The sequence below is a fragment of the Ovis canadensis genome, chromosome 5, assembly GCF_042477335.2.
Source record: "Ovis canadensis isolate MfBH-ARS-UI-01 breed Bighorn chromosome 5, ARS-UI_OviCan_v2, whole genome shotgun sequence".
NCBI lineage: Eukaryota > Metazoa > Chordata > Mammalia > Artiodactyla > Bovidae > Ovis > Ovis canadensis.
Window position 1 is genome coordinate 49,940,117 of NC_091249.1, and position 288,358 is coordinate 50,228,474.

The 288,358-nt window shown below is 44.4% G+C and overlaps 1 protein-coding gene across 2 annotated transcripts; it reads left to right on the forward strand.

The window, feature by feature from the left end:
• The first annotated feature begins 81,697 nt into the window (after window positions 1–81,697).
• SEMA6A (semaphorin 6A) lies at window positions 81,698–213,392 on the forward strand. 2 transcript variants are annotated; one of them, XM_069591718.1, is made up of 19 exons: window positions 81,698–82,447; window positions 147,643–147,780; window positions 150,238–150,355; window positions 155,098–155,158; window positions 156,136–156,198; window positions 156,909–157,010; window positions 163,002–163,092; window positions 166,681–166,800; window positions 167,497–167,585; window positions 168,458–168,675; window positions 172,421–172,552; window positions 175,353–175,508; window positions 176,908–177,084; window positions 177,469–177,609; window positions 177,696–177,776; window positions 180,072–180,130; window positions 182,847–182,867; window positions 188,150–188,305; window positions 209,113–213,392. In XM_069591718.1, exons 2-19 carry the CDS (start codon window positions 147,681–147,683, stop codon window positions 210,315–210,317), a joined length of 3,090 nt encoding a protein of 1,029 aa, XP_069447819.1. In that variant the 5' UTR covers window positions 81,698–82,447; window positions 147,643–147,680; the 3' UTR covers window positions 210,318–213,392. The 2 variants fall into 2 exon arrangements, with proteins under 2 accessions (XP_069447819.1, XP_069447820.1); XM_069591719.1 differs by lacking the exon at window positions 188,150–188,305.
• Window positions 213,393–288,358: the final 74,966 nt, after the last annotated feature.

The window sequence follows — 288,358 nt, forward strand, 5'->3', positions numbered from 1 at the left end:
TCACTTAGGAAGATGTTTTCATTGTTTGCAAGAGCGCCATATGGAAGAGGGGAGCCCCACCCACCATCAGGGCTGGGAGGGGGGTGTCCTGCTTGAGATGAGGAAAGGAAATTTGTTATTTGACTCCCTTAAGGGCTTAGGGGGAGAAAGAAATGGCAACCCACTCCAGTAACTTGCCTGGAGAATCCCACAGACAGAGGTGCCTGGCAGGCTACAGTCCGTGGGGTCGGACACGACTTAGCGACTAAACCACCACCACCAAGGGGTTAGGGATGTGGGGTGTCCAGAGATAGACAGAAGTGAGGAGGGGGAGGAAAAACTGGGCTTCGAAAACAAGCTCTCAATCTCCCCTGAAACGAGGTGGTTACTTTAGACAAATGCCTCCTGAGCTGATTCACACTGTCTTCACTGTAGCCGTGTGAACTCAGTCCCCCTGCACACCCACCACACTCTCACCCAAGCCTGGGAAATCTACTGGTATATCTGGGATGGATAATGATTGCTGAGATCAGCAAGGAGCTGAGTTTCTCAGTGCTGCCCAGATTAAGCAGCAAACAGACTTCCCGTAAGACATGGAAACCTAAGGACAGAGGAACCAGAGGAAACCTGGGGAGCCTGCAGAAATCTTGCAGGCAGGCTTAGGATGCCTGGGGCCTCCCCTGCTGCAAAGCTGGAGATGGAGGGAAACAGATCCGGATCTAGAGGAGGAGAGAAATTCCAGCTACTTCTGGGTTACACTTTTTCCCTCTCTCAACATTTACACAGCTGTATGTATTTCTTACATGCGTGTTTTGTATACATGTAGGTATGAGCCTCCGTGTGTCTGAGAGAAAAAATTTGGGGTAGTGTATGACCCCAAATATGAGCTCACTGCTCTATTTCGTTTTCTCCCCCCTGGCTAGGAGAGTGGCCAATTTTAGACAAATCTGTTAAAACTTGGGTGAATATCCTGGGCCCTGCAGAAAGAACTTGGCTTGTCATCAACAGCCCTGACTGTCCTGGACCGGAATGCTCTGATGTCATAGCAGTCATAAAACTCTTTGTTCTTTTATTGTTTGGACTTGTGATTTTATGCTTTTCAAGGGACTTCCACATCTACGAGGCCATCTCATACTGATGACATTCCTGGGAGGTAGACAGACAGGTATTATTGTAACTCGGTCACTCTCCTGCCGTTGGTCATGGTTCTTGACGGAAGCCACCATGTCCCACAGCAGGGAAAGCAACCCCATCATTTTCTGGTCCTCTTGGAAAAGTCCACCAAGGCTGAAAATGTGGCCAGGCTTTGCAAGTGGCTAAAGGAGTCCTGAGAAAAGGGCAGCCTGCCCAGATGGGTGCACTCCAACAGCTCTCTCTGGCAGGGGTGGGTGAGCTAGGGAGGAGAGCTGACCTCCGGTAGGGTCCCTTTCTCCTTCTGAGTCTATTTAGGATCCACAGAGTACAAACCCTTAGGGGGACAAGCACGAGTCTTGACTGTCTTCACTCCACCTGGTCCACAACAATGTAATGGGACTAGAACGAGAAAGGGGGACTCCTCTTCTCTGCTTGGAGCGCGTTCTTTGATGAAGCATCAAGAAAGCAAAAATCCCCAAATTTCAGGGACAGACACACACATTGTTTTTTTCTATCCTAGCTGGTGATGGTCAAGTTTATGTACGCCAAATGGCCAGATGAGTCATATTATCTTTTTCAATAAGTTTTATGTTTACAGCATGAGGTTTTAAAATATAGAGAGTTATCAGTCTAGCACCTGGTACATAGTACAAGTTTATTAAAGGCCATCTATTGTTGTAATTACATGCAGAAGATCTGCAACAGAGGATACAAATTGGTACATCTGTTGAAATGGCTAGATTAGCCACATAGTACATAAGTGCCCAGGCCTGTATAGATAAGGCTAACAGCTTTAAATGTGCAAGACAAAGGTCTGCCTGTCCAGAAACAGGGTAAGCCAAGCATGAACAGAGAGATCAACATGAGCAAAATTACCATCAAGCTTTCTCCACCAATCAGCCACTGCAAGTGTTCTTGTAAGCAGAAGAGCATCTTTCCCTGGCACTCAGAGGTGCACTGGTTCATTAGAATGAGGGAAGCAGTGTTACTGGATCCAATACGCCTATTGACATTTGTTTAGTAATCTCCCTTATCACACACAATTTCAAAGGCAAGAGCCTAAAATGATTTTTAAATGTATCCAATTCACAGCCAAGTGAAAATGTTTCTGTACCAAGAATAATCTTACATTAAACTTTTTTTTTTTTCAGCAGCCTACATTTAACCAGTGGGAATTCTTTTTTTTTTTTTTTTCTTTTTAAGATGCTATTCTATTCAACTTTTAAAAATGAAGTATCTGATTCTAAAGTGAAAACTGTATTTAATCAAAGATGGGACACAGTGTCCTTGGCTTAATTATTCTTTGGAAATTGAACACCTTTACAGGCTAAACAGGTTGTAAGAGAAACAAATAGCAGAAACTGTATTTCAGGTATAATGGCCCGGATACACTGATTCTGTCTGACCTGATAAAACCCTAGGGAACTCACGTTGCACTGCTGTTGCTCCTATGCTGAATGGTCAGTGATAATGTACTACATGCCCACACACATAAGGAGAATTAAAAGCATGAATAAAGTGATAACACTTCACAACTGCATGACACTTTGCTTCATAACCCCCTGTAATATCTATCCCTCCGTTTTATTCTTTATCAGCCCTGGGAGGGACCAGTAAGTAGAATTCAGGTGAGAGAGATTGTGTTCATGACCACCAGCTTCTAGGTGGTAAAGCAAAGACTTGAATCCTCCCTTTCCAAAGTACTTCATTTTCCTAGTGAATGTTGAGACCCAGTGGGCAGGAGGTGCAACAGCTGTCCTTAAGGAAACTGCCTCATAAAAAAAACAGAAGGACAATGGATGGATGAATGACAGTCAAACTCAGCTGGAGCCCTGACCATGTTTTTAAGACATCAGAGTGACCTGGGACAAGGGCCTGAAACATCCAACACCTCCAGTTTTCTCTCAAGAGGGAATGTGAATCCTGATTCTATCTTGTGAAGTTCTAAGCAAAGAAGGAGCCAGTGAATAGGAAGCTATTTTAAAAGACATTAACCTTTTTCAAGAGACATTAACTCTTGCTCCTTGGAAGAAAAGCTATGACAAACACAGACAGCATATCAAAAAGCAGAGACATTACTTTGCCAACCAAGGTCCATATAGACAAAGCTATGGTTTTTCCAGTAGTTGTGTATGTATGTGAGAGCTGGACCATCAAGAAGGCTGAGTGCTGAAGAATTGATGCTTTTGAACTGTGGTGTTGGAGAAGACTCTTGAGAGTCCCTTGGACCACAAGGAGATCAAACCAGTCAATTCTAAAGGAAATCAATGTTGAATGTTTATTGGAAGGACTCATGCTGAAGCTAAAACTCCAATACTTTGGCCACCTGATGCAAAGAGCCGACTTCCTGGAAAAGACCCTGATGCTGGAAAAGGTTGAAGGCAGGAGGAGAAGGGGATGACAGAGGATGAAATGGTTGGGTGGCATCATCAACTTAATGGACATGAGTTTGAGCAAACTCTGGGAGATGGTGAGAACAGGAAAGTCTGACATGACAAAGAGTCAGACATGAATGAGTGACTGAACAACTCTTTTCAAAATGTGGTAATAGAGATAATTTTTTAAATAAGGTACATTGCAAATTAACAGATACACTTGGATTGAATGAATGCACTAAAATCTCTGAGGTCCAAAATAAATAAAACCACAAGGACATACCCCCTTAAAAAAATCTATGAGGTCCAGTCTGCTGCTGGCCATTGAGATGACTCCAGAATCAAAAGTGAGGTGGACAGCTGCTTTCTGGTCTGCCTGACTTCCATTTCCCTTCAGATCATAAAAGACCAGATTTACTTTGGGATATGTCTCCCACCAGATACAGACATCGAGGAGCTTCACTGAGGGACTCACTTTCCTAGGACCAAGTCATACTCCATGGGAATTAGAGCTGTGAGTCAAGGAACGTGGTGCCCATGATCACTTGGAGCTCATTCACACCAGTGAACGAACTAGCTTGGATGTGGCTTTCCACCTGCCATATTCTGGAGCTCCTGGCTACTCGGCCTGCCCTGCCTGGTTCTTCAGCCTCCCCTTTAATTCTGGAAACACTTTCAGATCCTTGCACCTCTCATTATTATCGGTTTTTCCTGAGTTTGCTCACATTGGTCTCCGTTACTTGCAAACAAAACACCTTAACTGTGAAAGCAGCAACACAGATCTGTGCAGCCAGAAGAAGGTGAACAGAGGAGAGGAAATCGATAAAACCAAACCATTTGATCACCTGTTAATCTATTGCACTGGGAAAGGCAGAGAAGACTAACCAGGTAAATGAGTCAATTACTATATAGCCATCATACTTTAAAAGCTCCCTTTATCCTCTTTTGGTAAGTCAATAAAAGTTGAAAAGTTCAAGCTGAAAATAAAAACACTGGTATGGTTACCATAAAAATTAGTTTTAAAAGCAAATAATGTCACATGCATATTAGACCAAGTGTTTTTTAACGCCACCCTGTAAATAGTACTGCTTAGCACTGGTTTATAGAAAATATTCTAGTAACTCTGTTAATGAAGTCCTCAACTGATGTGCAAAAGTTACTCTCTTCAAGACCTAGTTTTTACTAAAGTATATTTGATGGCACTGCATCACCACAAAATCAAATCACAAGAAGGAGCTGCAGTCCAATGTCTTCATAAATGTTCTGATGAATATCTAGAGATATTTCTACACAAGAATGTTTAATATTAGGAATATCAAATGTGAAAGGGAAATTCTAAAAATAAAATAACCAATAAAATCACCAGTCTCATTTAGTATCACATTTTCTTCACATCTAAACACTGACTTGGTTCCAATATTCCCTGTTTCAAGAAATTTTCTATTCTGATAACTACTGCTATTTGACAAATCACTCTAAGACTTCAAGGTGTAAAAAATCCATTGTACGATGCTCAGAGATTCTATGGGTCAAGAACTCAGAGTGTGTGTAGCAGGGACGGCTTGACTCTCCCCCTTTATTTCCAAGAGCTGAGCTGGAAGGACTTAATGGCTGGGGGTGCTGAGTAACTGAGGGGTACTCAGCAGCTAGGGGCTAGAATCCTGCAGAGGTGACTTCTGTCACGTGTCCACTGCTGATGCTGACCACTGTCAACCAGAGTGCCTACAAGCTACCTCCCCACGTGGCCTGGGCTTCCTCATAGTATAGTGACCTCAGGGGTACCTGGAGGCTCAGGACTTTTTACATGATGTCCCAGCACACAGGGCGGAGCCGGATCTCCTCTTTTGGCCCGGTCTCAGAAGTTCTATGGCATCATTTCTTCAGTGCACTGTATTGGTTATGAATGAGTCACAGCCCATTTAAGGAGAAGACATCCACACCTACTGTAAATGGGAAGAGTATCGATGTCTCAGCTCAGAAGAGCATGTGGGATGGGAGATACTGTGTGGCCACCCTTGGAAGATACAATCTGCCACGTCTTCAGAGATCCCTCATTTCCAGCTAGGAACAAGGTATCCTCCTCTCAATTCCCATAATGTTCCATTTTCAATTTGATGCTGGCCAATTTCCATCTTACAATTGTCATAGACATGTTTCATCTTCACCTCTCCTCTACAAGCATCTAGGGTCTTCTTTGCTTTTTTGTGTCTTCATGGTGCCTAACAGAGCTCCTGGCACTTAATATACACACAACATTTATTGAAGAAATGTACATAACTAGTCTCAGGTATGATTATTTTATAATCAGGAGATATAAGTGCTTTTGGAAGGAAGGAAAGAAGTAAGAGGGGGGAGGGGGGAGGGAGGGAGGGAGGGAAGGGAGGGAGATGTAGGCAAATTGGTAGACATAATTGTTTGAAGTGGCTCTCTCATTCTCAGAACATTTAAATTGTTGCATTTTTAAAGTTTCCAAAGGAGAAAAGATCCGGTCCTCCACCTTTTATGTACACCAGCTATGCAGATGAAGGTCCCCCGGAGAAAACACACGATCATGCTGACAGGCTTCCTTTAAAATCCATGACCTTGAACCTCATGCCAGCAATTGTGCAGTGCTTCCCTCATTCATTCATATCTCTGCTTTCCCAGACATCTGAGTCACACCTTCTCCCCTCTCCTCAACATCAACATCTACTCCTACAGCCTCATTTTCAGCTGATGGCCTTCTTACTTCTCTGAAACAACAGAGCAATTCAAAGAGAGTCCCCATCCACCCCTCACCCTTTCATGTTCCTGGTACCAGCCTCTGCACATAGGCCCTCTGCCCACAGGCCCTCTGCCTTCCATGCACGGACCATCCATGCCCCATTCTAAAGCCAGCCCCTCTGCTCTAACACTGGATTCTGTTTCCTCCCACCCCAGGGGCCCCTGAAGTCCATCCCTCTGCCCACTATATAGACAATTCCATCAGCACATTAAGATGCTGTTATTTCCCCCATCTTAAAAAAATGCTTCTCTTGACCACACTTCTTCCATCAACCCAATAGCTTTCTTCCCTTCCTAGAAAAAAAAATCACTTCAAAGAATTGTTTATACTCACCGTTTCGTCTTTATCTCCATATTCTCTCTTAAATTAATCCTAATGAATTGTTCATCCTCTTTACCCCATGAAAACTACTGTTGTCAAGGTTACCATGGACCATCTTGGTACTAAAGCCAATTTCTCATTCTCAATCCCCGCATTGCTTGACCCACCTGCAACGTTTGATGTGGGTGACCTTCTCTTCTCCTTCATTTACTTTCTTTACTTGTTTTCCAAAACACTACATTTCCTCCTGCCCCACCCCAACCCATGACCTCCTTGAAACTCCTGTATCTCCTCTCTTGTTTCCGTCTCTTCTTTACCTATTAATGTTGGGTGCCCAAACTCAGACCTTGAATTCTTCTCTATCTACCCACATTGCTTTGTTAAGCTTTTAGCTCAGAGCTCATCCTTCCACTAGAATGCTGCCAAACTCCAGACTCAACATCTCTACCTGAGACATCTAGAGGACACCTGTTCTCAACATGTCCAGCTTTGAGGTCCAAGATCACCTTCCATTCCATTGCTCCTGCGGTCTTTCCCATCTCAGATGATGGCAACTCCAATTCTCAAGTTGCTTATAGCAAAAACATGAGAACCATTCTTGGCTTCTTTTTCTCTTATATTCCTTGTCCATTACATCAGGAAGTCATGTATCCAGACTATGAGCACTTCTCTTCACTATGCGAAGCTACCATCATCCCTCAACTTGGTGATTAAAATTGTCTCCTAATTGGTCTCCTGCTCTATCTCCCACCCACCAACTGCCTGTTCTCAACATTGCCACCAAAATGATTAGTTAAAATGTAAGCCACAGCAAGTTTCTCCTCTGGTTAAAGCTTTGCAATCCCTCGCCCTGCTTCAATCAGAGGGAAAGCCAGAGTCCGAACAATTGCAGAGAAGTTACTACATGGTTTGACTCCTGGTTACTTCTCTGACTTCACCTTTTATTGTTCGTCTACTCCCTCACTGGACTTCCACGTCATATTAAACATTCCAAGCACGCTCCTATGTCAAGGTCTTTGCCTTGGCTTGTCCCACTTTGTGGGCTGCTCTTCTTTCAAATATCTACATAGCTTAGTCCTATATTGCCTGCAAGTCTTTACGATCAGTGAGTCCACTTAGAACATTCTATTACACTTGCAGTGACCTGCCCCCAGTATTCCCCAACCTTCCTACTGTGCTGTTTCCCATATCACTTATCATCATCTAATAGACCATGTAATTGATGCATTTATCATTTATAATACTTACTGCTGGTTCTCTACCCCGCCCTTAAGGCTCATAAGCTCAGGGACTTGTGTCTATTTTGCTCATGGGCGTGCCCTCCCAAGCCCTCAGAACATCGTCTGGCCCTTAGTAGATGCTCAATGAGTAATTTTTGAGCAAACAAATAATCTGAAGACAAAATCTACACAGAAATGGAGTAGAAAGGAACTTATAAGGTATGATTTTTAGGGACATGATGGGGCTTCTCTTGTCCCAATGTATTTCCCCCAACAATACCAAGGAACCACTGTCCTCTACCCTCTGTCCTACAAGTCATACATTAGATTCAGTCATTATTAGTCCAGAATAGTGAGCCAAATAGCTAAAACACATGTTTATTATGAAATGCTGGTAGGACCTCAGAGAAAACTTGGATTGAGGTTGGCAAAGAGGTGAGGAAGACAGGAAACAGGGTGATGAGGTCAAAGGCCACTGAGCCTGGGGAAAGATACACAATCTTCTTGCCTCATCTGAAAAGCTGAAGGAGTACACTATGATCACAGTGTTTCATTCGTGCCATGGAATAAACAATCATTGGACAGGAAATCAGACTGGGAGATTCACATTCTAGCTTTCTCACTTAGAAGACTGGGAAAATTATCTAACTTCCCCTCCACTCTGAATAGTGAGCAGCATGAAGGCCCTCGGAACCTGAAAGATAATATTCAGGGTATATCCTTGGAAAAGATGTTGAAGAATTTGGGAGGCACGTGGACAAACACGACTGCCTCCATCATGAAGCCCGTGTCTGTCGTGTGAATATGGCTGTGACAAACACAGTCTCCATCTTCTTTAGAATGTCCTAGTGTCCCACAGAGGGCACACAAGGTGGAAAAGAGGGAAGATGCTGTTATTTGGTCATTTGTTCATTATCGATCACTTTGATGAACACCTAGAAGTAAACGTGTCCCAACAGACATTTGTTTTAGACCAGGGGCAGATGACTGGGGAATAAAACTTGAAGGGAAAGGAGACACAGGTCACTCCTGCAAAATCCAGCCAGGCCAACATTCTGGGGTCCTCTTGAGGTTCACAGGTATCTGGATCACATGTTCATATCACCACGGTACAGCCAAAGCAAGTCAGTTCAGCCAGATTCTCATTCAGATCCAACTTACTTTCTCACCTAAACAAGGTCTCAAGTAGTCACTAATACAGCTGGTTTATATTGTTATTGTTCAGTCACTAAGTCGTATCTAATTCTTAGTGACTGCAGCACACCAGGCTCCTCTGTCCTCCACTATCTCCTGGAGTTGGCTCAAATTCATGTCCATTGTGTCAGTGATGTCCATCTAACCATCTCATCCTCTGCCACCTCCTTCTCCTCCTGCCTTCAATCTTTCCCAACATCAGAGTCTTTTCCAATGAATTGGCTCTTTGAATCAGGGGGCCAAAGTATTGAAGCTTTGGCTTCAACAGCATTCCTTCTAATGAATATTCAAGGTTGATTTCCTTTAGACAAGACTGGTTTGATCTGTTTGCTGTCCAAGGGACTCTCAAGAGTCTTCTCCAGTAACACAATTCAAAAGCATCAATTCTTTGGCTCTCAGCCTTCTTTACGGTCCAGTTCTTACATCCATACATGACTATTGGAAAAACCATAACTTTGACTACATGGACCTTTTCAGTAAAGTGATGTCTCTGCTTTTTAATATGCTGTCTAGGTTTACCATAGCTTTCCTTCCAAGGAGCAAACATATTTTTATTTCATGGCTGCAGTCACTGTCCGCTGTGATTTTGGAGCCCAAGAAAATAAAGTCTGCCACTTCCACAGATGAGCCATCCCCCCGCCCCAGGTCAGAAGGTATCCAATATGCTACTGGGGAAGAGCAGAGGGCAATTATTGATATCTCCAATAAGAATGAAGAAGCTGGGCCAAAGCACGAACATTTTTCTTGACACTCAGCTGTGGATATGTCTGGTGGTGAAAGTAAATTCTGATGTTGTAAAAAACAATTTGCATAGGAACATGGAATGTTAGGTCCCTGAATCAAGGTAAACTAGATGTGGTCAAGCAGTAGATGGCAAGAATGAACATCAACATCTTAGGAATCAGTGAACTAAAATGGACTGGCAAATTTAATTCAGATGACCATTATATCTACTACTGTAGGCAAGAATCCCTTAGAAGAAATGGAGTAGCCACTATAGTTAACAAACCAGTCTGAAATGCAGTACTTGGATGCAGTCTCAAAAATGACAGAGTAATCTTGGTTCATTTCCAAGGCAAACCATTCTATATTACAGCAATTCAACTCTATACCCCAACCACTGATGCTGAAGAAGCTGAAGTTGACCAGTTCTATGAAAACCTATGACACCTTCTGGAACTAACACCAAAAAAAGATGTCCTTTTCATCACAGAGGATTGGAATTTAAAAGTAGGAAGTCAAAAGATACCCAGAATAACAGGCAAATTTAGCCTTGGAGTACAAAATGAAGCAGGGCAAAGGCTAATAAAGATTTGTCAAGAGGATATGCTGGTCATAGCAAACACCCTTTTCCAAAAATGCAAGAGACAACTCTACACATGGACATCACCAGATGGTCAATACTGAAATTAGATTGAGTATGTTCTTTTCAGCCAAAGATGGAGAAGCTCTATATAGTCAGTAAGAATAAGACCTGGAGCTGACTGTGGCTCCGATCATGAGTTTCTTATTGCAAAATTCAGGCCTAAATTGAAGAAGTAGGGAAAGCCACTAGGCCATTCAAGTATGACCTAAATCAAATCTCTTATGATTATACAGTGAAGGTGATGAATAGATTCAAGGGATTCAAGGGATTAGGTCTCATGCCTGAAGAACTAAGGAGAGAGTTTCATAACATTTTACAGGAGGCAGTGAGCAAAACCATCCCAAAGAAAAAGAAAAGCGAGAAGGCAAAGCTGGTTTGTACTCTCCCCCAAATTCTTCATGGGCTGCATCACTTTCTGAGTAGCAACAGACAAATGGTACCCCCACACATTCTCCCTCTCCCTTCCCCATTCTTCCTCCTCCCTCCCCGGCCTGCCTCCTTCCCTTTCCAAAAACTGGTTTAGAAACCAGTACAGCATTATTTGCAGAATCAACAAATTAGAGTGCTACTCACTGAAAAGAAACCAGATCCCATCAAGTGCCTAAGGTGTGACTGCATGTACATCAAGTTCAAAACCCAGCAACACTCGTGGATGATGTGAGAGGTCAAAACTGTAGGTTACTAGGTAGGGGCTGTGGCTGGGAGCTCTGAGGCACTAGTAATGGTCTCTCTCTCCATTTGGGTGCCAGTATACTATAATGTACTTTTCTGTATGTTTACTCTGTGGTGGTGGTTTAGTTACTAAGTCATGTCCAACTCTTGCGACCCATGGACTGCAGCCTGCCAGGCTCCTCTGTCCATAGGATTCTCCAGGCAAAAACACTGGAGTAGGTTGCCATTGCCTTCTCGAGGGGATCTTCCCAACCCAGGGATGGAACCCAGGTCTTCTGCATTGCAGGCAGATTCTTTACCAACTAAGCTACAATTTGACTATAGAATAAATGTTTATTCTACTTCATTTAAAAAACAGTGAGGCGTTTCTGTGGGAACAAACTCCATTTCATCAATAAGACCCAGTTCAATCACACTAAAATGAATATTGTGTTCAATCCATTCCAAAACTGAGCATAGGAAAAAAAAAAAAAAGTCACAGGAGTAAATGAAAAAAAATCTATTATACCGTCACATATTTAAATAACAGCATGAATGCTTATAATATTCCAGTATCAAATTATTCAAATATCTCAAACAGCAAACCTCAAATATTCAAATTAATATGGTAGCTATTGCCTAAAATACTAGATATATGCAACACATGAGTTTAATTAGCATTTGAAATTTCTGACAAAGCCAAAGCATGGTCTGAGAGCAAAGGAGAAACTGAATTCTAATAGATCTTCTGAGATATATTGCTCAGAAAAATCCCACATTCTAACATTTCAACAAAAATTGTAATATAGGACCAACCTTCTCAGCCCAGATTCTGAACCAGTGAGTACAGGGGACTGCCTCTGCTGCAGTAGAAGAGACCATCTGCTCAGGGTAGCTGATAAGCCCCACAAGACAGGAGGAGGCGGAGAAGCTCACCAAATAGGCAATTTCATACCCTCCTCCCCACCCCCAGGGTGGGAAGAAATGAGTGCAGGTTGAGATACCAAAAATACTCCAACTCCATCCTCATGGAAGGAAACAGCAGGTCCAAACTGCCTTACTTATGGATAACAAGATGTAATTAATAAATGTGAAAGCAACTTTGGGCTTCCCTGGTGGCTCAGCGGTAAAGAACCTGCCTGCCAAAGCAAGACACATAAGAGATGCAAGTTCAATCCCTAGGTCAGGAAGATCCCCTGGGGGAGGAAAGGGCAACCCACTCCAGTATTCTTGCCTGAGAAATCCCATGGACAGAGGAGCCTGACAGGCTACAGTTCATGGAGTCACAAAAGAGTCGGACCCAACTTAGCAACTATACAACAACAATAACAACAAAAGTATCTTTAAATGAGGTGTGTGCTAAGTCACTTTAGTCATGCCTGACTCTTCGCAACCCCATGGACTGTAGCCCCCCAGGCTCCTCTGTCCATGGGATTCTCCAGGCAAGAATACTGGAGTGAGTTGCCATGCCCTTCTCCAGGGGATCCTTCCAACCCAGGGATCGAACCTGTGTCTCTTGCATCCCCTGCATTGGCAGACAGGTTCTTTACCACTAGCTAAATGTCGTGGTTATTGCTAAAAGCACACTTTATAAGCCAAAGAAAACTGTGTTAGCCCATGTCACAGGCCCAGCTTCACAGAGAAGTGACTGAACCCCAGTGCTGCTTCTTCCTATGATTTGCCATGTGTCCCATGTTATACTGGGCTTGCCAGGTGGCTCTAGTGGTAAAGAACCCACCTGCTAATGCTGGAGACACTAGAGACCTGGGTTCGATCCCTGGGTCAGGAAGTTATCCTGGAGAAAGGAGTGGCAACCCACTCTAGTATTCTTGCCTGGAGAATCCCATGGACAGAGGAGCCTGGGGGGCTACAGTCCATGGGGTCACAAAGAGTCGGACACAACTGAGTGATTTAGCAGGCATGCATGTTCTATCAGACTTTACATCTAAGAACTAGTTAAGGCACACGACTAGCCCAAAACATGTGTGATTATGCTCACTGTACATGGGAAGTAACTGACTTGAGTTTGAGAAGTTAAGGATCGTGTCCACGGGTACTAAGCGGTGGGTACTCTCCTGTCTGTGGCACACCAGCCACTCTGCCTGGCTGCAGCCTCAGCACCACTATTTTAGGAAAATGCTGCAGAGGCACAAAGGAGCAAGGAGCTCCACGCGCAGGGGGGTGGAGGGCATGTTCATGGGGATGGTTAAACCAGGTGTCTCCACGGGGCCTACAGGAGCAGAGGCTCAGGAGAAAACGGATGATTCTTTCAAGGACTGTTTTCCTGCCACGAGACTGGCACCTGCACCAAGGAAGGATCAGGCTGCCACTGCTGGCCTGAGGACCTCCATTCCACACTGCTGGGTGCAGGGCCACTCTGGCCTCAACGCAGTTAGATAAATTCCTACACTGCTTCAAGGAGCAACCTGTGTGATAGTCACTCAGTCATGTGTTCGACTCTTTGCAACCATGGACTGTAGCCCGCCAGGCTTCTCTCTCCATGGGATTCTCCAGGCAAGGATACTGGAGTGGGTTGCCATTTCCTTCTCCAGGGATCTTCCCTACCCAGAGATTGGACCCAGGTCTCCCACACTGCAGGCAGACTCTTTACAGTTTTGAGCCCCCAGGGAAGCCTAGATAAACTCCTACACTGCTTCAAGGGACCAAGCTAGAATACAGTACATGTGCCCTGGTGGAGCCCAGAGAGGCCAACTTGTCTACTGGGAAAGAGATCAGGTTATGAGAGGGCAATAGCTGAAAGTCAGGGACGGGAACAAAGGAAAGACCGTATGACATCATGGTTACAAGTCAGCCTCGGATGGACTTGGCCCTGCTCCCTCAGCTACAGCTGCACCCACACAGGCGAGATGCTGGAACTCTGCACCCCTCGGGCTGGCCATATGCAAAATGAGAAAAAACAGAATTATCTCAGAGGCTTATTGTAAAGTGTGAATAAGCATATGTATGCAAAGTATTTAAAACACCTGCTACATACAAAATGCTATGTAAGTTTTAGATGTTTATTAATAGAGATCATCAATAATAGGTAATATAAAAGTTAAGGCAGATTTGGAAGCCTAGAAATATACATACTTGGTTGTTTTGATTTGTTTTTCTGACTTATCAAGGGAGAAAGTAAACAGGGATGCTCAGAGTAGTATTACTTGAGCAATATGAAGTTGCTGGTATTCAGCCAATTTTTTGTGCCTAAGCAATAGCAATTTCATATAGCTTGAGTTATGATTAATAGGAGAACTAAAAAGTTTGCTCTTCTGGTCCTTGAAGTGTCTGGACCTGCCTTGAATTTTAAGCTCAAGGGAATGCCAGAAGACTTCCTTCTGTCACAAATTCCAGTCCATTGCTGAGAGTGTGGTGGCTAAAAGGTAAATACTCAGCCTGTTTCTGGAGAAGGCAATGGTACCCCACTCCAGTACTCTTGCCTGGAAAATCCCATGGGTGGAGGAGCCCTGGTGGGCTGCAGTCCATGGGGTCGCTGAGTGGGACACAACTGAGCGACTTCACTTTCACTTTTCACTTTCATGCATTGGGGAAGGAAATGGCAACCCACTCCAGTGTTCTTGCCTGGAGAATCCCAGGGATGGGGGAGCCTGGTGGGCTGCCGTCTATGGGGTCTCACAGAGTCGGACACGACTGAAATGACTTAGCAGCAGCAGCAGCCTGTTTCAATGTGAACAGTTATTTTTTAAATATCCATCCATAAAGGTATAAAATAAATATGAAGTCTTTCTCTCCAACCTTCAATAATTGATGCCATCCCAAAATAAATATTCTTAAGAGTTTCTTAGATATTTAACCAGAAAAAAGTGTTGTTTTTACCAATATTTATTTTGATGCTTTTGAGAATTTTCACAGATGGGATCTTACCATGCATGCCACTCTTCTGCTTTATTTCAAGATGGACGTGGATATCATCCCACTGTGGACACAGGGAACCATCCTGGAGGATGGGAGGAGCGACCCTGAAGAGTCGGACAGACCTGTTTGGGAAACAGGTGTCTGTTGGGGAAACAGTTGTCAGTTGAGGAAACAGTTGGTCGTGTTATGAGAACAGTGACAGTCCTGTCATAAAATTAGCTAGAAGTTTCAAAGGCCAGAAGGAAAGAGATCTACCTGTGGAAAATCTAATTGCATAGATGTGCCCCTAATATTTTTTAAAGAAAAAAGTTCCTATTCATGACCTTTTTGGATCCTTCCAGTCCTTAGTTATGAAAAATGGGGCTGTAGTACTATCTTTGGCTCAGGGATGCACTAATTTTTTTTAAAACCACCTGTTTCTTTGCAGGACATACCAGTTATTAGAAAAGGAACCCTAAAATTGACTAAATATCCAACACTCTTTGAGTTCAAAGAATTGGTCATAACTTATAATTTTAGAGTCAGCAAGACAAAGAAACACGTAAAACAATGTACTCTCAATTTGTAAGACACTGGAAGTTAAGTATTTCTACATGTATCATGGGTAGACTTAACAGGTTCAACAGACAAAATACAGGGAACCCAATCTAACTTACTTTCAGATAAGCAATACTTTTGGGAATATAAATTTGTCTCATGTAATGTCTGGGCATAATTATATTTAAAAAGTGTTCATTGTTTACCTTGAATTCAAACTTAACTGGTGCCCTGTATTTATGTGGTAACCATACTTCACAGTTTCTTCCTGCAGCTACAATTGTCCAATTCCTGGGACCATAGGATTTTATTCCAAAACCCTCTAGCATTGGAACATCATTAAACCGTAATGGAGAATTCTAGAGAGGCCCAGAGCTGGTCCTTCCTGCCATTACCCCATTCAGGACTGTGTCAGACATGTGCATCCATCTCATAACGATTGTGCCTCAATCACAGACCCATGAGGAAATGAGCAGATATTTGGATCCCCTCATATCAGAGAGAGAGAACCAGAGTAAAGAAGAATGAACATCTCTACTGTCTAAAAAATGTGTCATCAGAAAACAGCTAAACCAGCAGGGCTGCTTTCCTTTGGCCACAATTCTCTCCAATATAAAAAGAAGCCATTAGACTGGAATTCTTCAGGCTACATGTAACACAAAATATAATACTATTGCATTTTGTTTAATGCAAACACTAGGCTTTTATTCTTCAACCCTCAATTGAAGTTTCTTTTATATATGTACATATTTTTCATAACTTTGTCGAGCTGTTGGCTTATCTTTGACGCTTTTAGAGTAGCCAAAGTGGGCAGGTTTCCATAGACAGATCACATTGCCTCTCAATTAATTAATCATCAATTCAACCATGTGAGCTGGGGCGCAAGCAATGCATCCATTTGTTTTGACACTTTAACTACCAGTTTGGATTAGCCATGTTGCTCATCAAATGAGTTCAACCGGTTGATAAAGAAAGCAAACAAACAGTTCACAGGATGTAGATTTGACTCCAATGCTAACCCATGAAAAGCGGTGATTAAGAGAGGGAAGAATGTGGAATAAAAGGGAAGCAGAAATGGTAAAGGAAAACGGGAAGAAATGGCTGAGATAGGCTGGACAGGGAGAAAACCATCAATTCTACAGACTCCTAATCCAGGTCGTTTCTATTAGGCAATTATTTTAATAACCCAGATAAAACAGAATCATAGTACATTTATCATTTGCAACTTCCTTTTTCACGCCACTATACTTCCTGAAGACTTTTTTCATGTTAGCACTTACAGAGCTACCTCACTGTGTTCACTACTGTATCCAGTGTCAATTTAAAGATATACCACAATTTATTTAGACCCCTACTAAGCCGCTTACCTTTACGGCTATTATAAACAATGCTGCTGTAAATATCCTTGTTCATTCTTTCTCATGCATATTCAACAGGCTTTCTTCAGTGTAACTTCTGAAAAGTAGAATTTTCAAGTCAAGGAAAAGGAACAACTTTAAATAGACACTGCCAATTTGGAAAATGTCTGGAGGGTAATAATTTGTCTTCTGGGAGGAGACTGGGACTGGTGTCACAGCCAAAAGGAATTTTCACCTTATCTGGAATGCTTTAATTATTTTTTAAACAAAGGGAATGAGTTTATTTATTAATTATACAATGAAAAAATAAATTTTAAAAAGTGATTTTAGGTACAGAACACATCAACATCTTAAATAACTTTGAGATTCAAAGAGATTCAATCAACCTGCTCATTCTGTAAGGGTCCCATGAGTGGCAGTGTGTGTGGGGTGAGAGGGGAATAGCTGTCCTATTGAAAGGAGGCCAAGCTTGCTAGATACCCATATACATACAAACACAGAAATAAACACGCAATCAAAATGAACCCTTGATCAGGCCAAACACTTGGCTGCTGCATCTAAATCTGGTACAAGTTGCACTCCTTGGGGTCGGGGGTTTCTGAGGGAGCCACCAATGAGTGTTTCCCCACTCATGCTCTGAATATGAATAATTTAAACACAGAATTAATGGAGAAGCCAAAATGTCTTAATCGAGTTGATTTTTTGTAGGTTTGAGGATGCAGATTCTATATGCGAGCAGGGGGTCCTACTGACAGTGATCCTCAGAACCAGGCAGACTTACTCACCAGTTGCGGGGTGGGGGTGGCGGGTGTCTGGAGCTTGCAGCAGGGCTGCCCCATGTCACTGTGCCAGTCAATGAGGGTCCCAGCAGCGCTCAGAGGACACATTCAAATCTGGATAATTCAAAGAGAATCCATCAGAAGGTGAGCAGGGAAAGTACTCTGAACTGAAGAAGAGCACTGTCCAAAGTCAGTGCCCCAGGAAAAGGGCTCTGAAAGAGATTTAACAAACAGAAGTTTAGTGGGGCTTGCACTCAAGAGCTATGCCTGTTGTGGAGAAAAGAAGTGGGGCTGGGCCAGGGAAGTGCTGAATCCCTAAGTGCCATCTAAAGCCTCATCTGACCCAGAGACTGGGATGAGCCTTCCCAAACGTCCTGCTTGATTGATGCAAGGAAGCTGGGCTTTTACCCTCATCACACACTGGATGCAGGCTGCCTCTGGGAGTGGAGTGTGACCTGCAGACATCATGACCTGTGGCTCTCTTTGCTGTTGTTCTTGTTTAGTTACGTCTGGCTCTTTTGAGACCCCATGGACTGTAGCCTGCCAGGCTCCTCTGTCCATGGGATTTCCCAGGCAAGAATACTGGAGTGGGTTGCCGTTTCCTTCTCCAGGGGATCTCCCTGACTCAGGGATCGAACCTACATCTTTTGCATCGGCAGGTGAATTCTTTACCACTGAGCCACCAGAGAAGCCCTTCTGTTGCTCTCTTTGCTGCTGCTGCTGCTAAGTCGCTTCAGTCGTGTCCGACTCTGTGCGACCCCATAGATGGCAGCCCACCAGGCTCCCCCATCCCTGGGATTCTCCAGGCAAGAACACTGGAGTGGGTTACCATTTCCTTCTCCAATGCATGAAAGTGAAAAGTGAAAGTGAAGTCGCTCAGTCGTGTCCGACTTTTTGCGACCCCATGGACTGCAGCCTACCAGGCTCCTCCGTCCATGGGATTTTCCAGTCAAGAGTACTGGAGTGGGTGCCATTGCCTTCTCCATTGCTCTCTTTAGTGGAAGGCAATTCCCAGAGAGGCTTCATCTCAGAGGCACAAGTCACTCCCATTCTCAGAAGCTGGGAGAACGAGCTCCTCTTAAAGGGGATCTGGCAGAGTCCCCAATGTACTCACTAGGGTTCAGTCCTGAGACACCTGGATCCACTTTCTTCAATAGTAAAATCTGGGAACACCTTCTCCAGGATTCTGGCTGGCCTGTTTTTCTGGGTCAACTTACCAGAGGAAGGTGAGTGACATGAAGTCCAGCTCCTGTTGCTGCAGCTGCTTTCCAGGTAACAGATACACACCATCCCTCCACTCTGCCCCTCATTTTAAATTCCTCTCCCCCTTGGCTAGCATCTCTGTGGGTCTAACCTGGCGGGGTCATCCTGGCCCTCATCAGCAAGACGATCTGAGCCCCTGGTCACTATGCCCTTCTCAGACTATGGTTACCCCTTCATCCATTTATTGTCAAAGTGGGCAAGGGGGTTCCAAGAGACACCCCAGTATGTTACAGAAGCCCTACCTCCTCCTGATCAGTAGGGTCAAGTACTCCTACTGGGATGGAAACTAGTTCCCTTGCTTGATAGACTGGCACAGAGTCAGTCAGTAGATAGAACTTAAGAGCTTAATGGGACACCCAACTGGATTTCCTGATAGAAATGTTCTCCCTCTGGGAATCAAGCCCGCAAAGCCTAGAAATGCAGTAACAGGAAGCACAAATTCCCTAAGTAGGTCACTGAGAGTGATATAAGGAGAGCCACACCCACTTCTACGCAGATTCACGCTTGCTGCTGGGGACACTGCCCTCCATAACAGTTGTTGGTGTAGGGTATATGCTGTGTCCTAGAGGATGGTGCCAATCCTCACAGTTTAACATCTCTAAGCTGGATCTTCGTTAAGGAGCTATTTACACAGACAATTTCTGGATGATGCAGCATGTAATGAGGTCAGCAGATTCCAAGGTCATGTGCCCACAGCCACACCTCCTGGTCTATAACCAGGCTCTTCAGTTCACCGAAACCCTGTGGCAGGGGAGCAGGCACTCTCTAAGTCCTCTGTCACGCAGATGCTTTCACACAATTTCCTATCTGCTGTGCATGCTGATTCAGTCAAGACCGACAGCTGCTCCTTCCAAGATCAGAGGGGTCTGATGTATTGACTTGCCACCAAGTGGCTGGTGGGCCTCTGCAGGGGACGGTGTCAAATCAGCAGCTCAGTTCTCATCTCTGCTCCTAGAAAACTGGGCTTTCAGCAGTGGCAAACCAGCCTTGATGAGAGGAAGCCCATGCTGGTGAGTCAATGCACAGCTTTCATTCCTGATACCGTGGCAAGAAGCGCATTTTGCCAGTACTGAGTATCCATCCGAGGATTGAATTCAGCCGGCTAAGTCACTTCACCACCTTGGCTGTTTAGTGCCTCTTCCATGGTTAATTCATGCTTTCCGGTGAGCATTCATATCTGATGCGAAGTCTGTCACACACCATGCTCCAGCCCATGGATGCTTCCACAGGCTTCCCCAGCTCTCCTGGTCCTTAATCCTCCAAACTTCCTCTTTCCAGGCCTTGATCATTCAGATATCTGTTGTTACTTTGGGCTACTTCTCTTTCCATGCGTGAGTGAGTGCATGCTCAGTTGTGTCCCACTCTTTGCAACCCAGGGACTGTAGCCCACCGGGCTCCTCTGTCCATGGCATTTCCCAGGCAAGAGTACTGGAATGGGTTGCCATTTCCTACTCTAGGGGATTTTCCCAACCTGGGGATTGAACCCACATCTCCTGTGTCTCCTGCATCGGCAGGCGGATTTTTTAACACTGAGCCACCTGGAAAGCCCTCTCCTTCTATACATAGTGGTGGATCAGATACATCTTTCAAATCTCTTTTGGGAGGATTTCCCTTCACTCTTTCTTTCAGGGCCATCCCTGAATGGGACTGTAAGAGAGCAGCCTACTTTCAGTTTACACTCACATAAAAAGCCAATCCATCTATGAACCAGTGTGACCTTTTACCTTCAACATCAGATGGTCACAGGGGTCTCATTGGAGAAGGTCACAGAGAGGGTCTGACCTCCAGTTGACCAGAGAGATGGAATTAGGCAATGGGAGGCTCCCCACTCTCTGCCCCTCCTTGGAATGTACATGCTACCCATCATTTCCATAGCTGGAGCCATTTTCACGAGCACAGTCTTGAAAGATCAATGTGTTGTTGAGACCATCTGGATAGTATACGTGGCTGAACTCAGTTAAGGCCTCCATACAAACTTTAGGATTCTACCTGCCTGGTTTGGAGATCCACTGGTCTTGACAAGCCTTCTATGTAAATTCCCTTGCTTGTGAAAACTACCACCTACCAATCTGGAGTGGTATGCCTCTTCTCTTTCCTTGCCCTGCCTGTTAGGGTGCTAGTTTGCTCATCAATAGACCTTCTCGTGCCCTAAAGTCATAGATGTGAACTGAGGGAGAGGCATCAGTGGAAGGATGGGAGGGAACACACACCAGGGGACCTGCTTGTGTGGTTTCTGTGCCCCTGCCCCTGCTTGTGCCCTCTCCCTGATGTAGCCCTTCCACTTGGCCATAAATTACAGTTGAGAGTGTAAGATCACACAATACAGTGGGTCTGACAGAGGTGTAAGGACCTCATGGATGTAGACCAGCCTCCTGGAGCTCAGAGCAGCATGGACAAGGTTAGAGAGTGGATTTACAGGCAAACAGAAGGCATCGGGCATCCCCAAACCATGCCCACCGCAGGGGCAGAGCCTTGGGGGACCAGCGGAACTTGTTCTCAGTGGGTAACTCACTGCAAGTTAGTCTTCCCAAACTGACCAATGAGAAAGCATCTGATTTGCTGGAGTAGACTCCCTGGAGTACACTGAGGATAAAGAGCAGACAGAGGTCAGACGTGCTTAGGGGAAGCCTATCCCGGTGGAAACCCAGAGTAGGACTAGAATGTATGCTTTGATAGGTCTGGACGTCAAGCCCAGGAGAACTAAGTGCAGGCTACAAGGGGGAGGTCAAATTAACAACTAGAATGTTCCATCTCCATCGTTAGCCAACAACTCTTTCTTTCAGTGAAGTTGAAAACATGCTAGAAGCCTGTGCCGCCCAGAAAGACTGCCGCTAGCCACATGTGGTTACTGACCACTGACATGTGGCTAGTGTGATAGAGGAACTAAATGGTTTGATTTTATCATAATTAATCTAAATATAAATGGCCACACATGGCTAGGAGCCATAAGAAAACACAGAGGCAGCCTTGATGCTAGCAATAAAGACCTTCAGCAGCTCAATCATACAGGGTCCTATGGAACTAATGAAGCCACTGGATGCTTTACCTAAATCCCCTGAACTTGACGTAGCAGAGCTTTTTTGGCCTGGGGTGGAGAATAAGCTGTGAAGTCTTTCAGGCCCCAGCCATACTAACCAGCTGTGTGATTGCAGGCAGGCTGCTTTATCCTTGACTCAATTTCCTCCCCCATGAAAAGAGAATCATACATTATAAGGCTGTTATGAGTAGGAAATGAGAGGACATCTGTAAGGTATCTGGTTCTCAGGGGTCATTTCGCTAATATGTCTTCTGATGGCAGCCACCAGCCTCAACTCTCTCCTATGCCTCCTGTTTCTCTTTAGCAAGACCCCAGCACATCAGCTCCGTTCTTCGGTCAGAGCCTGCCATCCCACTGTGGAAGGGTGAAGTCCTCCACTGCAGACACTTGCATTTACTGATCTCAGAGAATCAGGTCACAGGTGACTCAAGAGTATAAAATGGAGGGCAATGTGGTTACTTTGGTGGGGGTGGGGGTGGGGGTGGGGTTCTTCTATTATCTCAAAAACATGGCATTTCCTTCCATCACCATCCCAATGACTTGAACAACAAAATTGCCTAATAGAAATCAGCAGCCTCACTGCATCAGTGGAAGTGAGATTCTCACTTATTTTTGCTGCCAGCTCTTCAGAGTAAAAGTCTAAGATGAGAGGATGAAATTTGAAGTTGAGGGCCCTTATCTGGGAATTACGTAATTCCCTCAGGGCCCGCAGCCAGAAGCCAATTTTGGCAACTGACCAGGGCTTACTAGAAGCCGGTCCCGCCCGCCTCTGTTTGTGTGGCTGTTTGGCGCATTGCTTTTGTTTTGGTTTGGGATGTTGTGAGTGACATTTGGAGCCTGAGTGTTCTCAGGTCCGCCTTTTCGCCTGTTGTTGGGGGAGGAGAGAGAAGCTCTTCCTTTGTTTGTGGGGCTCTTGATGATCTTGTTTCCTCTGTGGCAGGAGGGTCCTTGAAGTTCAGGAGTTCAAATTTTAATCCAGCTATGCTCTGGGTCCTGCTGATGAATTTACGTTTTAATTTTTCATCCACGGCTCGGCACCAGACATCACATAAATAAATGAATGCATAAATAAAATTCATGAAGCTGGGCTGGGGATTTGAAGCTGAGAGGTCTTGCTGCGTTTCAGGGACAAGTCTGAACATCAGAGCCTCCTCGTCCTGTTATTAATAACTATGCACAACCCTGTAACGAAGGGACAAAGTAGGTCAGTCCCAGCTGCACCAAAACAGAACAGTGGAGGACTTATCAAAGAAATTAGAAAGCCTGCCGTTGCAAAGCACGCTTTCACAGGCTTTCTTCTGGTGATAATCCTGAGAGTCAAACTCACGGCAGTGGATTGACTTTTCACCCTTTTCAAAACAGCAGCAATTCATCAGCAGTCAAGGTTTGTGTGGAAAAGGGTGGCGAGCGTTCGTGAAAATTAAAAGCATAAAGAAACTTCCACCCCAGTCTAATGTTATTCATATATCACTTTCTGCTCTTTCTCGGGGTTCTGTCTTCCTGTATAAAATAATAAAATAATTTCAGTTTCCTCTCAACTCCAAAAAGTCATTTTGTACTCATCTAGGGGAAAAAACAACACCCATATTTGGATAGAATAAGCCAACATTTCTTCAGATTACCCATATTTAAGTAGTTCTGGCAGTTTGCAAATCTTTGGAAAGATGAAGAAAAAGGGTTTGGTAATCTGCCATCTTAAAATAAGCTAAATCCCTGGAGATAAAGAAAAAGTGGGATTAATTAAAGTCCCAGTGTCTTAAAAGACAAACGGAATGAGTGAAGACCTAGAGCAAGCAAGAGGAAAGAAGAAATTACACCCTAACCAGATTATGGGTTTTCCACTTCAGAGGTTTTCCTCCAAGAAAAGCCCCACGTTAGAAAACATTTTCTCACAGAAGTTGTCTTAGCTGACCGATGCAGAAGATCCGAGTCCATCTTCGGGCTGAGAGGAAGCAGACACTGTCCTCTCTGGTTCTAAAAATGCAGGTGAAGCAAGGGGCCACATACCCAACATGCTGCACCTGGACAATACTTGTAAATTCCCTTCTCACTCATCTCCTTTTCCACCTCCATTCAGAGGGCCACCTGGGGAAGGAAACCTGCCTCTAAATAGATACCCAGAAAAAGCAAATAACAGTGCTTCTACAAAAACATCTCTGCTAAGGACATGGGAACCAGTGCCCTGTTGTATATTTGCCCAACAGGCAGGATGGTCTGAGTTTCTTTTGCCCAAAGAGAAGATGCCTGCACTGTTCCCTTCCTCTACCTCCCCATTCCCACCCAGGTATCTGATAGCTCTATGCAATCAGGCAGCTTATGCAGCACATAACACTAGTGTCATTATTCATAACACCTCTGCAAGATTCTTCTGCCTCCCAATGTCACTTCAGAGGGGAAAAAAATCCTCAAAGAGGAAAGGAGAGAACTAGGGCAGGTGGTTAGGAGCCATGCCTGCTGAGCAGCAAAATAGCCCTTCTCACCTGTGTTGCTGTTCTTGGAGACTAACATATACACAAATATAGATATATACATATATATGTGTGTATATATATATAGAGAGAGAGAGACACACACACACATACAGCCCCTCCCCTGAATTAACCATCATAAGTGAGGGGCATGTCCTTTGAGGGCACTGGCTCCGCCCCTGGGCAGCTTCTTGTCTCTAGAGGCCAGCCCAGATGGTACAATCCTGGGCCAAGTCAGAAGTGGATCCTGTTTCAGCTTCTTCCAGATGCACAGTCTTGAGCAAATGACATAACCTCTTTGAGCCTTCTTTCTTTGTGTGTGGATAATAATACCTAGTTCACAGAGTTGATGTGATGTGCATTAGAGTGAAAAAAATAACAGAGTTGGCAAGAATGACCATACCTGCCCTATTCCCAGCAGTCCCACTCAGGAGAGTGAAGACAAGTCTCCCTATCTCCACCCAGAAGCATTTAGGAGTCTTCAGGCCCTGGGTTCACGTCACTTTCTGAAAGTGAAAGTCACTCAGTCGTGTCCAACTCTTTGCGACCTCATGGACTACACAGTCCATGGAATTCTCCAGGCCAGAATACTGGAGAGGGTAGCCGTTCCTTTCTCCAGGGGATCTTCCCAACCCAGAGATCAAACCCAGATCTCCTGTACTGCAGGCAGATTCTTTACCAGCTGAGCCACCAGGGAAGCCTGAGAGTTCATGAGGCCCTGAGTTCATGCCACTTTCTCCTTTGGTGTATACAACAGCACATGAACACACTGAGTTCATCTCCTGCCACCCCTATAACAGCTAACTCGTCCATGCTAAGCAGTGAATGGAGAATAATCAAAGAAAGAAGAAAAGGAGAAAACATGCAAGATGTGTTTCAGGATGGGTGTCTCCCCTTTATCTTGAGTTGGAGACTGGAAGATACCTGGGTGGTAGTCAGAGACTAGGTGGTCCTGGAGAGTCGCCAACAACCCACCCATTCAGTGCCTGGTAGATATTTAAAGCAAGCAAAATTTTTTACATTTTTGAAAAGGGTGTTGACTTTTGAATCGAATTCAGTGTAGTTCAACAACATTCTCTCCCTTGACCGGTGTTGTCCCTGGGGGCAGGTGAAGGTTGCCTTTAGCGCCTTTAGCTGGAGATTCACAGAAGTGGGGGATTTTGTTTCCTTAAACTCCAGGCATTATGGGTGTTTGCACGCAGGCATGGATGAGCAAGGCAGCTGCACTGGACTCGCTTAACCTGCACATACCCCCAGTGAATGCTTGACTCTAGCCAACTAGCATCACATAAAAGCCAAACAGTTTTTTGCTGACAGGTTGGGGGGAAAAAAAAAAAAAGAGGAGTGGTATTGGTTTTAAAATATGTTTCCTTCACTATTAAGAGTTCTTCCCTTTGCTTTTATCTCAAGTGAAATGGCTGTGCTCTCATTATAAAACTGCAGGAGAGTGGGAAACAAAAGGAAATAAACTTCTGGTGAAATAAGTATTGCAACAGCTTCCCCCACCATGCCCCCATAGCTGTGATAGAAGAAATGAAATACCTTTTACAGTTTCCTCAAATTATAACTCTGAGGAGGTTCACTTGACCCATTGAAAACGGTACCCCACTCTGCACACCCCACACTGACACACTGCACACACCGCACACACCCCACAATGCACACACTGACAGCATGCCAGGCATCACACTGGAATGGTGTGACTTTGCAGGGAGCCCAGTGGCATGATTTTACCCTGTGCTGTCTGGCCTTTCTGTAGTGTGTACTGAATGAGAGAGCAGTTGACGGAGGAGTTTCCCTCCTTGGTGTGACCTCTGGGGCTTCTTGACTTCCTAACAAGGCTTGCAGAGAGGTCACACCACAAGACTGAAGAAGCTGGGTACCACAGTCCCTGGCAGTTCTCCCCATTTGCAGAAGGAACACACATCCTTACCATTCTGCATGTTTGCCACTGAGTTCTCTGCACCCTCTCCAGGCAGATCCGGCTATTGTCAGTGAACACTGATGAGAATACCAAAGCCCAAACCTGAACTTTCTGCCAAACAAGAATCCATCTTTGCAGGGCTGGGAGGCCCCAGTCTTGGGAGCCAGATGAGCCTGCCTGATTTAGAGGCACTACCAATCTGATCCTTTAAATTGTTTCCTAGCAGAATGTAACCAGCTCTTTTGAAAGTCAGTCTGACTATAATTTGCTACTAATTGTAGTTTAAAATGAGCTGCTCTGAGCCCAGCTGATAGCCAAGCATAAATTCAAGTGGCTGCTCTCAGGATGTCCTTGGATTAAGGGGAGCTTGAGTATTCTCACAACTTGAGCTTCTGGAAACTGGATCGTTTCCATGTCTACCACATATATCACTTTACTCATCAAATTAAGGTAAGCCCCTAGATATTGGGAAGGCTAAGAATTATCTGGACAGTGTTTAAATTTCATCAAAAACAGCATCACAGTGGTGAACTGTGCATTTGCTTCTATTATACACGACTTCTGCTGGCTGCCCATCTTCTAAGTTTTTTACTGCTCCTTGAACTACTTACTCCTTAGGGCAATATTTGCAAAGTGTGGTCTATGGAGCACCCTGGCTTCTTGCAAAAATGCAGCTCCCTAATTCCTCCGGAACTATCCTACGGAATCAGAACTTGGGTGTGTGGTAGGGGACAAGTCCCAGGAATCCCCATTTAAAATAAGATCCCTGAAGGGGGTGATGCACACCCAAGTTTGAGAACCGCTGCCTTATAGAGAGATCAGGCTGGTTCATCACTAGGAGTTTTCAAGTCAAAAAACTGAGTGCTGATTGGAGCAAAATTGAAACCTAGAGGACAGAGTGGCGTAGAGGTGCTAGGATGAGCCCCTGCACCTCCCTCCAACCCCATTACCACTCCACCTCTTGCCACACCTCGACCTTGGGCACTGAAGTGGCTGAGTCAAGATCACAGACCACCTGTCAGGGGTCTCCAACATTTGGTTTTGATCTCCTCCTCTCTCTCAAGCACACACCACTCCGGTCAGGCTGGTGGCCTCTCTTGTCCTCACAGCAGCTGTGTTCATGCCAGTCCCCAGGTCTTTGCTCACTGGGTCTCCCCTTGCCACACAGAAGGTCTCACTCTTCCCTGTGATAATCCCAACCCCACATATCCCTCCTCACTCCATAGGAACCTTTTCTGTCCATTTCAGAACACTTTCATCTCTCCATCCTCTGAAACTTTTACTTCCCTTAAAACCAGTCTGGGTTTTTTTTTAATCTTTTCAATTATAACTTAATGATGATATTTGTATAAGAATTCATCTTGCCAGCTAGATTTTGAAATTCTCTAGGCAAGGAAACTATTATTCTTTTCAATATTTCCCTCGGATTTTAGCACTGAGCACAAAGTAAGCATAAGTGCAAACCTAATAAATTCTTGTGAAAGTACTGATTGATGGAATAACACCTCCCTGGCTGCCTAGAGGATTTGTGATAATTTTAGCCACTATGACCCCCCTACCATGTCTGGCCCCAGTCATCACCAGCTGAATCGGTGGTGCTGCCGAGGACACTGAGGCGCAAGAAACACACACGAAGAGGAGGCCACTCAACCGGGCACTACTTGCTAGGCACCAACTCTATGCCAGCCATTGGGTTGGGTTCTGAGAACGCAGTGATCAGTAAAACATTCTCCTTATGGAGTTCTGGCCCTCAGGGTGGAGATAATTATTCAGGTGATCATAAAAGTCGATATAAGATGACAACATGATACATATTAGAATCAAGGATATATGTGGGTTCTGAAAACAAGATGCAAGAGGACCTGACCTTCCCCATGGGGTCAGAAGCTGGGGCACCATCCTGGAACCAGAACTCTGAGCTTCCAGGTTAAAACTGTACAAATCTCCCCACATTCTCCACCTCCCCTAGAATTTCAAGTAACATGACCTTCCCTTTGGGCGCATCCAAACAAACACATGCCTGAGTCCAAGAGGCTGAATTGTGCCTGTCCAGTGATTCATCTGCCAATATTTGGCTCAATTCCTAGAATTCTCCTTGGACTTTCTGGCAGTAAAATGGGTATAATAGAGTCCTACTGAAAACACACTGTGAAGATTAAGGAATAAATGTAAAGCATTTGAACTCCTGGAAACATAAAGCAATCATGGCCCCAAGCTAGCAGAGATTTATTCCCAAATTTCTTCACTAATCAACCTCAGAAAAACGTGAAGGAATGAGGCTCAAGGGCTCTGGGTGTCTGCGTGTGTATGTGTGCGCACGCATGCGTTTGCCTATGTGTGTATGTGTGTACATCTAATAAATAAAACTCAGCTGCACAGTTCAGCTGCTCTCTTGTGACCTTCTGTGGTTGCAACAAAGGGACATTTCGAGGGTGCCACAAAAGAATTCTCTTAGGGAAATCTGGCCTCCTAATAGATGGCAGAGAGTATTGTTTAATCCTGAATAGCTTTGTCAGCAATAGGCAAATTCAACAAGACAGTTACCCTGAAAACTCAGTGTGTAGAAAAAGCAATAACATATGGAGACAGAAAAGTGTTTTTATTATCTTTCTCTGGAGCTTGCATAACATGTGCTACACGTCGCTCTCCCGAGAGCATGTGGGAAGATAGAAGGGTGGTGGGGGGCCCAGGGAGTCAAGCAGGCCACTTAATATAGCCCTATCCAGTCAGGTGGTTGTGTTATGCAGACTCGCACATTGAAAACATTCTTTTCAACCTTTAAAACATGACATTCAAAACACCATTGTAATAAGACCCAGAAGATTTAAATAGATAATGCCTCTGATTTAATTTAACAAAAAACAAAACACTTTCAAAAACTAAATCTATTCTAGGAACACCTTTGATTAAATCTGACTTGCTTCTCATAGCCATTTGACTATTAATCAAACTATAAAAGATAACTATTTTTACAAATATATGCTTTCCTGGTCCATCTGGATGTCTTTCTTTCCAATACTCAAATAGTTCACATTTACAAGACAATTTAATGATAAGAAGATGTGCTTACATTTTGCTTTCTATGTGTCCAGCAACTTCCAGAATCCTTGGGTATCTTGACTCATTTACTACTTGCAACAGCTCTCTAAGGAAGAAGTGATCTCTACTTCCATTCACAGATGAGGAAATTGAGGCACAGAGAGGTTAAGCAGCTTACCCTCCATCGCAGAGCTGACAAATAATAAAGTCAGCATTTGAATCCAGGCGTGTGGATGCCAGCATCCACGTTCTTACACTCTCTGCCATAGTCTCTTTCTGAGGCTTATTAGGAAGAGAGGATGGCTGGCAGTAACTGCAATTGTCTTGGAATAGGTTGGAAAAATAGAGTATTTCTTGAGGCCTTCCATAGGTTAATTTTTAAAACTCTTGTTTAGCTAGATGGTTAATGATAAGGTGGCCACAAGTTATCAGCAAACTAAATGTCATAAAAGAACCATGGATGGCTCATTCGTACCACCTAAGTCAGAATACGCAATGAAAGCAAGGAGGAGAAAAATGTTTAAGAAAACTGTCTTCAGAGAAAAAAAGCAATAAGTTAAAATTGACTCCTGGAGGTAAAAAGACTCTACTCTTTGCAATTTACCCAAGTGCTTGGAGGTGACTTACAATTCCCAGCCTACGCTCAGATCTGAGTTTAAAAGTGCTTCTTTTAGCAGCTCTTGCAGGATAAATTATGACTTCAAAGTAGAAATGTCTCCATTCACAAAATGGGTCGCTGACAAGAGCTCTAGGGTATGAAGAAGCTATAACAAGCAAAGAAATATGGCAACAAGAAAAATGAATTTTTAGCCCAGATTCTGCTTCCACTTATCTCTTTCACACTTTGTTACAGTGAGCCTCATTCTCCCTCCCATCACAGTGGGAGGAGCACAGGAAAGGGAGCGGACTCAGTTAGAGCCCAAGGGTCTGGTCCACACAGAATGATGCTGGGAACAGTAGAGGCATCATGTATGTCTCCCAAGGCCTGGGTGGCTTTTGCAGTGAGAGCTGCTGGCCTGAGGCTGCATCATCGTGGCTGACCGAGACTTGAAGACCAAGCCTGGGGCTGGGAGCCTGGGCCAAGTACAGCACAGAAATACCCTAAGGGAGCTTTCCATGAGGTCTTTCTTAGACAAGAGATTCCAGGTCAGTTGAGGATCTGCACTGGCCTGCAGTTCTTGCTGTGTAACGCTGGCCACCTCTACATCAGGATGGACAGGAACAGCCAGCATTGACATTTTTCAATGGCACACACAGAAATAGCTTTAGAAGTGCCAGTGTCTACAGTGTGGGTCTCTGGGCTTTATCTCTTCCCAGCCTGGCACTGCAGCTCTTTCTGAGCATTGGAGCATAGCTGGAATTCACACCAGTTGGCGGAGGTGCTGACAGCTCATCTGGATCTTACCATTGTCCTCCTTTACCCTCCCAGGGTAAGAACTTTCTCTTATCCCAACGCCCAAGAAAGAAAATTTGTTGAAACAGAGCTCCATTTCATGACGTCTTGGTTCAGAGAGAATTTGTGAGAATTCCCAAGAAACCATGTTCTGCCTGTTGATGTCACTCCTTGAAAATCATAACCACCTCCAGACCGGGCTTTGTGCCAAGCACTTTAGTTCATCCTCACCTCTAACCTGGGAAAGAGATATTTTTGTTCCTGTTTCAAAGATGAGGAAACAAGGTACAAAAGGTAATGATGTACCCTGCCCTAAAAGATGCAAGGGTCAGGGGTCAAATCAAGAATTTGCTCTGAAATGGTACATTTCTTCCAAGGCATGCCGAATGCACTCCCCCACCTTGCTCTGCTCCCCGCCTGCCACACCCCTGCTTTTCTCCAGCCAAGGTACCTGCCTCAAGGTCACTGGGTAAGGCAATAGAAAGAAAACATGATCTGATCAGTGAGTCAGTTCTGCAAGGCAACTGGTGTGACGGGAAAAACCTTCTCTTAGAACTAAGAAGAGGACTTCTTTGGTGGGACAGTGGCCAATGCAGGAGACACAAGTTCGATCCCTGGTCTGGGGAGATTCCACGTGCTGCAGAGCCACTTAGACTGTGTGCCACAACTACTGAGCCCGCACTCTAGGGTCGACAAGCTGCAACTACTGAGCCTATGTGCCGCAATTACCGCAACTACTGAAGCCCGCACACTCTAGAGCCACACACCATGACTACTGAACCCACATGCTGCACTTACTGAAGCCCTCTCACCCAGAGCCCGGGCTCTGCAACGAGAGAAGCCACCACAGTGAGAAGCCTACGCACCACAACAAAGTATGCTGCTGCTGCTGCTAAGTCGCTTCAGTCGTGTTCGACTCTGCGACCCCATAGACGGCAGCCCACCAGGCTCCCCCGTCCCTGGGATTCTCCGGGCAAGAACACTGGAGTGGGTTGCCATCTCCTTCTCCAATGCATGAAAGTGAAAAGTGAAAGTGAAGTTGCTCAGTCATCTCCGACTCTTCACACCCCCATGGACTGCAGCCCACCGGGCTCCTCCGTCCATGGGATTTTCCAGGCAAGAGTACTGGAGTGGGGTGCCATTGCCTTCTCCGACAAAGTGTAGCCCCTACTAACTGCAACTAGAGAAATGCACAGTGATGCAGACCCAGTGCAACCAGAAACAAATAAATAAAAATTTTAGAAAAAGGACTAAGAAGACATGGAGATGTCTTCTCCAAAGAAGACATCCAGATGGTCAAACAGCACATGAAAACATGGTCAATGTCACTGATTATTAGAGAAAAGAGAAAGGGTTAGTTGCTCAGTCATGTCCGACTCTTTGTGACCCCATGGACTGTAGCCTGACAGGTTCCTCTGTCCATAGGATTCTCCAGGCAAGAATACTGGAGTGGGTTGCCATTTCCTTCTCCAGGGGATCTTCCCAACCCAAGGATCAAACCCAGGTCTCCTGCATTGCAGACAGATTCTTTATTATCTGAGTCAAGAGGGAAGCCCACACAATTATTAGAGAAATGCAAATCAAAATTACAATGAGGTATCACCTCATACCAGTCAGAATGGCCATCATCCAAAGTCTACAAACAATAAATGCTGGAGGGGATGTGGAGAAAAGGGAACCCTGTGGCACTGCTGGTGGAAATGAAAGCTGATAGAGCCACTATGAAGACCAGTGTGGAGGCTCCATAAAGAACTGAAAATACAACTGCCATATGCTGCAGCAGTCCTACTCCTAGGAACATAGTCCTACCTCTGGACAAAACCATAATTTAAAAAGATATTTAATGCATACACCCCAATATTCATTGCAGCACGATTTACAATAGCCCGGACATGGAAGCAACCTAAATGTCCATTAACAGAGGAACTGATAAAGATTTGGTACCTACATACAATGGAATATTACTCAGTCACAAAAAAGAAAGAATACCATTTATAACAACATGGATGGACCTAGAGATTATCATACTGAATGAAGTAAGCCAGGCAAAGATAAATATCATGTAACATCACTCATATGTGGAATCTAATTTTTAAAACATGATACAAATAAACTTATTTACAAAAAGAAATAGACACAGATTTCAAAAACAAACATGGTTACCAAAGGGGAAACATGGCAAGGAAGTATAAATTAGGAGTTTGGGATTAACACACACACACTACTATATATAAGATACATAACCAACAAGGACCTACTGAATAGCGCAAGGAACTCTGCTCAATATTCGGTAATGATCTATATGAGTAAAGAATCTAGAAATGATTGGATATATGTATAACTGAATCACTTTGCTGTACACCTGAAACTAATACATCATAAATCAACTATTCTCCAACACGAAGTTTTAAAAAGGAAAACAAATCAATAAAATGAGATTTGGGGAAAAAAAGAAAAGGGAGCGAAGAGTCTGTTAGCATGATTTAATATTTCCCTTCCCATCATCCTACCTCCCCCCTCCACTTTCGTGGCAAACTAAGAAACAAAATAAAGTCAACACTCCAACCCTTCCTGCAATCTCGATTTAGCCAGAAAAACAATGAAATCAGACCCAGCTCTCTGGGAACAGAGTATTGACAAGAGAGAGTGGAAAGAGTTAGCTGGGAGCCCAGTGAGGGGAAAAACTGGACGCATCAAGAGAAACAGAAATGAAACCAAGAGTGAGTTCTTTTATCTCTACTAACACACAGTGTCAAGATACAGATGGAGAAAAACATACGGGGAAAAATAAGCAAGAAAAGTAAAGAAAGAGGAAAAGTTTTGTAACTGTGTCTCCTCGGTGTCTTCAGCCCCTGGCAGTCAGAGCTGAGGCTCTGGTCTTGGTTGTGTAACACTGGTCAAGACTGCCTGTTTCTGGCTTTCCTTTCCCAGTTCTGGTCAAGCCGTAATCCAAACAAACATTCGCTCAGTTCCTCAGTCCACTGGCATCTACCCATCCTAAACTGCTCCTCCGTTTTATGTCCATGACATACAAAGAAGCCAAAGGGAAGGCCAAAAACTGCTATACTTCAGTTCAGTTCAGTCGCTCGGTCGTGTCCGTCTCTGTGACCCGTGAACCGCAGCACACCAGGCCTCCCTGTCCATCACCAACTCCCGGAAGATTAGTCACCTGCTTTCTTGTTCGAAGACTTTTATTTTAATACTCAGGAAATAATTTAACAGTCACCTTTACATATTAACACACACACAAATGCTTTCCCTGTGCTTTTTGAAAGATTTTGCTTGTATTGAATTCAAAAAATAAATGAGTAGGTGATAAACTGTAAAATTACTACTGCTGGGGTTCAATTCTGCCATCATTCACTATAGTCAGGCAGGATACAGACAGAGCTGACTAGGCATGTGGACTTGTCAAAAATAATGCAAATTTCACCTACAGGAAGAGCACAAATCATTTCCTGCAAAGGAAACAATGACGGGGGGACTTATCTTACCCTTTTCTCTCTTTCTAGAAATTAGGAAACAATCTAGGCACAATCGTCAAGTCTGAGGACGCATCCCCAGAGTACATTCTCACTTAGCTATGAGACCATCACCCAGATTCTGTTAAATACACACACTGTAAAGGAGACAGGCACAACTATGGCACTTTGTATCAAAGTGAGTCTTTCTACAGTTAATTGGAACTTTGAAAATTCTCTGAACTCTGTGATTAATTTTTGATGAGAGCAGAAAACTCGAAAAATGGTAGATGATGTCCATACACTCTACCTTCACCTACAAGATGCGATGTGGAGAAACACAAGGAGTCACTAATAACCTCCAGTGATATGTTCTTTATTTAATGCACTCAGCTACTTAATTAGTATGCCAATATCAATCTTTAAAAGAGCTGTGTGCAAAGTCAGCAGGGCGTCTGAGTCCTGATGTTATGTTTCCCACAGCTGAATAAATGATTTTCCCTACCACCACCACACTCGTAGGCTTGTCCTCATTAGTATGTATGAAATGAGCGGAATAAGCATCGGGAGATTTATACTATAGCATACCCAACTTAATTAATAAGAAAGGGAGCCAACTTTGAGAGGAGGAAGTACAGGTTCACAGGTTCCTATACTTCGGTGTGATTAATAATATAAATCCATCATAAGGAGACTCTAAAAGTGCCTTGTGCGGTTTCTCTAGTTAACTATTAACCAGACCTCAGTAACTTACAGATGTTCAGGTGCTATGATTCTCAGGTAGAGTTTGCAATTTAATCATAATATATCCTTAGCATCCCGACCCCACAGCAACTCAGTCATTCAGGGAATAGTAAGTGAGTGGCCACCCTGGCCACTCTGCTGTGTACATGGGACACAGAAATGAACAGGAAGAACCAGATTTTTAGGTAACTTTCAGGTAAGTAGAAAAATGCATGCATGCTCAGTCGCATCCGACTCTTTGTGACCCCATGGACTGCAGCCCACCAGGCTCCTCTGTCCATGGAGACAAGGATATAAATAAATGTGATACAGGGAGGGGGGCTGTCGGAAGGGAGATGTGTGTATAAATTGCTAAAAAAAAAAAAAAAAGCCTCAGGCAATGACACTAGGGAGAACAGAGCATAGAGGGAAGGTAGCTGGAGAAAGTTTCACTAAGGAGTAACGATTTGCAGGACACGTGTCCATCTCAGCCCTTGATGCCGTGAAGGCAGAATTAAGTCTTGTCCGCCAGTGTATGCCTGCACCTAGGACAGAGTATGTACACAAGATGTTCTAAATGAGCCAACTGTAAGTTAGAGTAAGTCTACCAGGCACAGAAGGATGTGACAGCATCTCAGGGCAGGTACACAGGCAAGGGTCAAACGGTTCTTGTATGGTCTGAGAATCACAAGTAACTTGTTACAGTGGAGAATGTGGTTTGAGTGAGGAAGCGATGAAAAGTGGGACTGGGAAGGGATGATAAAAATCCTCGCTTATAAAACTGGGTAAAATAAATGGCCACCTTCCAAGAATTCTTACCCCACTAAAACCCAGAGGCATATCGGAGCTCATGTCATCCTCATACATAAATAAAACAAAATGCCAGCAGTGCCTTGATAGCCACTCCTGGGTTGTTCCTTGACCCGTTTACACGGCCAAAAGAAAACAGAGTCAAGAATCTCAACCACAAAAGCATATTTCTTTCAGTTTGGAAAAATGGAAAAGTTCTGGAGGTGGATAGTGTCGCTGGTTGCACATCAACGTGGATGCACTTAATGTCACTGCACCGTACCCTGAGAATGATTTAAATGGTGAGTTTTATGCTACGTATATTTCACCACAGTAAAAAAATGTTTTTGAGTACCAACCATGCATGATACACACAGATTTTATCTAGAATTCTGGTAATGCTCTGACACCAAGCTCATTGCAGTTAGTTCATTATTTTTTATTGAAACACACACTCCTACAGGAAATCAATCCTAAATATTCATTGGAAGGACTGGGGCTAAAGCTGAAGCTCCAGTATTTTGGCTACCTGATATGAGAACTGACTTACTGGAAAAAAAAAACCCTGATGCTGGGAAAGATTGAGGGCAGGAGGAGAAGTGGATGACAGAGGATGAGATGGTTTGATAGCATCACTGACTCAGTGGACATGAGTTTGAGCAAAATCTGGGAGATAGTGAAGGACAGGGAAGCCTGGTGTGCTGCAGTCCATGGGATCACAAAGAGTCAGACACAACTGAGCGACTGAACAACAACAACAACATACACACAGCCTTAAGTATACAGTTCAATGCATTTTTTTATATGTGAACACACCAGTATCCAGATCAAGTCCCCACAGCAAGGTGTAGTCAACTGCCAGCACTCCAGAAGGCTCTCTCCTCTCCCCAGGCACTCTCCACAAAGCTAACTGCAGTCCTGATTTCTAGTTGAAGAACCTTTTTTCTTCCTTTGAATACACTTGTTCATCCCTCACTTTTGCCTGATTTTACTCTGTAGATTTTTGTGCCAATTGTTGGCACTGATGTTGAGTTTTCTATAATAGTATAAAGAGTCATCACAAACTTACTGACTTAAAACAACACAAATGTATTCTCTCTCAAAGCCCAGGGGTCGAAAGTCCAGGCGTGCATTAGTTGGGCCCTTTGGGCTTCCTGGTAGCTCAGCTGGTAAAGAATCCACCTGCAATGCAGAAGACCCCGGTTCAATTCCTGGGTCGGGAAGATCTGCTGGAGAAGGGATAGGCTATCCACTCCAGTATTCTTGGGCTTCCCTCGTGGCTCAGACGGTAAAGAATCCGCCCGCAATGTGGGAGACCTGGGCTCAATCCCTGGGTTGGGAAGATCTCCTGCAGATGGGAAAGGCTACCCACTCCAGTATTCTGGCCTGGACTGTATAGTCCATGTGGTTGAAAAGAGTCAGACATGACCGAGTGACTTTCACTTTCACTTTGCTCAGGACATTGCCAGGTGCAGTCAAGATGTAGACCAGGGCTGCCGTCTGCATGGAGATGCAGAGCCCTCTTTCCAGCTCACTGCTTGGTGGCTGATTCATTTCTTACAGCTGAATTCCTGAGGCTTCTGGTTTCTTACAAAGTGTCAGCCAGGGATGGCTCTTAGTTCTGAGCTCCTAGATATCACCCTCAGGCCCTAGCCATAGGGCTCTCTCCTTTTCCAGCAGGGCACCTTCCTTCTTCAAGGCCAGGAGAATAAAGCTGCTGCTGCTCCTTCTCATCTCTTGTAAAGGCTCACTGGATTAGCTTACTCCCAGTCAAGAGCATTTCCCTTTTTGATTCAGTCAAAAATCAGCTGATATGGAGCATTAACCACGTGTGCAAAATTTCTTTTGCCATAAAACAACACAGTGATGGGAGTGGTATCCCAGGCTATTCACAGCCCCATCCACACTTGGGGAAGGGACTGTATATAGCATACACACCAAGGGTAGGAGACTTGGGGCTGTCTAAGAATTCTGCCTGCCACAGTTGCTTTTCAAGTCATCTCACCTAATGGATAAGGCAATGAAATCATTATTTTTCTATGTAAGACATGATAGAAAACACAAAGGAAAGGAAAATTAAAAGTGTAATGCCATTTGCTATTATTACCAGATATAATCACTCTTAGCACTTTAGTAAATCTGCTTCCGGGATTTTCCTAAGCATTATAAATATACATATATGGGTATTTATAGAAGGGAGATCTCACTGTGTAGACTGTTAGTTATTTAAATTGAGTTTTCAGGCTGGTTCTTCACTGTGCGCGTGGAGGCCTATTTTCATCTTCTGGGGTTTAACATACATTGCTGAGCAGCCCTACATTTATCTATGTAATATACTTGTATATATACGTGTATACATATAATTCTAAATGCTGCCAAGCCAGAATGTGCAACAAATCAGCAAAGTATCTAAAAAGTCCTTCTTTCCAGGGGGCAAACACAGAGCAAATGGTCCAGGAAGCATCTTCTTCAGCTTACAGGTTTGCCCAATGGAGTTTTATTGATTGGTACAGGGGTCCCAACCTTTTTAGCACCAGGGACAAGTTTCACAGGAGATAACTTTTTCCCAGCTTGGGGGGTGGGGTAATGGGTGGGGACAGTTCAAGCAGTCATGTGAGCGATGGGGAGTGACAGGTGAAGCTTCACTCACTGGCCTACCACTCACCTCCTGCTATGGCGCCCAGCTCCTAACAGGCTGTAGACCAGTACCCACGTGAAGCCTCTAGGATGGCAGGAAGTGCAATGAGTGAGCAGGTCAATGAGGTATGATAGAACTCATTTGTTACTAATTATTTTTCTCTTTTTCAACCTGTAGTGGTAACTGGGCTTTCATATAATAGGACCACTTAGGCCATCGGCACATAGGTTGGCCGAAGTGACTCATCTTGGCCACAAAATAGGAATGAAGGTGATGTGTGCCAGGGCATGACAAGAACTGCTCCGTGACTGGTGATGCTGGCTGCACCAGCTCTTCAAGCTGGTGAGCTGCTTCAAGATGGCAACTGTGTCAGTAGGGTCCCTGGACGACTAGCAGAGCATGCCCTCCCCTGTAAGCTCACACTGCACAAGGAACTAAATGTTGGGGACTTCCCTGGTGGTCCAGTGGCTAGGATTCTGCACTCCCAGGGCAAGGGACTGGGGTTCGATCCCTGGTCAGGGAACTAGATCCCACATGCCGTGATAAAGTTTGAGTGTCGCAACTACAGATCGTGAGTGTCACAAATAAGACCTGGTGTAGCCAAATAAATAAATGAATTTCTAAAAACAGAAATGAAATGCTGTATGAAGCCACCAAGGGCTGTTTCTTACTGAAGCATAATCTAGCCTTACCTGAATAATACAAAAGGTAAAATGTAAGAACTTTTTTATTTTTGTACATTGGAGCAGATTCAAGTTCATGCCTATTAAAATACCTCTCCTACTAACTTGCATTCTGATGTGTTTTTGTTCCAATGGAAGGGAGCAGGTAAAGGAAACGTGGATGTACTGAACGGTGCACATGGGAGCCTGTCCTCGGAGTGAATGTCTTCCTTCACGTGTGACTTGGTAGAAAAGAAAAAGTTGAGAAGAGCAGATTATCACACTGGGGCTGGCAGGAGGAAGAGCTGAAGTGCCCGTCCCCCTCAGTAAGTGTGTACCCACTGCTAATTTGTCAGCTTAGTTAGGATCTGAAAATGAATGTATCTCAACACATATCCAAGCTGTGAAAGTCTAACTCCACCAGCATTCACCCTTCAAAGTAGGACAACATAAAAAATGACTTTAAAAATACATGAGTAAGTCTTTATGTACATTTAATCAGCCCTTTGAAGTTATGTCTAATTTAATTAGCAAAGGGTAGAGTCTCCTAACTTACTGCTGTGGCCAGTTACAATTCCAGGTGGCCAAGACAGGTATGAATTCTGATATTTGCTATTAATATAAAAAGAAAACAGGTACAAACAAACAAAAACCCAGAACAAAACCAGTTCTTTTTAACATAATGAGGAGAGATGAGATTTTTAGCAGAGAGCAGAAAGAATGCTTTTAGACAAACTACAATCTAGATTCTAGTCAGGTGGCACAGTATTGTATTAGATAATGAACTCAGCACCTGCCCCCAGCATCCATCCCCTCTCTTTGACTCACCTTTCTGATCTTTTCCCATGAGCCCTTGTGCTTTGAAGGAGTGAATGTGCCCTGCTCCTACTAGGTATATAGCTCAGGCCTAAAATAATCAGTGTGATCCCCTTCCATGGCTACAGTAACTGGCTCAGGTAAGGAGAAGGCAATGGCACCCCACTCCAGCACTCTTGCCTGGAAAATCCCATGGATGGAGGAGCCTGGTAAGCTGCAGTCCATGGGGTCGCTAAGAATTAGACACGGCTGAGCAACTTCACTTTCACTTTTCACTTTCATGCATTGGAGAAGGAAATGGCAACCCACTCCAGTGTTCTTGCCTGGAGAATCCCAGGGATGGGGGAACCTGGTGGGCTGCCAACTATGGGGTTGCACAGAGTCGGACGCGACTGAAGCGACTTAGCAGCAGCAGCATGGATGGACAATATGGGAGTCAGTAAGACCAGAGGAGATGCTTTCTGCACCTTCCAAGAGAGAAGCATCCTTGCCCTTTTCTGAGAGCTTCTGAATATGACCATCTCTCTGGCTGTTTCCAAGGATACATGTTAAAGCAAGCATCCTATGAATTTGTCAGCAGCTCAACTACCACCACGAGGCAAGACCAGCCCCAGGATAAATCCACCATACTGGTGGGCAAAGAAAAGAAGTGGTGAGAAACCTGATGACATTAATGAACCACTGAATTAAAGAATCCCTCAGAGTTCTGTCCTACCTGTAGGCTGCCAGCTCTACAGGCCAACGAATATGCTTCTAATGTTTCCTGAAGCCAGCTTTTGTTGGGCTTTGGAGTCCTTGTATCTAACACACACTTAAACAAATATAATTACAAATTGATTGGAAACCCAGCTGCCCGAAGACCTAGATGAAACCCCAAAATCATAAAGTAGTTGCCCATTTCAAAGCAATGGCTTTAAGCAGAAAAGTCTAAGCTTTCTAAGATGACAGATCATAGAAAGTTACTCTTGCAGTTCCAATTATTTTGAACAAAATGGTAGACTGTGAATAATTTTAGACGTGGTCTTTCTAGTGGCTTTTGAGTAAAAAGGTGTGATCAGGAAGAGAATAAGAGATTTAAAAAAAAGAATATAGATCTGGCAATAAAAACAACACATTTTGCTTACTGTATGTCTGGCAGTATCCTAGGCAGTAGACAAATTAACTCACTTACTCTTCATAATAATTGCATAATGCTATTACATTTATCTCCATTTTTTTCAGAGAAGAAAACAGAACCTTCAGAGGTTAAGCATGGTGCCCCGTCCCAGGTCCCATAGCTCATAAGAGCTGCAACTCAAGGGCTTCCTTGGTGGCTCAGTGGTGAAGAATCCACCTGCCAATGCAAGAGACACGGGTTCGATCCCTGGCCCAGAAAGATTCTACATGCCTTGGAGCAACTAAACCCGTGTGCCACACCGCTGAGCCTGTGCTCTAGAGCCCAGGAACCGCAACTACTGAAGCTGGTGCAGCCTAGAGCCCACAGTAAGAGAAGCCACTGCAATGAGAGGCCCCCGCACTGCCATGAAGAGCAGCCCGAGCTCACTGCGACCAAAGAAAAGTCCGTGCAGCAACAAAGGCCCAACACAGCCGACATAAATAAGTAAAATTTGTTTTTAAATGCTGCAGCTCAAGCCAGAGGCTGGCTCCAGTGCTGACCCACCACCTCTGCTGCTCTTGCCGTTTCGGTCCTTAATTTAAAGCTGTCATTGAGATTTCCCACTACGATCCTGGGTGTTCTCTGTGTACTCTTCATTGTAACTTCCTTTGAAACTCAGCATGAGACATAACTAGGGTTCATCTGAACGAAGCACAATGTTCAGACAGGGACATACCTGGCAGAGCTTAGTAGACAGTGTTTGAAGTGATTCATGCCAAGGAATTAGGTAAACAGAGGGAGTTCTCCTGCCAGTTACTTGCACAGACTTCGCCACCACCTACTAACCTGTTGATGTCACTGAGAGCCAAAGTTTTTCTCTGTAAACAGATCCGACCTCTCTTTCTCACTCCTCTTTACAGACAAGGATATGAGGACAAAAAAGCACTTACTTGGAAGAGGATATATATTTTTTTTTTTGCTTACATGGTAACCTTGTTAGTTAAATCTAATCTAGCTAAAAAAGTTAACAAAACAAAATAATGCATTAAAATGTCTGATGGTAGAAATGGATGCTCTTATTATTTTCATTGTACATGTAAACCATGAACTCCATGAGTTACATGAGACAGTCTTTATTAAGCTCTTTCTGCATCATCAGTAATCCTGGGTAAGGGACTACAGAAAACAACAAAATATGTCTGTGGATGGTTACTCTTTTAAAATATTCACTTATATTTTTTTCTCTTTGTTTCTCGTTTTATCCCAGTAAATCTCTCCCATCCCACCCCATTCCAACACCAGATCAGATCTCCATTCATTCAGGAAAAGCACACAATAGAGGAGAAAACAGGGCAAACCACAAGCTTTTGTGTCTTTGTTTTGTAAAAGCCCCAACCTATGGGGAGAGATTCTCTATTCATATCCTGAAGAAATAAGAATGGAGCCATTCCTCTCAACTCTCCCAGTTCCCGGGGCTTGGGGAAGCGTAGAAGAGGCGGAGGCCCAGGATCCGTCCCAAGGGCAGAGAGCTGCGCCTTGCATTAAGCAGTCCTCTAGGAAGGCTGCCAGCCCCCAGAGGGATGGCTACATTGTGCACACTGACAGAAATATAAGCAGCCTTCATGAAGATTCCTGGGCTCCCAGCATGACATGGGAACAGCAGACCATTAAAGCTGAGGACAGAGGCGACAGGCTCTCAGGCTTACCCTGTCTGGAGCGCTAACAGAGGGCCCAGTGTCCCCTGCCTCCCCAATCCTCGGCTCTGCGGAAGCTCCCAGAACCCTGGCACGGTGCCAGAGGAGGGGTGAGAGAAGCCCACGGAGAACTAAAATTTAGTTGTGTTTTGCTTGTTGGCTCGTTTTTCCACAGGCTTCCCAGAATGGGCACATCATAGACAGTTCTCAAGTTGAGCTACAGAAAGTGAGAAGTATTACTTGTGCAGCAGAGTTCGGGGTGTGGACCCTGTGGCTGCTAAAGAGAACTCAATCCCCTGCCCTAAGAGTTTATAATCTTCTAGTACCCAGAATACTGAGACCAATAACACAGAACGTAGCTTACATGATGACAATGTGGGGTAGGAGATGTGATTTGGAGCTAGGCACCCAAAAGAAGCTCTCTGGAGAAGGTGGGTAGCTGACATGGTAACTCAGCAGAGGGTGTCACAGCAGGATGTGCAGGGCTGGGGGCAGACTCTCCAGGCCATGGGGCAGAAGGAGCCAGGATGGAGAGTGAGCATATATATTCAACAGCATCAATGAAAAGGAGATAATCTAACCAAATAAGTTGAGGGAATAGTGGATAACTAGAAAAATAAAGGTGGGCAGTCCTGTAGAAGGTCTTGAGAGCCTGGCTCAAGTCTGTACAACACAGGCAACAAAAGTATCCAACTAGACTGTGAAATCGTTTTTTAAAAATTATATTCTAAGAACTTCCCTGGTGGGCCAGTGGTTAAGAATCCACCTTGCAATGCAGGGGACATGGCTTCAATCCCTCGTGGATGAACTAAGATCCCACCTGCAGTGGAGCAACTAAGTCCGTGCACCATAGCTACTGAGCTATGGTGCACTGCAGTGAAAGATCCCACATGACACAACTAAGACACAATACAACCAAATAAATATATGAATATTTTAAGATTTATATTTTAAGATGAACATGAAATTGATATAAAAGATTACTGATAGCCAAAACAGGGCTTCCCTGGTGGCTCAACAGTAAAGCATCTGCCTGCAATGCAGGAGACGTAAGAGATGCAGGTTCAATCCCTGGGTCAGGAAGATCTTCCGAAGGAGGGCATGGCAATCCACTCCAGTATTCTTGTCCGGGAAATCCCATGGACAGAGGAGCCTGGCAGGATACAGGCCATGGGGTCACAAAGAGTCGGACACAACTGAAGTGACTTAGCACACACAAGTAATGTTACAGGCCCAAATTGTGTAATACATTGTGGCTTGCTATTTTAAGCTGCTGTTCACCTCAGTCCCACTGGAAATGGGTTGTCTTGGTTTGGGCTGGGAAAGAATTACAGGAGTGAAGAGAAAACAAGCGTTTCCATCCTCAGAATGCTTCATTCTTGTAACGTTCGGAGCTACTGCTGTTTTATGTCTTCTGACACTTTGACGCACTGCTGCACAAGGCAGCTAGGAAGACAAACAGAGCTAATTGCAGGAACAAAGCCACCTCAGAGTGCTTGCATCTGTTAGGGAAGGAAGAGAGAATTCATACAGAAACAAGCAAGAGTTGTGCAAAAATTACCTCTGGAACATGAAATATATTCAAAAGGATTCAAGGAATTGCTTCAAAAAATAGCAGTCTTTAGAAGGAAAGTCCCGGGTTCAAATCCTGATCAGTCACTTAAAGACCACGGATAGCCTTGAGTATGTTACTTGCAAGACTGGCCCTTATGACCTCGGGAAAATTAGAAACAGGTGGCCCTCTAGGCAGATGAAACTCCTAAGACGGCAGAGGGCCCATTTTCGACCCACACCCTCCCACTCACATGACTAGGTACCCACGTGCAATGAGCAATCCACACAGCTGTACATAGTGGCTCTATGACCCGAAATCTCAGAATTTTCATTTCCTCTTTATCTGCTGAAAGAATCTTATGGGGCTGTTTGGAGGATTACATTGCTACAGAGCAAACACAGAAAGCGTGCTGCAAGTCTTTACTATCATTATTCATTTTTATTTATCTAAATCTTTCCTATTTTAGGGCAGAGGTGAGCAAACTTACCAGCCCACCACCTGCTTTTCTACAGTTGGACAGGTAAGAATTGTTCTTATAGTTTTCAGTGGTCGGAAAGAAAAGAAGAATATTTTCTGACATGAAAATCATTGCTGTTTAGTCGTTAAGTCATGTCCAACACTGCAACCCCATGAACTGTGGCCTGTCAGGCTCCTCTGCCCATGGAATTCTCCAGGCAAGAATACTGGAGCAGGTAGCTGTTCCCTCCTCCAGGGGATCTTTCCGACCCAGGGAGCCAACCCACGTCTCCTACTCGGCAGGTGGATTCTTTACCACTGAGGTAGATGGGAAAGTGAAAGTGAAAGTGAATTCGCTCAGTCCTGTCTGACTCTTTGCGACCCCATGGACTGTAGCCTACCAGGCTTCTCTGTCCATGGGATTCTCCTCTGGTCCTTTATAGAAAGGATATGCCGAACTCCGATTTATGCTGTTTTTTTTTTTCATCCACTCCAGGATTTGCTCTTCAATCGTTCCCAAGGATTAGAATTAAATCAAAATGATTTTCCAAATTCTGGAGCACCAGTTGACTAGCATGTTGAAAAAGAAGCATTCTTATCTTTCAAAACACTGTCACCTCTTTTCATGGGTAATGACAACGTGCTTAACATTAATTCGCCTTCCGATATACAAAGATAGTTGTAGCACTGTGTTGAAGTCAGAGCAAACATGTGCCCATAGTGGCTGCCTAAGGGTTCGCTATATGTTAAATAGGTTCAAGTTTGAAACCTGTTATATAGTCTATGCAGACAGGTGCCAAGCAAACTTCAGCTGCCGCATGATGCAAACATCCAGATATTTGGAAACATCTGGATAACTGACAACGTTTCACTTTTCATCTGGATTAGGCAGTCAGCCTATTTCAGCTAATGAGAAGAGCCAAATATTATCAAGAGCTGTATTCTAGACACTAACTAACATGGGGAAAGAGCCCACTTTCTCCCAGCTTTTCCAAGATAAGATTCCTATTTGGCTTCATCCTTTTTAGCGCATCCACTATTTCCCTCTTTGTTTCTCACCTTCTTTCCAGATCTTTTTTATTTTTTGGCCTTGACTTTCTTTCTAGCACAACCTCTACTGCAAAACTTATACAGTATCACCTTCTTTCCCCATCTTTAGTCCCTTTTATCCCAAGAACAAAAATGACTGGCTTCATAATAATTGAAATTAGCCATTCAAACTCAGAGCTCAAGTCTCTGAAGGTGTACCTGGCTTTTCAACTGCCAGAGACTGTTTTGTGTCCGGTTGACTAGACTTCATCCATGGAAGGATCCAAGGTCATAGAGACAGCCTTTCATTTACCCATTTATACTTTTTCTATTATTTTCATATGATTTTTAATAGTCTGTTCCATGTTGTAAGTGTATATAATACCTCTATGATATAAAACAGGCTTCTCTGGGCCACTTATCCCCAATTATGGCAATTACACCCTTTCCTTGACTTTGGCTATTTCAGGAGGTGGTAAGGGTCTACATTGGCCCACAGTCTTCTTTTGTGATAACATGGACCTTGCCAAGACAAACGCAACCCTCTCCCACTGCTCCCCTAAATTCTTGATTGATGCTCTGCCTTTATGAGTCTTGCTGTGAACACAGCATTTAATCCATGACGCTCCTGTCAGGATGCCTTTTGCACATTCCCAGTGACAGCTTTTGCATCTCCAAACAACACTGTAGGGTTAACTGTAGCTCCAGATCACATAAACAGGGATAGCAGCTGCAAAACTGTGAATTTTATTGTCTTTGTTCCTAAGTTGCCAACTTCATGTTTAAAGAAAAAGAGCAACAAAAGAAAATTGAAAATAATTTTTAAATAATTATTGCATGATTTCTGAAGGTGGTGAGGTGTGTTATGTTCATACAAACACTTGATTTCACTTCTGCTTAAAGATCACTATGAAAAATACAATTTTCCTGAAATCCTCTATATTTAAAGAAGAAAAAATTATGCTTACAATGCTAAATTGGTCAGCTTAATTTTAATGTTGACCAAGATCATAGAAAACACTAAATACAAAACTCCTAGAAGAATGTAAATAGTGATGATGAAATAGCAACCAATCTGGTTGTATAACAGGAAACTCAAGGAAGACCACTTTAACTTGCAGGTAAAATTACATTACAAATTATGCCATTACAAAACATTTCTGTAGAGCTAAATTGCCTTCCAACACTTACTAGAGTCAGACTCCCACCCACTAAAGTCAGACCCCACTGAAACATAATCTGGATGCCTGTAGAGTTGTGTGTGTGAGCAGACAGAGTGGAAAAGAAGAACAAGCAAACAGCAGCAATGCTAATATCAGTGATAGCAGCAGCTAAACAGTGGAAATGGCAAAATTGTGGAATTTGACCTAATTCTTGATGGAGCAATGACTCTGATTGACAACAATTAAAATGCATCAATATTTCAAGAAGACTTTTGATTCAACTCCCATAAGAAAATGTCCTCCATGCGAAAGTTCAGAACTGTTCTGGACTATGTTGTTACTCCTATTTAGATAATACCCTCGAATCACAGTCCCGCCCCCAGGACAGTTATCAGTAGTTCAGTGCCCACATGTAGATTGCATACTTTGGAGAATCTTCCCAAACTGCATAGTTGTGATCAAAGCTGTAAAGAAAAGCCAGCTCCAAGAAAAATGTAGGTCAATATTTAAACCCTCGATTTTTAAACTAAAAGATGGTTCCCATATGAAAAAAGAATAGTGTAAAAGGGAGGTCAATAGTTGAGAATTTAATTTGTATTAAAAACAGACCTAAAAGAATTATAGGTCCAATTAGTAAACTGGGTCTCAGTTCACATTTCTGTTTCCAGTGTAATCATGTATTTATTTAACTATCTTCAGACATTCTTTGTACTTGGAAAACAACAAATTTCTATAAACTATTGATGATCCTTCAAAGAAATAAAAGAATAATATGTAACTTTCTTCTCCTGTGTGCACTGTGTCTCTGTTCCTGCTGCCTCAAATGAACCCTGGTGCCATCAGTTAAACCAAGCTGCTTCATTTACTCACTATTCCATGTTCTGGGCAGTGTGCTCAGTGCTGCTGCTGCTGCTGCTGCTGCTGTTGCTAAGTCGCTTCAGTCGTGTCCGACTTTGTGCAACCCCATAGACGGCAGCCCACCAGGCTCCCCTGTCCCTGGGATGCTCCAGGCAAGAACATTGGAGTGGGTTGCCATTTCCTTCTCCAGTGTATGAAAGTGAAAAGTGAAAGTGAAGTCAGTCAGTGGTGTCCAACTCTTAGCGACCCCATGGACTGCAGCCCGCCAGGCTCCTCCATCCATGGGATTTTCCAGGCAAGAGTACTGGAGTGGAGTGCCATCACCTTCTCCGGTGCTCATTGCTAGGGATTTAGAATTAAAAGGCACAGACCCTGCTTTTCCAGATCTCATAAGTAATACAGCCGCTATGATAATAGTGTGATACAGATGAGCTGGACAGAGCAGCCCAGCCCTGGGGTAGTGGAAGGAGGAAGGTGGTGGTGGGATGCGTGGAGTAAACAGGTTTTTTCCAGGAATTAAGAAGCAGGAAATAGTGACAGATTTTATTTTCTTGGACTGCATAATCACTGCGGACAATGAATGCAATGAATTTAAAAGATACTTGCTCCTTGGAAGAAAAGCTATGACAGACCTAGACAGCATATGCAAAAGCAGAGACATCACTTTGCCAACAAAGGTCCTTCTAGTCAAAGTTACCCTTTTTCCAATAGTCATGTACAGATGTGAGAGTTGGACCATTAAGAAGTGCTGAGCGCTGAAGAACTGACGCTTTCCCACTGTGGTGCTGAAGAAGACACTTGAGAGTCCCTTGGACTACAAGAAGATCAAACCAGTCAGTCCTAAAGGAAATCAATCCTGAACATTCATTGGAAGGACTGATGCTCAAGCTGAAACTCCAATATTTCAGCCACCTGATGCAAAAAGCCAACTCATTAGAAAAGACCCTGATGCTGGGAAAGATTGAAGGCAGGAGGAGAAGGGGACGACAGAGGATGAGATGGTTGAACGGCATCACTGACTCAAGGGACATGAGTTTGAGCAAACTCAGGGAGATAGTGAAGGATAGGGAAGCCTGGCGTGCTGCACCATGGGGTCACAAAGAGCTGGACACAACTCAGTGACTGAACAAGAACAGGAAGCATGAACTATGCTGGAAAGGGGGTAGGGTTAAGAGACATTCAGGGAAGGCTGGGAACACTCTTCAACTTGTACTTCTGATTATTCCCCCTCCACTAACAATACACTAGGCTATAATGTATTCTTTTAAGATCTGTGTTAATATATGTAGTGCAGCACACTCACTCCAAGTGTTGTTATTATTTTGGCATCTCAGTATGTCCTCCCAGCCTATGGGTAGGATATCATTTCCAGGATCCCCTCAGACAAGAAGACACCCAAATCCAGGGATGCTCAAGTCCCTTACACAAAATAGCATAGTTACCTTGGCTCTTGTACCCAAGGATTCCACATTCTAGGATACTGAGGGCCAACCATTTTTTATTTATCTTTTTCTCTATTTACAGACATTTAAACCATTTCCATTGTTCAGGTATTATTTCTGCTGTTAAAACAATGCTGCTGTAAACATTCTTACCACTCCTCCTTATCCACTTGTGAGAGATATTTTATAAGCAACACATCCAGAAGTGAAAATGTTAAGTTTTAGTGCATGTAAAAATTCAAATTTACTAGATAATTCCAGAATGTTTTCCAAAATGGTTGTATTCCCTCTTCATTGGTATATTGTTTGCTCACACTTTCTCCAATCCTAATGTCATTTTTTAATTATGAGGAGTCATAAATGGCACATCACTTTTGTTTCAATTTGTAGAATTCTGGTCATTGATGAAGTTGAATCTTTTTTTTTCAATACCTGTTTATTTCTTCTGAACTTCTTTTGATAATGATCTGCTTACAACCTTTACAGACTTCTACTTTTTAGTCTTTTCTTATTGATTTAAAGACATTGTTATAAACTATATTCTGGATATCAATTCAGCCTTTATTATATGATATATACTCCTGCTAGTCCATTTTAACTTCAGAATGTTTCATATTATTTTTTATCTATATATTTTTCTTCACCGTTGTTCTTTAAAATGAACCTGTTTAATAAGTCATATATCCATTAAAATTAGCTCATTGGAAAACATACACACATATATTTTGGCCTCACTGTCAGAGAATCTTGTTACAGATTCAAATTATTTTTAGCATTATTAGACTTATGAAGCAGAAGTGCCCTTGTAAAAGAGTTCTAACTGGACCATGAATAAGACATCTCAACATTTAGTAAAGTGATTTTCCCTAAAGCTTAATCACTATATTTTCAGCATATAGTTAAAATGTGCTTATTTATTTGCAGTAATTTTCAAAAAATCTTAATATTCTTTCTACATTAGTACCTTCATTTTCAGCAGGTTAATGACATCTGCTTGAAAAAAATCCAATACTTAATTTTTCTTAGAATGTGGCTAATTTTACTTTCTGAATCAAAAAGTAACAAGTTCCCATACTGAATTAATTTTTCTTATACCACAACAGCGGTTCTTTTTAGTACACTTGATCTTAGCCAAAATGGCAAGAAATGATCATCATGGTTCTTTTAAAATGGCATATGTTAGCACTGACTTCATTTGATTAATATGTAACAAGCATATAGACCAGAAGAAATCAAATTTTCTGGCATTAAGCAAAAATGAAGTAAAATACTGCAGATAACAGAATCTTTCAATTTCCCTGGCAATGTTTAAACAATGCTTTTTAAAGCCTGTCTAAAAGATTATCACACCAGAAATGTCTACCGACCCTCCCTCAAGGAAATAGATGCAAGTAAGTGACACAGAATAATCAACATGAAATTTAACCTTTAGAATAAGGAGAATTGGTCAAGATAAATTTTCAATTCCCAGTTTGTCACTATGTAAAGTAAATCCACAAGAAGTGGTAATTTTCAGTCTGTATTTCAGACTCCTTGGTCCACTGAGTCTCTTGTGAGAACTACTTAGACTCAAAACACACATGGCAGGTGGGTGGAAGGAATGAGCTTTGTTTTATCCTTGTTAGTGTAGCAGTTTCTTTTAAAGGCTCTTCTGAAGAGCATAACAAGCCCCCAAAAGGAGTGAACTGGCAAAAGGCAGATGAAGACTACATACAGGATCGTTAGCTCCTGAAACCTTAAGTTTTAAAGCAGTATAGGTATACTTGTATCTAGAATTGAAGAACTAGTTAATAACATCTGTGGGAGGGCTTGAACATGCAGGCATCACTATGCTCTGCTTCACTCAGTTAAGATTTGTATTTACAGATGGCCACCGGCCACACAAAAAGATGTTCAGCACCACTAACCATCAGAGAAATGCACATCAAAACCACCATGAGATATCACCTCGCTCCTCACACAGTCAGAGTGGCAGTCACCAAGAAGGCCACAAATGAAAAATATTGGTGAGGATGTGAAGACAAGAAAACCCTTTTACACAATTGGTGGGAATGTAAATTGAGGCAGCCAGTATGGCAAACAGTATGGAGGTTCCTCAAATAGAGCCAAAAACAGAACTACTGTATGATGAAGGAATTCTGCTCCTGGGTATACATCTGAAGAAAATGAATGAAAACACTAATTTGAAAAGAACCATGCACCCCAAAGTTCATAGCAGCATAACTAAGATATGGAAGCAACCAAGTGCCTATCAACAGATAAACAGTAGATGTGTACATATATGCCTATATACACACAGTGGAATACTGCGCAGCCGTAAAAAAATGAATTCTGCCATTTGCAAAAACATGGATGGATCTCAAGTATATAATGCTTAGTGAAATAAGTCAGAGAAAGACAAATATTGTGTTATCACTTACATATGGAATTTAAAAAATTAATGAATGAGCATAACAAAACAAAACCGACTCACAGATACAGAGAGCAAACTAAGGGTTACCAGTGGGAGAGGGAGGGGTGAGAGGCCGGATAAGGGTAGGCAATTAAGAGGCACCAACTACTATGTATAAAATAAATCAGCTACAGGGATACATTATACAGCACAGAGAATATAGCCAACATGTTATAACAATTTTAGATAGAGTATAATCTATTAAAAAAAAACATTGAATAATCATGCTGTACACCTGAAACCAACATTGTAAATCAACTATACTTTTTAAATTTAAAAAAAGATTTGAACTTAAAACATAAAATTGTAATATTTCTGTTGAGATAAAGCTTGGATGGCAAGAAAGAGATGCGTGGCTGAAAGTTTCTTAGAATGACAGATTAAGTGAAGAGCTGGGCAGACTCCTTCATGTTTCCAACGGAGAAATGACTCTGTAACAACCTGTGATGACCTTTCCTCTGCCATCTTCTAGAGGCTTCTTGCTTAAATACCTCTTTCTCTATCTCCTCTTTAGGATACATTTCCTCAAAATATCTAGCTACCACAGGGGCATACACTGCCGTGAAAATACATGGCTATTTCATGCGACTCTGAGGGGCTCTCAGGTTCCAAACTATATGGAGAGAGGGAGCTGTGGAAAGAGCCTGCTACAGGCCTGCAATTGTGGGTCTGTTCTGTTGAGACTGAACAAATTTTTTACCCAACCTCAATAGAACAGCCAGCTCTATGAAAACCCTTGACTGAAGTAACTTACCACTTCAGCACGTTCAGTGGTTTTCTGAAGAAGTCAGCCCAGCAGCTCTGCATCCCAGCTCTAGGCCTTCCCCCTGTGAAGGCAGCTAATCTCCCCAAGTTTCCATTTTCTTATCTCTGAATCCCCTGTGCACACAGTGCCTTTCAGCTCTGAGGTGCACAGCAAGGACAGTCAATGTCAAGTACCTGTTTGGCAGAAGGAGTACTCCTGGAATCCAGCTCCAGTCAGTGCCTGGGGAGCATGCATTCAAGTCCCAAGCGGGTTGAGGACGTTCAGTGCTTCTGCCATCCCTGGAGGCCGTGTAGGCAGATGGCGCAGCCACAAGGTGCACGAGGGCTGCTCACTCGCGTGGGACTGTGCGAAAGCAAGAGATGAAGCTTTGTGATCTTCAGCTCCTGAAATCCAGGAGTTTACTTTCTACTGCTGTATCATCTGGGTACGGGCTTGAAAGGCATACTGTCAGACCCCACCCCTGGCCTGCTAACTCAGAAAATCTGGAGATGGAGCCCAGGAATCTGTGTTGGAACAAGCTCTCAAGGTGATTTTGACATACTCTCCATACTCTCATGTTTGATAACCATTGCATAGACATGCTGACCCAATCCAGCACATAGTGACTATGGGAGAAATTATATTGGTTAAGTCACATGACTGGAGACAAACCAGCTATTCAGTTCAGTTCAGTCACTCAGTCGTATCCGACTCTTTGAGACCCCATGGACTGTAGCACACCACGCTTCGCTGCCACCACCAGCTCCCAGAGCTTGCTCAAACTCATCTCCATCAAGTGGGCAATGCCATCCAACCATCTGATCCTCTGTCATCCCCTTTTCCTCCTACCTTCAATCTTTCCCAGCATCAGGATCTTTTCCAAGGAGTCAGTTCTTCGCATCAGGTGGCCAAAGTATTAGAGTTTCAGCTTTAGCATCAGTCCGTCCAATAAATATTTAGAACTGATTTCCTTTAGGATGGACTGGTTGGATCTCCCTGCTGTCCAAGGGACTCTCAAGAGTCTTCTCCAGCACCACAGTTCAAAAGCATCAATTCACTGGCACTCAGCTTTCTTTATAGTCTAACTCTCACATCCATACATGACTACTGGAAAAACCATAGCTTTGACTAAATGGACCTTTGTCAGCAAAGTAATGTCTCTGCTTTTTAATATGCTGTCTAGGTTGGTCATAGCTTTTCTTCCAAGGAGCAAGTGTCTTTTAATTTCATGGCTGCAGTCACCATCTACAGTGATTTTGGAGCCCCCCAAAAATTAAGCTTCTCACTGTTTCCATTTTTTCCCCATCTATTTGTCATGAAGTTATGGGACTGGATGCCATGATCTTAGTTTTTTGAATGTTGAGTTTTAAGCTGGCTTTTTCACTCTTCTCTTTCACTTTCATCAAAAGGCTCTTTAGTTCTTCGCTTTCTGCCATAACGGTGGTGTCATCTGCATATCTGAGGTTATTAATATTTGATTATTGATTATTTGGTATTGATTATTAAGGTTATTGATCTTTCTCCTGAAGTATCAAGAAGCAACAGTTAGAACCAGACATGGAACAACAGGCTGGCTCCAAATTGGGAAAGGAGTATGTCAAGGCTGTATATTGTCATCTTGTTTATTTAACTTATATGCAGAGTACATCATGTGAAATGCAGGGCTGGATGAAGCTCAAGCTGGAATCAAGATTGCCGGGAGAAATATCACTAACCTCAGATACATAGAGGACACTATCCTTATGGCAGAAAGCAAAGAACTAAAGAGACTCTTGATGAAAACCAGCTATTACAACTAAGTAAAAACACTCCAGGTTATAGTCCTCACAACAAAATATGTGGGTTATATTTTATAAATGGAATCTTGATTCCCAGTTAATACATGCTCCTTCCTCTATTTGGAAATGAAGATGGGGGGATTCTTAAAATGCTCCAGAATTTGGGATGTCATAATCCCATTGCAAAAGTCAAGTTTATCATCATGTGTGCATGCTTAGTTGCTCAGTCATGTCGACTCTTTGCGACTCTGTGGATTGCATCCCAGCAGGCTCCTCTGTCCCTGGGGATTCTCCAGGCAAGAATACTGAAGTGCATTGCCATGCTCTCCTCCAAGGGGTCTTCCCAACCCAGGGATCAAACTCAGGCCTCTCGCATTGCAGGTGGATTCTTTATCATCTGAGCCACCGGGGAAGCCCTTTATGAGTATAATCAAGTTGATATGTGAGATCCCTTGGTAAAATGTGGAAATGAAATCCCCTAAGTTTATAAATATTTCATAAACAGTTATGCAACACAGTTGAAATTACCAAATAGTAAACTCATAAGAAAAGTTGCAGTTGTATGGTGTTTCAGAATTTCAGCTGTCTAGCTTTCACAAGTGTGAGTGTGCGTGTCTGTTTCAGTGAAGCTGACCTTCTTTGATAATACTTAAATTTAACTATGAGATTTATTTTTAGTTTTCCTTCTCACCTTTTCTTTGTTCATTAATGTCTGTTCAGACTTTACATCTTGTTTTGGCCGCACCACTTCTTTAGGTGCTGGAATAAGCAGCCTGTGATTCTCAACTGAAAAAAAAGCAAGTTTTATGTGCTCAGGCTGAGCCATGAATCTGTCTTGTGATGACCTTGGACATTTTTAAATAGCCTAAAATCTTTACACTATGTTGTACAGAGCCTATGGTTTTGATTCCAAGATGATAATGTCTCACTTATCATGCCCAGCCTCATTAATTTGATGTGACAATACATTTTTCTCTTAAAAGTACTGAATAACACATAATTATTTGTCCTTATTAAAAATGAATTAAAGCAAATTTTGTTTGAAGAATTTGCTGGCACCCATGGAGATTTCCCAAAGATCAGCAGAATCAGATTTAAAAACCACATTTCTGAGAGTACTGAAACTTAACCATTCTTAAGTAGCATACACAAGAGCAAGAACAATGGAATTTTCTCCTCAAGGACTCTTTAAGAATTAAAGGACAATTTTGTACACTTATTTGGAATGTTTGATGCTAGTGGGAATCAGAATATTTCTATTTCAGCTGTACTAAGGAATTTTCTCTTTTTAAAGTATCGATAACAGGCTATGACTGTCACATTTCCATCATTATTCTCAAAATGTTGGACAGAATCCCCAACTAACAAATGGATTATTATAACATCTTGGAAACCCTATTTTGCTAATCCTTAAAAACCCACATTTTCTCAACTTGGAGTTTCATATCACTTGCAGATTCCATTCATCAATCATTTAAGAAACACATTTGCCCTCTCTTACTTTAGATACTTTTCTATTTGATTTTATTTCCCATGCCCATCCCTCCCTTCTATAAGCAGCCATTCTGATACATTTTGGAGAAGGAAATGACAACCCACTCCAGTATTCCTGCCTGGGAAATTACATGGACAGAGGAGCTTGGCGCACTAGTCCATGGGGTCGCAAAAGAGGTGGAGATAACTTAGTGACTAAATAACAACAATCCATGCCCATCCCTCCCTTCTATAAGCAGCCATTCTGAGATGTTTAACGTATGCCTTTTTATTTGTACCCTGCAGAATATGCATTGCTGTTCTGCATATATGTGCTATTTTTTAAGTGGCCTTGTATTATATATCAAATTTTCTTTTACCCCACTATCACTCAGCACCATGTTTTCAGATATTCTTGGGCTTCCCTGGTGGCTCACATGATAAAAAATCCACCTGCAATGCAGGAGACCTGGGTTCAATGCCTGGGTTGGGAAGATCCCCTGGAGGAAGGCATGACAACCCACTCCAGTATTCTTGCCTGGAGAATCCCCATGGACAGAGGAGCCTGGTGGGCTACAGTCTGCAGGGTAGCAGAGTTGGGCTTGACTGAGCTATTAAGCAGACACGATGCCATATACAGAGTCAGTCTACTCTTCCCAATTCTTGTATATGAATGGTGGAGCCTTTTTTCTAGTTATTAGGTATAAAGGGTCAAGCAAGAAAACTCATGGTTCCTGCTTCCACAGAGCCTGCATTCTACTTGGGAGAGTAGACTTCAAGGAAATAAACACACATGGTATAGTAAAGTGTTCATCATTCATTTTTTTTCAATAAGTATTTATCAAATGCCTTCATGTGCTAAATATGATGTGAAGCCCTAAGAGAATGAGACAGAAGAGACACTTGCCCTCATGAAGCTTACATTCCAGAGGATTAGCCAAGACTTGCAGATGGTGGTAAGGATTTAAGGTCAATGGCAAATGGTTAAGTGGTTCTCTGCAACAGAATGATATGATGCCATTTGTATCTTTATTCCAGGTGCAGTATTAGGAATAATAGATTAGAGGGAACCAAGATGGGATGCATGGTCCTCCATGGTGGTAAGGAATCTGCCTTCAGTGCAAGAGACCTGGGTTTGATCCCTGGGTTGGGAAGATCCCCTAGAGGAGGAAATGGCAACCCACTCCAGTATTCTTGCCTGGAGAATTCCATGGACAGAGAAGGCTGGCTGGCTACAGTCCATGTAGTCGCAAAGAGTTGGACACGACCGAGTGATCAACACACACACACACAAGATGGGGTTCAGAGAAACTAGTTAGGAGGCTGTTGCAGCGAAACAGTTAAGAAACGACAGCAGCTTCAGCGGGTGTGGTGGCAGTAGAACAGGAAAGAAGAGAGGGATATGACAGATATAGGAGCTAGAAGAAAACATTTGCAAATGAATCAACTGTGAGAGGTGAGGAAAAATCAAGAAGGATCCTTGGTCTCTAGTCTGACAAGTGAGATGAGGAAGACTGAGTGTGACCCGAGATTAGTGAGAAAAGCAAAGCCCTATCTGGGCCATGCTTGTGCGGCATCTCAATGGAGGCGTCAAGCAGCAGTTGAGTGTGTCAATCTGATTTCCAGAGCAGAGCTATGGACTGAAGATGCATACTCCAGAGTCATCACATATGAATGGTCTTTAAAATCACAGAAATGAAGACAGAAGCATCAAAGACAGGAGGGGGGTATTATAAAGCCCAAATGAATCCCAATATTTATAGACTGGATGGAGGAGGAAAAGGTCAGCAGGAATTGATAATGGAGCACTCAAGGGGTCTCCTGTGTTTGAGCCACTTAAATGCCTACATGTTTCCCCAACAAATGCCTTGAGCCCAATCTCTTTTGGTGGAGAGCTGGGGAAGGATGCTGTAGTTGTTGTTATTCAGTTGCTCAGTCACGTCTGACTCTTTCCGACCCCATAGATTGCAACATGTCAGGCTTCCCTGTTCATCATCTCCCAGAGTTGGCTCAAACTCATGTCCATTGAGTCAGTGATGCGATCCAACCACCCATCCTCTGCTGCCCCCTTCTCTTTCTGTCCTCAATATTTCCTGCATCCGGGTCTTTTCCAGTGAGTCAGTTATTCCCATCAGGTGGCTAAAGTATTAGAGCTTCAGCTTCAGCATCAGTCCTTCCAGTGAATATTCAGGGTTGATTTCCTTCAGGATTGACTGGTTTGATCTTCCTGCTGTCTAAGGGACTCTCAAGAGTCTTCTCCAGTACCACAGTTCAAAAGCATCAATTCTTCAGCCCTGAGCCTTTTATGGTTCACCTCTCACATCTATACCTGACTACTAGAAAAACCATAGCTTTGAATATATGGACCTTTGTCAGCAAAGTGATGTCTCTGCTTTATGCTATCAAGGTTTGTCATAGCTTTTCTTCCAAGGAGGAAGCATTTTTTTTAATTTCATGGCTGCAGTCACTGTCCACAGTGATTTTGGAGCCCAAGAAAATAAAATCTGCCACTGTTTCCATTTTTTCCCCATCTATTTGCCAGGAAGTGATGGTACGGGATGCCAGATGCCATGATCTTAGTTTTTTGAATGTTGAGTTTCAAGCCAGCTTCTTCACTCTCCTCTGTCACCTTCATCAAAAGGTTCTTTAGCTCCTCTTTGCTTGGAGAGTGGTGTATAAGAGTGAGTGACAGTTAGGAAGCAGAGATGGTGCATGCAGACAAATCTTTCAAGAACATGGGGATAAAGGGGACAAAAGAAGGCAGAGTGATATCTGGGAGGGAATTCTGGATTGACAAAAGGACTTATTTAGGTGGATCAGACTTGAGCATGATTAGAACATGACACACAGATGCACAGGATAATTGAAAGCAGAAAGCTGCTGAAAGTCTGGAGTTGGAACCCATGCCCTTGGGTAGACTCAGCCTGCTGGGGAGGGGAGTGGCAGCTCCAGTTGGATGGCACCTGTCGCGCACCTTGTCCTGGGTGCTACTGCGTGGACAAAATGTGAGAAGAGGAGGGGCCAGCTTGAGAACTCTGCTTGAATGCGTTTCACAACGAGCAGAAGGAAAGGGGCCTCCTTGAAAAGCAATTTGCTCAAAGGTCACTGTCAGAGAAACTAGGCCTCAAAGCAAGAAAACGTCTATAGAACCCGGCAGAGACTCTGATTTTACATTGTCGCAGGGCAAATCTGGGTAGGAAGAGGCTGTCTGGTAGAAACCGATGACCCTCTTCTGTCTGGGAGGAGACCATAACAGGCCTCGACAGGAACCCAGAGAAACCACGCAGCCGTTCCTTGTGTCTGTCAAAAAGCTGAAAGCTCCCTTCTTTTTCCAGCTTAAAGAGACATACAGAGCAGAAAATAGATTGTCCATGGTAAATAAAATTCAGGAATATCAGAATGAGCAGGCAGAATGATGAACCCAGTGGATGGTGGTCTGAAAACACTTGAACCCCTTCCAGCATTCGCTGGGCACAGACCAAGAGGAAGTTCCCTCTAAGACTTTATCTGTGAGTCTGAGAGGACCTGTGAGGACATTTTCACTTAGACCTTTGAAGAGACTACACACAAATTAAACAGGATTTAATAGCAGCTAAAGGATAGGTGCAAATATATCTAAATGTATTTCTTTCTTTAAATCATAGGCTCAAGAGTACAGCTGTTTAATTTTCCTAGGCATAGCATTCATAGCATTCTGGCACCTTCTGCGTTGACTTCTTATACACTGCAATAAATTTACTGAATCACATCCTGTTTTTCTGATCTTTATGCCATGGAGAGGTAGGTGGAACCCAAAGTCATAAACAAGAGGCCAACACTGACCTGGAGCAACAGTGTGGTGGGCAGAGTAGCCCAGAGGAGCTAAGCCCTCCTGCAGGGCTGGGCTCTCAAACTCCAGCTCATAAAATAGCATTGCAGGAAGTAAACATAGGCACAGCATACTGAGTTGTAAAGAACGCTTACTTGGGAATCAGGTTTTCAGGGCTGGCCCGCCACTCCCACCGTGGGATAACACTCTGCCACTAGGAAGTGGCCGGCCACCTGCCCATAGTGACTTGGGGCAAGTTACTGAACTCCCTATTATTTCATCTGAAAAGTTCTCGGGAACTTCCGCAGTTCTTCATCTGCAGTTCCTCGGGAACTGTTAAGGTCTATCCCAGTTTCAAAAATCCCTTGACCTGATATATTAACCAGGGTTAGTTGGGTTTCAAGTGACAGAGGCAGACCTCAAACGGATTTAAATAAAAGGGGAGATTTATTGGTTCACATAAGTAACTGCAAAGCTACTGAGAGCCCACTAAGCACCGTCTGAGAAATGGAAAGAGGGACTCCTGTGTGAGGATGTGGCTCGACAGGCCTTTGTGTGAAAACAACAAAGAGAACAACAACAACAACAAGATGGCCCTTCCTCTAGGTAGATGCTGACTGGCTCCCGGACCCACAAAATGGACTTTGGCCCCATTCCTTGCTTTGGCTGGGAACCCTTTGCAAATCACAAGTTCCCTACAATGATTTCAAATCCGAGGAGAATCTGGTGTCAGGGCCAGCTGACCAAGGGACTCACTGTCACCAGGACTTAGTCTCACTTATTCTTCCTGGCTCTGCTTGCCTTTTGTTGAACCTGTTCCTCTGCACATATGCATGTAAGAGAAGATATATGTGGAAGCACACTCTCATGTGCTGATTTTGGGATCTGAAGGTGGGGAGGTGCCATCAAGCCACACGGATTGAGAAAGCAGAGGAACTCAGGGTGCTGTTCCTAGAGAAAGGGCATGGATGCTGAGCTGGGAAAAATAATCCTTGGGCTTTTATGCAACTCAAGAATTTTTACTCAGCTCACCAAGTAGTCTTCAAAGAGTTGAGCAGCTCCTCAACTTATTACATCAGCAGAAAGCTTGAAATGATGTCAGCTGATGTCAACAATACTGAGGTGGACCTGGTATATTTGTGCATTGCTGGGGCCATCATTAATTGGCACAAGGCTTTGGAAAGCTATTGAACAATTTTAATCAATAGGAATAAAAACTGCTTGTATCATCTGGCCGTTAGCAATGCCTTTGAAAACTCATCCAAGAGAACTAACTCAAATTTAAAAATGCACTGTGTGAAAATGTTTACTCAACATTATCTGCGGTGAGTTGGAAATGGCTTAGATGCCAACCACAGGGGAACAGATAAGTAAATTCCAACACAACATAATTCCAACTGAATGAAATATTGAGAAGCCATTAAAGTGACAATATGAAGCATATATAGCAAGTCTGATAAGTGAAAGAAGGTATGTACAAAATTATATAACCCTTTAGTGACAACAGAAAATATATAAGCATATAGATGAAGCCTAGAAAGAAATACCTTCCCTACAAATGGAAACCATGTTTTGTTTACAGTGGAGGGTAATCGAAAACTAGTTTGTCTAAGTTTTTTGCAATGTTGATATATTGTTTTACAATAAATAAAATTTGGTGAGAAAATTCTGCAAGAATAATTATCTCAATTTTCTCATAGGGGGTTTTGTGAGGATTAAATGAGACAATATATAAAATATTTACTGAGTGTCTGCCACATACTGAGATGAAATAAATGTTAGCCATCAGTATTAAGGTGATACAGAGGAAGGTGGTGAGAAGGAGAGAAGGGCAGTTACAGGTGAAGAGGGAAAGAATTGCCTCTAAAAAGTCAGTGTTTTATATAGCACATGGAACTCTGCACAATGCTATGTGGCAGCCTGGATGGGAGGGGAATTTGGGGGAGAATGTTAGTCACTCAGCTGAGCTTTCTTGGTGACTCAGACAGTAAAGAATCCGCCTGCAATGAGTGAGACCCAGGTTCAATCCCTGGATCGGGAAGAACCTTGAGAGGAGGAAATGACAACCTACTCCAGGGTTCTTTCCTGGGAAATCCCATGGACAGAGGAGCCTGGGGAGAATGGACACATGTATATGGATAGCTGTGTCCCTTGACTGTTCACTTGGAACTATCACAACATTATTTGTTAATTGGCTATACTCCAATAAAAAATAAAAATATAAAAAAAATAGATTTAAAAAAGAAAAAAAAAGTCATTGTTTTACCTACTATATATAAAATAAAAAAACAACAAGATCCTATTGCAAAGCACAGGGAACTATATTCAATATATATCTGTATCACTTTGCTATACACCTGAAACTAACACAACATTGTAAATCAACTATACTTCAACTTTAAAAGCCAAAGTTTTAATTACATATATAATATGTTCAGTTCAGTTCAGTTCAGTGCAGTTGCTCAGTCATGTCTGACTCTTTGCAACCCCATGAATCACAGCACGCCAGGCCTCCCTGTCCATCACCAACTCTCGGAGTTCACTCAGACTCACGTCCACCAAGTCAGTGATGCCATCCAGCCATCTCATCCTCTGTTGTTCCCTTCTCCTCCTGCCCCCAATCCCTCCCAGCATCAGAGTCTTTTCCAGTGAGTCAACTCTTCGCATGAGGTGGCCAAAGTACTGGAGTTTCAGCTTTAGCATCATTCCTTCCGAAGAAATCCCATTCCTTCCTTCAGAATGGACTGGTTGGATCTTCCTGCAGTCCAAGGGACTCTCAAGAGTCTTCTCCAACACCACAGTTCAAAAGCATCAATTCTTCGACGCTCAGCCTTCTTCACAGTCCAACTCTCACAGTCCAACTCTCTCATCCATACATGACCAATGGAAAAACCATAGCCTTGACTAGATGAACCTTAGTCGGCAAAGTAATATCTCTGCTCTTGAAAATACTATCTAGGTTGGTCATAACTTTTCTTCCAAGGAGTAAGCGTCTTTTAATTTCATGGCTGCAGTCACCATCTGCAGTGATTTTGGAGCCCAAAAAAATAAAGTCTGACAATGTTTCCACTGTTTCCCCATCTATTTGCCATGAAGTGATGGGACCGGATGCCATGATCTTCATTTTCTGAATGTTGAGCTTTAAGCCAACTTTTTCACTCTCCTCTTTCACTCTCATCAAGAGGCTTTTTAGTTCCTCTTCACTTTCTGCCATAAGGGTGGTATCATCTGCATATCTGAGGTTATTGATATTTCTCCCAGCAATCTTGATTCCAGCTTGTGTTTCTTCCAGTCCAGCATTTCTCATGATGTACTCTGCATAGAAGTTAAATAAGCAGGGTGACAATATACAGCCTTGACATACTCCTTTTCCTATTTGGAACCAGTCTGTTGTTCCATGTCCAGTTCCAACTGTTGCTTCCTGACCTGCATACAGATTTCTCAAGAGGCAGGTCAGGTGATCTGGTATTCCCATCTCTTGAATTTTCCACAGTTTATTGTGATCCACACAGTCAAAGGCTTTAGCATAGTCAATAAAGCAGAAATAGATGTTTTTCTGGAACTCTTTTGCTTTTTCCATGATCCAGCGGATGTTGGCAATTTGATCTCTGGTTATAATATGTTAATACATCCTTATTCTAAAATATTAGAACATTATAGCTAACATGTCGGTTAAGTCTAAAACAACTGTCTTAGTCAGCTTGAGCTGCCATGACAAAATACCAGACTGAGTGGCCTAAAAAGAAACCATTTATTTGCTCACAGTTTGGAGGCTAGAAGTCCAAGATCAAGGTTCCTACAGGTTTATAGGGTTTGGTTCCTGGTGATATCTCTTCTTCCGACTTGCAGAGGGCCGCCTTCTCAGACTGTCCTCACATGGTGAAGACAGAGATAGAGGAGGTGAGGGTGGGGATACCAGGTGGCTCTCTGGTGTCCCTTCTTGCGTGCATGCCCAGTCACTCAGACGTGTCCAGCTCTTTTGTGACCCCCATGGGCTATCGCCCTCCAGGCTCCTCTGTCTACAGGCTTCTCCAAACAAGATCGCTGGAACGGGCTGCAATTTCTTCCTCCAGGTAATCTTCCTGACCCAGAGATCAAACCCACATCTCCTGTGGCTCCTGCATTGCCAGGTGTATTCTTTACCACTGAGCCACCTGTCTCTTCTTACAAGGACATTAATCCCATAAAAGTAGGCCCTGCATTTATGGCTTCAATTTACCTTAATTATTTAATTCCAAATATAGCCGCCCTAGGGGTTAGGGCTTCAGCATATAAATTCTGGGGACATGGACATTCAATTCATAATAATATCATCCCCTTCATCCCACACCTAAATGCTTCCCCTGTTATGTCTTCTATTATCAGTTCTCAGGTACAAGGACATTCTAGACTTTTTTCTTTAAAAAAAAAAAAAACAAAACAAAACTATAGACTTGCAGGTTTTATAAAGAAAGAAAGAAAGTGAAGTTTCTCAGTTGTGTCCGACTCTTTGCGACCCCGTGGACTGTAGCCCACCAGGCTCCTCTGTCCATGGGATTCTCCAGGCAAGAATACAGGAGTGGGTTGCCATTTCCTTCTCCAGGGGATCTTCCCAACCCAGGGATCAAACCCAGGTCTCCCACATTGCAGGCAGACGCTTTACCCTCTGAGCCATTAATTCTGACCAGTTTTTAAATCTTGTGTGTAGACCTCTTCAACTTGTTTTTTATAAAATATGCCTGGGTGAATTCTCAGACTGGTATACAAGTAGTTAGCTACTATGTTATTTTTAACTGCTGCATGATATTCTAAAATATGATTACCTGATCCTATCAGCTATTTTAAATAACTGCCACCATACTGATAAACATTTTAGTCATTTCTAGGATATTTTCCTAATTACAGTCTACCCTGCAATAAAAAACTTTTGTACCTGCCTCTCTGTGCACAAAGGTGAATGAATATTTTTCTAGCAGAGATACCCAGAAGCTGAACTGCTGGATCATGGAATATATACATTATCAATTTTAATAGACACTGTCAAACAGTCCTCCAAGGCAGCTATCCTAATTTACATTCTCACTAGTAATTTATGAGGCTGCTCGAACATACTTGTCACCATGTGAGAGTATCAAACTTTAATATTCTCTGCCAAGCAGATGAGTACAAAGTTATCTCATTGTGTAAATTTGTACTTCCCCGATTAATGTGAAGTCGAGCATCCTCTGAGATATATATCGGCCAATTGCATTCCTTCCAAAGTTCTGCTTTTTATGTGTTTTGTCCATTTCTTGTTATCAAATTATTTATCACTTTCCTACTCTCAATTTGTCTGGCTCCTTTATATGTTAGTTAGACGGCAGATACTGTCTCCCAATTTGCCATTTGCCTTTTAATTTATATACTTTGAAAATGGTCAAAATTTCTGATTTTTTCACTTAGAGGTCTTGCTCTTAGGGCCATAGAAGGCCTTTTCTGTCCCAAGATCAGTCTGCTCTCTTACGTGCTCATCCAGCTCGCTAACATTTGTGTATGTTTCGCTTTTAGATCTCTAATCCATCTCGAATTTATTTTTGAAAGTGGTGTGAGGTAGGAACTAATGCTACTATCGTCTGAATGGACAGCCAGTTGTTTGCATGTAGAGACTTGACTCTTTTTTAGAAGCTCAAACTCTAAAAAGAGAAAACACTTTTGTGCCTCACTGTTTCTGGATGCAGCTCAAGAGGAAAATATACTGGTGTGTAATGACATTCCCAACACGGCCCAGAAGAACAAGACCACACCCGTGGAAGCACAGACCCCGGGGTACATCCATTCTTCATGCAACTAACACAGGTTAAGTAGGTGATACTTCAGTAAGGCTAAACATTAAACCTGAATTGCTGCTGCCGAGTCGCTAAGCAGCAATTCAGTCGCTGCTGAACTGCTAAGTCACTTCAGTGGTCTCCGACTCTGTGCGACCCCACAGACGGCAGCCCACCAAGCTCCCCCATCCATGGGAGTTTCCAGGCAAGAGTACTGGAGTAAGTTGCCATTTCCTTCTCTGAAACCTGAATTGAGAGCCGACTAAAATATCAGTGCCTGTCAAAAGGACACCAATGTTTCTATAAATCAAATTATCAACCCCTGCTTCATCTCTTTTACAATTAAGATTTTCCTCTAATTTGGTTTTGATTGAGCGAGCACACATTTAAACAGTTTTCTGAAATGGTGTTAGGGGCAGATTCACCAGAAAATGACACAAGTTCCAATCAGGCTCTATTTCATCAAGTGAGCAGCAGTATTAAACACCACACACCTCAAGGATGTTTTGGACTTCCATGTGTTTCTCGCAAGGGTTGACACAAGGAACCAGCTGAATATAACTCACATCCTTCCTTGGCCTGACTGCCCAGTGCAGCTGGTGGCCGCCACCAAAGGCCTGGCTCTGAATGCTGCCTCAGCCACATCGCAACTGCAAGACACTGGCCATGTTTTCACTGGTTTCTATGCTTCATCTGTTGAATGGGGATAATAACACTACTCAGATATTAGAATTATTATAAAGACAAAATGGGCTAGTACCCACAAAGCTCTTAGAAAAGTCTGCAGCAAGACCAGTGATCTATGGCAGAGGAAGGTTTCAGGCCTGCTGCTTTCATGACGCCCCACTCAATTTTCTCCTTTTTAAACTTTGTGTGTTGTCAGATTCGCTTCCCTTTCCCATGATCAAGGACTTTCTTGTTCACTTTCAAAAACAGAGTCTTTGTCCCGAATGTATTGTCGAGGCAAGTTGGAAAATGTCTTTGCTGCCAGCCTGAGGAGGAAAGCACCTTGATCCCCACATGCAGCTAGATCCCAGGGGATGTGTGATCCAGCCCCGGACCCTTCCATAGTCACCCTAGCTCCAGGTCCCAGCACCCCTGCTCCTTCATGACACTGTGAGCATCTCGCCATGTTTGCTGTCCAAGGACCTTTTCATGAGAGGCACTTTGCTAGGAGATTTCAGCTATCTATCCCAGATTTTAAAAAACTAAGGCTCAGGATCTCTGGGGTCACCTAGGTGTCCTGTGTCCCACCCCAGTGCTCTTTTACCACCCAGGCTTTCTCCCCCTCTCACAGAGGCCCTCATTTTATAGAATCTAGGCTTTAGTGTTAATTCAGAGGCTCCCCTGTCAACCCCACCCTGGGGGATGGTCAATTTGGGGGAAACCTCTAAGTTTGGGGCTCTACCCTGAAACCTAAGAACGGCCTTAAAGCACCCAGGGTCCTTTGGTATGCCATATGAGAGCAGAACCAGAGGCGGAAAGATTAGTTACTGAAGAGGCTGAGGACACAGGGGCACTGCTCATTCTGCAAAAGTCCTGGAATGAGACAAGGACAATCAAGGGAAATATGGATGGGAGGAGAGCAGGGGAGACCCGCCCACTAAGCCCCAAGAAAGAAATGCTGGGAGGAAGAGCCAATATTGGACGACAACTAAGAGTAATAGAGATGGCCAGCAAGGCGGATACGGTTCCCCAGATCTAGAAGGCAGCCCCTCTGATGTTGGCAGAGGCAAGGTGCTCCATACACCAAAAGATAAGGCGTGCCAAACCAGGCTCATAAGCACTGTGCAAATATTTGATTTGTAAAATAACAATACAGAGGGAAGAGATCAAGTTTGCAGAGCTCACCTCCCCCCAAAACACATCAAAAATCCATCCACCAGAGACACAGAAAACGAAGCTATAGTTACCTAAAGGGGAAGAGTGTGTATGTGCGCTAAGTCACTTCAGTCGTGTCCAGCTCTTCGCAACCCTATGGACTGTAGCCCACCAGGCACTTCTGTCCATGAGATTCTCTAGGCAAGAATACTGGAGTGGGTCGCCATGCCCTCCTCCAGGGGATCTTCCTGACCCAGGGATGGAACCTGCATCTTTTATGTCTCCTACACTGGCAGGCAGGTTCTTTACTACCATCACCACCTGGGAAAGGGATAAATTTGTAATTTCAATGAACAGATACACACTACTATATATAAAATAAATACCAAGGACTTACCATATAGCACAGGGAACTATATTCAATATCTTATAATAACCTACAATGGAAAAGAATCTTTAAAGAATAAATAATACACATAATGGAATCACTTTGCTATACACCTGAAATATTATAAATCATCTATACTTCAATCAAAAAATTTAAGCTAAAAAGATATATTTACTTGTAGAGCAATTCTCACTAGAGACTGGAAGACTCTTTTGCCACCAAGCTTGTAAAGAAAAAATCCACACAGAGTCAAGGAAGAAGGGAAGAGAAGCGACTGATCACAGGAACCCTGCTCCTTGGAGTGGATACAGAAAAGGAGAGGATTACATAGACTCAGAGATCCTCCCCAGAGAGTGAGGGGTTCAAACCACAGAGTGGGCACGCCAGCCCTAGAGGCTGACCCTGGGAAGACGAGTCCCCTTAGCTGGTCTGAAAACGAGGGGAGCTCACAGGAGGGCTGTAAAAGAACTTGTGAAGAGTGCTCATATGCTTGCTTACTCCCAGGAACAAGGCGGAAGAGGCAGACGGACACTTCCTGGGTCTAGCTGGTTTCCTGCAACCATCCCAGCACCTGCCCTGGCCCCTCTAGCTCCAGATTACTACCCCCACTCCCCACCAAGGTGAAGGCTGCCATTGCCAAGAGGAGTGCAAACTCAGGGAAGACAGAGCTGGCTCAGATCTAGTTCTGCCTCTGAACATGAGGGCAGCCAGTACTGCTGCTCACAAAGGCAATGGATGAGGAAACACCTAGAACTTTGACTGGCACACCAAGACCAACCCAGCGGGCTCCCTGGATCCCATCTGGCACCTGCTCTGGGTCCTCAGGCTTCAGCACTGCTTCCCTCTGGGGCAAAAGGACCACTGCCTCGAGATGGGAGAATACACGCTTCACAGGAATAGAATCAGCACTGATCTGACCCTCAGAGCTGCTCTTCCAGCATCTTGGGCTCTCCCCCTGCCCCTAACAGGGCACTGATAGGCACTGAGCGCAGGGGAAGACCTGGTTCACACCTGGCCCTGGCACTACCCCTCCACCTCCAGCCCCCCCTCCCACCAAGGCAGTAACTGCCAGCACACCCTGGAGAAAGACATGACTTGTGTTCAACTCAGACCCAGCTTTCCCACCACAGCCACTGGGCAGACAGAGACTTCATAAGAACGTTCCCTCACAAGGACATCCCTTCAAGACAGGGATAAGTAACTGGTTCTTCTAATTTCATAGAGATAGAGAAAGTTAAACATAATAAGGAAACAGAGGATTTGCTATAAACAAAAGGAAAAAAATCCTAAAGATGATTAATGAAACAGGTGAGTAATTTACCAGATAAAGAGTTCAAAGCATTCATAATGAGAATGCTAACTGAATTTGAGAAAAGAATAGATGAACAGATGAAAATTGTTACAAAGAAATATGAAATATAAAAAAGAAACAGTCGGAGCTGAAGAATATGATACGCAAAATGAAAAACACACTAGAAGAAACGACCAACAGAATAGGGGACACAGAAGAACACATGAGTGATCTGGAAGACAGAACAATGAAAACCACTCAAAGCACTAAAAAGAAAGCAAATTTGTAAAAACAAATATACTTAAAAGGGCCTCTTTGTCAACATCATACTAAAATTCACATATTAAGGGTCTCGAAAGGAGAAGAAAGAGTAAGAGGTTGAAAATGTATTTGATTAAATTATGGCTGAAAACTTCACAAACCCAAAGACATCCAGGTTCAAGAAGTACAGAGGGTCCCAAACAAGATGAACCCAAAGAGACTCACGACCGTCTAGACATACATGCAAGATCAGAAGCCATAAAATTCCTAGAAGAAAACCCAGGACATTTTTTGACATAAATTGAAAAATTTCTGGGGGCTCTTTCTCTGAAGACCGACTCATTGGAAAAGACTCTGATGCTGAGAAATATTGAGGGCAGGAGGACAAAGTGGGGACAGAGGATGAGATGGTTAGATGGCATCACTGACTCAATGGACAAGAATGTGAGCAAATTCTAGGAGACAGTGAAGGACAGGGAAGCCTGGCGTGCTGCAGTCCAAGGGGTCGCAAAGAGTGACTGAACAACAATTGAAGCAAAAGGGAAAAAAAGCAAAAATAAACAAATGGGACCCAATTAAACTTTAAAGCTTTTGCACAGTGATGAAAACCATTGACAAAATTAAAAGACAGCCTATGAAATGGGAGAAAATATTTGCTATTGACAGGACCGAAAAGGGATATCCAAATACAGAAATAGCTCATACAATTCAATTGAAAAAAAAAAAAAAGATAGGCAGAAGACCTGAATAGCTAGTTTTTTGAAGAAGACATACTGATGGCAACAGGCAAATGAAAAATTATTCAAGGTCACTAATCATTAAAGAAGGGCAAATCAAAACCAAAATGAAATATCAGCTCACACCTGTTAAAATGGCTATCTTCAAAAAGACCATAAATTATCAATGTTGGTAAGGATACAGAGAAGAAGGAACCTTTGTACACTGTTGGTAGGGACCTAAATTGGTGCAACCACTATGGAAAATGGTACAAAGCCTCCTCAGAGATTGAAAATAGAACTACCATATGATTGAGCATTTCCACTCCTAGGTATAGATTCAAAGAAAATGAAAACACTAATTTAAAAAGATACATGCACCCATTGTTCATAGCAGAATTATTTACAATAGCCAAGATATGGAAGTGACTTTAGTGTCCATCAACAGATGAATACATAAAGAACCTGTGACATATATATGTAATGGAATATTAACCAGCCAGAAAAAAGAATGAAAATTAGCCATTTGCAACAACATGGATCTGGTAGGTATTATGCTCAGTGAAATAAGTCAGACACAGAAAGACAAATACTATACGTGATTATTTGTATGTTACATATCAAAAATGAAGCAAATTAACAATATAATAAAACTAAAACAGACTTACAGAGAACAAACCAGTGGTTATCAGTGTAGAGAGGGAAGAGGGAGGGGCAAGATAGGGGTAGAAGATTAAAAGATACATATGACTACATATAAAATACACTACAAGGATATATTGTACAGCACAGGGAATATAGCCAATATTTTATATTAACTTTAAATTGAGTACATGGTATAAGAATATGGGATTACTATGTTGTACAGTTGAAACTAATATTATAAATTAACTATGGTTCAATAAAATAAAATAATAAACAGTTTTATATGTTATATATATTTAATAAACTACATATATCTTATATACATATACATATTAAGGCTATAGTTTTACCAGTAGTCATGTATGGATGTGAGAGTTGGACTATAAAGAAAGCTGAGCACAGAAGAATTGATGCTTTTGAACTGTGGTGTTGCAGAAGACTCTTGAGAGTCCCTTGGACAGCAAGGAGATCCAACCAGTCCATCCTAAAGGAGATCAGTCTTGGGTGTTCATTGGAAGGATTGATGTTGAAGCTGAAACTGCAATACTTTGGCCACCTGATATGAAGAGCTGACTCATTTGAAAAGACCCTAGTACTGGGAAAGATTGAAGGCAGGAGGAGAAGGGGACAACAAAGGATGAGATGGTTAGATGGCATCACCGACTCAATGGACATGAGTTTGGGTGAACCCCGGGAGTTAGTGATGGACAGGGAGGCCTGGCGTGCTGAAATTCATGGGGTCACAAAGAGACGGACACAACTGAGTGACTGAACTGAACTGATTAATATATTTTAATGTGCATGGTTATTTTTATTCATGTGGTATATGTGTGTATATGGACATTATTTGAAGACAAAATTATAAAAGATCATGAGAGAACTTCTCAAAACATGAGACCAAAACCCAAGGGTTCTGCTGGGTACTCCTTTATATAAGCCTGCCTGGAAGACAGTAAGCATGAAATTTCCTAGTATTCAGCTCAACCTGGAAGGGAGGTTTTTAGGAATTAAATACTTGTGTTCCCCCAGAGTCCCTCTGTTAAAGCCCTAACCCTCAGGTTAAATGAGGTCATAAGATTGGGACCCTGACCCAACAGGATTAGTGTCTTTATAAGATGAGACATGAGAGCTCACTGTCTCTGTTCTCTGCTCACACATCCCCAGGAAAGGCCATGCAGGGACACAGTGAGAGGGAAACATCTGCAAGCCAGGAAGAGAGTCCTCAGAAACCAAACCAGCCAGAACCATGATCTCCGATTTCTAGCCTCCAGAATCAGGAGAGAACATACTTTTGTTGTGTACGACATCTGGTCTGTGACATTTTATTATGGCTGCCCAAGCTAATACTAAGGCCCACGGGAAGGCTGTGATGTGAGGCCAGCTGTCCTTTACCTCTTGGCCTGTGAAAGTGATCATCTGAAGTAACCAGCAAGTAGTAGCCAGAAACAGCCTCATCATCATACCAGGTATTTCTCATTCAGAACCTTCTAGCTCAGCATGCCCTACTTCTACTCTGACCACCAAACAGCAGCACTGTATTAAGAGCAAAAAACAAAAATGTACCAAGCGCTGCCTACTATAACATTAGACAGAGAAACTGCTAAAGGGAACTATGTATTTGGGAGCATTTCTCCAAAGAGACCTACTCACTTTGCTTTAAAAGTTACCTAGCATAGTCCCTGCAACCAGTGGTTCTAACATGATGACAACACACATGTTAAGGTGTGGCTATTCATTCAGTTACTCAACAAATAGGGATTGCATTTCTAGGATGTGGCAGGCACTGTTATAAGTGCTGGGGATACACTGGTACATGAAAGTCTGTTCCTGCCCTATTGAAGCTTAGTCTGAGTGGCAGGAAACAGACACTGTTAGTCACTCAGTTGTGTCCGACTCTTTTCGACGTTATGGACTGTAGCCCTCCAAGCTCCTCTGTCCATGGTGATTCTCCAGGCAAGAATACTGCAGTGGGTTGCCATGCCCTCCTCCAGGGGATCTTCCCAATCCAGGGACTGAACCCAGGTCTCCTGCATTGCAGGCAGATTCTTTGCCATCTGAGCCACCAGGGAAGCCCAATGGACACTAAATGAATCAGCAAGTAAATATATACATAGTCACAGGGCAATAATGGCCATGAGGAAAATGAATTCGGTTAAGGGGTATCAGGAAGTATAATAGGTTGAGGATTTGTAACATTATATATGGTGGTCAGGGATGCCTGACATTTGAGCAAAGACCCGAACAAGGTGAAGGAGTGAGCACAAGGGATATATTAGGAAACAGTGTTTCTGGTGGAGAAATGAGCATAGGGCGTGATGTGGCGGGAGAGAGGTGGCTAAGAGGAGCTGAGGAGGACAGGTAGAGAGCAGACCACCAGGCGTGGATTTTGACTTTCACCCTGAGGAGGTGGGAGAGAAAGCCTTGGATGCTCTGGAGCAGAGGAGTGGCCAGACTTTACTGAAAACATTAACTTAATGGATCTTTCTGATGGCCATGTGGAGACTAGACTGTAGAGTACAGAGTATAGCACATTCAGGGGTGGGAAGACCAGTTAAGAGAAGACTCCAGATGAAAATGATGGTGGCGTGGACCAGTGTGATAATGGGGAAAAGAAGTTGTCAGACTCTGGATATATTCCGAAGGCAGAGCCAACAAGGTCTGCTGACGAACGGGTGAAAAACATGGGAGAACGAGAGGAGCCAAGATGACTCTCAGTCGCTTGGCCTGAGCAGCTGGAAGGATGACGATGACCTAATGTGATCCACAGAGAGCAAGCTGATAACAAAGACACCACAGCATCTGATTCACCATCCTTCAGTAATGCATCAGTGGAAACCTGAGAGCCCAAGGACGACTCTCCCGCCACGTGAGTGGGTCAATACTACCATTCAACATTATTATATTAATTATTATTACAGCTTACATGGTGTGTTTCGTAAGAAAAATAGCTAAACAGCTTTCTCCTCTCCTCCTCCCAAAAAAGTGACCAGAAAATGTATTGACTAAAGAAAAGTGAAAGTGAAACTCGCTCAGTCAGGTCCAACTCTTTGTAACCCCATGGACAATAGCATGCCAGGCTCCTCTGTCCATGGAATTCTCCAGGCCAGAATACTGGAGTGGGTAGCTGTTCCTTTCTCCAGGGGATCTTCCCGACCCAGGAATCAAACTAGGGTTTCCTGCATTGTAGGTGGATTCTTTACCAACTGAGATGGACTCAGTTCAGTTCAGTTCAGTCGCTCAGTCATGTCTGACTCTTTGCGACCCCATGAATCGCAGCACGCCAGGCCTCCCTGTCCATCACCAACTCCTGGAGTTCACTCAAAATCACGTCCATCGAGTTGGTGATGCCATCCAGCCATCTCATCCTCTGTTGTCCCCTTCTCCTCCTGCCCCCAATCCCTCCCAGCATCAAAGTTTTTTCCAATGAGTCAGCTCTTCGCATGAGGTGACCAAAGTACTGGAGTTACAGCTTTAGCATCATTCCTTCCAAAGAAATCCCAGGACTGATCTCCTTTAGAATGGACTGGTTGGATCTTCTTGCAGTCGAAGGGACTCTCAAGAGTCTTCTCCAACACCACAGTTCAAAAGCATCAATTATTTGGCGCTCAGCTTTCTTCACAGTCCAACTCTCACGTCCATACATGACTACTGGAAATACCATAGCCTTGACTAGATGGACCTTTGTTGGCAAAGTATATCTCTGCTTTTCAATATGCTATATAGGTTGGTCATAACTTTTCTTCCAAGGAGTAAGCGTCTTTTAATTTCATGGCTGCAATCACCATCTGCAGTGATTTTGGAGCTCCCAAAAATAAAGCCTGACACTGTTTCCACTGTTTCCCCATCTATTTCCCATGAAGTGATGGGACCAGATGCCATGATCTTCGTTTTCTGAATGTTGAGTTTTAAGCCAACTTTTTCACTCGCCTCTTTCACTTTCATCAAGAGGCTTTTTAGCTCCTCTTCACTTTCTGCCGTAAGGGTGGTGTCATCTGCATATCTGAGGTTATTGATATTTCTCCCAGCAATCTTGATTCCAGCTTGTGCTCAGAATTAGGGCCTTTCAAAAGTTTGCTTAAACAAGAAAGAGACTGCAAAGGGCCATTTGGAAAACAGAAATGACTCAATCGCTTTGAAGCATGGAAAGAAAGGGAGGGGAGCTAGGGGGAAATCGACGTGTGTGTTTTTAGAAGTCTTAATAATACAGTTCATGACACAATATTTCTTAAGAAAACGGATGGGTAGGTTTTCAGTTCAAATGTTAAAATGGAGCATTCTAGTTTAAATTAATAAGCACCTGGTTATGAATAAAGGTATATTTAAGAGGTTTCACAAAGAACATGACATCAATTGTTCCACTTGTCTTAAATTCTGAAGTACCAATTAAGCGCTAGTACCTTGTGACTGAGTCGTTTAAAACTCTGGGGAAGTGCTGAACAGTATGCTATTTATTTTCAAAGGTAATATTTAAGCTGATTTCCACCGAAAACTTATCTTTGGAAACATTAGTAAATATAGCTAGTTACATGTTGTCAGTGTTTTATAGGACTATTAACTAGAGACTTGCCCAGGTACAAAATCCAAAGACAGCTTAGGACTTTAGGAAACCATGCTTATATTTTATACTTATAAGTATAGAGGCGTTTTCGGAGGATCATTTTGTATTCAAAGACATCATTTTTTTTATACTTCATTTAAAAATCTACATTAGATCCAAGTATATCATTTTTTTAAAGTGCTTTCATTGTCCGAAATCATCCAGCCTAAGTTTGACATTTAAAACAGCTGTCTTCTAAGATTTTGATGTTAAAACAAACAAAATACCCTTGGTTGTCTCCATCTCTCTAGTTATAAAATTTATCTTAAATATGCATTCATCATAAACAGCCTGGAAAAAAATCTTTCAGTTGATATCAATTCAGTGTTTTCTCACATAATCTAAAAGCTAGATTTGGAGTGAATTTGAACCTATTAATAATTTGATATTAAGCTAAGCACAGGCCAGTGCAGAGCTTCCAGAGGCCTTCCACTACCTGGAAGCAAAGGCTTTGAAAACAATTCTCAAAAAATAAGTATATTTGACTTGTCATCATTCTTTTGGCTAAACAGCGAATTTCAAAGTGTTGTTTCATCATCTGGTTTATCTGGTTATGAAAATTTTAAATTATACTTAGCAAACTGAATGTTTAAACAAACTCATATTTAAAGAGATACTTTTAAAGATCTAAACGGTAGGAGGAGGGACAATTAAAAGAGGTTAGAATAGTAGAATAGAAAGACGAAAATAAGGTCAGACATAGCTTTGGCTCTGTGTTACATAACTAAACACTTTGATTAAATGTAAAGAGCTCTTGTGAGGGACAAAAACAGAGTTCTGGTTTACTTAACATTTATTGTTCATTCATGGCCTTCTTTCTAATCTACCATTCTCTTCACTTCCCAAACAATGATTTGATATCAGGAGGGAATGGAGGTCAAGCGGCCCTCTGGGACAGTGGCACAATTGTTACACACGGAGAGGGTGCCACCCGTGAAGCTATTCACGATGGGCAAACAGTAAATCACTGTTAGCAGACTCCAGCCTGCTGGGACAGTGGTCCCCAGAGATGGTCTTACATCGTCCCCAGGGGATTCAAACTATAGTTTTATCTCATTCCACAAGTGGTCTTTTAGGGTTACATTTCTATTCTTATTGCACCTCATTTTCAAGCATCTTGTTATGTAACTGTGATATTTACTCATCACTCACATCTGTAAACCCTTTTATCCTCATTCAAAAAACAAGTCAGACATCATACACCGAAAGTTCTATGATGGGGGAAAGCCTAGATTTTGTTCATCTTGAAAACTGAAATCTCAAAATAATTTTTTTTCTCCCTTTTTAAGTGGTGCTTAAAAGTGGTCCCATCCAACCATCTATTTCTTTTCCAACTGAATCCCTGAAAAAGAACTCACTGCTTTCACCCTGTCTTTTAGGTACCAGGCCCCTACTGTCTGCTAGGTGCTAGAGGTATAAGAGAAATGAAAGATATGTAGTCTTATGACTCAAGGAGTTTGTGATCTGACAGGAAAGAGAAGCATTCGATAAGCTACTGGACCAAAAATTACCTCTAGCTGTGACAGATGGACTGATTGGGCAGGGTACTTTAAGAACACATAGTGGAGGGGTTATGATGCCTTCTGGAGTATCAGGAAAGTCTGTTTCAAGCAAGAAACATTTGGGCTGAAACTTGAAGGATGGGTAGGAGTTAGCCAGGTAAAGAGGGGAAGATGATAGTGTTGCAGAGTAGGGGTGTAGTTACAAAGCAGCTTGGAACTTTCCACACCAGTGATCCTGTGAGGGAAGAAGGGGATGGGATCCTGGCAGAGAGATGAGACCAGAGAGGTAGGCTAGAAGTGAGTCCTGTACAGGCTTGAAGGTCCTATTAAGGTTTTGGGACATCACAGTGTTTTAAGCCAGGGAGTGACGTGATCAGATACGCAACTTTCACAGATCGCTTTAGCTACAAGGTGGAGGACAAGAGTGAACAGGATATTATTTATGTTAATTTGGGGGATAACCCCACCAAAAATATTTCTATATATATTGGTTCTGGGTACATATGATCTATATATAAGTATAGAAAAAGGAACTATAAAGATGCACAGGAAACTCAAGACCATGAGTAATATGAAGAAGTGGAAAGATAGTATTGATTCTATGGACACTAAGCTTTATACACCATGTGTTATTCCTTGCAATAAAGACAAGAAACAAATATGAAAGAATATGAACAGTTGCTAATTCTGGGATGGTAAAAACTGGGATGTTTTATTATTCCTCAAAATTTTCTGGATCTTTCAATGGCCTCAAAAGTTTTTAAAAAAAAGGAGGCAGGAAGAGAACCAGGAGAGAGCAAAGGCTATTTCCCAAAGGAAGGAGTGGTCGTGTGCATGGCTGCTAAGACTTCAAATACAATGAAAACTTTAAAGTGTCCACTGGATTTACTGTCATGGATGTCACTGAAGACATAAGCAAAAGCCCTGGCAATGGAGTGCTTGGAATAGAAGCCAGACAGGAACAACAAATGAGAGAGAAGACAGTGGCAATGGTGATCATCAACAGTCCTTCATCTTTGGCAGAGAGGAGAGGATACTGAAAAGCACAGAAGACCCAAGGAAGGCTTGCTTCTAAGGCGAGAGAGACTAAAGCCTGTTTACATGCAGCTGGGGAGATGCAGAAGAGATGGAGACAGTGGGGCAGAATTTCTGAGACTGCGTAAATGATCTGAAAACAGGTGGAGGGTTTGGCCTCAGATTGGAGGAGGGAACTGCCTCCACTCTAAGAGGAGATAAGCAGGAAATGATAAGTACAGAAGCAAGAAGCACCCACGCGATGGACTCTTTTTCAGGGAAGTAGAAGACACCGAGGGGAAGTTAGGGAAAAAAGTTACAGACTAACACAAAGAAAGGGAAGATGATGATGAACAGGTTCATGAAGCAAGTCAGGTTCACGACAGAGTGTACAGCCTGCTTAGATGTGTGCTTGAAATGTTTTTCTAGTAGGTTTCAGCTGCCAGACGCAAGAGCAGAGAAGGAAGGTATTTCTGTAATTTAGGACTGGTTTTCACTCGGATGGGCGTGACCAGAAGAAAGAGGAGTCAGGGAGTTGAAAGTGTTCGCCAGAGAGACAGTTATTATGAAGCTCTCCTGGACACAGAGGGGAATGAAAGAAGCAGGGACTGGATGGACGGAAAGAATGGCAGGTGGCCTCCTGCAATTAGGGTGAGTGTGAGGAGGTGCGTAGGCAAGTAAGCTGGAAGGAGAGTCCATTGTGATTAAAGAGAGGATGTCAGCATTAGTGATTTAGAACCTGGAGCCTCTTCTGATAATAATGAAGTCCTGGAGTGGGAGGTAGAGGTGAGGAAGAACAAAGGACAGAGTAGATGAGGAAGGCAAAAAGCTGAGAATGCAGAGGCGTGGTTAGGTGGATGGCATGAATGGTGACAGGCGGTGGGGCAGATGAGAGGACAGTAAGCCTGGTGCTAAAATCTTTAAAAAGTGGGGTAAAACAAGATCTGTGGACAGTAGTACCAACGTATTCATAGGGCACAGCCTCCAAAGGTCCAAGAGTTTCGGGGAAAAGGAGGAATCGTCTGACAAGCACCAAAGACACTAACTTCCCTTCATGATACTAACTTCACTTTGTGATAACAGCCTATTTGTACGAACTGTACTTCTCATGTAACTTTCAGGAACATCCACATGGAGTTGAGCAGTAAGTAAGCACCAGCAGACATTTCCTCCAAATTCACTACTCCATTCTGTGGTAAAGCTGCTGTGGTTTAGCCGCTAAGCTGTGTGCCTTTTGAGACCCCTCAGACTGTAGCCCGCCAGGCTCCTCTGTTCATGGGACTTCCCAGGCAAGAATACTAGAGAGGACTGCCATTTGCTTCTCAGGGGAATCTTCCCAGACCCAGGGATGGGACCCTCCACTTCCACACTGACAGGTGAGTTATTCACCACTCAGCCACCAGGGAGGCCAGAGGTATTAGCAGAGATCAGATCAAATAGCTAGATGTGATCTTTAAAAGAATCCTGAGTGAGTTCGCCTTTTCATTTCCTCTTCCTCCATCATACTTTTTCCAGGTGATGTGGGGGAAAGCAGGTGTGGTCTCTTGAGCACTGAAGAGGAGTTATGATGGGCTAGCTCCCAGCACTGACACAAAGCAAGCCCCTTCTTTCCTCCGCCTCCGTCTGACCCCTGTGAAACGGTGGTGGGAGGTTTGAAGTGGAGGATGGCAAGGATGACCATGATGCTAGTTAATCTTTATAGATGCTAGTTAACCTTTATCTCTACACCCCCGCGGTTTACACTCTCCATCTCATTTAAATCACACAATCCCTGGGAAGAAAGTAATAGCGAATCCCCATTAACAAGTGAATCCACTGCTCCAGAAAAATTAGTGACTGCCCCCAAGGTCACCACCAGCTAGTAAGTTACCTAAAAACATCTGGCCTCCAGAGACTAAGGCTGTTCTCACTCCAGGCCACTTAACTACTAAACAGTCCAGGATTTCTTCTAGTCCTAACGCTTGGTGATTCTTTAACTCCCATTAACTTTCTTTCCCTGAAGGGACAGGGTAGACAGCAGACTTCAAAGGCTCTGGAAAGGCAGGGTTTTACTTAAAAGTTAAGGCAGACTTCTGGGAGTCAGTCCGCGGAGCGCAGAAGGGGAAATGACGTCATGAGGTTTCTCAGGGCAGCTCCCCACAGGTGCTACCCCGAGGGCTTCAGGCAGAGACACAATAGCTGGCTTTTCTGCCAGCTCCCAGGGAGCATCTCTCCCCTGGCAGGTGGAAATGTCATCTCACCTGGTCAGGACCACGGGTGCCTAATTGGATGGTGAGACTCCAGATCTAGTCCTTGCCAGGAAGATTCTGGGCGGTATTTCTCAGCCACGCAAAAAGTTAACTCAAACTCTTTTCTTCCTGTATTCTCTAATTTTAAATTACGTAAATTTAATCTCTTGCTTCTTGGCTCAGCATTACTGCAAATTAAACATGCAAATATTAATAATGAAAATAATTCCTCTTTAAAAACGTATCTTGAAAGTCGATGTGGGGCATTTCCAATATATCCATAAAACAAACAAGACAGTTTAATTGTTTGTTTCTCCAAGGGAAGAAGCTAAACCCGGAATTAATTTGGTTCAGCCTGTGAAACAATTCGTTTGCTCTGCCTCATTCTGCCAATTAAAGAACTTTTCCCAGACACAATTAGCATGTAAACCAGGGGCAGAAAAGGAAGAAGGGGCCTCTGCGATCCCGCCCGGATGGAGACTGCCGGCGGAGAACCCCGGGGACGTCTTGGGCCAGACATGAGGGACCGCGCCAGGGACGCACCGACGAGCTCGGGATTGAACGTCGAAATCATGGGCGTTAAATAGTCGCGGCAGAGGATTGAGCGGTCACGGCTAGCCGGGATCCTTCCCCCGTGCCCGGACTGGATTCGAAAGGGATGTCCGCGAACCAGTCGCCATCCGAACCGCAGAAGCGCGCAGACAAGCGCGCCGCCCCCACGCCCCGGCCCCTCCGGGAGCTGGCGCCTCGTGAGGCGGGGGCTGCGCGCGCACCTACGGCCGGGGCACCCCAGCCCCCACCACCGCGAATCTCTAGCGGCTTTTGCCTGCCAAAGGTGGGGATAGCGGCCCCTGCTGGCAGTTTTGGCGAACAGCAGGGAGACGGACCTTTTTCCCTCAAACCATTTTCCTCACCTTTTCTACATGGTTTGTGGACAATATCGATACTGTTCTCACGAGTGCACTTATTTTATTCTTCATGAGCCCTCATTAGCATGCTTGTGCGTATTTTAGTTGCCTGTACGAAAGACAAAAAAAAAGGGGGGGGGGGGAAGGGGGTGTTATTAGTGGCCCTAGCCCCAGTTAGGGAACAGGTACAGTTTCTAATGCATTTATTTAAGGGCACTCGGCCTAAGGGGGACTGAGACCCTGATCTCCTTCCCAGTGCTTTCCTCGGCCGACCCCATAACTAGTAAATAGTGATCGGAGAACTGCTTGACCGCTCGCGCGAACCAAGTGAGAAGCCCCCTGGGGTGGGGGGGCGGGGAACAACGTGCTTCTTTACGGTCTTTGCGCCAGCAGGCAGGGAGCGCGCAACGGCCGGGACAGGGGGACGTCGTGTGGCCTGCCCAGTGGGCACAAGCCTTGTAACTGTAGGACTTTTGGGCTACTTAACTTTCAAGCGAACGGAGGAAGGCTGTGTCTTCCATTCTCCTCCTGATGGTAACACAAAAACGCCTTGGAAGAAGTTGCGATTTAGTTATTCCATGAAGCTGCTGGATACTCATTGGGATTGTGTGTTATCTCTGAAGTTTACATAATTATTTCTAAGAACAGTGTACACAGTTTCTAAGTTTAAAAGCTGATAGTCGCTACCAGCATTCCTTGCACTATAGTTAATTTGCTTACTTAACATGCTTTATTAACGTGTGCTGTATGTACGTTAACTAATAGCTGAGTTCATATCGTCGAAGTGAATTTTTAAGTGTACCGGTTTCTATCCAACTCATCTGGGTGCGCAGAGCGTCCGTCACTTCTGGAATTTACCTCTTGATATAGTAATCAGAAAGGCTCCCCGTTCACTTACCCTCATCCTTTAAAACTTTTCCGTTTAAAAAAATCGATGAACAAATCCTTTCTTGTAACTTGCTCCTGCACTACGTCTATTTTTATTTATATTTTTGATTTGGCAGGGCTCGGCAATGCTGTCCGAGATTTTCCCCCCCCAGCAAGAACAAATGCGGGGGTGAGGGGAGGCATAGGCTGGGCTTCTGCGGGTGTCGCCTCCGCCGGGACCTCCACCGAACGCGCCGCGGGCGGGCAATAGTGATGGAAGGAAGCGGCGCTGACCAGTCGGTCAAGGCTCCACCTGCGGCCACAGCGCGTAGTTTCTCCCTCCGCCTCGCTCGCTCCGGTTCACACACAGAGACCGCAGCCCTCCTTCGGGTCGGAGAAGACGCCAGCCAAAGTAGGCGGGGTTGCAGGAGGAGAGTCCGCTTTGCGCAATCCAGTCCGGGACTTGGCTCCGCCCTGGAGCGGCGGCCTCTCCAGTGACAGAGGAGTAGTGAGCGGCACGGGGTGAGGCTGCAGCCAACTCCGCTCCCCGCGCACTCGGCTGCCCAGGCGCTCCGGACGCAGCAGCAGCGCTTCTCCGCGGAGCCTACTGCCCGCGATGCCCGCTTAGGAGCGGCGGTAGCGTCCGGCACCGCCACACCCGCGGCGTAGCGCTCCCGCTCGTGAAGCGGGGCTAGAGCGCGCACCCCTGCCCCAGCCCCCACCCCGCCCCCCACCCTGAAATGACTTGTTAATCGGCGCAAACACCACCGAAGGGACTCGCCGGAGTGGAATCCAAGTGAAATTTGGATTTGGAGAAGACTTTCTTGAACATTTCCTCCTTTCTTGTTGGTTTTTTTTCTTTCTTTTTTCATCTCCCCTTCTCCGCCTGTCATTGGAAATGAATACGGCGCGTTTGCATCCCAGAAAGTAGTCGCTGCGACTGTACCCCCACAGAGACGAGCACCCATGTAGGAATGACAAAGGCTTGCGAAGGAGAGAGCGCAGCTCGCGGCCCGGAGAGATCCCCTCGATAATGGATTACTAAATGGGATACACTCTGTACCAGTCCGCTCCGAGCCCCGGCAGCCTGCCCGTCGATGCACCGAAAAGGTACGGCTGGGGCGCCCTGGTGCGCCCCACCTCCCGGGCGGTTCCGCTCCCTCCTGCGGGTCCCGGGGCCGCGGTCCGCACACCGTCTCGGCTTTGTGGTGCTCGCGTTTTATTTTGTCTTGTGTCTGTCTTCCGAGCGTTGCCCGGCCCTGGGGGAGCAGTCGCGAGCCCTGTCCGCCGCTCCTCTCCGCCCTGCGCCCCAGAGACCTCCGGGCTCCGCGTTGTGAGCTTCCCCACTCGCGTCGCGCACACGCCAGGCGCCGCCCGGGACCCCAACCGCGCGGATAGCTGCCTGGCCCTGGGAGGTGTGTGCAGTATCCCTGAGGGCTCGTCCTCACTTTCGGGCCAGCAGGCAGCAGAGAGGCCAAGAAAGGGTGAGATTCTCGGAAGCGCCCGGTCCTGGTGCGAAGGCAGGGGAAGGGGTTCTACCCTCGAGGGCTGGAGGAGGTTCGGTCCAAGAGCGCTGTTTTCGCTCGACACTAGGTTTGGGTTCGAGGTGGGAGGAGGGGTTCCACAGACACGGGGAGATGGGGGGCGGGAAGCAAAGAGAGTCTTTTGTTGTCGGCGTGGGGTCGGGGCTGGGCTCAGTGGAGTGCGGGAAACTTGCAACGGCCCTGGCACCCGCGCACCCTGCCACTTGGTGACATCCCGGCTCCCGCGGCCGCTGGGCACCAGAGGTTCCGGGCTTTGTTTGCTCGAATGAGTGGCCTCCTCCCGGTGCGGCGCGGCTTCCCCGCCCTGGGTCCTATTCCCCGCCGCAGCTCCCTCCTGGGCGGCGAAGACAGCATCTGTAGCCTCTGCGTCCCCCTCGGGCACAGAACCCCGTGTCGGGGGCTGGCGCCCGCTGAGCCCTCTTCCAAATACTACGTGGTCCCTCTTTGGAAAGGAGGTGTCCCGGGAGGGGGAAGGGTGGGAAGACCTGGCTAGAAATGGCTCAGTACTTGCTAACCAGACAAGACCTCTGCAGGGGCCCGGGGTTCTCGATTGTCCGGACTACTTGCTGCGTCTAGAGCGCTGCCTCGCTGGCAGTGGGGCGCTCCACTGCCAACCCAGCCCGACAGCGCCCACCCACTCTGCATGACCCCGCTGGGATGGGAAGTGTCTCTCCCCCCTCTCCCAGATGCTCTGCTTTTTTTCTCGGCTCCCCACCGTATTACACGGTGCATAGCAGGATCCCGTAGTCCGTTCCCTCCTTCCACGACCGGAACGGCACAGGGGGAGCCAGGGAGCAGTCCTAGCCTAGACTTGCGGGTATCGGGAAAGGAAACAGGATTCCGCTGTCTTTCCCGCTCCCTCGCCGCCACCACCCTCCGCCCAGCGTCTCCCCCTCTCCTTCCCCCCCCCCCCCTGCACGGGGTCACTCGACCAGGCACTTCTTAAAAGTTTCTCTGAAAGCCAGGGATGGGGGGCACGACCGATTTCGGGCTCAGCACGTGCAACCCGCGGGAAAACGAACCCCCGGGGAGGTGGACAGACCGCCCAGGATATGGCTAGGAGGCAGGAGCCAGGAGCCAACCCTTCGGAGAGTGGCACCTCAGCCGATGGTCAGCTTGGTTGGGGTCGCGGTGCGGCACTTGCTGGACTGGTCTCTCAAGCAGTCGAACAAGGGGAGGGCGTGGGGAGGGGCGAGAAGGGGAAGTTTCCCAGCAGGACTCGGAAGCTGGTCCGGCCACTGTGGACAGCGGCTGGCGCGAGGGTGCGTATCGACACCGGCCGGGGATCGCTGGCTCCAAGCACAGCATCTCCAGTGTCCTGCACCCAGCTCGCCGTTTTCCAGCCGGCGGGTGTTCAGGGAGGAGCAGAGCCGGGAGTCAGGTGTGCGTGAAGCCAGGGAGGCCCCGCTGTTTTCGCAGCCAAGGCAAGCACTTCCAAGGGGCCTCCCCGTGCCTGTATTGCAAGGCGCAGCCCCTCCAGCCAGTCCGCGTCGGTCCTTGGGAGAAAGGCGGCTGCTTAATGAATGTGGTCACCAGAGGAGATCACGGTGGGATCGTGGGATCGCTCTCTGCTTGGGCTGGATGGAAATTAAGTAGCAGCTGAGTGTGATCCATGAGAGGCTGAAAACACAGGCGTGTGAACACACACACACGTACAGACACAGACTCTCTCACATGTACGCCCAACTTTCTTTGCCTCCAATCTGAAAAGACGTTTAACCATCAGCGGCAGTGTCCTGCCAGCAGGTCTCAGGAAAGCTATTTAATGCCCCCCAGCGCTGACGCTTAAGTCTTTCCGGGTAGGAAGGTCGAGTGCCTTTGCCTTGCCTTTCTCTAATCCTGATAATTGTCTGGTCTTCTTTCAACATACCTCTTGGGCATTAAGTCCATAGACTGCCATTCTGATGACAGCGAGACGATTGTTGGTTCCAGATAATATGAATCTTTATTAAGATTTTTTTTCCCCCAAAGTAAAGATGCTGGTACATATTTCTGAATAGAACATCTGATTTTTCACACCCTTTCCAAATGACTACAGAGGTCAAGATTGCAAGTATTTTGTATGGTTTTTTAGTACCCTTTTAGTCTGCATGGAGCAGTTTTTATAGTAAGCTTTGATTAAACTACTCCAGGCATCAAAGTTAATTATTAACCTAACCTTAAATATAGTGGCAACACTGTGTGTCGCCACCTATTAACCTAAACTATCTGTTAAAAAATAATTGCACTATTTGAATTTGGCTTACCCATGCTTGTTTATATGGTAACTTTTATTTGACTCTTGAGTAACCACTACTCTCTATTATGTTGGTTTTAGGACCTTCTTAAATGAGGTGCTTTGCAAGCCAATCTGAAAGCAGAAATGAATAACCATCAGATTTAAACCTTTTTTGTGTTAGGCATTCTAGTTCATTTTTCTTATCTACACTGTGATGGCAATCTTCCCTAAATGTTCTGTTTTGCAGTTATTACCCTTTAGAGATGGGCCACAGTCTCATAATGCATTTAATGTTCAACAGACACCTAAGATCATTATCTCAGGGGCTACTTGCAAAGTATACTCATTGGATAAAACCATCTAAGTTTAAATAAGTTAAAATTTCATAAGAACCAGTATAGAAACTCAAGTAAATGTTGAATGAGTAAAGGAAAGAAACAGTCCCAAATGGGTCATGTGTCTCCACTTGAAGGAGACCTGGGCACGTTTTTTTCCCTGCAGTGAAAAAGAAAAAAAAATCTGTGCCTTTAAGTAAGTGGTTATAATAAAGTGGCAGTAAGTGCAACTCTTTATTTACACACACAGACACACACACACAGACATACACCCCTCAAGTTCTTTCAAAGTCTAGTGACTGCTTTTCCCATCATTAAAAAAATATAGCATTTGCATTTCGAGGAGGTGGATAAGATCGCCAGCCAAGTGTGTTGAATCAGAAGGATGGCAAGAATTAGGAAGACTGCTATCATCATTGAGTACAAATAAGACACCCAAATTAAGAACTTGTATTAAATTCGGAATAAATCTTCCTGTTTTTAAAGGCTAATGGGTGGTTGCATTCCTTTATGAAATGGAAGGAAAAATACTGTTTTGGACAAGGAGGTAAGTCAGATACTTAAGGTTGTGTACATAGTGCTTCAGCTCTCTTCTGAGCAGGACAAAAGAGTAATGATGGGAGAAAAAGTTTTTTTTAGAACTAGATTGCCAAGAACTAATATATTCTCCCATCATATTTGTTTGCAGAAAGGAATCACAGAACAAGCCAAACTAATTGCAAATGCTTTAATTAGGCATCTGCCATTTGCAGCAGTAGAAAGTCTAGGAAAGTCTGCACGAATCCCTGCACTGCCTCCCGCCCTCCACACACACTTTTAAGTTCATTGCCCTCCTCCCAGAGCGAGTGTTCCTGGGTGTTCACATCTCCAGGCGAAGCCTGGAAGCCTCCTGTTGGGACCTCCCAGTGTCCCCCACTCTCTTGGGGTGCCCTGGAGCCAAGTTGTCTCTGAGAGATTTCTATTCCAGAGTGAAGGCTTTTCTCCTCTGCCTTAAAATATGCTACAAGAGCAACTGAGCTATTTCTCTACTGGCAACCACACAGCTGCCTCTTGGGGATATGGGAAGGGAGGGAAGGGAGGGAGGCATTTAATCCCTTTGAAATGGGCAAGTAAGATGTCATACCACACAAACCTCAAGGGGGGAAGGGAGATGAGGATACTTCTTAGCCTGGGACTATTACAGTATAGTTTATACACAAGAGTAGGGTATACACTCATTTCCAAGCAGATGAGTGCTTGCAAAACCTTTTTATTACAATAATTCTAATTACACTAATGGAGAATGTCATATACAACTATCAATACTCTGATCTTTCCCAAATAACTCCTTCAGCACAGATCTTCCTCCTCCACATATGCCTTTATCATCTTCTCCATCTTGGTAAATGGCAGTCCTAGCCTCTGAATTGCTTAGGCCAAGAAACTCAAGAGTTACCCTTGACTGGCCTCTCTCTGATGTCGTCACCTCACTGCCATGTTGTTGGCCCCACCTGCAGAAAGCATGCAGACTCCTTCCAGGCCTTCCACCTCAGTGGCCCTCGCACTGGCCAAACCCCTGTCTCCATCTGCCTGCCGGGGGGATCTACTGGGCTAACCTCCCAGCTAGTCTCTTACCTTTGGTCTATGTCCCCTACAGTCTTTTCTCAACACAGCAGCCAAAGTCATATATATTTTTAAAAGCAAAATCTCATCAGCTTATGTGTTCTCAAATGCTTTCCCATCTTATTCCATCAAAGCCAGAGTCCTTCTTATGGTCTTTGTGGACCCACATGATCTGCACTGGGGCCCCACCTTTCTGACCTCCACTCTTCCTTGGGGTCACTTGAGCATGCCCCCTCCTAATCTGGCCCTTTGCAGGGTCTTGCCCTTTCAAAGGCTTAGGGCATGCCTTTGCCCAGAAAGCTGAAGAATTTGCTTCTCCTCTCCTCCTGCAGGTTCTCTGCTCACATGTCGCTATCTCAGTGAAGCCTTTCCTGATCATCTTTCTTAACTTCACCATTTTCCCCCCAACACTCCCTATCCCAGTGGACAGCCTCAGGGTTTATTTTTTTTCCCTAGGACTTTTCACATCCTGACAGACTGTTGGTTGTCCCCGTTTATTTTCTGTCTTTCGCTAGAACATAATGCCACAAGGGTAGACATTCTCATGTCTCCCTACTGTCTCCAGCACCTACACCTGTGCCTGTCACATCACAGGCCTTTCATAACAAGTACTTGTTGAATGAATGAAGAGGGAATTGTTTTGTGAACAGCCCATCTTTGTCTCTTTTGCCTGCTCCTGTTTCTCTGTGTGCCCATCAAATGAGACGTCTCTATGCCTTGATGAGTGTGCCTGTGTGTAGCACTGTCTTCCGTGTACACAGGTGATGTGTCTCATATGCCATCAGTGGAGCATCCCTTCGCGGTGGTTTTCCCAGTCTTGGTGATGGATTGGAGCCTGCCCGTTCCCACACTCGCGCCCATCAGTCCCCGTTCTGTAGTTCAGAGCGCACATCTGTGGGACACCTGGTTGAAGCTGGAGGGGCTGTGAGTTAGGTAGAATCAGCCTTCTAAAAAACAGAGCTAAGAAGACAGCCAGCACTTACGGGGCTTGAGCTTTTGACCTTGGACTCATTTGTTCTGCATTCTAACCTCTGGCCACAGAACCTTCTTGCCTTTTAGGAGTTTGCTCAGAGTAGTTTTCAAAATTCAACTTTCCACCAGGAGGAATAAGCATGCCCATTAACTCACATTTCTGCCCGGTCCCAGTGCAGTGATGACTGTTGTTGAAGATCCCATGCTTGAAGTCAGATGACCTGAGTTCCGGACTCATTACCGTGGACAAGCCCCTTAACTCTTCTGAAGGTCGATATTGTAAATAAAAACTGTAAAGAGTAAAAATGCATGCTTTCTATCTAGTAGAAGTATAAGGAGAATAATACAAAATCATGAGTGTGATTGTATTTGGTAAAATATAAAATGCACTGTGGTTTGACAAGTTTGACAAGTTTGATGCTAACTCCCTTCTCATCTCCAGAGACCCCAGGCCTAGCAGAGACCCTGCTTCATTGTCATTTATAGAACAAAAGAAAGATTATATCTTGTGGATATCATTTTAATGTTAACCACATGATGAAATTAAGTAAGGTCCTCAGACTCACTGAAAATAATCTAGGTAGTGTATGGATGGCAAATTTATGAATCAGATGCCAACCGTTTCAACTAGTGATTGTTTTCAATGTGACCATTAAATTAGGCAAGGTCATAGGACTATCACTTTGCCAGGCATTATTTTTTTTTTTTAAGTAAGGGCATTTTTTTTTGCTCAGGTAAGTTTTAAATAGTTCACATCAATGAAAGTACTGGGACCTCCCTGTGGTTCAGTGGTTAAGATTCCTTGCTGCCAGTGTGGGGGGTGGGGTGGGGCATGGGTTCCATCCCTGGTCAGGGAGCTGAGATGCCACATGCTGTGAGGCACCACCAAAAGATAAACAAACAAAACTACAGACAAAATAAAATGAAAGCATCAATGCAGAACAGACACACCAGGGAAAAGTTTTGATCTCTGCTATATACTATCTTCCCCATCAAAGGCAGGGCAAATTCATTAGGTTTTGTGGCATATAGTTTCTAAAAATGTGGAGGGACTGTAGACAGCTTGGGAGGTGATGCAGAGGTCACAGTCTTAGGCAGACAAAACACAGATCTGCATCTCCCCTTTTTTTTTTTTTTGCCATTTACAAATGGCCGTGACTTTGAGAAAGCTACATCTCTGTCTCAGTTTCCATTTGTCAAATGCTGGTGATGTTACAGTTGTTGAGGAGAGGAAATACGACGACATCTGTAGGATTCATGGCGCAATGCCTGGCGCACTGCACACACTCATTAAATATGAGGCGTTATTTTTATTTGGGTGACAGTTGTCATGGAGAGTGCCCTGGTGGGGAGAGGACCAAAGGAAACAGCCTTCCACGTCTGCAACATGAGGAGAGGATGCAAAGGAAATGACCTTCAGACTGGAAAAGAACATTCACACCATAAGCTGGCCACGATGTCAGGGGTTCTAAGCAGAGGAGTGTATGAAAGGGTCACTTGCGTGAGAAGAAGAGCTGGGATCCTTTGCCTAACTTTGGAAGTAGAAACATCACACCCAAAACAGGGAAGAAGAAAACACTGTACAAGGAAAACAGCAGCAAACAGCTAAGGTCTGTATATCAACTAAGTACCCAAAGGACAGTTGTTTTTAAAAAATGATAGCTGTCACTAACACTATAAAATACACAGCCTGTATCCACTAAGGAATCTGAGAGCACCCACATTTAGAATCTGAGAGCTGCCCATAATGACCATCCAGGGTTGAGCTGAATTGACCCCAAGGACCACACACGTGTCACGGAGGAGAAGCTTGGCTGTCAATCAACTCCTCCAGGAAGCTATGGCTGGGATCTGCATGAGTTTCTTCATGGTGGACATATACTTGCCAGATCACTCTTCCGTGGCCAAACCTGACATAGTGACAGTTTGGGGGTGCCTGGATCTCCATGCCGAAGCAAACCACTACTTTCCCACGAGGTGGTGCAGTAGTAAAGAATCCACCTGCCAATGCAGGAGACACCGGTTTGATCCCTGGGTTGGGAGGATCCCTTGGAGAAGGAAATGGCAACCCACTCCAGTATTTTTGACAGGGAAATCCCATGGACAGAGGAGCCTGGTGGGCTACAGTCTATGGGGTCGCAAAGAGTTGGACATGGAGACTGAGCACACCTTCCCCACCAAATGCAGAAAATAGTCAGCTGACCCCAGGGCAGACAGGAATTACGCTACTGCTGATATGCTGATACACAACCTGAAATTTGATTCAAACGATAGCCATAGATGTCCTTATCAGTGAGAAGATGCTCACTCCTCAAGATCATAGCAAAAGGGGCAATAAATTGTTATTATCCCTCCAGTTCCCTGAAGGAGTAAGAATCCCTCCACGGCTTAGAATTACAGTTATTTTCATCTAGGACAAAATTTTTCTCTTAAATTTTGTAAGCGGAAAGAGGATGTACAGAGAGCAGAATAAATCAGCAATCCACAGGCCCCAAAGACTGAAGGACCAGCTCCCGAGGAGCAGCCCGTGCGAAGACCAGTGCTTTGAAAGTATTGTTAGTAATAGATGTTTCCACGTACAGCCTTCAGACCTGAGGCTTTCATTTAGTATGACTCAGCACTTTCGAGTGGTTTCCAACTAACCAGTAATTGCCATCTGCAGAAACTTTAATTCAAAGAATCCAAGCCAATTTGAAAACCTTAGCCGATGAATTTCTAAAATTGATGTTATTTATCCCTCTCTTATCCCTTCTGCCCTCACACGTGTTTAAGACCAAGCCTTTGGCCATCGTTTGATTTGAAGCATTTATAAAAGAGAAGAGCATCTGGCATTGAAACACAATGAAAACACACCACTGGAAAATAAGCATTTGAGGGACTGGGAAATAAAGAATCTGTTAATTATGGTTTCATGTTATATGAGAATTTTAAAGACAAGCTGTCTGTGGATCCATTCTTTTTTCCTTTTTCCTATTCCCGAGTCTTTTTTTTCAGGAGCATATTCAATCTTTTCATTAATATTGCAGCGATTCCAGTGCTCCCCCGACTCCTGCCCCCGAGACTCTTACTGCCCTTGAATGAGGAAACTAAGAGAATACTGATGGAGCTGGTGAATGCAAAGGTTCCTTTCCTGAAAATGGAATGCTTTATGAAAAAATTGCACTCCGTAAAAGACACACAACAGTCCAGCGACGGTCTCTCCTTTTCACCCCAAGAGCCACTTGACTTCATTCATGTATTTTGGTGTATGAATGCATTTGTTCTCAGGCCTCAGAAACCCAGGTGGAAAACCAGCCTATAAAGCCTTGCGTTATTCTAAACACGTGAGCTCTGAGTTACTTTAAGAACATTTTCTGTAGAGGAGCGCTAAATAGAAAACAAACTGTTTACAGCATTCTAAACTGGAGTCTACATAGCAGGCAGGATGGCAGTTGGGTGGATTTTTATAAATACTCGTTAATGGTTTCCGAGATGGATTCTGTGCTAATTCTTCTCACATCATGAATGATGGCCCTAGCTAGACACCGTTGCTGAGATCTTCATCTATTAATCATGGAGGCTGCTTTCTTATTCGGTTGCCATAGTTTCAGGGCCTCAGATAGTGTTGGGGTGTCTTGGGAAAGGTTTGAGATAGACTAGGCTTGCGAGCCTCGCAGTGATTTTGGCAGCCATGGTCTTCTGAAAGTGCTGAAAACAACTTCTCATATAATTCAGTATTGAATTAAAAGAGGCGACTTCTGAGAGTGTCTCTCTGGACCTTGTTAGGTGTGCATCCAGCTGATATTTACTCCAGGATCTGTCTCTCACTCAGTCTTGCTGGTAAAAAATTACGGTCCAGGGGCTGGTGTCACTTTCATCCTTGGACAAGCCAAAGGGTGCAAACCCTTCGTTAGGCTGTTCCTACACGTGGAGGTAAATGAGGCCAGTCCTGACTTCACTCACGTTTCAGTCTCATAATTGGGTTTTGGCTCTGCAGATGGCTAAATAAATAAAGTGACTTCAGGAGGGTTGAATGCTGTGCTTTGGTATGGACGTGTAAGCACTTAGTCCTTTCCTTCAGGTTTCACCTTCATTTTTTCAGGTTTGACACACATTACTGAAGGGCTAGGGACCATTTGACTGCGTTTTGCAACCCTGGCCCAGAGGTCTACTGCTTTGCCAGTTCTTGAGTGCATGAGCGATTTTTTTTCTTCCTGTTATTATAATATCTTACTATGTGCGGGTGATGAGGAAAAGCTCTCCTTTGGGACACTGTGTGAGTGACCCAGTCAAGAGAAGATGTGGAGGGGTAAATTGGGACAAGAGGGAGATACACCACAATTTATGGGCTTCATGTGCAATGGAGAACACAGCTTTCCTTTTTTAGTTAAATCTGGCCTCATATGACAGATACGGGTACATGTCTTCCCGTTTTAGTTCCCATACTCCAAGTGGACTTTCAAGGATTCCTACCCATCTAAGCCCAGCCATTTCATTCCTTTGTAGATTAAAACATAAAACTATCTCACACTTGAAACACATAGCACTGGATTCAGGACGTGCAACACAGCACATGAAAATCCAGGTGGGTTCAGAAGAAGAAAACCTTGAATTCATTATAGATGGGCTTAATCTCGAAAATTAGTCATTTTTAAAAAAAACTAGGAAACGACAGGGTGAGCTTCAAAGCAGCCATTTTAAATTTCCACAGATCCGGCCTGCCAAAATTTTTACTTACGATCAACAAGCATTTGTAATGCATGTGCCTATTAAATTGACCCCTCCCTTACTCAGCCACACTCAATGATTGATTTTAGAGGCCAATAATTTGAAGTAAATGAAAAGGATAACATGGCCTTAATTGCTACTGGCTTCACCAGGCTTCTGGGCACCAGAATTCCTTGTGGAAAAACACTTTAAAGTGTCACAGCAGTTTTTGATCATGTGGTCTGGCCTTACCCATAGGCCGCAATTATCCCCCAGCCCTTCCCCACCTCCCTCCAACATCCCTGGAGAAGCAAAGAAAACATGTGTGTGTAAATTCAGTATTACAGACTCTCGGTTATTTGGTAGGGTCAGAAAACAGGTCCTGCTCCTTCTATGGTGTCCTTACAAGATAGTTGTTGCTGTTGTTGTTTTTACAAAAGGCATAGAGTGGGAAGGACAAAGGGATTCATATTTCAGATCAGGAGCTTTTTCTGCTCCAAGGAGAGTTTCTGGGAATTGACTTTGCTGTCCTCTCGACAATCCAAGATGTGATTACTCTTCAGTATCCAGTCAGACACAACATCGCGCACACCGGAGCCTGAAGAAAGTCACAGGGCTTTTGTGAGGCTGTCAGTCAAATACAATGTAGACTTTAATTAACCTTAATTAATGATTTCTGATTACAGATTTTTTTTTTTTTTTGGTGCCTCCAAGGCATCAGTACCTTAGAGGCGGCATTCTGTTAGAACATTTTCAGACAGCAGGGACATGAGCATGCTTCCATTATCTTTCCATGCAGACTGCATGAGGTTCTTACTTTATGAGAAACGTGATTCTGTATCATTTGCAGAATAGTCATGTGAAGAATAAGATATCACTTGAGGGAGAGTTCAAACTGATAAGTGGTGCAAAGTGTTTTGAATCTTTAGAGGAACCATTTTCTATTTTAACTTAACAAATTGGTTGATATTTACTGGCACCTAGCTGGATTTGAGGCCATGCTTTACAAAAATAGAATGAGACTTTGAGTGGTGGACTTCCCTGGTGGCTCAGATGGTAAAGCGTCTGCCTACCATGTGGGAGACCGGGCTTCAATCCCTGGGTCGGGAAGATCTCTTGGAGAAGGAAATGGCAACCCACTCCAGTATTCTGGCCTGGAAAATCCCATGGACAGAAGAGCCTGGTAGGTTACAGTCCATGGGGTCCCAAAGAGTCGGACTCGACTGAGCGACTTTCTTTCTGAGTGGTGGTGCCCCAGGTCTTTCAAATGAAAGCCATTGTATGCTGGTGGTGCGGGATCAAGTGGTATCTCCTTTGTCTGCTGTACAGAATCCACTCGCTAGTGCAGGAGACTTGGGTTCGATCCCTCGGTTGGGAAGATCCCCTGGAGAAGGAAATGGCAACCCACTCCAGTATTCTTGCCTGGAGAATTCCATGGACAGAGGAGCCTGGTGGGCTATAGTCCACCGAGTCACAAAGAGTCAGACACAACTTGGCAACTAAACGACAACAACAAAATGCTAACCATGGTGATTAAAACACTATAAGCGCTGGAGAAACTGACCTTACTTTTGGTTTACAGTACTTTTCCTTGTGTCATGCGTTTTAGGACAGATGTCAAGGAACGGAGCTATAATGTTAACACACTATTTACATTCAACTTTTAACCAGAGGGCCTAGTGAAAGTTAGGTATAATATATTCATGCCAACTTATGAGTTAAGTTTCTGTGTGAATAATCATTTTTGCAGCTTATCTGAAACTCTTAATAGCATATAACCTATCTGGTTGAGCATAATTTGTGCTTATGAATTACAAGTGCCTAGCTTTTACAGTTAAGCTTACCAATCTAGAAGCATCTTTCATGAGAAATTACCTAAGTTAAACTAATTGATATTATTTGCTGTACTGTGTTCTAGGATAGTGTTTACCTAAAATATAGGCAAGATGGTTGTCCCCCCTGCATGCAATATGGTTTTACTTTTAACAGAAGTAAAGTCGACCCAGTGTCATGATCCCATGTTTGCCCAGACAAGAGGATATGCTACTAGTATCATCTAGAAAGCAGAGTAGTTTCCTCTGTAGCCAAGGGGAAGAAAACATCTTTTGGATACTTTTCTCTCTTAAAGGGATGTTCGGCCTACAGGGAAAAGTTTTGTATTAAAAAGGCAACTTTTATCTACAAGATGTTTCCGCTCATTTGTGATGAGGGGAAGTTCAACATGTTGAATATGCTGATTAATTAATTCTCCTGGGAGATCATGGAGGGTGGAGCTTTCGTTTTCATATTTTGTCCTGTCCAGAAACAAGACGTGTTAATACTACTCAAACACATCCGTTCCCGAGAATGAAAAGGACAACGTCACTGCCAGTACTGTTAGAAAACAGCCACTTCCAGTTCCCCAAGCAGATCCTACCACACACCAGGTGTGCCAGCGGAGGCTTTAAAATGTTGTGAATAGCTTGACATTATCACGTTGTTATTGAAATGCAAATTCTCCAGCACAACTTGCAAAGGTTTTCAACATAGGCAATGTCTATTCTCGCTTATTGTCAGCGATACCCAGCCTTCACTGGAGGGCTTATTCTAATAAAACTAATCACAGTGCATTTGCAGTTTTTCATTGTTTCTCATTGCCTATGTTTGAAGAGCTCGACACACCTCCCTGGAATGGTATCTTGCAGGGAGAGGACAGACTGACTTGCAACAGTGAGGTGCACACCCAGGACTGGTCTGCCCAGGAAGAATCATGCTGCTCAGATTTAGAAGTCAGGCTTACCGATGATGATCAGAATCAACAGTATTTAACAGTATTATTACTATTAATAAAGACCTCATTGTATAGTCCTTATATTTTTCTAAGTATGTTTACAAACATTGCCTCGTTTAAAATCATTACAACCTAGGTTACACAGGGTGGGTATTATTATGCCCAATTTAAAGATGAGATAACTGAGGTTCAGAGAGGTCAAATCGTTGGCCTAACTGTATATGCCTCTGGGAAGGGAAGGGCTTGAAACAAGGTCTGAAGCCTTCTGAAACTGAGTTTTTTTACAGTCCATGACATCACAGTTTGCTGAGTAGTTTAAAAAGAACTTGGAAATAATTTAGTCTTCCAACAGAAGATGTTTTCACATTATGCCTACTATGCAGATTGACTCCTGCCACAGAAAAACCTTAGAGGTAGCTTTCCGAGGACTCCACCCCAGGGCTCAGGCCTTAAACTCCTGCTTCTCGATGCGTGCCAGTGCAGGTCTTTGTCTCCAGCAGCTCTTGAGTCTGTCATACAGAAAGACATCACTTGAAAAATGGAGGATGTTGTTATTTAGGATTCTAGCCCTGCTTGATAGTAGGAATAAAAACAAAGGTGGAAACTTTGACCCTGGTGCAGGGTACAACTGGAGGGACAGAGGGCTCAACCAGATATTCCTGCAGGAATATCCTCCTGGGGCTTGCAACCTGTACCTATGAAACAGAAACATGCTTTTAGCGAGGAATGAAGTAGACCGCATGGCTCAACATAAATGGATTTTCCCTCCAGCCAAGGTCATTTTACTCCTCTGGTCCACACTGCTGGATGCAGTGAAAGCATCAGGTCCATTTAATTCAGCAGATACATATCTAGCGCCTATTCTAGGCAAGATACTGCAGAGACACAGTGATGAGCTAGTTCAGAATCTATTGATCAATTGTGGCATAACCACTCAGGGCCTAGACAGCATATTAAAAAGCACAGACATCACTTTGCCAACAGAGGTCCATATAGTCAAAACTATGGTTTTCCCAATAGTCATGTACAGATGTGAGAGCTGGACCATAAAGATGGCTGAGGGCCAAAGAATTGATGCTTTTGAACTGTGGAGTTGGAATAGACTCTTGAGAGTCCCTCGGACAGCAAGATCAAACCAGTCAATCCTAAAGGAAATCAACCCTGAATATTCAATGGAAGGACTGATGCTGAAACTGAAGCTCTAATACTTTGGCCACCTGATGCAAAGAGCCTACTCACTGGAAAAGACTGTGATGCTGGGAAAGATTGAAGACAGAAGAAGCGGGTGACAGAGGATGAGATGGTTGGATGGCATCCCTGACTCAATGGACATGAATTTGAGCAAACTCCGGGAGATGGTGAAGGACAGGGAAGCCTGGTGTGCTGCAGTCCATGAGGCTGCAAAGACATAGCAACTGAACAACAAAAACAACACTCAAGGCCAGACGTTGGGCCCACATACTATCCAGGAAGGTAGATGTGCAGAAAAAAATACTACAGTGTCTGAGGGCTGACTGTTCTCGATGTCCAAAGCAGTGTGGTAAGGATGCTGAGGACAGAAAGGAGTGCTCTGTCCAGTCTGGGAGGAAGCACTTGAGCTGCACCTAAGGAGTGGACAAGATTTTAGTACTTAGTTGGCAAGGGGCAGAGGAGCAGTAGGGCTAAGAGAGAGGCAGGAGAAAAGGCCAGAGGCAGAGAAATCCAAGATTTGGCCACAGAGCAGCAAGGGAAACTCCTGGTGACTGGGGATATGGCTGGAAGCCCCGCAGACAGAAAGAAGGATGGAGAACAGCCCGTGGAGGTCTCGGCCCTGCTTAAGAGGTAGGACTCCAAGCTGTGGGCAATTAAAGCTTTTCAGCCAAATGTTGATGTCATCAGACACATGTTTTAGAAATATAAATCTGCTCGTGCTATGAGTGGAAAAAAGGAAATGGATTCTGGGTGCAGTGACAAAGTTTAGCCTTCAGGACTTAGGGGCCAGTTGGACATGTGGGGTAAGGGGGTGGAGGAGTGAAAAAAAATGGTTCCAAGATGTCACATCTGCGGAGCTGAGTGGATGGTGGTGACATTGGCCAAGACAGGCCAGGTTTAGAGACAAAAATTGTTCATTTTTAACGGCTATCAGAAACCATATGTAAATGACACATAAGAAGCCAAACACCAAAGCCTGGGACTTAAGTTCTATTGTGCTCATACCCAGCTTTGTAAAATGAGTGCTAAAGATTCTCAAATTAAGAGCACTTAAACTGTTGCATTTGGTCTGGCAGCTGGTACCACTTTCTCCAACATTAGGGAGGTTAATACCATGAGCCGAGGTGGATAATAACGAGAAAGACTGAAGCGCCATCGAGCGCATCTATAAAGACTGGCTGCAAAGTGCAGGGCAAGCAAGAAGCTTGTGATTCACTCATGGAAGAATCAGGGCCCACATCAAGCCACCTGTTTCCTATTTTTTCCATTCTGAATAGTATGCAAGTCTTTGAATTCTGAAATTAAATGTACATGTGTTCGCCCCTTCCTTCCCTCCCTCCTCCCCACACCGCCGTGGGCATATTTATATGAGCGTTTATCTCTTAAGTTGCCTTGTGCAACTGAAATGTTACAGGTGACGTAATTCACAAAACACAAATAACACCTAAATTGTGTTGTTTATTTAATAAGACAGTGTTAGCATACAGCTAGGCCTTTCCTGCTGCATGGTGCTAAGAAAAAATGTGTTGAGTAATATTTTATTTAGGAAGAAACCAACCTTCAACTCACAGGTGAACGACACAATACAGATTTCATTTTATGGTTTCAACCTTTGGATAAGTACTGATACCATATAGTTGTCCACAAGAGTCCTCCAATGCCTTTAATGGTTGAAAATAACTAATATTTATGCTATAACAAGGAACCCTAAAAAGATGGATACTCTGTCTTTACCCTTCACATTGCATTTTTATTTCAGAGGTTTCTAAATAAAACTTGTAACAGAAGAGTTTTATTCTGTAATAAAGTTTTGTTTGTTATTTTAAAAAGAGGTTGAATAACGGACGTGAAACAAAACAGGACTAGAAACATCGGGCATCTTCAGGAGGGTTTAACAAATGAGTGAGTTTCTAGAAGGGAAAAAACATTTATGAAGTTATTTGAAGTCTTCTTTTAAAGGCATATGCAAATTAAACACTAAGGAATGATATGATGATTTTTTGTTTTTCACTGGGATGCCATATTTGAGCTGTTGTCTATTGTGCAATGCCTAAAGACTGCGCCTGTGTAGGCTGACTTGTTTCTAACTTGTAGGCTGCCCTCTAGTGTTACTTAATCTCAGCACATCCACTTTTGTTCAGATCCCAGGCAAGGTGAAAAAACATACAAATCTCACCAGCCAGTTAGCAGCTAACCTAGCCCACCTAGAGACTGTCTCCAAATACAGTGTTAAAAAGTTTGAGGCCTGGTTTGAAATGTGGTAGACACGTTTAAATATGCCCATCACCAAAGCTCTTGATAGCAAAGAGGACAATATTGTGTGGAAAACACACACACTGATGACTGGGAATGCAAGTCCAACTCCATTATGACATTAATCATCGGACGAGAAGTTTTAGGACTACGTTATCCAATTAATTTCACTGATATTTTTCTTTTATGTCATGCAGAAGAGCAATATATGATAACGTAAGCTCTGTCAAATAAGTCTACAAGACCTTTAACAAGTTTAACTAAAATTACAAATGTCAAGGAAGAATTTTCAACCACCCCTGGGTGGGAGATGTTTGACCAGAGAGACTCACCTCAAAGTCTCTGGCATAATTAGCCCTCAGGGAAAGGTTCTCTAACTTCAATACACTATCCTATTACAGACCTTCAAAGAGTACATTTCAGCACTTTATAGATTATCCTCTGCAGATATTAAGAAGAGAAGCACGCACTGCAGCCTAAACCATGGCATTAAGTACTTTCTGACAGCACTGCCAGCTCTGCTTTTTCTCGGATGAAGAGCAAGCGTACTCCAGAGTTGGCAGTAAGTGGAGAGTAAATTTCAGCCTCGGTGGCTATATTTTGCATGTGTAACCTTAGCATTCTCAGTGGGTTATGGAGGTAACGTTACAACGTTCCAGATGCATCGAGCTGATAGAAGCAGAGTGATGGACACGGACTTGATAGAAATGCTGACTGATGACAATGGTGATGATCATGTGCCTAAAGTTCGAGGCTAAGATCAAGAAGAATAACTGAGATCCCATTACTGCTGGAAACACACAGAATGAAGCTGAGGGTTAAAAGTGCATTTAGGAGTCAACTTTTCTTCCAGAGGGGTATCATGACGAAGGAGTTAAAAGTGTGAACCCTGGACTTTCCCGTTCTGTTGGCTGTGAGAACTTGGGAAAGTCACTTCACCTCTCTGTGCCTTGTTTGCCTCATCTGTAAAATGGGAATACTAATAGTACCAACCTCATGAAGCAATTCTGATGACTAAATCAGGCTATATGTACCAGAAGATTGTCTGGTATATAATAAGCACTCAGTAAGAATTCGGAGAAGGCAATGGCACCCCACTCCAGTACTCTTGCCTGGAAAATCCCATGGACGGAGGAGCCTGGTAGGCTGCAGTCCATGGGGTCGCTGAGAGTTGGACACGACTCAGTGACTTCACTTTCACTTTCATGCATTGGAGAAGGAAATGGCAACCCACTCCAGTGTTCTTGCCTGGAGAATCCCAGGGGCGGTGGAGCCTGGTGGGCTGCCATCTATGGGGTCGCACAGAGTCGGACACGACTGAAGTGACTTAGCAGCAGCAGCAGTAAGAATTATCTGGGTCTTCCCCAGTGGCTCAGCGGTAAAGAATCTGCCTGCAATGCAGGAACCGCAGGAGATGTGGGTTGGATCCCTGGGTTGGGAAGATCCCCTGGAGGTGGGCATGGTGACCCACTCCAATATTCTTGCCTGGAGAATCCTATGGACAAAGGAGCCTGGCGAGCTACAGTCCATAGGGTCGCAAAGAGTCGGACACAACTAAAACAACTTAGCATGCACAAAAATTACCTATTATAATTTGACACCAAGTTCTCCCGATGGAATTGGGGAAATTCAGTGCTTCATGTCACTAGGAGGGCATCGCTGACATTGTAAACTGAGAAGACAAGATGATGACGAGATGGCAGCGTCCGGATGAGTCTCTCTCTCTGCTTCTGTTGCCGTCTCTTTTTTATGTACTTTTGTGTGTCAGGTCATGATTTTAAATGGTTGATTGAATAATCCTTCATTTCGGAAATATTTTAGTGCGTACCTGCAATATGCATCCAGCTATATTATATATTAGTTCCTATGGGATGAGAAGTTAGGTGGGTAGGTTTTTCTCCCATTCTAATTGTTCTTCTTTGGGTCTGGTGTTCCGCAGGTCGCCTGTTTTTATCAGGCTTATGCCACAAACCTTCCTGCACTCTGGGAACAGACTGTGTAGGAACTCCAAGGGAGTAATACTGAGGGCTTTTCTCACTGAGAGAGTTTTCTGTGTTAGAGATTGTAGTTAGTCTTACGTTTGGAATCACAGTATTCCAGAGAGAGCCCAAAGGTCTCTGGTACTCTAACCTGACTCAAAAATCAGTGTGTAAATACAAAAAGTTTATACTTTATACAACAAAACTTTAAGATATATATGGCATTAACTACCTACCCCAGTAAACTGAAAATGTCAAATTGATCCATTGGCTTTAAGTGGTTGTTTTTCACAAAACCCAAGAACTGAGCACTGAACCGCAGAGTAGATGGATTGAAAGGTGAATCCCCAACCCAACCCAGTCTTCACCCCTGCTTTCCTGAGGTGCAATGAGAAGACCGAAAGGAGGCTGGGTGGTTAAAGCATAAACACAAGGGCCACGCTGCTCAGTAGCTCTCAAGCAAACGCCAAGTTACTTCTGGCTTTATCCATTCAAAGTACTTACTCCAGTGGGCAAAGCCTAACTCACAAATAAGGGAGTTGCTGGTCAGTTAGGTAATGCGTTGGTGGCAGGGTCCTTCCTGAGACAGATAATGGAGATGCCGGCCCCTCCGCCCCTGTGGCAGAGTGGACTCTGTGTTTGGTCCACCCAAACGCAGGACCATCTGACAGCTGTCTGGTGTTTCCTGTGAAATGGACTTGGGCCCTGGCCAGATGCTAGTGGACAGATGTTCACAACACAGACCCGTCACCCAGTAGGCGCTAATTGGGGCCCTCCTAATGATCCGAACAAATAAGGCAGGAATGGGCTGGGTCTGCCGTGCCCCTCCTGGGACCCACGCCCAGCTTTCCCGGCTTGTGCACGAGGCTTTGTTGGGAAACCCGGCTCTCTCCAGCCTCAGGGATTTGGGGTCCCTGGACCCTGTGATATAATATCTCCACAGGGATAGTCAGTGTCTGCTTTGTGTGTACGGAGGCCTGTATGTAGGTACTTAGAATCCAAACCTTTCTAGAAAGTGGGCAGATCAGGTTGTTTAGACTACATCACTCACCAAGGCAAGTCTAAGGGTGGAGAATTTTCTCCACAAATTTGGTTTCTGTGCAGTAGTTTTTGATACTTTACAAAAATTATTACCTTCATGGGAATCCTCAAACAGAATGTGTTCGCTCACACCTCTGGTTTACCTGGTTAGCTGCAGCGTACTTTTGTTCAAATGTTTTGGATAAAATGGTTTTTAAAAAAGTAAGTTAGTTGAAAGTGAGTATTTCAGGGTCAAACTGGTTTGACAATGCCTCATTCATAATTAGGTGGAGTTGTCCCTACTTGTACAGACTACAATTAACTGTCTTTGATTTCAACAGTTCAACTGTCTTTTAAGTGCCTGGGGCCCTTTCTAAATAGGAATTCTCCCCTCTCTTCTCTCCATTTTGCAAGTTGGGCACAAACTAACTCCTGGCTTGTTAATAACAGAATGTTACCTATCTTGAGACTGCTAAATAATTCTTTATATAAGGCAGGATGTGGTGGTGCAGTGAAGGATCCACCTGCCAGTGTAGGAGACGTATTGGATCCCTGGGTCGGAAACATCCCCTGGAGAAGGAAATGGCAACCCACTCCAGTATTCTTGCCTGGGAAATCCCATGGACAGAAGGGCCTGGTGGGCTACAGTCCACAGGGTCGCAAAGGGGTGGACATGACTGAGCACATCAAGAAGGAGGAGGCAGGATATAGTTTTATAATAAGTGATTTAGAGCATCTTTTTCTGATGTTTCTGTTCATTGCTTGTTTTCCCTGGATTCAGATTGTATACCGATGAGTACTCAGAATAGAGACCCTCCCTAACTCTTCAAACTCGGTAGCCCACTCCCTACACATGAAAGCCTTCTTTCCCCCACCCTTTTCCAGAACTAAAAGATCTAAGAAAGACTCATCCTTTACCCAGATCTTTCTAAAGCATGCCCTATACTAACCCAGCTAAAGAGGCTGGGCTATTCTGCTAGTCCTTTCTATAGTTGTCTATTATATATATATATATATATATATATATATATATATATATATATATATAGAGAGAGAGAGAGAGAGAGAGAGAGAGAGAGAGACTTGGTTGAGTGGTTGAGTGTGGGAAAATATCTTATTATTGTATTCATCCTGGTTGAAATTCTCTAGTTTTTTCCCTCTAACATCTTATCCTCCGATTGCTCTGGACCAAAACTACACTCCCTTCCTTTCCATTCGTTAGCATAGCCCCCGCTCCCTTGAATGAAAGGCGGCTCAACTAAAGCAGCTAGAATATGCCCAGCAACCGGTGCTGGGTCCTATTGAGCCCATTGTTCGCTCCCAGTGCTGTGGAGCCAAATCTCATTTGATAGCACAGTGTGTTCTAGGAATTCCACTTCATCAGTACAACAGACCCTCTCTAATGCTTGCCTCTTTTCCCCATTTGCCACTGTCACCAGCAGCGCCACACAGCCCCGAGGCCGACAATTATCATTCACTTCTCTCCAAGGCTCCGCTCACCCTCATTGGCAGGGACCACGAGGCATCAGCTGCCATATTAAGCAGACGCTAATGACACGGAGTGTGATCAGCTACAGCAGTCGACGTGATGGTGCGTTTAAGATTTAATCCCTTTGAGGGACTGAACTTGGAGTTCAGAGGTGGTCTCCCTATAATGGTTACCTGGAGGTTCATAAGAAATCTGGCTAAAATTACCGTTGGATTTTCAAGTGCTTAACGGTCAGTGAGGTGGCTGGCTGTGTGTGTTTAAATTGAACATATTAAAAAAAAAAGTCTTCCCAATACAGTCACAAAAAATGAGCCTGCTACACAGTTGCATAATGTGTTATTTGAATGTACTGTATGCATTTATAATCAACATTGTCAAAGCAGTTTGCAAATTCATAATATTGTCCTCATTTTCCCAATGGAGATGTGTCCTTTGGTGCCTCACAAGGATTCTTGGGAAGAAGGGATGCTCTTGAGAGTCCACTCACGCTGCATCCTCGTCTGCCAGGAAGAGGCTCTCCTCCTGGAGACAGGGTCTCCATCCTTTCTTATTTATCCCTACATCCTATCCACATACAGTTTCACCCTTTCGACTTTCTAGTGGATTTTGGCAAGGAATACACTGGATGAAAATGTTTTCATTTTTGTCACCTCTGGCAGCATATGGTACCACTTATGAAATAATTTTCTATTGGAGGTGTAAAACTGCCCTTTTAATAACACTCCCTGGGGACTTTTCTGGGGGTGCAGTGGCTAAAACTCCACACTCCCAACCCAGGGAGCCCGGGTTCAATCCCTCACCAGGGTACTAGATCCCACATGCCTTAACAAAGATTGAAGACCCCATGTGTCACACCTAAAACCTGGCCTAGCCAAATAAATAAATTAAATACTTTTAAAAATAACACTTGCTGTAAGGAAGCGTGAGTATAAGTGGTTACCTGCCACTGATAGAAAAGCCTTTGAGAGAGGATGGGAGCTGCACCTGAATGACAGGCACAAATGCCCCTCCCATCAGTGCAGAGTGCTAAGTCGCTTCAGTCTTGTCCAGCTCTTTGTGACCTTATGGACTGTAGCCTGCCAGGCTCCCCTGTCCATGGGGAGTTTCTAGACAAGCATACTGGAGCAGGTTGCCATTTTCTTCTCCAGGGGATCTTCCCAACCCAGGGATCAAACCCGGGTCTCTCATGCCTCCTGCGTTGGCAGACGAGTTCTTTACCACCAGCGCCACCCGGGAAGCCCGGCCCCACCTAAAATGGAGACCAGCTCACTTTCTCACCTTCCAACTCCTCGGGAGCTTACCTGACTTGCTCCAGGGCCCTAAGCAACTGAGCTGAGAGTTGGGGAAGAGCACCATCCTAACAAGCCCAGCCTGGGAGAATCTCACTTCGTACCAAGTCAGTAATGGGCCCAGACAATGACCCAGTAATTAGAGCAAGGCTGTCAATGCTCTTTTCTATCCGCCATCTCATTGACTCTCACAATACTCTGTCTTTGCCTTGGTTTGGAAAAAGAGAAGAAACCTTCTCCTCTTGAATAAAAAGACAGTCCGTGTAAAGTTAGATGTGCTTACTGTTTGGTCCAACTCTTGTGCTTTGTAATCTTCAGCTTGGCAAAGTGAAACATGTTGAAAAGGATGGTTGGCTACAGAATCCTTTTTTAAGCAGAAATGTGAACATCAGAGGAAACCTGGGGCCGGGACTAGTTATTTGACATGTTCCGGGAAATTTTCAAGAGTAGGAACAAAGACCGTGGCTCACCTCGAGGTGCTCTCCAGGTTAATCAGTAATTCTCTGACTGTTGTCGGTGACATGCAGTGGATGGTGGTGGCCTGCCTATGTTTTTTTGTTATCATTTTTTTTTCAGGTTCATGTAGATCACTGAGTCAGGCTCTACGGACAGAATCCTGTGACAGACTCTACGGAGAGTCCTTGTGGCAAACATCAGGCAGGTGTTTTTAAAGCCCTGTGTGAGCTGTCAGAAAGTTGATGGCTCCTGATACTTTGTCAATTCAGACATTCTATTCCTTAGAGGGATTATTGGTGTTGTTGTAGCATGTCTGCATTTAATTGCCAAGAGGAAGCTGATAGAGCAAGCTTGCTCTGTTACATCCTCCAAGATACTTATTCTATCTGAACCCAATAACCAGGTCAAAACTTAGGGCTGGGTGGGAGGGAAATGACTTTAGCAAAAAAAGCATGTGCTGGAGAGAAGAGAGGCATCATGTCAGTGGTCACTGGCAGAGAGGCTGGAGCTTGGGTACAGAGTCAAAGTTCATCACTCACTGAGCTGGGTGACCTCAGAAAAAAGTCTCAGCCTCCCTGTGCCTCAGTTCACTCCTCTGTATAATGGAATGCTAATGGTGTCTGCTTCAGGGTTACTGTGAGGATTAAATGAGTCAATATGTGTAAATTGCCTTAAGGGTCTATTATATACTAAGCAGTGAAAGTGAAAGTCGTTCAGTCGTGTGTGACTCTTTGCGGCTCCATGGACTATACAATCCACGGAACTCTCCAGGCCAGAATACTGGAGTGGGTAGCCTTTCCCTTCTCCAAGGGATCTTCCCAAGTAGATAAGTGGTTTTTGGGGGGTTTTTTGGTGTTTTTTTTTTTGTGTTTTTTTTGCTATTTTTACATCACCACCCGCCCGAATCTTGTTTATATAAACATACTGATGAGGCATAAGCTACAAAGAGTGTGTGTGTGTGTGTGTGTGTGTGTGTGTGTGTATTCTGTATCACATTCACACGCGCCGTAGAATGGGATATAGAGTTGAATTGACACAAATGGCAACATGAGCAAGTTTGCCCTTTCTGGCCTGGCCGACCTCATCTGCTTTAACACCTTCCCTGCACCCAGGGTCCCTGCTCCGTCACTCCCCTCCCTCCCTCCCTTCCTCCTTCATTTTCCTTCACCCACGTTCTCCTCAGTCATGGTCTGTCTCTCATCTAAGTGACCTTTTATGAACTCCATCAAGCCACTCAACTTTGAGGTCCCCGAGAACAGAGATTATACCCTAATCATTTTGCCTTCAGTTACTTGTTGAATGGGCTAACTGATACTAATATTTTAAATATTACGCTAACCCAAGACCTCTTTTGATGATACTGGATAGCCCACCTTAAAGGTGAGAATTTTAGGCATGACGTGTTTTGGGAAACTAGGTTGCCAAAGACCTACCTACCTAACCAGAATCGCCAGGGTGAAGGCCTGGGGAGCAGCAGGAGTCAAATGTCCCTCAGATGCTTGTGAGGATCTGCCCATTTGGGGAGCCCTGATTTAGTGAACTGTTCTAAGAATAATGTTCCCTGTGGTGTGAGAGGATTAGAGTCAAACTTCCCTCCCAGGGTTTGCTGCAGATGCCATATCTGTGTTTACACAGGGTGAAGTCCCTGGTAAACTTAAGGCACTCTTCTTACTGTTAGATTCTGAGTCCCTGGGAGCTGTGGTGGTGCTCGGGCCACAGGGCCCAGAAATGTCTGCTAGGCACACTGACACACCGGCCCTTCCAAGGCTGGTCATTGGAGAGAATCCTTTGCTTTCGCTATGATTCAGTAAACCCACTTAAAGCCAAGATTTCAAGCCCATGGAGCCGGACATGGGGTTCTGTGGATCATCGATATTGTTAACATTAGCACTTTTTAGAGTATCATTTCACAGAGCTGGTTTCAAATTCAAGAATTAAATGGTCGAGTAACAGTGTCAGATAACCTCGGAGGGGATCATTCTCTTGGTAATCTCTCCTTTCTTAAAAATAATTCAGACACTGCTGACGGCATGAAATTTGTGACTGACCTTCAGTAGGTACATTTATTTTGCTTTTAAAACACAGTTAAAGTGGCTTAGAAGTAGTCATAGAAGGAAATATCAGGAAATTAATTACCTGAAATAATTGAGGGGTATGTATAAGAACATCTCTATTTAAAATGCCTTAAAAAAAATAAACTGTTACCATGGACCCCTTTCTATATAAACCCTAAAGAGAGACAGTTCCTTATTGTCTATCGGTACAAAGCTAGGATCCATCACTGAGTTAAACATGATCATAAGATGCCTGTTGAGAAGGCTTGTGACCGTCTACGGCCATACCACCCTGAATGCACTGATCTTGTCTGGTATTGGAAGCTAAGCAGGGTTGGGCCTGGTTAGTATGGATGGGAGAAGACCCATGACCAAGGAACCCATTCACAACCAAGTGACCTTGAATGTCTGCTCTCACCAAAGGTAGTGGCATTGACCTTTGGCAAGAAGAATTTGTGATAGTGTATGAATATTGGTTAAGAGTTCTGGTTATTGTGTATGTACTTCTATATGCTCTGAAAATGTATAATTTACACACGGTATAAGTGACATGAGGGAAAACTCTCTTGCCCACTTCACATAAATGGCACATCCCATTTGTCGGCAGAAGAGATTCTGTGAACAAGAATTGGATATCTATGCCTCATTGAAAGTGAAATGAAAGTCATTCAGTCGTGTCCAGCTCTTTGAGACCCCATGGACTATGCAGTCCATGGAATTCTCCAGGCCAGAATAACTGGAATGGGTAGCTTTTCCCTTCTCCAGCGGATCTTCCCAACCCAGGAATTGAACCGGGGTCTCCTGCATTGCAGGTGGATTCTATATCAGCTGAGCTATCAGGGAAACCCTGGGTAGTATAATTTATCACTTATTATAAATAAAAATCATTTTTATTTCCTGTCTCCAGTTTCCATCTCTTTACATTTTATTTCTCTGGTCAATGTTGGTGAGGTGACAAGAAAATTAACCTCTCTAACCCTCAATCAGAGGGTAAGCAAAATGGGTCACAGGGGGTTCCAGCTGGAGCCCTGCTGGGTCAGCTGCCCATCCTTATCCTCCCCTTCTGAATGTCACAAGGGTTTCACAGTAGTCTGGGCTCCTCCGGGAAATACACATAATCACCAAGATCCTTCTGCTTCTTATCTCTGTCCAGGCTTTAGCCTGAGTTGTGTTCTAGTATCTGAAATCTCCATATGCTGTGGGATGGTGCAGAACAGAATGTATCCTATCGTTAAGGCTAACCTCTTGGACTCCAAGGGAAACTTTTATTTCTTGATATAGTCCTCAAATAGAGGCTTATAAAGTATCCTCTTACTAGGCCCTTATATTAAGGGAATATAGCATGTGATTCCCCCCCTCCTAATTTTCAGAGACATTTAAGAGATGATTTATCAGGTCTATTTTCTTATTTGCTTATAATGACTTTTAATTGTATTTTTAGTTGATTCATCAAAAGCTTGAAAAGTGCTTATCTGGTCTTCCCATCAGTTAGTTCTGAGAGCCTTTAAATTCATGGTTTACAATACTGTATCTATAAGATAATGCTTTAGTTATTGTACATGTTTTTCTAGAAGTAAGAACTGCCAACAGAGAATGCCAGGCCTGTCCCATTATTCCCTTCATTTTCAAGACAGCATTCATGTAAGAACAGAGCTTTAAATTGTTTTGGATAGTGACAAAAACCCATTTGGTTATGAACCATGGATCACAGAATGGAACTGTGCAGAGCAGTACTGTCTTAAGGTGAACTGAAGCTGTATAAGCAAAGAGAGTAGAATTGCTTTTGTATATCTTCTGTTGACTTGGTAAAATCTGTGAGCAAGCCTGTTGGTTCCCTTGCCTCAGTTTTCCCATGGAAAGGGGGACTTTTTTGGAAATAGATCTTAAAACCCTTTATTTGGCTGAAGAAGCTGTATTAATAAAAATGTATTATTTAAGCATAGCAGTAGCTTTTGGATAGTGTGTGTGTGTGTGTGTGTGTGTGTGTGTGTTCAGACATGTCTGACTCTTTGTGACTATAGCCCACCAGGCTCCTCTGTCCATGGGATTCTCCAAGCAAGAATACTGGAATGGGTTGCAATTTCCTAGTCCAGGGGATCTTCTCAACCCAGGGATTGAACCCACGTCTCCTGTACCTCCTGCTTTGGCAGGCAGATTCTTTACCACTGCACCATCTGTATATACCATTATGTCTCTAGATTACATTGAACAAAATGTAAAACAGATAGTAGGAGGCCGGCTTAATGATTCTTTACCATCAAAAAAACCTAGAGATGTATTAGAAGCTGTATTAACCCTCCAGAACCCATTTTCAAAGCAGTCTGTGTTAGAATGACACACACAGTTTCTGCCCTGCATGGCAGGAGCTTGAAACTTTTCTCCACACACCACCCCAAAGGAAGGTTTCTGCTCCAGTGTGACAACAGTGTGATATTTACTGAAACACCCCAGGAGCCTTGAGAACCATTGTTGAGCTGACCTGGACATGGCAGCTCGGTAGGCACCATAGGGAGTGTGCCAATCCTCCTTGGAAGCAAGGTCCATAAATCAAATCTCAAGTATGGAAAAGAAAGAAAGAAAAGAAAGTTGTCAAGGGTGGGGGGAGGGGCGAAGGCTTCATAACTGGCTCTCACTGTTCTGTAGTGCCCAGCTGTGCTGATGCCCACAGAGCTTTGGGGCCAGTTCGAGACCAGTCAGCCACCAGCTAGACAATAAGTCCAGCGCTGCCAGACATCCCTGCCTGCGGGTGTGAATGTAAGTGATAGGGTAGACAGTCTTACACAATAACTACGATAGCCATGGGGCCAGAGTCTTCCAGCACAAAAGGTATGTATGTCCAGGGATAAAGTTTAGCCCTTTTGGAGATGGTATTGATCTGTAGCCCCTAAAAGTGATTTTCACTTCTCCCAAAGAATAGCATATGTATTGCAAGGTTCTGGGTGGAATACACCTTAATAGACTTGAATCATGTTCCCTCCTTGTTTGCAGAATGCTTTACATTCATGATGTTGACTCAAGGGATCATTTGGCTTCTTTTACTAAATATCAGATGTATAGGCGTTTACATCACTGGATTTTCTTCTCTGGTTTAGATCCAAAGACATTAGTCAGTCTGAATGCTTGCTTCTTGGTACTACTGTTATGAATAAAATCTTCTGTTACAGAGGCTTCACAAAGAGATAAAACAAAGGCCTTTTCTTAATCAGCATATGACTTAACAGAATACTAGTCAAATAGTTCAATAATGAGAAAAAATAAATGCTTTTAAAACTTTTCACCTTAAGAATATAGAAAAACCACTTATTTCTGATAACACATTCCAGATTGGCTGGTGTTTGAGGAGTTAATTCCTAAGTGTTAACTTCATGTTTGAATATTGAAAAAATAAACAAACACAAATGGAGTGTGAATATATTTAGAGGGTTTAGCACCTTGGATTCCGTGACTGGGGGTCCAATTGGGATGACCAAAAGGAAAAGGATCAAAGCAAATATTTCCAGAAAATTGACTGTGAGGTTTTTCAGCCATATCAGGGCTCTGCCTCACTAGGATATTTGGTACACACGTCCATTTCTTTAATGCCAGTAGAATAAAAAGGATAGATTTTTTTTTTTAAGCTAATAGTTTCTTTTTTTTTCCAAAATCCTTTTCAATATCTTTATAGAGTAGCAGGAAAAACTGATGCAGAGGCAGCAAACAGGATGACTTAATGGAAATCAGGCAACAAGCCTAAGGAAAAAAGTAGGTTTGGAACTGAAAATAAATTGAACACATAACACCTCTCCATTCTGTTCCCTTTTCTTTTTGTTTTTCATGAGAATCTATATTTATGGAAAAGTCAGCTGATTGCTTATCAAGTTGAAGCTTGTGTTTGTTCAGACTAGTGATAATGAGCAATAAAAAGAGGTGGGCATGGCTAACACGCAGGGAGATGAAATCAGGGAAAATGGGTCCACTCGGGATGTGAGTTTTGAAAGCTCTTTAATTCTCCCTTGTGCTGTGATGGTCACTGGAGGAGGTTAGGATAAGGATCTGTGTAATAGGATAAGGATCTTTGTAATTGGATGGGGGCTTCCCAGGCAGTCTGGATAGTCTTCTGGCTGCAGGCAAGAACTATCAGTCATCATCTACTTCCAGCCCTATGATCCAGTTGACAGGTGACCTACAGCCTTGCTCCTGGAAGTGTGGCCAAGAGACCAGCAGAATTAGCTTCACCTGCAAGCTTATCAGAACTGCAGGTTTTCAGGCCTCTCTACCCCACTCCAGTACTCTTGCCTGGAAAATCCCATGGATAGAGGGGCCTGGAAGGCTGCAGTCCATGGGGTCGCTAGAGTCAGACACGACTGAGCGACTTCACTTTCACTTTTCACTTTCATGCATTGGAGAAGGAAATGGCAACCCACTCCAGTGTTCTTGCCTGGAGAATCCCAGGGACGGGGGAGCCTGGTGGGCTGCCGTCTATGGGGTCGCACAGAGTCAGACACAACTGAAGTGACTTAGCAGCAGCAGCAGCAGCTACCCCACCCTCACCCCTGGCCAGACTGTCTGGAGAGGATTCTGCACTGTAACAGAGGCACTCAATGATGTTTCAGCGCTACTGGCCTAAAGGATATGTGGACAAGAGGTATGAGGACACAGTGGAATGTGGGGTGCAAAAATGGGGGTCTTAGAAAAGGGAGGAACAGTTTTAGCTCAGCAGCTAACTACATTGTAGGGATATGATGGTATTTATTGGTAATATATATCTTTCAGGATATAAAGCAGAGTGTCTTGAGGAAGTTGTTAACTTGGACTTTGACGTACTTGTACCCATGGAGTCATGAGGGCCCCGTATTTGTCTAATAGCCCCAAGGCCACGTGGGCAAACAGAAGTGCGGTCAAAGCACTGGATGATAAGAGTGATGCTAATCTCCATGATCTTTAGGATTATGGCTGTTATTAGGTTTCAGAGCTTTGACTCAGAAACAAGACTCCCCCTTTGGTTTCCAGCAAGTACTTATTACTGAAATGACTTATTATTTTATTAAAACTTCCTGCCTCCAAAATGCTTTCCAGCCCTTTAAAGACAGTCTTCGTCATCATAATAACCTCGCTGGGTAACTCAGCACTGTGTTCCCTGATCCTAAGTCAAATGAGGATTTCTGCCATCACTTCCACAGTTTTGCTGAACAGAGGAACCAGATGAGGCTGTGAAGATGTCAGGAGAAAGCGATGCCCCTCTTTAGAGCAGTCTGTCCCCACATCTGAATAGCCTCTTCATACCCACATGGGGAGATGAGATCAGACCTTCCCTCTTACCTTCCCACTCTGGGCCACCATTTTCCAGAGCAATCAAGTGATTAGGTGGTATGTGAATACGCCTCTTAAACAGTTTCCTGTAACAGTGGAGGGTGAGGCTGCAGATAAACACTTGCCACTTCACCTTGTATGTCAAAGTCTAAAAGCAATAAATACAGCACTAGAGAAATATTGACTAGAAATGACGATATCACAGTAATTGCAGATCTATTGTTTTGTCCTTGCAACATTTTGATGTAATTATCTCAGTCCTGTTTGGCAGGCAGAATCCATTCTGAGAGTCACAGGAGGTCTCTGCAAAGAGGTACACAAGGAGACTGCACACTGCATCCATGCCCTGGTGCTGCCTGGCCCCAAGCTCAGCAAGGTGATTCCTCAGTGAGCTCACAAACAAACTCTGAAAAGAAAGGGCCACCCCTAGTGACAAAGGGTGGAAGAAATGCCTTCAACAGTAATAAACCAGAAGTGTAAACATCTTGCTGGAAGAAGGACTAAAGTCTACTCCCAGCTTTTCCAATAGACAGATCATTTCTTGGAAACACTAGGAACCAAAGAGAATTCTCTTTTTTCCCCCATCTCTACCAAGGTGCATTTACTCTGCATGATAAATTCTGCGGAGGATACTGACTGCCACATCATCAAAGACTGACCAAATGGATTTCAGGAGCTGCCCAAAACGTTAAAGAGTTTCGTGACAAGAGGAGGAGAAGAGAGAATCTACGAAGTTTACCACAAATGGGAAAAGCATTAGTTGGGTGTGGATCTGATCACACGGGAGACTCCACCAAGAGTGTGGAGGCTTAACCGCATCATCTGCACACATCTGTCCACTTTATCGTAGTGTCCCACTTCCGTTTTCTTCTTCCAGCCTAAACTCATGTCAGTAGTGGGGGCAGGATCTCTGCTGGCTAGTCTGGATGTGATAGCCCTGGGAAGGCAGCAGACTAGTTGGATTATAAACCTTTGGAGAAGATCAAAAAGTTACCACATGTTGGCCAGTCTTGACCGCTCAGAATTAGGAAATGAAATTCTTAGTCTTATTTAAAAGGTTAGTAAGTCCAGAGATTAAAGAGAAGCTTTGTTTTTAGAGTAGTGGGTAATATTATATACAGTATTCTATAGTAGAGCCTGTGAGGGTTCAATAGTAATGAGAATTACTCTAGGAAGAAAGACGTATTTTCAGCAGAAGGTAGGTCAAGAGAAAAACAAGACTGAGACCCATCTCCAATTGCAAAGATGATCTCAGAAGAGGTGAAAGGGGTTCCGAATGGAAGAGAACCTCTCCTGACCTGGGTCACCTGGTACTTGGGCTCCATGTGTGGAAGGGCACAAGGGGAGGGGGGTCTTACCGAACCAAGGGAACTTGTAAGGACTTTCTAAAAACATGAAGTAAATTTTAACTAGTTATGAAATACAAAGGCTGGACTTCTATGGCTTAAGTGAATTCAGGTTTAGTCATAACCGAAAAGCCAATCACAACCCCTAATATTTGAAAAATGAAGTTGACATCATCTTGAAAGGAAAAGGCTAGTATTTTCAGGGCTTAGGGGGTAAAAAAACCTTCATCTTCATGATATGCTGCCTGGGCTTTGTGAGTATTCAAATAGACCGACATTCACAGAATCTCAGTGTTATAAGTGAAAAATGATGCTATCTCTGACAGGACAAAAAAAGTCAGGGAAATGTTTCAAGCGGTGCTAAAGCCGTAGGCTCTGGAGTAAAGGAAGCGGTTTCCAGCCTAAAGGAGTGAAGAGATGGAAAAGTGAACGAAGCAGAACCGAGCAGAAGAGGCTCTGACGCCCTCACTTCCTTGCTCCTGGGACAGTTTAGCCACAGACGCTTCCTGTTTCTCCAAGCATGACGCAGGAACCAACTACCCTCCCAGCAGCAGGGACAGAATTTTCAGAAAACATGGGGAAGCAATGGAGTGGGCAAACCCCCATGCATTTCCCAAGATCCAACATGTGTTTCTACATGGGAGAAATTGGATAAGAAAGCATCTTGAAAAAGTTAAGTTTCTTCTGCCCTAGATATCCATTCATGTATAAGATGTTACCAAGTTCCTCTAACTGTTAATTAGCATTTGAACTTACAATGACAACAATGTGAGCTCGGTACCGACAGGAGGAACTTGTGTGGGTTTAGCATAGGATCACACACAGTAATTTATCCTTTATTTAGTTACATTAGTCCAGGGTTCCTACCTTTTAAGAATACCACTTTCAAATGTCCTGGAATACTAGTTATCACTTAAAAATATATATAAAATAATAATTTTGGTGACTCTACCTTCCTCCTCCCCCCCCCCCACAATAATCACAGTAGGACTTCTGAAAACAAACACAAGTTTAGATCAAAGACCTGCAGGATGAATTTAGATTCTTATTTTGAATATGTAACACGAACTAGACACAGGGATCATCGCTAATTAGCATTCTGTGTAGCCAGGCTGGCATGTGAGTCAACTGCTTGTGTGCTCGCTCCCCACCTGGGCCACCCATCGACACTGATCCACATGAAAGCTATCAAGCCACTGCAGCTTGAGAAAGACGTGATCTTGATCTGCCCCAGTTAGAATCGGGGTGGGGGTGGGGGGGAGGTGGGCACAGCCTCCTCCCCCGTAAGCCATTTCCATTGTCATCTTCCTATTAACGTGCTTATGAATTTTTATTGTCTTGGGATGGATCGAGAGCTTTCAGTGTTGTTAAAGGAAACTATTATTTACACAAGACTTTTTCCTGTCTGCTTTCTGTTGTGCAGAAATATACTGTCATCTAAATGCCAAAAGATGCTGATCTGAAGAATTTGTTGGCTGGTATGGGTGCCAGTCAGATGAGAATAAACTGCCAGGGAAGACACAAGTACAAAATGTTAACTTGGGCCAAGTCTGTTTCTCTCTCTCACTCTTGACATTAGGTATGTGACACACAACGTCAGTCTCTAAAACAGGAGGGATGTCTGATCACAAGCAAACGGACTCTCGGGACAAAACTCTAGTGTCCCCTCATGCCCCACCCCCTTATCTTGCCATATCATGGTTCTGACAGTGAGAGATTAGCATGATCTGTGCCAAAGATGGGGGAATTCATTTCTTTTGCTTCAGGGAACAAGAAGGGGCTAGCCACTTCTAGTAGAAGTGGAACAGAGCCTTAGCCAGACAGTAGGGGATCTTCGTGAACACCTGCAGCAGGAGTCCATCCAGGGATGGAGGGCACAGGGCAGGAAATGGCCTCTGTGCTGCAGCGTGTGGTGATGACGCAGTCCAGTTTGGCCTGCACTTCCTATAATAATTGTTCACTCACCTACTTTACAAGTGGTATTTGAACTGATCGTGAATCAAAAGAATGATAATGGATACTTTCCCCAATCAAAATAGAATATATGTATGTATGTGTATATATATGTGTGTGTGTGTGGCAACCCACTCCAGTATTCTTGCCTGGGGAATCCCATGGACAGAGGAGCCTGGCGGGCTACAGTCCATGGGGTCGCAAAGAGTCGGGCATGACTGAGCAATTAACACACACACACACAAAGCGACTAAATATCCTGCTAATGTGGCCTACCTGTATTTATTCCCATATGCCAACTCATATACTTTTGTGGGTGTTTTTTTTTAAATTTTTCCTAATATTTTTTTCTAAATATACTAAAATTTCTAAGAAGGTGAAAATATGACTACTGTTAATAATAGCAACAATCATTAACAACCAATATATTTTTAGTACGTGCTATTCACGTAATCTGTACAGCACCCTTAAAGGTACTTGTGACTATGATCCCCATTTTTTAGTTCAATGAGTTGAGATTCTGAAGAGTAAAAGGATGTTTCCCTAGGTCACACAACAGGAAATCAGCAGTGCTAGGTGTCCAAGCCCAGACTGGACTGCTGGCAAAACCCATGATCTGGTCTCCACTGACTCAAACACCGTCTTACATGTGAGGCTTGTGGAAGTTTCTCTGTCAGGTATCACTGTCTTTGGGCAGGTCATTTAATCTCTCCAGAAGCCTGCTCTTCAGGAAGAAGGCTTCTTCCCTGCAGCAGAGGTACTGAATTAGATGTTTTCTGTGGTTTTAGCTTCTATTTGTTGTTGTTCAGTTGCTCAGTCGTGTCCAATTCTTTACAACCCCATGAACTGCAGCACACCAGGCTTCCCTGTCCTTCACCGTCTCCTGGAGTTTGCTCAAACTCATGTCCATTGAGTGATGCCATCCACCCATCTCATTCTCTGTTGTCCCCGTCTCCTCTTTCCCTCAATCTTTCCCAGCATCAGGGTCTTTCCAATGGGTTGGCTCTTCACATCAGATGGCCAAAGTATTACAGCTTCAGCTTCAGCATCAGTCCCTCCAATGAACATTCAGGACTGATTTCCTTTAGGATTGACTAGTTTGATCTCCTTGCTGTCCAAGGGACTCTCAAGAATCTTCTCCGACACCACAGTTCAAAAGCATCAATTCTTTGGCACTCAGCCTTCTTTATGGTCCAACTCTCACATCCGTACATGACTTCTATAGATTGCATTATGGTACATAACTTCTATTACCATCTTACATAAGAAATGCACTTACTATGAACACAAGCTGTAGTTTCCAATCAGTTGGTCTCTGAGTGAGCGTGTGTGTGTATGTCATTGTTGCCAAAAGATTTTCATCAAAAGCAAAGGAATCAACATCCCTACCTTCTAACTGCTGCTCAAGCTGCTTCTGGCTAGGTAGGTATTCCAAATACTGGGCTGCTCTTATTATGGACTCGGGTTTTTTAGGAACGCCTATTCTTTTTCACACATGCTTAATACACCGTCTTGCCTCTCCTATTAGCCCATGAGTCTTGAACTTGGAGCCAGAAAAGTACTGCCTTTGTAAAGCACAAAAGAACACCAGTTTGGGTGTTTTTTTTTTTTAATCACACAAGGCCTGAATAGAAAGCTCTTGAGCCATTCAGAGGCCGCTTGCATTGTACAGCTGCTTCTTGACTGCTGAGAACAGGGCCCCGCTGACAGTGCGCTACCTGAAGGAGACGCCACTCAGGAGTTGCAGGACCTGGGATTTCTGCCAGTGTCCTCGGAACACAGAGGGCCTTTTTCTTGGTCCAGCCCTGATAAGCATTTTGCAGTTTGTTGCTGGTCATGGCCTGCCAGCCAACATTTGTTTCACAATTTTATTGCCACCCTGTCTTCCCAATGTGCTGACACTTGGGGACTTTTTCTTTTCCTGTTTCGGTCCCACCTCCGTGAAATGTACAGCGAGACTTTGATTGGTCATAGTCCATGCTCAGTTAGCAATGCATCACTGTGTGAACTGAGTTCCCAGGACTCAGCCTCCCTAGGACAATGTCTCTTTCTTCCCCCAAGCTGATGGTAAATATCTGGATGGCCTCATCTATTTAAAACCAGCCAAGCAGGCATTCTATTGCAGGGAGAGGATTCTTTTGTTTGTTTGTAAGTAAACAATGGGCCCGATCTTCCTTACTAAAATTAAATTCCAATCACTCTTAAAATAATACCAAAAAACAAATCTGATTGCAATAGTGGGGTGGAGGAAGAGGAAGGCAAATTTACTGGTGCTGGTTGCTGTTCCCCCATGCTGCCTACAGTGAGTTTTCTAAGTGATGATTCTGGAGAATTCTTTAATGCAGAGGAAATGACTGTGTTCCCCGCAGGTAGACAGGGCTGAGTGAACTCAAAGCCAGACAGGCATCTTTATTTGAAATCATTTCCTTTGGGATATACAGGATTGAGTTAATTGAGTTATTTAGTGTCAGCATTTCATTTTTAAATAGTATTTTTTAGTGCCTAAAAACTAAAGGGCTATGCAAAATGATTACCGTATCTTCTTATTTTTGAATGATGCAGAAGTCCCCTGCTGTCAGGAGTCTCTGTATAGGAAAATCCAGACTGGAGAACAATCAAGGGAGTGGGTGTAACCTGTTTCACAAAATCATTATAGGTCTTCAGCAGTTCTGCTCCCATAACTACATGACTTTTTAAAAAGCTGAACATTCGTTGAAAGGTGCTACGTACATATTTCCAGCTTCTGCTTCAGCTCAGCATCAGCCCCACACTTCAGGGTGTACGGGTCCCCTGAACCTAGCAGGATATCCATATGCACAGTGATGCTTTATGACTCCAGCTGAGCCCCAGCTGACAGGCTGCTCTCATCAGCCCCCTTGGGTTGACAGCAGCCTTGATTCCTGGTTTACATTCCCATCTAATACTCGAAACATCATCGATCCAATTACCTGTGTTTCTGATTGGACACAAAGTCAGGATAACCGAGATATTACCTGGATCACAGTTTCACCTTGTTCAGAAGCCAGTGATCACGTGCCTACCACGAAACTCCTGCTGCTCACTCATATGTGCTCACAACAGCAACCTACTGCCACGGGCTTTTGCTCATCACTGCAGTTTCTATTCATCTCCACCCAGATCCTTCCTGTCCTCTGCCTCTAACCATCGCAAAGCCAACTTTGCATTTGTGCAGACTTGCAGTTCTGCACCCCCCAGCTACCCAGCTTCCCTGTTTCCTGACAAGGTCAAGACCTTATTACTTGTTCTGACTTTGGCCTCCCTGCCCCTCCCACCCCCAACCCCCTGTGCTCACAGCTATCCTGCCACCGAGTTGCCCTTCTTCCTTCTTCAGGCCACCCTAGTCCCTGCTCTTGACACAAGGTCTGTGCTTTTCTTTGGACTCTCATTTCCTTATAACAGTACATGTATTTATATGATGCTGAGTGCTTTTACCCTCCTGGCTGTGTTGCCCGATTTGTTGTTGTTTAGTCACTAAGTCTTGGCCAACTCTCTGTGACCCACGGTCTGTATCTCGTCACACTCCTCTGTCCATGGGATTTCCCAGGCAAGCATACTGGGGTAGGTTGCCATTTCCTTCTCCAGAGTGTCTTCCCAAACCCGAGTATCAAACCTGGGTCTCCTGCACTGGCAGGCGGATCCTTTACTGTTGAACCACCACGGAGGCCCCACGGCCTGATTTACCTACAGGTAGATACGAGTAGGCAAGTCCAAGCCTAGAAAGCTGAAAAGGTGAATTGCTTCAGTTGCTCTTCATGGAGTTGTATCTCCGGTTAGGTTTCAGTAATCTTCTAAACAGGCCCTTTGTTGTAAGAGTAGAAGGTCTATCTGCTCATTCAGTAACTACATGCCCAGCACAAGCTCAGCACTGGGTGTCAAGTGGTAAATGAAAAGACCATGATCTGCGGATTTAGGAGCTCACAGCCTAGTGGCCACAAAAGATGAACCCAACCAGTGAGCAAGTGAGTTCACTGCCCATGACTGCCCGTGGTCAGCAGTGTGAAGGGAAAGAAGGGGGTTCCATGAAAAAGATCAAGGTGATAAGGAGGGGTGTTGGGAACCCACATAGACGGTTTGGTCACAGAAGTCTTGAAGGAGGTAGCATTGGAACAAAGACCTGGAGGAGAAGGAGCAAGCCAGGGGAGACAGAGGGATGAGCTCTCCAGGTTGACAGAACCACAGGTAAAAACAGCGCCATGCAAGAAGGAGCTCCAGGATATGTAAGGACCCTTGAAGGCGGCTTGACTGGAATGTGTTGAAGAACGGAGCAGGGCTCCCAGGAGCTCAGTGTGCAGGTCTGTGGGTTCAGGAAGTCTGTATTTTGTTCCAGGTGCAATGGGAGCAGTGAAGGGGGTGATGAGGAGCCTGACTCATACTCCATACCCCAGCGGCAGAAAGAGGGTGGCTGCAGAGGTGGAGAGGAGGGAAGAAATTCTAGCTGTGTAGAAGAATCAGCAAGGCTGGCAGAGACAGAGCCACTGGATTCCAGAGTTAGTCTCTGATGGCCTTTGCGAGGGCAGCTTTGGTGTAGTTCCAGGTAGGGGGACACATACCTCTGTGAGTGATGGAGGTTGGGATGTTTACAGATGGGTCAGAGCTGTACTCACCCTGTTGAGGGGTCTGGCAACAAAGGTTAAGGCCTTCAAGGGAAGGACAGAGGGAGAGAAAGGTTTGTTTGTAGCAGGGAGACAGGAGTGCCTATGGGCATGTCAGTGGGTTGGGAGAGGCGAAACTCCCAGAGAAAGGGCAAAGAGATGGCCGCCTTCTTGGGGAGGGTGAAGAGAATGAATCCGGAACAGGGGCGGGCAAGTCTTGAAGCAAGTGGAGACTGGAAAGAGGGAAGCCTGGGGGTGTGTGAGGAAGGCAAGAGAGAGCCAGTGGCCACCTGGCCTTGGTTTTATGCCCCCAGTAGCAAGCGGGAGGACTGAAGCTGAAGCTCTAATCTTTGGCTACCTGATGGGAAGAGCCAACTCATTGGAAAAGACCCTGATGCTGGAAAAAATTGAAGGCAGGAGAAGAAGGGGGTAACAGAGGATAAGATGGCTTGACGGCATCACCAACTCAGTGGACATGAATTTGAGCAAACTCCAGGAGATGGTGAAGGACAGGGAAGCCTGGTGTGCTGCAGTTCATGGGATCACAGTCAGACACAACTTAGCGACCGAACAACAAAACAAAGGAAGTAGGGCCTCCACCTAGACAGGGGAAGAGGGTAGGAAGGGTCTGGAATCCCGACTGCCTCGCCAATCCAGAGAGGCGCAGCTTTCGAGCAAGAGAAAGGACTGGAGAGCACGGAGCAGCATTGCTAAATTTGTTTTGCAGCCGCTGCAAACAGCTATGTACAATTTTTCTCCGGCAGTATTGCTTCACTCCAGAGAAAAGCAGCTGATGTACTTTGGAAAGATTTTCAATAACAAGGGCTTTCTAAATAACTTTCAGCTTAACCAGGAAATCATTCAACCAGCACTGCCCCCCCTCCCCCAAGTATTCCAGTTAGTCAAAGTTTCACTGAGACATGTCAGCGTTGAAAAATGCCGAAGGCATCTAAGTAGGAACTGACTGAAAAGGCATCAGAAATCACAGAGCAACAATGGCCAGTCTCTTTAAAGGCTAGCTGTTTCAAACCTGCCATCTCCAACACATAAGGGCACCACAGGTTCAAAGAGGGAAAAAGAAAAGAAAGAAATCCACAGCTCAGAGTAGAAAGACTGTCCATTCGGAGTATTTCAAGACACGTGTGTTTATTTTGTGGACCGGGCATTCTGCAATATTAACTTCAAAATTAACCACTACCTCTGCACAGTCTGCATGAACAGTCAGGGATTCCGATGGCCAAAAGGTTACTAAGTAGGTGTGACACAGGATTTATCTAGAAACAGTCCTGTAAAAATGTGTAGCATGCAGACTGGAGCCCAGTTAAGGTGTGCCAGTGAGCTGCTGGCAGAGGGCATGGAGAAACCCGATCCTGCACTTTGTAAATTATAAACTGTTTACACTTGTCATCTCAGTCTGGGACACTTTTTAACAATTGGCTTATGTGTGACAGAGCGTGCCGAGCCAGCAGCGTCAGAGTAACCGCATCCCGGGGCATTCTGAGTGACGTCCGCTGGAGCTTGGGGGAAGGTCGCAGGCGCCGTGATGTGACAGGGGTGATGACCTTTACCACCAGGCTGTGGGTGCCTTTAGGAGAGTAACGCGGTAAATGTCTCCAGGGGCAAAGCAGGGTCTTTCCACAGGCTGACTGGGCCAGGCATGCAGGTATACCATTCTGAGGCACCCGAGTGTCTCCCGCACTAGCCTCCAGGTCCCACAGTTCTCCAAGCTGGAAAGGTCAGCTGGAAAAGGCAGGATTTATAATAGCAAACTATCGTCATTTGAGACTTCTCTGGTGGTCCAGTGGTTAAAACTCTGCCTTGCAATGCAAAGGACATGAGTTGTATCCCTGGTTGGGGAACTAAGATCCCTCCTGTGGGCAGTTAAGCCCATGCACCGCAGGTAGAGAGTCCATGAGCTGCAACGAAAGCTCCCACATAACACAAAGATCCGACACAGCCTAATTAATTATTTTTTTAAGAAAAGGAGATACAGAGGTGGACTGGCCAGCGGGATCTCAACAGCCTAGGGACCAGGGACCTAGAGACACCTCCTGGTGCTCAGGGGGAAAAACAACGTCATTAAGTCATGTCTATCTGACCCACAAAATTGTAGGAAAAATTGTTTTTTAAAAACTTTGTGCCCCAGGTTTCTCCACTCTAGACCCTCCCGTTTCAGACCCCCAGTCTCCAGTACAATGCCCTACACCTAAACTAATAGGCACTTATTAAATGTTTAGCAAATTTAAAATTCAGGAAATGACTATGATCAGAGGGCAGTATATGTAGTAGTTAAGAGGAAGTTTTGGAGTCAGCTTGCCCAGGGTTCAAATCCAGTGTGTGACCCTGGGAAGTCTCCTGGCCTGTAAAGTGGGGATAATAATAGCATGTGCCTGGAGATGTTGTGGGGATTAAATGAGTCATTACACACACAGAGTGCTGAGCCTGGTGCATGGTAAACACAATAAAACATTATTATTTTATAAAACGAAATTCCTCTTGGGCAGAGGGAACCCTTCTGAAATATACCACCTATAATAAAGGTAAACATGTATTTTTACGTGTTTGGTCACTGATTAAGAAAGATTCTACAACTTATGCATTTTCATTACCCTGTTCCTATAGGTAAAATTCTCAGATTAATATGAGATTTTTACTCTTCAGAAGACCAAAGGGTTTAAATAAATTATATACAATTTTATCTTTTAAAAAAAAATCAGTATGAGCCTTTTTAAAAAATAAGTTAAGCTTCTAAAATAATTTTTCCTCTAAAAAACAAAAACTTACCAGATTCTCTTTGGAAACAGATTCATGTCTAGATTGCCAAATTTCACTCTTAATACGGTATGGAACAGCTGAGTTGTAAATTTTAACCTCCCAGAACACACACACTTGTGATGGGAACATGGGAAAGGACATTTATCTTTTCAGCTGCATGAAAATGAAACCCACAATATTTGAGTGAACTAAACGAAAAGTATATATTAAAAATTAAGACCATGTGTAACAGGGAGTGTCTATATAACTACAACATTGAAATTTGGATAGTTAGGCTATTATAATGTCCTTTACCAGTTGCTGGTGAGATAGTGCCTTTTGTATTAGAATGAAAGCAATGAAAATTTTCATTCTAAGGTACTCAGGATTTACATTTAGCTCAAATGGATGTGCAGCCATATTGAATCAGAAGCACCTTGTGATTAGGAAAATAAAAGCACTGAAAGAAAAGGGGGAAATGCTGATTTTAAATGCTCACGTAATCCCTAGTTTTAGGCCATACAACAGCTCTCTCATGGATGTCTCTCCAGATACCAAAATAATGGGTTGAAATATAAAGTAGTCCATGAATCACTAGTCACACTACCTAGGTTCTTTGTTCACATTCGCCAGATTATTTTTCAGTTTTGTTGATGTTTTATTTTAATGCCTGCAGTTAATAACCACCCTTAGAGACTGTCTATGTGTCCACCTAGTACGTGGCAGAGCTTGGATTATTATGCTGAAGGCAGTTTTACAATCAGAATCCATTAGTTAATTTAACACAGAGCAAAACTCATTTGTCTCCTTCAGTGCAATTCATACTCAGAGTGACACAGGGTCAGGCCTTATCTGGTGGAGGGGGACAGCGAAATTAAAGTCCGTGGGTCCCGGCCATTCACAGCAGTGGGATGGATGATTATCAGGATGGATATAATTGTACAGCCGCAGCAGTCCCCTACAATACACTGGCTGTCTGCCCAGCACAAAGGTTTAGATCCTTAATTTGTTGCCAGCCAGAACATCTATGAAGGAGCTATGTATTTTCGTGCACCATCAGTCACGACTTAGATAGGCTGCTGCTGCTGTTTGCATTTTGGAAGCTTGGCAGCTGTCAAGCTCCTGCCTAGTTTTTGGCCAGAAAGATAGGACGCAGGGCTGTGGAAAGGCTTTTAGTGGCGGAAGTGCACCTCTGCCCGGGTCCTATCTCAGGCTCATTAGCTGAGTGGATATTTGAGCCTTGTTTCAAAGGTGTACTTCGATACAGAGTCATCTGTTTCATTAAGTTAATTTACCTGAGCAGGCTTTCCTGATAATCAGCTCAATGATAATACAGCTTCTGCGGTATTCGCTCAATTCTAAAGACAAACGAGGATGGGATGAGGTGAGAGAACTGATGTGCAGGGTACTGGGGTCTGCGTACATGCACTTGCCTTTCGTGGGACATTTCCAGAAATTCACATCGTGTCCCTAAGCAAGCAAGAACCGTGGCAGGAAGTTTACCACGGCTTGGTATTTGCTTTTAGTTTCAAAGGATGAAGTTGGAAAATGAGAACAAGAGCATGTGCTATGTTAATCGCTTAAGAATAGTATCCAATTGTTAAGAAAGGAAATGAAGAAAGGAAAGGGAAGCAGTAAAAAAAAAAAGGGGGGGGGGCTATGCTTTTGTTGATTAGGTGTTTAACCTCCAGTGATCCTGGAGAGAGTAAATTGTTTTACAGCTAGATTCACTGAAATGATATGGCCTAAAGGAAATGATATCTCCAACTTATGTCCTGTAAGAACCTGTTAATTAAAAATCCACATTCCCCTCCCCCTCCCTTTGTTGGTTCTCTAAGTTGTTCATTTTTAATAAGCTTTTGCTTTGTGGTATTTAGACTTGAGTGTTATTATATTAATGACACTTGAGTTGGATTTCAGCCTGTTAGACAGATTAGTTGAGAGCTGTTTGGATGTTAAAATTTAATCTTATCTAAGGTTTTGTGGTCTCAGGGTTGACTTTTAACTGAAAGTGCTCATCAACTTTCACACCATGCAGTTAACAGACCATCTAAGACTAATCATTAGACTTCATTAGAACCACAACTGGTTGACAAGGACAGATGAAACAGTCCATGTTCCCTACCCCTTTCTCCTAGCACGGAGCAAGAATATCGGCTCTCAGGAGAAAGATAGAGAAGAATTTCTTCTCCAACCTCATTTATACTTTCATCTTTCCCTGGCCTGCTGATTATAAAAGATCACTTTCTGACAGTGCTTTGGTGAGAAACATTTTCCCCTCCATATAGGAAAAAAAAAACAAAAACCTTATATTTCCATGCTTTGGATCATTATAAACAGTTTATTTTTATTGAGCAAGTCCCAAATCCATTTGTTTAATCTGGCAATAATCATCTTTTGGCCATGTTCAATCTTCTTGAGCCAACATATTGGAAGATCCAACTCCACCCATTTCTAGGGCAGAAATGGTCAACTGCTTCGTTCTGATGACAAAATGTTGAAAGCCAAGTAAGACTGTGAAGAATTAACCTCTGTTTGAATGATATTTTTCTGGTAGGAGCTTGAAGCAACAATTTAAACTTCATTGTCAGGAGTAGATAAAATAAATATCTTCGTTTCACACCCAGGGGAATCTGGGCCAGCTACCTCTTTCCCAGTTCTTATTTCATTGTCCATGTAATTGAATAAAATATATACTCTAATGTAATATTAAGATCACAGATTTAATAATACAGAACTTGGGGAATGCAAAATTTACTTTTCTCAAGATAACAATTTCTTCCACGTGCTAGGCATTACATGCACTTAAGCTGTGCTTTCAGCAGTGTAACTAGGTCAGGGATTTCGTATACTATGGAGGTGTTCCTGTCATTATGTGAATACCAGTGTCTTACATTTCATGTATATTTCAAGAGCCTGTATTTGCAAATAGAAAGGCCAAGCCTGTGTTAGTCTGCTGCTGTGTGTTACCAGGGCATGCATACATAATAGGGTTTCTGAGGCCAGTTTGCATGAAAGTCTTTTAAAATGGAGGTTGGTTTCAGTCTATAGTAACTGCTTCATGGCTCCAATCCATTATGAAGTGAAATAAGCAGGTAAATCTAAGCCTTTCTGGAAAAACTCAAATGTGTGACATTTTCCTTTATTGATATATGTCTCCCCCATAAATTGGAAATCCTCTGGGGACAGAGATTGTGTATTTGATTATTCATTCATTGATGCATTTATCTATCTACCAAACCTTTGTTATTTTGTTAGCCCTTGCCTACTGGGTTCACTGTCCAGTGGTGTGGGCAGATCAGTAAACAAATAATGCCAGTTTGACTGTTATGATAGAACTCTTTCAAGTGGAAGAAAGAAGAGAGACATTAGTGATTAACTGTCAGTGGGGATCAGGAAAGACCTCACAGAGGAGGTGATGTTTGAAGAGTGTCTTAGGGAAGGGAGGAATTCCAAAGGCAGAAAAAAGAATGGGATGGAGAAGTAGGCTGGGCTGGGGGGATGGCAATGAAGAAAATATTGGGAAAAAAATCCCCCTTCCTTCATAGATCAGTTGGTAAAGAATCTGCCTGCAATGCAGGAGACCCTGGTTTAATTCCTAGGTTAGGAAAATCCACTGCAGAGGGGGAAGGCTACCTACTCCAGTATTCTGGCCTGGAGAATTCCATGGACTATACAGTCCATGGGGTCTCAAAGATTCGGACATGACTGAGCAACTTTCACTTCAGTAGAGGGGAGAGCAGTGCAAGACAGATAGAAAGGATGGATAGATGAGGAGTAAAGAAGGCAAAGAAAGACCAATAATGGCCAGTTCAATTAACTGAATTGTGAGGATTCTCATCCTATTGTTAGGAGCTGTTCAGTAAAACCCTGGTGTATATTCTTAATCCTGGGCACAGGTAGGAAAGATAAGGTACTAAGGCAGGGCCCTCACCAAGGAATACTAGGTGAAAAGATTCCAGAAAGAAATCTTAAAAAAAAAAAAATTTTTTTTTTAAATCATTTTGGCCATGCTGTGCATGTCAGGATCTTAGCTCCATGGTCAGGGACCAAGCCTGCACTTTCTGCAGTGCAAGCACATAGTCTTAACCACTGGACGGCCAGGGAAGTCCCCTTCAGGAAGGTTCTTAGGGCTGCCTCCTTCTCAAGTTCTTATACATCAGCCAGCCCTCATCAGTATACTAGCCACAGCACCATGCTCATCAATATAGACAATAAATACTCAATGTATTGTCTATTATAAAAGAGTTTTTTCCTTTGAGGTGTTTGTAAAGTAGCTGGAAAGAGGGTTGTGAGCCTAGCAGATAATGACTAACACCAAGGACCATAGGCTCTCCCTCCTTTTCATAATGTCATGGCCCCGTGCGTCCAAAGCAGTACAGCACTCCCTCCCCTGAAGAGGTCATTAAACCACCATGACAGTTCGGTTAAGCACCAGACTGCATTCGCCGTCTTCTCAGAATGGCAGCGATGCATAAGTGAATCAAGATGTGGGTGACTCCAAGGCAAGACCCAGAAGGTTATATGCGGTTGGGAAGTTTGGGGACAAGAGGCAAAATAGGACCTACAGTGAGGAAGTATTTTTAGGAAACGAGTGATGTATAAGTACAGTATACAAAATTCAAAATGCTGAAACGTGAAGATAGAGTTTCCTTATGCCAACCCCAAGCACAAAGGGGAATGGAGAAGAAAATGGAGGCATATATTAAACACCTCTTCAGGGTCCAAGGGCTTTTAGTCCTAAAAGTAACCAGACGAAGAGAAAGTATTACTATCTACTTTACAGGAAGCTTGAAAAGTGAAAATGAAGTCGCTCAGTCATGTCCGACTCTTTGCGACCCCATGGACTGTAGCCTACCAGGCTCCTCTGTCCATGGGATTTTCCAGGCAATAGTACTGGAGTGGATTGCCATTACCTTCTCCAGGGAATCTTCCCAACCCAGGGATCGAACCCGGGTCTCCCGCATTGTAGACAGACGCCTTACTGTCTGAGCCATACAGGAAGCTTACAAATATTAAATAGCCCACCCAAGGCCACAGAGCCATGAACAGAAGGAATCAGCTGGAAGCCCACTAGAATTACCTGAAAGCAGAGGAATCCTCAGTGCCTAGGACATGCCTGGCACACAGTAGGTGCTCAGCAAATCTTTTCTGAAGCAGCCCAGACTTCTAAGCCTTTGTTTATGGCGTGGGCAAGGTTGAGTCAGTCACAGAGAGAAACATACATTCTCCTGGGAAAAAGAACTGCATATCAAGGGTTAGGGTTAGGCAAGGGGGCAGACATTCAATGGGAATAAATAACAAAGTAACAGCAGTAAAAACTAACATGATTAGGAAGATGAGGAGTGAAAGCGAGAGTACTGTCTAGATTGTTACCCAAAATATTTTTTTCTTATACTAGTATAAAAATGTTGTCATTGCAACAATAGCCAAGACAAAGCATAGAACCTCTGACCCCTAAAGAACAGCTTCTAAAAATTAAGTGTGTGTGTGTGTGTCTTTATGTGAGTACAAGTAGTCACACACACATTCCACTGAGGTTAGAAATCTGTGAAAATAAGTAGACACACTGAAAGCTGTCTTTAACCCTAGCTGTAGCATTTGCTAGTGGAAACTCTGCAATAAGTATTGTGTTTTTGGTGGTGGCCGTGATTTTTGTTCAAAGTTCTGACAGCTGCCCACTTGATATTTATGTGTTTCTTGTTAGGGAGCCCAAGATGCACAACTGTGAGCTTGTAATGAGGGAAAGAAGACAATACAAATAACATGAAAAGGGGAGATGAATTGCTTATCGCCAGAGAGACAAATCACATATTCTATGCTGCTTTAATTGGAAAACAGTTCTTTTCAGGGGGTTACTTTCTCTTCAGCTGAGATAATTAAGTCTGGGCTGACACTGGTGACCAGCTCCTGATGATATATAGTCACTTACTAACAATGCAGCAATCAGTAATCAAAATTTATATTTCACAGGTTACCAGGGCACTGTCGAAAAGAAAAGCCGTCCTGATAAGGCTGCAAGATAGGGTTCTAATCCAGTGTTCACGTGGCCTCTACTCCGTAGCATCTGGGTGGGTTAATTAGATCTGCCTTATTTCAACTCTTGTCATAGAAGAGAACGTACCTATTGTCTGTGTTTACATTAGAAATACTTTGCAAGCCCCATGCTAGAAAAGAAGTTTCTGCAGGGCTCCCTGTAATTTTGAATGGATTAAATTATATTTTGCTAGTGGTTTGGCATGAGGGTGGGTGGGCACGAAATACGCTTGGATATTTGAAAAGCCACTCCATGTGGCTGGCACAAATACAAGTTCTCTGAATCATGATTAATTATCCCTGGCTGAAGCTGAAGGCATTGCAATGAAAGGGATTCAGATTGTAATTTGGAAGCCATTTGTGTTTATATCAGCAGTTCCCAAACTTGTCTGCTCACTTGAGTCACCTGGGGATCTACTAAAATTTCCGAAGTCCAGGTCACACCCCTGGGTCACAATCTCTGGGTGTAAGACACAGGCATCCTTAATGTTTAAAGCTTTCCAGGCAACTCCAGTGTACAGGCAAGTGTGGAAAGCACTGTTTTATGCCCACAGTGTGGTCTATTTTCACATTTAGCTGTGGATAGGGCTTCCCAGTGGTAAAGAATCCGCCTGCCAATGCAGGAGACACAGGAGAAGCGGGTTCGATTACTGGGTTGGAAATAGCCCCTGGAGGAGGAAATGCCAACCCACTCCAGTATTCAGTCCAAGGGGTTGCAAAGAGTTAGACAACCTAGATAGCATATTCAAAAGCAGAGACATTACTTTGCCGACTAAGGTCCGTCTAGTCAAGGCTATGGTTTTTCCTGTGGTCATGTATGGATGTGAGAATTGGACTGTGAAGAAAGCTGAGTGCCGAAGAATTGATGCTTTTGAACTGTGGTGTTGGAGAAGACTCTTGAGAGTCCCTTGGACTGCAAGGAGATCCAACAAATCCATTCTGAAGGAGATCAGCCCTGGGATTTCTTTGGAAGGAATGATGCTAAAGCTGAAACTGCAGTACTTTGGCCACCTCATGCGAAGAGTTGACTCATTGGAAAAGACTCTGATGCTGGGAGGGATTGGGGACAGGAGGAAAAGGGGATGACAGAGGATGAGATGGCTGGATGCCATCACTGACTCGATGGACGTGAGTCTGAGTGAACTCCGGGAGTTGGTGATGGACAGGGAGGCCTGGTGTGCTGCGATTCATGGGGTCACAAAGAGTCGGACACAACTGAGCGACTGAACTGAACTGAACTGAGCATGCATGCACAGGGCAACAGATACTGGTGGAGTGTGGAAAAGAGAACATTCATGTTCCAATAGGCAGCCCTTGCCTCCAAGGTTCAAGTTGGAGTTGAAATTCAAATCAGAAACTACTGTCTCCCACTGAGAGACCTAGAGCCCCAAGAAGAGCAGTATGTGACCCACCTGGCAAGAGAAGCAACTCAGTGATTGAAATGGACTTTTAGGAGGATGGAAACCAAGGAAGGAAGCAATCAGCCTTTGCCCCCATCTCAGCACGGAGCTGTGTTTGCTGAGTAAACAAGTGAGGAGAGGAGCAAGGAGGAGGCTGTCTCTCATAGCTGCCCTCCTGCAGAGGGATGCTGGGGGAGGGGGAGGGACACTTCTCACCCAGCATATCCCGTGGGTACAGTGGGTACCTTGCCACTCATCCCCCTTCGCTCTCCTCATGAAGTTTCATTCTTTCTCTAGTCAGTGGCCCCTCTTCTCTGGGAGAGTCTCTGGTGATTGTTCACAGAAGAGAACACTCATTCCACTTGTAAAAACCTGGGCATCGTCTGGAGATGCTTTGGAAGCAGCCTTTGCCATGGGATGTGAACGCCAAGAAAGGGCAATCATGCCAGAGAACATGCGGCCAGGAGCTGCCAGAAGTGAACAAGCAGAACATCCGCTCCCATACACAGCCCTGTAATCTTGCTTACAGAAAGTAAAGTTTTAAATATGAAGGGCATTTGCTTTGAGTTCATCTGATGCTTAGTATTCGACTTCATCACGTCCTGCCTTTCTGACTTGGTTACATTTTTATTTGAAAGTTAATAAATTAGGCAGCCATTCATATGGCACACAGGGGGTGATTTGTGGTGTTATATAAACGACCAGCCGCCATAGATATTCATTTGTGTCACAGATGGAGTCACGACCGCTGACCCTACAGTGCCTGTAAACGTATCTCACCCTCCTCCTGTATTCCAGAACATTACCACTGGCTGAACATGCTGTGAGGGGACGGGATCCTGGGAAAAAACTGTGGGAATTGGCAGGTAGCACCAGGCCTGTGTTCCAGGTTTGCCTTTGGAGACACAGATTTTAAAAAATAACTAGTTTTGTTTTGTTCCAAAAATGAAACACATACATAAGGGAAAAAATTGAAAAAAAAAAAAAAACATAAAAGGACACAGCATAAAAAGTGAGTTTTTCCCCACATCTGACCCCCAGTCCTTCCCCCTCTCAGAGACAACCACTGTAGTTGCATATGTAACCAAGCTGAAATATTCACCACAGTTTAAAAAAATTAGTCAGTCTGACTTATGTTTCAGTTTTCACTGAAAATTTCGCCCCTTTTACAAACACTACAGAACGCAATGCACTGATATATAAAAATAGTCAAAGCCACTTGGGATCAATATCAACAAATATTTAACAAGTGCTTTCAGTGTACAAAACATTGCCTAAGCAAGCCATTTCGAATGAGGATTTCACACATATATATTTCCTAGTTTTCTGGTGTATAATCAACTAATCTAATTTAATGTCTTTGTACTAAACCCTTTTCTCAGAAATCAAGCTCAACCCTGTCTTGCCCCCCACCTCTACCCTCTCGTTTATCTTCTCATCCTTTCACACGTTCTTTGATTGGAGATCTGTTTTAAGGCCAGACATCTGAGTGGGTGGTTCATTCATGGCCAGAGTACTACCTCTCATACCTTCTCCGGATGGACTGGCTCAAGGATCTAATATTCCCCAAAGAAATAAAACTTTTCCAAGTTGAAGAAAAAGAGGAGCTGCAGAGTTTTGTGCTCAAAGACACATACGTGTTGGAGGATGGGAGATGGTCCGTGACAGAGCTGATGTCCCCATCCACCTCTCATCTGCAGAGGGGGAAACAGCCCCCCACTCTCTACCCCATGGGAGCACTCTGGGCTGACTGAAGATGGGAGACCCCCAGCCCCCTCTGACTCCAGCCAGCAACATCTGTCTGTCTTCTCTCCAGCTGGCTGGCCCAGCTGCTGTGTTGTCAGGAGAAAGTTATGAGTCACTGGTAAGGGATTTGAGACAAGAGTGGAGTTAAATCATCTCTTGGGGTCTGTGTGTCATTGGCAATTGAGCCTTAGTAACAAGCCAGTGGATGACATGCATCCCTAGGAAGGCCACACACCAGAACTTAACTGTATCCCACACTTCAGGATTTTCTATGAGCCTTACAGAGATGGAAGAGGCTGGGCAGTATGCACACGGAATATTCCCAGCCCAGAAGGCTTCTGGTCATTAGGTTGTGACCATCTCTCTCCTTGCATATACTTTTTGGCTACTAACCCGTAGCCTCTACAAGCTGCTCAAACTGGGATCCTGAATGAATGAAGCCTGGTCAAAGCCCAACAACATCCTCTTTGATCCTTTGATTGCAGGCACGTTATTTCATCTTAAGAGCTTGAGTCAACAGGAGGATTGTGCTGGACCACCTGTGATTTCCTGCTGTAAGCAGTGCTTCCTCAGACTTATCAGAGGATCCAAGAATCATCAACAATCAGCCTCCCCACTGGGACCTTCAATATTGCCTAGTCTAGCCCCACATCCGATGTCTGACTCCATGCACAATATTCCTTCTGTCCCAGCCTTCCTCTGGCCTTCTGGTCCCTTAGGGGAGCCAGTCGACGTTTGTGTTACTAGGACTACTAGAAGGTTCCTCCTTATTTTCAGCAGAAGTTATCTCCTCAAAATTTCTGTCCACTGATCTTCGTTCTGTCCTCGTAACTGTCTCCTAGGTGTTCCTTCAGATATCTGGAAATACCTCTCCTTGCCCCTTGCATCTCCTCTTTTCTTTGTTTTTAACACTGATCTGTCAGAAACTGTTCCGGCCTCTTCCTTGGATTAACATTTATTCATTATTCAATGAATAATTGTTGGGAATTCCCTGTTCCTGGATGTGGATACCGTGATTAACAAAAAACAAACTTGCCCGTACAAAGCTTACATCCTCATGGAGGGAAGGGACGGACAGAAACAAATAAGAATATAAATGTAGGAACATCAGTGAGAGACAAATCCATTACAGAGATTTAGAACAAAGGGATAGAAGAAAAGGCACTGGGCTGTTTTCAGGGTCAGGGAAAGCCTGTTGAAGGATATGGCATTTCAACTGAGTTCTGAAGGACAAAAGTGAACCAGCTACGTAAAGACTGGGATAGGGGAAGATTATTCTAGGAGCTGCTGCTGCTGCTAAGTCGCTTCAGTCGTGTCTGACGCTGTGCGACCCCACAGACGGCAGCCCACCAGGCTCCCCCCGTCCCTGGGATTCTCCAGGCAAGAACATTGGAGATTCTGGGGGCAGGGAGCGGCAAATCCAGAAGCAGGAGTGAGAGCTGTGCATTTGAGGAAATCCAAACTGAGAGGTTGGAGCAAAGTGGGCCATGGTGAGATGAACAAGACTGGGTCTGGGAGATGGGTGACGCCTTTTGCACCCAGGATAGAGGGTTTCAGCTCTGTTGTAAAAGCAATAAGGAACTACTAGAGTTTTATGCAGAGGAGGACATGATCTGATCCATGTTTTTAAAAGACCATCTGTTGCTGTATGGAGAGTGAAAGGATGGAGAACCAAGTGGAAGCAAGGAGGTTAATTAGGAAGCTACTGCGGTAGTCCAGGCAGGAGCTGACGGGGGGTTAGATGACCGTAGGTTGTACACAGAGAAGACGGCAGATTCGACAGGTGCTTTGGTTGTAGAATCAACGTCGTTGTTGTTTAGTCACCAAGTCATGTCTGACTCTTTTGCGACCCCAGCAGGCCAGGCTCCTCTGTCCATGGGACTTCCCAGGCAAGAACACTGGAGTGAGTTGCTGTTTCCTTCTCCAGAGGGTCTTCCTGACCCAGGGATTGGACCCTCGTCTCCTGCATCAGCAGGTAGATTCTTCACCACCGAGCCGCCAGGGAACCTGGATGTTGCCTCTCAGTGCTGTGAACGCTCATCCTCTCCTTTTACGTGTACATGCTCTCTACTTTGCTACAGCTGCCTGTGTGTCTTCTGTGTAGTCGTGGGGCTCCTCAAGGGCAGAACCCACAACTGACCTATGGCCAGGGTCTCCCCTGCCACCCCTGCATAGTGCCTTGGTTGCTCGTATCAGACTCCTGAGGGAATGAAGGGATGAGTGAGTCGAGGTGGAACCACCAACAAAGGCAGTTTCTCATTTTACCTTTGGTGCCTACACACTTGTACGATACTTTCCTCGTGCCTCGTGTTCTTACTGGTAACCCCCAAAACATTAAAGAGATAATCCATGATGTACAAAAGCTATGCTCCTTTGAAGTAAAATTATTTGCATAACATAGGAAAATGACGAATCACGACCCTCAACCTTCGAATACACCTTCTGTGTGAGTAGAGGGGGAGGCATCCGAATGCCCCTCACTTCCAGATGAGGTAGCAATGCCCCGGGGGGCAGGGATCATGCCCTCCTGCTCGGGAGCACCTTGCTCCCTCCTCACTGAAGATTCCAGAGGCGATTCGGCCTTTCCTGTCTCAGTGCTGCTGGAAAGGACCGATTATTAAATCAGTTAACTCGAGGAGCACACTGCCTGCTCTACCTAACACTTCAGAATGACTTTTCTGTTTCTGCTCTTCGGAGAGATGACAATTGTGTTAACTGAGCAGGAAGACTATTGCTATTAGGGTAGGAAATCACGCTGCTTTAGACTTCACTTTAGTTATTCAGAGTGAACGGTGGACTCTCCCTTTCAAGAAGTTCATGCATTATGCCCTCTCCTTGTGTTCCATGGCGGTATTTCTTTCCATCTCACTGCTCAGACCTTAGAGTCCTCACCAGGGAAAGCCTGGGTGACCCAGAGGCACCTCTGGTGCTTTCCAGTAACCAGGCAATGAGGAGCTCTCAGAACCATCTGAACCATTCCTTCACCTCCTCCACTTCCTCCCTTGAAAGGTGAGCCCGCACGTGCAGGGTTCCTGAGTGCCCAGCCGCCCCGGGCACGCCTGCTGGGCTCAGCCCAGGTCACACAATCGCGTTCTCTCTGATTTATCACATCCCTTTCGTCTAACCCTCAGCACTTTAATTTGGTTTCTGCCTGTCACCCTCAAGCTTATTGAATAATTTCACTTTTCCTCCTGATTCTGGTCTCTCTCACAGAGATGGTAATTATACCGATTTGTCTGCTGGGCTATTAATTACGGGAATTGTGGCTTATTTATTTATTTTTAGACTCAGAGGCTAATTGCTGATGGCCATGTGCTGTTTTCCGCCCCCAGATAATTTGGACTGCAGTGATTAACCTGGTGTCCAGGTTACCTGCTATTAACCATCTGCCTCCATTGTATCCCAGAGTTAGAACTGATCACCATCGTGCCCAATGCCCAGCATCCCTTCCGTGAGGAAGGAAGGAGAGAACAGTGTGTAGAGGAGCCCCTCAGCCAGGAGGGCAGGAGAGAATGACTTCCTCCTCTGCTGCCCCGCCCACTGCCCAAGATAAGAGTTGTCCTCCCAAAATATTTTGAAATTCAGCATCTTCATTGTATTCATTAATCCTGCAATCTAGTTGTATTCTCCATGAAAAACAGAATTGCAAGTAATGCAGGTTCAATCCCCTGGGTTGGGAAGACCCCCAGAGGAGGGCATGTCAACCCACTCCAGTATTCTTGCCTGGAGAATCCCATGGACAGAGGAGCCCGGTGGGCTACAGTCCATGGGGTTGCAAAAGCGTCGGACACGACTGAATGACTTAGCATGCATGCACATTTAACAAAGCAGAGGGCAGGCCCTGCCAGCCCACGGTTCCCACTGATTACAGGGACTGGAGAAAGCCATTACCAGCGTCATTCCATGGGGAAGAGAAAAATTACAGGCTGCAGACAATCCTTTGGAGAAACCACCACCAAATGCACAAAAAAAGCCTTTGAGGTCTTTCCATTTGGGCTTCCCTCATAGCTCAGTTGGTAAAGAATCTGCCTTTAATGCAGGAGACCCCAGTTCAATTCCTGGGTCAGGAAAATCTGCTGGAGAAGGGATAGGCTACCTACTCCAGTATTCTTGGGCTTCCCTGGTGGCTCAGCTGGTAAAGAATCTGCCTGCAATGGGGAAGACCTGGGTTCGATCCCTGGGTTGGGAAGATCCCCTGGAGAATGAAAAGGCTACCCACTCCAGTATTCTGGCCTGGAGAATTCCATGGACTGTACAGTCCATGGGATCCCAAAGAGTCGGACACGACTGAGCGTTTAACTCAGAGAGGAGGGAGTATGGCACCGCCTGAGGTTGGCTGTTCAAGGGGAGGAACGTCCTCGCCAGGTGAGCCTGTCACCTTCTGCTACTGCTGGATGTCACCACTCGCTCAGGAGAGCCTTGGAGCCCATCTCTACCAAGATCAGCCCTGCTCTGTGAGCATCACTCATCTGTGCAAGCCTGCCCAGTCCCTGGTATGGCTGGGAGCCTGGAAGCCTGTCGTGATGAGCACAGAACAGAGGAAATTGAGACTAGACGACTCCGTCAGCAGTTCCTAATCTCTGAATTATTCTTGCAAGCAAAGTATAACAAGATATACAGTTTTTTCAAAAAATGAAATCAGATTACATTTTTAAATTCTGTGAGAATCTCACAATACACCTAGGGATAATTAGAGAGCTCCATGCATGGTTATGTGCATGCTCAGTTGCTCAGTCATGTCTGACCCTTTGTGACCCCCATGGACTGTAGCCTGCCAGGCTTCTCTGTCCATTGGATTATCCAGGCAAGAATACTGGACTGGGTTGCCATTTCCCTCTCCAGGGGATCTTCCTGACCCAGGGATTGAATCCTCATCTACTGCACTGGCAGGCGGATTCTGCTCTAAAAGATCTCCTTCCCCCTACCCCCCCTTTTTTTTTTCTTGTTTTTAAATCTCTTCGAGACAGAGTAATATAATTCTATAGTCTTTTTATCAAAACCTTTGAAACAGATGTGCGTCAGAAAATTTAAAATTTTTCAGATTTCAGAAAGGTAACTTGGGACATATCTCCCAGTGCAGGCAATATCTAGTAATCAGCTTATTAGTGTTTTTGCAGTGAAATGTATAAATATTCATCCTAAGAGAGATAGAGTGTCAAGCCACTGGAAGTCAAGTTTTGTCACCAAATGAATAGGAAAAGAAAAAAAACCTCTTGATTTGGTGGGGAGGCATTGTTATTGTTTTGTAATTGCAAATAAAGGATTGTATACCTGTATTTCAAACACTAATTTGCTTGTCTTTCTATAAACTAAGGGAGAAATGAGGCATTTTTAAAACCAGCTCCCACTGCCAAAACACTTCAACTGGATGCTGACCGCCTTCATCTCAGTGGATGGGATTTCAGATGGTTCTGTGCAGTGACCTTTAGGCCACCTATATAAGGAATCAAGTCACTAAGTGGTAGAAGCATTTAGACAAACTCATAATTTCCTGGAACTGACTCTCAGTGGCCTTAAGGAAGCCTATTTTCAGGATGTTTAGAAACAGTTCTTCATTTTGAAGGTAGGATTTCACATTAAAAACAGATAAACACTTTAGGGAGTGGGTATGTAGTAAGTGGGTAAGTAGTACTCTCTCGACCCCAGTCCAAACTGATCCTGTCCTAAGTAAATCAAGCTGGACTAATGAGTCATTTTCATATGTGTAAAGAACATGAACAAAGCCAGTAAAGATATTTATTCCAGAAAAGTGCAGCGATATCTACCAGATACCATAATAACCTGAAATAGGTTTAAATGTATGGCTTTGCAATTTCCCTCTAGTTTAATGGGACATAAAGTGGACTGTTTGGTTTTTTTTTTTTCCTTTTCATAAATGAAATGAATTTCCTAAAGAATATAAGAGAATTATAGACATTCAAGAGACAATGCTTTCATCTCATTTCTGTTCTGGATGTGTCTACACAGAGAGACAGATAGTCCGCTGCATATGGAGATTTCTGCTGCCGATAAGTACTGGTCAGCAGTATCATGCTATGTGATGGAACAGATCCTGAAATTATCGCGGGTCTAAAATCAGAAGCTTACAGTCAGATATAAACTCAACTTTTGGCTTCCAGGGTACTGGGAGAGCATCAGCATTCACTGAAAGAGACAAGAAATACGATGAAAGATGGCATGCAGTAAACACCAGAGAATCTATTTCAAAAGTTTAAGGAAATGGTTTTTACTCCCTGATCTTAAACTCCTTACCAAAAACAGCAGTAAGCATGTATAAGATTCTGTCGGCTTCAGTCTCTTGTGCTTGGTGATTTTGTTATTTGGGACTGTTATTCGGAGCTCAAAAGGAGAAACTTGCAAGTTCTTCTTAATTCGCTCTCATGTCTGCGGTAGACTTTCACTCCAAAATCGGGCATGGTCACAATCCCTCAGCCACCTGAGCCTCACAGGTATGGCTGGGAGATTCTGTTTTCTGTAAATTATACTGAGAGCAAACACAGGAGTAATTACTAGGGAGAATCATCTTGACAAAGGGTAGCCATTGCTCTGTTTTGATTTAAATCAACTCCGGTTTTGACAAAGGTTCATGACTGGAAAACTCCAGTCAGTAATAACCTTCGTTTGTTCCCTTTTAAGTTACTCTGCAAATATCTTTCTAAGGGCTGGCCCAAATTGCCTTCAATTTAGGCATGTTAGTTTTGCCCTCTTTCATTTTTAATGAAATCACAAATGTGTAGAAAACCAGTGAGAGTAATATGACAATAACTCATATACTCAGCACCTTGTAAGAATAAACACCAATATTCTCAGCTATTCCCTCAGAGTTTCCCCCGACACCACTTTTTCTTCTTCTGTCATATTCTTAGAAGGAAAAAATAATCAGATACGTTCTTTAAACTGAACTTTGGGAAAAAAAAATCCATTCATTACTTCAGACAAATATTTGAAATTCCTTAAGCAGAGAGTGAAACGGCCCCATCTGAAAGCATCTGAAAGTCTGATCAGCATGGAATCACCCATTTCAATGCCCTGCTCTCCAGACCCAGCCCTTAGACCAGAAATGTCCTCCGACCTGCCTCTCCTCTAACCCCCACCATCCATGGTGAACAGTCATGCAACCTGCCAAGGTTTTCTCCAAACAGAGGTCTTGATGAGCATCCCGCCCACTTTCCTCTGCAACACCTGCACCCTCCAGATAGTATTCTCCCCAACAGAATTTTAATTTCTTTTGTAAAAATGATTGTCTAGGTGTTCTATTTTTGGACAATGATCTAGAACTGTCAGGCCCACCTACTAGGACAGCAAGGTCCTGAGGAGGCAAACAGACCTAGTTTTTTCCATCTCTGGCTGAGACACAGCATCCACCACAGAGCCTGGCTCCTGACAGAAAGCAGGGAACCAGTAAGAGGGAGAGCAAGTGATGGAAGTAATGAACATCAGGCAGAAAGCCAAGGAGAAATGAATGAGCCTTGGCTTCCTTTCCGAAAGCCACGTAACATAGGGACCGAGCTCGGGGCTGGCGTCCGGAGTCCTCAGTGGCTGCTCAGCATTGCCACTTCTCTGCTGCACTACATTTGCCAAAATGATCTCACTTCTCAGGGCCTCAGTTTCCTCAACAGCAAAACAAAGCAGGTATCTGTTCCTATCTCTGGAGCAGATGTTTGAGGGCAGCAGTATTACGAAAGTCGAGAAGCATGGAGATGGCAGGGAGCTAGGGTGTGATGTGGGTAAACATGGTTGGGATGGAGGCAGCTTTCTGAGATCAAGGGAGTCTGCCACAATCTTTTCTGCGTAGATTGCCAAGATCATGCTTGTAACTGCGGAGCCCTAACGAGTCACGAGACTGTATCTGAAACAGCCAAGAAAAAGTGCACTAAACACACTGCCTCAAGCATTGGTGGGGTGGGGAGAGCCTTGCTAGAAAGGAAGAAAATGACCATAACAAAGACTTTATTACCTGAAAGACCAGACTTGCCTTCTCTCCTCCAAAGTATCATAGGTTTACAACCAACCTTTATTTTTCTTAAAAAAAAAAAAAAAAAGATTTTTCTAAAAGGACTTCTGAATTCACAGCTGTTTTCCTGCTCCTTTGTGACTGGTTTCAGATCTAAAATAGGACACTTATTAAACACAGTCGATATTTATTACTGCACTCCACTGAATGCCATCATCCTTCTCCAAAATGTGTTGAAGTTCAGTCTGTGCCACTTCCCTTTCCCCTGACACGGGAGCTTTTATGTCTCTGTTAATGGCTGAGAAGAGGAGGAGAAAAAGATCAGATGCTTTACTTGAAGGCTAGAGCTGTTTTTCTCACGTGCATAAAACTTGTATCTTCACGCAACATCGCCCAACAGGTGGCCAACATGACCTGTGAAGACTGGGTACAGTAGACATTTCAACCAGACCAGCAGGTCCCAGTCGTCCCTACCTCCATGTGGGAGGGGCTCTTCCGCGGCCATCCCTGTCACGCTGCATCCCTTGGAAGAGGGAGGCCCAGGCCAGGGGAGGACACCTGCTGTTTAAACACTCCTTGATTCTTGAACTGTCCCCTTGGTACAGGAATAACCTTCAATCTCCAGCATTCAGCAAACTGGATTTTCTGCACTGACAGCCGCTCCCCACCTTTTCTCTGAGCGGAGGTTCCCTACTTGGACTTGAAGAGTGTCCAAATCTATTTATCCTCTCAGCTCCTGAAATAGGCAGCTTTGTTTTCACCCTTCATCACAGACAATGTTCTCCATGATGTATTTATTTTAAAACATCACTCTTGAGGGGGCTGCCAGCAAGCAAGTGGTTCTACTTAACACAGAGGTGTCACGAGCTCATCTATACCTCTTAAAACTGTGGTCGAGAAGCATTTGAATCTTTTTACCACCTTCAGCCTGTAATCACCAGGCCATAAAGTAGAATGAGCCTTTGCATGCCTACACCTTTGCAAGCGACTGTGTACTACTGAAGCCATTAGGGACTTTCATCCACCTAAGCACAGATGTGTCAACCTATATCCAACTGTGATCATTAAGCGCAGTTTCCATTTATGCCAGCCTCTCTCTCTTTCCAACCTTCCGTCTGTTCCCCTTTCTTTGACATGCTAGGAAGGACATCCACTTTGGCATCACATAGCCCTGGCTCAACCCACGTGGTACTAATGGTAAAGAACGCAAGAAGATGCAAGAGACACAGGTTTGATCCCTGGGTGGGGGAGATCCCCTGGAGGAGGAAATGGCAGCCCACTCCAGTATTCTTGCCTGAAAAGTCCCACAGACAGAGGAGCCTGGCAGGCTATAGTCCATGGGGTCACGAAGAGTCGGACATGACTCAGCCGCTATGCATGAGCCCTGGCTTGGCTTCCTGGCTTTCCCCTTTTACTGATGGGCTGTAAATATTGACTGGACATGTTACTTATCCTTTGCGAGCCTCAGTTTCCTTGTTTGCACAATGGAGAGGATATGGCCTGTCTCTCTGGCTTGCTGTGATATTTAAATAAAATAACATACATGTGTGTCTCACACAGAAGGTGTTCAATAAGCGTTCACTTCCACCCCACCCTTCACCAGTGTCCACACCAGTGTTTTCCTTTGCACTTGTGAGAGTGTTGTGATCACATTTTTTAAATCACACAACGTGAGCTGTGTCATGTGAGACAGACTCTCCCTCCAGAGAGGAAGCTTAAGGGCTGGAAGGAGGATGGGAGTGATGGAGGGAAGGAGAAAGAAGAGAGAACTGCTTCTCCCACTGAAGACACAGAACTCCAGCTGTTAATCTGGGAATTCAAAGAATCCCAAGAAAAGCTGTCAAAAGGCAATTTTTAGTATCTCAACTGAAGAAATGAGCAGATGTTTGTGGAGGGCTATCAGTTTTTATGTGCGTTCCCTCACAATCTTGAGAAGTGATTTTAGCCACTTTCGTGATGAAGCTCAGAGATCTTCAGCATCTCTCCAGAGGTCCCAACTCATGAGTAGAGCAAAGGCATTCAAGTCCTGTGTTCCTGCCCTCTGCTCCCACCGCCTCCCTATATTATTAGCCATCATTTCATTTCAAGGAAAAGCTTTACGCCAGCTTCACTTCAGATTTTTTCAAGATAGTCATGTTGTAAAGCCAAAGATGAAGAGGGCAGAAAGCTGGGCAGTAAACATGAAAATGTCATCCTTAGAGTAAAACCTGACTAGACTCCAAATGTGACTCAGTAGTAACAACAGCGATCTCCTCAACCAGGTCAGAACTAGCTATGGGCCTTGAACTTTGTCCTGATGTTGACAGTAGGCAGCGTCACCGTTCTTTTGCCCCAGCGTGAGGAACTTTCCACAGTTGGTGTGTGGTCTACTGCAGTCCTCAGTGAGCAAAGCTGAAGAGAGCCTGTTCCATTCCTCCCACTTGCCACATACAGAACCGGTGACACAATACGGCCCCTTGAGTTTCCAAACCATATGCAGTTTAGGGGCAACCAGGAAAGGATGCTGGCTTCCCTGGTAACTCAGCTGGTAAAGAATCCGCCTGCAATGCAGGAGACCCCAGTGCAATTCCTGGGTCGGGAACATCCCCTCGAGGAGGGAAAGGCTACCCACTCCAGTATTCTGGCCTGGAGAATTCCATGGACTCTATAGTCCATGGGGTCACAAAGAGTCGGACGTGACTGAGTGACGTTCACTTTCAGGAAAGAATACAGAAAAAACCCAGCCCTATTCTCTGGAAGGAGCATCTGCTAGGTGCATGGAGTTTGTTCTGTCCCCACCTCTGTGGTCATCTCAGAGCGGGGCCAGCACAACCGCCCCCAGAGTCCAGCTGCCTCTCCTGCTGCCCGGAGCCCCAGTGCCCACTCTGCCTGGACTCCTGCTCCTCCCATCCCAGCCCCACACCTCCACAGGGTGTCCGCGGCCTTGCAGCATCCCAGTTCAGGGTCAGATCACCATCGCGTACTGGCAGAACCACCGAGAATTGTAACTGCTCTAGTCTCAGAGCAGTTTGGATAGGCCATTATATTTTCCATTATATTTTACTGTGCAGCCGAGGAAAGCAGGAGTCAGCGCGGCTATGACACTTACCTAGCGTCACACCTTCCATTTGTTAACGATGGCGTGAACTAATGATTACCTTTTACACTTCCTATGACATTAGTAGAAAATGCGCTTTTTAAAAGAAACGTTAGCAAATGCTTTTCCTCACAGGAAAAATAAAGGGCTACTACCATCATTTCCTCTTTATTTCTAGGCTACACTTGAGTTCTCATCAACAGCATTTTGCATTTGCATGTTTCCAGATAAATTATTTTCTCATATTACCACTTACTATTAAAATGTTCACTGGGTACCAACATTCTGGAAGAATGGTTGTAACAAATCAGATGCAAGCTGTATCCATACAGCCAAGTCCAAGTACAATGATGCTACAGCTGAACACATAGATAGTACGTGGAACAGCCCACTTGGGTCTTTAGAAACAGCCATGCCCATTGACTTGCCTGTCTCAACAATACCTGGGTTTCTATTCACACCCCCGCCCTTGTCATACAAAGGTCACTGTGTCAGTAAAAGCATGAAGTGAAGGGGATGTCACAAGAACCAGAAATGGTCATGAAGTCAAAGAATGAGATCACAAGTGGTCACATCTTCCTTCTTATTAATCAGGTTAATTTCACAAGTGCTACATAACCGAGTGCCACAAGTGCCATGATAAGCCCACCCAGCCAGAGAATTGCTCACACTTTGCCCAATACTAGTTCCAATCCTCTACCCACTACTCCCCAGATCCTGCCCCAGAAAATTCTACTTGGGCTCACAAACTTATAGGATTTGGACAAACTGACTCACAGAGAAGAAAAACACTAAATTAGCTGCCAACATTTAGAAAAAAAAATAGGAGATTTAACATACAACTTTAGATTTCTGGCTTCTTAAGGAAAAGAAGAAACCAGAGAGCTGGATTTGTGGGCCAACACTGCACCAGGCCAGCACTCCAGAGCTGCGTGGCTGCTGTCCATGGGAGAGGGGCCAGCCCTCCCCCAGTGGAAACACTCCCACCATTGTCTTAAGAATGTCTTTTATATCCATTAACTTCGTCTGCCTATTCTTAAGGCAGTTTTTCAGTGAATTTTGTGGGTTAGAAAAGTGTTGAAATATCATGTTTTAGGGATGGTATATTTTACAGGGGTCATTTCTCTTCTGGCTAAGAATAGTGGAAGGCTGAGATGATGTAGATGGAAAATTCAAGCATAATAAGCTTATTTTTGAAGTGAATGTTTTTGTTTAGAATCCTCATATTGATAGTCTTCCCAGGAGCAAATATTCTGGGTAACTGATCAAGTCTAAGTCACTTTCAGCCTATACAAGCACAGTCACAGAGAGGGACACTGACAAGAGTCTACAGATGTCTATAAATATGCTGTATGTTGTTGTTTAGTTGCTCAGTTGTGTCTGACTCTTGCAACCCCATGGACTGTAGCCCACCAGGCTTCTCTGTCCCTGGCATCTCCCAGGAAGGCATACTGGAGTGGGTTGCCATTTCCTTCTCCAGGGGATCTTCCTGACTCAGGGATCAAACCCTTGTCTCCTGCTCTACCACAGTGCCACCTGGGAAACCCCATGCTACACTTTACAGAGTTTCCAGATCACTTAAACAACCCCATAGCAGCACCTCAGCTAGCTCAAGCTGTTGAAAAGCAGTGGAAAGTTCTTATTTGTTTTTCTTCTCCTGGGCTAGTACAAGTCTGTGTGCTGTGGTCTTAGCAGGAAGACTCAGCCCGTGTTCAGCAGGATAGAAAATGACAATGGGATTGAATTGGGATCTCTCCACAAAGTCATTGTTTCAACAGGAAAATATATTGTCTACTTATTTACAAGGGTTAGAGCCCAAAGTTGTGTACGAAGGGAATGATACATCAAAACCTCAGCTGAAGAAAACTATAAAGCATTCACGTGGACTAGACAAGATTAACCGGGACTGCCAGAACACTTTCACCCATATGATGTACGTGTTGAAAACCTGATGATATGATGAGAGGAAGACACATAAAACAGATATTTTTCCTGGTATAGAGCCCTCCTGTAAATCTGGAGATATTTAAATAACCCATCTCAACCATGATTGGGGCAAGGTGTAAGGATTGAAAAAAAAAAGCCATTGGATTGCCTAAGAGATTTCCTCTTCATGTGTTGCTCTTCCTGCCAGCATCTGGGTTTGAGAGTGTTGCATCAATCCATGCAGTTGTTAAGATGGAAAAAATTAAAATTGGGAGACAGATTAAAATAGTGGGACTTCGTCTCATTAGCTGGAGGACATCTGTACAAAGATGGATGTAACTGTGGGAGGATACAGACTCCTTTGTCATGTCAAGAAAAGTTAATCTTTAAAAGGATACAGATTTTCTTAAAGATTTCTAAAGGAATGAGAATCGGTTGTTGAGTCTCCATTCTTCTTCCGCGGTGTGCTGCAAACTGTCAGAGGTGAAGGCTTCTGTACAGTACTATGATATTGCTCTTGAGCCCTTGGTAAAGGTTGCCACTTCCTCTTACCCGAATACTTTCTGATTGGGGTCTGCTTTATGTCTTACTTACTCCTGTGATTGATTTCTCCTCCTTAATGTTATACTGAACAGAAGCCTTGACAAGCCAAATCAGGGCATCTCAGAGCTTCCCTTTGGGTTTCGATTCTCCAGAACAGGAAGAACTGGCAAATGAATGAATGGCTAGAGCAGTGCTTTTCACCTGTCTGTAAATACACATTTGCATCTCTGGGTAATGGACTGCCCTGTGAACAAGTAATTATTTAAAGTTTAGTTTTAACCTACACATCAGCAATGGAGATATGGAAAGGCTTAGGCTTTTCTCTCAACCTCTCTCCCTCTTTGATTTTCAAGGTAAGGCAAATTAATTAATGTGCACTTTTCGACTGAACAAATGATTAAGACCCAGCTGTGTCTGTGAAATTATCAGTTGCGATGCAACACTTGGGGCTTGTTAATGCTTTTTTTGGGTATGAAGAAGAGACACACAGGTATCTAATATTAAGTGTGTTCCAGAAAGCGTCAGTTAGCAGTTTGTTTGCCAAATTAACTTTCAAAGACATGTAGGTTGCTAAGTGTGACTTTATTACACCCAAATCTTAAATGATTGATGGACTACTGTGAAATAACTTTGTTCAAAAAAGACAATCTTTGGCAGGCTACTTCAAAGACGTTACGAAGATAAAAAGATATCCCTATTTTACATTAATTTCCCTGATAGATCAACAGTTATTTGAAATATGCCTGAGAATTACGCAAAATGTTCTGTCTTATGACTTTCCTCTCACTGTATCCAGCAGCCCCACATGGGAGTGTTTCTACTTCTAATGATTTAGATTATTTTTTCTACACATAAAGAGCATCTTTAAGAAAATGCAGATGGGTAGAACAGTATATCTAGCATTTTTATTCACTACCATTTCACCACATAGCAGCATCTGACACTAAAATATACAAAGATAGGGTTTTTTCAAAGTCCACAATACTATTCAGGATGTGGATTCAGATGCTGCCTGTAACGTTCTCCACAGAGTCGGAAAGGATCCATTTCTTTCTTTTTAAACATAGACTGTGTGATTTTATTTATGTCTAAGGTCACTATAGAATTACTGTAGAATTACATAACCAGGAGTGAAAAATCTCAACTAAGGGGTCAAACGGGTAATGGAAATCATTGAACTGGGCCAGTACAGGTGTTGGGGGTCAGGTGGGGTGGTGGTGTTTGTGGCTGACAGCATAATGCTTGAAGGAAACTGTCATTTAGGTCAGTATGTCAGATATTCTGATTTTTATAAAGAAGGGTAGAAACCTTCTAATTTTTCAATATTGGGGAACTATTTCAAAATTCTGAAAGATCCTGGGCTGGCCACACAAAACATGTCTGGGGATGGCATGCTGCTCTAAACCTGCTGAGAAGAAAAAAAAAATGTGTTTACATTAAAAGGGGGGAAAAAAAGCATTCTCAATTATCCACATTTTTTCAGAACGTCATTTCATGATTGTGAAATAGTCACACATAATGACCTCACAATGGCTCAGGGCAAAAGAACCAAGACTCTGAGTCACTGGTTTGGGAGAAATTTTGCAAAAGGGCTCCTATGCATGAGGGAGGAGGGTGCAATGGGTGATAAGACAGGGGTTCCTTCTGCAAAATACCATCACGAGTGTATCCACAATGAGAAAGATCGAACACAGAGGCCCCTTTCTCTAAAATTTATCTTCAAGGCCATTTGATTTTATGGAGTGGAATAAAACTGACTTGCAAAAAAAATAAAAGAAAAGAATAAAACTCCCTTCTTTGCTCTTTGGCAGGGTGAAGTAGAGAAGTCAAGTCTCCCCGCTGAACTACTATGAGGTCAGAAGCCTTGCTGCTATATTTCACACTGCTACACTGTGCTGGGGCTGCTTTCCCAGAAGATTCTGAGCCAATCAGTATTTCGCATGGCAACTGTAAGTATCCACCTCTCTCCCTCTGTGGGCACTTGTGCCTGTGTCAACCGGCAAAGCTCACACATTAAACATTTCATAGAAGAGACTTGTTAGTCACTTAAACTTGTGTGGATGGCATGCATGGGGGCGTGCTAAGTCGCTTCAGTCATGTCCAACTCTTTGCGATCCCATGGACTGTAGCCCTCCAGGCTCCTCTGTCCATGGGATTCTCTAGGCAAGAACACTGGAGTGGGTCACCATGCCGTCCTCCAGGGGATCTTCCCCACCCAGGGAGTGCCACTTGGGAAGGTGGATAATTCAAGTCTAGTCAAACTGGTGGGATGACTGTTCTATGACTCCAATAAACAAGGTTGCAGGGACACACTTGTATGAGGATTTAAAACATCCCTCAGTACCTCCAGTGAAGTCTCAGTTACTACAAGGAGGCTGTGATCACGCCTAGAAACCAGCTGTGGGAGAACATCATGGTCTTCTGGGTGTTGCCAGGACTGCACATTTTCATAGGGTAAATACAGAGGCACTGTTACAACAGAAAAGAAGACTGGGACAAAAATTAACTTCTGTTTAGACTCAGAAGTATATCATTGCAAGACTTAAAGTGCTTCTGAATTCCCAGGGGACCTAGTCAGTATCGAGGGTAGAAAGCACCATGATGAAAAGGTCAGGTGACTCCTCAAAAGAGGATAATTCTACCTGCATGTGGAATGAAATAGACAATTAACTACTTTTTTTCCTTTTCTCCAAAAGATAAAATATTTTGTCACAGTAAAGGGGAAAGCATTTTACCCAAATATCTATCTTCACAGTGGTTATCCTCAAACATTGAATGAACCATCAAAAAGGTATTTGACAGTAATATTAGGATACTAACGCCGTCCACCCAGCTTTCTGCCGGAAGGTCTAGGTTGTAAAAAGAAGTAATTTTACGAGGGTGAGGTGGCAAGGCTTTACACCTCTAATTAAGAACAAAAGTTAGGGTATGACTAAGGACCAAACTGTGTAGCTTGAAATCATCATTCTTGCAGTGGCATGTGTTTGTGCCAAGTCGCCTCAGTCGTGTCCAGCTCTTTTGTGATCCCGTGGACTGTAGCCCACCAGGCTCCTCTGTTCATGGGGATTCTCTAGGCAAGAACACTGGAGTGGCTTGCCATTTCCTTCCTCCACCTAACTCAAGGTACTAAACCTTAATAAGCGTTTATCTCCATTTGAGATAAGTATTCTATCTTCGGTGGCCCTGTGCAGAAGACACCCCAGGAAAAAAAATGAAGAAAGAGACCCCAAATATGCTGCTGAAAACCATACTTCAGTGGACACTCGAATCTTTGACAGGACAGAGACAGGAATTAATTGTTTTAGCAACTTCCTTGATGAATGGGTGGATAAAATTTCAGAGCAGTGGAAGGGAAAGTACAAGATAATCCCATACCAAGCATGGTTGTGAGTAAGATATACTGATGCTCTAAGAGTGAGTCAGAGTCAGAGGCTACAGGGGTTTTACGGTGTGTGGGTCAGAGCATTCATCTATGAATGGATTTTGAGTCATTACTTATACCTCTCACCCCTCAAAACAACTGCCTCTTAAATGTGACTCATCTTTTTCCCCCCCTTAGTTTCTCTGAAGGACCGCCAGTGCTCTGGAGATCATAGGTTTAAAGGCAGAGAGATTTTTGAGATGTAGGTATTTCCAAAGGTCAGGTATTATTACAAATTGCCTATTCTCCACTGAGGAGAACTGCAGAAAAGGAGAAATACGCTCGCTGACTCTGCAGGTCAGGGAAAATTCCAGATCACCCGACTGGCTACACTCAGTTTGACCCTGTCCCGTCAAAGTCTCCATTTCTATGAGATTAGCCAATTGCTTAACTTGAGAGTGAACTTCCCACAGTTCCTAGAATGCCAGCCGACCTAGCGGAGCTGCCTTCAATAGTAGATTATTCCAGCTGGACGCCTGTGGAGACTGTATTTTCCTTCTGGCTCCTGGACGAGGGCTCTTGCCTCCAGACCACATTGCCTTTGCGGTGATTGATGGGAAGGCTGCTTTGAAATAGTTTTGTCCGGAGACAAGATCTTTGGCAGACTGCCCCTCAGGCTTAGCACTCTAAAGGAGATGAAAAGAAAACTGGGGAAGAAAAGAGCACCTTCATGTAAAGGGTTCACTGGCAAGTTTACCCACCCGCCCCCAGAAAGAGGGACAAGTCAGAAAGAGTGACACTCAGAAACCTAAGCCCAGGCTTATTAGCATCAGGAAATGAAACTGTAACTCAATTATCCTTAAAGAGCACTTTTCTATCACAACATTTCCTAAAATAATAGACCTGCGTGGAAATGGAAAACGGTGGCATGGTTGGACTTCAAAATGGTTTTGTTCGGCGGCCACCCACTTCCGCCCGCCCCAGCGCTGTCAATTCTTGGCTTGATTTCCTCTTCCCTCTCTTGCCCCATGTCGTCTTTTCACAGATACAAAACAGTATCCGGTGTTTGTGGGTCACAAGCCAGGACGGAACACCACGCAGAGGCACAGGCTGGACATCCAGATGATTGTGATCATGAACAGAACCCTCTACATTGCCGCCAGGTGAGCCCCCTTTCCCCACGTTTGCCTTTGGCGCATCCAACGGTCCTAATACCTAAATGTCCACACTCTAAGCTAAGCTAAGTCACTTCAGTCGTGTCCGACTCTGTGCGACCCCATAGACGGCAGCCCACCAGGCTCCCCCGTCCCTGGATTGCCACCAGGTGAGCCCCCTTTCCCCATGTTTGCCTTGGGAGCATCCAGCGGTCCTAATACCTAAATGTCCACACTCTGCCTCATAGTAAAGATCGTGACATTCCCAAAGAGAGTGTTACTTCACTCAAAGGCTACTTTCATTTGTCAAGCAACCATTCTTTCAAGATTTCCTGTGTCCTTTTACCTTGATGGTGTGGATTTGGATAGAAATAATTGCATATTTTGGAGTTTAAACTTAAAATAATCCACTGTTTATCTTGAACATTGTGTATATATACATATATATGTATATACACACATACAGTATACACAGATATTTACTCAAGCATAGGGTAAAGTGTTCTCTCCTTGATACTTGCTAAATTGAACGTGTCAACATGCATCAAATTAAGTTGAATGTGTGTGTGGGTAGGTATATGTTAAACCTGTATTTTTGCAGATAATATATAGTATATATTATTACTTTAGCAGAATGGCAGCAGCCACCCCGTAGAAGTTTTTGATAGGAATCTAGTTCAGAAAATACTCATCCACTGGAGAAATGTTATTCAAATAGACCATGACTTAAGGATAAATAGCCTGGCAAGAATACTGCCCAGACAGGGTTCATATGGATTTAGGTTTTGTTTCAACTCTAAACTTACCTGGACCACAACTTCTCTGGCCGTTCAGTGTCCTCTGTTAAATAAGACACTAGAGTAGAATTTCTTAATGGTGTCCCCTGGGATTCTAAAAATACATGATCCGCCACTGAGGACAGGGGTTGTGGCTTATTCAAAATACTTCTAAATAAACAGCAACAAGGAGCACTATCTTGTGGGGTCCACTGTGGTATAACCTGGGTCTAGACTGATGAATAGTTTTACACTGGGAAGGAAAAATAAAGATTATGTTTTTAGTACCTGTCTGGCTGTGCACACAAGTAAAGTAAATAACAACAGTGCTGGTTCCTTCAAAGCACTTAAATGTTCTGAAAATACAAGCTATACAATGTAAAGTTAAAAAAAAAAAAAAAACCACTGGCTAGATTAAAATATCCTACGAGTACCCTACATTTTGCTCCCAGGGAGCAATGCCAAAGCACTTTCTAAAAATTCTACTTCACAAACACTGAGTACATACTTCTTGTATGTGCTATATAAATTGCAAATATGGTTGTAAGTTCTTTATAAATGTTAATTCATTCAATCCTGGGGCCAAAAAAAGAAAAACCCCTTTGAGTTAGAGCTATTTTCATCCCCGTGTATACCAGGAGGAAACCAAGGTACACAAAGGTGGAATGACTGGGTCAGAATGACAGAGGCAGGATTTGAACTGGAATAGTCTTTCTCTAGAGTCTAGGTCACTACTCTCTGTGCTCTGCAGCCTACTGAGCCATAGAAGGCCTACTTGTCCTGGTAATAACCTGCTAATAGCTTTTCCCCAAGAACAGTAGCCACTGTGGGTATTCATTAAAAACATTCCAATGAGTCCCCAGTAGCCACCTCTCTGGGAGAGTATTCAGTTCAGTTCAGTCACTCAGTTGTGTCCGACTCTTTGCGAACCCATGAATTGCAGCATGCCAGGCCTCCCTGTCCATCACCAACTCCCGGAGTTCACCCAAACTCATGTCCATCAAGTTGGTGATGCCATCCAGCCATCTCATCCTCTGTCATCCCCTTCTCCTCCTGCCCCCAATCTCTCCCAGCAACAGAGTCTTTTCCAATGAGTCAACTCTTCGCATGAGGTGGCCAAAGTATTGGAGTTTCAGCTTCAGCATCATTCCTTCCAAAGAACACCCAGGACTGATCTCCTTTAGGATGGACTGGTTGGATCTCCTTGCAGTCCAAGGGACTCTCAAGAGTCTTCTCCAGCACCACAGTTCAAAAGCATCAATTCTTCAGCGCTCAGCTTTCTTCACAGTCCAATTCTCACATCCATACATGACCACTGGAAAGTATTAGCTCCCTCTTAAATACCATTTTCAGTTTCCTAAATGTAACAGGGATGGAAGATTACATTTGTACCCAGTTAGCTAAAGGCTGGTCAAAACAAATGATTAAACATTATATCTGTGAGAAATAGGCTGACTCAAGACTCTTCTATGAATTGTTCACTTTGCAACCCAGTCTTTAGGGGGAAAAGAAACATAACCGACTACCTGATGACTTTAACTTGGCTGTAAAACAGTCCAGGGGGCACCAGAGTTAGGAACAAGGTGCTGTGCAGACTTCAAGGTGACCAATATTACACCTTGTTAACACCAAGACTGTTTCATCCTAACTCCTGACCCTAAGAAAAGGAGAAAGGGAAGAAGGAAAAAAGGAGAAACAGATTCACTTTTGTAATACTATAAGACAGACTCATCTTTGGTTAAAGGTCAAATCTTGACCTTGGTTAAAAGTCAAATCTGTAACAGCCTAGCACTGACATGTTGGTTTTCACTTTGTGCAGTCACTTCCCTGGAGTACGCACCCCTGGAAAAATTCCTAAATGATTTCTGCGGTTTGCATATTTAGGGTCTCTCCTCTCTCTTTAATTTCACATTTTCCAACAGAGCCCCAAGAGATCCACGTTCCCAGGCAGCCACTAACATGATTTAAAGTGAAATCTTTCCCCAGACTCAAGTCATGCCAACATAGTTCAGTGGTGCTCACCAGAGAGGGGAAGAGGAAGTCCTAGGACTGAGTCAGTTTGTGTTCAAGTAAGAGCAGTGTACAAACCCGGGATGCATGCACGGTGCTGGGGAAAAACCCCTGACCCTTGATATGTGGTTTAGCATAATGCATCGTTCTGTGTGTTGGGCAATGTGATCTCTTGGAGACTGAAAAATATTGCCACTGTCCAAGGGAGATTTCATTCATAGAATTTTGATTTTTAAAAGGGTCCCTGGTTCTTCTAGACAATGGGTGTCAGCTATCAGAAGCCATGTCCCCAACCAGAACCCAGGGACTGAGTGAAGCTTGATGAGCAATGCCCCTTTTCAGTTCTGCTTTATTATTTTCCATTTTGTAAATTCTTTTTTTGTTGTTTAATCTCTGAACTGCTAATTAACATAAACAGGCCATGCCAAAGGGCTGGGGCGGGGGAGTGGCAATCAAGAGCTTTCTGAGGAATTGCCAGTGCATATTAATCAGATGTTAATTTACAGTTCATACGTTCAGCTCCTACTTAAAGTTTTGAGGAGAGGCAGGGCCAGAAAAAATCTCGAGTCATCTCAAAGCTGATACCAAAGTAATAGGCAATTCCACTCCAATAATGAACCTGACCCACAGCACCGCCAATAAAGTCAAACAAGCAATAAAGGAATGCCGTAAAACTGCCTCGGAATTAAAGGGCAGAGCAGTTCTGGCACCCTACTGGAGTCTGAAGAACTTTCCAATTCAGCAGTTTACAAAACAGGCTCTCTCTCCCCCTCACCACTCTTACACACACATACACACTCACACACACTCACAAGGGCAAGGGAATTTTATAGGCCAACTGCCTTACCCCCTCCTTTTATTTTCATAGGAGAAAGCCTGTTTTTATTTCTGTTTTTCGCTGTTGTTCTTTCCCTAAAAGTAGTAGCAAACAGATTTCCAAAGAACTAGGGGGGAAAATGGAAGTAAATCCTGACAGCAGATAATTCCTTTCTCTTTTCTTTCTTCCCTTCTCCCCTTTCCCTTTCTTTTAAGTAATGAGGGGCCCTGAAAGTCTGCACGGGAGCCCTGAGGTCTTGCTTTAAAGCTGTGGGTAATTTTCCAGCCCCAGGACTTCCTGCATTTTAGAAAAAGTCAATGTTATTTCAAGGGAAAACGAGCTGTTTTGCTTTCCCTCACTAGCCCCCCATCTCCTCAGTTGAATGTAGCGCTTTTCTTTTCTGTCTTCTGAATTCCAGACAAAAACGCCCTTGTGCTCAGCTCACACAGAAGGGGATGTTTAAATATAGCCCCACACCTGAGCTGCTCATTCTGTTTCTCCCCTTCCAAGGGGAGATTGGCAGCGAATCATAAAGACAGCCAAGTTCTCAGCAAAACAGGAAGGTGAACAGAAGCAAGAAGTGTAAACTTTAGCTCAAGTACATCTTCACCTTAATTGACCATCACCGTGTGTAAAAGAGTGGCTTCTGGAAATAATTTTACCTTTATCGTCTTCAGTCTTGTCAATCAAATCATCAAAGGTAAAGCTGAAAATATGTTTTCGAAAAAGTGATGGAGACAGACATTAGCTTTTTGTTAGCTCTCTCGATGAACAACTCTAGATGCTGAATGCCAAGTGAGAGGGCATGCGAACTCATCTGTGTGCTAGTTTGGAAGCCTGTTTAACTTTCAGACATCTCCCACCTAAACTACGGACGTACACAGATGTTACTGTTACAGGATGCGAGAGACTACTGGAAAGTTTTCATAAAAGGTGGCAAGATCCCATGATTTCTCTGAAGGTGCTGAATGTGTTTCCGAAGCATCTCTTAGAAGCTGAACCCTCCTCTTCTTCTTGCCCTCTGATCTTGTTTTTAATAACATGGATGTGGATTTATCTGCCTTGAATGAGACACGGACTCATTCAGGAGAAAACGCACTGGCTTGACTCTTGCGTCTAACGTTGTCTTAATTCTTCTTTGTTTATAGGGACCATATTTATACTGTTGATATAGACACCTCACACACAGAAGAAATTTATTGTAGCAAAGTAAGTAGTTTTAAAACCTTCTTTCAGAAATGAAGGATCTTAGGATGGTTCTTGGAGAGAATATGTATTGTAAATGCATTGACTGAGATGACATGGCTTAGAATAATTGGGAACATTTTATGAAATTTTAATTTGGGGATGAGCTAGGGCTTAATATGAAATGGTTATGTACGTCATATTTTATTCATCAATTACGTGCACATAAACACATTGGAATTGTAGGTAATTCCTAAATCCGTTGGATAAAATATTGGATATTTGTCCAGGAAAAGATCAGTTTCCATACGTAAACTTTTGTCCCACAAGTGTTTCACTGTTATGTTTCCATATCTTGCAATATTAAGTTTGACTTCACTGTTGTGGTTCAGGAATTTGATCATTATCCATTTCAGACAGATATAAAATATAACTAACGCTTTCTTATAACTCCACATGGAGGTATTTTAAGTTAATAAAGTCTGCCCCAGAAGTAGATGATCCCTTCAGCACATGAATTTATGTGAAGGAGTGTAACCTGAATTAAATCTTTGTCCACCTAAGGTGAATGTCCCCTTTATGTTTAAGAAAATGACTTCCATATTTTAAGGAAAAGGCCTGCTTTATGGAAACTGATTTATCAAGTGAAAGGAAAGGGCAAGGACATGTATTTTATCAAAATGAGCATAATTTAGCAAGTTAATATGGATATTTTATGTGAAATTTCCACACTGTTGTTTATTCTTCTTTCCTTTCTCCTTCATCTTTTTCTCAAAGAGAAGATCATTTTGTAGTCTAATGAATAGATAGGGGTTCAAAATTAAATGAACACTTCCATTTCTAATCTTTTGTTGTTATGGTGAATTAATCACGGAGAAAGGGTGTAGAAAGCTTTCAATAAATATATGTTCAGCTTCTAGTCTCCCCCAGGGAACTCTTACTTCTAAAATCAAATGCAACAACGTCTGGGCTCTAATTGATTTCTTTCTTGATCCCTGCAGAAACTGACATGGAAATCTAGACAGGCTGATGTAGACACATGCAGAATGAAGGGAAAACATAAGGTAGGCAATTTTCATTTCTTCTGCAGCTGCCACTTTGGGTTAAGTTCTTGACTGTTATCTCCAGCCGCAGACCCTGATGTGGAATGGCTCACGCTAGTCCCTTTTCCCCCAGTAATTGCTTCTTCCATCAACTTATTGAAGGCTTTAATTTGCAAAAAACAGTTTGCTTTTAATGTGATGAAACAGTATGACAGCTGCGAGGGCTGCATCATGAACTATTTAGGGGGCACCAGGGACTTTGGACCCCAAACTGGCTTGTGCTGAGTCTTCTGAGTACACTTGCTGGGAGCCCGCCTCGTGCTCCATAGCCCTCAGAAAGTCTGCAGGAGAGCCCAGAAAGGCTGCCGCAGACGCAAGGGGTCTGCGCCTCCCACCATAGAGCAGCATAAAAACACACTCCAGCGGCAGACCTCGTGTATCAAGGGACTCTGGAGCCTCTGGCATTAAAATTAATGTGACGGGGTGCTGCTACGTCCTGGCTTGCTTTCCTTTGGTGGCACAAACACACACCTCCTGTTCTTATTTACTGTTGAAAAGCAGTTGTTACTGTCAGCATCATCTTGGGGGTAAAAACACGAGGAGGAGCCAGGACTCTCCCAGGAGAATGCCCCAGCCCCTGCATTTTCACCTTGCTCTCAGCACATCTTGGCCCACGGTTGAATGGGTTTCTACCCTGAGCTGGACACCCAAAAGTTTGAACTGTTTTTCAGGATGAGTGTCACAACTTTATCAAAGTTCTGCTGAAGAAAAATGATGATACTTTGTTCGTCTGTGGAACTAATGCCTTCAACCCTTCGTGCAGAAACTATAAGGTAAATGATGTTCTGTCTGTCGGAACCACACAGCCTGGAGGTATTTCATAATTTACTGTGATTGTACCCGCAGTCACCTAAGAGGGTTAATTCAGCACCACCTGGGTTCCTCTTGCTTGCTCCACTTAATGTAGTGCCCCACATGACTGATCCTGAGCAGCCTTCTAAGCTTCCTGTTTGTTCAGGATTGACTGACGTGGCTTTAAAGAGCCGACCCGGCAAAGTATGTTTCTATTAAGACCCTATTCTCTATTGTTCAGAATGTCAGCCAGTGTACCCCATAGACCATGTGGGTTTCCTCCCTCTCCCTTTCTCCTTTTCCCTCCCATCCCACCATCTCCTCTCTGAGCACAAAAACACACTTATACTGTGAACGATTTCCATTTTAAAAGGGATCTCAAAAGCATGCCATTGGAAACTGTAGACATTTCTCTAGGTAAGATTTTCAAGAACAAAGGAATTTCATTCCATTCAGAACTCGGCTTACTTGACCATGGTCTGACTTATCTTGGCCTTCATGCAAAGGGGAAAAAGATTAACCCTTGCAGCATTAATAAATCAAGTTAGTTCCTCTGATAATGGTGTCGCTGCAGGAGTGGAGGTAAAAATGACCTGAGGTCTTGACCCCACATCTTTACCTTTCCTTGCCCCTCTTCCGGCAGTAGCCTCTTGTTCAGCAAATACGTGCTCCCATGGCTAGGAAGTGACACTGTAAAGACAGATAGGAGGTGTCCATTCTTAGTGAAGCCAGTCACTAATAAAACTCAGGGAGAAGAAAGCTTCAGTCCATGGGTTTGCTGCCATGGTGGCATAATACAGAGCATGATGGAAGCACCGCAGAAAAGTGCTTACTTCAGCCTGAGACGAGCAGTCAGGGAAGGCTTCCAGAAGGAGGTGGACAACCCCTCTCTTCGAGTGCTCCCTCCTGTTGTCAGGACATGTGGAACATGAACACCCCAGCCCAGGAGAGACCCGAGCATCTGTGATTGCCCAGAACCTGACATAGTGTCTCCAAACAGGTGTTCAGTTCATTTTTTGTGGGGTAAATAGTGAATGAGATAATGCCTAACCTCAGTCCTAAAGAAGAAGTAACCAAATGAAAGGAGCGGGGCATTCCAAGTAGGGGAACAGCATGCACAAAGGCATGGAGTAAGAAACTGTCTACTGAGCTTGAGAAACTTCATTTGGTGCCACAGTGTTGGACCTTGAAGTGACAAGTGACAGTCAACAAGAGTCTGCAGAGGTAGGTGGCCCCAGGGATGAAGGGAAGAGAAGATTCAGGAGATACTGAAGTGGCCAAAACCAGGATTTATGTTGTTGTTGTACAGCAGAAACCAACACAGCACTGTAAGGCAATTATCCTCCTATTTAAAAAAAAAAGGATTTACTAATTAATAAGAAGCACAGGATAAAGAGAGAGAGAGGGGTTAAGAACTACTGTGAGACCATCTCCTGGTTGGGTGGATGGGGCTGCCATCAATGTGGACAGGGAGGACAGACTAGCGGTGGGGCGGTGAGAACGTGGGGGGTTCCATTTTGCATATGCTGAGTGTGCCTGGCACCACAGATGGCAATGCCCACAGGACATGAATAGACAGCTCCAACAAAAAGATGGACAGTTCAGCCTTGATTTAGGGAGAGACACGGGGATGTCTAGATTTGGGTTTCACCAGCATAAAGTAAAACCTTAGGGATGAGAAAAGAAATAATGGGCTGCTGTCAGGACCAGAGGGCTCACCAGCCTGAATTAGACAGTTTTAAAAGACTTTGCCTTGGCACAGCCAGAGGGAGAATCTATTTTACCCTCATGCTCATCTTCCACGTATGTTTGGAAATGGGCACCAGCAGGGCCAGCATTAGGGTGAGGCAAGGGAGGCACTCTGCTCAGGAGCAACATGCGAGGGCACACCAAAAACAATTCAGTAATGGGGCTTCCCGGGCGGCAGTGGTGAGGAATCTGCCTTGCAATCCAAGCGGCATGGGCTCAGTCCCTGGTGCGGGAAGATCCCACACGCTACAGAGCAACTGTGTACAACTGCTGAGGCCATGAGTCATAACAGGAGAAGCCGCTGCAGCGGGAAGTGCACACCGCAACTGGAGACTACCCCCTCCTGCTGGCTCTTAGTAAACGGAGAAAGCCCACTTGCAGCAATAGGACCCACCAGAGCCAATACATAAGTGAATGATTTTTTTATAAAATTTAGTAATCAAGATGCATGATATTTCCAACGTGGTATTTTTATAAGTCTAAACTAATGCCCAAAATGTGAAAGTGTTAGTCACTCAGTTGTGTCTGACTCTTTGCAACTTCATGGACTGTAGCCCACCAGGCTCCTCTGTCCATGGAATTCTCCAGGCAAGAATACTGGAGTAGGCAGCCATTCCCTTCTCCAGCAGATCTTCCCAACCCAGGGATCGAACCCGGGTCTCCTGCTTTGCAAGCAGATTCTTTACCATCTGAGGCACCAGGGAAGCAGAGGATGAGATGGTTGGATGGCATCACCGACTCAATGAACATGAGTTTGGGCAAACTCCAGGAGATGGTGAAAGACAGGGAAGCCTAGCATTCTGCAGTCCATGGGGTCACAAAGCTGGACACGACTGAACAACAATGCAAAAAAATACTACCACTAGATACTAAAATTTCACACAATGACAGGAGCTAATTCAGGTGCTAAGAGGCACCCAGTAACGGTATACTGGAGCTCTGACTTTAATTCTGCCACTTAATATTCCATCCCTGTGTGTCATTGTTTAGGACTCATTAAGATGAGTGCTTTGAACAAATCCGAACGAATTCCCTAGCTGGAGACCTATCTCCTATGACAAATTACAGGTTTCCTTGGCACTGTGTTACCCAGCCTGCAAGGGATCCAGCTCCTTCTTCCCGCACGTGTTCCATTCCCCAGGGTGCTCCACCTCTAAGAGGTGCCTTCACCTCCCCCTTGTTCTAGCCACACCTGCTGAGACATGTTCCAGGACCCCAGGGCCTCTCAGGAACAACAGACAGGATATACCTAGCATGGAGAATGGCTGTGAGAACTCTTGGCATTGCTCAGAAAAGTGTTTTCAGACTCTCCGGGCAGACTGGGACTTTCCCGAGGACATGGGACATAATGTATTTGGCTTCAGAGAAAATGGACAGCCTATCTCATAAGTGCTTTTTAATCACCAGATCAGGACCAAAGGGTCAAAGCAAAAACAATAGCCAGTCTTCCACTGAAAGACCCAAATCACAGAGTTCAGAAGCATCAAGTGAAACTACTTTGAAGCAGGAAGGTGACAAAATTTTGGTCTCTGCTTCTGCACCGTGCCCTGACTTCCACAAGTTTTATAACAGAAGTAAGCTGACTATATTAGAGAGATTAGAGCCCCAAATAAGATTATCCAGGGAAGAATTCTGAAGGCTGTCCATTATAAATCTACAACTACACTCCATACCTTTTCCCTCCTGTCTTCTAAACCTCTTGAACTTCTGCACAAGTCAGGCTGGTTCTAAGTATAATTATCTCTACCCCACGGTGATTTAATTTCCCAGGGGCTGTTGTTAAGTCTCAGATTTGATGACTGCTACAAGGATTAGTTCTTACTTCAGGGAAAGAGGATTTCACCATGGCATTGTCTTGTCTCTGGACTTTCCAAGTTCACAAACCAATACATTAATTCCTCATTGCTTCCCATCCGTGACTAGCTATAGCTGTGGCCACTTTTTTAGAAGTAGGTACATTGCTACTATATCCCCCTCGTATATTATTGTTTCCCCATGGGCAGGATTACAGCCTGCAACTGCTTGGGATAACAGCATTTCTGTTGCATCACTGTATAGCGGGTATCGCTCTGAATACTTGTCACAGACTGCAAAGTCTGTCGCAGTTAAACAAGAAGCTCTTGTTGGGATAAAATATTAGGAAAAGACTTTCATAAAAATGTGCCAGGGAAGAGTACATTTGCTTTAAAGGGTGTCTAACTTGAACATCTTTCTCCTAAAAATGTATTTCTAACACAACTGCTTTATGTGATTCTCAGCCACAGTTTAAACAAGCATTATGGCTTTGATGGGGGAGATCCCAAAGTGGCTGCACACAGAAAAGGCTTGTCCTATCCTTGAAAAGTTTCTGTGGGTTGAGGGCAAAGGGCACAAATGACTGGACTATACTAGCGACTGCTCAGTAAGGATCTCACTCTTTCCTCCTGGGCAGCAACTCCAGGCTCCTCGATTCAGGCACTTCGATTTTAATGCTAAAGAGCATTTCACAGATCCTTCCTTAGTGCTGTCTTGGGTTTGTCTTCTTTCCGTTTTCCAGATGATAAACAAAACACCCTAAAACCATAAAGAAGACTGAAATACAGAGGAGTCAGAACATTAGCACTGTGGAAGATATCACTGTTTGGTCTCTGTGATGCTGAGACTTAAATGCTAGGAAGCTCTCATGGTGTCAGGAAGGGAGGGTGGGAGGAACCCCTGAATTATTGGTCTAGATGCACTGACAGTTGGCTGATCAACAGAGGTTCATTTCCTGCTTACATCACAGTCAAGTGTGGGTCAGTCAGTGAGTTTCTATTCTGAGAGGTTAAAAGCCGGCTCTGTCCTGCTTATATGTCTGCCATCTCTTGCGATCTCCTAGGATCTTGGAATTCTCCACTGGATCCTCTCTAGGATCCAGTGAAGAAGATGGAAAGAGAAGGGAAGAGTGTGGAAAGAGAACAAGAGTGGAGGATCTGGGGAGGTTTTCAGGGGCAAGACCTAGAGGTGGGGCAGAGCCTTATACTCACACCCCATTGGCCAGAGCTCAGTCATGTGATCATACCTGACTGCAAGGGAGGATGGGAAATGTAGTTTAGTGTGATATGGAGGAAAGGGAAATGAATTTGTTGAACAGCTAGTAAGGCTTTGCCTCACCTGCAAATGCCTGTGAGCCAGGCGGGTAACTTGTAAGAGTGAAGCAAGCAGCATGTCAATACAATCTATGGGTCAAGGGGTCTTGGTGCTAGAGACTATATAAGCAAGCAGCATGTCAATACAATCTATGGGTCAAGGGGTCTTGGTGCTAGAGACTATATGCCGATCTGAAGAAAATGGCAGGGGTGGCCATTACTCAACTATAGCTTGCTGCCCCTTGGCTAAGAAGGGCCGGAATTGACTTACCCACATGTTCAAAAGATGCAAGAAATCCAAGTTTTCATATGCAATCTGCCTTTTTAAGAGAGAGTTAGTTTTCCTTTTTCTTTTTCTAAACATACTCAGATGACCAAAGAGGCAGGCTAGTAATAACCTCTAGGGTACAGGAACAAGCCTGGGTTGGGCAGGAGGAGATGGGAGTCAAGTTGCAACCACACTGCTCATATCTGGGGCCCATGGGAGCCTCTCAGCTTCTGGGCCACTCTTTCTCATCTACATAATCTGAAGATCAGACATGTTTCTGAAGTAGGTGCAAAGGCCACCTGAGCTCTGCTTGCATCTGTGTTTTCGTTCATGCTTGCTGATGCCATACTATTCTCGCAGGTAACCTGAGAAAGAATTCCAGGGTCTTCTCCTAGAATTTAACCCACAAAGGCAAGACTCCTCTGGCAAAACAAAACAAAAACTGGGGTCATTCTCTGTAGAGTTCATGACTTAGCAGATAATTCTAGGGGATGGGGGAATATGTTTTCCTGGTGAATACCTCAGAAATCCCTTTTCCAAGGAGAAAGATGCTTATTTCTCTAGCATTCCAGGAGGATATGGGAATCTCTTTATTGTCATGGTTCTGAGTCAAGCAGACATGACTGATTCTTCTGACTCTCCTAGCTACAGAATCTTGGTCAAGTGACTTAATCTCTCTCAACGTCAGCGTCCCCATCTGAAACCAAAAGACTTAACCTTAGAGGGTATTTGACTATTATTTGCACCAGGCATATAAATTGCTCAAAAAATTAAGTGCTCTGTAAATATTAGTTGCTGTTATTATCTGTCGGTTGCTGTTCCTAATTTAGTCCTATCATTTCATTTAGATGGATACTTTGGAACCTGTGGGTGATGAATTTAGCGGAATGGCCAGATGCCCTTACGATGCCAAACATGCCAATATTGCACTGTTTGCAGGTAAATGACCTGATTTCCTGATTTCTCCTCATTGCCTTCGTTTTCGTGGGCTCAGCCTGTGGCCCTGCAGGATTTGCAGAGTCACAGTTGTACTTTGATTCTCTGGTGACTACTGTAACTAGGAATGCCTTTTCCATTGGAAATCATATGGAAATTGTACTTTTGTTTTTTTGTTGTTGTTCGGTCACTCAGTTGTGTCCGACTCTTTGCGAACCTATGGACTGCAACACACCAGGCTTCCCTGTCCTTCACTATCTCCTGGAGTTTGCGCAAACTCATGTCCATTGAGTCAGTGATGCCATCCAACCATCTCATCCTCTGTCATCCCCTTTTTCCTCCTGCCTTCAATCTTTCCCAGCATCGGGGTCATTTCCAATGAGTTGGCTCTTCACATCAAGTGGGAAAGTATTAGAGCTTCAGCTTGAGCATCAGTCCTTCCAATGAATATTCAGGGTAGATTCCTTTAGGATTGACTGGTTTGATCTCCTTGCCTTTTTTTTTTCTCCTCTCCTCGCTTCCTAAGACAAGTCTTTGCCATGCTTACCCATGCTTCTCTGCCTTCAGAAAGAGTAACAACTTTGCACTGAACATGCTGCATACTGGTTAGGGCGTGTCTGGGCTGAAGTAACAGAAAATCCCACCTCTAACCCCCAGTGTGAACTGAGTATTTAAGGTTGGGTAGACTTTGGGGTGCTTTGATTCAACAACTCATTCATCTCATCCAGGACATAGGTCCTTTTCATTTCTCTGCTCAGTTTTCTTTCTTTCTCTGAGGGAGACTGGCTGTTCTCACAGTCATAGGATGGCTGTTGGGTCTCAATTAGGGCTACATGTCCTTTGGTCTGGGCTTCTCAGGTGGAACTAGTGGTAAAGAACTCACATGCCGTGGGTTTGATCCCTGGGTTTTGAAGGTTCCCCTGGAGGAGGGCATGGCAACTGACTCCAGTATTCTAGCCTGGAGAATCCCCTGGACAGAGGAGCCTGGCAGGCTACAGTCCATAAGGTTGCATAGAGTCGGACGTGACTGAAGCAACTTAGCACATACACACATCCCCTTGTCTACATGTAGAAGGGAGAAGGAAAGAGACGAAAGGAAGCTTCTGTAAGCTTTCTCGGTTACCAGCACATCTTCTCAAATATCATGACCTCATGAGCTTACCTGCCTGTCTCTGATAGAACTATAGTGCCCGAAGGGATGCTGCTGATGATCAAAGGTTGACCAACACTCCCCATTGCTGCTCCTTCCTTCCACTGCAAAGGATATAGAATGAAAGCAAATAAGCCATGACTTTCAGATGGGGGTTTTTGTGTATGTGTGTGGGTGTTTTATTGATAATTAGAAATTTATTTAGGAATTCATTGCCAGCTGTGCTCACTGAGGTGGGTGTAGGGAGAAGTATTGGTATAGGAGCTCCTCCAAAGGTAGAGCATTCCTAGCAAGCAGCCTTGTAAGTCAGGTAAACCTATTTGTAAGCATGGGTAGGGACAAGGCCACTGGAAAGAGTGCTTGAGGATTATATTCTTAAGTGCCTAACTTCTACTGCAGCACTTTTCTGACACGTGGAACCTGCATTAGGAATAGAGCAATGGAGGTTGTGGACTGCAGTGGAGAATGTAAATTTAATAAGGAAAAAGAGGCAGCCCAAGGTAGAAAGAGGAGAATGAGCAGAGTGCTTTCCGAGGCCACCAACCTTCCAAGAGCAAGCCCCATGAAACCATCTTGTGGCTGCCGCTCCTCCTCCCCAGAAGGTGTATCTGAATCCATGTCCACTGAAATGCTTGAAAGCTCTTAAAACTTCCACCATTATAAACAGAGGATACTTGTTGCCCCTGAATAGTTGTTGTATTACCAAAAGTGACAAAATAGTACTCTATTTTACGAGTAAAAGTTCTGGCAAGATATCCAGTTTAAAATGTAAGACAAAGAGTATGGAGAAGTGTTCAACAGCAGTAACCACACACACACTCACACACACACAGCTCACACACACACACACACACACACCCACCCCCCACTGTCCTCTCCTCCTCAGGTATATCCATATGATCCAGAACTATGATTCTGTAAGAAAAATTGTGATTTTTGCAAACTCATGTGTATCAATAGAAAGGTTTGCCATCTGCAGCCAAAATCTAACCCAGAAGGTCAACACGTACAGATACATGACTGTTAGTAATGTAGATATGAAGACAGCTCTACCTGAAACAGCAGATACCAGTTAAGACCAAAGAAAGTGAAAGTGAAAGAAAGTGAAGTCGCTCAGTGGTGTCCGACTCTTTGCGGTCCCATGGACTGTAGTCTACCAGGCTTCTCTGTCCATGGGATTTTCCAGGCAAGAGTACTGGAGTGGGGTGCCATTTTCTTCTCCAGGGGATCTTCCTGACCCAGGGATTGAACCCAGGTCTCTGGCATTGCAGGCAGACGCTTTACCCTCTGAGCCACCAGGGACCAAAAGTAGACCTCAAAGACTTTGCTTTGGTATGTTTATTTAAAACAGAACCATATGCTTATCCCACGAGGGCTAGAGCTTAAAGAGAACTGTGATGTATATAAACCACTTCTGAAGATGCTCTGGGAACCACAATTAATGAAGACAGGTAACCCATTAAAGCTGAGACAAGGAAGCTATTTTTTATATTGAATATAATTATTGTTTCCATTTCATCTACACAGATTTTACTATTCCAGAACAGCCCATTTGATTATCTGTGTAAAGAATGCTTGCTAATCCAAGAAAAGAACCACAGATTTTAAGGATTCATCTTTAATCATCTTGTCTCTCTTTTGCCTTGGATGTATCCTCAAGCAGAAGTCTCAAAGAGCATGAATTCTTAAAGAAAAGTCCAGTTTGAACTCAGCATCATCCCTTCCCCCTCTTTATTTTGGCTTTTTGTATATCAGAATGTTCTCAGTTTGAGACTTTGGAAATGCTGAAACAAGTATCTCTTAAATGGAAAGCTAGATCAGTAGAACTTAGTGGCTCTCCTGATTGAGGTAAAGAGGAGCAGAGACTCAAAAAGGATACATATACCAATCTTCTTTTTTTTCTTTTTTTTTAATCGGAGTATGATTACATGTAGCAATTTTAGTCAGCTCTTTTTTGCTTACAAATCCTCTTTCTTCAACGTCCCTCACTTGCTTAGGCTGCGGACTTTCTTACTTCTGCTTGTACTTAAATTTTTCTGGTGATACAATCAGCCTCTATCTTTCCCGGGGCTCCTACCTAATCCAGTTTACCATGGTATGGTGGTGGCTGGAGTGTCCAAGCGGCCTTGGCCTTGAGATTTCAGTCAAGGTCCATCTAATGGAGTGAAGCAAACAACATTTTTCATTTACCCTGTTCCCTGAGCTGCTGCTGCTTAGAAATTGCCGTGCAATTTAAAAATGAAAAATGTTTCATCTCTTGTGATCCCAATTTAAAATGGTTAGGAATGTGGGTCAAGTATTTTCCTACAACTCTTGGATTTGTCCCAGTTGTCCTATCGTATTTGCCTGATTTAGGAAAGCCAGGTGGGGATGTCTCTGTTATTCCCCCATGCCCACCATCTTGCTCCAACCCTATTCTCCTCTCCTCTTTCTCTTCAAAGATGGAAAACTGTACTCTGCTACAGTCACAGACTTCCTTGCCATTGATGCAGTCATCTACCGGAGTCTTGGAGACAGCCCAACCCTACGGACCGTCAAGCATGATTCAAAATGGTTAAAAGGTGAACAAACAATTAAAAAAAGAAAGGAGGTGTGGTGGGGGAGATATATATCTTGAAGGAGATTTAGCGTCTGAATGGTCCAGATTGTAGTTTCACTTTAGTAATGGCTTCTCACGGACAGGAAGGTGGAAATTGCATCTCTTGCCCCGAGTTGATTTATTACCTCCCCTTTTCACTTCCCATGAGTTTCTGGAGTATTATCAAAACTACCAACACCACTATAATAGAATACATCACATTCATCTTTCCTGCTTCAGGCTCTCATTTCAAAGTCCCACATGAAACCAACTAAACAAAACACTTCATTCATAGAAGGGAACGGAATTCGAGGTGGTGGGGGACAGGAAAAAAGCAGTTCACAACCCGAATGAGTCAAGGTTGACAAGGCAATGTGTACAAAATCTATTCTGTAATATGAGCCTTGTATTATAGAAAATAAAATTACAGAGATACGCAAAACTCATTTATTCTTCATTGTTCATTGCAACTGCTTCTGAAAGATTAAATCTGTAGGCTTAAATGCTTTTGGAAATCATTAAGCACGTGCATGTGTAAAGTCACTAGAAACGGTTAGTGTTAACCAAATGTCGAATGGCCCTACAATTTTATTTCATAATATGTCTTTGGTTGCAACTGACTGCAGTTCTTTTAACTCTGTGTGACACGCCCCCAATTAAAGTGCCCATTTGTCCACAGAACCGTATTTTGTCCAAGCGGTAGATTATGGAGACTACATCTACTTCTTCTTCAGGGAAATAGCGGTGGAGTACAACAGCATGGGAAAGGTAAGAGGGGAGGATGTCTTAATGTGCGGCCAATGTGGTTATGAATGGCTTTGAAATAAAACCATAAATCTAAGGACAAGGTTATCATTTTGAGAAGACCCAGCAAAGACTGGTGGAAGTGAAACATTTTGCTTCTTTGAACCCCTATATGCTTTTTCTGATTAGTAACAGAATACAGGGAAACCTCTTAAATACATTGAAAACTTAATGAACAGATGAGTTTCAAGTATCTTAAGAAAGATGTGGTTTCCAGGTCTCAGGTCTACTCATCAAGTTTTTTTTTTTGTTTGTTTTGATTTGTTTTAAACTAAGCTGCTCTACAGAGAGAAAGTAACTATTCAATACCTATAAGCAAACCCAGGGTCTTGACTGTATTCATTGCAAAAAGCAATAGAAGACTTAGGGGATGTCTATTTTGATTGTTTTTACCAGAGAGTGGATCAAGACCACTGAGTTGGAGGGCACAAATTCAATACCAGGGTGGCTTGCACAGTTAGAGGAATTCAGAGCATGAGAGGCAGAGCCCAGAGGCAGCCAGGGAGGATGGCAGAGATGGCGCATACAAAGTACGCTTTTGTTTGAGGAAATAAAAAGCTAAGCAGTCTGTATGGAAATGAGTGTATGTGCCTGGGAGCTGATCCCCTGAAGGATTTATAGTTCTGTATTAAATGCCACAGCCTTATCTTTCAAAACATGCTGTTCCAATGCTGAGATTTTCCCTTTTTTTTTTTTTTTTGCCACTGATTTTAGAAACACAGGATTAAATGAAGCATCTTGTTGTTCTGTTTTTATTTTTCTAAGAAAGGTAAATTCTACCAAGATCTCCATGAAGAGTAAGTGCATTTCATCTTCTCCGTGTTTTCCCTCTGCAGGTAGTTTTCCCAAGGGTGGCTCAGGTTTGTAAGAACGACATGGGAGGGTCTCAGAGAGTGCTGGAGAAGCAGTGGACGTCTTTCCTGAAGGCTCGCCTCAATTGCTCCGTCCCCGGGGACTCCCATTTTTATTTCAACATCCTGCAGGCAGTTACCGACGTGATTCGTATTCATGGCCGTGATGTTGTCCTGGCAACCTTCTCCACACCTTATAACAGGTAACCATGCCCTGGCGGTGCGGACTTCATCGCTCCTTCCCGGCTTCCTTTTCCCAAGGGGTTCTTGTCTAATACACAAGATTTGCAACCGATGGAAACACTGCCATTCGCTATTTGTAACTAACAAGCACTTAACACTCAGTTTTCATCCACAAATGAACTGTCAGTATAAGTGCTGTTAGAGAATTTTGGAGAAAGTAATGAGATAAATTATTCCAATATCTTTTCAGATGTCTGGGATAGAAATACTATTCATGTGTTATTTCTCGATCCCTCTAGTTATCTTGAAAAGTGAATACCGTTGCCTTCTTTTTACACTTGAGGAAACCAAGTTCAATTATATTCTGATCCAGGTAGTCCACAGATAGAAGCAGCAGCTTTGGCATTCCAGAATGTTCCTCTTTTCTAGGTCACCTAACATTTTATTTGACTTTTAATATTTCTATGACTAGATCAGTAATTTTTGAAAAATACTGGATATGTATTAAAATGCTACAGGGTGAAATTTAGGAAGCAGATGAGTCCATCTTGCATCCCACCTGGCTATCATCCTGTCAGAGGAACCAGAATCCCAACCACAGCACCATTGTCTGAGTCTGGGGGCGTTTATTGAGGATTTAGGTTTCCCTGGTGGTTCAGTACTAAAGAATCCACTGCAATGCAAGAGATGCAGGTTTAACCCCTAGGCCTGGAAGATCCCTTGGAGAAAGAAATGGCAACCCACTCCAGTATTCTTGCCTGGGAAATCCCATGGACAGAGGAGCCTAGCGGCCTACAGTCCATGGGGTCACAAGAGTTGGACATGACTGAGCGACACCACCACCACCTCCACTGAGGATTTACAAGTCATCAAACATTGTCCTGAGAAATACTGAGTCTCAGCCCATTCATTCCTATTTTGTATTTATTTAAGCTAAGACACTGAGCTATTAAATGGCACACTAAAAACTGTCCCTGGAGCAGTGGACATGTGGAGACTAAAGAATAGAGGAAGAGGGACACTATGTTCCTGGCACTCGGCTCTGCCAGACCTCGGAGTCCTAGCACCGTCCTGTGCAAATGATCTCCACTCCAGCGGCCGCCAAGAAATTGAGTGCACGTACTAGACTGTGTACAATTCTGCCTGTTCTCTCTGATCTTCTGCTAGGAATCCACTGTCTTGTTTTGGATTATACTTTTTACAAAGACTTTGAAGAACCTGATGAAAGGCTAGATGACAGGAACCAACCTGATGAGACTGGAGGACAACAGCTAGGAAAAAATGCCTAAGAACTGGGTCAAGTCTAAACAGAGCAAGCTGAAAGATGAAATAACGTTCCTCAGTTATACAGAGGGCAAGAGTCAAGAGTCCCCCACTGAAGACGTAAGAAAACATAAACCTGTATTGCAGCAAGTATTTAGTTAGGTTTAAGTAAGTTGTGACCATCCGAAGGAATTTTGAGACTTGAAAATAGGAAAGATGTAAAAATTCAGGCCTTGACTGCTTGTACTTTGGAACCCATGTATCTAGCAGTGTTGAAAAAGAAGACTGTTCTGGAACATAGGAATGTAAGTGCCAATGGAATTTCAGAGCACATTTCTAAATTTTTTTTAATGTTTTTTGAGAAAATGAGTTTGTGATTACAACAAAGTAGGAGATTCCAAGAGTACTGGAGTGGGGTGCCATTGCCTTCTCCGAAATATTACACATACTCCATTTAAAGAATTTTCTTTAAAGGTCCCTAGGAGACATTCAATAAGTGCCTACTAATGCAGTCTCAGAAACTGTATTTGGTCAGTAAGATCAGAAAATGGCAGAAGTATGCAGGCCAGTCTTCATCTACAAATGACAGTCCCTCTCTGATCACTCCCTCTGGTTTCATCCCTTTCCACCCCATTCTCCACACATTCCCACTCCATCATGTCAGGCTGTCTCAAATCCTTTAGGGGCTCCTCTTGCCCTGAAGATAAAGCCCAGCTCCCTTGTTGGCATGGCATGGAAGCCCATCGTGGTCAGGTGTCAGCTCCTCCTCCAGTGCAGAGGGTTGACTGAACCGCTCATGCCCTGCTGTCTTGCCCAGTTTGCTCCCCCAACCTATCTGCTTGCCCACTGAGCCCCTGGGCATGCTCCAAGGCTCAGTTCCAATCACGTCCCCTGGAACTCTGCACGTGCCTTTCATATATACTGCCTTTACCAGATGGTCTTGGAAAAGTTGTTGTTGTTATTATTATCACTGCTGTTGTTGCTTGCCGCCACACTGAATTATCAATCAGCTGAGAGCATGATTTGTAATTTACTGAGCATTCATGGCTTGAGATTCGGGATTCCATAAATATATGTTGAATGAACAGAAGATGGGAATAAAAGGAGGGGATAAAGTAGGGAAGAAAAAAGAAAGGATTTTACACATGATTCTAACATTAGGAAGATTACAAACCCTACGGTATCTTTAGCAATTATGAAGTCCCTCATAAAATACTTCAAAATTTATCCTATTTTTCTTAATATTTAAAGTAAATGTGTACACCTCTTACTTTTAGGAGAGCAAGATGTGAAAAGAGTCTTACAAAATTAAATAATGTTAGGGGCGCTGAAGTTTCAAAACAAATGGGATCACTGTCTTATTATAGACTTAATATTGTGAATAATACATACACACACACACGCTACATACTTTAAAATTCATCCTGCCACTGTTTTAAATAAGCTTTCTAATCCTCCCCCATTTCTCACTTTCTTAGTAATAATTCAACAATTATTTTGTGAAATTAAAGATGGCATAAAATTCTCCTAATCATACATGGAGTGTTTTCCATATCCTTTTGACATGTGCAAAATCTGGGCCAAATCATTCTCTCTGCCCTGTATGACGCTAATGCTGCCAAGCACCTGTGTCTTGCCCTGGGTGCTTCTGTGAGCAGTGACCCGCTATCTCAAAGCCTGATTCAAACTGTTGGCCAGCCAGTGCCTGAAATTTATTTGATCAAAATCAAGGAACAACCATAGAAACAAACACAGGTTCAAGTTGCGTACCTAGATGAATGAATAATTCATGTCTTCTCACCATTGATGAAAAACAACCCCAAAGTCCTTCTAGGAGTGCCAGGCAAGAATGTAATTATAGGTAGAGATTACTGGTGGTATTATTATTTAGCACTTAATCGGGCATTTTATTTGCAAAGCGTTGGTGCTTTAGAGATTTAAACTGTTTAGTCTTATGCAAATAAACAGGGAGTAAAATTTGCAGTGTGCAGTGACTAACGTGAAACATGTTTGGGTTCCTGACACATTCATTCTCACTACTGACGTGCTTGACTTGAGGAGCCAAAGTCAGAGAAGGAATCTGTGGACAGCAGGGACACTCTGACTTCAAACTTTTACGAATATCGGAGATGCAGAGTGTTGTCCAAACATTTTATCTTTGGTTTAAAGTCTGGTAATTAATTTCAGGGAATTCATGAAACTTGAAAATCACCAGGTCAACCATTCTTCCTCTATAAACAAAAGCAGTGCCAGACACAAGACCAAAACAAGGGGTTTTTTCCCTATGATTTTGCTTTAACTAGCCCTTTCTGTAAGACCAGTGAGGCAGATTTGATTCGCTGAAACATTCTTATGCACTAGGATCCCTTACATTTAGCGTGTTCAGAGTATGAACATTAAATTTCAACTGCCAGTACTAGGGAAGCTTCTTTGGTATTGTTTTCCAAACTGCATGCGGAACTGTTGCGTAAGTAACACTTTGTATGAAATGTCCCATCGCAGCATCCCTGGGTCTGCAGTGTGTGCCTATGACATGCATGACATTGCCAATGTCTTTACCGGGAGATTCAAAGAACAGAAGTCTCCAGATTCCACATGGACGCCAGTTCCTGATGAACGCGTGCCTAAGCCCAGGTATGTGCCCATGTTTATCAGGCTCTTTTAAAAATCCAGAAGTGGTGCACTTAGCTCCCACGATAATGAGTATCTTGGGCTTTCCAGGTGACTCTAGTGGTAAAGAACCCGCCTGCAAATGCAGGAGATGTAAGAGACGTGGGTTCAATCCCTGGGTTGGGAAGAGCCCCTGGAAGAGGGTATGGCAACTCACTCCAGTATTCTTGCCTGGAGAATCCCATGGACAAAGGAGCCTAGAGGGCTGCAGTCCACAGGGCCACAAAGAGTCAGACACAACTAAAGCAACTCAGTACAGATGCAATGAGCATCTTATCAACTGCACACCAGGGCCTTCCATGCTGGCAGAAATAAATGCCAACACAACAGAAAGGACTGTGAGGCCATTCACCTTCATTCCCTTAAGCAAAACGCCAGATTACCCAAGTTATATGCAAAGCAGGGACTCTCTAGTCTTTCACTTAGACTGTGTATCTGCGGATTTTCCACTGTAATCCTTGGATGACCGGAGCCATCTGCCTCAGCAGCCCCAGTAGTCGATAGCTGAGGAAACTGAGGCCCAGAGAGGTACAGAGGGTGCTGTGCAAGTTTCTGGGGAGATGACTTCCACCACTCCTCCCTGCTTCCCTTCAGTTTCACGGAGACCCATGTCTTCCAGCCTTAATAAAATGTAAAATATAAACGGTGTTGGGTGGATTCTGTGACTAGACTGGATCAGAGCTAATCCCAAGCTAAGGGCAGGTAGGGATCAGCAGGAGCAGTGGGCCATTATTAGGATGTCTCTGGTCTGAGGGTTCTAGTCTGTTTGGGGTCTGGATATACTGTGGATTCCCTCATCCTCAAAACATGCCCCAAAAGTGCTTTCACGGGGAACCTATTGTCCAGAGACTATCTAGAGACTTTTGGTCCTGTGTAATTTCCGTCAAATCTGCACACTGAACCAGTCCAATACTCTGTCCACCTGATATGAACAGCCAACTCATTGGAAAAGGCCATGATGCTGGGAAATATTGAGAGCAGGAGGAGGGGGCAACAGAGGATGGGATGGTTGGATGGCATCACTGACTCAACAGATGTGAGTTTGAGCAAACTCCAGGAGATGGTGAAGGATGGAGAAGCCTAGCACGCTGCAGTCCATGGGGTCACAAAGAGTCGGACACAACTGAGTGACTGAACAACAAACCAGTTCATTCATTTCTCTAACTGGGACGGGATGAAACCCTCTCCCAGCCCTGTGCCTGCCCTCTTTATGTTCCACACGTGGCACACCTCCCTTTGTTGTTCAGTCACTCAGTCGTGTCTGACTCCTACAGCATTTGAAACCCACATTATGAATTTACAGAAACATCCCTGTGTGTTTGCTTCCTCCACTTAATCTGTGGAAGGAAACCCAATGTCTTTTAAACTTTTTTGGTTTCCAACTGTTTCCTCCAACATCCAATTCCATCCCCCAAAAAATACCTGACCCAACTCACTGAATTGAATGACCTTAGATGATATGAATCACTGTACCCGGGCAGACACCCCTATGATCCATCCTTTTTCATCCCCTGAACCATCTGGCATGTGCCTTCTCTGTTACTAAAGGAGAACAGGCTAATTGTAAAAACCATTCCCTGGCAACCTCAGGTGAATTCTCAAAGGCTCTAAGTCAGGTGGATTCTCTAAAGGAGTGTTGACTACCTTCCAGGCAAGCAGGACGCATACTTTAAGTGGCCTTCCACTGGTCATCGCTCCACGTGCAGGCCTGTCTCTCTTACAGACAGCAGGATGCTCTCCCTGGCTGGCTGGGTTAGTGCCGTGAAAGCATGTGCCCAGGGCTAGGTCCTGCCACTGCTGTCAGGGCCCACTTTCCCCTCCTGCTTCAGAGGGGAGGCCAGGAGTCTGGACAAGACCACTGCTAGTGTCTCCCTGATCTGACTTTGCTGAGATGTCCCTTGACTCCTGAAACCATGTCATTTCTTCTAGAAACCAATCTTCAGTGACATTGTTCAGCGTGTTTTAAAATGACTTTTCAGACAAGAATTTCAGTGTAACTGGCTTTTCACGCCTACCCAAATCAAATGAAAGCAATAAAAAACAAAAGGTTCCCTGACCTCCTGGTAATGAGAGAGGGTTACACAGAGTCTAGCAGGTAGGTTCAGTGGTAAAGAATCCACCTGCCAAGCAGGAGAGGCAGGGTCAGTCCCTGGGTCGGGAAGATCCCCTGGAGAAGGAAATGGCAACCCACTCCAGTAATCTTGTCTGAGAAATCCCATGGACAGAGGAGTCTGGTGGGCTACAGTCCGTGGGGTCGCAAAAGAGACGGACATGGCTTAGTAACTAAACCACCACCGCAAAGCAGATTACATAAGGCCAGCAACTTTCTGAACACCTTTGTTTGCTATATTTGTGAAAAAGTCAGCCCAGTTGTCTCCTTCTGTGAAACAAATGCCTCCAGAACTCCTAGCAGGGTTTTAAGACAGGCAGAGCAGTCCCAGGGACATGCAAACGTCTCACTTGTTTCAAAACTCTCACTTGTTTTGAGCTCCATCACTGTCTGTGGAGTTTGTTTGTGTTTCTGGCGGGGAAACCCGGCTGCTCTCAGCCAAGGCTGAACCGTCCTGGCTCAGGCTTCTCTATGGAGCATGGAGGCGGCCCTGAGGCAATCTAAGCATATTTTTTGGTGGCATTATGCATTGTTCAGCTTCCTATTCTCAGCCTCCAATCTATTCTCCCTCATGCAAGTTGCACAGAGAAGCAGTTCATTCAAAGAATTTGCCATAAAGCACGATAGAAGCTCCCTCCCTTTGTTTCTTTGTAGGCCAGGCTGCTGTGCCGGCTCCGCCTCCTTAGAAAAATACACCACCTCCAATGAATTTCCTGACGACACCTTGAATTTCATCAAAACGCACCCGCTCATGGATGAGGCCGTGCCGTCCGTCATCAACAGGCCGTGGTTCCTGAGGACGATGGTCAGGTGGGTGTCAGGCAAACCGCGTCCTTACTGGATTTCCCCTGTTGCCACCCGTGATCATTGGACCTGTCATCGGTGGATCATGATTTCAAGTGCCATGAACCCCTTCTGTCATCCTGGCCTGGGTTCAGTTCTGAAGTCCTGGGTGGTTGGGTGGATGCCACCAAACCCCCATAACCACATTCCCAGTGAAAACACAGTTCAGAGAGTTTCAGGCTACCTGGACCCAGACCAGCAATTAGAGGAAGCAAAGATGTCTCCTTTGCCTTAGCTGGTTAATTCCAGGTGTGTTCAAGTAGAGGAGCGTGAAGACAGTCAGTCAGTGGATGTACATACCTGTTTGTTGTGGTTGCAAAACATGGTGCAGATTCCATCTGAGCACTGTCTCTGAATTGTTAGCTGTCACAACAGGCCTCCCTGACAGCTCAAACAGTAAAGAATCTGTCTACAATGCAGGAGACCTGGGTTCAATCCCTGGGTCAGGAAGACCCCCTGGAGGAGGGCATGGCAACCCACTCCAGTATTCTTTCCTGGAGAATCCTATGGACAAAGGAGCCTGGCAGGCTACAGTCCATGGGGGTCGCAAAGAGTCAGACACCACTGAAGCGACTTTGCACGCACAAAGTACTATAATGGTTCTTGCCCGTAAGCTGGAAACCATGGTACAAAACTTGCAGAAGAGACCGTTTTCCATTTCCTGCCACACTGCTTAAAGAGAAAAGGGTATCCATGGACTGCTGAACTGCTATGGGATTTTAGAGAAGGAAGATGCCGTGTAGGACTTACCTAAGAGGATGATAAGGACTAACGCTCTTTACCTTTGGCTTTACATGAATTTTATTTGGTTTATATATCCTTTTATTTATTAACAGTGCCATTCGCACTCTACCCCGCCCCCACATCCTTCAGAATTCTCAACCCCTCTGTACACAATCCAAAATCTTTCCAACCTGACGTTTTGTTGACAAGTCTTGGCACCTCAGAGGAAGAGTGTGGGAAAATGGTAGCCAGGGCTTTTCTTTTTAGTATTCAGTGAAGCGTTAGTGGTTAGTGCGAAATATTAAATGAGTTCACTTATTTCTTCCCCTCTTCATAGGAGACATCAGTCCCCCCTTGTTGCTTATGGAAGGGATAACTGCTGAGTGGTTTCAGATGGTATGGCTACGTATTTATTATGTAACTTGGCCTCTGCAGATACATACCTCCTTCCTCCCCTTGGAGCCACACTAATGCTCTACATATGGAAATAAAGGAGCAGAACAGCTTGAGAGCATTATTTATATGCATATATTTTTCTTGAGGGTCTTACTAGAAAGCTCGATCACAATTGTTTGAAGTGGAAAACAGGGACACGTTAATGAAAGACAACAAAGATATAAAAACTGTGATCCTGTCGTTTTAGATACCGCCTGACCAAAATTGCGGTGGACACCGCTGCTGGCCCGTATCAGAATCACACTGTGGTTTTCCTGGGATCGGAGAAGGGAATCATCTTGAAGTTCTTGGCCAGGACGGGAAACAGTGGTTTCCTAAATGACAGCCTTTTCCTGGAGGAGATGAGCGTTTACAATCCTGAAAAGTGCGTAGAATGTTTGGTTCTTTTCCTAGTAATTATTTGTCACGTTATAATCTTTTCCATTCAGAGAAATCATGGTAGACTTAGATTTTATGCAATTTAGGTGACTTTTAACATTATTTGTAAAAATCCTTTCATACATTAAAAGCATTGTTTTCTCCTTGCTGCTAATGTGTGCGTTTATATAGGTAAACACATATATTGTGTATTTATGTGTGTGTATGTGGGTGCACACATAAGGATCCATTGCTTCTTCAGTTAGATCAGATGAAGAGATCTAACCTCACAGGCTTGGGGGGGGGGGGCGGGTGTGGCAGCTGGTGGCAGGAAGGAAAGAACTAACCCAAGAGAGACTATGAATGATATTATCCTGCCTTGAAAACTTAGGTGCAGCTATGACGGAGTAGAAGACAAGAGGATCATGGGCATGCAGCTGGACAAAGCCAGCAGCTCTCTGTACGTTGCATTCTCCACTTGTGTGATCAAGGTTCCCCTTGGCCGGTGTGAGCGGCATGGCAAGTGTAAAAAGTATGTATTTGCCTCATTGATCATCGGATGTTCACGGTGCTTAGGGAAGAGTCCTAGGTAAGCTCACAATCATTCTCTTCCTGCAGAACCTGTATTGCTTCCAGAGACCCCTACTGTGGGTGGGTAAAGGAAGCAGGTGCATGTGCCCATCTGTCGCCTAGCAGCAGGTAAGGAGCCCGAGGCGTGGGAGAGTTTAAAGTGGCCTGAAAGTAGGATTGACTGTGCTCACACCCAGCACTGCCGCTTGGCCTTCTGTGCACATGCCTCATCATTGCGACTGCCGGCCATTCTCCTTCCTTTCCCCATTTCATAGAATACCCCAACATCACACATGGCAGACTTCCAATTGATTAATCATCCATCCTCAAACTGGGTAAAAACAGAGAAAAACAGCACAGTGGACTTTAAGTATTCCCTGGGGAGAGGGACGAGCGGGTACGTGCCTTGCTCATCACAGTGCAAGAACGGCAGAGAAAGGGAGCATGAGGGTACCGATTAGGTTAGTGATGGTCTGTCCCAGCCATAGCAAAAGTGGCTCCTGTAATTGACCATCCAGGGCTGAGAACAAACCGAAGGGCATTTGTTAATAAGCAATGCATTTGTGCTGCAAGCATGGTGTACACATCCAATAAACCTTTCTCCTGCACCAGAGAACAGCTGACCCTATTCCTCATTAGGGAGGAAATCAATTCTTGGCATTTCTCCAGCAGATCAGCTAGATCAAGCCAGTCTATCACGCATGTGATTTTAGTGCTGAGAATTGTTACCCTGACTTCCAGTGCTTGGATGGTGTCAGTTCAAAGGCTTTATGCTTTTACTTCTGTGGATTTGAAATCCAAAATAACATTTGGAGAAATATTCAGTGCATGTCCTTGACAGGTTATGGCATTTCAAGGAAGATGCCAGATGCCAGCACAGTTCTTTCATAGTCATTTCTTCACTTCCCCCAATCCACCAGGCAAAAGGAATTGTCCCCCCAACACAATGGGAGAGCCCCCTCTCCCATTTGAGAATAGCAACTTAAACAGATTAAGATAGCTGATTGACCACCACCTGCATAATTTGAGGGGAAGTATTCCCATAAACAGAGCTGACGGAAACTGTAAAGTCTGACCTGGAAATCTGGCTGATGCAAAGGGTTGACTCACCATGCAGTATTAGGTCAGCTTGCAAGTAGCAATACTGGCACACTACAGGGTGAGAGCTTTATAGCTTTTCACGGGGACCTTGAAGTGACGGAGGAAGGACCTCAGAAGCGCACAGTGAGGGAAGCTGAGAAATGGCCCACCTCCTTTCTTTAGTCAAGGTGCAACAAAGGTAACAAGGCTGAATTTTAAGAATCATTTTTAAGTCAGCATGAGAACCCAGTTGTTCAAAACATGTGCAACTCTCCTTGGAATGTGGCCTCAGGACCGGGTGAATCCTGGCTTTCATTACAACTAGAAATCTTTATCCTTTGAGGCTGAATTTGATTTTTGACACAGCATAAAAACACTAGAAACGAACACGGCAGATTATTAGATCAAGGTGTGACTGTCAAAGTAGTTTTCCGAGATGGCTCATAAGTAAACTCTGAAGGCAGCTGCAAAATCCGAGTTTTGAGTATGTTGCAGAAAGAAGAGCAGAGTTCCCCAAAAAAAACAAGACTCCTTTGGACTCTTCCAATGTGTTTATTTATACATGTTGATGTATGGCAAAATCCAATACAATATTGGAAAGTAATTAACCTCCAATTAAAATAAATAAATTTATTTTAAAAAATCAAATTAGATTCTATTAAGATCAGTCCTTTTGGGGTACAGAGTTCATGCAGCCCAGAGGTGACCTGGTGGACTTGAAAGGAGAGTGAACCTGTAGAGAAGCATGACCGCAGTGCCCCTGAAGACGGGACGTGGGGCCAGGTGTGAGCCAAGTACCAACATGGGCTCAGCAAAATACACCACCGTGTCCTGTGTCCTCTCGGAGGCCCCTTATAGCCACCGACTGCTGGGAACACGTTGCTGTACAAAGCCATTTCTAAACAAAGAAATAGGTAAAGGTCTAGGGAGGCAAGAGTTGGGGTGAAAGAGAACGGAGAGAGGAAAACGCTTTTCTTAAGGTGTAGACTTCTGTATCACTTACATCAGGATGTTGGTTAACATTTAAATTTTTCAGATGTTTCAAAAATGCTCAGGGCATTAGCAGCAAAGAGTGATATAGGTAATCCACAAACTTGTTTACCCCCTGAATAAAACTTGAATTGACTGCCCAAACCATGGCTTCTCCTTAGAGATTCACAAAGGACTCATTTCTATAAACTTCAGAGATAAATTTTCAAGCTGTTTTATCTATTTCTTTTTATACCTGGCACTCAGTTTTTCAAACTGTGTTAGTTGCTTTAGTGAAATTTAAGATGCATGCTGGAATAAAGACTCATATCATTGAATCTGTTTCTATCTTCTTCTCCTTCCTTCCTTTTGAAGACTGACTTTTGAACAGGACATAGAGCGTGGCAATACCGATGGCCTGGGGGATTGTCACAGTAAGTGGAGTTTTTATCCGTGCTTGTTTTTGGATATTTAGTCGATAAAAGATGCTTTTATAGAATGGCCTAGAAACATGACCCCACATGTGAAATTGAGTGCAGCTGCCTCTAAAACATGCAAAAATAACATAAATCACCTTCTAAATATCAGAGAAAATAGTGTCTTTTGAAGCCACAGTTGTCAGTGCTGTAGCTGAAAATGCTGGCACCTAGTTCGTTATCATAAGTGTGAAACAAATTCCCTCTTGAGGATGAACCTGTAGCAGAACAGTCAGCTATATCAGCATTTCCACTTAAAAACCAGTTTTACCAACACAACACTGTAAAGCAATTTTCCTCCAATTAAAGAATAAAAAACTATTAAAAAAAAAAACAAAACAACACTAGTTTTGTTGTCTTTAAAAATACAATATTGGCACAATCTTTAGACAAATTATTTAAAAGGTTGATCACTGAACTCTGTTTTTTCAGTTGAGTGGGACACTATTTACTTTTCTTGAACATATTGGCAAACAAAAGTAATTATTTTTTAATTAGACTTACGTTTATTACCATTTGCAATAAAAACAAATGTTCAGAAAGAACCCACTAAGTACAAAGTGATTCAAAATACCCTTTTTATAAGAACTGACCTACTATGCTAAATCTCAGGGTTCATTTCAAAAGTTATTCAATTCAGTAACTCAGTCGGGTTCGACTCTTTGCGACCCCGTGAACTGCAGCACGCCAGGCCTCCCTGTCCATCACCAACTCCCAGAGTTTACCCAAACTCATGTCCATTGAGTCGGGGATGCCATCCAATCATCTCGCCCTGTCATCCCCTTCTCCTCCCGCCTTCAATCTTTCCCAGTATCAGTGTCTTTTCAAATGAGTCAGCTCTTCGCATCAGGCGGCCAAAGTACTGGAGTTTCAGCTTCAACATCAGTCCTTCCAATGAACATTCAGGACTGATCTCCTTTAGGATGGACTGGTTGGATGTTAATATTGTAGTTAGAACCTTATATAAAGGATCCTAGTCAAAACTCTGCCCCCCTGTTCAGTGATCTGATTAGTATCCATATTCTCTTGAAAATGCTTTATTAACACTAATTTAGAGAATGCCATACCCTTGAAAAATGTTCAGTTTGCCATGTTTCAAAATGTTATATGTGATGAATTTTCAAGAAGCTTGTATTCAGAATGGCACCAGAGATAGCTCCTAGGGGAATGAGACTATATTACTTCTGATACTTGATTCGATAATGAAAATCTTGGATATAACTCTCCATCTTTGAGCCATGAGTCCTGAAATGACGGACTCTAAGGTGCCATTTAATACCTTATCTTTTCTGGAGAAGAGACATAATTAAATAAAGAGGGCTACAGACAGCCTCATCTCCAAATTCTTGGTCATATATATTTTGGGTTTGCAAATATATATTGGCAAAAGCTTCTTCCTTTGTCTTTTTCTTACTATGTCCTCACACACAAAATCTGAACTAAGAAGTAGACATAGGAGACAGCGGCATCACCGAAAGATCTGTTAGGTGTGTGCAGCTAAACAATGTGATGTTGGATTGGTGGACCTTAGTCAAGCTGATGCTTTCCAGTGTCATTTTTAGGGAAAACAGGCTTTGGTCTGTATGTGTGTCTATGTGAGTGAACTTAATTAGCTGACATCAGTGAATGTTTTCTTCATATTTTTATGAGTTGGTGCTAAAAGCATCTGTAGAAAAAACAGGGGTATCGATGTGGGTTGAATAGGTGCACAAATGAAAAGTGGGATCGTGTTACTGGCTCCCTGAGGTGCAAACTACACCGCACCCGGGTCCCAGCGCGGAGCTCAGGGCAGGCCTTCAGGTCCAAGGTCGGAGATTTGCCCTTTAGTCTCAGGGGTCCAGGCTCCATGTTTTCGTGTTCCCCATAACCTGACACCCCATTCCCACTGAGGCACATAGGGTGCCTGCTCCAGGCAGCAGGTAGTGACTTTTCTAGTGGCATCTCTCATCCTGGGCGCTCACTGGAGCATGACCTACTTTTGTGAGTTGTTACCTAGTCACACGCAGGCATTCATAGGACTTAGATATCTGGTGCACAATGACTCTCGCACAGAAGTTTTAGGGGAAATGAGGAAACCATAAAGAGCCAGTATCAGAGGCTGAGGAGCAGGCTGAGTGAACCAGTGACATGACCCAGATACACAGCACATATATACATGCGTGCGTGCACACAAACAGGATGTTACCTCTATGTGTGATTTTTATTTTTGTTAATTTCCTAACTTAAACCCCTGCTGAGGTCAGAACATTGTGATACCGGACAGCTCCTCACAGCACAGTTGGGAGGATGAAATGAGAGGGACTATAAAGAACAAGTGCTTCGTAAGTGTGGTCCAGAAGTGACTCACCTTATCCATGTACACGTCCCTCCTGATGGAGCAGGGCTTATGTATAATCGCAGTTACCCTTCTCTGCACTCACGCTTGCTTTTTCTCTGCCTCTTGGCAACAAAGGCATGACTTTGAGGAAGCCCACTTGGTAAAGAGACACAGGGGTATGAAACTGAACCAGATAGGAAGCATCTTCTGTTACAAGCAGAAACTAAAAAGCACTTCCTTAGTCTAGGCCTTGTGTGTTAGCGCAGCTCTGTATCAGCTCATTCCCACTGATTACAAAAGTCACATCGAGCAGCGTGTTAAACATTAACTCACTCACTCCTCCCTTTTGTCTTTCAGATTCCTTCGTGGCACTGAATGGTAAGGAAGATGTTACTGATAATTTAATGGCAATGGAAATCTATTTGTGAAATCCTATTTCACTAACCCTCTTGAGTATTTCCGAATCTTATGTTTCTTTTTCAGTTAACTTTTAAATTCTCATTATTTTTTATAGACATTTCGACTCCTCTACCAGATCATGAAATGTCTTACAGCACAGTCTATGGTCAGTTTGTGGTTTGGTTTTGTTTTCTTATTCTTCGAGCCACTCACCCTGTGGTAGTTTAGAGTTTTCATTCCCAAACATCATGGACCAGATACTTTGCTACCCCAGGGCCCCAATTCACTAAAATTATTCATAGCTTTCATGATACTTCAAAAATTTCTCTACATATATGAGACAACTGACGTGTGAGAAGGAGTCTTACATTTTTAATCCACGTAACATGAAATACAATCCACGTAACAGGAAATATGCCAACCTTAGGGAGTTTGGTGAATGCATTTAATGAGTTCTTGAGGGAGAGGAAATTACTTTTGGACATAAGTACATCCAAGATAGAAGAACAGTGCTTATAAGTAATAGGCCACAGCTCCCTACCTGATTCCCCAAAATGCTGACTTTCAGAACAACATCCTCGGTAGGAAAAGTCCATACAGAATGCAGATACCAAGTTCTTAACAGGCAAAACTTTCCAATATAGCCATCAAAATTTAATCATACCTGGAGTATGAATTTGTAGACCTATCTTCAGTGACATTTCTTTAAATGTACATAACGAAGAGTTATGCAGTCAAAATGATGTGCAAACAGGATCTATCCCATTGTTCCTGCTCTGAAATACACAGACACTCTACTAAATAAAGCCCGCAAGTCCATAAACAGATATTCTGAGCTCTTTATAAGGAAAGTGAATATGTAGTTGAAATGTTCCAGTTCCTTTTCTCAAAGTTTCCCCAAATGTTTATTAAGGTAAACTATTCATGTGGTTTTATTTTTAAAGATAATGAACAGCACATATGTAATGGCAAATTTAAGCTTCTGTATTATACCGGGGACTACAAGTTTCATTGGTCTGCAGACATTTTATCATTTTTATGTTTTGAAATACATAACAGTAACAGCTCCAGGTCAGTCTTTCAACGTAGAGGTAGGTAACAGAGGAAGAGAACAAAATAAAGGAAAGAAAAAAGAGGGAGGAAAAGAAAGCAAGGTAGATTTAGGATTCAGAAAAACAGTTCCTAATGGCTGCAAATGTGTTTAATAGCTCTGTGGAAACTGTCACTCCTGTGTCTAACTAGCGTCAATAAAACGCCTCTTTGAAAGTCCGAAAGTTTATCTTATAAATGGCGGCTGTACAGATACAGAAAACAACACCCAGTCTCTCCTGTCATGAAGTGAGGCAGTGTGGAGTCAATAAGCCCACTGAATTCATCCACCTTTAACCTCCTCTCATCTCTGATTCAAGCCAGAATACTGAACCCCAACAACTGGGAGAAACATTCCTCAGGAGGCGAGTGTCATGTAGCTCAGTGTGCCCTTCAGAAAGAGAACCCAGTTAGCATCTGCTCTTTTCAATATCATGCTTTGCAATCATTTCCTGTAATTGAATAATATTTATCAGATGTTGAGAAATTCAGGTCTTAAATCTCCTTGAACCAGCAGGCTCCCCAGCATTCATCAGTCGGACTAAGGCCAACTTTAACTCCCAGGTAGTTTCTCATATAGATAGAATAATTAAAGCATGGGATGCTCTTCGATTTATGGATCCCTCTTCCTGCCTTTACAAAAGGAAAGGAACTTATTAATTCCTCCACATTAACACTTTAAAGGACAATCCCCATTCGCTCCATCAGTGGTTTCTGTGATGACACTAAAGAAGAGTTGGAATTTTCCTTTCAGCTAATAATTCTGTCCATTTCAGGCCCAGTCTCTCCAGTGTAAAGTGGTTAGATGATTAACTGACCATCAAAATGAGGGCTGGTTCAGTCAGTACTTACAAAAGCACAGGAGACTTTCTTTACACCAACTACTGCAAAAGATGCTTATTTTGGATCTAATAAACCTAGAAGAGATTTAATTCATTCATTTGCAGACATCTGCTTAGGGCCTACTATGTGCCAGGCACTAGACTAGGTATTCTTTTTGTACCATCAAAAGAAAAACCAAATAGCTGTTTTTATGAGCCCAGATATAAACAAGGAAGCCAACCCCAAAGTCCGAAGTGCACCCACTGTGTCTATCCGTGTCCTTTACATGTTCCCATAATACTGAAGCCCAGTGGCTGAGTACAGACTCATAGAGTGACCCACAGAACAAGTACTGCCTAACTCTGAAAAAAAGAATCATTCAATAACCCATGCAAACTCTGCATGGTAGAAGCTCTCTGCAATACCGATTACATATACCAGAACCCCTTTTTAGTGAATTGGACCCTGACTGTCTTCTTCTCTCATCCTCTCTTGTACTGATTTAGTGCCTCCTCTGTGTCTAATTGGCTACCATCACCGTTAATAGGTTAGAGTAGTTTGAAGGGTTTCTAACCTCTGGAATTATTAATACAAAGACTTGTAGATATAGAGAAACAATTTGATGCATACTGGAGTTAACTTTTAAAATCTATTTCTTGGCATATTGTAAGAATAATACATAATTAGCTCCACTGATTAAAATTATGACTTTTCGTATTGGATTAACAAGACAAAATTATAGGTTCCAAATTGTTGACCTGTAATACCATATCCACAAATGATTGCCTATTTTTGTTGCATGATTTTGGTTACAGTCTCTTAGGGAATGCACAAAAGCAACATAGCCCATAGAATCAGACTCTAAGAAAAAACATGAGTGATACCTATTTAACAGTTGGAGAGGTCGTAATAACAAGGTCATAATAATACACTTCTTTGATTTCAAATGAAGGACGGCTGCTTACGGGTGCTTTCACATGGTAGTTCTAAAATTCCTGAGAATCAGGCACTGCTTTCTCCGACTATCTATTTCCACCACTGACACACACTGTCTGTCCTCGAGCATACGTTTCAAAGATTACAAGCCTCATGCTGCTCTATTTTTTTCTTCCATTTGAGTATATACGATGCATGGTTTCTCTAGATTTACATGGAGAAAACGGAGATGTGGTGGGTATTAAACTAACATTTCAGCAATAGGCAGAAGCTGATTTCTCACATTTGCGTGCAACATTTTCCTACCTAACTACCATCTGGTCCATACTAATTTCCTCTCATAGCCATAGCTTTCCATTACCAATGACTTTTCCATGTATTTGCAGCATATGGTCCAGGAACTCTTTTCTACAGAGAATGTGTCCCTTAGGCATATATTTCCCCTAGATTACCGTATTAAGAAATGTTCTGCCTAAACCATACTTATGGCATTACCATAAAATTGCCCCTTGAACACAGTTAAATTGAAAGCGCTCAAAATGCATATCAATTCAGGTAAAAGAAGTTCTTGCTACTTGGAGGAAAGGCTTCATTTTTCCTCCCCCCTCTTTCTGACTCACTACTAAGCTATTTCTCACTGTTTGGATGCTGAAGTCTCTCAGGTTGACAGTATGTTTCATGAGAGCATGGTTAATTCAACAGCAGAAAATAGAGGCTATATTTTAGACCTCAATATAAGCATAAAGGAAGTAAAAGAAAGTCTGTGTTTCCAATTCCAGGTTATTAATTTTCCTACTCGTGTTCTCTTATCAGTATTGGGAGATGAAATGTGAAACCCAGAAATGTAAAAAACAAACAATCTAGATGCAAGCATTCTTGAGTTTTAAATGAACATGTTTTTAGCGGTTGGATATGAACTAGACTCTTTGCAGCAAAGCAGATATTTGAAGCTGTGTAGAAGCCAAACAAGCCCTACACAGAAAGAGGCCTCTTAAACGTTACCAAAGCTTTGTGGTAACTTTTTAAATGTAGAGCTCCCATGGAAATCCTATAGCTTAGATACTCACTTGGCTTGCTTGCTTTTCCCTGCTGTAGTCACACACACACGTTATATATATAACCATGTATGTATATGGTTACATGGTCTGTAATTTACAGTATTAAAGTCTCCTGAAAATCCAACTTGCAATAATAATTGTGAAAAAGAAGAATGCAGTGCATTCACTAGAATCTTTCTTTCTGGTGGCCGGCATTTTATTTATCACATGTGTGGTGATCACAGCCCGAGGCTGCAGTCACTTGTGAAATCTGTCCTACTTTCTACCAAAGGCATCAAGTACACGTTCACAGTAGTTCCCTGATGTCTTTTTAAAAATTGTTCAAGAGGTTGCTTCTATAGGTAAGATGGTTTAATAAGCCAAAGACTCCACTTGAAAATCATAGAGAGGTTATTTTTTATTTCCACCAGAGAACAGGTAGTGGGGCTTCTTTAAATCATTGTGACAGTTCAGATCAAAGCACCAGATGCGATCTGCATTTAACCTTGTGGGATGATGGAAAGGAAGGCTTAGCAACGTATTCACAGGAAATGTCCAATTTCTGCCATAACTCCCAACCTGGCCATCCTTCTTCTAGCATTATCCTGCAGTAGGCGACTCTGGATCTCAGGAAGCTCTCCCTTTCTAGTCTGAATCGTATTAGTCATGGTGGCCTCAAAACCCACCTTTCACGGGTATGAGTCAGGAGACCATGAAACTTAAGTTGGTTTGAGTAAGACACAAAAGGCAGAGCCATAGCAAGGCAGAACAGTTGAGCCCTGTATTCCAGACAGGAGGGCTAGAGCAGCTCCCTTTAGAAAGCGGAATGCCTGTGAGGCTGTGCTGCTGCCAAATACTAGACACATCCTCCATGGGAGAGGCTCGGGGCAGCTGCGTTGTCTGTGACAGGGCAGAGACTCACCCACTACCATACACCTGCCCCATCATCATGAATGTCACCCCCTGAGTGGACGCATTCTGCCTTAGTGCTGCTAAGGGAATACCGAGGGACTCTGATATTTCCTGAGCACCTACTATGTGTCAGACGCTGCTAGGTACTTTCAGCATGATGCCACTTTATCTCCCAAACACTGGAGGCCTCTATTTTGTGCACAAGGAAAACCAAGGCCCAGGGAGGTTAAGTGATTCCCTCGGGCTTACCCAGCAAGCAGGAGAGACAAGACCTGGCCCTTCACCCCCTAACTGCAAGTTCAAGGGCTCTTCTGCCAAATCCTACCACCAGCCTTATTATGTCTAGGGCAATCCCCTTTGAGTCTTTTACCGCGAGCTTGGGTGTCCCACCTCCTGGCCTCTGAGCAAAGAAAAAGCAGGGGTCTCCGGTGATGTCTTCCCTAACTGTATTTGTGATGAAAACAGGGCACTCCAGTTCCCTCCTACCCAGCACCACCACGTCCGATTCGGCGGCTCAAGAGGGGTATGAGTCTAGGGGAGGAATGATGGACTGGAAGGAGTCACCCGACAGCACAGACTCTTTGGGGGCAGTGTCTTCCCATAATCACCAAGACAAGAAGGGTAAGGCCTTGGAAGCACCTCTTCCTCTGCGGGGAGAGGGAGGGAGGAGCGGGGAGGACTGTGTAACTGCTTCCAGCTGAACTGCAGCAGCGTTTAAGGAACGGACCTCCAACATACTCTGATGGAAAGCGTCTCAGCAAAGACTGCAACCCAATCCTCTGTGCTAGGCTTGATCCGAAATGATTCCCCAACCAAGGAGAAACCACACAAAACAAATAACACATCCTCTCAGCTTCCTCCACCCAAGAGAGGCATGGCTTGGCCCAAAGTGGACACTGGCTCCTGAAGTCCCTTTCCACTCCTCTTAGCTCATCCAGTGATTTCTGGATCCTCTTTTTTCCCCCATAATAAGATGGAATGCAATGCGGGCTTTGGCAAGTACCTGTAATTGCAGTCAAAGCCCGTTTAATCATGAATGGAGAAGTAGCAGAGTGAGAGTGAAGTCTTTTCTGGCTGGTCCCATCCCTCACCCTTACAGGGGGGCTGAATCTGAACAGAGCCGAGGTCCTGAGACGCACTTAATTGCCCTTAGAGGACAACAGCTAAAACAAAAAATATGTTATTTAATCAAGCAGAATTGCTATGCATTTAAAATGGAAAGGAAGCCGTGCTAAATGAAAGGGACTCTGCTGTGAACTGTCCTAAATTCTCCCCGGCTTTCTTTGCTAGAAACTAGAGACAGGAAATGTCATCTCTTTTCTCGCCATTTGCTGCTTCTGGTAACACATCCTACTTTAGTCGCAGCTGCAACCAAAGAGGCCTTTACTTGTCCAAAAACCAGTCCTGTAAATCAGAGACTGAAAAGCTCAGTTATGTTGTGAGCTGTTTCTCCCCATTCAGCATTATTTACTTCTATATGTTTTCAAGAGTTTCATCCAAGCGGGGGTTTGAGTGTCGAGGGCAGACCAGCTCTGGTGACCTTTGGAAGACAGTCTCTGTCCTGTCCTCCCCCACAGGTTTCTGTATACATACTTCCAGCTCTGCTTTTAGAGAATGTTTGCTCGGCAGATTCACACTAAATTTTCATCCTTTTTTTTTTTTTCTGACGGCTCCTCTCCTGAGAATGCCGTACACTCAGCTGCTACATGCCAAGCCCACGTGGGACGATGCAGCCCTTTTAACTTGTGAACTTACTCCCTTAATCGATTTTATTATTCTCCTGTAACTTCTTACTGCTAATATGTCCTGCCCCCCAATTTTTTTTTTAAAGAAGCTGGTGTCTCGGCAGCCACTTAAGTTGGTGGGACCCCTGCTCTTCATCATCTCAAGACACCACCATATCCATTTGTGACAGGGCAGAGCTATCACCGCAGGCTATACCAGCCCTAACATGTGCCGCTATTTGTTTTGTGTGGCTCCCGACCATAGATGTGTTAGTCTTGGCCGACTACTCAAGAAGAGACAACACAGTAAAAATCACATTGTGTTTGCCCACTGCAACTTGCTGAAAAACCAAACAGCCTTTCCAGTAAAGCATTAAATATGTCAACCAAATATCTAGCAGTTGGTTATAGTCATTTCCTCCTCACTTCCCCGAGACGGATGGCGAGAATTTTCTCCAGTCGTTAACTCTCCCGGGGGATGGAGGTTATCAAAGAGTCCAATTAACACTTTGACAGATCATTTGACAATTCGGCATTGTTCATTCTCTTGGGTCTTATTATGAATATTGACAAAGCTGGAAGCAGTCTACAGATTGTCAAACAATGGTGGCAGAGGTGATTGCATGGGTGTTTAACATGATCACTGTTCTCGTGCTGTTAGCTCTTTGCCTTGCCCTGTCAAATTGGAACTTCATTTTTTGACAACTGATTATGTATTTGATGGGGCAACGACAACGAGTTGTTATGCCGAAATTGAAAAAATAAAAATGTGATGGAGCTTAATGTTCCTTTTACCATGATTTTTTATGATTTTGATTTCCATTTTGCTCTGAAGTGTTTTTTTTCTGTTGAATGTTCATGATTTATTTCCAACTTAATGTTCATGATTTATTTCCAACTTTTCTTTGGTTTTGCCAAGCGCTGTGTGGTATGACTTGGTGATGGCGTGACTCTGTTGGAAAAGTCTTGTTTCTTTTCTGACTCGTGATGACGTTCTTTAACTTGACCCAATCTGTGATCCCCTTGCTGCTTTTCATTCCCTGATGTGGGCGCCTTAATGATGTCACATCCGTGTGTGCAGCATCTCCTGGGATGCAAGAGTTTTGTGGGTTTTCTGCGGGCCTCTGATGGGTCCTCTTTTCACTGGGCCGATTGTCTCATGGGAATGTGACATTTGTGTGCCCCGGCTTTAGGAGCTAAATATACTCTGGAATTGTTTCTAAAATACCACACATTTCCCCGCTAAGCAGAAAATGGTATCTGCTGACCAGTTAGCTGAAGAGGAATCAAGTGTCTGGTGCCCTTTTTACTTTGGCTGCTGGGCAGTGGGGGGAAAAAGCCAGTGAGCAGATGAGCCCGGAGCTCTGCTCTGCAGAAATGCTGAGCACCACTGGGCTGGTCCCCTCCTGGTCTCGCTTCATCTTCCAAACAGTTCTGCATTTCCAGAGTATGTTTGCTTACCTTTTTCTTTCCTTCCCTTGCTGTGTCTTTCGTCTTGATTTAATTCTGTGCGTCCCCCACATTCTGTCAAAGCACCGTTCCTCACCTTGCAATCTAACCCCCTTCTGCTACCATTGTTCTCAGCCTCCCCTTTTCAAAATATTAATAATAGATGCCAGCCCTCTGCCCCTCTGCGGACCGTTCCAAGGCTCTTTCCTTCTACACTGGGGGGTAGTGTTCCGACACTGTTTGTGTATATACAGTCATGCTAACAAAGTGTGAGAAGAGACCCGCAAAGCACACAGAAGCATTATCACAGAAAATGAAGTAATTTTCTCTCTCAGTAACTGGCCTTGCCCTTCATTACCCTACTGGCCTTGTCTAATGTCACTTGTCCTTGTTGCTTTTCTTTAAAATTGCCTGATATCTTTCAAGCCCTAGATTCATTAGGAAAAAACACAGCCAACTGCCCTGTTTTATCTCTGGCTCCCTAGATGTCTGGAGCCTCTACTAGCCAGCCCTTTAATCACCAAGCTGATAAATTAGAAGCAGCCCTGGCTACTTCTTTCTTGGTTTTGCCACATTAAAAAATATATATTATTTATTCATCCTATAACTATTGAGGTGGTAATGGGTAGTTACAAAGAGGCTCTAACTACCTATGAATAAGAAAGAAAATCCAGTTTATTTTTAGATTTGGCTTGTCTCCCCTCACCACCCCCACCCCCCCATTCCCACAGCAAAATAAATAAGAGCTTTCTTTTCTAGGTTGAGCAATAGTGAGAAGTAATAGCCACTCTTGTGCCTCGTTTCTGACCCAAAGTAACAGTCCTCTAAAACCTGATTTCTAAGAAGACTGCAAGATAGGTGAGGGGAGTAGCCAGGACAGCTCTGCCAAGAGAGCTGTGGAGCATAAATGTCCGATGGACACAGGGACCATTGCCCTCAGGACACAGGAATAAGCCAGATGAGAAGAAAATCTCCTTCAGAGCTTATTTTCCAGAGTTCTCGTGAGTTCTCAGAAAGCTGATGAAATAGTCGATATGTAGAAAAATGTTCCCATTGGATTGGAAGTGCCAGAGCTGTAGTATGCATATATATTTTGGGAAATCTTTGAAACAAGTTATTATCACATTATTATATTTAGTCAAGAAGATGTGCTCAATTCAGACCAGGAAAAGATGTAGAAACAGAATTTAAATTAGAGATCAAATGAATAATTTAAACTAAAATGTACAGCAAATGCTGAATATATTTTAATCAATGTACAAGCTGTTTTGTAAGCAATTTTTAGTCTGGGAAATAATGTTCCCATAAGATTCAGAAGGTCTATAAAGGCTGCTGAGTATACTGTCCACACTTTCTAACAATCCTGAATGGAACTGCATAAATCATAGAGTTTATCAACAATCCTCTTTACAGCCAATTCTTTATTCCTCAAGTACATCATAGCCTCCAAGGAGGACAGGTCACATCTTAGAAGAGATGGTTTAAATGACTCAGAGACATCATGGCCTTCAATACCGAATCATACGGTGGAAAGTCAATGCCCTTGTCATTTCTCCTTCCGTCGTCTTCGTTCTGTCAACACAAAAGTCTGTTTGGTGCTTTAACAACTCCAGAAACTCACTGCTACCCTTTTGAGAAGAAAGAACAGGCTTTAAATGGCTTTGCCATGCAGCTGAAGCTAGCTGGAACTAACTCTGTTTTACTTTCAGTTAATTTGATTTGGGGGCTTCCCAGGTGGCTCAGTGGTAAAGAATCCACCCGCCAAGGCAGGAGACACAGGAGACTCAAGTTCAATCTCAGGTCAGGGAGATCCCCTGGAGTGGGAAATGGCAACCCACTCCAGTATTCTTGTCGGGAGAATCCCATGGATGGAAGAGCCTGGTGAGCTATAGTCCATGGGGTCGAAAAGAGTCAGACACAGCTTAGTGACTGAGCATGCAGTTTCATTTCTGTGGTTACCTTCTAGTTATGAAAAGTGACACTTTTTCCCATTTATGATAATGATATAAACTTTCTACCTGAAACACATTTTAAAGGCAATTTAAATAAAATACTAAGTAAATGCGGATGTAGGAAGTAGAGGGATACAGGAATACTAAAAGTAAATAACACTGTAGGTGAGACTCCTTGATTTGCAGCACTCTTAGCTGACGACTAAACTGTGGGCTGGAGAAGGCAATGGCAAGCCACTTCAGTACTCTTGCCTAGAAAATCCCAGGAATGGGGTCGCACAGAGTCACACGACTGAAGCGACTTAGCAGCAGCAGCAGCAGACTGTGGGTACCTCTGGCCTGGAGCAGTTAACAGAGTACAGCGAGGATTAAATTACCACCAAAACTGTGCTTCTGGCATTTGGAAGAACGAGATTGAATGAGGATGCTACCTTATACTGGCTGGGCTCTGACCGCTTCAGTTACACGATCTAGTGCTCTTCTGATTTCTCTTCCAACTACAGAGCTTTGTGATTAGAGATGAGAAGTTTGGTCAAGTAGGAATCGAGTGCACGATGGATTTAGACTAAAAAATTAGTCATCCTAGGCTTGTTAGGCATCTGGAGAGATGCTTTCCAGACCAGCAGTGAGCATCCAAGTATAGATGACAGCTCGTTACTTCCCTAATTGCAGCCCAGGGACAGTTTACCCCCAGCACTTGGACTTTTCCAAGATCTGTAAGGACTCTTGTGCTACAGCGCATCCCGTTGGCCTGGCAATAACCTTTACTTGACCTTTTCTTTCCCTTTTCTCTCTTTCAAACTTTACCTACTGTGAGTCCCAAACCCTAGAGTCAGAGTTTCATCGTGAACAGACTAAGAAACCCCATTTTCAGACAGCATATTTGGTAACAGAGTCTAGCCCAACTGCTTCTGCATTTTAACCATCTGTAATGCTTAAAATGCCAACAAAGGTCCATATAGTCAAAGCTGTGGCTCTTCAGGTAATCATGTAATGTACAGGTGTGAGAGTTGGATCATAAAGAAGGCTAAGTGCCAAAGAATTGATGCTTTCACACTGTGATGCTGAAGAAGACCCTTGAGAGTCCCTTGGGCAGCAAGGAATTCAAACCAGTCAGTCCTAAAGGAAATCAACACAGAATGTTCATTGGAAGGCCTGATGCTGAAGCTGAGGCTCCAATACTTTGGCCACCTGATGTAAAGAGCCAACTCATTGGAAAAGACCCTGATGCTGGGGAAGACTGAAGGCAAAGGAAGAGGGGGCAGCAGAGAATGAGATGGTTAGATAGGATCGCCGACTCAATGGACAAGAATTTGAGGAAACTCCAGGACACAGTGGAGGACAGAGGACTCCACGGGGTGGCAGAGTCCGACATGACTTAGTGACTGAATAACAATGCTTAAAATCTAATGGATGAAGCTTTTAAAACATCTCATTTCTCCCAGTGGGGAAAGAGATCTCTTGGCTCCTAGCAAGTCATATGCAGGTGATCATATATACACAGAAAATGATTGCTGATGAAGGTAATAAAGGCAGAAAAATAAGCATCTTTTCCTGACTTGTAAACTTGGACTGCACTTTTTTTCTGCCATTTCTTCAGTAACATTAACATAACAAAAATGTTTTCTGAGGAGTCTTCAAGCAAAATTTATTACTGGCTCCACTGCACAGTAGTGGATGCCAATAAGGAGTTAGAGGCTAAACTGGAGATAGACAGAGTTCTTGTCCAAGAAATATCAAACCGCCAGACAGATGAAGCACACACAGACACAAAAATGCACCAGAAAGTCTTTACGACCACTGTTATCCTTGTTCACAAGGCAAAATGGTGCACAGCAGCTTTAGAAAAAGATATTAGACAACTGAAGACAACTTGGCTGGACACATCAAGGACACAGGACTTGGGAACAGTTTCCCAGCCCCTTTTCTTTAGTCGCCCCCTTCAGTACCAGTATTATAGCAGTCATATATCACTTGACAGAGAGGATGAGGGAAAGGAGGTGTCTTTGGTACAGAACTCATATTTAAAATTTTTGTGGAAATGCTGGCAAAGGTGAGCTCTTTTTGAACACTCTGAGCTTTATTTCAAAAAAACAAAAAACTAAAAGCTCAACAGTAATTTTCATAGTTTTTACTAATAAAACCTATAGTATCACAGCCATTTTTAAATGTGATAGAACAGGACAGTGTTGGAAGCAAAAGGGGTTCAGGGGGGGTTCTGTTTGACGGGGAGGGGGCTGCAACTTCCACTTAACAACCAACAACTAACTCAGCCAGGTGGGAGCATGCCTGGCGAGGCCCAGGGAGATGGGGGACAGGTGGCCGTTTTCCCCACAATGCTTTTGAGTAAGACTTCACTTATTTCTGGTTTTGAGAGGGAGAGGAAAGGTATCCTTCAAAATTCATAAGAAATTTGGCATCTACGTCGTTGCTGATAAAGAAAAATACAATTCATGAAATGTAGTCCATTCATATAGTTTTAAATTTGTAAACTGTGCTATACCTGCCCCTTAAAGATTTACTATCATTGTTATTATGCTCTGTTAAACTGTTTTAATCTCCAAAAGTTTAGAGTGAGTCTGAAGAATAGTGATGGGTAACGAATAGATGTGCATCAGCTGGGGGTGGAAGAGCAGGGCTGCTAACGTTAAATACAGATTACCCAGTTAAATGTGAATTTCAGAGAAACCATTAATAATTTTTAGTATAAGTGTGCCCCACCAGTTTCATGGGACATGCTTACACTAAAACATTATTATTTATCTGATGCTGAAATTTAGCCAAGAGTTCTGCATATTGATTTGCTACCTTAGCAATTCTATTGAAGAGGCTGCTGATAATTTATTCAGTAAGTATATAAGATTTAATCTGTAGTCTACATTTGCCCTTTAACTCTTAGGAAATTTATAGTAACCTTTAAGAGCAATTAAAGTAAAAATTTCATTCTGGGAAAAAATATTTTCATTATATCTAATTCCAGAGAAATATCACTAAAAGTTGTATATGTGTTTGGATATTAGGGTAATTGAAAAAATTATCACTAAAAGTAAGCTTTCAAGTGTCACTTTTAAGTGAAGAAAGCTCAGAAATCAAATTGTTCCTAAACAAAGACAAGATTAAAACCACTGTTTCTAATTTTAATTTAACCTCAGGTTTTTTTTATCAACTATTATGTAACTATATGGGGGTTTTTTTCTATAATTATTTGGATGCCTTTTTTTTTTCATTTCTCATTTCCATGACTTTGAAGGAGATGAACTAGAATCCAGAGAGCACTAGAAAATAATAGTCAATTTCGCAGTTAATTTAATCTAACAGAAAATGTAATAATGGTGACACTAACCCTAGTCGCAAAGAAAGCCATGCGTTTCAGTCATTCAGTCGTGAGCGATTTTTTGCAACCCTCTGTCCATAGGATTCTCCAGGCAGGAATACTGGAGTGGGTTGCCATTTCCTCCTTCAGGGGATCTTTCCAACCCAGGGACTGAACCCGAGTCCCCTGCAGCTCTTGCACTGGCAGGCAGATTCTTTACCACTGAGCCACCTGGGAGGCCCCAAAGATGTAGTAATTTAACCACACTTTAGTAACATTAACCTTAGCTCAGCTGGTAAAGGACCTGCCTGCAATGCAGGAGACCCAGGTTCAATTCCTGGATCGGGAAAATCCCCTGGAGAAGGAAATGGCAACCCACTCCAGTGTTCTTGCCTGGAGAATCCATGGACAGAGGAGCCTGGCGGGCTACAGTCCATGGGGCCACAAGAGTCAGACACGACTTAGCGACTAAACCACCAACCCTAGTATCAAAGAAAGGGAAAACAGCAACTTTCCTTCATTTCTTTCTTCATGCACTCAAAACATTCGGCAAACATGTGTGCTATATGGGAGCCTTCTGCTGAGTGCTACAGTACAGGCTGATCTGACTCACGGAGCCTATACATAAGGAGCCTGCAGATTAGCAGGGGGTTAGCAGGGGCCCACGGGTGGCCTCCTGGCTAGCAGTGTGGCATGGCAAAGGCTGAGAGGTCAGAGAAGGACATAAAGGGTCAGAAAGGGAGCTGATATTGAAATGCTAGTCTGCAACCTTAGAAGTCACGCCCAGGGGTTTTGGCTTTACCTGTAGGCAGTGGGTGGGAGGGAGGGAAGCACAGAGATCAAAGAGACTGACAGATGATAGATAAATAATAAATTGATTATTCAGTCCTATAGATTGTTAATTACACATACACAATATGTTTGGAAAATGGAATTTTGCATCAGTTTTGAATCTATAGTATTTTTCTATATATCACTGGCACTTTCTACAGCTGTTTCATGCTGAACTAAGACCTCTGTGCTGGTAAAGCTGAGCCCCAGACTCCGCCTTCTCTGTCACTGGGTAAAACACTGGGGCTCAGGGGACACGCCAGACTTCATCCAGAACGGATTTTGAAATGGGGGGCCAAGGGGAGACTGAGAAAGAAATGATAATATAATTCAGGGTGCCACCATTTGTTGCTTCCCAGGTGGCATTAGTGGTAAAGAACCCACCTGCCAATGCTTTCACTAAATTAATATTTCTTTGTCACCTGCCAGAAAAGGAATCTATTGGTAGTCTCTGATGTTTCTTTGAGGCACCAAGGAAAAGGATCTATTGTGAGCCGGCCAGGCTCTGGGCTCTCTACTGGATGACCTGGAAGGTTCCCTGTGAGCATGGGCGTTTGGGGGTGGGGCAGCGAGATACCCACGTGGTCAGCTGTAATTGTTCTTTCAGCCGCACAGGCAGAGATGTAGATTTGATCTAATTAATTTTGTATCCTCTTGACAACTTGCTAAATTTATCTGGGGTCTTGATGAGATTATTGTGGAAAGGGTAGAAGGAAAAGAAGTTAAATGTCAGCCATGTAGAAAGCTGTTTCATCTCCCTGCCTGCCTGGAAGTGCACACCAATATTTGAATTTTCTTTTCTAGAGATACCAATTAAACCTTCTATCTTCACCTAACATCATTTTCTCAAAAAAAAAGGACTCAAATTATGATTAGAGAGACTTTAATTTTTTATTTTAAAATCAGCAACTTAAATCTTGGGGTGTTAAAAAAAATCAGTTCACCTCTAAAAGTGCTACTTACTTTAATCTGTAGCTACTTTTTTAAGCCACATCACCCTTGACATGAATTCATTTTGCCCCATCTTTTCCTTCAGTCTTTTTCCCCCCTTTCTCTTCTATCTTTTGCACAAAAACACACACAAATGACAAAGTTTTCTGACAGCTTAATGGAACTTTCAAGGACTACAGGGACTAGGTTAGGCATGATCATATTAACTGAACATCTGGTGTAGTTAAAAATGTGCTCTTTAATTGGCTCAACTGCACTGTGTTCAGCTAAAATTTGTTTTGTCCTCACAATAAAATTGGGAAGAGTCAGTGTGTATTTTGGAGCACATATACCAATGGGAAAATAATACTAGCTTTGTCTCAGAACTCTTTCTGATAGCCTCGTTTCTTGGAGTTAAAAAAAAAAAATGCTTGTTATATACAGGTTTGACTTTGCAAACCTCACTGCTCCACAGACAAAGTAGTCTAGCAAGGGCAAAATGGTGGAAACAGGGAAATTTCTTGAGGATAGCGTCTCTTTTCTTGACGTTATACATGAGAATGGCCTCAAAAGCTGCAAGAGTTGCTCAGAATACATAATTCATGCCATTGCTATAGAAGGAAAGAGGATGGAAGCGCTGTATCCACTCGGTGGTTGCAGGGAGACACAGGCTATGCAAGTCATAATAGGTAAAGTCCTGCCAAGCGTGTGACTGTGCTGCAGGCCTGAGCAGACCCACAAGAACCCCATCAGACATCAGTCTCCCAGCACTTCAGTCACAGAAAGACTCTAGAGTCAACCAGTGAAACACAGTTGATAAATTCACATATATTGGGTACAGAGAACACGGGCTCCTCATCTGTGTCAGAAAGCTAATTACGGGTGATATGAAGGTTTGTCATCCTTAATTAGTATTTCTTAAGCTCTTGTAAGTCTATAGCTGAGTGTTATCTTTGTAAAGAGATTCCTTTTTAATGGGACAATAGGAATTTCCTACTGCAATTATTTTTTAAATTTGTGTTTTTAAAAAAGATGCACTCTTTTTCAAATATGTATCTGCAATTAGATTTCTCCACTGAAGGCAGGCGCAGCCATTAGGAACTGTATAGAGATAATGGAAGTTCAGTACAATCACCACAGACAGCTCTCATTAGGAGAGAAAATGATGTCAAGAAATTTACAGCGCAGCACACTGCGTTACGCCTAACCTTTTGGACATATTAGAGCCTGTCATTTCCAGTCCTACCGCCTCTTGTTATTCATAAATAATAGATAACACTGGACACAATCATCTGACATTTGTTAAGGTAATAAATATACCCTAAGTGCTGACGGGTCTTGCACTCCGTGATTTAAAAGCACACAGCAGAAATTTAATGTAACTTAAAATGTCTTATATAATTCTATGGGTTTGCAGATTCAGTTCAGCTCAGCAGATGTGTAAGCACCAAGCTCTGCTGAGTGCACTGTTGTAAAGCAGGACCTTCATTTGAGGAATAGAACATGAGCTCAGGTCCCCTACTTCTATCCAGAAAAGAAAGGAAAAGAGTCTTCCTGAGTTTTTTATTCTCTGGTCTGATCGTGGCGAGGTAGGGGAAAAGATCCCCTGAACCAGACATCCCTTGATGGCTGTGCATTGAGTGGAGGAGATTTCAAGGTGACATGGGATGCAAGCTTTAAAGGAGGATGCTCTATGCAACTATTTAGTAGTGAGTTCCTACCAAGCTTCTCTTTCCTCTGTCCCTGAGACCCAGTCCTGACTGGGCTCTCTAGTACTATCCACGAACTGAAGGCCCCTGGGACAGAGATGGGGAGCATGAGAAATTCCTGTGACTTTATGGTGGGGCAATTAAAGAGATGGTGGGCATTTTCCCAGCAGCTTCTGGCTCTAGCAGAAGGGGTTGATTCTGTTACAGAAGTAGTGGTGCCGTGTTTTAGGCCATACATCAAGCTTTGGTCAGGTGCCAAGGGGACGTGTTAGGGATGTACTGTTCTCGCCAATAAAATCACATCAATTTTGTATTCTTTGTCAGAATGTGGCAACTGCAAGAAAATGTCATACACAAGACCTACTACAGATTCCTACTCTTGTGAACATCAAGGAAGATTGCATTATTATATTTTTTATTTTACAAATAATTTAGCAAGTCTGGCTATACATTGCCTCAGTGCCTCTGGGGTTGGACTTCAAAGTGAAACACTTTGATGTTGTTCTCTGGAATATTATTCCTGTCATTTAGGGCAGTGCCTCTCAAGCTTTAGCGAATGTATGAATCATCTGGAGGCCTTGTTAAAACACAGATTTCTGAACCCAATCTCCAGAGATTCTGATTCAAAAGTTCGAGTAGGACCCAAGGATTTGTATTTCCAACAAGTTACTAATACGGAGTCACCCTAATTTAGGACACTTTTCAAATTGTATGGGCTATCTTATTTAAGGTCTCTCTCCAAGATTCTGTTACATTTTTAAATCCTTATTTCTCCATTCTTGGCTAACAAACGTGAACCCAAACAATGTTTTGCATCAAAACAGTTTATCTGGAACCACACAGAAAGCAGGTAACTTGTCAGTTGGAAACACTCGCCTTACATTATTAATTGAGCATTAAATGTGTCCTGCACAGTGCCAAACGCTTTACATGAATTTGTTTATTCAATCTATTTAATCCATCCACAACACCCATCTCAGAGTCAATACTACTGGGGCTTAGAGAGATTGAGTGACTTGCCCAGGAACACAACTAGTTAGTTATAGATCCAAGACTGATATCCAGGTCTTTATGATCTCAAGATTTACATTCTTAACCAATACCCAGACTCATCTATAACCCAGATTCCACGAACTATATTCCCAGTAAGTTTAAGTTTTAAGAGTATTCAAACAAACCTGTCTCCTTAACAGTAAGTTTAAGTTTTAAGAGTATTTAAACAAACCTGTTTCCTCAAATTTGTTTTATCTTTGCATTGCAGAGAAAAAAAATATCAGAGTGCTACAAAAAAATCCCAAAGAATGACCCAAATTCCACAGTTTTATAAGACGATCTACTTCCTTATTTTGTAGCTTTGGTGTCTCTTAAGAGAACAAAGGAAGATGGAACCCGGAAGCTGGAAAACAGAAATGCTTTGTCTGGTTTCCAAAACTTTAGATGTTGGGTTTCTAGTCTTCCAAGAAAGAAAAACCTCAAAAAGAAGGAAAGTAAACCACGCAAATTCTGCTCTAAAACGTGGCCCATCTGAAATAGTCATTACCTTTACACAGACAGTGACAGCTTCAACACATGGAACCACAGGTCAACATTCCAAAGCATGGCTTTTAAACATGGTCTGATCATGGCCGGTGCAGTCCCCCAGGGGCAGGGCCGAGTCTCAGCTAGTGGGGCTGAGGAGGAGGAGCCAAGCAAGCACTCCCCCTGGCACGGAGGGGAAAATGAAGTTCTATGCTCATCCTCCCTTTTCTCCCTGCGATGGCATCCCCACAACAAATAAAAATGCATCAGTTTCAGAGGTGATAGGACTGGAAGTGGATTCATCCGCAGACGACCACAGGCAGCATCATTTCAATATGGGAGTTTTAAAATAGCCTCTGAACTGAGGATATTAAACAGCCAGGAAGCTGTCTCTACTGTGGCGTGGTCAGTCATTAACTTGATACCTCTGGAAGACAGACCATGGCCCCTTCTAGTACCTAATCTTCGGCCTGCCAGTGGGGGAAGAAAAAAAGATTTGAAAATAAAAGAAACAGGGAAAGTTTGAGTTATAAACTCTGAGCCCATTTCCATGGCTGCTGGCGGGTCCGGTTATTCCTAAGCCATCTGGTTCGCATTATGCCGTGTAAAACTAGGAGAAGGCTGCTTCCTGCCGAGATAACCACAGAGAGCGCCCCCTGCACTTTCCGTGTGGTCATCTCCATGGGCCGGGGTGTGGCTCTGAGAATAAATTATCTGCAGTTAGGTTTTTCCCCTCTTTGTTTTTTTCTCTCTTAGCAGGGATTACAGCGGGTGCTCTGTGGTTAGCGGCCGCGATGCTTGGCCCGTGACTCGTCCATTCATTCATGCTGCCTTGCAGGACTCTCAGGCTGGCATTTTGGTGCACTTAAGATTTTCAAACAAGAAAAATTGGGTTGTTGGATTCCATTCACCCAAGTTGTTATGAGGATTTCAAGGAAATTACAGGCTTGTCTTGCTATAAAGCAGAAGCAAGAGTCTATTTTTAGGGGATCCCACTCCAGAGCTTTTCTTGGTATTTTGCCATCTTTCTTAGCTCTCAGGCCCAACACGAACCCCGCTCTGGCTCAGTGGTGGAGGAAATGTCCATCCTCCTTTTTGCCTTTGCATGTTTCTCTAAAGGACACAGAGAGGCTTTGTTGTCTTTGTGGTCACCGGGTCCGCTTCACACAGATGCCTATTAATCACTTCACTATGGAGACAGACACATCCATCATATCACAGCAGCTCCGACACAGGCAGTCCAGTGAACAGGGGTGAGAGGGGAAAGTGTGCACTTAACCATTTCAAGGTTCTGACAGTCGAAGGCCTCATGTACTCAGCAAGGTAACTGGAGCGGGGATGGGTAAGGCTTTTCCTTTGATACTTAGTTTAATAGGTGCAATAGAGTAAATGTATTTCTCTTTGTTTGGCTTCATTTTTTTGATAGGACAGGTAACATCTCCCAGCCATGTCTGTATGGTGCAGGGGATAAGTATAGTTCAAGACAGAGTCTTAATTTTAATAACAGTGATAATAAATTCAAGTAGGTTGGCTGTGCTTTTGATGCAAAGGTACTGACTCTTTGAAGCCTGTAGTTTCTCAATAATGGATTCAGTGTGGAACAGATAAGCTGAAAGTCAGCTTTCTCAGGCAAGAAGACCCTTGAAATCACAGGTAAATTAATCAGTAATTTTCCTTCCAAACGGACATGTCTTCTAAACATCTTTTTCAGAATTTCAAGGCTTTTCACAGCCTGCTTCCAAATGGGGTTCAGCTCTCACTCCTATCTTCCCCTCCAAGTACTCATTCAGGCATGCATTCGTTTACTATTTATTTAACAGCTCTTTACTGAGCACCTGTATACCTGGGGGTGCAGCCGAGCAGAAAATCTCCCCTTCCTGGAGCTGTCTGGAGCAATTTAGGGGTAAAAAACAGAGCATCATAAGAGTGATGACTTTAAGGGAGACAGGTACAGAGGTCCGGGAACCCTTAACAGAAGGAAGAGCTAAACTGGCTTGAGGGAATTAGAGACAGTTTCTTCATGTCAGCTGAGACCTGAAGGAGTTCGGAGGGCTGGGAGGTGAGCAGGGGTTTTCTGGGCAGAGGGAACAGCCTGTGTGAAAGCCCAGAAGCAATGAGAATGCAGCAGAGAGGTGGTGCCTAGAGCTAGGAGGCTGGAAGGCAGCTGGACCACTGGCCATCACTGAACACAGCCTTCGCGTTCCTCCCCTCCATGCCTTGGTTCTTGTTGCTCTCTCCACTTGGGTTGACATCCCATGCACTTAAAGACTTAGCTCAAACGTCAGCTCCTATATAAAGCCTTTGCTCACCCATGTTCAGTTCAGTTCAGTCGCTCAGTCGTGTCCGACTCTCTGTGACCCCATGAATCGCAGCACGCCAGGCCTCCCGGACTTCACTCAGACTCACATCCACTGAGTCAGTGATGCCATCCAGCCATCTCATCCTCTGTCGTCCCCTTCTCCTCCTGCCCTCAATCCCTCCCAGCATCAGAGTCTTTTCCAATGAGTCAATGCTTTGCATGATGTGGCCAAAGTACTGGAGTTTCAGCTTTAGCATCATTCCTTCCAAAGAAATCCCAGGGCTGATCTCCTTCAGAATGGACTGGTTGGATCTCCTTGCAGTCCAAGGGACTCTCAAGAGTCTTCTCCAACATCGCAGTTCAAAAGTATCAATTCTTCGGCACTCAGCCTTCTTCACAGTCCAACTCTCACATCCATACATGACCACTGGAAAAACCATAGCCTTGACTAGACAGACCTTAGTCGGCAAAGTAATGTCTCTGCTTTTGAATATACTGTCTAGGTTGGTCATAACTTTTCTTCCAAGGAGTAAGCGTCTTTTAATTTCATGGCTGCAGTCACCATCTGCAGTGATTTTGGAGCCCAGAAAAATAAAGTCTGACACTTTCCACTGTTTCCCCATCTATTTCCCATGAAGTGACCCATCCATATTAGGTAGAAGCAATCATCTCATGATGCTTCTGGGCTTTGGATGTAGTTCATGTGCACACACCTATCTTCTCCTGTACTAGATCACAGCCTTTGTGCCTCCTTCATCTTTGTCTCCCCAAAGCCCACTAAGGGACTTTCATCCATGCTCAGTAACTGTTTGCTGAAGACAGCCACAAGGTGCGTTTGGTCAAAACCTTGTTGGTCCAGGAGAGGACAGTCAAGGTGCCAGCAACATCACAATCCAGCCCTGAGTTAGGAGAGTATCTTTTCTGAGGCATGTTGTTCCCAAGCCTGGCACTGGGCATCCTGTGCAGACTAGAGGCAATGGGAGAGAATCTTTGAGCTACCAAAAAATATTATTTAAATAAGAAACTTGATGTTTGACATTTCAAAGTGCATGGACATTGTCATCATAGGAAAAATCAGAACTGTGTTGGGTTTCCTCTTATTTTGCCATTTATAACTGCTCTTATTGTGAATTCCATATTGTAGGGCCTGGAGGGTGGGGTTGTTCATAATCTTTTCAGCCTCTAAAGAGCTTCACACTGCCCCTCTGAGACCTCCTTCCAGCAGCCTCTGAAAACTCTCTCAGCTCAGGAAAAAAAAAAAAAGTGGAGATTCTATTCTTTCTCAGTTCTGCCAATTTAAGGCATGATTTCAGAGAAATCTTTGAGCCATTGTGTGTCTAGCTTCCTGCAATAGGAAGGTGGAAAGAATAACCATTTAGCACCTCATGACTGGTGAGAAATAGCTGGCGGTTAATGAATCAATGCAAAGGGTTTCTCAGATACTGTTTTCATTACTAATGCCCCATTTTCAACTGGTGAGACCAGAAGGCCCGGGGGTTGGTAGAGGATGGTATTCCAACAGCCCAGGGTGGAAAAGGCATCACCCTACAAAGGCCCTTCTACTTGCCTAGGGTTTCCCTGCCACTCCTGGGGCAATGATGTTCCTCCAACCCCAAGCCTGAGCCCTTTGCAAAGACATATTGGTTTTGTATTAGCTGATTTCTCTGGAGCACTCAGTTGTTACAAATAACCCATTTACCTTCACCCTCTCTTTTGGAATTATCCCAGAACAAGTATCTTTTTACTTTAAAGACAGTTTATCCTATTGTTACTCTGAATACATATTGAGCACCTTTATAGATTTCTTTCATTTAATGGTTGTTTGTATGATTATATTGTTATATGGAGATATAGTCATGTGATTTCAAAAGCAAATCACTTCAAAGATGACCCACCAAGTTTAGAAGTCTATTTAAAAACTGTCTCTAAATGTGTTGCAAACTCATTTATTTAATAATTACTTAGTAAGTGCCCGACCAAGAGCCCTGGGGATGGTGAGGATTATAAATGCATATAAAATATGTACCCTACCCTCAAGGAGCTGATTATAGGATTATTACCCCACCAGGAGTCTAACTAGTAATATGCATGAGTCCTAAGTCATTTCAGTAATGTCAGACTCTTTGCAACCCCATGGACTGTAGCCCACCAGGCTCTTCTGTGCAAGGGATTCTCTAGGCAAGAATACTAGAGTGAGTTGCCAAGCCCTCCTCCAGGGGATCTTCTCAACCCAGGGATCAAACCTGTGTCTCTTTACATCTCCTGCACTGGCAGGAAGGTTCTTTACCACTAGTGCCACCTGGGAAGCCCAACTATTAATATAATCACTGTGTTTTGCTCAACATTTCCCATTGTTGTTGTTGTGTCACTTATTTCAAAATTCAGGGCCTATAGGCAATCCTGAAACAGGTACATGTTCCCTGATGTTGCCTCAACATATCAACCTTTTGGCAACATTTGCACTGCCCAAGGTTTGGAGCTGGGAAGAACACGTGTACCCCTCCTCTGGGAGACCCACAGCAAATGGAATCTAATGGCAAAGCTGTGACTGTCACTCTTAAGCCCTCCGTGACTACTAACCCCTCATCTCTCTTTGGTGGCTTCCTCTGATCTTTAGATGTGTCCAGCAGAGTGCTGTACTTAAGCTCTTTCTTAATCATTATTTCAGCTGATTCTTGTAACTACGCAGTAAGGCATCAAGATTAAGGGTGTTCACCCCACATTACAGATGGAAAAAACTGAGGCCCAGAGACATTGTCACTTGCTGGGTCACCCAGCAGTAAGCGGGAGCCTGCAACTCCAGGCCTTTGGAGATCTCTAGTGTTGTACTACCCTCAGCCTAACTGACAGGTCTGGTGTGTTCAAGTCTTCACAATGACCATCTGTACAAAGCTGATTTAATCATTTCCACAGATGCTGCTTTGCCCTTTTCTTATGATATAATCAGAAAGCTTTAAGTTTGGAAGGCATCTTCCAAAAATAACTTTTCACGTCTTATCTTCTTGACTTTGCTTTCAACTTAATCTCTGATCTGTTTCTAACTTTGGACATGGGGTTTCTGAATTTGCACAAGCAGAGGAGGGAAGCCACCTGTTTCAAGGTAGCTATCTCAAAGCCCAAGAAATGCAGAAAGGTTTTTAAAGACACTATTTACGTAACAAAATGAGCCAAAGAAAGCTGTCTGAGACTATTTTTCTCAAAGGTCAGACCCTGCTTAATTTGTTAACAACCAAACACCTGAACTCAAATGTCATGCACTAAGAGAGTTTTTCCCAGTGAAAGAGCAAAGGGGGTCCGAGAGACTCGGATAGTTAAGGACCTTCAGACATGGAAGACTATTTGGGAACTAAAAGCAAAGTTAAGAAGCAATGCATATACTTTAAAATTTTGCAGTTTTCCCAATTAAACAATAAATGAAACAAATGGATTGCTCTAGCCTTCTGTGATCCTCTTAAACTGAGATGTTAAGTTAAACTGTAAATTGACAGTCAATTGTAGATCACTACCTATCACAAGATGAATTTATTGGGAAGCCCCCATAAATACAGTTGCCAGAAGGGACCCAAGAAATGCCCACTGCTATGAAACAATCTACCTAATATCTATATTGGGTGGGGCCTAGCCTGTGTTACACCCCCACTGACATCACCAAGTCAATAAGTGAAATTAAGCGCATTTTATTCACAGGTGTGCATTTCTGTGCCATCATATGTAGGTGGTTAAAAATGATGTTCAGTAGAACACCATGCAAAACCAAAGTTGAAAGAAAATTGGTTGCTATTACAAGGAAATGCAAATTTAAGGAAGAAATTCTCATAAAACATATTTGGATGCAAGATACCCCACTGTTTGGGGAGCTCCACAACCTAAAAAGGTGTGAGTTTTAGCTGAATTTCCTGCTGGTTTTTTGCCTCTCCGTTTCTACCCTTTAAAAGTTCATGAAGATAAATCGTGAAATATTTGACCAATGTCACATTTGGAAATTAGTCAGTGTCTGACCGGTATTTTCCCTGGTTGAGTTTCCTCCCTTGCCCTTCAACACCAAGGGCATTTGTTTAATCACAGAATCTTTGTTTCTCAAGAGATATTTGCTGTTTCTATAATATTTATTCCCCTACCTGCAGTTGCAATCCTTTGTCACAGGACAGTCATTTCCACAGCAACCAACTGTGATGTCACGACTGAGGGGATGAGGAAGTGCACAAAGAAAAGAGAAAGAGAATGCTTTCTTCTCCAGGCTGAGTTTTCTGAGTTTTAAAACCATCGCTTCACCAATCAAAATATTTTAACAGAAAAACTTCATGACAAAGCTGCATTTCCTCAGGGTCTCAGGTGTCACACACAAAGCATTTCCGTGTAAGGGTTGTGTGTTGTGGGTTTGGGAAAGGGTAGAGATTTTTATTTCATTTTATTCTCATTCTGTACTACTGATATCTGCCAGTAAAATACATTAAACATATTCCAGAAAGAGTTGATTTAGTTGATGAAAAATGTGTCTCCTGAGACCAGAGAAGGTACATTTTCTGTCTTACTATCATTTCCATAATGGGAACAATGTTTACATTTCCTCAGCCCATGTTAGAGCCTCTAATGTATTCATGTTCTTTCACTCTCCAGAGGCAGGAATTGAGGTATTTGAGATTTTATTTTTTCAGCTACTGCATCAAGCACTTAAGATCTGACAATTGTGATGTGTATTCTCACTTGGCATTAAAAAATAAAAGCCTCAGTGTTTGCATTTGATTAGAGTCTCTCAGCTTGGTGGCTGATTAAGCAGGAACAGGGAAAGCTGCTTTCTTCAGAAACACAGCATCTTGGTTAATGTAGTGTAAGATTATTGACGGGCAGAGTCACATAATTTTTATTAAATTGAAGAGATTAGCTCTGCTGAAGAATCTCACCGTGACAGCAAACTCTAGCTGTAATAATGAGACCTGACACTTCTCAAACCCACTACAGAACCCCAAATGGTCCTACTTTGAAATTTTCTTTCAGCTCAAGTAGAGGAAGAGCTTCATTCAAATATTCAGCCTATTTACCTAAAATTGAGTTTTTTTTTACATGGGTTTGTTTGTTTGTTTTTGGAGAAGTGATGCAAAATCAGCATAAACATTTGTAATCTATGGGCTTTAGCTACTCTCTTTCATTATAAATGATACCCACTGTCTTTCTCCCTGTTGCTTGAAATGCTAACCTAGCTGTTCTCCAGACAGAGGCCATGAGGCTCACCAGGAAGTAAGTCATCAGCAAACTCCCTGGAAGCCTGGAGCAGTGTGCCATTTGTTCATTTAACATGCATAAAAGTATTGCCTATTTCCCCAGACTCAAAATACCTCACTGGCACTTTTATGATGGGGAAGATTGAAAAAAAGATGAAAAGGGAAAGAGGCCTAGATTTTGGAAAGGAAAAAACCGCCATATTCCACGGACTGAACCAACTTAGAAAGAGCCCATTATTGTAAAGAGGGGAATGCACCTTTTCAAAACACAAAGAAGACAATAAGGGAAGTCTGTTTACATCCTGGGGGGTGGGGCGGGGAGGATTAATGAGTTAATGTTTGGCAAGAGGGAGCCTCAAAGACAAGTTCTGCAGAGGTGCCATTGTCACTTATTACTGTTATTAATTAACAGGGTGAATGCCGAACAAAGTTAATCCTCGGGGTCTGCTCTATTTCTTCACACCATATGCGATGTCTTTTGCAGGAGTGATTCGGGAGAGCTATCTCAAAGGCCACGACCAGCTCGTTCCTGTCACCCTCCTGGCCATCGCGGTCATTCTGGCTTTTGTCATGGGGGCCGTGTTCTCGGGCATCATCGTTTACTGCGTCTGCGATCACCGGCGCAAAGACGTGTCCTCCGTGCAGCGCAAGGAGAAGGAGCTCACCCACTCGCGCCGCGGCTCCATGAGCAGTGTCACCAAGCTCAGCGGCCTCTTCGGGGACACCCAGTCCAAAGACCCCAAGCCAGAGGCCATCCTCACGCCACTCATGCACAACGGCAAGCTCTCCACTCCCAGCAACACAGCCAAGATGCTCATCAAGGCCGATCAGCACCACCTGGACCTGGCCGCCCTGCCCACCCCGGAGTCCACGCCAACGCTGCAGCAGAAACGCAAGCCCAGCCGCGGCAGCCGCGAGTGGGAACGGAATCAGAACCTCATCAACGCGTGCACCAAGGACATGCCCCCCATGGGCTCCCCGGTGATCCCCACTGACCTGCCCCTGCGGGCCTCCCCCAGCCACATCCCCAGCGTGGTGGTGCTGCCCACCACACGGCAGGGCTACCAGCACGAGTACGTGGACCAGCCCAAAATGAGCGAGGTGGCGCAGATGGCGCTGGAGGACCAGGCGGCCACCCTGGAGTATAAGACCATCAAGGAACATCTCAGCAGCAAGAGTCCCAACCACGGGGTGAACCTGGTGGAGAACCTGGACAGCCTGCCCCCCAAAGTCCCCCAGCGGGAGGCCTCCCTGGGCCCTCCCGGAGCCTCCCTGTCGCAGAACGGCCTGAGCAAGCGGCTGGAGATGCGTCCCTCCTCGTCCTACGGGTTGGACTATAAGAGGAGCTACCCCACGAACTCCCTTACCAGAAGCCATCAGGCCGCCACCCTCAAAAGAAACAATACTAACTCCTCCAATTCCTCCCACCTCTCCAGGAACCAGAGCTTTGGCCGGGGAGACAACCCGCCCCCCGCCCCACAGAGGGTGGACTCCATCCAGGCGCACAGCTCGCCGCAGCCCTCAGGCCAGGCCGTGACTGTGTCGAGGCAGCCCAGCCTCAACAGCGCCTACAACTCACTGACCCGGGCGGGGCTGAAGCGCACGCCCTCGCTAAAGCCGGACGTGCCCCCCAAACCCTCCTTTGCCCCTCTTTCCACATCCATGAAGCCCAACGACGCGTGTACATAATCCCCGGGGTGGGGAGGGGGCAGGTGTCGAACCAGCAGGAAAAGGCGAGGCGCCCGCCCGCTCAGCTCGGCAAGGTTCTCCACGGCTGAGTACCCACCCGACCAAGACGGCCGCGGCGGCGCCCGGGACTCTGAGTCCCTCCCTGGGACGCAGCGCGGGGAAGGGACTGTCGACAATTGGGCCGTGCGGTTCGGTGAAGGTTCGCGACGCGACGCGGGACTCACCTCCATTTCTCTTCCTTCACTCTTCCCCCACGCCCTGCAACAGGTTGGACTCACGAAAGACTGCAATCAGCATCACAAACATGAGCCAAAAGCACACATACCCGCCCCTCCACCCACGCCTACCGAGTGCGCCTGCGCGCACGCGCGAACACACACACACACACACACACACGCACACACACGCACACACACACGTGGATAGCAACGGCAACATCGTGTCCATGACTGCACGGGGCGCTGCCCAACTGGGCTAGCGTTCCCACCTGCAAAACACATTTTTTTAAAAATGAGAATTAAAAAGACAAAAAAAAAGAATTCATTGATAATTCTAACTCAGACTGTAACAATGGCAGAAGTTTACTATGCGCAGATACTGTGAAATGCCCACCAGTTACAGCTTTCTGTTATAACAGATGAATGCCATGCTGGGCAACTATGTCATAGATTTCTGCTCCTCTCTTTTAATGAAATAACGTGACCGTTAACGCAAATAACTCTTTATTTATTGTTCACTTTTTTTTTTCCATAAGGAAAGGACTCTTCCACATAGCATCCTCTGAACAGCTCTTCAGAAAGCCCCCTTGATAGTTAAAACTATTTAACGTGAAATCCATTAACTGGAATAATTGAGTTTCTTTATTTTTACAATAAATTCACTGAGTAAATAAGTCGGAGCTGGAATTCTGAGCTTTGTGTTTGGACTGTCTGATCTCTAGCTAAAGAAAAAACACTTTAAGAGGGGAATATTTATTTAAATCTACCAGCTTAACTTTCTGGTCAGGTCCCTGGCCTATAACAGGCAAAAGAATATTTTGTTTAAAAGTCCTTCCAGATCCTAACTTCTAAAGCAACCAGGAGAGGAACTTTGAGAATGGCACCTCGTGTCCCATTGCTGCCAACATAGCTTTGTCAAGGGTTCCTACTTTCTGTGAAGGCACCAGCCTGTGAAACACCATCTCATTTCACCTTGCATGTGAGACAGCAAACAAAATCTACCAATGGTGTGAACTAATTAATATGCTGGCTGCTACCTTGCATAAATTAATGGTTTGATCACACAGGTTTTTCGTGGGGTTACATCTGTGAATAGCCTGTTTTCCACATGTAAATTTGTGCCTTACACCCTGAGTTGTGTATACTTGTAAACTGTCATTCTGATAATCTTTTCCCTCTTTTGAAATAAATGCAGATATTTATTTGATCCTCCCTCCCCCTACCCCCACTGCAGTCCTCTGGAAGATTAGCATCCAGCTGAGAGGAGGAGGATGTAGTAGTGATGGTTATAGGAGAGCCAGGTGGCACTGCAGCCCGATTCACACTTCCATCTAGTGGTGCCAACCCCAACCACCCCTTGGCCATGCTGCCAAGCATGGATCCCAGTATTGTGGGTGGCAAATCCTCTTTCTTCCTCCAGAGCTCCCTGCTTCCCTTGTATTCTCAGATCATTTCAACATGATGATGTCCTCATTAGCCAGCAGAAAAGGGACTAATGTCCCAGTCCTCATTTCTGCTGTGTCCACTGCCAGGAGAACACGCTGTGTAAGGCTGGGCAGGCACCTGGGGGTAGTCTCCAAGCCATGTGCTAGGCATACATGTGCAATGCACACAAAGAAATAACATGGAAATAGATGCAGGCAGGCTGGTCCCTGCTGTGATTAACGAGTAACTCCAAGTACAAGGCCAACCACAATGGATGCTGCAAAAACGTTGACTGGGGCAAAAGGTTTTTAATTTTTTTTTATTTCATTATCCTTTTGTGGCTGTTGTTTGTAGGGGGAGGGGGTGGGGGGGGGTGTTTTTCCCCTTGGTTTTCATTAGTTCAAGCACACACAAGGGACTTTTGTTTACTTACCCTGTTGCAAAGAACTGTCAACATACTGTAAACTGTGAGCATTGTTGTTAGTTGTTATTGTTTTTTTAAACCGCTAAACAGTATATCTGGTGGCCTCTTTGTCTCGTTTTCATTTCCAGTTCAATCTCTGGGTTTAGTTTTGTCTCAAAAAGAAAACTTCTGGAAAAGACAATCTGGGTTAACTTTGAATTGGCTGGTGAAGAGTGGTACCTCCATAATCAGAGTGAGACCTGGGTGTGTACCCATGCACGACCTTTTTATTCCAGACATCCCTTCAGTTTTGCTCTCGTTTGGAATAGGTGTTTGTTGTTCTTGTGTTGTTACGCTTTTGTTTTGTTAATGGAATCCATATTCACACCCTGTGAACTCTGTGCCCTGAAACCATGAAACTTCGCTGCAAAGAGAGAGATTGTCTCTTTCCGTCTATTTTCTTTAGAAATGGGGAACTTAGGAAGATGATGGGTATAGATCAACCCTGCTGCCTTCTTCCCCAAGCTTCACTCCCACTAGAAATGAGGTGCAGCACCCACCCGCTCTCTCTGGTCCCCATGTGCAGGCATCGATGCCTCAGCTGTGTTACAGAGACCCGTGTCTGCCTCCACCCCTCCCTGCCTCCCACAACCCATCACTCATGGTGTTAACCCTAAAATGCCCACAGGTATTGAGGTGGTCTTCTGCATTGAAGTATTTTTCCCGTTTTCTTTTGTTCCCCACAGCGTGTGGGGGGAGGGTCCCTAAGCCTGAGTGTGCCTTTGCTCTCCACCCTTGCTAGACACTGGTAGATGCAACCAACTCAGATTTATATTTGTTGTAAAGTTGTAAAAATATTGTGATGTCACCAATTTTCCTTCCATCTCCACATCCCCTAACATCTGATTCATGACTTAATGTATGTTGTAAAAAAGTTAAAAAAAGAAGAGAAAAAAAAGGGAAAAAAGACAAAAAGGCAAGGAAAAGGCTCTTTATTACTTAAAAGTAATAAAACAAGACTGTTCTGCATTCTCTTTTGTGTCCTGAATGCTTTTGTTTATCTCATAATTTCCTCCTTTTTCGCCCCTCCCCTTGTGGGCTCAGATGCTTCTCTTTCCATCTTTATTTGGCTTCCAAAGCATAAATCACAATGTAGTTAGGCCCATTTGTTTGCAGTACCCACACCCTGCTCCCCAAATTATTGATGTGTTTTCTCTGCCTGCACCCAGCCCGGAGCAGGATTGGAGCAGAAGCCACCAGTAATTAAAAGGCAGAGCACACGTTGACTCCCTCGATTCATTTTATGCATTTTCTTTTTATGGGCTTGTTCATCATCAAACATTTATGGTAGGCTTGATAGTTTAAGAGATCAAGGCTAGGATTTTAGTATGTAAGGTCCACTAAAAATAGATCTTTGCACAGATGTGACTTCAGCCTTTTTACATATTAATAAGGTAGAGGGTGCCAGATTTTACTCCTTGTTAGCATCTATCTCTTATAAGCCAGAAGACACGGCTGGAGGTATATTGCAGCGCAGCACTTGGTTTTTATTTTGCAGGATAGCATTTTGAAATGCCTAGATCAGGTTTTTTCCCCCTTCTGGCGTATTTTTAAAACAGTTATTTAAATAAGTCTTCAGCTGTAGTAGTTTACTGTTGACCTTCTGAAATTATTTTTTTCAAGTGTTTTGGGTCAGTTTGAATGTGAAAAGCTGTGGCTGGACCTCAGTTTACACCCCTCAGTGGTCTGGTCACCTTTTACTAAGTTATTTCCAATTATTTTACTTGAATCCCACCCACCGGGCCAAGTGCTATCAGACACAAAGTTGACTAGAATATAGTCCCTGCCTCCTAATTTATAAGGAGGGGTGGACATGGCCTCTAAGACTGGGTGATGGGAACAAAGTGCTGAAGGAAAGGCCCAGAGATTTGGGGCTCTGCATATGAGCTGGTCCTTATAGAATCAGTTCTCTGGACATCTGACCCGGACAGAAGGGCTAACTTGTACAAAGGTGCCAAGGGCGCTGTGATTGCAACACAGAAAGTTGCGTGAACCTTGAGCGGGATCTGTGAAAGAGCCTGGCCAGGGCAGGGCTGGGAAAGGGGTCAGATCAGGAGAGGCCTGTGTACCATAGGCAGGATTCTAGCTGATGGTCAATGGAGCGCACTAGAAGTCTATGAAGCTGCAAGCACACGTGTTTGTGTTTAGAAAGCTACCTGGCAGTAATGTGGAAAATGGACTGGTTCAGGAAGAGGCTGCTGACTGTCGGGCAGTGTGCCAAGCGGCATGCCAAGTTGGTAGGAGCAATGCATGAAAACCCCACATCCAGTTTTGGATTCTTTTGGAAACAGAACTGACTCAGCTCTGTGACCATTCCTTCCTTGGCTGGTCAGAAGAGCTTCCTTCTCCTTCTGTGACTGACAGGTTTGTCCTATCCAGTTATACCCAAATGTCAAATGGAGAGAATGACCAACAGCTTGTCTGACCCTTCTGTTTTAAAAAATGAGGAAGCTGTAGTCCATTGAGTAAAAGGATTTGCCCATGATCCTAAAGCTGGTGGTATAAACACAAATTTATTGCCTTTTACTATTCAGTTCAGTTCAGCCTCTCAGTCATTTCCAACTCTTTGCAACCCTATGAACTGCAGCACACCAGGCTTCCCTGTCTATTACCAACTCCCGGAGCTTACTCAAACTCATGTCCATCGAGTTGGTGATGCCATCCAACCATTTCATCCTCTGTCAACCCCTTCTACTACCTTCAATCTTTCCCAGCATCATGGTCTTTTCCAATGAGTCAGTTCTTCGCATCAGGTGGTCAAAGTATTGGAGTTTCAGCCTCAGCATCAGTCCTTCCAATGAATATTCAGGACTGATTTCCTTAAGGATTGACTGGTTGGATCTCCTTGAGGTCCATGGGACTCTCTAGAGTCTTCTCCAACGCCGCAGTTCAAAAGCATCAATTTTTTCAGTGCTCAGCTTTCTTTATGGTCCAGCTCTCACATCTATACATGACTCCTGGAAAAACCATAGCTTGGCTAGAGAGACCTTTGTTGGCAATGTCTCTGCTTTTTAGTATGCTGTCTAGGTTGGTCATAGTCTTTTAATTTCATGGCTACAGTCACCATCCACAGTGATTTTGGAACCCAAGAAAATAAAATCTGTCACCGTTCCCTTTTTTCCCCTTCTATTTGCCATGAAGTGATGGGACCAGATGCCATGATCTTAGTTTTCTGAATATTGAGTTTTAAGCCAGCTTTTTCACTCTCCTCTTACACCTTCACCATTAGAGTAATTCTAGCTTAAAAGACCTGACACCTACTACTCCCAAACTGCATCTCCAAATCACTCAGCCATCCTTCTGGAAGCCATTGGACACACCTCACTCTTCCCCAGCTGAGCATCCCAAATTCCTTTATCCAGGTTGAGGCAAAGGGATAGGCTGAGGTTCAGACCACACTGACAAGTAGGTAGACAAGTCCTGCCTACTGTGCAACCTGAAACTTGAGATGGTGACTTTCACTGAAGTCGGCTTTGTTCTGGTGGTGAAGAGGTGACCAAAGCTGACCAGATGCAGCCTATATTTTAGCTGCATTTTAGGCCCTGAGGATGTCCCTGCTCAGACCTGAGATGTGCATCAGGTAACCTAGCTTCTTAATTGTGTTTGCTTGCTTGCCTGCTATAGGGTTGGTGGCTTCTGCCAAAAGTTTTTAGATAGCCAGCTCCCAGGAGTGGCTGTCCCAGTACAGGCTAAGTATTTCATGGGGCCAGGCTAGGTATTTCATGGTGTCTTAGACCTGCCTGCTTCCCTTAAGTACAGTGTCAAGCAAGCACAAATGTGTCTCATTGTTCAGTCTTGTAAGTTGGCAGAAGACATACAAGACTCACAGAATCCACAAGGCCTAGGTCTGACTGCCAGAACAAAAGCTCTTTCCAGAAAAGTCATTCAGCAAGTGAAACAGAAGTTGTCAGAAGGGCACCTACAGTTTCAGACCCTGGGATATTTTGCATGAGGGAAAGGGGTGAGGGAGATTTCAAAGAACCCTTTAGTAACAAAATAGCACAATTAAGAGCTTAATCCTTGTCCAGGCTGAACACTGTGACAGCTGGGTGCTTGGACTCAGTAACTCTTAGAAACCTGCATTTCACGCCCTTCTGAAACCCAGATGGTGACGTGCCTCTTGTACAGAATTGGGAAGGAAGGGCTCACAATTATTGATCGGGCCTGCCAGACAGATGGGGATCTTCAATATTGCATTTAGACTATTGTGTATCCTCAGCTCTAACCCCTAGGGGATGCCTGGAGGTGGGGGTGGTTAACCTCAACAGAGGGTTAGGGCTGAACTGATGCACATTAGATATGACTGGGCAGAAAAACGTGAAGATGTCCCTCTGGCAAATGGAAATGAAATCTGAGCCAATCCGGAGAGGCAGCTGAGTGGTGGGGAGTTCCCCAACCCCCTCGGTAAACACATCCCTGCACACATGTGCACACAGCTGCTGTGACAAGGCTTTTCCCCTCTTGGTGTCTAAAACCAAACATGGCACAGGGGTCAGAACCAGTGCCCACTGAACGTGGACCCTTTGGGAAGGCTTTCCTCCGTTTTCCTGATAAAACATGCGTTCCATCTCAGCACTTTGTAGTCAAAAGTGAACAGTCATAAGGGGCTTCCCAGGTGGCTCAGCAGTAAAACAATCCACATGCAGTGCAGGAGACGTGGGTTCGATCCCTGGTCTGGGAAGATCCCTGGGAACAGGAAATGGCAACCTACTCCAGTACTCTTGCCTGGAGAATCCCGTGGGCAGAGGAGCCTGGCGGACTGCAACCCATGGGGTCACCAAGAGTCAGACATGACTGACTAAGCGTGCACACACAAACTGTCATAAACCGTAGTCACAGGAGTGGGGGCCAAGACCTTTGCAGAGTGGCCTGGACACGGGTCACCGGCAGCCCACAGGCACTGGCAGGTTTTTTTTATTCTTCCTAATCTGCTTCAAATAGAAGGAGATTCTCTCTCGAGAATCACTAACATCAAGTGATTGGTCCCACATTATTGGTCCCACTGACGGAGCTGCAATAATGGTTCAAATAAGGGGGTGTTAATGAAGGCGAAAGTAGAACACCATGAAATTGAAGGCATTTTTCTCATTGATGATTTTCAGTTAAAAAAAAGAAAAAACAGATGAAGGTGACATTGGACACGACACCAGTGCCAGGCAACACGAAAAGAAACTCTGGCAGGATTCCCAGGGGTCTCCTAGGATGAGAAAGATGATGAAAACTCTGTCTGAGAACGAAACGCTCTCTTTTATCCTGTTCATCATGACACCTGCCCTGACCACGTTACAGGGTGATGAGAAAGTGGGTGTAGGTATGGACACTGTGTCTTAGGTATGGACACTGAACATTTTGCAGGCCTGATCCGTGTTCAGCGCAGAAGCACAAATCTCAAAAATAAGGCTAATGCTTGCTTCATAAAAGATGTGGAATGGCACCAACCCAAAAGAAGCAGGTCTTCTGACTGCTGATGAAAATGACAATTTACATTGGGGGCATTTTATAGTCTGCAGACATAATCTTATCCATTATATCATTAGATCTTCATCGCGGCCTAGTGGGGTGGGCAGCCACATATATGATTATCTTCGTTTTACAGAAATTGGACTTTGGAGACAAGGGATGTTACTGGAGCAGTGATTGACATTTTAAAAAAAATGCAGTCATGTTTCTAAAACCTGTGTGTTGACATCATCTCCTCAGCTCTCTCGGGGACATCTCAGGTTACACAATTATTCTGCTTCACCAAAGGGGGAAAGCCTCCCACAGCATTTCCCAGGAGAGATGGTTACAACAATAAAAGTCCCCAAAATAAAGGCGAGGTGCACACGTTCTATTTTGAGGGCATTGTGCTCTAATATTTTTCCATCATTAAAGAACACATCTCTTCCTTCCTGCGTCTGCAAAGTCCTGATGCCAGCCGGGTTATAAGGAACTGTCCACAAAGCAGGAAAAGAAAGAGCTGAAGCCAAATTCTCTGACCTCCCTTCTGGAGACGCACCCTGCCACTTCAGGGGCGGTGACGCGGGCCGCCTCAGTGGAAGAAAAGGATGAAAGGCCCGGCTGTTATAGCTTCTTCCTATCCAAACCCCAAGAGCACAAGAGAAATTTAAGAAGCTTAAGAGAACGTAGGATTAATTCAAAACACAGAAGAAATGTCCCGTATGTAGAAGGATAAAGACTCTGCTTACCCTTCCTTTCATAGAAGAATGAGGAGAAGTATAGAGGAAGAGGTTAGTAAGAAATAGCTCCGCTGGGGGACTGCCCTGGCGGGACAGTGGTTAAGAATCTGTGCTCCCAATGCAGGGGGCCTGGGTTCAACTCCTGGTCAGGGAACCAGATCCCACATGTTACAACTGAAAAAAACAATACTGCGTGCTGCAATTAGGGCTTCACAGGTGGCGCTGGTGGTAAAGAACCTACCTGCCAATTCAGGAGACGTAAGAGACGTGAGAGATGCACATTTGACCCCTGGGTCAAGAAGATCCCCTGGAAGAGGGCATGGCAACCCACTCCAGTATTCCTGCCTGGAGAATCCCATGGACAGGGGAGCCTGGTGGGCTCTGGTCCATAAGGTAGCACAAAGTCGGATATGACTGAAGCGACTTAGCACGCACACATGACGCAATTAAGACCCAGACTAAACAAAAAAATAAGTAAATGGTTTTCTTTAAAAAAAGAAATATCCCTGTTGACTTCTCACGTAAGCCCCTTTGGCCACTTCGGCACTATGGATATCAGCTAAACAATTTGACTCCATTTCTGATGTCAGTGGTGGGATGATTCAGTTGAACACCTAGACAATTCTCCCAAAAGGAGACAGAAGGTGATGGCCTCCACCTAGGTACCCATCTTCCTCTCTCACATCACTGCCCATGGCCACCCTGGAGTTCACAGGGTACGTGGTGCACAGGGGCCAGGTCCATCTCGTCCGGAATGGATGGCTGGCCTCCCTCCTGCCCTGGGGGCAGCGTGACCCAGCCAGTCACTATGCAGGGCTGTTCTACAGCACTCTGAAGAAGCCGGCATCTTCACTCACCTCCTGACTTGCAACCTCAGACAGATTCCACTTGGAGGGAGAGGAAAATCACCCCTCTTCTTTACCCCACTGTTACCTTTCTGCTTGGTTGATGGCTTGCTATGTTTATTTACCAGTTAAAACCCTGATCCCAACCCACAAGCCTTTTCTCAGTACACAACTATGCTTTCAGCAAAGATGAAGGCTTGGCTGGCACCACCTTTGGTAGCTCTGGTACAAAATATATACATAATTCTAACTGCTACGGGGTGCTGTTTACTTAATTATGTACTCAAAAAACAGAATGACCTTTGAAGCAATTAACTTTCCCTGATCTAGAGGGTCTGAACCAATAATAGGTGACTTTGTAAAGGAAGTTTTTCTATTCCAAAGTGTGTATTCCAGGACAATACCGACTGCAATTGTTGTGAAGACATGCCTCCTCCATCCCTGGGGAAAGAGTACATTTCTTTTGTGAAACAAAGTTGTCTATAGACGTCTGACTAGGTGCGGGCTGATTCAAATTCTTATTGGTGTTTAATTTTAAGAACCAAAGATGTGTCCCTCTCTGCTTCCAGGGAGAAGGCCTATGATCACATTTCTGTCTTGGGGAGAAAAGATAATGTGTTAGACTTACATGAATGAATAGAAACAGGTAAATACTCATATTTCCTTCTGACTTTGTAATTTAAACAGTGTAAGTCAGTAGGGAAGGGCTGTAATTGGAGCCAGAGTAAAGTGAGGTGAAAATTACTAGGTGTTAGAACATCTGCCTCTCATTTTAATTAGGTGACTGTAATAGCAAGATCAAAAACTTTTCCTTGTCACTCAATCTGTTGAGCTTTCTAATTGAGAAACCAAAGGGCTTGTTTTGTCCGCAGGAAAGAGTGACCCAAAAAGATCCTCTCTAATTACCTGGCCAGAGCAGCTGAAGAGCCTGGGCCCAGGGACAGAGCAGGGCTCAGTGGGGGTGGTGTCAGGAGGATGAGGCCAGCCCCTGGGGGCTTTTAGGGACAGTCAGCCCTCATTTGGTGACTTAGAGTTCTCACTTCTCACCAGGCAAAGCAGCTGAGAAGAAAGTGCCTCGCATTGTGAGTCTGTGGGCCTACTCTAAGCCTGCCTCCCCAGTTGTGGGCTGGTCATTCAAACTCTTGGCATCTTCCTCTTCCCATCTGCAAAGTGGACGATGACAGCGCCCCTGTCTACTTTGCAGGAGCGCGTTAAAGTCACCCAAGGTAAACGTTTACTGGTGCTGACAAAATGCAAAATCCTACTGCATTCTTCTTCCCCAACTTGGCATCCAAAATGAGGTCCTAGTCCTCTAAATCTTCCGATTAAATAAATGACTTTGAGTCCCCATCCTGCTGATAATGGAAACGTCTCTTTTTTCTCTCTCCCCTAACACTACTTATCTGAAAACAAAAGCAGCCAGCCGGACCTGGTTAAACAAAAGCTCTGCTTAGCCGGAGAGAGCGCGGGCTCTTTCTTACTGGTGTGGCCATCTCAGCCACATGACACCTGCGCAGAGGCCAGGGCCTCCCCAGCCTACAGTGCTGTTCTCCTTCTCCATTCCTAGATGGCTGGCTGGGGGGACCCAGTAGTCCTATCACTGAATCCTGCCTTCGCTGCTCCCGGGACTCTTCCTCTCTGCTTGGCCCCAGTGCAGTCTCTGGGCTAGACAGCCTGGCCTCCAGAACAGGCCCCAGAATGCACTGCAAGGAACACAGCTGCAAGTTCACTCACCGCCTTGGGTGTTGAGGCAATGTTCACAGCTTCCTATGATGCCTGGTGGCCCTGGATCACCTGTCTGCTATGGTGACTTGTTGTTGTTGTTGTTCAGTTGCTCAGTCGTATACAACTCTTTGTGACCCCACGGGCTGCAGCATGCCAGGCTTCCCTATCCATCACCAACTCCTGGAGCTTGCTCAAACTCAGATCCATCAAGTCAGTGATGCCATCCAACCATCCTCTGTCTTCCCCTTCTCCTCCTGTCTTCAATCTTTCCCAGCATCAGGGTCTTTTCCAATGAGTCTCGTACTTTCTGCCGACACCCCCATAGCCTCATTCCCTGAGCACGCCTGCAGTGCTGCCCTGTCCAGGTCCAAAGCATTTCCAGTCTTGGCTCCAGTTGGCCTGGATGGAGGAACTGCTCACTCAGTCCCCAGCCCATCCCTGAGCCACATCCCAAGAGTTTGTGACATTTTTTTCAAGAGAAAAACTGCTTTGTTACCCCTTGTAAAGCATTGTACCAGAAATGTCAGTGAGAGTCAGTATCACGTGTCTCACGGTGCTGAAGACGTACTGCGACACCCTTCTCTTGGAGAAGATGAAATCAGAAGTGGTGGCTCAATGATACACTGCTTGTCCGTGTCTAGAGCTGAGGGCAGGAAGCAGGCGTCCCAATTCCTAATTCACTGCCTGACACCATACGCTGTGAAGTACAAATTTAACTTCTGAAAAAAAAGTAACAGCAGAACTTGGAGGCTGAAAAAAGAGACAGAAGTTCATTTCACTCTCACAGAAAAGCCCCAAAACACACGATCCAGCAGCTCTGCAGCTTTCAACATGCTCTTTCTTTCTTTGGATCTGAGACGCTCTTCTAATTGTGCCATTTTCTCAGTCAACAGGAAGAGCAAAGCAGAGTAGAAGGCACGCTGGAGCATTCCCAGCCAGTTTTAAGAGCTCATCCCAATAGTCGCAAGGAACTCTTCAGCACATCCCAGGGACAGGAATGTAACTGCAGAGCAACACAAGTGATGGAAACTAGGAAATGTAGACTTTAGAGGCTTGTGCTCAGTGAAAACTCAGAAGTGTGCTGGGACTTTAAAAAAGAAGGGGAAGGGACTTCCCTGGTGGTCTAATGGCTAAGACTCTGCTCCCAATTCAACAGGCCCAGGTTCAATCCCTAGTCAGGGAACTAGATCCCACACGCCACAGCTAAGAACCGGTGGAAATGAAACATAATCAACCACGAACTGCTACATCAACACTTGGTTTAGGTAGCGTACATCCACCAAGCCTTCCTGAGTTCTCACGCAGAAGCGGGCTTTCCTTCTCTTGCCCCCCAAGGCAGCCTGTAACTTCTCATTTGTACCACAAACCCATTGGAAAGATTTAATTCTCCATTAGACTGTAAACACACCAAAGGGCAGGAACTGAATCTTTTTTAACCTTTGTAAGTCCACAGTCAACAATTGAGCCTGATAAATTGTAGCTACACAAGAAATTATTTGCTGAACTAAGTTATCATCAGAGATAAGACAGTAAGAGTTGAGTTTCCACACACATCCACACAGGAACAAAGTTACTGCTAGCAGTTACCACGGGTGTCATAACAGCAGCAGCACTGATCACACACTCACCAGGTACCAGACCCTGGGTTATGTGTTTTCCCAACTTTGCTGCTGCTACTGCTAAGTCGCTTCAGCCGTGTCCTACTCTTGCGACCCCATAGACGGCAGCCCACCAGGCTTCCCCGTCCCTGGGATTCTCTAGGCAAGAACACTGGCGTGGGTTGCCATTTCCTTCTCCAATGCATGAAAGTGAAAAGTCAAAGTGAAGTCGCTCAGTCGTGTCCGACTCTTCACGACCCCATGGACTGCAGCCCACCAGGCTCCTCTGTCCATGGGATTCTCCAGGCAAGAGTACTGGAGCGGGGTGCCACTGCCTTCTCCCTTTCCCAGCTTTAGCTCATTGAACCCTCACAAGAACCCTGCCTTTGCCAGTGCCATATGACAGACAAGCTAAGTGAAGCACAGAAAAATTAAAGAACCTCCATACTCACTGTGGGGTAGATAACCCCACAGCCAGTGCTTTTAATTATCTTACGTCTTATGAGGTGAGGTGGGCTAAGAGATACTTTTTTAACATGATAAAGAGTGCTTATCAGACACCAGGGCTTCCTGAGTAGCTCGGTTGGTAAAAATAATTCACCTGCAATGCAGGAGAACCCAGTTCGATTCCTGGGAAGGGATAGGCTACCCACTCCAGTATTCCTGGGCTTCTCTGGTGGCTCAGATGGTAAAGAATCCACCTGCAATGCAGAAGGCCTGGGTTCGATCCCTGGGTCAGGAGAATCCCATGGACAAAGAAGCCTGGGGGGTACAGTCAGTGGGGTCGCAAAGATTCAGACATGACTGAGCGACTTACACACACACACCAGACTCCAAGAGACAGCCAACTCTGCAGGAAACTAAGTGATTAATGACACAAGGGATGGGAGTCAGACTAATCCCTCAGCGACACTCTTCCAACGGTACAGACAACACCGAGCAGCCCATCCCGCAGCTACACCATATGCTCACGCCCACGCCAGTGCTCCAGGGACGCTGGTCCTATTTTCCAAAGGGCTTTTGCATGTGAGATGAAGTTAGCAACTGAAATTTCACATGTCCAAAACAAACAAATCTTCTAATACCCTGAACCCTGGAGCCTCATGAGAGCCCCACCCCAGTACACACTCAAATACTTACATTGTCTGCAAAAATCACAGTAAGAACTAAACACACAATGATAGTGGAATAGAAATCAGAGATTACCCCAGACGGCAGAATGGGCATGAGGGGACTGTGAGTTTGCAATGACCCTGGAGACACATAAGTACATCAGCCGCGGACACCAAGCACATACCTGCTGAACATTAGGGAGAAGGAGGTGGGAGAGGGAGGAAGGGAAAGATGATGGAAGAGGAAGAAAGGATGGCATGAAGAAAGGAGGCAGGTTTGCTTCTCTTTTTTGATGTTCCATGTAAGTAGTAAGAAGAATCTCCTAAAACCATCATAGGAGTTTTTTTTTTTTTTTTTTTAAGCAACTTGAGTCTGGGGGGTGGGAGACATGATTTGGAGGGGAAAAGACAATGAGATTTGATTCCACAGACACTTCAGAAATAATGGCATAATCTTATCCGTTTTCAGCAAATACAATCTGAAGCATTCAAGCCTTTGATAAAGGTGTATCACCTTCATTGGTGCAGCAAACTGCAGATTAAGCTTTTTTTTTTTTTTAAATGCTGTTCAAATTGCCGGTGGAGCAACCTTTTATGAGATATGATGGTTCAAACAATTTTGCAAAGAGCAGAAGACAAAGAATACGTTTTTACACTGAACTGGTTTCCTAGGAAACACTGAAAAAAATGTAATAGGATATCTTTTAGAGGTAGTTCAAGGACCAGGGCTCTTCTTTAGTTATTTTTTTTTCTTTTTTTTTTTTTTTTGAGCCATGTTTAATATCTGCCTCTCCCTCTCTTTGCAGTGGGAGCTAGGAGGGTAGAAGAAGCTCTCTCGTACCCAGAAGCCCAAGTGTCCTCTCATTAATTGAGTGTGCGCTCTACACAAAGGAAAAATATTTGAGCCAAGTTGAGCCTTCATTACTCTCTGCAGCAATGTGAAGAAATTAAAGGGATAGAACTTGAATCTTTTGCTCTACCATTAAAAAAAGAAAATCTCCAAATCCCAACTAAGAAATTAATCAGAGGGGGGGAAGCCAACCCACTCTTTTTCAAATCACATCTAAATTAATCTGTTTCAAGGTCTTCAAATACCATTTATTTTAGGTTCATTTTTACTCTGGCTCTTCATCCATCTCTGTGATGTGCCAGCATAGGCAAGCTGACAGAGGGAGCCTGAATTAGCAGGCTCACACATTTCCCAAGTTCAGACACAAGATCAACCAGGGTCTTGAGGGGGCAGAGAAGCTCTGGGTGAAGAGTTGGGAGAATCCACAGGTCAGGAGCCTTTCAAGGGGCAGGGGGTGGTTTGCAATGACAGCTTCGCTGGCCCTCATTTCCATCAGTCATCACTCATGTCAAGCGGAAGTCAAAATAGGAGAAGTGAAGGAACATCTGGGCTGTGTGGGAAGGAGTTACATTTGATTTTAAAATAAATAAGGTATCAAAGCTTCAAGTTTCACTTATTCAAAAACTGGAGGCGAAAATGTTGGCTTAAAGAAGTTTCAGATCTTTTTGTGGGTGGGCAAAGGGGAGAGGGGGACGCAGCCTCATAAGAACTTCCTCACTTAGGAGTGCCCTCACCCCAATGCCTCCTTCCAAGACCTGCAGAGAGCCCAGAGAAGGCAATGGGGCAGGAGGATGGCGGGTGCTGGTGGAGCCCCTTCCAGCATCAGCAGGCCACCTACACCCCACCTTTCTTCACATCCCCTGAGTCGGGGAAAGGGTGACACTCTGGGAGGAAACCTCTTCAAGCTGAAAACAACACAACTGTCTTCCTTTCAGGATCTTTGGGAACTGGTGTGACAGTCTTGAGGCTCATCCAGACACAGAGTAACTGCCTTTGCAAACAGAATAGTGTGACGGCTTCCCCAGGGAAAGGGAAGGACCCAGAATCTGAGGCCTCTCACTAAGATAAGAAACCGTAGGCTGCTCAACCAACAGAAGCAAGCCGACATGCACAATGCTTCTCCTTAAGGTTTCGCGGGACTCAACCCATGCTAAAAGACACGGCAGGCCCCAGAGGGGACCCTACAACCCCACTCTACAACTTTCAAATGCAGGTTGAATTGGTTTATAGTAAATATAAAGAACCACATTGCTCAGTCACTGCAGTCGTATCCGACTCTCTGTGATCCCACTGACTGTAGCCCGCCAGGCTCCTCCGTCCATGGGATTCTCCAGGCAAGAATACTGGAGTGGGTTGCCATTTCCTCCTCCCCTGACCCAAGAACCTCATTTGAAGGTGGGAAATTTGATTTTAATAGAGCTTATGGAGATACATGGGCAGGGGACAAAGCAGCCCTCCCATTTGCCTTCGTACATGGAAAACGCAGGTGAAAATGAACAGAGGCCACACATGGTAGCCTTGGGTAGTGTAGATATTTAGATGTCCTGCTTGTTTGCTTCTTTTTTTTTTTTTTCTGATAATAGCATCCTACTTTCCTTTTTGGAGAGCTAACGCCCCCTTTGTTACGGTCTTGATGGGACCATACATTAAGGTTGTTTGTCCTCCTCTAAACAAGAGGAACTGAAGCTCCAGTATTTTGGTCACCTGATGCAAACAGCCAACTCACTGGAAAAGACCCTGATGGGAAAGACTGTAGGGCAGAAGGGGAAGAGGGTGTCAGAGGATGAGTGGTTGGATGGCATCACTGATGCAATGAACATGAATTTGGGCAAACTCCGGGAAATGGTGAGGGACAGGGAGGCCTGGTGTGCTGTGGTCCATGGGGGCGCAAAGAGTCGGATGACTGGGCGACTGAACAACAGCAACAACAACCAGGAGGTAGACAGGTGACCCAAGCTAGACCAAAGCCTTCTTCCCAGAATCTTAAGGAGAAGGATGTTCTCCATGGTCGGCACCGATGCCTGAATGAAAGGAACGTCACCAGATGCACCCTTAAAAGTCCATCACTGTGATATAGCCCCACAGCTGCCAGCTGCTTCAGATGTCGACAGGAAAACACCCCTGTGCTGTAAAGTCTAGGATAAGTGCAGTTTGAAGGGGAGAGCATGTGGTAAAACAGGAAGTAGAAGCCACTATTTGAGCCCTCCATCTACAGCAGGTGGGCCTACAGGCGGTGTCAGTCAGCTGTATCATCCTGGAAGGCCTCTTGGAAGGCATGTTGAATAAAGGCAGTGTTTAGTCAGCTTTGGTTAATCGTGGGGCTGGGATAGGGAGCCTTCTGGACAAAGCATACAACTTGGGGACCAAACTAACATGACATGTAGGTGTCGTTGTTGTTTAGCCACTAAGCTGTACCCAACTCTTTGTGACCCCATGGACTGTCATCCACCAGGTTCCTCTGTCCATGGGATTTTCCAGGCAAGAATCCTGGCTGTGCTGGGCTGTGCTTAGTGCTAAGTCATGTCTGACTCTTTGTGACCTCATGGACTGTAGCCCGCCAGGCTTCTCTGTCCGTGGGATTCTCTAGGCAAGAATACTGGAGTGGGTTGCTATTTCCTTCTCCAGGGGATCTTCCCAATCCAGGATCAAATTCATGTCTCCTGCATTGGTAGGCAGATTTTTTACCACTGTGCCACCTGGGAAGCCCAACCTGACACAGATTCAATTAAATAAAGCAGGAGTTTGTTAACAGGATAGCAGGGTATCACAAATCCCAGATGCAAGGGTTCATTGGGCCACATGAACGCCCAGTCCCCAAAACTAGTAAGGCAAGTGCTCTCTGTGTCTCAGGAGCCCCTCAGTCTCTGGTGCTCTGTCTTAGTTTATTGGCAGAGATTGCCCTGCAATCTCTGACTCTCTTCACACAGATCTAAAGTGGCCACTTCACAAAGGCACATGAACCCCCAACACACATGACTTCTGGATTCAAACACTTGGCAAGAGACTGACCACACTCTCTGAGTCTCCGCCTTGGAACTCATGGCTGAAGCTCACAGCTGGGGGGTGCCATGTCAGTGGAGGCCCAGCAACCATCCTCTCTGGCCAGATCAGAGCCTTGCTGCATTTCCTGGAGCCTCTGTGCTGATTCAGGAGTTAGCTGCCCACTGAAGAATGTCTTAGGTACCATCTAAGGATAGAAGGAAGGAGCATAGTCTGATTTTTCAGTTTGATGATCATTATTTTTAAGTTTGGGGAAAATTACTCAGCCTTTCTGAGCCCAAATTTCCTCATTTTTAAAAAGTAAGTTTTTAAGAAAGAATTAAATCAGAGAATTTAAGAAAATGCTGGCACACAACAATTCCCGATAAACAGTATCCATCTACCCCCTTGCCTTGCTGCACAGAGGGATCAGAGGACAGCGGCCTTCTCCTGTGATTTTTTCATGGCCCTGAGATTTCAGACACAGGTAGGGACTGCTGGATTTTCCTTAGCCTTTTTGAGGGTCTGTTTCAACTGTAAATACAAGTTCACTGGGCTTGCGCTAACATCCTGACTCCGCATGTGAACGCATTAGGCTGAGTGGCAACGCTGTAAGCAGTCTCTGGGCCCTGAATGGGTCTGAACAAACATGACATCCCATGTGGATAATGGGACTCCACAGGTGCTCGGTATATTTTTACTCTTTAAACATTAAAAACGGAAATAGAGTTTTCCCAGGATATCATAGCCCCAGATGTCAGATGAAGAGGGAGATTCCCAGCAAGTGCCTGGTATTCAGAGATGGGGCCCAGTAGGGGAGGGATGGGACATTAAATAATAAAGTCTCTCCTCTTGGCTAAGCCTCACTCTACTTTAGTGTTACGTTGACAAGCATTGTGGCCTAATTCTAATGACCACTTGGAAACAGAGGCCTTTCCCCAAAATGTCTGTCAGAAAATCTGAAACTGATTCATTAGTGAGCAAACAGTGATTACACATCATGCTACTGGCTTCTATTCTAGCGGCTGGAAAAGTGGGCAAGATCTGGTGATGCGGGGCCCAAGGAGAGACCAGAGGAGGGGCCCCCACCTGGATTGTGGAGCTGGAGGGGCCTTCGAGAGGGCTTCCTGGAGGAGGTGGCCCCCAAGCTGGCTCTTCAAAGGTGAGTAGGAATGAGCTGAGTGAGTGGGGCTGACAGTTGGATCTCACGATGGTGGCATAGAAGGGTTGTTCCATGAGAAAGAGACAGTGTGTCTTAACAAAGGCCCAGCAGAATAAACCTCCTGTAGAAATCCACAAGCATCCGTCTTCAAATCTAAGACAGACACATTTCTTCAGATGCTTAGGTCTCTGAAGTCAGCACACATTACACAGTCAATGTCTACACACAGTGCTGTTTTTCCCTGAGCAGTCTCTTCCTCTTGTACACACAGGCACACATACATTGTAACCAATGTTAACAATCTGATGTGTGCTCTCACGTACTTTCTCTTTGGCAGGATTCTTTTCAAATATGGAATCTATCTATATTTCCATTGTCCATATACTGCTAATCGCAATAATTACATTCACTAGATCTCCAAGTGAATAGTGATATTGAACTTCACGATATTTTAAACAGTATATCGCATTATGTATTTACTTGTTCGCATGTCAACACAGCTATAATACATAAACTGGAAGCTCATCATTAAAACTTGACATTATTTTTATTTATTAGATTCCCAGAAGTTGGGTTACTATTTTAAAAGTGAAAGTTGCTCAATCGTGTCTGAGTCTTTGTGATCATGGGTAGCCTTTCCCTTCTCCAGGGGATCTTCCCAACCCAGGGATCGAACCCAGATCTCCCACACTGCAGGCAGATTCTTTACCAGCTGAGCCACCAGGGAAGCCCAAGAATACTGGAGTGGGTAGCCTATCCCTTCTCCAGTGGATCTTCCCAATCCAGGGATTGAACCCAGGTCTCCCACACTGCAGGCAGATTCTTTCCCAGCTGGGCTACCAGGGAAGCCTAAATTAACAGTTGGGCATATTTTGGTATTAATGATTATTTCTAAAAATTACTCAAAAATGAACCTTTAATTCACAATAACACTAATATCTTACTTTGGGCTGCTATAACAAAATACCATAATTTAGGTGGCTTATAAATAACAGATCAGGTGCCAGAATGATCAGGTTCTGATGAGGAGCCTCTTCCGGTGCTGACCTCCAGCTCTGTGTTATAGGCTCACCTGGCAGAGAGCAGAGAGAGGGCACAGCTCGCTGGTAACCCTGACAAGAACATGAATCCTGGATGAGAAAACTCATCTGGAGCCCTTCTAACCCTAATTATTTCCCAAAGGCCCCATCTTCTAAAACTACCACATCACGAGGCATAATGTTTTGACATAGGAACTTTGGGAGGACACAAATGTTCAGCTCAAAACAACCAGTCACAAAGGTAGTTCTCCCTCTCCCCACACTGCGACCACCCTTGTAAGGTCTCTGTCTTTTTAAGTTGAGTCAATCTTGTGGGCAAAAAGGTTCACTGCTTTTAGGGTCCCTGAATACTGGTAAAATTTTAAGTGTACACCCTGCATGCATGCTAAATTTCTTCAATCATGTCTGACTCTTTGAGACCCTATGGACTGTACCCTGCTAGGCTCCTCTGTCCATGGGATTCTCCAGGCAAGAATACTGGAGTGGGTTGCCATGCTACACCCTCCTCCAGGGAATCTTTCCAACCCAAGAGTTGAACCCATGTCTCTTAGGTTTCCTGCACTGGCAGGGGGATTCTCTACCACTAGTGCCACCTGAGAAGCACCAGGTATAACCTATAGTAAATAATAAATCCTTTATATCAGGGCTTCTCAACTTCAATGGTATTAACACTGGGTTGGAATTCTCCAGCACATCACTGTGTTATGCGAGGCTGTTCTGTGCATTGGGATATCAGTAGCTCCCTGCCCTCTGTTACACACTGTAGCACTTGTCCCTTAGTTGCAGCTACAAAAACATAATAATAATGTCTCCACACATTGCCAAATGTACCTTGGGGTCAAATCACCTCTCTTGAGAACTGCCACTCCATGTCACTGATAGTGGTTCTGCTTCTGTGATTGAACCCAGAGTGTGGTCGTCATCTTTATCATACACTGTCTTCAGGATCTCCTTCCTTGTTCTCTTCTGTTCATCAGGCTGTGCATTTGGGTCAGTACTATGCCTGCATTAGTTATGGTAGTTTTAAAGCAGGTAAAGTAAAACCATCGTACTGTTCTCTTGTCAACCTTTCCTCGGCATTTATCACATATTTATTCACCTACATATGACGTAGACATCTCTGACCGGGAACAACATCCCATTGAAGCCATCCTGTAGAGAATGGGTTTTTAAACCAGAGTTCCTGACCCCCTTGAAGTTGTATGTAAAATTACATGTGTACATGTGTGTCTTTGTGTGTGTCCAGAGATGCTATGAAAGGTGATCACTCTGAAGCGTAATATTTTTCTAATCACCCTACCTTTTCAGAATCTCCTACAAAGCACATGGCAGGCAAGTCAGGGAGATCCATCCACAGTAAAGATGGATGCAGGAGGGCTTCTTCCCTGGTGGCTCAGTGGTAAAGAATCCACTTGCCAATGCAGGAGACACGGGTTCAATCCATAAGTCGGGCAGATCCCACGTGCCAAGGAGCGGCTGGGCCCAGGCACCACAACTTTTGAGGCTATGCTCCAGAGCCAGGAACCACAGCTACTGAGCCCCCGTGCCACAACTCCTGAAGCCCTTTCAGCCCTAAAGCCCAGGCTTCACAAGAGAAGCCGCTGCACTGAGAAGCCGGCACACCACAACTAGAGAGCAGCCCCCACTCACCACAACTAGAAAAAAGCCCAAGTAGCAGTGAAGACCCAGCACAGCCCCCCAAAATACAAAAAATAAAAAAGATGAATGCAGGGGCCTCCCCTGGAGATCCAGTGGTCCCAGGTGATTCAGTGGTTACGAATCTGCCTTGCAATGGAAAAGATTTGCAGATTTGATCCCTGGTCAGGGAACTAAGACCCCACATACCACAGGGCCACTACTGATCCCACGTGCCACAATGAAAGATTCCTCATGATGGAACAAAAACTCCATGTGCTGCAACTAGGACACAACACAGCCAAATACATACATACAGATCGTTTAAAAAAAGATCAAGGCCTTGCCTGCACAGAACCTATTCTCTGAAATCTGTGACAGGTGCTCCAGTGAAAGGACAAGTCAAAGGACTTTATTCCAGCGAGGGATGATGTAAGCAGTGACACTGCCTTGCAAGTGTGACCAAGAATCCCGGGTGTGCCTTGGAGGAAGGCAGGAGCATACATCCACAGATGGGGTGGGAAACCTCTGGTGTTAGCAGCAAGGCTGTTGTGGAGCAACATACGAACACCATATCGTGTCCTCACCTCCCATTTATTATTTATGTCCCACCTGCTTCCAAAAGGATGTGACATGGCTTTCAGTGAAAAGCACAGATATGAAAGAATCATGCAGCCTCTAAAACTAAACTTAGGAGGTGAGAGCCAAGAAGGCAAAAAGGCAAAAGAAGGAGGCAGTCTGTAGAATAATTATATCAGGAAGCACTGGCTTCGCTCTGAACTTCCTGTCCTCCAAGAGAGAAAAAAGAAGGCAAACACAATGGTATATCGTTTCCTTTAGCTAGTAACAGGAAACAGACCATCAGGAGAGGCGTTAGCCATCCCCTGGGAATTCTGGCCCTTTTGGCCAGTGGAAACCTAACGAAGGGGAGGAGAATGGAGGTGAGTCCCTCCCCGAACATCCGGCTCCTGCAGGGATGAGATGTGTCCATTTAAAAAGGGCTGTTTCTGGTATCTAAAGAAAAGCTGCCCTTGTCAAACTGTTAATTCTGCTCATCAAATACTTACTGAATAACAGACTGGTTCCAAATTGGGAAAGGAGTATGTCAAGGCTGTATATTGTCACCCTGCTTATTTAACTTATATGTAGAGTACATCACGCAAAATGTTGAGCTGGATGAAGCACAAGCTGGAATCAAGACTGCTGGGAGAAATATCAATAACCTCAGATATGCAGATAACACCACCCTTATGGCAGAAAGTGAAGACCTAAAGAGCCTCTTGATGAAAGTGAAAGAGGAGAGTGAAAAAGTTGGCTTAAAGCTCAACATTCAGAAAACTAAAAACATGGCATCTGGTCCTATCACTTCATGGTAAATAGATGGGGAAAAAATGGAAACAGTGACAGACTTTATTTTGGGGGGCTCCAAAATCACTGCAGATGGTGACTGCAGCCACGAAATTAAAAGACACTTGCTCCTTGGAAGAAAAACTATGACCAACCTATATAGCATATTAAAAAGCAGAGACATTACTTTGCCAACAAAGGTTCATCTAGTCAAAGCTATGATTTTTCCAGGAATCATGTATGGATGTGAGAATTGAACTATAAAGAAAGCTGAGAGCCAAAGAATTGATACTTTTGAACTGTGGTGTTGGAGAAGACTCTTGAGAGTCCCCTGGACTGCAAGGAGATCCAACCAGTCCATCCTAAAGGAGATCAGTCCTGAATATTCATTGGAAGGACTGATGCTGAAGCTGAAACTCCAATCCTTTGGCCACCTGACTTTAAGAACTGACTCATTGGAAAAGACCCTGACGCTGGGAAAGATCGAAGGCAGGAGGAGTAGGGGACAACAGAGGACGAGATAGTTGGATGCCATCACTGATTCGATGGACATGAGTTTGAGTAAGCTCTGGGAGTTGGTTATGGACAGGGAGGCCTGGCATGCTGCAGTCCATTGGGTCGTAAAGAGTCAGACACAACTGAGTGACTGAACTGAGCTCTGGCCAGACTCTAGACTAACACTTTAATGTTGAGAATAAGAACCTGGTGCCTTCGTTCAAGGATCTCATGGTCAGGGAAGGTAGATGTGAGCAAATAATTAGAATGAACCTCGATATGTGTCCTGAAAGACAGATGACCATCAACATGGAAACACAGAAGAGAGACATGAACTTTACTTGGGAGGAAGGCCAGCATTCAGGAAACTAGGAGGAGGGAACAGGAGGCTTCCCATCTGAGGGCCTCCTCCAGGCAGAGGAAGTACAGAGGCAGGCAACCAGTTTTATGGGAAAGGAGCAGGGTGGCACACCTAGGGTGTGGAGTGCATGGTCATGGCGGAACAAGAGGAGGCTTGAAATTTTGGCTGCAGTTAAATCATGAAAGGCCTTTTATGTGAGGCTAAAGAATCTGGGGCTTGGCATAAGAACCATCAAAGATGTTTAAGCAGGGAGCAACGAATTCAGATCATGGGTTTCCTCTATTTGTTTAAGATCCTCAAAGCCCACAAGGCTGATGGAGAGTCTAAAACTGGCCAACAAAACCTCACCTGCAGCAACCAAGAACCGAAATGAGGGCATTGCCTGCAAGCTTGGTGTTCTTTTGTGAAGCAGAACTGCGTGTCCTTCCTCATAAAACAGATAACCAGGGACTCTGGCTCAGTGATCCTGCTCAGGCATAACCAAGAAGAGGTGTCATATCAGCAGCAGGGGGCTACTTCCAAGAATAAGTCTAGGCATTTTGGAAGAAAAAAGGAAAAGCCGAATTGGGAACCGTCTAACAACTGTTCCTTGGAGAAGGACACACAGGTACTTTCCGCTCCTCTGTGTAGTTAAAGGAACAAAAGCAATAGCCTGTTTCCCCTTCATACAGCAGCTTCCAGTGGGACAAAAAGCCAAGTGCAGCCGAAGGAGGGATGGGAGCTCAGAATGGGTTAGGGGCCAACACTGAGGTTTTAGGCAGAGACCAGCGGTTCTGGGGGCATGTGGACAGGAAACATACCTGTTTTAAAAGTGTAGGGGGCTAGCAAGGAAGCCAAGAAGAGGCAAGGCGTCACAGAGCACAGGTGTCCCTGCTCTTCGCAGGGAGAGAGATGGGGCCGCTGACAAGGACCTCACAAGGACTTATTTCCACAGTTTGAACAGACAATTTATGATCCCAGGGACCCTGAAGTAGGAGCAGGCTGCATTCCAGTCATGACACTCTCATTTTGTGACTATCAAGACCTCGCTGCGTAGATCCTGAGCATTAATTGTGACCCACTATTTGATACAGTAAGTCCTTCCACAGGGCTCTGTGATGTCATAAGTTTGTTTGCTTTTTTAAATTCCAAAATGATGTTATTTGTCCTCTGCTCTTTCTGAGAAGCAGCCTGTCACAGTGTCCCATGGCTTTATGAGAGCTCCCAGACAGCTTTGCCAATGACCATTCAACAGCTCAGAGCTCCCAGAATCCCTTGCAGAGATGCTGCTTGGAGCCTTAGTCTCAGCCAGTAAATACAAAATTGCTTGCTTCTCCAAGCCTGTCTCTTTTACCCTCTGACCCCCATTTGGGCTGAGATGCCTGGATACCGTTTTGAAAAATGGCTACTGTAAAAGGATGCATGTTAAGTTGCTTCAGTCGTGTCTGACTCTTTATGACCCCATGGACTATAGCCTGCCAGACTCCTCTGTCCATGAGATTCTACAGGCAAGAATACTGAAGTGGGTTGCCACTTCCTCCTCCAGGGGATCTTTCCGACCCAGGGATTGAACCCGTGTATCCTGCAGCTCCTGAACTGCAGGCAGATTCTTTACCACTGAGCCACCAGGGAAGCCCTGTAAAAGGACAGTGCTTCATTATAGGAAAACCTTAGAGTTCTCCCCGGACAAACTGGTGAACTCAATACAGTTTCTGGTTAGGACCCATCCTCCTTTTAGCAACCTTATCTCATTTAGCACTGACCCTACACTCTCCAGGGCTCAGGGCCTTCTTTTCCTCTTGAATCCTTTACCCAGATTTGACTCTTATCAGTTTCCATGTTCCAGATCTTTCCTGAAGCCCAGCCTTCCATCAAAACACCCTGTGTCCCATCTCCTTACGCCCTGAACTCCAATTCTTCTAATGGTGGAGTGGCGCTGCTGCAAAAGCTCCTTCCGATGGCAGACTGCTGTTTCCGCCCTAGAGCACACCTTTAGTGCCTGTGCCGCTCTGCACCCCTCCCCCATGCTCTCAGGTTCCCTTTGCGGAACCTCATCTCTGCAATGTGTGCCATCTTAACAGGACGTTCGCTCAGGATGACCTGATCTGTCAGGAACAAGAGGTGGACACGGGACCATAACCAGGCCAATCTGGCTTTCCTTGACAAAAGTGACCTGAGGATAACTCAACAGCTGGAACCAGCTGACCCAAAAGTAGGGCTCTGTGCGCTGGCTATCTAGAGTTCCAGGCCTGCCCTGTTTCCTTTCTTGTCCTTTCTCAGGCCTGAATAATTACCCAGGAAAAGTCCAACCACACCTCAGCTTTTTTATTCTTAGATTCGTTCACAAGGCACAAAGCCCTAATCCCATTTCTTATCGGAAGGAATGGTCAACTGTGGACATTTTAAGAAAAGGAAGCCTTGGAAGAGACTATTTCAGAGAAAGTGGCCTCAGGAGAGGCTAGGTGCACTCCTTGAGGAAAGAGAAAATCCCAGCGGATATTTCTGGTGTAGCCTAGCCTCTCCACCAGCAGATTCCATTGAGGGGACATTCAAAGGGCTGGGGGTGACATTTGACATGTGCGAAGACCTTGGCATGAGGATCCCACTTGTTTTCTGGTCAGGGGGGATGACTCTGCCACCAAAGCCTGGCTGGGCCCTTGCTGGAGCCCTCCTGAGGATGACACCCCTGGACATGCAGGCAGCTGTGTTTTCAGGGCATCCCTGCCAGCAGTGCAGGCCCAGCTTAAACCGGAGGACATCCCCACAGGGAGCCCAGGAAGAAGCCAGCTCCCCCACCCTCCCTGAGGAAGCTCTGGCTCCTGGCTCCCATCCTCCTAGACCAAAGGGGGAGAAATTAAATCAGCTGTGCTCAGAGGCAGACTCCCAGGAAGCAAAGAACACCCCAACTTCAGGATCAAGTCCTTACACCAGCCCCTTCCAGTCTCATACAAGTAAAACTCCACTTCTACACCCAATCCCACAATGTTCTTTTCCACTTTTTTTTTTCCCATAAAGTAGGCCCTTCACATAATATAAGTACAGACCCCCACGAAACCTGGCTCTATGCCCAGTGGGATACAAATAGAGGAAAGAGCAATGAAAAGGGGAAACTCATCAGTGGGAGTTCTCTGCACAGAAGAAATAGAAGAGAATGGTAAGCAGGGTGTAGCAGGACCCGCCCTTCTTTCTGTATCACAGGGAGATGTCCCTCAGTACTTCATGGGGACCGTGGGCAAGCAAAGAAATACGCATGATGGTCCCTGGGGCCAAAGGAATTAAAGGCCGATGCAGAAGGGCCAGGCACTACCAGGTAACCAGGAAACAGGTGCTTCCTCTCTGAAAGGGGTGCCGCACCCGTCTTCCTCGGCAGGAGCTCTCTCTGAACTCAGCAGGACACTTTACTGAAAGAAAGGTAGCCTACGGCAGATATGGTGAATGGGCAGGAAGAAGCAGCTTTATTTAATCAGCATGGTTCCTTGTCCCAGACACACTCGGGGCTGGGAGAACAGACCTCAGAGTTTAGGTCTTCAGAGGATGTCTCCCACGGACAGTCCCACAGAAGCGGTGCTTTGTTCTTATCCAGAACAGCTGCCAGTTTATGCTAAGCTCCCGTGAGAATCAGAAAAATCAGAAAGTTCCCTACTTCTGTCTTGATGGTGCGCCAGGCAGACGATGGTTCGTGCCTGATTCCTGGCTTGGTGAGTGGGGCACACCCAGGATTCCAGTCCTCACCCACCCACTGGTTCCCTAATGCTCCCTGCTCCGGGGTGCCCGGGTAGGGCCCCTGTCCCCAGGAGCCTCCATCCCTCTTCTCCTATAGCCCTTCTCTGAGCCCTGCTGCTTCCCATCCCCTGCCCCCATCTGTTTGGAGTCTACCTTCCCCATGGGCTTCTCTGGTAGCTCAGCTGGTAAAGAATCTGCCTGCAATGCAGGAGACCCTGATTTGATTCCTGGGTCGGGAAAATCCCCCGGAGAAGGGATAGGCTACCCATTCCAGTATTCTTGGACTTCCCTGGTAGCTCAGCTGGTAAAGAATGTGCCCACATGCAGGAGAACTGGGTTCAATCCCTGGGCTGGGAAGATCCCCTGGAGAAGGGAATGGCAACCCACTCCAATATTCTTGCCTGGAAATCCCTAGTGGGCTACAGTCCACGGGGTCACAAAGAGTTGGACACAACTGAGTAACACTTTCACTTTCCCCATGGGAGACAAGTCTGCAGGCCTCCAGGAGTTATGTGAGGTGGTGCCCCTTCTCCTCTGCTTTCTTCAGAGGCTGCAGAGTGGACAGAAAAGGACTCTGTCTCCGGTTCAACAGGAACCTCCTTTAGCTTCTCCACCATGATGGCTCAGGTCCCCTTATGACTACCTAGGAGCAGACAACTTCACCCAGTAAGAATCTGCTTTCTCCTGAAGTCAATAAAATCTAGCTTCATGTAAAGTATGCTTTTTTTTTTTTTTCAATAGTTTGGGTCTAATCTCAGAGAAAAATAATCCTAGCACTATTATCTTCAAGAAAACGGAGCCATCTCCAGTTTCATCTTGATATGAAATACCCTACCCACAGACACAGATGGAGGGGAAACTGCAATATGTGACACTCCAACATGTTTTCCAGGCTCAGCAGAAAAATAAAGCTCTAGTCCCTTTGATTATTTTTATTTACTCATTTGGCTGTGCTGGGTCTTAGTGGAGGTACTCAGCATCTTCAGTTACAGCATGTGAACTCTTACTTGTGGCGTGTGGGATCTAGTTTCCTGACCAGGGATCTAACCCAGGACCCCTGTGTTGGGAATGTGGAGTCTTAGCCACTGACACCACTGGACCTTTAGTCCCTTTTCTGCACCAGTAATTCACTTTGTTCTACTGCTTCCCTGGAAAAGTTACTGAATATATGAAACATTTATTATGGATGATGAAATTTATAAGGTAGTTATCAGTTAGCTATTGCCACAATAATGTTGCATTAACTCACAGGCCTATGACCAGAAGCGTGTATTTCTCCCTCTGAAGATCAGGCTGGGTTCAGCTGGACTTTACACCAACCTGCAGGCTGGGTCCAGATCTCTCCACAGGTTTTCCACCCTCCTTGGCCCAGCAGCTTTTTGAAACATGTTATTCTCATGGTTTTTCTAAAAAAAAAGTGGGAGTGCAAGCTCAACCATGAAAACACATTTCAAGCCTCTGCTTACGTCATGTCTGCTTATATGCCAACAGCCATAGCAAGTCGCATGGCCAAGAAAAAACTAACTAGGGCAAGCCCAGTATCAGTAGGGCAGAAAAATATATTCTGCCTCTCATAGAAGGGACATGGGAAATGGCACACAGTAAGGGGTGAAGAACTGAGAAACCATCTACCATAAGGAGGGAGGGTAAAGGGAAGGATGGCAAAATAAATAATATTTTTAGAGATCTATTTTGTGCCAGGTATTGTCCTATGTGTTTCAGGCATAAGAAGCCCATATTGTAAATAGAAAACAGACATCTAGATGGGAATGCTGGTGAGCAACTGAGCCTGGATTCACACATGGGTCCAACAGACCCCAGACTCTGCCAAGGGTTAGAGAGCTGGAGGCATCAACCTCTGTCTTACTCTTGCAGGAACACAGATGGATGTTGAGCGAGGAGAGAGGTTAATAAACGGTGATCTTTTCAAACCCAGGCCTCTCCCAAAGAGCCTGAAGCAGGAACATTGTGTTTGAAGTAATAATTGGAGTCCAGTGGCTGAGTCTTTCATCATTTAGACTGTAGAGTCACTGCTTGCTCATTCCAACCCTCTTGCAGGCATCGAAGTTAGTCCTAGACTGTATGAGTCATACAATCTTGCCCTAAATTCTACGCTATAAAAGGGTCAGGAGTCATTTTCAAGTTACAAGTTCAGACTTTTACATGTTCTAATTGCTTCCTTACATTTGACTCACGTATTAATGCAGAAGATAGTATAGGAGGAACAGGATAACGTTTTCAGACAGCATTCACAGGTGTAGCTGTGAGTCTCTAGGATGCTCTTAGGGAGAACAAAGCAGGTCACAGAAGTGCAGGGGTCTGGTGGTGAGTTAGTTGGTGCTCAATTAATATTGCCAAAAAAATTAATCTATCAACAAAGATTATCTACCTGTGCAGTCCAGCTGTATTGTACCAGGGTGCTGGTGACTGGAAGATGTTTAGAATTCGTCTAAACCACCAGCAGGCTTCCCTGATGGCTCAGACGCTGAAGAATCTGCCTGCAATGTAGGAGACTCTGGTTTGATCCCAGGGTGGGGAAGATCCCCTGGAGAAGGAGACAGCTACCCACTCCAGTATTCTTGCCTGCAGAATTCCATGGACAGAGGAGCCTGGTGGGCTATAGTTGATGGGGTCGCAAAGAGTCAGACATGACTGAGTGAATATGCTACCATTCAAAGAGAAACACTACCTCTGAGGTTTTTTTTCCAACCTGCTTTCTCATTCTTGTCCTTTTAAACATGGAATGACATTCTGATGGTTCCTCCATATTTACTGATGACTTGGGCTCATGTGTTAGAACCTTCCCTGATCCACAAGTCCCATCGTTCTCCTGGAGAACTTGGGTGCAATTGCGAAAGACCACGTAGTGCCCGAGCTTTGCAGCTCCCAACTCTGTCCACACTAGCAGCCTTACTCTTCCCCACATCCATCCATCTCCATTACTCAGGCTTTAAACCTAGGGCATCACCCTCACCACATTTTCAAACTGCCGATCAGAGCCAATGGTGAGTCATGAAGGCAATGTAGTGAGCTGTAGCATTTTTACAAAATAGAAAAGAAAACACCCAAGATCATTGCATGTAATAAGGGCATATCTCAAGAAACTTTTGCTTGAATTATACATACTTGATAGGCATACAGAATTGTGGTGTCAGATTTTTTTTTTTCCTGAGAGTTATGGTCAAACAAGTTTGAGAAATACTTCCCTTGGCTTTTCATTCACAGAACATTCCATTTTTAAAATATCACTCTCTCATAGCCACCAGTTATTATATCTCGTTCTCTACTCTTCATACATTCATTGCTGCAACTCTTTTGCTTCCATGTGACCCATGAGCATGGCAGGTAAGAAACTTAAGAACAGGAATAATGCCCCATTGAAAATCTCCTAGTCCATCCTGTCCCCTCACACACACAATACTGTACTGCACACACATATGAACTGTCTAGTGCACATAGGGTGTGTGTGCATGCTCACGCTTGAATGGAAATTGACACAAAAGGTAAGTTTCACACATGAGCTGATATGGAACAGAACAGACACCACATGTGGTTATGGAAGGTGATCAGAAGCACAAACATGGGAGTTTGCAGAAATCTTAGGCAAGGAGGTATGGACTTGGAATTTGAATTAACTTCATGAAATTAATTCAAGATGCAGGCAGATTTCTCCTGTTACCTGAGTCATAACCCAGAAAAAAAAAAAGCCCAATGTTAAAAACTCAAGCCATAATCTAAACTTTGACCCAATGCAGACTGTAAATTCAAATTTTCCCTTGGGCCACTGGATATAGCAGGACTTATCAACCTGGGGTACTATAGACATTTGGGGTTGGATAATTTTTTATTGGGGAAAAGGGGTGCAGCATCTCTGGCCTCCATCAACTAGATGCCAATAACATAATCCTTCCCCACTTGTGACCACTGAAACTGTCTCAGACACTGCCAACTGATCCCTGGGGGTAAATTCACCCCAACTGAGAACCACTGGTATATGATGATGGTATAAAAACAATGTCATGAAGTGTCTCATGGGTGATAAGCGCCTTTCCACGCATGATTTCTTCTGGCCCACATAGCAGACCTGGGGAGTAAGACAGGCCCCACAGGAACGTACCATTGCCCCCCTGCCTGGGGCACCTCAGTGCTCTTGGAATCTCAGCCTCAGTCTTTCTACTCTGAAGCAGACAATCTGTGACTTCATGTAGTTGAGTCAATCACAAAATGAGCCACTCCTTACCCTATTCTCAGTCTTCCAGCAATGCTGAGATGAGAATCAAAATACCAGGAAACGACAATGTTTATAGGAATCTAAATCAGTGCAGCCACTATGGAGAGCGGTAGGGAGGTTCCTTAAAAAACTAGAACTAGAGCTATCATATGATCTAATAACCCCACTGCTAGGCATATATCCAAGCAGAACTCTCATTCAAAAAGACTCATACACCCCAATGTTCATAGCAGCACTATTACAACAGTCAGGACACGGAAGCAACCTAAGTGTCCATAGACAGATGAATGAATAAAGATGTGGTATATATATGTGTATATATATATATAATGAAACATTACACATCACAAAAATGAATGAAATTATGCCATTTGCAGCAATATGGATGAACCTAAAGATAGGTGAAGTAAGTCAGACAAAGATAGATATGTGAGACAGATTATATGTGGAATCTAAAAAAATAATACAAATGAACTTATTTACAAAACAGAAATAGATTCACAGATTTAGAAAACAAATTTATGGTTACCAAAGGAGATGGGGGAGCAGAGATAAAGAAGAGTTTGGGATTAACATATACACACTATTATATACAAAACAGACAACCAACAAAGTCCTACTGTATAGCACAGAGGACTATATTCAATATCTTATAATAACCAATAAAGAAAAAGAATCTGAAAAATAATATATATACACACGTATGTTGTATGTATATATATGGGCTTCCCTGGTGGTGCACTGGTAAAAAATCCACCTGCAATATAGGAGGTGTGGGTTTGATCCCTGATCCAGGAGGATCCCCTGGAGAAGGAAATGGCAACGCACTTCAGTATTCTTCTCTGGGAAATGCCATGGACAGAGGAGCCTACAGATGCAGGCTACAGTTCATGGGATTGCAAAGAAATGGACATGATTTAAGTGACTGTGGCTCAGATCATGAACTCCTTATTGCCAAATTCAGACTTAAATTGAAGAAAGTAGGGGAAACCACTAGACCATTCAGGTATGACCTAAATCAAATCCCTTAAGATTATTCAGTGGAAGTGAGAAATAGATTTAAGGGCTAGATCTGATAGAGTGCCTGATTAACTATGGACAGAGGTTCATGACATTGCACAGGAGACAGGGATCAAGACCATTCCCATGGAAAAGAAATGCAAAACAGCAAAATGGCTGTCTGGGGAGGCCTTACAAATAGCTGTGAAAAGAAGAGAGGTGAAAAGCAAAGGAGAAAAGGAAAGATATAAGCATCTGAATGCAGAGTTCCAAAGAATAGCAAGAAGAGATAAGAAAGCCTTCCTCAGTGATCAGTGCAAAGAAATAGAGGAAAACAACAGAATGGGAAAGACTAGAGATCTCTTCAAGAAAATTAGAGATACCAAGGGAACATTTCATGCAAAGATGGGCTCGATCAAGGACAGAAATGGTATGGACCTAACAGAAGCAGAAGATATTAAGAAGTGGCAAGAATACACAGAAGAACTGTACAAAAAAGATCTTAATGACCAAGATAATCATGATGGTATGATCACTCACCTAGAGCCAGACATCCTGGAATGTGAAGTCAAGTGGGCCTTAGAAAGCATCACTATGAACAAAGCTAGTGGAGGTGATGGAATTCCAGTAGAGCTATTTCAAATCCTGAAAGATGATGCTGTGAAAATGCTGCACTCAATATGCCAGCAAATTTGGAAAACTCAGCAGTGGCCACAGGACTGGAAAAGGTCAGTTTTCACTCCAATTCCAAAGAAAGGCAATGCCAAAGAATGTTCAAACTACTGCACAATTGCACTCATCTCACACGCTAGTAAAGTAATGCTCAAAATTCTCCAAGCCAGTCTTCAGCAATACGTGACCCATGAACTTCCTGATGTTCAAGCTGGTTTTAGAAAAGGCAAAGGAAACAGAGATCAAATTGCCAACATCCGCTGGATCATGGAAAAAGCAAGAGAGTTCCAGAAAAACATCTATTTCTGCTTTATTGATCATGCCAAAGCCTTTGACTGTGTGGATCACAATAAACTGTGGAAAATTCTGAACGAGATGGGAATACCAGACCACCTGACCCGCCTCTTGAGAAACCTATATGCAGGTCAGGAATCAATAGTTGGAACTGGACATGGAACAACAGACTGGTTCCAAATAGGAAAAGGAGTACATCAAGGCTGTATATTGTCACCCTGCTTATTTAACTTACATGCAGAGCATATGATGAGAAACGCTGGGCTGGAAGAAGCACAAGCTGGAATCAAGATTGGTGGGAGAAATATCAATAACCTCAGATATGCAGATGACACCACCCTTATGGCAGAAAGTGAAGAGTAACCAAAAAGCCTCTTGATGAAAGTGAAAGAGGAGAGTGAAAAAGCTGGCTTAAAGCTCAACCTTCAGGAAACGAAGATCATGGCATCTGGTCCCATCACTTCATGGCAAATAGATGGGGAAACAGTGGAAACTGTGTCAGATTTCATTTTGGGGGGCTCCATAATCACTGTAGATGGTGATTGCAGCCATGAAATTAAAAGACACTTACTCCTTGGAAGGAAAGTTATGACCAACCTAGATAGCATATTAAAAGGCAGAGACATTACTTTGCCAACAAAGGTCCATCTAGTCAAGGCTATGGTTTTTCCAATGGTCATGTATGGATGTGACAGTTGGACTGCGAAGAAGGCTGAGTGCCGAAAAATTGATGCTTTTGAACTGTGGTGTTGGAGAAGACTCTTGAGAGTCCCTTGGACTGCAAGGAGATCCAACCAGTCCATTCTGAAGGAGATCAGCCCTGGGATCTCTTTGGAAGGAATAATGCTAAAGCTGAAACTCCAGTACTTTGGCCACCTCATGTGAAGAGTTGACTCACTGGAAAAGACCCTGATGTTGGGAGGGATTGGGGGCAGGAGGAGAAGGGGACGACAGAGGATAAGATGGCTGGATGGCATCACGGACTTGATGGACGTGAGTTTGAGTGAACTCTGGGACTTGGTGATGGACAGGGAGTCCTGGAGTGCTGCAATTCATGGGGTTGCAAAGAGTCAGACATGACTGAGTGACTGAACTGAACTGGACTAAGAGACTAGACAACAACATATGTATGTATAAGTATGTATAACTGAATCACTTTGCTACATACCCACAACTAACACAACATTTTGAATTAATTACACTTCAAGTTAAAAATTAAAAAAAAAAACAGGAAATATGACATTGAAAGTGCTTTGAGGAGCCAAGTTTGTACATTTCCCTTCTGCAGTGAATCAACACAGATCATTAGCTTCATTCACAGAAGGACGAGGCCCAGAGAAAAGAAGTAACTTCCCCTATCTTGAACATGTATTGGGGTGCCCCTGCTCTGGGCTTCCTCGGACCCAGAGACAGGACTCTGGGTCTGTCTGCCAATTACAGTCCTCATCTGTCTGCATCCCAATTCCAAATTCCTGGGAGCAAATCACAGTGGGGCCTTCAGGATGGCGGCACTGAGAAACTCCAGAGGGCGCTATTCACGCAGACCAGCGAACTCCTACGGCACCTGGTTTCCTAGCATGAATAGGGCTTCAGAGGGCACCCCAAGGATGAAGAGCGAATCTCAGACAAGGTGGTAACAAACTGGACAAGCACAGCGTTCCTCATGATGTACCCTGCAGTTAAATAAGCAGGGTGACAATATACAGCCTTGACATACTCCTTTTCCTATTTGGAACCAGTCTGTTGTTCCATGTCCAGTTCTAACTGTGTCTAAGGTGTCTACTGAAGTGACCTCCAGCAAGTCACTAGATGTCTTGGGGCTTCAATTCCCTCATCCCAACTTGGCAGTTTTACAACATGTCCCCCTAGTTCCTCGCCACTCTTCCCACTGAGAGGTACAGGCCTCTGTGCCTCCCCCGCAATCTGGGCTTTGTGACAGCTGTGCCAGCAGACTCTAGCACAAATTCTGCTTTGCCAGTGTCTGAACCCAGGCCTTTTAAAACACAACAGAATTTCACTCTATGTCTCTTGGGATACTCATTCTCAGGACCCAGCCACCATGCTGTGATGAAATCCAACTAGCCCCTGGAGAAGCCCAATGGAATGGCCAGCACCACTTGGCCAGCCAGGTGAGTGAGCCATCTTAGAAATTCATCCTACCGCTTCCCATCAAATTGTCTCAGCTTATCCCTCGTGGAGCAGAGGCGAGCCTGCCCCACAGAGCACTTCTCAGATTGCAGACTCATGTGGTGAGGATCTGCTTATCGGTGTTTTGGGCCCATGTTTGGGCTGGGCTGAGATGCAGCAATGACCCAGAGCCCTTGCATATTCTCAGCCTTCCTTGTGGAAGTGTTACGGCACTCAAATGAGAGAGAAAGCATGAAAACTGAAAATTCTCCATAAACTCAAAGAGTGTCAGCACAGCTTTTATTTTGTATTATTCCAAGGTAAACAGGCAGCAATGCTGTGGTTCTCTCAGCCAAGTCAGCTTTGGCCCGAGTTCAGGGGAGAGGAGGTGGTTGCGAAGGGCAGCAAGCACAGAAGGCAGGATGGAGGAGGAGCGGGCGTGGAGAAGGGACAACACAGGCCAGGATGGGGCGGGATGCTGCCGTTTATCATCTCAGGGCTGAAGGTGACCTGGGGAGGCTGTCTGAGACCCTTCCTCCAGACAGATACATGAAGAATATCGATCTTCTTTTAAAGGTGCTATGAGGAAACAAATGTCAGTGTCTAACAGTAAGTTTGAGTTATTCTGTACTCTCTGTCAGGAAATTCTAAACCAAGTCCCTCTGGTTTCCTTTTGGACCCATACCTTTGGATTATGGTGTCAGTTACATTATGGAGCAAAACTAGAAAGTCTGAAGGGGAAATAATTCAGAGAGAGGAGCCAAAAAATCAGCCCGGTTCAGCGAGCACCTGTGCCTTCAAGGACATCCTTGGCCACAGTGAGTCTGGCGCAGAGAGTGCTTCCAAAAGCCTCAATCTTTGCAAAGGGCGGTTGTATGGCTATCTTTTTAAACAATATTTTCCTTATCTTTTTAAAGTCTATTTCACACACTGAGCAGAAATCTGATAATCCAAGTCCCAATTTAATGACGGAAATCAGTAACTTACTTTGTACATCAAGGTGTAAAAACCACCAAAGAGATCTTTCTGAATCAAATTCATTGCCTGGTTGTTGCCCTTCAGTTTTTCTCCTTTGTGATTCAGTTAGGCCTGAGTTTGGCAGAAATGGCCTTTGACATTCCTACAACCCTGGATCTGCTGAAACGCTGCAGAGGAGTGAGTTGCAGCCAAGTATGTTCTGGAAATCAAACACAATGTCAGCAGCAGTGCTCCTGTAGCCATGTTAGGACTGTGCAAAGTCAAGACAAAGCAAATGGACTTATTCACAAAATAGAAACAGAGTCACAGACTTCGAAAACAGACTTATGGTTCCCAAAGGGGAAAGGTAGGAGGTAAATTAGGAGTTTGGGATTAACATATACATACTACTATACATGTTATAGTATATATACATACTACTACATAGTATATATATACATAGTATATATACATAGTACTACTATATATAGATAACTGAGACTTCCCTGCTGGTCCAGTGGTTAAGACTCTGCACTTCCAATACAGGGGGTCGGGGAATTAAGATCCTGCATGCCACATGGCATGGTCAAAAAATAAAGACAAAAACAGATAATCAACAAGGACCTACTGTATAACACAGGGAACTCGACTCAGTGCAACCTATATAGGAAAATAATCTGAAAAAGAATGAGTATACGTGTAACTGAATCACTTTGCTATATACCTGAAACTAACACGACACTGTAAATCAACTATACTCCAATATAAAATAAAAATTGCATTTTAAAAAGACAGAAGCCAACTTGGTAAATAGTGCTGAAAATGAAAGGAAAATTGAGTTTTGAGGACACTGTCTGAGGTTCGTGCTCAGCCATACCCAAAACCAGCCCTACTCCTGTGCAGTGTAGCCTGAGAAGTGAAGTTGCTCAGCCGTGTGTGACTCTTTGCGATCCCATACGCTGCAGCCTACCAGGCTCCTCTGTCTATGGAATTTTCCAGGCATGATTACTGGAGGGGGTTGCCATTTCCTTCTCCAGGGGATCCTCCCGACCCAGGGGTCGAACCCAGGTCTCCCGCATTGCAGGCAGACGCTTTGCCCTCTGAGCCACCAGGGAAGCGCCGCCAAGGAAGTGCAGTGTAGCCTACAAGAGTCAATACCTTCTGGTTTTGTTGAAAACTCTTTGAGCTGGTTTGTGTGTCACTTGCAATTAAGAGCCCTAATGAGGGTTCTCCTGGTGGCTCAGTGATAAAGAATCTGCTTGCCAGTGCTGAAGACACGGGTTCGATTCCTGGTCTGGGAAGATCCCACATACCACAGAAAAGCTAAGCCCATGCACCACAGCTCTTGAACCAGTGCTCTAGAGTAGGAGCTGCACCTACTGAGCCCACACGCCCTACAGCCTGTGCTCCGCAACAAGAGCAGCCCCCACAGCGAGAAGCCTGTGCACCACAGCTGGAGAGCAGCCCCTGCTCTCCGCAACCAGAAAAAAGCTCGCGGAGCAGTGAAGACCCGGCAGAGCCAAAGATAATAAATAAATTAAAATTAACCGAATTTAAAGAAAGAGCCCTAACCAATCAACACACACAAAGAAAATTTCCTGAGGTGACTGAGGCAGGAAAACCACATAGTGAATAGGTCTCTCTGCCCAAATATTATAAAGACCCCCATCCCAGCGGGAGCTCTTTTATTTTGCCTTCCAGCCACCTTCTCTGGGCCAGAAAAGGGCACTGGTAGAAGACCCTTGGGCTTCCACTTTATTTTCCTTCTCAGTGCTGGGCCTCCTGCTCCTCACATCATATCAGTTCACCTGCTCTCATCCTCTCTCTCAATCTCTAGCCTTGCCACCCCCTTCTCTCCTCTCTTTCTTTCTCCAGTTAGTTTGGACCACAGCAACGCATGCTCATGAAAGAGTCTGAGGGTTTCAAGTAATAAGATACAAGGGATTAAAGTTTTGGAAAACGTACAGCTGCATTCAAGCCAGCTCATAAAACCCAGCAAGGCAGCAAAGGGCACAAGCTGCCTCCAGGTGAGTCCACTTTTACTCTAAGCACCAGACCCATGAAGGAGCAGGAGAGCAGCCACCCCACCCCACTCCAAAAGTGCTATGGCTACAACAACCTCACTCTCCATATTTTGGGGAAATGTTTCATTTAAAAATATTCTATCCCAAAATATACAAGCAGCTCATGCAGCTCAATATAAAAAAATTAAAAATGGGTGGAAGACCTAAATAGACATTTCTCAAAAGAAGACACACAGATGGCCAAGAGTCACATGAAAAGATGCTCAATATCATTCATTATTAGAGAAATGCAAATCAAAACTACAGTGAGGTATCACTTTATGCCAGTTAGAATGCTGCTAAGTCGCTTCAGTCGTGTCCGACTCTATGCGACCCCACAGACAGCAGCCCACCAAGCTCCCCCAATCCCTGGGATTCTCCAGGCAAGAACACTGGAGTGAGTTGCCATTTCCTTCTCCAGCGCATAAAAGTGAAAAGTGAAAGTGATGTCCCTCAGTCGTGTCTGACTCTTAGTGACCCCATGGACTTCAGCCTACCAGGCTCCTCCATCCATGAGATTTTCCAGGCAAGAGTTCTGGAGTGGGGTGCCATCACCTTCTCCACCAGTTAGAATGGCCATCATCAAAAAGTCTATGATTAATAAATGCTGGAGAGGGTGTGTCGAAAAGAGAATGCTTTTGCACTATTGGTGGGAATGTAAACTGACACAGTCACTACAGATAACAGGATGGAGATTCCTTTAAAAACTAGCAATAAAACCACCCTATGACCCAGCAATCCCATTCCTGGGCATACACCCTGAGAAAACCATAATTCAAAAAAACACACGGACCCCAGTGTTCACTGCAGCACTTTTTACAATAGCTAGGACATGGAAGCAACCTAGATGTCCATCGACAGATGAATGAACAAAGAAGATGTGGTACATATATCCAATGGGATATTACTCGGCCACAAAAAGGAATGAAATTGGGTCATTTGTAGTGATGCAGATGGACCAAGAGTCTGCCATAAAGAAGGAAGTACATCAGAAAGAAAAGAATAAATATTGTATATTAATGCATATATATGGAATCTAGAAAAATGGTACAGATGAACCTATTTCCAGGGCAGGAATAGAGATGCAGATGCAGAGAACAGAATGTGGACTCAAGGAGGGGAGGGGAAGCGCGAGGCGAATTGGGAGGTTAGGATTGACAATACAGCGGTGGTGATGGTTTAGTTGTTAGGTTGTGCCCAACTCTTAGTGATCCCCATGGACTGTAGACCATCAGTTTCCTCTGTTCATGGAATTCTCCAGGCAAGAATACTGGAGTGGGTAGCCATTTCCTTCTCCAGGGGACCTTCCCAACCCAGGGAAGGGTTCATCTCCTGCACTCCAGACAGTATCCTGCATCTCAAGCGATTCTTTACCTCTGAGCCACCAGGAAGCCCATGCATGTCTACATATACACTACCACGGGTAAAATAGATAGCTGGCGGGAACCTGCTAAAGCACAGGGATCTCAGCTCAGAGCTCTGTGATGACCTATAGGGGCAGGATGGGGGTGGGGTGGAGGGAGGTCTAAGCGGGAGGGGGTATATGTATACGTACAGCTGATTCACTTTGTTGTAGCGCAGAAACTAACACAACATTGTAAATATATAATAAAATATATATTCTATCTTGTGACCAAACCATGTATCTTGATTTGGGGTTCTGGAAGCATGGCTACTGCTCACATTGCAACAACTGAGCAGTCTGGGTTCTCAGGAAACACACCTCTCATGACAGATAGGCACTGCCCCAGTGTCACTCAGGGCCTGTGTTGTCACTGTCCTTTCTCACACCAGGGCGAGGGGTGGGCACTGGCAGATTCCAGCTCTTAGGACCCCAAGTACAGACAGCCCCATGCAGAGGAGGAAAGCGTTCTTGGTCCCCTTGGGCCTTGATTGCCATAGTCTGGCCCTCGGATGATTTATAAAGGCCACACAAATACTTTTTATTCCAATTATCCTAATTTAAGGACATTTTAGAAAACTATATAACTAGAAAGTAATTTGATGGATACGATTGCCTGAGAGGTGGCCAAAATACAAATGAGTCAAGTCAAAATATAAAATAAATAATAGCTCAGTGATCTATTGTAATGACAAAAATCATAAAGGCAGCAGAGAAAGGAAAGACATCTAGCAAACTCTGCCCTTAGTTGTCACTCTAATGCCTTCAGAGGAGTCTGTTTCTCTGGACCACATTTCTTCAGTGTATTTTACCTTGTTTTTCTTGCCTTCAACCCTCACCCACCTCCCCACAGAGCAGAGAAATGTCGCATTTGGCTACATAAGAACAGTGACCAGGCTACTGGGCTTACAGGAATCTCTCCGCTCTGCTGAAAGAACAATGAATTGCATGATGAAGTGTGCCCCAGTAGTGGCTGTTCTTTTCAGTTGCTCAGTCGTGTCTGACTCTTTGCGACCCCATGGACTACAGCACGCCAGGCTTCCATGTTCTTCACTATTCCCCAGAGTTGGCTCAAACTCATGTCCATCAAGTGAGTGATGCCATCAAACCATCTGATGCTCTGTTGCCCCCTTCTTGTCTTGCCCTCAATCTGTCCCACCATCAGGGTCTTTTCCAACGAGTCAGCTCTTCGCATCAGGTGACCAAAGTATTGGAGCTTCAGCTTCAGCATCAGTCCTTCCAATGAATATTCAGGGCTGATTTCCTTTAGGATGGACTGGTTGGATCTCCTTGCAGTCCAGGGGACTCTCAAGAGTCTTCTCCAACACCACAGGTCAGAAGCATCAGTTCTTTGGCGCTCAGTTGTCTTTACGGTCCAACTCTCACATCTGTACATGACCACTGGGAAAACCATAGCTTTGACTAGATGGACCTCTGTCAGCAAAGTAATGTCTCTGCTTTTTAATATGCTGTCTAGATTTGTCATAGCTTTTCTTCCAAGGAGCAAGCGTCTTTTAATTTCATGACTGCAGTCACCATCTGCAGTGATTTTGGAGCCCAGGAAAATAAAACCTGCCACTGTTTCCATTTTTTCCCCATCTATTTGCCATGAAGTGACAGAACCAAATGCCATGATTTTAGTTTTTTGAATGTTGTTTTAAGCCAACTTTTTCACTCTCCTCTCTCACCTTCATCAAGAAGTTCTTTAGTTCCTCTCTGCTTTCTGCCATTAGGGTGGTATCATCTGCATATCTGAGGTTATTGATATTTCTCCTGGCAATCTTGATTCCAGCTTGAGCTTCATCCAGCCTGGCATTTCACATGATGTACTCTACATAGAAATTCAACAAGCAAGGTGACACTATACAGCCTTGATGTACTCCTTACCCAATTTTGAGCCCTAGTGATTAGGTGATCCTAGTACACACTTCACATACAGACTTCACACTGGGGCACATAATAAAAGGCTCATCTGCTCACAACTTTATTCTGACTGTGGTTCAACACTTTTTAAACTTGTACTAAATGAAGAACGGTGCTGGGTGCAGTGGTGGAAGAGGAGCGGGGGGTGAGCCGGGGAGACTACACTCTCCACGCTCGGTGTTCACAGGAGGAACGATGGCCAAGCCACACAACCTACTGCATCCACAATTTTCTAGCCTAGTGTGGTCAGCTTCCAGTTGTCCATTCTATGGACCCTGTACCTGCATCTCTAATCTACACATATTGCTAAGCTAGGCAAAAGAAACTCAGTCCATAGCAATAAATTTGGGGGAAAAAAATAGACTTGGAGTCTTGGAACTAGTTGTTCACCCTTCAGGATGCACCAGAAATCAAGCCAGGAGCCTGAATTTCAATATCAGAAAATCTGGAATCAAGTCTTGATCACCTGTCTTACTGGCTGCATGATGTTAGTTGACTCATTTCTTAGGTCGTTAGCCCCAGTTTCCTCATTTTATAAAGGTAGAGGGCTTGTGGCTCAGTGGTAAAGAATCCACCTGCCAGTGCAGGAGACACAGGTTCAATCCCTGGTCCAGGAAGATCCTATATGCCACAGAACAACTAAGCTTGTGCACCACAACTATGGAGCCTCTGCTCTAGAGCCTGGGAACTGCAACTACTGAGCCCATGTGCCATAAAGACTGAAGCTCACAGACCCTAGAACTTGTGTTCTACTACAAGGGAAGCCACCACAATGAGAAGCCTGTGCATGGCCACTAGAGAGTAGCCCCTACTCACTACAACTAGAGAAAAGCCAGTGCAGCAACGGAGACCCAGCACAGCCAAGAACAAACGGTTTTTTAAAAAAGAAAATGTAGATTACCACCCCAATCTCTCCAAGTCCTTGTGACAACTCAGATGGATTAATTCACATAGAGCAGTTGGCTCATGGTTGACAAATACTGACTGCTCGTTCTCTGGTTCCTCCCCCTCCTTCCTTCCCGTGGAAAGCCCATGGGAGGAAGGAGAGGGGACCGCCAGGAGGCGGCTGGCGGGACACTGAGATGTGGGTTTTGCAGGCAGAAAGATGCAGCTCTATTCTCTCGCCCCTGCCCCTCCAGCCCTAAAGACAGGGCCACTCTGTTGTGTTCTCAGGGAAACCAGCTCCTTTCACACCATCTGGCTTTGGGCGGCAGAACCTAAAAGGGGAGATGGGTCAGGCAAGGGCAGAGAATGCTGGGCTAAGACACGCAGCCAAGGCTGTGCTTCCTAGTGGGCTCTGCCCAGGGCCTCTCCTTTGCCAGCGGCTACATTCTGGATTTTCTCTCTTGTGGATGCTCTCTCCAACACACCAGCCTGTTTGGCAATCAAACTCCCAGTGATGGGCTAGACTGTTGGTGGGTCACACTGCTTGGATGTCATCCCAGACTCTGTGCAGTCTGGATGGATGGTCTGCCACAGCCACGATGTGGGGCATGTGATTCAACTGTAGAGTGGAGACATTTAGATGCTTTGTCTCCTTTATTATTATTTTTAAAATGAATATAATGTCACTAACAAAAAATGGAGCAGAAAACTGAAAAGTTTCCCAAGATAACTACTGGAAGTGAATTTTATCTGGAAGCATTTCAATTTTCCCCTGTTAAAACCTAAATTACTGTCACTCTGATTTCTCATAAACCGTTTTCTCTCAATATAACAATGCATCTGGCAAGTGGCTGTGATAAGGAGCATCCTGAGACAATCCAAGGCTATAGGTTCTGGAGGAACCCCAAGTTCTGGAGGTAAAGGTGGAGCCTCTCTGAAGGGTGGTGCTGGCCACATCCACACATGTCCCAGGTTCAAGTGTGACCTTCAGAGCCCAGTGCTAGTGAGGTAAATCACACACTGTCAGGAACCAAACAGCTGCCCCTTTCTTGAACTCAAAAACTTAGCAGACAGGAGGAGTAGAGATTTCAGGCTGCAGATTTCTGCAATCACAGGATGACAGGCAAAAACAGGTACAGAAAATGGACTTAAAGAAGCATCTCTCTACTGTGTTCCATTAATACAGCCTGAGTATTTTTCTCCAAAGGCAAGACTTCTCAAGGGCTGTCCATTCTGCGCACCTCTGCATTTTGCAAAGGGGTGGAGTGGGGTTCATGATGACTCCATATTGGTATGAATTAAAGTACTATTTAATTAGTATGTTGAGCATTTAAACGACTTCTTTATGATGCATAATTGATAAAGTTTTGGGTACACAGCTTTGCTGAGTCACTTTAAAAGTTTCAAGGCCTCAGATGACAACTACACTTTCTCCAGGCACTCGGTGTCCTGCCACGTGCTCTTTCGGGGCCTGTTCCACTGAAGAGGGAAGCAGTTCTGGGAGCTCCCAGGTTGGTGACTTTCAGAGCAAAAACAGCTGCCTCGCAGCTGCTGAGAAGCCAGGGCAAGTCCTTGTCTTCCTGCTGCCAACTCAGGAGGGAAAGACAGCAGCAGGTGTGGAAAGCAGACCTCGTCCTCCAGGAGCCAACAGAGCAGAAAGGAGCGGCTGGTTGGAGTGCACCACAGCGGGGGTGAGGGGAGGGCTCCCCCCACGGCTGGTGCCTCCAGCCACAGAGTCAGGGAGTCGCAAGCACCTGGATGGGCTGACTTCCTGTCAGGAAATCTTCTTGGCTGCCTTCACCAGTCACAAGTCTGCAGCCCAGGTAGACCGAGTTGACAGAACACCTGAGCCTGGGGCAAGTTCATCTTTGAGGCTGTGTGAGTTTGCTTGTTGCTGCTGTTCAGTCACTGAATCGTGTCTGACTCTTCGCGACCCCATGGACTGCAGCACTCCAGGCTCCTCTGTTTGGAGTCTGCTCAACTCCCGGAGCTTGCTCAAATTCATGTTCATTGAGTCGGTAATGACCATCCAGCCATCTCATCCTCTGTTGTCCCCTTCTCCTCCTGCCTTCAATCTTTCCCAGCACCAGGGTCTTTTCCAATGAGTCGGCTCTTCGCATTAGGTGGCCAAAGTATTGAAGCTTTAGCTTTAGCATCAGTCCTTCCAATGAATATTCAGGACTGATTTCCTTTAGGATGGACTGGTTGGATCTCCTTGCAGTCCAAGGGACTCTTAAGAGTCTTCTCCAACACCACAGTTCAAACGCATTGATTCTTCTGCGCTCAGCTTTCTTTATAGTCCAACTCTCACATCCATACATGACTACTGGAAAAACCACAGCTTTGACTAGACGGACATTTGTTGGCAAAGTAAGGCCTCTGCTTTTTAGTATGTTGTCTAGGTTTGTCATAGCTTTTCTTCCCAGGAGCAAGCGTCTTTAAATTTCATGACTGCAGTCACCAACTGCAGTGGTTTGGAGCCCAAGAAAATAAAGTTTGCCCCTGTTTCCACTTTAGTGTTCTAGGGCTGCTATAAAACTGTACTGCAGATGAAGTGGCTCAAACAACAGAAACCGACTTCCTCACAACTCTCGGGGCTAGAAATTTGAGATCAAGATGCCACCAGGGTCAGTCTCCTCTGAGGCCCCCTGCTTTCACTTGGTAAGTGACCACCTTCTCCTGTGTCTTCACACGATCTTTGCCCTCATAGGTCTGCATCCCAAGCCTTTTATTAGGCTGCAAATCATTAGGGCCCAACTCATGACCTCTTTTTACATTAAGTACATTTCCAAAGATCCTACAAATACAGTCACATTCAGGAGGTTAGGATTTTAATGTCTGAACTTGAAGGGGAACAAAACTCAGCACAGGCTTCCCTTGCAGCTCAGCTTGTAAAGAATCAGCCTGCAATGCAAGAGACCTGGGTTTGATCCCTGGGTTGGGAAGATCTCCTGGAGAAGGGAAGGGCTACCCACTCCAGTATTCTTGCCTAGAGAATTCCATGACTGTATAGTCCATGAGGTCGCAAAGAGTCGGACACAACTGAGCGATTTTCACTTCACTTCAAAACTCAGCACATAACAAAGGCCTTCTCTCTCTAGATTTCCTCTCACTCTGCTGTTCAACCCTCCCCTGAGCTTCTTCCTGTGCTTCATCTGAATCCAAACACTAGCTGGATGCTGTTGGGACTGACCATGAGAGCTGATGGAGAAGAGAGACATTAGCTAGGCCAGTATGATTCCCCTTCTCTCAGGAATATAAACACAAAATCTGGAGAGAGGCTGCCCACTGGTCATGGAAGGCGAGAGAACATGCATGAACAGGAGCTGGTGAACCACGCAGGCTGAAGATGACTTCTGACTCCGCTGCCCGAAGCCTTTGAGCCACTGGGGACACAGAAATACCTCCCAGACCCAGTTGCCCAGAGCAATGTCCACATTGGAGTTTTCGTTCTGAGGTTTCTGAACAGTTACACAAGGATCCAAAAAATAAAACCCCTTGTTGCTATGTATCTACCTCTAACAATGGCAACAAAAGATACCTCCAGGATAGTATAGATATAATACAAAGCATATATGTAATTTTTAACTTCCTGATAGACATATTAAAAAAATGTAAAAGAAGTCAGTAAAATTTAAATAAATATTTTATCTAACCAATTAATTCCAAAATATTATCATTTCAACATGTAATCAATATAAAAAAGGTTAATGAGAATGCATGTGTGTATATATATATAATGTTCACTCCAGGATTGCCTGGAGAATCCCATGGACAGAGGGGCCTGGCAGGCTACAGTCCACAGGGTCAAAAAGAGCCAGACATGACTGACTAAGCACAGCACATATATATAATGTATTATACACAGAGACATACATACATACATACCCACACACACACATACTCTGGACTATGCAATTCTAAGGCACAATCCCAGTTGGGGCCTCCAACCCCACCAAGTACATAGGTAAAGCCATTACATGGATTGCTCAGGTCCTAAATTTGGCTTTTTCTTTATTGTCTCAATTGAGTGATTCTGTTTCTCTAGAATCCCAACTAGAGTGGAGCACAAGGACATGTTTACTTAGGAGCTTATGGAGCACCCTTGCTTTTAGATTTGGAAATAAGAGAAATATTGAGATGATTTGCAGTCTGGGATAAAGTGCCAGGGATTCAGCATCATGTGAATTTATCCAGCTTGCACCATGGAGGTAGGGCAACTCTGGAAATACAGCATCCAGGTTTGTCTGTTAAGAAAGCTGCAGCAGGACTTCCTTGGTGGTCCAGGGGTTAAGACTCTGCACTTCCAAAGCAGGGGACACAGGTTTGATCCCTGGTTGGGGAAGTTCTACATGCCGTGCAGTACAGCCAAAAATAAAAATGAGGGAACCCTTCTACACTGTTAGTGGGAATGTAAATTGCCACAACCACTACAGATAACAGTATGGAGGTTCCTCAAAAAACTAAAAAAGATCCACCGTATGACCCAGCAATCCCACTCCTGAGCATATACCTGAAGAAAGCCATAATTCAAAAAGATGCATGCATTCCAATGTTCATTGCAGCATCAAACTAAATGCCTATCAATGGAGGAAAGGAGAAGGAGGATGTGGTACCTATATACAAGGGAAAATTAGCCATAGAAAGTACCAAAACACCGTCATTTGCAGAGATGTGGATAGACCTAGAGGCTACCATACGCAGTGAAGTCAGAAAAGCAAACATTGTATACTATCTCTTATATGTGGAATCTGGAAAAATGTTAGAGAGGAACCAAAGCAGAAGAGACATAGATGCAAAGGACAACCATATGGATACCAAGGAAGGGGGTTGGTGCGATGCTTTGGGAGATCGGGAGTGACATTCACACTACTGTGTATAAAATAGGTAACTCACGAGAAACTCCTGGAGCACAAGGAGCTCTACTCAGTGCTCTGCGGCGACCTAATGGGAAGGAAATCTAAACAAAGCGGATATATGTATATGCGACTGATTCCCAAGCAGACACCAACACAACATTGTCGAGGCAAAAGTGTGAAAGTGTTAGTCGCTCAGTTGGGCCCTACTCTTTTGCAACCCCCTGGACTGCAGCCCTCCAGGTTCCTCATCCATGGCATTCTCCAGGCAAGAATACTGAAGTGGGTATTCTTCTCCCATGTCCTTCTACGGGGGATCTTCTTGACCCAGGGGTCAAACCCAGGTCTCTTGCATTGTAGGCAGATTCTTTACCATCTGTGCCACTAAGGCAACTATACTCCAATAAAAGTTAAAAATTAAAAAAGAAAATATTGGTCAAGGGTAAAGAAAATTAAATAACATGTATTTGAGTCCTCAAAAATGTTATTTACATATATTTTATTTCTTAATAAATTTTATCATAAAAAATGAAGTGCTAAGTTAAAAAGAAGAATAACAGAAAGAACTCCTGTGTACCTTTTATCCAGATTCCCCAACTGATAACATCTTTCAAAAAAAAAGAAAGCGATGGTAGAGTGGACTCTGTTATCCCCTTCCCCCTTACAGATGAGGACAATGAAGCTGAGAGGTGACGTGACTTATTGAAGGTCACTCGCTAGTGGGTAGTAAGAGCCAAGACTCAAACCAGTTCCCTCTAATTCCCAAAGTGGTACTGTGCATGCTACCCTGACTTCCCTGGTGGCTCAGACGGTAACGCGTCTGTCTACAATGTGGGAGACCGGGGTTCAATCCCTGGGTCAGGAAGATCCCCTGGAGAAGGAAACGGCAACCCACTCCAGTACTATTGCCTGGAAAATCCCATGGACAGAGGAGCTTGGTAGGCTACAGTCCATGGGGTCGCAAAGAGTTGGACACGACTGAGCAACTTCACTCACTCTTGCTACCCAAGCTTCCAGGGACTTGGGTTTAAAAATAAGTGTTTTAGAAAATAAAATCTATGGTAAAGTAGGAAGTGTTGTTGTTATTGGTGTAGTAGCAGATCATTCAGGTCCTAAGCTCAAGCACTTTGTCCATGGGGTACCCTTCTACCTCGCAGTGAGCAAGTGATCCCAGTACTGGGAGAAACTGATTACTTTACCCTCCTGCTCTGCTGAGAAGCCTGGGGTCAGGCCAGCCTGGTGTTTTGAGTGGAAAGGTGTTGAGTGGGAAGTCAAAGCTATTCTCCTTGATGGGTGGAGCCAGATGAGTAAGATGGTATCTGTTGCGGTGCAGAGTGTCTGGGAACAATGGCGCCCTCCCAAGCTCTGGGATCTGCCCTTGGGATGCCACACCACCTGTGCAACGATCCTCCTCCCCCCTCCAGTCTCTGGAACTGCTCCTGTCTTAGACCCAGCCCAGGTCTCCTGATCCCTCAAATGTATTAATAGACTCACCTGTGTGGGTCTGAGTTTAATTATACTTGTCTGGCAAGGGATTTGGGGAGATTTAATTTAAGGCTGGTGTTGAATGCTTTTAAATTATGTTAAATTTTCGGAGGCACCCAGGTGCAACACACATCTTTTATAAATTACAGAGCAAATGCTGTGGAGGCTGGGTGTACAGAAGGGCCAAGGATCAGAACAGATCCCCAAAGGATGAGATATATTTCTGGCAACGAGGAAGAGCTTAACGCACACCTCTCATTATTGTTAATGGGAGCTGGGTGTTCAGCTCATTCTCCGGACACCCGTACCATGTAAATTTAGCTCTTGGAATTCAGTTGCTCACAGCTCCCTGCCCGCCCAGTAGCACTGAGCCCTGGTGAAATGTGTGTCAAGTTCTTCAAAACAATTATTGCTGCTAGAGGAAAAATGATCAGCCAAGTACTCCGATGTTAACACTCCTCAGAGCTGGAAATGGAAATGAATTCTGGAAATGTTTGCATTCTGTTTAAAATGAATCTGCAGACATCTCGGAGGCTGTGTGTAAAAATGGGAGGAGGGATTTTTAACAGATGATAATGAGCTTAAGAGGGTGCTAGCAAGATGTAGAGGCCAGAGCAATGATGTGACTTTGGGTGAGGTACTTAACTTCTCTGGTCTCCTTTTAGGAGTCTAACTCACAAAGGTGTTCAGATAAGCGATATATGTTAGAATCTAAATAATGATACAAATCATCGGGAAGAGTGCTTGAAGACTCTTCAGGTGTGATTGAAATCCTCCCAAATGAGCAAGGCAGCAAGAAATCAGAATGAACCCTCCTGTGCAAAGGTGGGCCCCCTTCACTCCTGGGGCCACGGTGGCCCAGATCCTACTGATTCCTGGACAGAGAGATAATTTGAGGGAAGAATCCAAGGATAGGATTGGAGACCCCTCTACCAAGAAGATTCCACTTGCACTTAGAACTAGAAAACTCTGACAGTGACCCCAAGGCATGGACAGGAAATATATTTTTAATTTTATTTATTTATTTGGCTGCACTGGGTCTTAGTTGTGGCACATGGGATCTTTAATTACAGACGTGAACTCTTAGTAGTAGCATGTGGGATCCAGTTCCCTGACCAGAGATCAAACCTGGGCTCCTGCACTGGGAGCACAGAAGCTTAGCCGCTGGGCCACCAGGGAAGTTCCTGGACAGGAAAGTAACAGGGGGCTCTTTATGTCGTCTCGGTTTTGGTTAAGATCCCAGAGGTAGAGAAGTATAAGAGAACACTAGGAGTCAAGGAAGCTCCAGTCCAAAGTGGGGTGCTCAACCATTAGCAGGCCATCGTGAAGATGTCCACCAGCCGTCATCTGCCTGGAGGACTCCAGAGGGTTGAGGTGAAGGAAGCTTCCAGGTTTTCTTTGGAGAGGCATGAGAGTGTGCCCTGAGTCTGCAAGTCTCCATCCTCCAAGTTGTGAAGGAGGGCTGAGGCTTTCCCCCTTTTCAATTCAGCTGATAACAGCTTCAGAAAAATCACTTGGAAAGTCTGATCTGTGTCCCCTGGAATGCTTTGGGGATACAGGCTAAGTCTGGCTCACTGCTCAAGAAGTCCACAGGCAGAGGCACGCTGAACCAGCCTGGTGGTGGAGCAGAGAGGGTTCCTGAACACTGACTATACATCCACAATGGCCTTCTCCCCAGGATGAGATGTGAGACCACAGGAAGGGACCTGGCCTAGCAAAACATCTAAGACCCAGCCCATATGGGCCACCTGGAAGGAAAGTAGAGCCAACAGGGCCAGTGGACTACAGGGGCTGAAGGAGAAAAGGTGATACCCATGGCAGTTGAAGGCTCCCAAGAATGTCCCCCATAAACCCCACATGGGGCCTGATGGGAACCTGTCTACCCAAGAGGCAACAGCATGGGTTACAGCGACACCAGCCAAATATGAGTTTTCCTACCCCCATCTCTGCTCTCTCCACCCTCTCCAGGCTCTGGAGGAGCCAGAAGCAGCCTGGTAAAGTGAAGAGGAGGCGAACAGGACAGTGGGGATGGAAGAGAATCCAGCCAACCTTCATCCATCTCCCACTGCTCAAACCTAAGCTGGGAGGACAGAGCTTTCCTGTTTCAGTCAAGTTTGCTTTTCATTATTACAGCAGACTGGGTACTTTCAATTACTGAACTGTAACTATTCTTAAAACGACCAGAATTTTTGTGTGTGTGGCCTCACCATGTGGCTTGCAGAATCTCAGTTCCCCAATCAGGTATTGAACTCAGGCCATGGCAGTGAAAGCATACAGTCCTAACTACTGGACCATTCAGGGAATTCCCAAGAAATTTTATCATGGTTGGATAAAAATTGGTACAGAGAATGTTTCTGGAGAGTCAACAATGAGAAAGGGCTGGTGCTGAAGCTGAAGCTTCAATACTTAAGTCACCTGATGCAAAGAGCAAACTCACTGCAAAAGACCCTGATGCTGGGAAAGATTAGGGGCAGGAGGAGAAGGGGATGACAGAGGATGAGATGGTTAGATGGCATCATCAACCCAATGGACGTGGGTTTGAGCAAACTCCGGGAGATGGTGAAGGACAGAGGAGCCTGGTGTGTTGCAGTCCATGGGGCTGCAAAGTCAGACACGACTGAGTTACTGAACAACAAAAAAACTGTTTTCTACCTGCACCCCCCAAGTTTGGGTCAGTCAGTGTGCCAGTCACACATACTGCAGGGACAGCCATGTGCTTGCAATGGTTTTCACCCCCTGGACAGGTCTGACTTGGTGGGAGCGATCACCTCATTCACCAACCCAGGAGGGCAGATGAGACGGCCAGCGACACGATGCAGCCACTGCTCCCGGGAGCCAGAGCTTAGAAAGGTTTTGGGGTACACTGACTCTTCCCAGTCCCCGAATGTTTAGTTGGTGTCCCAGGATAAATGCATTTCCAAAGGTGCTTCACCATCTCTATAATGGATGTTTGAGTCATAAAAGCACATGTGCTTAGTCGCTTCAGCCATGTCCAACTCTGTGCAAACCTATGGACTATAACCCACCAGGCTCCTCTATCCATAGGTTCTCCAAGCAAGAGTACTGGAGAAGGTTCCTGTGCCCTCCTCCAGGGGATCTTCCCAACCCAGGGACTGAAACTTTGTCATTTATGTCTCTTGCATTGACAGGCAGGGTTAAGGCCTTTGCTAAAATCACCGTTCTTTTGGTTGCAAATGACAAAAACCAAGCCAGGAAGGAAGGAAAGGACAGCAGGGAGTGAAGGAAAAGAAAAAGGCAAATACGTAGAATGTTTATTAGCTTCTGTATCTGAGGCATTATTTGCACAGGTAAGGCTGTATCTGGGGCTTCCTTGGTGGCTCAGATGGTAAAGAATCTGCCTGCAATGTGGAATATCCCAGTTCGATCCCTGGGTCGGAAAGATCTCCTGGAGAAGGGCATGGCAACCTCCTCCAGTATTCTTGCCTAGAGGATTCCATGGGCAGAGGAGCCTGGTGGGCTACAGTCCATAGCAAAGAGTCAGACACGACTGAGCAACTAACACTTTCACTTTCAAGGCTGTATCTAGGTGCTCAATTAACATTATCCCAAACATGTATGTTTCTTCCATTTCTTGACAATGCATTTGCTTTCCTGTGAACAAAGATGGCCACCAGTAGCTCTAGTATTCTACCAACTGGGCAATCCCAATGAAAAGGAGTAGTTCTAACAGACGTCACAGCTTGAATTTCATTGACCCGGTTTAAATTGCATGCCCAATGCTGAACTAATCACCATAAGTCTGAATGTCCTGGCCTAGAACATTCCTCGGGGCTGGGATTTGGGATCAGTCCCAGGGAAAACATAGTAAGTGAGTGAGAAAGAGCTGCTGGTACTTGAAGATGAGGACATGGGTGATGGGCAGGCAAAAACAACAGATGTTCACTTTGGACAGAAAGCTAGTAAGTAAATGGCAAAGCATGGATCAGAATGTACATGTTTTGATTCCTAAACCAAAGATTTTTGTCGGTCCAAAGAAATTTCACTGAAATTTATATTTTTTATAAATTTATATTATTCACTAGTATTAATAGGTAAATTAATAAATTCACTAGTATTAATAGGTAATCCAAAAACTCAAGAAGGACCTGTTAAAAATACACCCATGTAAAAAATATCATTTCACACACAAGACAGCAAATGAGACCACTGGCCTCATTGTATTAGTATTGTTCCAGAAAATAATTTGTCCTCTAATTGACTCTGACACTTAAGAAAGCTCTAATTTGATAAACTCCTGATTCAGAATTACAAAGCACTGTTGCTTTCACATCAGTTCAGTTCAATTCATTTCAGTCGCTCAGTCGTGTCCGACTCTTTGCGACTCCATGAATCGCAGCACACCAGGCCTCCCTGTCCATCACCAACTCCAGGAGTTCACTTAGACTCACGTCCATCAAGTCAGCAAGGCCATCCAGCCATCTCATCCTCGGTCGTCCCCTTCTCCTCCTGCCCTCAATCCCTTCCAGCATCAGAGTCTTTTCCAATGAGTCGACTCTTCACATGAGGTGGCCAAAGTACTAGAGTTTCAGCTTCAACATCATTCCCTCCAAAGAAATCCCAGGGCTGATCTCCTTGCTTTCTGACAACACAGCCAAATGTATTCTTCAGTGCTCTTGGGAGTTGTCAACCCATCACTGTGAGGTCCAAACGTGAAGAGATGAATATGGCTTGTGGAAGGGACAGAGCTGTTAATTTGTCAGAAGAGATCAAGAGCATAAACAGGATGTCTAATGGGAAGTCCAGAGTTTTCTTTTGTTTATATTTACCTGCACGTAAGAAAAGGAAGCTTTTTTTTTTTTTGCATAGAAACAACACCTAGACTATTTTTAATTCTTATCTTTGCTACACAGACGTTCAGACGCATCAGTTAAATGAGTGGATTCTGGCTAGCGGTCAGGCAAGTCACTAATTCTAAACATGCGATGCTTTACCTGAAGCACGGAGGCACAGAAATGGGAGGAAGGTGGGCCATGGAGTGGTATTTCCATAATCTCTCAGTGACTCCTTTCTTCCTGAATGTTAAACCTGGGACTGGAAGTCCAGACCGTGCTGGGCCATGACCTGAGATGAAATGAGAGGCAGCTGAGAGTTGGAGGGTCCTATGTCCAGAGTGCCTTCAAGGCCCTGAATGTGAGCTATGACATCTGAAGCAGACAAACTGAAGATGGTTCGTGTTATTCAAGAGTCTGGACATCAGTGGATACAATTTTTGACGCACTTAAATCAGAGACTTCCCTGGTGGTCAACTGGCTAATACTCCATGCTCCCAACACAGGAAACCTGGGTTTGGTCCCTTGTTGGGGAACTAGATTCTGCATGCTCTAACTAAGAGTTTGCACACCACAACAAAGATCAAAGACCCCATGTGCCACAACTAAGACCCGGTACAGCCAAATAAGTAAGTAAATAAATATTTAAAAATAAAATAAAGCAAATCATTGCATGCACACAAAATCCCTGAGAAAGATGGGTGCCCCTTGAGCTCCCCAAGAAGAAACCTGCCCCTTAGAGGGGTGCGTGCACGCTACGTCGCTTCCTTGTCCCACTCTTTGTGACCCTATGTACCATAGCCCGCCAGGCTCTTCTATCCATGGGATTCTCCAGGCAAGAATACTGGAGTGGGTTGCCAAGCCCTTTTCCACCCAGGGGATCTTCTCCACCCAGAGATCAAACCAGCATTTCTTAAGTCTCCTGCATTGGTGGCTGGGTTCTTTACCACTAGTGCCACGAGGGATGCCCCCCTAGATGGATAAGTGATGCAAACATATGGTCTCTCAGTTACCAATTCATACAGCAGTCTGGCCTAAGGCCAAGCGTTCAGTGAAGGCCACTTTAAAGTTTGATCAGCTTCCATCTATCCATCTATATGTCCATCCACCTAATGAATCTTCCCAAGTTCCTGTGTATCCCAGGCTGCGCACGTGAGACCTGATCTCCAACATCTGGAAGCATCAGGGAAGCACACACTGAACAGCAAATGGTTCCAAGGGTGCTGAGGATGGCAGGAGTGAAGGGCCAGGGGCGTGCCCACGTCTCCAGGTCCTGCTTTCAGGAACCACTACTGCCCCAGGTGTGGGGCTCAAAGAGGGTCACAGCCAACGGGGGACAACAGCTGGAAGGAGAGGGCTGCCCCACACAGAAGGCAGGCTTTGTGCTGGCCCCGTGTGGAAACGCTGACTGGCTTTCAGATGGATTTCCTATCATTTATCTTCTTATCAAAAGGTTTAATCACTTCCTGCTCTCCTGCCTGTATGGGAATAATGAGCTTATTCTCTCCTGACCAATATAATGCACAATAGAAACAGTTCAGAGACGCCTCTGCCTTCTAAAATGAATGTTTTTATTGTACGCACATCATCAGAGTCACAGTAAAAGGTGTGTTTAAAGAAGAAAAATAAATCTCAGGAATCCCATGCATGCTCTTGCACATTGCCTGCTGTCCTTTGTGAAGATGAATTTTATGGGAAAATGAGTTGTCATGTCATTTCCACCCAACGCTGAATATATTTTGACATGTAAGAGAGACCTCTGGCTTCTGGAGAAGAAAGCAGGCTCTTTCAGGATTGTCCGCCTCTCTGTCCGGAATAAGAAAGTGCTTATTTGTGCAGAGTTGGGGTGCTTAAGTCTCGTTCTGAAAACAGTTAAAAATCCAACATTATACTCCTGGATGACAAGGTCTACCTCATATACCTTGATGCCTCAGTTAGCTCACCCCCTAAACAAAGCCCCTTTCTGTGAAGTCAGACATAATAAATACAGCCGAAGCAGCGTGGAGCCAGAGCTGCTCTGAGAGATGGAGGCTCCCAGGACCCCTTTGGCCCGTCCTGTGCAGAACCATCAAGTCTCTGATATGATTCTGGCTTTCCAGATTCCTTCCTCTGTCCTCTCTCCCAGGTCAAAGCTGGGGCCCTCATCCTCACTCCACCAGCAAAAGGTGAACCAGTGATTGCATCCCGTGAAAGAATTCATCACTGACACTGTGGCTTCAACAGTGTTTAACCTTTCCTCTAACTGTATAATCAAGTGCATTTTAGGCACTTAAAAGTGAGCGAAGGGACTTCCCAAGGTGGCAGAGTGATAAATAATCCACCTGCCAATGCAGGAAACACAAGAGACACAGGTTCGATCCCTGGTTCAGGAAGATTCCCTGGAGAAGGAAGTGGCAACCCACTCCAGTATTCTTGCCTGGAAAATTCCATGGACAGAGGAGTCTGGTGGCCTACAGTCCACGGGGTCGCAAAGAGCTGGACACGACTTGGTGACTGAGTACACACACACAAGTGGGTGAAGAGGTATTAGGGGACAGAGCTGATGGGCCCTAAAAGACCTCAACAGCCTTATGACCCAAAATGTGGTCCCTGGACCAGCAGAATCTGCATCCCCTGGGAGCTTGTTAGGAATGCAGATGCTCAGGCTCCAGCAGCTGAACTGGATGGGAATATGCATTGTAACAAGACCCCCAGGTGGTGCTGATGGCACTGATCAGGGCCCACTGTTTGAGAGCTACTGCCTAAGAACTAGTCAGGGAATCAACACCCCTTGAGTTTCCCCTGGGGTGTTTTCCAATGGGGGTTGAAGAGGCAGTTAATGAGCTCTCATTTCCTTGCTGACAGAGGTGACCAACCAGCAGGGCAGTACACTTGGGGTGGAAAACTCATTCCCATTCATTGCTATCAGCTGTCACCGAGATCCAGCCTCTCCTGCATCCCACATCCCCTGCACCTCCTCTCACACTGCTCAGGCCTGTCTCTCTGCCTACAGGATTTCCAGCCAAAATTGTCAGGTACACAGGAGAGGGTCCCAGTTAATTATCACAACATAATTGCAGAAAATCCAAACCAGGTGATATAAAGTAGTATGGACTTAACAGTCTCATGTTATATACAAAATCAGAATATGAATCCACCCCCAAAAAAATCCATCAGGAACTGCATAATTTTAAGACCAGCAGAGACCCTTGGAAACCGTCTGCATTTTTCCCACATGTCAGGCAATAGAAATGTCTGCCATGCTTTTTCAGGATCTGTAATCTGTGAACCTTCTTAATGTTTATATATATGAAAGAGTCTGTTAGTATATTGGTGACTATTTTGGTAATATTAATCATTACTGATAGAATTTATTATCTTAAGAAAATCTGATATAGAAGTACCACTTAAAAGAGCCCTGAATGGGGATGTTAATGGGGGCTGATAATAAGGGCCCCCAAATCAAAATCTTGGCAAGAGAAGTTAGATGTGGCAAAATGCCATGATAAAACCCATCCATACACTCTGACATGCTGTTAATGCAAGAAAAGGCTCTGCCAAATATTAAAGATAATGCTGGGGGTGGGGAGGCAGCTTGAAAGCGAGAGGACAACATAGTAATTATAGATTTATGTGCTCCTGGAACACAGCCCCCTGACTTCACATTTGCTGCTATGGGAAAAGTTGTCCTGAATTATGCAGGATCTTCATAAAAGCATGGGATGAATAAAATGTGACCGTGACATATATGAGAATATTTCACTCCTCAGGCCCCTGAAGCCAAAAATGCATCCTGATGTGTCTAATGTGATTTCTCACCTAGGTTCTAGAACTCATCTCCTCTGCTGGGAGAGGAGCCCTCACAGTCTCCATCTGTGCCCTGGGACCCCCCTCCACCCACCCACACACCCACATACCCACACTGCGTCGCACATAGTAGACATCCAATAACATGCTAATTGCCAACAAGAGAGTTGGTTTGTAATTCTTCTTTGCTGTTGTTTTTTAATCCAGGCTGATAATACTTTTGACTTCTAGCTTTGAGCAGGACTCCTGTCTGCTCGGCAAGATGGGTGTTTTACTGGTGCCTCAGTTTCCCATCTTTGCAAAGAGATTGGTCCCCAGCTGAAAGTCGTTGCTTGGAGAGAGCTCTATGAAGGATACAGATGGTGCCCTTCAGAAGCAAGGAGGGCAGGGGCCTCAGTTATGTCTCCAGCAGTGGGAAAGGGTGTATACGTCCACCCACACTTCTGTGCCCACTCTCATCCCAGAGGTGGAGGGAGGCATCACAGGTGGACACAGTCACCCCATTCTTTCTCCCACTGTGAGACATGTACTTGTCTCTCCAGCAGTGGATACACAGGGCTGGAACTCGGGAGACAGGGAGGATCTGCTCTGGGGTCTCTTCTGGAAGTGGCAGGTTAAAATTGTGAGTGATAAGCTCTGTGTATTAAGAGGAAACAGCGGATGGAGGCTGAAGATGGGAGACACTGCCTCAGGGGTCAAGAGGGGGAAGACTAAAAGCTAATCTGGGAGGTGGGGTGATAGCAGCCCAAATGGGACAGCCTTTCTGCTGCTCTTGTGCAAACTCCTCCTCCGTCCCCACCGGAAGGAGGGTCAAGAAGGCCAACAGAGAAGTACAGAGTTGAACCACATGACACTGCCATTTCTAGGCACAAAATGGCTGACTGTGGGCAACTTCATACAATTTAATCTAAAACTACCTGATGGGAAGGTTCGAGAGGGAGGGCATGGGTTGTTGTTGTTGTTCAGTCGCTCAGTCGAGTCCGACTCTTTGCAATCCCATGGACTGCAGCACGCCAGGCCTCCCTGTCCTTCACCATCTCCTGGAGCTTGCTCAAACTCATGTTCATTGAGTTGGTGATGCCATCCAACCATCTCATCCTCTGTCGTCCCCTTCTCCTCCTGCCTTCAATCTTTCCCAGCATCAGGGTCTTTTCTAAGGAGTCAGTTCTTCACATCAGGTGGCCAAAGTATTGGATCTTCAGCATCAGTCCTTCCAATGAATATTTAGGATTGATTTCCTTTAAGATTGACTGGTTTGATCTCCTTGCTGTCAAAGAGACTCTCTAGAGTCCCCTTGAGAGTCTTGAACCATAGTTCAATTCTTCGGCACTCAGCTTTCTGCATAGTCCAACTCTCACACCCAAATATGATTACTAGGAAAACCATAGCTTTGACTATACAGACCTTTGTCGGGAAGTAACGTCTCTGCTTTTTAACATGCTGTCTATATTTGTCAGAGCTTTTCTTCCAAGGAGCAAGCGCCTTTTAGTTTCATGACTCAGTCACCATCTGCAGTGATTTTGGAGCCCAAGAAAATCGTCTGTCACAGTTGCCATTTTTTCCCCATCCATTTGCCATGAAGTGATGGGACTGGATGCCATTTTCACTCTCTTCTTTCACTTTCATCAAGAGGCTCTCTAGTTCCTCTTCACTTTCTGCCATAAGGGTGGTGTCATCTGCATATCTGAGGTTACTGATATTTCTCCCTGCAGCCTTGATTCCAGCTTGTGCTCCATCCAGCCCAGCATTTCTCATGATGTACTCTGCATAGAAGTTAAATAAGCAAGTTGACAATACACTACCTTGATGTACTCCTTTCCCAATTTGGAACCAGTCCATTTTTCCAGGTCTGGTTCTAACTGTTGCTTCTTGACCTGCATACAGACTTCTCAGGAGGTACATAAGGTGGTCTGGTATTCCTATCTCATGAAGAATTTTCCAGTTTGTTGTGACCCATACAGTCAAAGGCTTTAGCATAGTCAAAGAAGCAAGAAATAGATGTTTTACTGGAATTCTCTTGCTTTTTCTATGATCCAATGGATGCTGGCAATTTAACCTCTGGTTCCTCTGCCTTTTCTAAATCCAGCATGAACATCTAGAAGTTCTTGGTTCACATACTGTTGAAGCCTAGCTTGGTGAGTTTTGAGCATTACTTTGCTAGTGTATGAGACGAGTGCAATTGTGCTGTAGTTTGAACATTCTTTGGCACTGCCTTTCTTTGAGATTGGAATGAAAACTGATCTTTTCCAGTCCTGTAGCCACAGCTGGGTTTTGCAAATTTGCTGGCATATTGAGTGCAGCACTTTCACAGCATCATCTTTTAGGATTTGAAAGAGCTCAGCTGAAATTCTGCCACCTTCACTAGCTTTGTTCATAGTGATGCCTCCTAAGGCCCACTTGACTTCACACTCCAGGATGTCTGGCTCTAGGTGAGTGATCACACCACCACGGTTATCCAGGTCATTAAGATCTTTTTTGTATAATTCTTCTGTGTATTCTTGTCACTTCCTCTTAGTATCTTCTACTTCTATTAGGTCGATACCATTTCTGTCATTTATTGTGACCATCTTTGCATGAAATGTTCCCTTAGTATCTCTGATTTTCTTGAAGAGATATCTAGTCTTTCCCATTCAACTGTTTTCCTCTATTTCTTTGCACTGATCGCTAAGGAAGGCTTTCTTATCTCTCCTTGCTCTTTTTTGGAACTCTACATTCAGATGAGTATGTCTTTCCTTTTGTCCTTTGCCTTTCGCTTCTCTTCTTTCTCAGCTATTTGGAAGGCCTCCTCAGACAACCATTTTGCCTTTTTGCATTTTTTTTTCCTTGGGGATGCTTTTGATCACTGCCTCCTGTTATGAACCTCTGTCCATAGTTCTTCAGGCACTCTGTCTATCAGACCTAATCCCTTGAATCTACTTGTCACTTCAACTGTATAATCATAATGGATCTGATTTAGGTCATACCTGAATGGCCTAGTAGTTTTCCCTACTTTATTCAATTTAAATCTGAATTTTGCAATAAGGAGTTCATGATCTTAGCCACAGTCAGTTCCCGGTCTTGTTTTTGCAGACTGTAGAGAGCTTCTGCATCTTCGGCTGCAAAGGATATAATCAATCTGATTTCAGTATTGACCACCTGGTGATGTCCGTGTGTAGAGTCATCCCTTATATGTTGGAAGAGGGTGTTTGCTATGACGCATGTGTTCTCTTGGCAAAACTCTGTTGCTCTGCTTCATTTTGTACTCCAATGCCAAATTGGCCTGTTACTCCAGGTATCACTTGGCTTCCTACTTTTGTATTCCAGCCTGCTATGATGAAAAGAACACCTTTTTTTGGTGGTAGTTCTAGAAGGTCTTGTAGGTCTTCCTAGAACTGTTCAGCTTCTTCAGCATTACTGGTTGGGGAACAGACTTGGATTACTGTGATATTGAATCGTTTGCCATGGAAACAAATAGAGATCATTCTGTTGGTTTTGAGATTGTACCCAAGTACTGCATTTCAGATTCTTTTTTTTGACTATGAGGGCTACTTCATTGCTTCTAAAGGATTCTTGTCCACCGTAACAGATAGAATGGTCATCTGATTTAAATCCACCCATTCTTGTTCACTTTAGTTCACTGATTCCTAAAATGTCAATGTTTACTCTTTCCATCTTCTGTTTGATCACTTTCAATTTACCTTGATTCATGGACCTAACATTCCAGGTTTCTATGCAATCCTGTTCTTTACAGAATCGGACTTTACTTTCATCACCAGACACACATCCGCAACTGAGCGGAAAACCACAATCACAGAAAACTAACTAAACTGATCACATGGATCACAGCCTGTCTAATTCAATGAAACTATGAGCCATGCCATGTAGGGCCACCCAAGATGGACAGGTCAGGTGGAAAATTCTGACAAAACGTGGTCCACTGGAGAAGGGAATGGCAAACCACTTCAGCATTCTTGCCTTGAGAACCCCATGAACAGCATGAAAAGACAAAAAGATATGACACTGAAAAATGAACTCCCCAGGTCAATAGGTATCCAATATGTTACTGGATAAGAGCAGAGAAACAGGAATGAATGAAGAGGCTGAAGACTTGGAAGCCTCCAAAATTTGCCTGTGGTAGGAGGTGGGTGTGTGGATGGTGGTGAACAGAGAAGCGGAGCTGCAAGGGAGACTGTAGACAATCGGGGCAGGAGTGGAGTTCAGAAGTCACCCTGTCCCTCTGAGTGACCAGAGGGACACTTTGCATTGCCTCCATATCACCACTGCCCTCATCACCCTGCCTTGCAATGATTTGTTTTAAAGGTGCCTCCAGAGGGCAGGGACAGTGTCAGTCTGCTGTGCATTCCTAGACCCTACCTGGGCGCCTGACACCAGTGGAGGCTCCAGTAAAGGGTGACTCAGTACAGCAGATGCCTACTCAATAATACAGTGTACCTGTGGAGAACTAGTACCTAGCTAGGAATCTTACAAAGGAAGGAACCGGATACAGTATATCCTAACAGTATTAGACGACTAAATGTGTTGTTTCCATGGAACATCTCCCAGGACTGGTGTTTCCCAAAAATATATTTTGGTCATTCAGACAGGAGTTGAGCTAAAATATATCTATGCACATCTACAAACAAGAAATTAATAGTGTAAACTAGATTTCAAGGTATGTGTGTGTGCTTAGTCGCTCAGTCATGTCCGACTCTTTGTGACCTCATGGACTGTAGCCCACCAGGCTCCTCTCTCCTTGGGATTTACCAGGCAAGAATACTGGAGTGGGCTGCCATTCCCTTCTCCAGGGAATCTTCTCGACCCAGGGATCAAACCCGGGTCTCCCGCATAGAAGGTGGATTCTTTACTATCTGAGCCACCAGCGAAGCCCCAGATTTCAAAGTAGAAACAGTAAAATACTTAGCAGGAAAAAGAACTGTTTCTAAAGACCTGAAAAGTGTTTCAGAAACACCAAGTACATATAAATATTAGTAATTCAGAAAATATTAATAATAATTCAGTTATTCATTAAAATAGGTTCCCTCATGATATCTATGATGCAAGACTAGATTAGCCTCGTTGGAGATATATACTTGAAAGTAATATGACTGCATGGCCTCAACTACTTTCTAACTTTTCAATAATTCAAGCTACTTCTTATCACTTTCTTCCATACTTAAAGGTTTTAATCTACCCATTCAATGCACTAATTCATTTGAAAATCTGTGAAAGATATTGTGCTTGGTATCATGGGGCTACAAAGATGAATTGAGAGGGAATTTGCCTCCAAGGAGATTTCTATAAGAGGTGCTAAGCCAGGTGGATGAGATTAAATGAATATTCTTCAAAGGAGAACGTGATAAGTGGTATATGAAAGACAAAGAAAAGCACTAGGGACTTCTGAGGAAGGGAGGCTGCTTCCAGCTGTGGGATGAGAGATGCTTTTCTGTCTGGAATTCTATCTGGGGAGACAGGCTGTTGGTGAGGAAGGGCAGAAATAGCAGGAGGAAAGAGCATCATCTTCTGGGTACCCTGGGTTATTATGTTAAGACATTTGAGTGTGTTTGTAACATCCGGCAGCCGAGATCTGGGACTTGACTCTGTTAGTCAAAGCGAGGGACCAGAGGACTGACCGGGGAGCAGCCAGTGACAGTGGGTGTGTCAGCAGCAAACTCATCAAGCGGGAGTTTATAAGAAGCTTTAATGGAGAGTTCCAAGTTAAAAAAAATAAACGTGTACGTTGAAAATGTGAAATTCTCAGTTTGGCTCTGTCTGCTGCACTATTAAAATGCTCCACTAACCCATACCTGAGAGTAACCAAAGAAATCCTGGCAAATGCACCAAGCGATTTGCCAAGGAAATAAGAACGGAAAGTGCCCTTTGGATTCAGGCTATTTAAAACAGCATCGGAACAAAATTAATGAGCTGTGTCATTTCAGTGTGAGGACACTGGGAAATGTCCTGGCCATATTATGTCAACCTCACACTGCGTCATCGTTCATGGAAACTGGCTCCAAAGAGATGCCGCCACATGAGTGGCACATGAGCAAGTCAACAACAAAACACGATGCCTGGGCTTTCCACAGATCACAGCCAGTATTTCCACCAGGACTGAACACCTTCAATTTTCCTATGAACCCCAGGCATAATGTCAGGCAAAAGGACCTTAATTTGAATCCAGATCCTTTTTACCTCAAACCCAGGGCTCCATAGAAGTCACACCTTTGCTCAAAAAACACCAGCTCCTGGGACTTGCCTGGCAGTCCAGTAGCTAAGACTCTGCAGTCCCAAAAGCAGGGGGCCTGGGTTTGATCTCTCATCAGGGAACTAGATTCTACATGCCAACCTGGCACAGCCAAATAAATAAATATTTAAAAAAAATTTTTTTAATAAACACCAACTCCCCACTTCCTCAGGATCTTGGGTCCTTTCTCTGTAAATGAGGGAGCAAGAGATAAGCCTGCTCATCTCACAGAGCCATTCTGAAGTTCAAATGAGAAAGCAGCTTTTCAGCTCTGAAGGAAGGACTTTATTAACAGGCATGCTTTGATGAAGAGATGAGAGCAGCGCAGGAGCTGTGCAAAACCTGGGCTCTTCTCCAAAAGCAGAATTGGCACCTCTGGGACCTCATGGGAAGGACACACCTTCAAAGGGGTGGCAGAAGGAAGTGGCCCTGAAACAAGCTGTAGGAGGAAAAATACTCCTCAGGCTCTCCAGTTTTGTCCAAGGCTACTTCTGGTCCCACAGGGCTCCATGAGCAAGGGCTCAACCAGCAGAACCCCTGTAATAACACCACCACCCTCATTGGCCTAGTCCCAGGCCTCCAGCCAGGTGCGGGGTCTGACGGATGGGTCGGAGCAAGACCACCACCAGCCATCTTGCCAAGGAATGAGGCCTGGGTCCACGAGGCTGTCCTGCCACCAAAAACATATCCAAACAGATGCCAGGAAGCCCTTCTTTCTCAGCTAGCAGAGGGGCTCAGTGGCTTCCCACAGTTGGCACAATAAATCAGTCCACCAGCTTCAAGGCCAATAGGGGTCCCTGTTATCAGAGGCCAAACTCAAAGCTGGTGCCGCAGGGTTTATCTTCTGGTTAGTAAACGCTGGTTGATCCAGAGCCTGTTCTCCCAGCCCCGCTGGATGTTCTTTAGGGAGAGCTGGGCATGAAGCCTCGGCCATGGTCTCCAGGCCAAGTCTGGGGCTGACAGAGAAGGTACTACATACCCAGCAAAGCACAAATCTGGAGGTTGACTTTCCCCTGTAAAGAAATAATGGGGGAAGGTCAGGAGGGGCTCGACCTAAGTTACCCCGAAAACAGCCTCTGCCTTCTGCTTAGCTTGGGGATGGAGAATCACTCTCCACAGCGTTGGGTTTCCTCCACTAAAAGCTCTAACCAGATTTTTCCTGGGCTTAACTCCCAGCAGGCCTTTCACTGGGTGTTAGCAGGTCCGTGAACTTCCTGAGATTGTCTGTGATGTGTCTGTATTGTATGCGTACATAGCAAGGAGGACACCTGCTGGCCCCCTATCAGGCTCTATTGGTCTTATTTCTTGAGTGCTTCCCTGGTGGCTCAGACGGGAAAGAATCTGCCTGCAATGCAGGAGACCTGGGTTCGATCTCTGGGTTGGGAAAATCCCATGGAGAAGGGAACAGCCACCCACTCCAGTATTCTTGCCTGGAGAATCCTGTGGACAGAGGAGCCTGGCAGGCTACGGTCCATAGAGTTGCACAAAGTCAGACATGACTGAGAGACTAACAGTTTCAATGACCCCAAAATAGTTAAGAACTGTTGCTCCAGAAAGGTAAACCTCCTCTGTAATTCCTTTCTGAGAAGCAGGGCCCTTTGTGTCCAAACCTCCAAGAACCATTCTCGACTGCCTAGAGCACTACCTGCAGACAGGGTCTATGCCGTGGCTCTCTGGAATTGGTATTTACCTCTTCAGAAATGGGCAGGGCTTTCTCTCTGATTCTTATGGAACACTGTTCCCGTTCTCCCTGAGAAAACAGGTTTCTACAAGGGTGGACACACTCAGTTACTTCATAGAGGAGGTACGGACCGGATGGGGTAGCTGCAGGGGGCCTTCTCAGGGACAGAGAGTGCTGTCTGCCAAGAGGCCCCAGGGCTGGATTCTGCTGCTGACTAGCCCCAGGAAAGGAAGATAGCAGATTGCACCGAGCTGAGTGTGCTACAGAGCCCTGTCTTAAAAGAAAGAATACCCCCTGAGGTAAACAAGAACTATCAGAAGGCTGCAGCGACAGCAGCCACCCTAGCCAGGACAGACATGGTAACAGGAGAATGGTAAAGAGCTGGCTGAAAACAGCACAAGGATGTACCCAGATGGAAAACATTTTCAGTGCAAAAACAAAACCCCCAAACAAACAAAAAATCAGAAGCCAGGGAGATCTGGGCAATAGAAACACAAAAAAGCCCTCGGAACACCTCTCCTTCTGTCTGTCCTGAAGAGATGTCCTGAGGGTCCTTGGAAACCAGGAGGACTCTCTGGGGGTGGAAGGGGGTGGGGGCGGGATTCAGTGCAAGCCCGGGAGCCCTGCAGCATCGTGGCCGTGCTGCTACCCACTTGGGAACCCAAACCCGGGAAAGTCTGCCGTTAAGAAAAGCTTCAGGTCCATGTCATTCCCATGGGACTCACACATACTAGAGGAAATCTCTCTTCTCAGCAGTTCAGCACATCCTTACTGCAGTCACCTGCTTCTTTGATGGCTTCCAGGTGGTCAGAGGTAAAGAATCCACCTGCCAATGCAGGTGATCCCTGGGCCAGAAAGATTCCCTGGAGAAGGAAATGGCAACTCCAGTATTCTTGCCTAAAGAATTGCATAGATAGAGGAGCCTGGCAGGCCACAGTCCACAGGTTTGCAAAGAGTCAGACATGAATGAGTGACTGAGAACGCACACACGCCACTTTTTTGGAGGAAGAGGGAGTGTGGAGAACTATTTTTCCTACCGGTTCCCTATGTTTTTAGACATGAGACTTGCTGCTGACTCTTATTCTTGAAGGCGAGTTGGGATACTTCTGCTAAGAATAATGTATACGATAGGTTTATTAATATTGAAAGTTGTTTGCGGTATATTATCAAATTTTCGAAAAGGAATAGAGTAGACCACACAATAGTAGATTCACTGTGATTCCATTTGCGTATAAAAGTAAGGTGAGCAGGGACTTCCCTGGTGGTCCAGCGCTCCCATGCACTCAGCCTGGGTTCAATCCCTGTTCAGTGAACTAGATCCCACGTGCCACAACTAAAGATCCCAAATGCCACAGTGAAGACCGAAGATCCCATGTGCTGTAACTAAAACCCAGTGCAGCCCCTCAAAAGAAAAATGAGCAAACAAAATTGTCTAAACCCAAATCCATGCATATAAATATGTACACACATATGCATAGTCTATATTTCTATATGTATATACACATCATGCATATATTCAAACAAATACATAGATTATTATGTGCCTAGAGGTTAACATCGCATAACTCTAAGTAGTAGGATTATGAGTAATGCCTTTTTCTGCATACATTTTATGTTTATTTTAGAACTTCTTCTACAATAAGCATATAACAATTTTTTAAATTAAAAGTAAAAAATGCTCAGCCACTTCTGCCAGGAATACATGTTAGTAAGGTGGACAGGTGTGAGGGCAATTCACTAGGATATAAACTGGTGCTGGGGGTCCACGCAATTCTGAGAGGAGCATTCTAACATTTATAGTCTAGCACTCAGCACTGGTGTGGCCTGAGGCAGATTCGTTTCCCTGTGTGTATTTCAAACAGCAACCCCTCAGACACAGAAGGGAGACAAAACAGAAAAGTTAAGTGACAGACCTGAGGCCCCACAGGGAGATGTGGTGAGAAGGCATAAGGCAAATCATCAAAAGCTGCCATTTCCCACACAACACCCTAGCTATCCAAACCACCCACTCGTAAGTGGACTCGATGGTTCCAAAAATGTTGAGAAATGAATCCACATTATAGAAGGCAGAATCTACAATCTCCTTCAGTGGAGCAGAGACATTTGGATTCAGCACAACGATTCAGCTCAACAAGTTGGTTAAGTGTACCCTGTGTGTGTGTGTGTGTATGTCTGTGTGTGCTCAATCACTCAGTCGTGTCTGACCCACCAGGCTCCTCTGTCCAGGGGATTATCCTGGCAAGAATACTGGAGTGGGTGGCCAATCTCTTCTCCAAGGGATCTTCCCAACCCAGGGATTGAACCCATGTCTCCTGCATCTCCTGCATGAGCTACTTGGGAAGCCCCTTAAGTGTCCCCGGCTGAGTTCTAAAAAGCAAGACCCTCCCCCAATCTTCTAGAAATAACAGTGTCAACAATGACAATATCTTGCTCTCGCAAAACAATTCTTATATCAACTGTTCACTCTCTACAACAGCATTATCATGCAGATATGATTATTACCATACTCATTCTACCAACGGAGAAAGTGACGCTGAGGGACACAACCAGGACTTGGCCTAAATGAACTGACTCTCTTCTCCAGGTACATTACTGTGGCAATCTAAAAACAAAACTCATTCACCAGCAGCCAGTTATTCCAAATATGCATGGCAATGTTTGATATTTAAGCAGAGGAAAGGGCACAATCACACAAATCGAATTTATCATCTTGTCTGCTTATGCAATCAAATGAAAGTTGCTGATACCTTAAAGTGTACACACAAGTTTTTGTTGGATTTTGTTTTGTTAGGCCCTCAGTGGAATGTCTGGTCTCCTAATCAACCTGAAGCATGGCCTTTCCTCCTCCGGAGCCATCTCTCTGGGAGGAGGAAGCACACTGCTGGAGGAAGCTGACCCGGCCTTGGTCCCGGAGACTGGGAACCAGAGTGGCCCTTTTATCCCTCTCTCACTGCCAGGGCTGTGTTGCCCCATCCCAGGCCCTTCTTGGCAAGAGCTTTTGTGGGCCACAAGAGGAAGAGAGGGTGTGAGTGATTACCCCCTTCATTTCCCATTCTCTCCAAAAGGCCAGGAGGTGCGTGCTTCCTTCCAGCCCCTATGCCGAAGGCTCTGAGACATCCTGATGCTTTTAAAGTAGAAGCTATGATCTTAAAGACTAACCTAAACAGTGCTTAAATGAGAGCAGAGAGTACTCCCGGGCTCCTTTTGTGCTGAACCCTAACCCTGGGAGGACAGGAGTCCTTTGCTGAGGGGCGGAGGTCCCCGGGGGGGGGGAACCGGATGCTGGCTCTGCCAGAGGCAGCCTCCAGCCGGCAGGACCCTGCAGGGTTCAGGGAAGAGCAATCAGTGGAGCAGCACGTTTCGCTTGCTTGTGTGTTTTGTTTGGCCATTCCTCAGACGTTCTTTATTGTTTGTTTCACTTTAGAAAAAATGAATTCATGTCTTTCAATTTAATTTTTTGAACAGGCCACATATTTAGATAGTTCAAAAACAGAAATAATATGAAAATGAATACCTGAAGAAAGCTTGCCCACACCTGTTTTTTAAGTGTCCTTCCAGTTGGTTACATATATTTATTTCCTCCCTTTCTTACTGAATAGGCATTCTCAACAGGTGACAACTGGTTTTCAGAAGTGAAAAATTCTTACTCTTTTTATGTATAAATCACAGATATGCAATATACATACAGCACATAAACTGATTATACAGGATATTAAAATTTCATAGCGGTGGCAATTAGGAAAAAAATGTCTTAAAAAAGGCTTCTTGGGAGGGGGATAATGAAGAAAACGATTGTTACAGAAAGTAGTATACAATAGATACTGATCTACACCTTGTGTTTTTTTTTCACTTTCCAATATATCCTAGAGATCCTCCCATGTTGATTCATACAGATTTACCTCGCTCTTTTTTATCGTGATGTAGTATTCCATTGTGCAGATGTACCAGTATTTGTTTGACCAGTTCCCTATTAATAAATACTTGAGTTTGATTCTAATCTTTGGCTATTGTACTATCGCAGTGAACAGCTTTCTGCGTCCACTGAATATATGTATAGGTGTATCAATTTATAGATGCCTAAAAGTGGGGTTGCCAGGTCCCAGGGTAAATTCCTCTAAAATGCAGGTGGAGGGGACATCCCTGGTGGTCTAGCGGTTAGGACTCCACCTTCCAGGGCAAGGTGTGCATGTTCAATCCCTGGCCAGGGAGCTAAGATCCACATGCCTCTGCCAAAAAAACCAAAATATTAAAAACAGAAGCAAAGACTTCCCTGGTGGTACACTGGATAAGAATCTTCCCGCCAATGCAGGGGACACAGGCTTGGTCCCTGGTCCAGGAAGATCCCACACGCCATGGAGCAGATAATGTGCCACAACTATTGAGCCTGTGCTCTAGAGCTCAGGAGCCACAGCTACTTCCTGAGGGCCCTAGAGCCCACGTGGTGCAACAAAAGAAGCCACCGCAATGCAAGGCAGAGTGGCCCGCTCGCCACAGCTAGAGAAAGCCCACACCTCGCAACACAGACCCAGCACAACCAAAAGTAATAAATAAACAGCAGTAACACTGAAACAAATTCAGTAATAACTTTAAAAAAATGGTCCACATGAAAAGAAATCTTTAAAAAATAAAATGCAGATGGACATTGCCATATGCCCCACCATTTTGTAATTCTGTCATCTGCAAGCCAGAAACAGTTCAGCTACTCTGTCCACGGCTTTGTCCCATACCTCCTGAGGGTCCTGTAAGTGGCTATTGGACTATGGGCAAGGAGGCCACAGAGGTCTGGGGTCTTCTCTTGGTTGTACTGTGGCCAGGGTGTCCCCAGTCCCAAAGAAGCCCAGTGTACCCTTGGCTAAGCAGAGAGGGGTCCTTTGTGACCATGCTTCAGGCCAGGAAGGGAACACTACATTGTGGATGATGCAGGAGATTTCAGGCAGTCAAAGAAGTTATTTCCTGGGATGACGTCAGGCCATGGTGTGGGACTTTCTGCCTCCAACCTGTGAGTAGGCAGCTCCCAGCACAAGCTGAACACAGCCTAACCTTGACTTCCTAGCCTGGGAGCAGAGGGCCTGCACAGGGAGGTTACACAGAGTGTTCAGACTCCCACACATTTCAGTTCTGACACAATTCCCCTCCGGCCATCCAGTGCAGGAAGGGAAGTCACACTCCATGGCTTCACTGCCCCCAGACACTGTGGGGATCACACCTCCTCCATCACACACGTTGGCACTTTGTTGTTGCTATTGTTCAGTCACTCAGTCATGTCTGACTCTTTGCAACCCCATGGACTGCAACACGCCAGGCTTCCCTGTCCTTCACCATATCCCAGAGTTTGCTCAAACTCGCGTCCATCGAGTCCGTGATTCGAGACCTGCTCCCACTTTAATCTGCAGCTCAAGAGACATTTGTGCTTCACACCTCAATCAACTCTGTGAAGATTTTATTTGGTCCTTAAATTATTTAAACCAACTTAATCATATTTGCTTTCAACAGAAATCCACTGCATTCACAGGTTTGAAAGTGGATTAAATGAGGCATGTGGCTGGCTGCTGCTCGAGGCTCTATCCGAATCCCCTCCTGGACACGTCATCTCATCGAGAGACACACATCCCTTACCGACATTTTCTGTGGCATTTCTCACGTCTAAGCTATTGCTGGGCAGGATCTTGACTAATTTATTCAAGAACTTTCTCTTCTTCCTTATTTCCCAGACTCCCAAATCCACCTGGTCTTTCCTGCACAGTTCTATAAGAAACTCAGAACAGCCATTTAGCTCTTCCAAGATGACTTTTTGGTTGAGTTGAATGAATTCAAATAAACAAACATCAGCCACCAACATGACAAGGACGAAGCGAGAACAGTGCCTCCCCTCCCGCCTGCTGCTTCTCTCCATGAAGCTGAGAGCAACAGAGTTTTGTGCCACTGAGAAGTATGCTAGGCATGCCAAACTGCATCAGTTGTGAATAGTCACTGTCCCATTTGCTTCGACACACTGTAAAAATTACAAAGTTTTCATCAAGAAAGAAGAACTCTGAGCTAGTCAGTATAGCTCAGCTGCCTTGACACTTCCATCACCCACACTCACCTGGTACCCGTCACCTCTGCCCCCTGCAGAGCAATCTGTGGGGTGCCACTGGCAGGGCCAGTGTGGGCACACACATTCCTCACTCTCTTTCAGTTGATCAATATTTCGGACAGCTTCCATCATCGTTTCATTCGTGGTCACAAGAGTGGGAAAAGATGTCAAAATAGAAATCGCTCCTTCTGCTCCCTGGTAATTTCCACCGTGGTTATTTTTCTCCAATTTCTCTCTCTCTATCCTCTCTTTTCTAGCACTACATTTTCTCCCACTTGCTCAAGAATCTCAGAAACAGGCAGGACAGAAACTAGCATGGCCTGCTGCTGCTAAGTCGCTTCAGTCGTGTCTGACTCTGTGCCATGCCATAGATGGCAGCCCACCAGGCTCCCCCGTCCCTGGGATTCTCCAGGCAAGAACACTGGAGTGGGCTGCCATTTCTTTCTCCAATGCATGAAAGTGAAAAGTTAAAGTGAAGTTGCTTAGTCGTGTCTGACTCTTCGTGAACCCCTGGACTGCAGCCTACCAGGCTCCTCCATCCATGGGATTTTCCAGGCAAGAGTACTGGAGTGGGATGCCATTGCCTTCTCCGAGCATGGCCTAGACTTCGCAAACCACCCCCAGGTCCTTTTATAAAATGATTGTGAGGTTTATGGACAGCAGTACTTGTGTGAGGATACCTCTCAAAATTTTAGGGGTTACACTACGTCTATGGGCTTCTCAGGTGGCTCAGCGGAAAAAAATCATCCTGCCAATGCAGGAGATGCAAGAGACACAGGTTCGATCCCCAGGTCGGGAAGATCCCCTGGAGTAGGAGATGGCAACCCACTCCAATATTCCTATGTGGAAAATCCCATAGACAGAGGAGACCAGTGGGCTACAGTCCATGGTGCCACAAAGAGTCAGACACGAGTGAGCAATGGAGCACTACGTGTATGAGAAACGTTCCATGGCTCTTCTCCAAGGCCCTTCCCTGATGCCAGATGTATCTGAAACTCCAAATTCTACTTTTAGTCACACCTCTGGCTTTCCAGGGTCAATCTCTGCATAGTGGCCAGGGAATACCACCAGATGCTAGGCACTTGCAGACAGGCCTCAGCCCAGCAGTGTGTTATTTCTTAACGGTCCATTGCTAGAAGTCTTGGTTTGGGCTATGGACTCTTGATACTGCTTCTGGGCAACAACAGCGTGGGCTGACGTACTGAGATGGAAAGGATGCTCATCTGATGTATTATGTTTAAAAAAGTATTTCAATACCGTCATCTGAAGCCTAAGTCAATTTTATTAAGTCCCTATAACTTAAAACTAACGAAGGAAAATGGGATCAATTTGCTAGGAATGGCAGTCTTATTTATTCTTTGGCTATGTATATGTGCTCATTCACTCAGTTGTATCTGACTCTTTGCAACCCCATGGACTGTAGCCCATCAGACTCCTCTGTCCACAGGATTCTCCAGGCAAGAATACTGGAGTGGGCTGCCATTTCTTCCTCCAGGGGATCTTCCCAACCGAGGGACCAAACCCATATCTCCTGCACTGGCAGGCAGATTCTTTACCATGCAGCCACCTGGGAAACCCCTGTGGCCATCTACTTATTTATAAATAAACATTATCAATATACAAAGTAAATCAACATGTCTCAATATACAAAGTCATGTGGTGAAGCAGAAAGATAGACAAGATGGGACCCTGCCATCAGAAAGTTTAAAGGAGAAGATATAATCATAATGATAACAATAGTAACAATTAATAATAATAAACAGCTAACATTGCTAAATATTGCCAGTCACTGCTGTTCAACATGGATTTGCTCAATTGATTTGCACAACAGTCCTATACAGTATTTAATCATCCCATCTCATAGATGAAGAAGTTGCAGAGAAGGTCTAGTTAATTTGCCCGAAGTCACACAGCAAACACCCAAGCCAAGGTTTGCATCCAGAAAACCTGCCTCCTGAATCCACACGCATGTCTGCTCAGTTGCTCAGCTGAGTCTGACTCTGCAATCCTATGGACTGTAGCCCTCCAGGCTCCTCTGTCCATGGGATTTTCCAGACAAGAATACTGGAGCAGGTTGCCATTTCCTCCTCCAGGGGATCTTTCCAACCCAGGGATCAAACCCAACTCTCTTACAGCTCCTGCATTGGCAGGGAGATTCCTCACCAGTGATCCACCTGGGAAGCCCCTTAAATCCGCATCCTTAACCACTATACCAGGAAGCTAGACAACTATTAAACGATGCATAAATGAATAGGATACATAAAACATGTCACAGTAAATAGCTATGGGAGGGTCTTCCCCGGTGGTCCAGTGGTTGAGACTCTGTGTTTCCACCACTGGGGGCACAGGTTCAATCCTTGGACAGGGAACTAAGGTCTCACATGCCATGTGGTATGGCCAAAAAAAAAAAAAAAAAAGCTGTGGGAATCCAGAGGAGATGGAGAGCCCCTCTGGGTGGGGAACAGGGGCACTGGGGTCTCAGTCAAGGCTTCACAGAGGATCTGGCATTTGTGTGCAAATTTAAGAATGGATGAGTTTGGAAAACCGGTACTAAGGGGGGAGATTTTCAGGTAGAAATGATGTGGTTGACGTGGCCTTGGAAGTGACAGAGAAACACAGGGACAGTAGAACATTCCGCTAAAGAGTTAAGTGAGTTATGTGAGGCAGAACTGGAAACAGTTTAGAGAGACAAGGCCATGTATTGTACACTGTAAGATAAATCTTCCAAGCATTATAGGGTTCATTTGGGTCTGATTCCACGTAAGTGTTAGTTGCTCAATCATGTCCAACTCTCTGCAACCCCATGGACTGGGGCTCACCAGGCTCTTCTGTCCATGGGATTCTCCAGGCAAGAATATTGGAGTAGGTTGCCATTTCCTTCTCCAGGGGATCTTCCCGAACCAGAAATTGAACCCAGGTCTTCTGCGCTGTCAGGCAGACTCTTTACCGTCTGAGCCACCAGGGAAGCTCTCTCAGAAATTTTCACCAAGTCCTCTAACTTCCATTTACAGGGCTTTAGGATTTCCATATAAAGAAGCATATAAATGGCAGGATGGAGGACCATCTGCCTGGGAGTGCTAGGAAAATGAGGGGGGCTGGAGGCACCTGTCAGTGGAGTATTAAACCCAGGCAGTCACCTCTCTGCTGTCACTGCAAACACTCCTAGGGAAACATAACTTTTTATTAGCACACTTAGATGAGGCCCGAGCTGATGCCCCAAATTGGCTCCGTTCCCTTTTTAAGGTGAAGTGTCACCAAGCTCCAGAGAGAAAGGGCTTGATCTCCGCAGATGGCTGCTCAAGCTGGCCACATCCTGTGCCCAGAGTCTCAGATGCATGCTCTGCTGGAGACGGCTGGCAGCTTCTTAAGTTTAATGGTTTGCCCCCCAGCTGAAAATAGTCTTCTCAAAGTAATGCAGCCTCTGGTGCACTGCTGAGGGCAGCCCCAGCCCCAGGGTTCCGGGCACAGCAATTTACTCTGAGGAGAGCTGGCACCTCCCTGGCCTGGACAACGCAGGTCAAGAGGTGAAGCAACAGCAGGGCCAGCCCGCAACTCGGTCCTCACCCAGAGCAGAGGATGTACACGAGGGATGCAGGTTTCCACCATCCTGACACTGAGGAGGCCTGGCCAGCAAGGGCAGTGAGAGAAAGAGTGGGATGAATGAGGTGCTCACTGGTCTCCTGGTTTACACAGGCCCTCAACTGTTCATTTGATTAAATAGCTAACTTAGGTGAACAGGCAGTAAGAAGATAACATCAAGTGCTTCCACTTCCTCTGGCATCTCCTTCTTGTCCTCAAAAGAGTTCCAAGTTTCATGTTTTTGGGGTGTTTTTTTCCCTGGCTTTGTGTTTTTTTCTTTTTTAATTGGAGGCTAATTGCTTTACAATGTTGTGTTGGTTTCTGCCGTACAACAATGTGAATCAGCCAAAAGCATACGTGTGTCCCCTCCCTCTTGAACCTCCCTCCCACCCCCACCCCATCCCACTCCTCTAGGTTGTCACAGAGCACCAGGTTGAGCTCCCTGTGTTACACAGCAACTTCCCACTAGCTACCTATTTCACATGTCTAAAACAAACTCAAAATGAATTAAAGACCTAAATACAAGACCAGAAACTATAAAACTCTGAGAAGAAAACATAGGCAGAACACTCTGACATAAATCGCAGCAAGATCCTCTATGAACCCAACTCCCAGAGTAATGGAAATAAAAAACAAAAATAAACAAATGGGACCTTGTTTTGCTTTTTAAAAGGGAAATTAAACAAATCTTCGGCACACTGTGCGTGAGATAGAGGAGAGGTATGTGGTCTTTGCAAAAGGGTACCTGGCATTCTTTTCTGTTCTGCTTGGATCCTGGCTAAAGGAAGGCCTCTCACTAGCAAACAGGGCTTCAGAGCTGGGCCAGGAGACCACAGGAGGAGACCACCACGGGCTCTGCTCTCAGCAGGCACCTTCCGCCCAGGCAGAGCATGATGACACAAAGAAGAAGGCAGCTACCCTGGAATAAACCCCTCATCCAAATTGGGGAAAATAAAGCATTTCTTCCACATTCATTTGTCAAGCATCTCAAGCAGACTGAGGTGAGAGAGAGGGAAAAAAAATAACAGAACCCAAAATAGCACAGCGCTGCGTGGGAGGGATTAAAAAAAAAAAAATGACGGTGCTCTGAACAGTGACAGACAGCAAGGCTTCGGTTCATCACTCGGTAATAAAGTGCGCCCCCCGGGAGGCTCCCTTATTCCACTCCACTTCCTTCTCCACATCCCTGTGTTTCCTGCACATGAATATGTACACTGTCGTGTATTTGACTTTGAATTTGGGTGTTTTTGCTCATCTTGTCCTGCCCTAGATTCCCACAGCTGTGCTGCTGGGTGACGGTTGTGCTGGCCTGTATGTGATGCCAGAGCTGGAGGTCTAGGACTGCACCAGGGGGACACAAGTGTGGCCCCCACCCGGCCCTGGCCCATATCATCCAAAGACCAGGTAAGGCTGTGGTCCCTTAAGGCACACACGCACATCCCCCAAATCTGGGAAGTGGGATTCTCTGATACCTCTTGCTACCACCAGCTGGCAGAAGCCAAGCAATAATCTGCTCAACTGAAAGCAAGCTGCTGCTTCTCTCACTTCCAGCCACACAAACCGAAGCTGCTTTGCATCTTTGCATCTCCATCATGCCAATGTTGTGATGAACCGGTTGTTCCTCCAGTGGTGGTCATGTGCACAGATTCTACCTCCTCTCCATCAACCCCAAGGCCGGCTTGATTAGTCCAGGAGCTAGGGGAGTAGTAGGTGTTTCTCCCTCCAAAGTTGGGGTGTGAAGGGTCCCCACCACATCATTCGTGTGTAATCTCTCTTAGACGCAGTGTGACCACCCAACCTGCACACAATGAAGCTCCACAAATGTGATGCGCTGTAGACACTGGATCAGGCAGGGTTTGGCTGGAGAAGCAGAACCATTCTAGATGATTTACACTTGGATATCAGAGTTGGCGGGAGTTAGACCTCCTTCAGTGAAGTCGTGCCGTTTGCACGGCCTCTGCGTCTGTGTCTAGTGTTGGATCTGCAGTTACTCTGGGTCAGCTAGACCATCCTCGGAAAAGGAAGCAGATGTGGACGATGGCAAGGGCAAACTGGAACCTACAATATACTGAGACTCATATGACCCACTCCAGTATTCTTGCCTGGAGAATTTTCACGGACAGAGGAGCCTGGCAGGCTACCGTCTACGGGGTCACAAAGAGTCGGAGACGACTGAGCAACTAAGCATAGCACATGACTGAGCGACTAAGCATACATAGCACGTGATGTCTGGAACCCCAGGGGGATGCTGCTCTGTGTCTCGACACCTGGGTGCTCTTGGTGATCTGCAGAAGCGGGGATTCTACGGAGCTGGCCCAGGCCTTGGAGAGGCTGAAGGAGATCTGGTAGGAGTGGGAAGGTCTGCAGAGCTGGGTGCTGCCCCGCACCTCCTGGGTTAGCCAGCACATCGGCATGGGTGTATACAAGCTGCTACCTTGCTCTTGCCTTGTAGCCACATTCAGGGCTTAAGAACTGTGGCTCCTGGAAAAGGGAACCCTCCTACACTACCATAGGCATGTAAACTGGCACCACCACTGAGGAAAATGGAATGGAGGTTCCTCACAAAACTAAAAGCAGAGCTGCTGTAGGATCCAGCAATCCCACTCCTTGGGCATGTATCTGGACAAAGTTACCATTCATAAAGGCACATGCACCCCAGTGTTCCTAGCAGCACTATTCACAATAGCCAAGACACGAAAACCACCTAAATGTCCATCAACAGAGGGGTGAATAAAGAAGCTATGGTACATATATGCAATGCACTATTACTCAGCCATAAAAAACGAACAAAATAATACCATTTGGAGCAACATAGATGAACCTAGTGATTATTACACTAAGTGAAATAAGTCAGAAAGAGAAAGACAAAAGCCATTATG

Bases quoted from the DNA above. Each gene is read 5' to 3' on its own strand.
- SEMA6A (XM_069591718.1), top strand. From the start codon at position 147,681: ATGAGGTCAGAAGCCTTGCTGCTATATTTCACACTGCTACACTGTGCT. The intron at 157,011-163,001 runs GTAAATGATGTT...CATTTCATTTAG, and splicing joins CTTCGTGCAGAAACTATAAG to ATGGATACTTTGGAACCTGT. The intron at 172,553-175,352 runs GTATGTGCCCAT...GTTTCTTTGTAG, and splicing joins GAACGCGTGCCTAAGCCCAG to GCCAGGCTGCTGTGCCGGCT.